General features: G+C 45.6%; 2 protein-coding genes and 1 long non-coding RNA gene across 3 annotated transcripts; 1 reads left to right on the top strand and 2 right to left on the bottom strand.

Annotated features, from left to right (window-relative positions):
• Positions 1–7,853: 7,853 nt before the first annotated feature.
• Positions 7,854–20,150, bottom strand: LOC146396623 (uncharacterized). The gene is made up of 3 exons (XM_084994646.1): positions 19,972–20,150; positions 9,193–9,376; positions 7,854–7,963 (listed from the first exon to the last, which is right to left on the bottom strand). The coding sequence occupies exons 1-3, from the start codon at positions 20,085–20,087 to the stop codon at positions 7,928–7,930; spliced, it is 336 nt and encodes a 111-aa protein (XP_084850772.1). The 5' UTR covers positions 20,088–20,150; the 3' UTR covers positions 7,854–7,927.
• Positions 20,151–29,418: 9,268 nt separating this feature from the next.
• SEZ6L (seizure related 6 homolog like) lies at positions 29,419–234,848 on the bottom strand. The gene is made up of 18 exons (XM_013983000.3): positions 234,840–234,848; positions 227,932–228,412; positions 107,855–108,622; positions 106,489–106,622; positions 104,009–104,201; positions 101,661–101,846; positions 97,673–97,838; positions 93,908–94,074; positions 93,318–93,512; positions 91,096–91,234; positions 68,521–68,717; positions 61,609–61,803; positions 58,027–58,218; positions 41,692–41,886; positions 38,593–38,625; positions 36,695–36,809; positions 34,320–34,422; positions 29,419–31,973 (listed from the first exon to the last, which is right to left on the bottom strand). Exons 1-18 carry the CDS (start codon positions 234,846–234,848, stop codon positions 31,944–31,946), a joined length of 3,498 nt encoding a protein of 1,165 aa, XP_013838454.3. The 3' UTR covers positions 29,419–31,943.
• Positions 47,357–55,585, top strand: LOC146396622 (uncharacterized). Its single transcript, XR_014826455.1, has 3 exons — positions 47,357–49,052; positions 50,424–53,118; positions 55,125–55,585. It is a non-coding gene; the product is annotated as an uncharacterized LOC146396622 (long non-coding RNA).
• Positions 234,849–255,815: the final 20,967 nt, after the last annotated feature.

The raw sequence follows: 255,815 nt of genomic DNA, 5'->3' as shown, positions 1-255,815 counted from the left end.
GGTCTCTCTGCTACGTTTCCTCCTTTCCTTCTCTTTCACTTTCCTTCCCTCTTCTTTCCTGCCTCACTTCATCTTGCCTTGACACCCTTCTTTCCTTTATTGATTCATCATACACTTATAAGGCCTCCTGGGAACTTGGAAGGAAACCACACATCAAACTGGGTCCTTGTCTCATGGGAAATTCATTCGTTTGATACAAATGATTATCAGGCACCCTCTCTGGGTCTGGCTTCGCGCTCTGTGGCGAGCAGTTCAGACAGGACCCGGCCTGCAGGGAATCAGCAGTAAGCCAGTAGACAAAGTGAAAGTAATCACAGGTACAAATCTATAATCAATCACCTGCCAGGCAGAGTTGTACCAAGAGAAGTACAGGACAGGTCAAGAGTGTGTAACAGGGGTGCCCGATGCGCAAGTGTAGGCAGGCCCCAGGGAGCAACTGATGTTTGAGCTAAGGCCTGTGGGAGACAAGCTAACAGGGTCCAAGGGTCCTGTTAAGGGCTCCAGAGGAATGACGCATGGGTGGTTTCTGGGAACTCCGTTCTGTCCCAGAATGTACTTGTGGCCTTGTAGCTGTCCCAGAACCCACCTGGTCTATGTCCCAGAACACGCCTCTACCATATCGCAGAACCGACCTCACCCCCACCCCGCTCCCAGGATCCACCTCACCTTTGTTCTGGAACCTGGCCATAAACTGTCCCAGAATCCCACCTTATCTGTGTCTCAGAACCTACCTCTACCAAGTCCCAGAATCAACCTCATCTCTGTCCCAGAACCCATCATTATTGCAGCTCAGAATTCACATGTACTGTGGCCCAGATTCTACCTTTACCATGTCTTAAAATCCACTCCATCCCTGTCATCTCTCCTCTCAAACCCAAAAGAGGAAGAACTTTTCCCCCCCTCTTTTATTCTTCTAAAATAAACCAAAATGCATACATCAGGAAACCATAAAACACATCCAGATTTGCTCCAAGTGTGGGTAATCGACATAGGCATCAGATTTAGAAACATTAAACATGTTGTATCTTTTCCCTGCCAGCCTCAGAGTGGTTGAGCCTGGGTAGGGTGGAGGAGATGGGGGGGCATTTGGTACACCTCACATTCAGAGAGTTGCTCAAATTTAGATTTCTCCAAAGGCACTTGTATATTCAGTTACTGCATCACACTGACAGGGATGAAAAAGAAAAATATTTCCTCATACAGTTGTAAATGTGTGTTCCCTTGCTAGACCATACCATCTGTAGTACATTATGAATTAATATTGTCTATAAATCTCATAATTATCTTTGACCAGTGCAATTATGTCATTCTGTATTTGTTAAGAGCATTTATTTGTTCATGAGTAATATTATCACACCCACATTTGTTAACCCTGCTTGCCATTCCTTCCTCTGGGAGACCCTGTGAGGTGAATTCCCTCCCGGAAAAGGGTATCCAGGCCTTCCAGAGGGGGCTTTTGGGTGAAAGCTCCAGAAATTGTCACTGCGCTAATGGAGGAGTTGAGATGAGGGCCAAGTGCATATAAATTGCCTGTCTTCAGCTTGGCTGCCACCCGCATCCTCCTCCTCTCCCCGTCTTCTCTAGGGCAGTCGTTCCCGACCCACTCTGAGGCTGTACAACCTATCATTATGCCATCTCATACACTTGTGGGGTCCACCCAACTCCCTCCTCCTACAGATGGAGTCACTAGGGGTCCAGGGAGAAAAGATGCCTTGCTCAATCAAGGTCACAGCCAGTCACGCAAGGAATGTAGACCCTGGAGAAAATACTTGATTAGTGCATGAAAAAAAACTGGTACGGTCGCTTAATAGGGCACTTCGGTAGTATCTGTTAAAACAACGACAAAGATGTACACACTAAGATCTAACCATTGTACTCTTCTATATGTACCCTAGATAAATTGTAGGGTAAAGAAATAGTTATGTTTTTGTGTTATATAATATGGGGCAGCTATTAGGAAGGAAGAGCTAGATGCATATATAGCAATATAAAGTTCCTAAGCAAATAACAGAACAAAAAAAAAGCAGAATTATACTTGCAGTATAATTTTATTTACATAATACACATTTATACAACACAAAACATTACTCTGTGGTTTCTGTGGATATATCCATGTATTTACGTTAAAGCAGAAGAAAAGCACTAAAAGAATACCCTAGTCTAGTCACTTTCTCTCTCTCTCTCTTTTTTTCTTTTTAGGGCTGCACTTGCAGCATATGGAAGTTCCCAGGCTGGGGTCAAATTTGAGTTACAGCTGCTGGCCATAGCCACGGCCACAACAACATGGGGTCTGAGCCACGTCTGCAGCCTCCACCATGGCTGATGGCAACACTGGATCCCCCACCCAGTGAGAGTCAGATTCCTTTCCACTGTGTCACAACAGGAACTGGCCCTAGTCTCCTTTTTAAAACTTCAAATATTACAATGTTTATAAATAATGTTTGTAAACATTACAATGTTTCTAAAGACTGTCCCTCAGAGGAAGCAACTTCAGGGGCCCCCTCAGGAAGGAATGAGAAGTGGATACAGTGGACAAAAGGAATGCCAGCATTTTCTGTAATGTTTTTAATTTCATTTAATATTTTCAAAAGGATTCAAATGCTCCTGGAACAAAAAGCACAAAGGTCAAATGACTTATTAGGACTATCACTTCTCCTGTTCTTCAACCACCCAGTTCCCTTTTGTTGAGAAAGTCATTGTAATCAATTTCTTATCAATTTTTCCAGGAAAATGCTATGCACTTGCAAATGTACAGAAGTATATTAACTTTTAAGAAAGACAAGATGGAGTTCCCATTGTGACTCAGGAGGTTAAGAATCCAACTAGTAACCATGAGGATGCAGGTTCAATCCCTGGCCTAACTCAGTGGGTAAAGGATCTGGCATTGCCATCAGCTATAGTATAAGTTGCAGACTCGGCTTGGATCTGGTGTTGCTGTGGCTGTGGTGTAGGCTGGCAGCTGCAGCTCTGATTTGACCCCTAGCCTGGGAACTTCCATATGCCACAGGGTGGCCATAAAAAAAGCAAAGAAACAAAAAGAAAGAAAGAAAGAGAAAAACAAGACAAGGACATTCACTCTACTCCTACCCAACATTGTACTGAGACATCTCACCAGTACAGTCAGGCAAGAAGAAGAAATAGGAGGCATTTGGAAGATCAATTAAAAAAAAAAACTATTCATAGTAGCAACAAAACTGTAGAGAACTGAGGAATGAATTCAACTAAAATGGGGAAGATGAAAAAAAGTGAAATAAAAATATTGAAGGACACAGAATAAATTGTGAGGAATGAAAATTTATCAAAAACTCACGGATACAGAAGTGACAACATCATAAAAATGTCAGTTTCCCTGAATGATCTATAACATTTCAATCAATCTTTATGAAAATCCCCATGTTTTTTTGCAACAAGATAAATTGAGCATAAAATTTATGGAGAAAAGCAAAGGACCCAGAAAGCTCAAGACAAAATGAAATTACCTAATAGAAAACAAGCAAAGGATTTGAGCAGGCAAGTCACACAAGAGGAAACACAAATGGCCGATAAACACCTGGGAAGATGCCATGCCTATTGCTCATCATGCACACAAAAAATAAAACCACAATGAGACACTATTTTGCTTTCACATGTTGGCAAAAATTAAAAGGCCAGTTGGCGCCAAGTGTTGGTGAGGCTGTGGAGTAACAGGGGCTCTTGTACGCTGCTGATGGAGTGTAAATTTGCACAACCACTTTGGACCTCTTCCGTAAAGTTTGAAGGGGTGCACACACCCCAATCCTGCCATTCCACTTCCTGGTATATGCTCTAGGGCATTGATTTGCAAACTGAGGATTCCACTGATGATTGTAGAACTGATAGAGTGAGTTACAATTACGATTTAAAACAGTGCAAGAGAACACATTACGAGTGTTTCTGAAAGGGTCATAAGCATACTCTGTGTGTGTGTGGGTGTTGCATGGGTCCCAGTGTAAAATGCATTTCTGACAGTGGGTGACTGTCAGGTGAGTTTAAAGTCTTTGCCCTAGAGAAGTTTTCAAAGAGGGACATGTACAAGTGTGTACATTGCAACATTTAGTGAGAAATTGGAGGCCACAAACATTCAGCAAGAGGAAAATGCACACATAAATTCATAGAAGGGAATATGATACAGTAGTTAAATTGCTTGAGACAGAGCTCAATGTTTCAACATGGATAAATCTCCAAAATAGAATGTTGAGTTGGAAAAAGAAAGTGCAGATTGGTATGTATAGTTTAATATTGATATAAAATGTGAACTCATGCAAACAATACAATTTACTCTCTAGGGAATACATACACACATATGGTATTATATGTTTTACATATGCACACACATATATATACATATATTTACTCAGGAAAAAATGTGTATATTAATATGTGTATTGATAGTAAGTTCTTGCATGGGGAAAATTAATGCAAATTCAGGACAGTGGTTATTTCCGGGGAGGGAGTATGGAGGAGAGGGGAATGGGATTGGAGAAGGGCACCTGTGAGGTGGGACTACAGCAATATTTTGCATATTTTGTTCCTTTACAGAAACCAAAGCAACAAAGCCAAATGTTAGGATTTGATAAAAATGAGTGGTAGATTCATACATGTTTTCCTATTATTCTCTATGAATGTTTGAAATATAAATGATAAGGAGGCAATTTGATCAAGTAAAAGGAACTTTGTCTTTAAATGTTTGGGTTGCAAGTTTCCACGATGAATTGAACCATGTGGAGATTTTCAGGACAACTGTTTCACCTGTGTAACAATTTTGAAGTTCCTAGTGGCCCTGGTAGAGGTGACAAGAGAACGGGGCTGAGGGGAGTGAGGTGACAGGCACACACTCAGGGTCTCTTAGTTGCTTCCCTCTGGGTAGCTGGCTTTGCATTAGCTTTATAGATTGGCCTTCTGTATTGGGGCATAAAAGAGCCCAAGACTAAAATAAGCTTATAAGCCACTGCCCTAGGTGACCCCAAATGAAAGCAGGTGCTCTGGGCAATGGCAGAATAAGCCTGAGTCAGAAGTCCTAGGGAATGAGTTTGCATCTCTCCCAAATGGCTTTATCACACTGGATGGCACACTTGGGTTGGTTAGCATATACAGATGAATAATTCTATCTGTCCAGAAAGCAGAGCCACACTTCCACGTTATCAAATGCTTAATGGGTTCCAGAACAAATCTTGATCACCTTGAGCTGATCCAGTAAAGTGCTGCTAACATCTATTTTGAGTCTGCACAGACCATGGAATTCTTGCTTATAGTGCAAAGAGACAGAACCAGATGTGAGCCTGCTGCTTGTGGATAGCTTGCTTTAGATGCTGGAGTAAGTGAATGCATTAGAACTTCTTCCCAAAGCCATCACCTATTTCCGCCACTGTATTCCACTGGGTTACCCCACACTTGATCTGGCTCACTGCCTTCATCTGGACCACTCTGGTCATTCCACAGTCTCTAGAAGCTTTGGAATAGCTTGGGCTAGGCATGGAAGGTAGTCAGGAGAACCTATCAGTCTCTGTGTTGGCAAAACAGACATTAGAAGCATGACCAGGTTCATAAAACTTTTTTTTTTCTTGCTTTTTAGGGCTGCACCCACAGCATATGGAAGTTCCCAGACTAGGGGTCAAATCGAAACTATAAGCTACAGCTCCAGTCTATGCCACAGCCACAATAACCCTGGATCCTTAACCCACTGAGCAGGGCCAGGGATCAAACCCACATCCTCATGGATACTAGTCGGATTGGTTTCTGCTATGCCACAATGAGAACTCCCAGGTTCATAAACTCTTTAAGAGGATCAGCCTCTACCAAACTGGGAATAGACTTCAACTCCTAAATGCACTAGATTGATTTTGACAGCATGCTTCATTTCCCACCTTGAAGAGCCATTCTTGGTGGTCACAGACTGTGACCGATATAGGCTTCCATTTTTGCACCCAGTGGGAGTTGATGTTAAAATTATTTAGCAAGCGGTATGCCATGGCACTGACCATCAGAAAGGATGCAGACAATAAAAAACAGGCATGGCCATATCAGTGCCAACTGATCCCCATCAGCCTCAGACCAAGTGTTGTAGAAGTCTCCATGGAATTCAGACAGGCTGCCTCTGAGCTCAGGAGCAGACATATCTTACAGCTCCCAGCTAGAACGGAGAAGCTTCTTCTCATTCTAAACCCACTTTTTCTACATTCCCAACAGAGGGAAGCTGTACTCTTGTCAGCTACTTTTAAACTCCGAGAAGTCACCTGACAAGACTATTTATTCAACACAGAATTGTTGAACATTTACTCTGTGCTATGCCCACTGAACATAGGGCAGTGATTGAGTACTGGCAGCCTCTGCATTAAATCCCACACGAAGATCCCTGTGGCCTGCATAGGGCTTTTAAAAATTTGTCAGCCTTGGAGTTCTCACTATGGCACAGTGGGTTAAGAATCTTGCTGCAGAAGCTTGGGTCAATGCAGAGGTGTGGGTTCGATCCCAGACTGGTGCAGTGGGTTAAAGGATCCAGTGCTGCCGCACCTGTGGCATAGGTCGCAGCTGTGGCTCAGATTCAGTCCCTGGCTTGGGAACTTCCACAAGCCACCAGTGCAGCCATTAAAAAAAAATTGTCAACCTTAAGGCAGAAGACCTAAATAGACATTTGTCCAAAGACATAGAGGTGGCCAACAGGCACATGAAAAGATGCTCAACATTGCTCACTATTAGAGAAATGCAAATCAAAACCACAATAAGGTATTACCACACACCAGTCAGAACGGCCATCATCAAAGAGTAAATAATGTTGGAGAAAGTGTGGAACTAAGGGACCCCTCCTACACTGTTGATGGGAATGTAAATTGGTGTGGCCACTACAGAGAATAGGATGGAGGCTCCTTCGAAAACTAAAACTAGAGTTACCACATGATCCAGCAATCCCACTCCTGGGCGTATATATGGAGAAAACACTAATTTAAAAAAATACATATGCCCCAATGTTTGTTGCAGCATGATTTACAACAGTCAAGACATGGAAGCAACCTAAATGCCCAGTGACAGAGAAATGGATAAAGATGTGGTATACATACATATATAATGGAATATTACTCAGCCATCAAAGGAATGCAATAATGTCATTTGCAGCAACGTGGATGGACCTAGAGATTATCATACTAAGTGAAGCAAGACAGTAAAAGACAAAAAGCATATGATATCACATATATGTGGAATCTAAAACTATGATACACTCATAGACATCGAAAGCAAACTTATGGTTACCAAAGGGAAAAGGGAGGGGAGGGATAAATTAGGAATCTAGGATTAGCAGATAAATACTACTCTACATAAAAATAGATAAACTGTATAACACAGGGACCTGTATTCAATATCCTGTAATAACCTATAATGAAAAAGAATCTGAAAAAGAACAGATATATAATGGAATCACTTTGCCACACGCCTGAAACTAACATACCATTGTAAATCAACCAGACTTCAATTTTGTAAAATAATTGTCAAACTTAAAAAATTGGGAGACACCACATACAAATCTGGATTTCCAGCTTCTCTTTAAAAATGGTAATTTCTGGCCACACTGGGCCAGATTTCTGCAAAACAGCAAACTGGCTGGTAGGAGGTGTGCCACAGTCACCACCCACAGTCTACTGCTCCCCAACCAAGGATGAGTGTCACTTGCCCCCATCACTGACTGTACTGTGTGTGCATTTTTATAGTAAGAACTATTCCTCTGCTTTCATGTCTCTGTCAAAAGTGAGAAAGCAAAAGCCAGACCAAGAGAGCTGAATGATCTTTATTAGCCTTGGCCACTTCTCTTGTTTATGCTATCTGACATGTTCTGTAGACACTTGAGTTCGTAGCTCCTGGAACAGAACAATGCAAAAAAAAAAAAAAAAAAAAAAAGAATGTCTGCTTCTGGGAACTTTCAGGAGTTGAGGATTAAACTTGACAACCTCAGGACCTGGAAACAGGCAGAGGGGAGGAAGGAACAGTGAGTGCAAAAGCTTAAAGTGTGAACCATCTTGGCCTGTTTAAGAAATGGCAGGAAGCCCATGAGGCTGGGGAGGGCAGAGGGAGTGTCGGGGAGAGGCATCTGGACAGCGGGCTCGGGCCTTTTAAGCCTTGGAAAGGAGCTTGAGCTTGGGGTTTATTCTAAGTGGCCTGGCACAGCTTGACACCCACGAAGGCTCTTCAACAAGGCTCAGCCGTTGATAGTCCTTGGCGATAGGGGTGGGTTAGAGTGGCAGCAACAGCTTAGAAGAGAGGTGGGTAAAGTTGGCTTTGACCTCAATGACTGGTATCACTCAGATGCCCAGAAGTGGGAGAGGGCACCCTCCCACTGGGTCACTAGAGGAGGTTTTAATAAAGGGAGTGGGAAGGGCTTAAGGAGACCTCAGGGATTGTGCAGTACCCAGAGCTAGTAACAGTGGGGGCTGTTATCAGCTTTGGCCGGAAAAGAGCAGGGAGAGTGGTTACCAGAATGTGGAAATGATATTATTTATTTTAGTTATTTATTTTTGTCTTTTTAGGGCCTTAGGGTGGCATATGGAAGTTCCCAGGCTAGGGGTGGAATCGGAGCTACAGCTGCCAGCCTACACCACAGCCAGAGCAATGCAGGATTCAAGCCACGTCTTCAACCTAGGCAACCTAGGTTAAGGACCAGACTGGTATCCATGAAGATGTGGGCTTAATCCCTGGCCTTGCTCAGTGGGTTAAGGATCCAGTGTTGCTGCAAGCTTTGGAATAGGTTGCAGATGTGGCTTGAATCTGGCATTGCTGTTGCTGTGGCTGTGGTATAGGCTGGAAGTTGCAGCTCTAGTTCAACCACTAGCCTAGAAATTTCCATAGGCTGCAGCCCTAAAAAACAAAAAATAGAAAAATAAAAATAAAAGAGAAAAATCTCATCCCTCTGTGGTTGAGGGGCCAGACTCAGATGCAGCATCTATCACCCAACATCTCCAACTAACTTTGGGGCAGAATAACCTCCTGGTTTCCGGAAGCCCAGGGACCCAAGCAAGGGACGGCTTCAGGATCTGGTTTTGAAGATAAGCTATTCAGATGTGGACTCGGATCTGCCAAGAGGGAGCAAGAGGCACCTTCGATTAGTTAGGACTCCCTCGAGAGGTGTCCCTGATCTGCTGTTACTGGAATTTGCAACTCCTGTAAAAAGCTGCCCGGGGCATGACTCACCGAGTTGATGTCCAAACCACTGCCTCCAAGGCTCTCCACTCCATCCTGTCCCTCTTCTCTCCTCCCTCTTTCTGCAGCTGCAACCCGAGAGGCCTTTGCTCCCTCCAGGGAGGGGCCCTGGGACCTGGCGCCAGCTTCCTTGCCTGGCCAGCTGCCTTTGCACACTGCAGGTGGCCAGAATTTCCTGGATCCCCAGGGAAAAAGGAGCATGTTGGAAGAGACCATGCAGTAGAAGTCTCCTCATCACAGGTCACATTCCTAGAGGGAGGAGGTGAGTGCTGCCGAGCTGCAACCTGAAATTACCTGGATCACTGTTAGAAGCTCCTTCTCAGGAAATGAAACTCAGGACAGCTCCACTGAGCTCAGGCATTTTTGTATTCATTTCTTATTAACTAATTTGGTCCTCATGCAGCTGGGAATTTGCAAGAGCCTGCACCAGATGCATTAGGGTTCAGTCTCAGGTTTTTTTGCTTTCGTTTTTGCAAGCTTCTTTTTTTGCTGTCTTTTGGCCTGCATTTCCCCCTTGCTTCCACCTGTCTAAGGTAGCAATTTATCAGCCCTGCCAGATTCTATCTAGCTGATTTGGTGGGGGTGTGGGAGGGTGGTTGGGTCACAAAGTGATTGTTATCAACTCAGCCTGCTGGTTGACACCTATGCCCTACCTAAAACTGAAGGGCTGGGTACTCAAGACTTTGAGCCTTGAGCTGGCAGAGCTGTCATGATTTCTCTGAAACTGAGATGCACTGTTGAGAATTTTTCCCTTTCCAAACTCACATTTCACTTGGTGGAAGACAGGAGGAGATTTATTTTTATTTATTTTTGGATGTACCTGTGGCATGTAGAAGTTCCCAGGCCAGGGATCGAACCCGAGCCACAGCAGTGACGATACCAGATCCTTCACCCACTGAGCCATAGGCAAACTCTGCAACAGGCTTTGGGCTCAGACCGAGGTTTGAAGCCCATTTCCATCCATCACTAGCAGTGTGGCCTTAGACACAGGTTACCTAAGCTCTCTCAGCCCCAGTTATCCACCTGTCAAAATGGGCATCATACCAACCTCATAGTATTGCAGTGAGAAGTCAATGGAATGAGATGAATCACTTACACAATCTGCTTTAGAGGGGATCAAAATATCAGTGTCCTCTGGTTCCCAGCCTCCTCATTCGAACATTTTAACCTTTTTCATCCAGGCTGCTGACCTCAGGATTTTGCTTAACCATGAGAGGTGCTGGTGTGATCATGACGTTTAGTGATGTTCACAGGCTCGACTACTCCTTGGAGCTCCAAGGTCATCGAGCCCTTGCCGAGCCTTCTGCAGGTTGTGTCCTACAGAGTTCATGTCTAAAGCACCATGAAGTTGGAGATTTGGAGCAATGAACTGGAAGTGCTGGGGGTTGGTGGGTGGAGGGTCATGGAATACTTGGGGGATCAGGAGGGGCTATGAAAAACTGTGGGGCTGCTGAGAATGGTGAGGACCCAAAAGAAGCAACCCTATGAGGCTGGGCAGCGGGTATGGGAGAGCTTTGCCTGGCACACCAGAAGCCCTCAGTATTGGTGAATGAATGAATCTGGGATGAGGAAGAACTCTGGGAACGTGCAAACCAGCCCACAGCCTTAGGGCACTTAGGAGTGGGTTTCTGCTCAAATGCCTCTTATTAGAGAGGACCTCCGTGACCTCTGATGTACAGTAGCACTTGACCTGGCTTCTTGAGCCACTGTCCTGCCTGGCTCCCCCCTAGTGCTTATCACCAGACTGCATGGTTATGGTACATTCATTTCTTTGTTGTCTGGCTCCTCCGGTCAGATATAACCTCCAGAAGGGCAGGGACTTGAACTCTTTTGTTCTCTCCTGCATCTCTGGGACTCAGAACACAGCTTAGCAGTCAGCAGAGACTCAGTCCACATATATGAACATATATGAATTGAATACATGAGAGCGATTACAGGGATAGCTGGGGGATTCGAGGACCCAGGAGAAAGATTTGCTGTGGTTCTCAAACTTAGGATGCTGCAGAACCACCTGGGGCTGGGTTAAAATGCAAATTGTCTGGCCCCACTCCTGACCAGCTGAATCAGTCTCTGGCCAGAGGTGTGTGTGGGGGGACTTGAGGGTCTGTATTTACCAGCTGCTCAGGCGGTTCCGGTGCAGATGTTTTGTTTGTTTTTTAGGGCCGCACCCCCAGCATATGTAAGTTCCCAGGCTAGGGATCCAATTGGAGCTACAGCTATCAGCCTGTACCACAGCCACAGCAGCCCGGGATCCAAACCGCATCTTTGACCTACACCACAGCTCATGGCAACACCGGATCCTTAACCCACTAAGTGAGGCCAGGAATGGAACCTGAGTCCTCATGGATACTAGTTGGGTTTGTAACCCACTGATGGGAACTCCGTTGCAGATGTTTTAAGGACCAAACTGAGAAACACTGGCCTTGCCTCAGAAGCATCTGGTTTCCTCCAATCACTCTCCATTCTGGAACAGCCTTCCTTCCCTCAGTTAGCTCAGGATCGCTTTGTAAAATCCAAGCCCTTGACTGACTGAATAACTCTTCACATCTGCATGTATCACCTCAGTAAAAGCCCACCCACAGTAACGTGATGAAAAAAAAGAGAGAGAACTTTCTCCAAACTGCTCCATCCCAAGATGATGCTCATGGGCCCCCCAGACACGTCTCCCTAAGGATTCTACCTGCTGGCATGCTATGAAAATACAAAATTTTTACCCTCAGCCATTTACTGTTCAGTACTTAATAGCCTCTTGTCTCTATTTCTAAATGAACTTCCATATTTGAACTGCCCACATTAGAGAGTGCCTGCAGAGGACAGGATTGCAACTTTTATTTTCCATCTTTCCCTTAGTTCCAGCTACCCAAGAGGATGCTCCATTAACGTCCTTAACTCACTGACCAATGAACAACCACAGCTGGGCACTGCATAGATGCTAGAAACGTGAAAATGAGGATGAGGGCAATGGCAGTAACAGCCTTCAAGTGTCTTCCTTCTAGAAGATTGATGACTTGGTAAAAGGAAAGAGGAATTTTCCTGTTACATAAGTTCCACTTTTTCTTCCCTACTCTTTGTTTTTCACACATATGTATTTATATATAATTATATATTTATAATTATATATAATTATATTTGATATATAATTTATATTTGATATATTTATAATTATATGTAATTATATTTGATATATATTTGATATTTATATCTATAAATTTAAATATACATCAAATATATATTTATAATTTGTACATGATATATATGATTTATATATGATATATAATATATAAATACATAAAATATTTTCTCTTTATAATTATATAATATAAATATATATAACATACACATATATAAACATATGTATGAAATATATTTTTTCTCTTTGGTTTTCTTTCCTGCCCACTAACATGATCTGTCCCTAAAGGAATTTATTCATTTAGCCTCAAGAAGTATGTGCCCCCAGCATGAATATTCAGGTGAACATGGAGAAATGGGGCTTTGTGGGGACATTAAAGGGGAAGCTAATACTTTCACCTCTGCTGACTCACCTTACATTGAAAGCACAAATTGCCAGGACAGATGGCTTTTGCCCTCTAAATTGGCGGAAATGTTATTTTACTCCTGTGCCCATTGCTCATGATAAAAGCAGTAGCAAAAAAAGTTAAAGACCCACCATGCCTGGCTGATTGTCAGCTGTTGCTAGTGGTGGTGATGTGTGTGCGTTGCAGCAAACAGGCTGCACTCCAGGCCAGAAGTTAAACCTGCACCACAGAAGTAATCCATGCCACAGCAGTGAAAACACCAGATCCTTTTCCCACTGAGCCACACGGTAACTCCTTCACCTTCTATGAAAATGCTCTGACACACTCTCAGTCCTTCTTCCCAGCCCCAAGCCAAAAACTCCTCCTGTTTTGACAACTTCCCCTTGCTGGCCCCACTGTTCTCCCAGAGCCCTTGTTTTGAATTGCAGAAGCCAAGGGCTTGCTGCATCCAGTTGACTCCACCTCCACCATCTCTCCCACAAGCATCTCTCTTTCCTATTCTCTCAGCTACCAAAGCAATTCCAATCTGCATGCTTCCCCAGTCAGTACCCCTTCCCCCATTCATCCCACACATTACTGACAGTTTAAGCTTTCTAAAGCAAATACCTGGCTTGAGAGGCTTCCTAATGACCCACTGAAAAGATTCATTGGCTTGGTCATCAAGACCTTCCAAGAGAGCCCCAACCTACCTGACCATGCTTATCTCCTCTCCTCTAGTATCCAGGTGTTTTTGCAGGCTGCCTCTGTTCACAAGGGCTTCCCTTGGGCATCCTGTCTGCTCAGCTTGTTCGCTTTTTTAGGCTTCATGAAGTGACCACCATGGGGCTATTCAGTTTAGCAAATCCTGCGTGCTCCAGGCACAGTGCTGGGTGTGGGAGATTAGAGAAATAGATAGAGCCTGGCCTGGCTCTCAGTGGACTCACCTGTCTGGTAAGGTCTAGTCAGGAAGAGGGGTGGGGGCCATTAATAGAGCTAAGGGTTTCAATAATTCAGATTTCTGTGGAAGTATGGCAAAGGGGTACCTGACTCGGACCTGGTTTGTGGGGCAGGGATGGTGGGCAGGTAGGGAAGCTGATGTGGAGGAAGTGATATGTGGGCTTGTTAGGTGAAGTTGGGAGCCCAGTGCATGTGCCAAAGAAGGAGATGAAACAAGTACGAGGGGCTGTGGAGAAGCACAGCCAGGGGCTCCATTACATTGGCTATCTGTGCACAGACTGTATAGAAATCCTGGGCCTCAGACCCATTCACTAAAGGGAGGAAGAGAGGGGAATTTTTTTCCAGTCTTTTTTTGGGGGGGCCGCACACCAGTTCTGAGCCATGTCTGCATCCAACACACAGCTCATGGCAATGCCAGATCCTTAACCCACTGAGCAGGGCCAGGGATTGAACCTACATCCTCATGGATACTGGTAGGAATCTTAACTCGCTGAGCCACAACGGGAGAGGAATTTTTCTCCTGGCTCTTGATGCTCACTGGTCAAAATTTATCCCATGGGGCCCTGCGTCCCCACACTCACCCAGGCCTTTGGGAAGCTGCAGGGGAGGTCAGGTCCAGATCATCCTACCTGGAGCTGCCTCCAAGCCTAGACGTGATGGGAGGAGCAGAGTCTCCATAAGTCTGGTGTGCTTGTGGAGCTGGATGCCAGAGCTGCCACGGCTCCCACCATGGCAAGCACAGTGGAGGCTATACCTGATCCCAGGCTCACTCCAGTGGAGGCAAGGAAGCCACAGTGGGGGCAGTGGAGGTTTTGGCTGTGGTGAGGGAGGCTGAGCTCTCCCAAAAAGCAGAGCATCAATTGTGAGTGGTACAACCCTTTCAACCTTCTCAGATATACTTACGCCGTCCCACAATATCTGGTCACCAGACTATAATATCCAGCTTCAATTTTTGGAAAATCAAAGCTACTATGTGGAGGGTATATTTGAAGAGGTCAAGTTTGGGAGCTTAGAGATTAGCTAGGAGGCTACGGCAATTGCCTTAGCAGGAGATGACAATCTCAACCATTATAGTGGTGGTGGTGCTGGACAGGAGGAAAATGAATGTGGTAGATATTTGAGAGAGAAAATAAACAAGATTTGGTGGTTGATGGATATGGAGATGCTATTGATCACATTATGTCCCCCAGTTGGAGATGGGGGTCTTTGGGAGGCAGTTAGATTTGGATGAGGTCATGAGGGTGGGGCCCTTGTGATGGGATTAATGCCCTTATAGGAAGAGACATCAGAGAACTCTCTCGTGCATGTGCTCTGTCTCTACCTCTCTGTGCCATGTGAGAACTGGGCAAGAAGGTAGCCACCTGTAAGTCAGGAAGAGAACTCTCACCAGAGCCGGACCATGCTGCCACTCTCTGATCTGAAACCTCCAGACTTCAGAACCAACAGAAAATGAATTTCTGTCGCTTAAGCCACCCAGTCTATGGTACTTTGTTATGGCAGCCTGAGCTGACTGATGCATGGCAGTTGAGGGAGAAGAAGGAATCAAAGTTGATTCCAAGGTTCCCACCTTGGGTCACTAGAAGGGAAGATGGCAATTCAACATGTGGACTGGAGAAGGCCGGAACTTTTCACTATTTGAATCATGGGAAAAACCAAGAGACCATGGCTACGGTTTTTGAATGGCCCAAACAAAACCCCAAGGCCAGAAAAGGAGGATGTAGTTGACACATTTTTATACCATAACAGAGAAATTGCAAAAATTCTGGTTTGTCTATTTTTGGATTCTATTTCTTTTTCTTTCTTTTTGTCTTTTGTCTTTTTAGGGCCACACTTGTGGCATATGGAGGTTTCCAGGCTAGGGTTTGAATGAGAGCTGTAGCCGCCGGCCTATAACACAGCCACAGCAACTCAGGATCCGAGCTGCACATGCGACCTACACCACAGCCCCCGGCAACACTGGGATCCTTAACCCACTGAGCGAGGCCAGGGATTGAACCCGCAACCTCATGGTTCCTAGTCAGATTCATTTCTGCTGCGCCAAGACAGGAACTCCAGATACTCTTTCTTAAAAAAGTAATTAGGAGTTTCCACTGTGGTGCAACAGGATCAACAGTGTCTCTGCAGTGGCAGGGACGAGAGTTTGATCCCAGGCCCAGTGCAGTGGGTTAAGCATCCAGCATTGCTGCAGCTGTGGCGTAGGTCACAGCTCCAGCTAGAATTCGATCCCTGGTCGGGGAACTCCATAAGCCACAGGGTGGCCAACAAAAAAAATTTAATTAAATATCTTCATGAGGAGTTTAAAAGAAAATCTCACCTTCTGGTATGCCAATCTAACAACGGTTAAAGGAAGCTATTATCTTTCATTTCACGTTCCCGCCTTACAGAGTGGATTGAAAAAATAGGTATATAATCATCCGAGTTGCAGAGCTCTTTTTTAGCTCAGAGAGTAGGAGGTAGATTGGCATGCAAGAGGTTCATTTAGCAAGTGTATTCAGAGTCATGTTGCTGCATAAGCCTGTCAAGATTTAAACCCTGTGAACAGCAGATAGGCTCGTGTCCATAACAAAGCCATGTCTGAAGTCAGGGGCCTGTGGGTCAGTGGTGCTTCTTCACCCAATATCTCCCTGGACCTGATTTTGAAAAGGACAGCATCGCGACCGGATGTTGGGATCTAGACATGGTGCCAAGCCGTTTTTAATTATCATTTATCTTCCTTTGTCTTCTTTGCCAAGTTGCGCTATTGTTTCTCTTTCAAATCAGGTCTTAGAAAAATATATCACAGGGACAGTTTTGGACATCTTGACTCGAAATTTCCAGCAGCTCTTTCAGTAAGTGCTTTTTTGTTTCCATGGAAACCAGCAATGTTTTGAAGAGGCGGTGACAGGTTCAGCACACACCAGCTACCGCGGGGAATGAGTGTCAGTCTAGCTGTTAAAGTCAATGGCAAAATGACCACCTTCTGAGGCTTTCTCTGACATGGCCAACTTGACCTTTTAAAGAAAGAAACTGAATGATGACAATGAAGTGATCCCCCACCTCCACCCCCGCAGCAGTCCGGGTCTCTATTCTGTTCCTCTCAGCATCACCAAGTCTTTCTGACTTGCCTTCAGCACTCCCACTTTGAAGCCACCAGCAGAACAGATGCGGTGACTGCTGTCTGTGAAACATGTGTGATCACAGTGCGTAAGCGAGGCTCTGGCCAGGGGACGTGACTTGCTCATTGGCTGGCATTTCCTTCCTTGTGGAATTCATTCCCAGGAACCCTAGCACGTCTTGCTGGGAACTTTCAGGTTGGGTTAGTTGCTTTGAGAATTCATGGCTTTTACATATTTGCATAGAGGCTAGAGAAGGGCATGTATTTTCACAGACCCTGGGATTCTGCTGGATTTGGAGAGACAGTCCTGGTAGGTGTGTGATTTACCTGCCCAAGTCCAATTACAGGTGAGCCTCTGTGAGCAGAAGAGCTGGTGACCTTCCTCTCCAGCTTCCTAATGAGCTAGGTATGGAATGTGTTTAAGAAAAGAAAGAGTGAACCTACCTATGAAGCAAAACAGACTCACACAGAGAACAGACTTGTGGTTGCCAAGGGGGAGGGCACTGGGGGAGGGATGGAGTGGCATGTTGGGGGTAGCAGATGTAAGCTATTATACACAGAATGGATGAACAACAAGGTCCTGCTGTACAGCACAGGGAACTGTATTCAATAGCCTATGATAAACCACAAAGGAGGGGAGTCCCTGTCATGGCTCAGGGGAAACAAATCTGACTGGCATCCAGGAGGACGCAGGTTCAATTCCTGGCCTCCCTCAGTGGGTCAAGGATCTGGTGTTGCCGTGAGCTGTGGTGTAGGCCAGCAGCTATAGCTCAGATCTGACCCCTAGCCTGGGCACCTCCATGTGCCATGGGTGTGGCCCTAAAAAAAAAACAAACAAAAAAAAACTTAAAGGAAAAGAATATGAAAAAGAATGATAACTGAATCCTTTGCCCTGTAGCTGAAGTGAACACAACATTGCAAATCAACTATACTTCAGTTAAAAAAAAAAAAAAAGAAATCCTCCATGAGATTCAGCAAACACTTCACACCACTCTCACAACTGCAAAAGGAGAAACTATATTTTGCTCTGGGTTTTACCAGCCACTGAAGAAAGACCTCTGTTTGCCTTGTCATATAGGTTTGTCTTAGAATCCTCAGGAGATGCCATGTATCCTTATGGCCTTACCATTTCCCTGCACCTGTGTTCCTTGCCCTGTGGGTTTTCTCCGGGGAGCCCCATCTGTTGGTACAGGTGACAGGCGGGCAGTTTCAGGGACTCAGCACCCTCTGAGAGCAGCCGTCACCCAATGACAGATGGGGATGAAGGACACTTAGTCCCTGTTCTCTGGCTGCCTGGAATGGAGGCTGGGGTGTGTGTCTGCACTGACCCCAAGGGCTCCCAGAACAGAGCTGCATTAGGCAAAGTATGCATTTATTTACTGCATTTCTTACTGACCACCTCTCTCTTCCTGACTCATTTTCCTACCTATCTGTGGGTAGTTCCTGGGAGGGCTTTTTTTTTCTTTTTCAGCCACACACGTGGCATAAGGAAATTCCTGGCCTGAGATCAAATCCCAGCCAGAGCAGCGACCTATGCCACAGCTATGGCAATGCCAGATACTTAACCTGCTGTGCCACAGCAGGAACTCCTGGGAGGGCCTTTTATGTATTTATTTTTCTTTTCCCACCAAGTTAACAGTGAGACGAAATTCATATCATAACATAAAATTAACCACTTTTTTTGTTTTTCTGTTTTTTTGTTTTTTAGGGCTGTACCTTCAGCATATGGAAGTTCCCAGGCTAGGGGTCGAATTGAAGCTACAGCTGCTGGCCTACACCACAGCCATAGCAACACAGGATCTGAGCTATGTCTATGACCTACAACGCCAGATCCATAACCCACTGAGAGAGGCCAAGGATTGAACCGGCATCCTCATGGATACTAGTCGGATTCGTTTCCACTGAGCCATGAGGGTAACTCCCAAAATTAACCACTTTAAAGTGAATGATTCAGGAGTTCCCACTGTGGCACAGTGGGTCAAGAACCCAACTGCAGTAGCTTGGGTCAGCTGCGGAGGCATGGATTCAGACCCTGGCTTGATGCAGTGAGTTAAAGATCTGGTGTTGCCACAGCTATTGTGTAGGCCACAGTTGCAGCTTGGGTTCAGTCCCTGGCCAGGGACCTTCCATATGCTGTGGGTGCGGCCATTAAAAAAAAACAAAGTGAGCGACTCATTGGCATTTAGTACATTCACAGTCTTGTGCAACCCCACCTCTACCTAATTCCAAATCATTCTCATGAGGGCAAAAGAAAACCCACACCCATTAAGCTCTGACTTCCCTCCTCTCACCCCCTGCATTCGGTTTCTATGTATTCACCTATTCTGGATATCTCACAGAATAGAATCATACAATATATGACTTTTTTCACTTAGAATAATATTTTTGAGGTTTATTTACTTTGTAGTGTGTGTCGGTACTTCGTTCCTTTTTACGGTGAACAATATTCCATTGTAGGGATGCACCCAATTTTGTTTCCTCATTTGTCTGTGAAGAGACATTTGGGTTGTTTCCACCTGTTAGGCTGTTGTAAATAGTGCTGCTGTGAACATCCATGTACGAATGTGGGTTTGGGTCCCTGGTTTCAATTCACCTGGGCCTATACTACCAGGAAGTGCATTTGCTGTGTCTTATCTAAATCACTGTCTAACTTCTTGAAATACTTTGACAGTGGTTACACAGGGGTTCCAATTTCCCCATATCCTCACCAACACTTACTATTCTCTGTTCTTTAAAACTCGGTCTATCCTAGAGGGTGTGAAATAACTCACTAAATACCTTTTTCAAGTGCTCCTTCCCCCAAACATGGAAAAGTTAAAAAAGAACACAGAACACCTGGGTACCCTCTATTTGGCTTCAGCAATTTGGATTTGCTCTTGCCTAAGTAGTTCCTGGTGGTGTCATTTAACCTGTCCTTCCATTTTGGGTATTTTCTGTAAACTGGGAATTTTGTCTAGAGGCCTGAATAGGTACAGGTGAAACATTTCAACTTAACCTTTTTTTTTGGTCACATGCACAGTATACAGAAGTTCCTGGACCAGGGATAGAACCACGCCAAGGCAGTAACTAGAGCCACGGCAGTGACAACGCTGGATGCTTAACCCACTGAGCCACCCGAATATTATTAGCATTTTAAATAATAATAGCAGACAGGAGTACTGAGCGTGTACTAGGAGATCTGTTGTTTCACACACGTATTCTTACCGAATTCCGGAATGACTCTGAGCAGAGGAGGCAGCAGTTGTTTCTGCCTGCCGGGAATCCACAGCCATCTCTCCGGGGGGCAGTGACACTTTGATTTTCCTCTCAGAAACTGCCATTCCTCTGTCGCTCCTTTTGCTTAGGTGATGCTGACTCCAACTAGTTAACACCAGAGATGAGCCTATGGCTTCCCAACCAGAGTTGCAGTGATTGGCGGGTGAGAGACACGTGATGCGCTTGGGCCAATGAGAGCCACTGCAGTTTGCGGACTAGAAAGCTTGTCTTTGACGTGTAGGACCCACAGTGCTTTCATACAGACTTGAGAAAGTACTGCTAAGTATTTATGAAGGGGCATCACTTGAAGATATACCTTGATTTCAGAAATGTTCAAATATGAAAAGGAAAAATGTCTTAGATTGCTGGCCATCTCTCACCCTTCCTGGAGAAGAGGCTGTCTAAAGAATGGGGCTGTGTTTCCTGCAGATAGTTGCTCTTTCCTCTTCTCTAGGCCCAGCTGCATTGGGCAGCTGCTGGCTGAAACTCTGGATGTTCAGGAAACAGATCCAGTCTCCTCCAACACTTGCTGGAAATGCCCTATTCTCTCTCATCCATCTTCCCTGACAACCAGGGCCTTTTGGGTCCCCCAATTTACAGAAACTGGATGGACTCCATTCCAGAGATGGGGGTGGGGGTAGTTCTAGAAGCAGCTACCCAGTTCCCAGATGTGGGTCTGAGATGGCTGAGACATTCTTGTGGGGTCTGTGGGGATAGTCAGTGCACTGGGAAGGAGGTCTCGGAACCACCATCCCCCCAAAGATCTCCAGGCACTAGGATCAGAAATCAGTGGTCTGAAGGGTGACCACTTAGCTGTGTGACATTGGCAAATTACCCAGTCTCTCTGATCTCAGCTTCCTTATCTATACTGGTTTGTCATTTACAGTGTGGCTGGGATGATTAAGTAGGATCCTCTCTGTAGAGCCCCTCACGATGCCAGACATATTGTGAGTGTTTACCGCTCGCTGCTGTCACTCTGCCCAAGGTTAGCCAGACCTTATGTGTCCACCCAACCTTGACCTCAGGGATGTCTGCCTCTCCTGCTGGGTTCTTAACACTGCCCCAGGATCCTTTCCCAGCCTGGTTCCTCCTTCCCTTCTCCCCCACGCTTGTCACGCTCTTAAACTCACAGCTAAATTGTGACAAAAGAGGGATTTGTGGCAAATGGCTCAGCAGGATTAAGAAGCAACTGCTGGGCACATCTGCTGCACAGGTTGACACACTCCAGAGAACAAAACTGTCATCAACTCACTTGTAGCGTCTATGGTGGGGGTGGGGGTGGGGGGCAACACCCACCAGGACCTCCAGGGGTCTCCACACCCTCCCACTGTGTCTTTCAAAATCACAAGCTTAGGAGTGAGGGTTTTGTAAGTGTTCTTTTTGTTGGAATCTCAAAAGTCAAAAGATATTTTTAACAGAGGTGGACACAGAAAAAATCCAGTCATGGTTGTGAGGCCGGTTTCCAGGCAGCCCAAGATGTGCGCAGCCTGACAATCGGGTCCCTGGTAGAGGAGCTGGTGATGTGGGGGGGGGGAGCGGGGTACACACAGAGACCAAGAGAGATACCGAGACAGAAAAATGGAGAGACGGATACAAAGAGAGAAACGGAGAGATAGAGGCAGAGGGAAACAGATAACAGTGAAACAGGGAGACAGACGATGCGAAAAGAGACAGAAACACAGAGAGAAAAGCAGAGAGACAGAGAGACGAAGGGTGAAAGAATCAGAAGGAGAGAGAGAGAGGACAAAAAAGAGGAGCGAAAAGGATGTTTGTTAACTTCAAGAGAAAGAAAAGGGAAAGCCAAGAAAACTGAGGGGGAAAAAAGGGGAGGGGGGACCTGATGAGAGAAAGAGACAAAGATGAGAGAGAAAAAGGAAACAGGTGAGAAAGGCTGAGAGGAGCAGAGAAAGGAGGCAGCGAGGGGGTGGCAGGGATCAGCTTAGCCAGAGAGGCCCTTTCCCCATTTTTCTTTCCTGTATTTTTCCTCCCTCAGAAGGAGGGCCAAGTTAGCAAAAATCCTATGGCCTTGGAAGCTGCTAACCCCAGCCTAGTATCCAGGCTAAGTTAGAGGTTTATGGATCAGTTCCATACAAGCTTTCTTCCCCTGACCAGGTTCCGCCCCAGAGTAAACCCCTATCCTAGGCGCTCACTGCTTTCCCACAGGACTTGACTTTGGCAGACCCCACCTTCCTTTGGGAACGCCTACAGCTGGAACCAGGCACATAACTTGCAAAATGAAAATAAAGGGCCCCTTGTTCAAAAATTATTAAGAATGTTAAGAGACTGATAGTCGGGCATTAAACCAAGGACGGGGGTCTTCCAAGCAAGTGAGTGGGGGAGGCTGGACCCCAGGTCCTCTGGGAATGGCAGGACTCTTCCAGTGCATGTCTGTTCCACTTCTGCATCGGACAGGAGACAGGAAGAGAGGCTCAGTAGGTGGGGAAGGAGGATCTGCTTCACGACTTGTGGTGAGCAGGGAGATTAGAGGGATGGAAAGGCGCGTGAACTTCAAACAGTAGGGGCTGTTCCACATCATCGAACGAGGGGTTAGGAGCAGTGGGTAGGAAGCATAGCCTGCCTGTGCCTTAGGGACCCGGGAATGAGAAGAGTTGAAAATTTCAGCCTCTGGTGTGCACTTAAAGCTGCAGGTGCAAGGAGTTACAAGTGTGTCAGCAACAGACCATGTCAGGCTCCCGTGCAGTGAGCACTGCCTGGTGGATGTGCCAAGTCCTCTGGAGCAGGGCTGGGAGTGGGAGTGCAGACCCTGAGTCAAGATGCCACTATATGACTTGGTCACTTTGCTGTACAGCAGAAATTGGCACAACATTGGAAATCAATCATATATTTTTTTAAATGTGGGGAAAAAAGAAAGGAGGGACTGTGAGGGAAGGGAATTGAGGAGGCAGAGTGAGTAGATATCCATGGTAGAGAAGAGATCTGGGTTGGAAGAGTCTCCCTCCAGGCAGGATCCCGCAGTACCACAGGCTAGAGACCGACTGATAAGAAAAGAGGGATTCTAGGACTGCCAGCAAAGCCTTTCGGATAAATAGGCACAATGGTTCCCTCCTGATTGTCCTTCACATTCTTTTTAGCTTTTGACACAACACAGTCTGCTGCAGTAAACAACCTTGTACAAAAATCCTCACCCTGGTGCCTTGTATTTCTGTGGGATAAGTGGAATAAATTATGATGCAGCATGCCATGGGCTGTAACTCAGCTTTAGAAAAAATGAGTTGGAGCTTTGTGGAATGACTTGGTGTCATGTCTGGATACATATGTCCTCCCTCCCTCCCTCTCTCTCAATCTATCAAGGGATGAAAAATATTTTTTTTTTTAGGAAAACTAAATCTCTCCTATGTGTTTTAAAGACAAAGGGAATGGTGTGGAAGGATGTGTACCACACAGCGAATACTAATATTTTAAGGATGTGGGACTAGAGAGCTTGAGAAAGATTATTAGCTTGCTTACTAGTCCAGCAGGTTGTTTGAATTGTTGTAATCAGCCTGGACTATTTTTATACATGTAGAAATTTCACATGCAACCCAAGAGAGATGTAAAGAGGCAAATAAATAGGTTGCATCTGGAACAACCTCAAAATACGAAACTCAACCCTTTCTGATAGCTCTGCCATCTAAGAAAGTTGAGGACCAAGGAAGTCCTGCAGGTTGGGGATTAGAAAAATGAAAAGGCATATCTTGCTTTTATAGGAGAGAGGAGTAGGGTTGGTACATAAAATGTCCCATTATATTTGTATTTTGCATAAAGGATGGATACATTTCAGCACAAGTGTATCCCAAATACTGTACTTTCCTACTGGCCCAGGTTGGGTCACATGAACATCTCTGAACTAATCATGGAAATTCTCATTGGCCAGAGGGTACTCAAGTGCCCAGAGTCAGACCTTATAAGATTTATATGTTGTTGTTTTTAATCTAATTTTCTTTCTTTCTTTCTTTCTTTTTTTTTGTCTTTTTGCCATTTCTGGGGCTGCTCCCGCGGCACATGGAGGTTCCCAGGCTAGGAGTCGAATCGGAGCTGTAGCCACCAGCCTACGCCAGAGCCACAGCAACTCGGGATCCGAGCCGCGTCTGCAACCTACACCACAGCTCACGGCAACGCCGGATCCTTAACCCACTGAGCAAGGGCAGGGACCGAACCGGCAACCTCATGGTTCCTAGTCGGATTCGTTAACCACTGCGCCACGACAGGAAATCAATCTAATTTTCAAATTTAACTGTTTTTTTTTTTTTTTTTTTTTTTTTTTTTTTTTTTGTCTTTTGTCTTTTTAGGGCTGCACCCACAGCATATGGAGGCTCCCAGGCTAGGGGTCTAATCAGAGCTATAGCTGCCAGCCTACACTACAGCCACAGCAACGCAGGATCCGAGCCCCGTCTGTGACCTACACCACAGCTCAAGGCAATGCTGGATCCTTAACCCACTGAATGAGGCCAGGGATCAAACCCGCAACCTCATGGTTCCTAGTCAGATTGGTTTCCTCTGCGCCACGACGGGAACTCCTGAGTGTCCTATGTTTTTATTTTCTAAATTTGGCAACTCTATGTGGAAAGCATTAAGATGTCTGGGCAGGGGTAGGTGGTGATTGAGTGGGGGGGGGGCAGCTCTGTAAGTGGGAGAGCAATGGCATTTGGGGAGGGAGAAGGATTAGAAAGGTCCCCAGGAATGTGAGACTCTTGGGGCTAGAATTGGGGACAGAGAATTTTAAAGAAATTTCTGGAGATCTCGTCGTGGCGTAGTGGTTAACGAATCTGATTAGGAACCATGAGGTTGTGGGTTCAATCCCTGCCCTTGCTCAGTGGGTTAAGGATCCGGCGTTGCCGTGAGCTGTGGTGTAGTTTGCAGACGCGGCTCAGATCCCGAGTTGCTGTGGCTGTGGTGTAGGCTCGTGGCTACAGCTCAGATTAGACCCCTAGCCTGGGAACATCTATATACCACAGGAGTAGCCCTAGGAAAACAAAAACAAAAACAAAAAAAAACAAAGAAAGAAATTTCCTTGGGGGGAGTGCCTTGTGATATGACTGTCACCCAGTTTCCTTGAGAGACCAGCAGTCAGAGTTACATTCTTTTGTCTTTTGTGCAGTTAGAGTGGTTGAAGGTTACACTATAGAAGCCCTGGGTCCAAGATGAGCCCATTTTTTTTTACCTGTTAACACCTTCTCCCTGGTTTGTTTCATAGGCAAGGAGGAGGTACCAATGGCATGAGTTTCTCTTTCTCTGTCGAGTCAAGGGCAGCCCACTAATCCTCCAAACTGAAAACTGTTGTATCCGAAAAAATCCACTGCATCAGATGACTTTGTCCAAAGAGAGTAACTATTGTGAGGCAGTGAAGTGTGACTATGTTTCTTTAGCATAAGACCTTTGACTAAAGCCATGCTGAGGGTGCCATCTGGTGGCTGAAAGAGACCCAGCACGCTCCCACCCCTAGCCATACCTTGGGCTTCTCTGTTGGTTGATATTTATTTCTTCACAAATGTTTAAGAATGCCTATATGTGCCAGGCAACAATAGAGCAAGCAGTAGTATTTTTTTTAAACTTTTTTTTTCTTTTGGGGCCATACCCATATGGCCAGGAGTCGAACCTTCGTCCTCATGGACACCAGTCAGATTCATTTCAGCTGAGCAACGATGGGAACTCGAACAAACGGTAGGATTAATAGCATTGTTTTATAACAGTCATTTCTTGGTTGGGTGCAAATAAAAACTTACACTGGAAATGGAAGGAAATAACAAGCCAGTTCTTTAAAACTTATAAGGCATGAAATTCAGGTTGAAGCTCCTTTTTCTATCTTATGCCACTTTTTAGGGCAGAGGGTTAGTCAATCTTGGACAAAGTCATAATCGTGGAGAGAGTAAGGAGGGGGAACAGAAGGGGAAGGAGGGAGGGAGGGCGAGAAACTTGGAATGGGAGGTTGTGGGGGCACAAGAGCTGAAAGGTTGATAGAACTTTCCAGAAAGTGACATTCATACCTTATCTTTGTTTTTAGGTTCCCCTTTGGTGAAATGTTTTCTCTGTTTATACCGTTGCTGAACGAACGGAACCTTACACTGTATGAAGCTGTTTTCATGCATTATTACACTTGCGTCAGGTAGGATGATGCTGGTGCCATCAGAGGTCCAGGGTTTTCTATTCACTTGAGGTCCAGTCTTAGTGTCTTTCTTTTGTCCTCATGCTGAACTCTTCCATTGCAAGATGGACACTCAAGTTCATGAAACATCCTGACTGGGTTCAGACGGGAGGGAAGGTGGGAAGGGGGCTGGTGCTGTAGCAGCTGTGTCTGTCCCTTTTTATCAGGAGAGCACTTTCCTAGAGCAACCCTCCCTCTCTCCCAATGCACCATGCACGCACACACGCCCGACTTCAGCTAGTGCTCATTGACCCGGGTCAGAGGATCAACTCTAACACCAAGGGAAGCTGGGGAAGTGGGTAACAGGATTGTCATGATTGAAACTGACCATGACCCACGATTTGAAGATGGGTTCATTGCTGCCCTGAACAAAATTGGGGTTCTGTTAGCAGAGAGAAGAAAAACAGATAGGGGATGAGGTACCTTTCAGTGTCTGCCCCAACATTCTATCACATTTTGGACAATTAGGGACTTTTCCTCCCTTGTTTATGGAGGGATATAGAAGCTCTGTTTTGGGGAGCCTCACAGTGCTGTAGGGAGACCTCTCCTCCCTGCCCTCAATAAGCTGCTAATTGTTGATCAAGTCAAGGTTCAAACCCAGAGTTCCAGCTCTTACCCCCTGCTGAACCCAGCACTCAGGGCGTCCTTGGGGTACAAGCCTGCTTTGGTGCCCTGGGAGGGGCAGCACTGCTCAGGCTGGCCTTCAGGCCTTCCTGCCCTGGACATCGACCAGGAGTCAGACCTCCTGGGTCCCATTCCCTCATGGACGAGCTGTGCAGACTTGGGCAAATGACTTAGCCTCTCTCAGCCTCAGACACCACATTATTTCACAAGAATAAATGAGATATGAAAGTGCATCAAAGAGCTAGGAAATCTAAACCTATTCTAGAAGAAAAAGTGTACTTAACACGCAGAAAAGAAAATAAAATCAACTAGCAAGCAGCCAACAAACTCCAGCTGTTACTATTACTGTGGCTATATTGGTGATTATTACCGTATTTACCCTGACAGATGGCTCTGTGGTCTCTGCTTTATGGCCCTCTCTCCTGGCCCTGGGCTGTCCATTCCGCTCAGTTTGTCTGAGGCACATCTTCTAGTGCAGGTGAATTCAAGGAAAGGTCCCAAGGGCCGCACTGTCTCTCCACCGTTGTCGTTCTAAACTTGTAGGCAGCCAGGCCTGGGAAACAGAAGCTTGATTTCTGAAGACATCCCCGGGCAAACTCCACTTTTCCGTCCTCTGTCTTCACCCACTCTGACCTTCCTCGGTTCCAGAACTGAAGAGTGACAGGCCCAGAAGAATTCAGCCCCACCGCGATCAGCAGGCACCCCCCACACCCATGGATGCACCTTCTGGGGCGGGGGGGGGGGGGGGGGGGACTTTTCCGAGGCCCCACCCCCCCGGCTTTATACTGGAAGATGATTGGATAGCTGTAGGGAAGCAGCACTGAGAGGCTGCCCCCACACCCCTCCCCCCACCCCCTTCTCCATTTGTTGTGAGCTGTCCCTGAGATAAAGGTATAACTTGGAGCTCCCCTCCCCCTAATCCTTGAGAATTACCTAAACTTTGGATGGGATTCCCTATGTGGTCGCCAGAGGGGCGTTAAACATAGAGTCCAGTCCTGTCCCTTCCCAGCCTGCCTGAGAGCGTGTCTGCCGAGCTCCTGGCAAGCAACCCCCTCTCTCCAACCTCTAGCCACACTGGCTGTCCCTCAAAGGGGACAAGCTCCCATCGTCGTCCTCCCTTTGCCCGAAGCTTCCCCAGCATCCCTGTAGGGCTCTATTCATCCTGTAGGTCTTAGCTTAAAATCACCTCCTTGACTGTTTAGTCCCCATCACAACCGCACCTGGCTCATTCTGGCACTTGTAACTCTTGCTATGTGCCATTGCTTGAAGTCACCTATCAGGATTTTTCTTCTGGGTGCTACCTAGAGGATTGCTTTGTCAAACGGAGACAGGTTTGTGATGGGTAATTTTATGTGTCAATTGGACTGAGCTGCAGAAGCTCAGAGAGCTGGGTGTGTCCAAAGAGATTAGAATTTGAATTGGGAGAATGAATAAAGAAGATCAACCTCCCTGAGGCAGGTGGGTGTCTTCCCATCTCCTGGGGGCCTGAAGAGAACAAAAGGCAGAGGATTGGAGAAAAGGCTGTCTGCTGGAACTGGCGTGTTCATCCTTTTCTGTCCTCCAATCCCCTGCTGTGTCCTGGCTGGAGGTGTGTCTCTGGATGGCAGTGGATATAGCTTGTCGCAAACCTTCCCCCAACTCCAGTTCCTGAGTTGGCAGTCCTGACTGGACAAAGTATCAGTCGGTGGTGTTACCCCAACTATACCCCAGGAAATTGGAAACATCTGGCTCAGTGCCATCCTGGAGCACTGGTAACAAAACCCCTGTAGATCTGACTCTTTTTTTTCATTTGTTTTATTAGCATCAATATATACAAAGTGGAAAATGACTTAATTTCATAATTTTAGCTTAGAAAGTTTATTTTGCATTTTATTCTGTTTGGGCATAAAATGGAAATGAAAACTTCCCAGGAGAAATCCTACCTTTGGGGGTTCTGAACGAGCCCATGAAACCTGACCTCAGATGACCCAGTGACCACTTGAGAGCACAGGAAAGTCATACCTTTTGGACTGACCCCAAAGAAAGGTCCTTTTTTTTTTTTTTTTTTTTCCCAAGCCTCACGTTCAGCCTAAATCTACCCACATATTTTCCAAGTCCCTTCTGCTTATGTAACCATCCCGATTACATAGCCGCTTTGCTTCCTGCTGGGTTGTTTGGCAGTTGGCAAAGCTCTCAGCCTGAAGTTCCCTAGGCTCTCCGAGGAGCTGGCCACAAAGATCATTTTTAAAGCAAGTCTATGGAACTAAGTAAAGACCGCCATCAAGTAGCAGCCAGAATACTCATGTTGGATAAATAATTCTACCCCTGACCCCCTCTGAAAAGCAGAAGGATGCGCTCCAAGCTAGAGAGTTGAGTGTGTGCATTTTTAAAGCACAGGGTGGTAGCTGGCAGATACAGCTTATACGAATTAGCATGTAATACACATCATCACATGCATCCTTTGAAGCTCAGAATCTCTGTAAACGTATTTCCTCAATGTTTTAAAAACAAAGAGTAACCTATAGGAAGGCGCAGTCCACTCTCGAGTTTCTCAAGATTGTATCCTCTTCAAAAATATTTAATCCCAGTGGGTTTTAACACTGATCTTATAAAAACAGGTGGGTATGAGCTGAAATGAGATGCTTGGTAAATTTTTGGCACTATCATTATTATGTGTTTTACCTTTACATATTACAAAGACACATTCAGATATTTTAAAAAGAAAAATAGACACCAACCTGTCTTTTCAACCACACTGTACATTGTCAAGCTTGCACAACCATCTTTAGGCTAAAACAAACTTTGAAAACATGGTTACAGGTGCTGTACTACTAAGACAGAACTAAGACATTGGTATCCTGAAAAAAAAAGAAATCAACCCCTTTCTACCCATCCAACAGCCAATAAGAATTCCTGGGCTATGGGTCTGGCCAGGTTAGGGAACAGGGTTAGTCTTTATGAAAGGCAAATGTTTAGTGTTCACATAACCGTAGTATGTTCTAAAATTAAATTATCATTAATAGAGTTTTTCATTCCTGATGACCCAGGGTTAGGGTTAGAATAAGCATCAAATAGAAATAAAAGCAAAGATTGGATTCTGCCTTAAAAAAAAAAAAAGTTTGCATTATTTGCATGGCTGGTCTTTCTCCAAACATGACATTGCTCACTAATTGTCTGCAACATTTCTCCTGTTTTTCTTTTTTTTTTTTCTTCTTTCTTTCAAAAAATGGAGTGGGCTTTGGGCAGCTGGAAAGCAGCCTTTTATGATCTCTTGCTGTGCATCACAAGTGAGTGCTCGAAAGAGCACGTGTTCAGGGTTCTTTTCTGGCAGAAGGAAAATATCTGGGCCTCAGATCCCACAAGATTAAGGTCCATGCTCCTGGCTGGGAGGAGAGTGTGTGCGTGTGTACAAAGCCCACTGCTGTCTTCTGTTCCAGATGCTTCCTAAGAGAGCTCCCCAGACGTGGACTCCCAGCCATTCTCCCAAAGGTAGGGCAGCCAGAAAGGTTTTTTGTTGTTTGAAAATCAGCTATTGAAAACAATTCTAGAGAGCATGGGAAGGCACCCAAGAGGGCCCCCAAACCACTGGGCCAGCTTGCCTCTTCGACCTCTGGGCTGTCACTAGGGAGATGAATCAGCCTCGCACATGCTAGTCCATCCCTGCATCCTCACCCCCGCACCTGAATCTTCCAGATCATCACACAACCCACCAGTCCCACTGGGCTGGGGCTAAATGACCCTGATAAAATACAAGGATGCTTGGAGTTCTCTGGCGGCTCAGCCGATTATAGATCCGGAGCTGTCAATACTGTGGCTTGGGTCACTGCTGTGGAGTGGGTTCGATCCCTGGCCCTGGCCCAGGAACTTCTGCGTGCCACAGACATGGCCAAAAAAAAAAAAAAAAAAACCAACAAGGATGCTCTTGAGAGTCACAAGATGCTATGAATTCCTTTTTGGCCAGAAATCCCGCTTTCTCTTCTCACTGGAGTTTGAGTCGTGTGAGTGGGTGCTGGTCATGGCTTTAAACCTCCTATGCCTGTTCCCCGGCACCTCCATGATTAAGCATTCATACCACCACCCAACATCTAAGCAGAGCTTCAGAGAATAGAAAAGTAGTTTCTTCTTTTAGGACCCACCTTCCCTCCAAAATATGTGATTGCAGGTGTGTTCTGAAGGTGCCCCCTTTTAAAGGGACAGTGCACTTGAGCCTCCCGTATTTTGAGGGCTCTGGCATTCCAGGGAAACAGAGCTCAGCCCTGGATTTATCCCCTGTAACCCAAAGGCTTTTAACCATATGGGCGATGATGCTCATGCCTCCAAAGCCCATGGATCTACGATCATGGCTCAAGGGTGGCCTTGCTGAACACAGTGATCCACTCGGCACCTGGAGCACAAATGACCAGCTCTTTCATTGCTGAAAGAGTGTCACAGAAAAGAACATTTTATTAACTCGATTCCCTTACCCAGCATTCTCCCTCATCCGGTTCTTCACTGAAACTCTCACATCTCTCTTCTCTGAAAATTTGCCTTTGTCACTTGTCATCATTTTAGAAAGAAAACACTTTCTTAATTTGCCAGCATCCAGCGAGGCCAGGGTGGTGAAAGAGAAGGTTTCTGTAACACCCCTGCAGCTTTCAGGGGGACTGCAGAGGGGTGGGGAGGGGATGGGGCAAGACCTTCCAGAAGCTTGGAAAATTAGAAGGGAGGACACAGCTTGGTTTGGGAGCAGAGGTGTTTAAGTATCCATGCTACATTCCAACCTAATCTTGGGACTCAGACTTGGACAAAGAACTCCATGAGCATGGATCTCGAAGATGCATGCAATCTGATGCAGCCGTAGCAGGGCACTGCTGATGGGAGAAACAGCCTTTGGTTATGTTTTTTCTCTTCCCTCTGCTGCTGTGTTTGCTATTTTACTGATCCTCCACCCGCCTTCAGAGTGAGGCTGTGCCACGAGTTTGGCTGCAGCGGCAGTACATCTAACCACACCTATTTTTGATTTTAAATATAATAAATACAGCGAAGAAAACAGTAAATCATCAATAAAGTGTCCAAAGAAAAGACAGCTGACACGCTGGGGTTTTCCATCAAATGCCACGTAGTCTCTGGATGAAGTTCTCGAGGAGGTTGTAGTTGAGTTCATATGTGAAAGTTCCCATCTCAAGCGCAGCCTTCTCTAGATGGAAACCTCATATTCTCTGGTTTCCTGTGTGTGAGAGAGAGAAGCACAGATCTGATGACCCCTTGTGGGGCAGAGTGACTCATGATGGTTCTGGATCTTTACCCCTCTCTGTACCTAAGACACAGATTGGAATGTGACCTTGTAGTGCTCTTTACTCTGACCTTGAATTGCTTTAGCCCAGTGACTTATGGAAAAATGGGATAGCAGGGAGGCTTGAAAAGGGCATGTATGTTTCTGCTTGTGTCCTGCCCTCAGGCTATCATCATGAGCAGAGCATGCCTTGATGGCCCTCAGCACCAGCAAGAGGATGAAGGGTGTGGACAGCAGAGCTGAGCCACCAGCCAACAATTAGCTAGTTTCAGATGTGTGAGTGAATACTAACATACCAGGACTACCACCCAGCTGAAATTGGCTGAAAACCTTTTCCTGGGGGCTGGTGAGCAAATGACTCTTTGTGGCTTTGAGTGACTAAGTTTTGGGATTGTTTGTTACTCAGTGTTATCATAGTGCTAGGTGACTGATACATATGCTAACACATATTAATAAGGTCTGGTTTCTAAAGTGCTATTTTGCATCAGCTTGACCTTCTTTTAGGATTCAGAAACAAGCTATACAGAATGTATAAATAACATATGACCTTGTCTTTCCAGTGCCATATCCAAAATGACTATGACATGTAGGCAGCAACCAGTTCAACTTCTCCAACATTCATAGAGTGTTTGTAATATACTCCAGGCCCGCAGGGCAGAGGAACAGGGAAACAGAAGAAGTCTATGGCAGATGACAGTGTGGTGGGCAGACTGCAAGGTGGGCCTCATGATCCCTACCCTCCTGGTGTTCAGGTTCTTGTCTGATCCCTTCCCCATAACAGTGGCAGGACCTCTGATTTGCTTCTAACCAACTGAATACAGCAAAGGTGCTAGGATGTCACTTCCATGTTTACATTATGTAGGATCATGACTTCTGTCTTGCTGGGAGACTCTCTCCCTCTCTCTTGCTGACTCTGAAAAAGCAAGCTGGCATGTCATGAGCTGTTCTCTGGGGATGGACAGACACATGGAAAGGAAGGGAGCTTGACAGCCTGCAAAAAACTGAGCCCCTGGATCCAACAACCTGCCAGGAACTGGATGCCACTGATGGCCATGTGGGCTTGGACATGAGATGAGCCTCAGATGAGAATGCAGCCCTGATTGACCCTGTGATGGTAGCCTCTAAGTCCTGGACAGGACACCCTCAGACGCTATGCCCAGATGCCTGACTTAAAGAATCTATGATAAGTGTGTGTCCCTGTAGTCTCCTAAATTTGCCATAATATTGTTACATATCAACTGACAACCCACCCAGGAGGTCAGAGTAAGGAGGAGTGAGGGAAGGTTAGCGGGGACAAAGAACACGTCAAGTTTAGGCCCCCCAGTATTGGGAGAGGATTGTATTATCATTCACAGTGAATGTGAAGGTTTGCGGTTTTGCAAAGGCACAACCAGCCTTCTGGCTCTTCACACGTGCCTCTGGGCCTCTGCATATAATCTTCTGTCTTCCTGGCATCTTCTTTACCTTGTATGTCTCAGCGTTCTCAAAGATGCCTTCTCCCGCCCCCTCCAAGTGTCCTCTGTCACACACTCAGAGCACCCTGTTCTTAAAAATGGCCCTTAAAAATCCTGGTTTGTTGCCATCAAGATCTTCAAGGGCATAGTTGGTTGTTTGAGGGTCAAGGGGAGGCAGGGGAGTATCATGATGAATGGAATCAGGTTGAGTTTGCATCCTGGCTCTTGGCTGTGTGTTCTGGCTGTATGCAACCTTGACCAACTCCTTCTTCCTCTCCTTGAACCTCAACGTCCTCATCAGTCAACCCGAAACAACTGGAGAACCTATTACAAACAGTTGCGAGGATTCAAGGAGACTGTGCATTTAAGGTGCCTGGTCCATATCGCATATATGGGCCAGAGTCTCCTCTGCAAGACTATAAACGCATCAATGGAAGCACTGTGTCTGTTCAGCTCAGCTGTGTCCCTAGGACCCAACACAGATGTGGAGAATAATGCACATCGCCATTCACGAAGGAGTGGGGTTCAGAAAGACGTGTGGGAATACTAACGACGGCCCCCAGGCCACTGGTGGGCTCTGACCCATCTCAGCTGTCCCTCCATGGGTCTCTGGAGCAGCCCTTTCTTTCTGGGACCCTTCTGCTAAGAACCCATAGAGTGATAGGCTTGTTATCAGCTCACAAAAAGCCCCGGGTTCTCCAGCAGTTATCTCACTGCCTTTCTGGCAGCGGCGTGGCGAGCAGGAGGAAGTGAAACCTTTGGTTTCGATGTGGACCAGCTCACAGCAGACAAAGAGGGAAGTGGCAGGGAAAAGAGGCCCCCTTACCCCTGTCTCATAGATGGGGTTGTCGAACTCGGTTTCCACGGTGATCTGGCTGTAGGGGTGGGAGTAGACCAGGGGCAGGCGGAGGCTGGAGTAGTAGCGACATCTGGTGGAGAGATGGTTGAGGGAAGAGACGTTATTTTCCTGGACTAGGAGATGCCCTACCACCACGAAGGGGCACGGTTGGCATCACTTCCTGAGCACCAGCACCTCCCCCAGCGACAAGGTGCGTGTGTAGAAACAGCCTCTTGCAGGTGAGAATACAAGTGGGGTGAAAGTGGAAATCATCACTGCTCCCAGCCTCTAACCCCCTCGGGGACCCCCAAAGCCCTGTTCCTCCCCTTCCTGGGGAGGGGGTGGGGCTTAATGTATTTTCGCCTGTACACTGTTACGAGTTCCTCTTTAAGGCAGAGGGGGAAGAAAACGGAGTTCCCGTTGTGGCTTAGTGGTTTAAGACCTGACTAACATCCATGAGGATGTGGGTTCAATCCCTGGCCTCACTTGGTGGGTTAGGATCCGGCGTTACCCCAAGCTGCAGTGTCGGTCGCTGATGTGGTTCAGATCCCACATGGCTGGCTGTGGCTATGGCATAGGCTGGCAGCTGTAGCTCTGATTCGACACCTAGCCTGGGAACTTCCATATGTTGTGGGTTTGGCCCTAAAAAACAACAACAACAAAAGGCAAAGTGCAACAGCAATGATGATGAGCATTTATTAAGTATATCCTGTGTTGCCTCCAAGCAGCCCTTCCTGGGCGTCTACTTGGAGCTGGTCTCTGTTCCCACACCCTGTCTCTTTCCTTTATTGTGTTTATCAGAGTGTGTTACAATTTGTTTATTTCTCCTTTCCCCCTTCCAGACTGTGAGCTTCACAGGGCAGGGACCATCTATATTAGGCAAATGCCTGCCTCAGGGCCTTTGCATATGCTGCTTCTCTACCGGGAATCCTCCTCTCCCAGAGATCTGCATAATTTACTGGTTACTTTTGAGTTCTTACTCAAATGTCATTTCTCGGTGGGGCCTCCTCCACCTCCCCCATTTATTTTTATTTTATTTTACTTTATTTTAGTCTTTTTAGGGCCACACCTGTGGCATAAGGAGGTTCCCAGGCTAGGGGTCTAATCAGAGCTATAGCTGCCAGCCTACTCCACAGCCACAGGAATGCCAAATCTGAGACACGCCTGCAACCTACATCACAGCTCACAGCAACGCTGGATCCTTAACTCACTGAGAGAGGCCAGGGATGGAACCTGCAACCTCATGGTTCCTAGTCGGATTCATTTCTGCTGGGCCATGATGGGAACTCCTACTTCCTCTGTTTAAAAAGCAACCACTGGGGAGTTTCCATCATGGTGCAGTGGAAACGAATCTGACTAGGAACCATGAGGTTGTGGGTTTGATCCCTGGCCTTGCTCAGTGGGTTAAGGATGTGGTGAAGGTCGCAGATGAGGCTTGGATCTGGCATTGCTGTGGTGTAGGCCAGCGGCTACAGCTCCAATTAGACCCCTAGCCTGGGAACCTCCATATGCCATGGGTAGGGCCCTAAAAGTACAAAAAGACAAAAAAAAAAAAAAAAAAAAAGCAACCACTGCTCACTGCCCAGATCCCTTTTTCTCTCTTCTAAGCTTTCTTTTTCTTCCCGCATTTATCACTTTCTATTGTACTACTTACTTTTTATTTTCTTTTTTTCTTTTCTTTTCTTTTTTTTTGCCACACTGACAGCATGTGGAAGTTCCTGGGCCAGAGATTATAGCAGTGACCTGAGCCATCATAGTGAAAATGCCAGATCCTTAACTGCTAGGCCACCAGGAAACTCCCTACTTACTTTTATTGTATAGTGTATTGCCTGTCTTTCCTCATTAGAACCTCATTAAAACCATTTGTTTTGTTTACAGTGATGGTCTTAGAGCCCAGAAAATAGCCCAGCGCATAGCAGGTGCTCAATAATTGTGAAATTGAATGAATTGGTGAATATAATATCCTAGCCATGGCTGAATACCTTCCTCATTAAAGATAGGTTCTAAGATCCCCAACACCTGGGACGATGACATTAGATGGCCAATACATATTTTTTTGAATAAGAGAATGAATGAATGACAGCATAGATGAGTCCATGTGCCTGGCAATAGGAAATGTCTCCCTCCCCCTAAACCCCCGTTCCACGAGATCTGGGACAGTGTCTGTGTGATCTGCTACAGAGGGCTGATCTAAAGATTTCCCCCAGAGTTGAACTGAATCACACCATCCCTACCAATGCCATTGTCCCCAAAGCTAAGGGCAGAGACCCCAAGACTCAGAGAGGGTACACGCGCTGTCTCCTAGTGTGCTGGTGGTTCAGTGGATGGCAGCCCCCACCCCCACCCAGAGCCCTGCCCCGTACCTGGTGATGTAAATGTAGGCGCCTCCCAGCAGTAAGGAGATGATGAGGACCGGGATGAAGATGGCCAGCGCCATGTTTCCCCCTTCCAGAGATGTCTCGGCTGCCGCTTCTGCTACTAAACACACAGCCAGTGAGGGCACCTGGCTGCCAGGCGAGCCCCTGCCCTCCCAGGCCTGCACCCACCCAGAGAGCTGATGCCACTGAGCCATGGCCACTGGAGAACCCTCTCCAGAAGGGAGGAGAGGCAGAGACGAGAGGAGATGATGCTGGCTCTTTGCAACAGAGCCCAGACCCTCCCTTGGCTGGGGGGGTCAAAATGCTACCAAGAATGACACTCTTTTAACCCATGTTCTTGGGGGGGGGGTGGTTACCAGTTGAAATATAGTTAAAATTCAGTTCAAGGGACGATTTGGAGAAAATCCCAAATGTGCTCACTGGAACAGCAGACTGGCTTGACATTCCATGGAAAAGAGGGAGCTTGTGTCTAGACTGACAGGTCCTTCCCAGAGCTGCTTAATCAGACTCTCCAGCAGAGGGCGCTGGGCAGCCAGGTCAGTTCTCAGCGCCGCACAGCGTGATACCTTGGAGGCCACGGGCTGCACACTCTGGTGCTGCCTGCTACCTCCCAACGGTGTATGGAAATCACACGAACTGTGATGATTACTGTGGAGGTGGGAGGTGGGGATGGGGGCGTTTTCCCAGCGAGGCTTGAGGGAAGACCCCCACATCCCTTCTGGACACGTGGCCTCCATCCCTTTGCATTCTCCAAGGCCACGTCTAACAGAGCCTGGCTGTACACCCATCTATAATCCATTAGCCACCACTCTTTGGGTCTGAAAAATCAATCCTAATATCCATGATAAAAGCGTGAGCACAGAGCTTTACTCTGGTCTCATCCTTTCTGAGCAACCCAGGCCTTTGAGAGTTTCTCATGGTTCATCGGTCAGCAGAGCAGAAGGAAGGGCCCAAAGCAAAGGAAGGACCTGAAGAGAGCCTAGCACCATAAATGCCTTTCCAGGGGAGTGACTAAGATGTTCCCCCCTCTACCCCCACATATATTGAACCCTAGCTTTGTCTGCTTGGATTAAAATGTCATCTGCTGCAAAAAAGACCAAAGACATGTAATTCCCATCTCTCCAGGTTCTGGGTGAACTACTTATTGTCAGAAAGATAAGTGGCTCCAAAAGAATTTTTAAAAATGTCAAATTTGTCAAAACCCTATTTTTTTTAAAAGAATGAAACAAAATAATTTTTTTCCTTATTTTTTTTTTAAGCAAAGTGAGTAGTTTTGTACTACACTGAATGAAGGTTATATAGAATGCAGAACATTTTATGTATGGGAGGGGTTGAAAAGGGAAGGAACCACAAGAACAAAATCTTGGGTCCCCTTTAGCATCTGTTCCACATTAATAAATCTCACTTGGTAATTTCTAGCAAAAGAACAGAAAGCAAGGGGAGGGGATCCAGCTATGCTGGGGAAGAGAAGACAGAGGGGAAAACAGACCACTGAGCATCCCCTGGGGAGGACCGTTCCCCCCCAAACCAGGAAGATGCGAGCATGGAAGCTGAGCATCTTTGGACTTAGTTCCTCAAATAGCACCACGTGGCTGAAAATGCTACAAGAGGGCTATGCCTTTCTCAGGCACATACCATTCTCAGGTGTTTTGACCTCGTCCTTATGAAAAACTGGCACCAGATCTCTTTTGGGTCATAAGTTGCCAATTCAAAGATTTTTTTTTCTTTATGATAACATTTGTTTTAAAATTAACTCCAGCAGTGGGAAGGCCGAATTTTTGCTTATTTTTTTTTTTTAAGCACCTGGATAAGGACATTGAAAGACCTGCCCTTGCTCTCTGCTCTCAGCTTGGCTTATTAGATTTTTCCATCGTAGGACTCACCTTCTAAAGCGTGTTCAAAGCTGTCCTGATTAACTGAAAGAGAAGCCAGAAGCATTGGTCAATGTCGGGTGAATGCACCCTGTCTGCATGAAATGAAACCCCCAGAATGTCTGTGTCATGCTTTTAAAAATCTTGGGCTACCGGAATTAGTGCAAATGCCTGAGTTCCTTCCTAAGTTCCTGAGAGAAGATGAGATAGATACAAAAGAAACAGGGCAATAATTACTACATATTCACCACTAGTCAGATACTGTGTGTGGAGAGTTTTATGTATATTTCATTTGCACATGGAACGCTCATGACATTCTCATGAGGTAGATGCTAGTACGGTCCCCATTTAACAGATGAGCAAACACAGGTTCAGAGAAGCCAAGTAACTGGAACTCTCTGGAGTTCATTCACTTCCCCGCCTTCTCTGGACAACTGCTTGCAAGTTCAGAATAACAGGGGCTGGCATCTTCGTGCTTTGGTCTCAAACTCATCCAGATAGCTGAACACAAGAACATACCCACATGGACAGGGTTCAAGGATGCCAAGCCCCAGAGTGAAGGGCTCTGATGAAAAGACTATAGGATAAGGTCATGGGAAGGGGTGGCCCCCAAAGGCCCAGCTGTCGTCATGTCCTAATCCAGAGACTTCCTAAACAGTGCCTTGGTCAAAGTGACTCGCTGACTGTCGTCATTACCATGTGATGGTAAACACATCAGTCTTACTAAAAACTAGCTTACTAACTATCTGGGTACAGACAGCTCTGGAGCCAGGCCATTAAGAAAAAGGGCAGATGCTCTCCATTCAAGGCATGAATTGGACCTTGACTGTCTGTCTGGGAGGGCACGAGCTCCCATGGAATGTTAGAAATGGGAGGAAATGTTGAACCTCTGATTGTGATCAGCGGGCCCTCGGTGACAGGTGCTAAAATGCAGCTTCCTGGGCCCTTTCCTGGATCTGCCAGGGAGGCATCTTTGGGGGTGGACATCTGCAGCTCTCGCCAACTCCCCAGTAATTCTGGTGCTGCTGAACCAGCCACCGACTCTCCTTTAGAAACCCCGATCTGAACTCACCCAGTTATTTCATACTAGGGGAAACCAAGGTCAGAGACCACTGCCTCAAATGGGCCTCAAATTCAAAGTGCATGTGATCAACCCAGAGCCTGTTAAAAATGCTTATTCTAGGAGTCCTACCCCCACTGATTCTGATTTTATAGATATGGGACTAATGAACGGCCTGGGTGATTTAGATGCTCGGGTGACTGGTAGGTGGGAGGCTCATGGCAGCCTGCTGAAGAAGAGGCAGGGAAATTATAATTAGGAGAGGGAGTTCCCATTGTGGCTTAGTGGGTTAAGAACCTGATGTAGTGTCCATGAGGATGTGGGTTCCATCCCTGACCTCACTCGGTGTTAAGGATCCAGTGTGAGTGTAAGCTGTGGTGTAGGTTGCAGATGTGGCTTGGATCTGGCGTTGCTGTGGTTGTGGCATAGGCTGGCAGCTGGAGCTCCAATTCAACCCCTGGCCTGGGAACTTCCATATGCCACAGAGGCGTCTGTAAAAAGGAAAAAACAATTAGGAGAAGTGGGTTCAAATCCTAGCTTTGTCTCGTACCAGCTGTGTGGTTTTGGGAAAGTCAATGAGCTTCTCTGAGCCTCTTTGTCCAATATGCGTGAAACAGGTAAGCTGACTCACCTATCTCAGAGTATAGTCATGAAGTGTCAATGAAGTGACTCAGGGACTATATTTTTTATATAGGTAAAATTCACATAACACAAAAGTAACCATTTTCATATTCAATGTATAATTCAGCAACCTTTAGTACATCCACCAGGTTGTGCCACTGCCACCTCTCTCCAGTTCTAAAACATTTTCCTCATCTCAGAAGGAAACTCTGTATCAGTAACTCCTTCCTTTCCCCAGCCCCTGGGAAGTCTTGAGTCCCGTCTCTATGGATCCACCTATTCTGGGTATTACATTCAAATGGAATCATACAATATGTGACCTTTTGTGTCTGGATTCTTCTACTGAGCATAGCCTTTTCAAGGGTCATCCATGTCATAGTGTCATAGCAGGGTTTAGTACTTCATGTCTTTCTATGGCTGAACCACATTCCCTTGTGTGAATATACCACATTCTGCTTATCCATTTTGTCACTGATAGACATTTGGGTTATTTCCATCTTTTGTGAATAATGCTGCCATGAACATTCATGTACAAGCATTGGTTTGAATCCCTGTTTTTCAGTTTTCAATTACTTTGTGCCTATACCTAGGAGTAGAAATTCTGGCCGGGAAAGTATTTTTAAGCCCTAATGCTGAACTTCATGAATAGGCATCTGGGGATCCCTTGAAATTATGGGTTGCAAGGATAAACATAAACACTGCACATTTCTGTTCTCCCTGGTGAGAGAATTCAGAGCTTCCTACCTGATTCCCAAAAGGGTATTATTACCATAAAAGGTTAAATACACTCAAACATATTGAGGCTATGATTGTGAATTTCACACTTCCAAGACATAGACAAACGGATCCAAGTCTCGCCAGGTGTGTAATAACTTAATTTCAACGATAACTATTTCACTGATTCTGAAATACATTTTCCCCCTTTTTACATCTCTGAGATGGAGCGGGGCCAGTGTGTTACAATCAACGGGGTGTTAAAATTGCTGCCACCAGGTGGCGCTCACGATGCTCGTGCATGCACAAATTTCCCCATCCTCTGCCTTGGAGGATGGGTGGGAGCAGCTCGGGACCACGCCCCAGGGGCCACAGGGGAACAGCTGTGGAACCAAGTGGTTGGGGGAAGGGGTGCAGGAGACAGGAAACGTTTAAGCCCATGCTCTTCAAGCGGGAGTCAAAAGATTTTTTTATGATAAAAATCTAAGCCCTCGTAGTAAGTAAAAACAAAGATGCTAAGCCAGGAGAAGGCACAGTGTCATAGTTTAATTGGCAGCTATTTCCTTCTTTCTCAGCGGTGCAGGAAAGAGTGGTGGCATCTTAGATCTAGTGCAACACAGGAGCTCGCCTTTTTAGAGCAGATTTAGAATTGCTGCAAGTCAGTCCTGACTTCTCTGTATCCCTTAGTCCCTGAGGAATTGGGTCAGTTTCCTTACCTTTACAGACAGGCAGTGGCCCGTTCCAGTGGGATGGCTGTCCCAGGATGCAGCGGATGGTCACTTCGCCCATGAGCTCGAAGCCCTCATAGCACATGAAGGTGAGGGACTCTCCTGGCAGGTAGAGCCGCTTGTATAGGATTTGGTACCCGTTTTCAGGTAACCCTGGGTTGTCACATGCCAGGGACTCCTCCGCTGAAATGCAAGCCAAAAAGAGCTCTGATGAGATGATGCACATCTCTGCAGACTCCTCAGAGCCTGTGCAATCTGAGGCCAGTCTCTCTGGCATCATTTCTCAGTGCTCCCGCCTCACATTGAACTGTTTCCAGCACCTCAAACTCACCTTTCCCTCTCTTGCCTCTGGGCATGGGGTACACATGGGCACAGTAGAATGTCCTGTGCTGTGGCATCTGGGTTAAAATCTGGGTTCTGCTACTTACTAGCTGTGTGACATCCAGCAAGAGCCACGACCTCTCTGAGCCTCAGTTTCCTCATCAGTAAAATGGGAGTAAGAGCAGTACCTACCTCCTAGGCACTTGGAAGATTAAATAAGATAATGTGTGCAAATGTAGGTACTCAGTAAATGATGGGCAGCAGTGTTGCTAAATTATGAACTATTCTTCTTGCCTCTTACCTTATACCTCACCTGCCCACCCAGTCTGGGTAAGTTTTACCTTTTGATACTCAGTCCTTATGTCTCCTCCCCCAGGAAACCTTTCCTGATGCCCCCACCCCTAACTGAGTCATTAATCTTTTTGGTTCTTCCTCCACCACAGCATCGCATATACTTTATTGTATTTAATTATTTAGTATCAGTTTCCCTCACGGGAGATGAGCCTCTTACAGCATACTGGAAGCCCAGGGCCTAGTATACAGTAGGAACATCATAAATGACCCCAAATACACAGTAGGAGCACCATAAATGACACCCGGTAGCTTAAGACCTATTGCCGAATTGAACCTGCTGCTTTAACCCATTCCAGGGCCAGTGGGTGATCTAGTTCCTTTTCAGCACCTGGATGAAATGGATGGACAATAAAACTGCTTTGCACACAATACTACACATCCTATAACATTAAAAAAATTATAGTCTCCCAAGGCTACAGAAATAAAAACAAAAATAAACCAATGGGACCTAATCAAGCTGACAAGCTTTTGCACAGCAAAGGAAACCATAAGAAAACCAAAAAGACAACCTACAGAATGGGAGAAAATAGTTTCAAACGATGCAACTGACAAGGGCTTAATTTCTAAAATATACAAACAACTTATACAACTCAACAGAAAAAAAAAAAACCCAACAACTCAATTGAAAAATGGGCAGAAGACCTGAATAGACATTTCTCCAAAGAAGATATACAGATAGCCAACAGGCACATGAAAAAATGCTCAACATCACAAATTATTAGAGAACTGCCAATCAAAATTACAATGAGGTACCACCTCACACCGGTCAGAATGGCCATCATTAATAAGTCCACAAATAACAAATGCTGGAGGGGGTGTGGAGAAAAGGGAACCCTCTTGCACTGTTGCTGGGAATGTAAACTGGTACAACACTATGGAAAACAGTATGGAGGTACCTCAGAAAACTAAATATAGAACTACCATATGATCCAGCAATCCCACTCCTGGGTATATATCCAGACAAAGCTTTCACTGAAAAAGACACATGCACCCATCCCTATGCTCATAGCAGCATTATTCACACTAGCCACGCCATAGAAACAACCTAAATGTCCATTGACAGATGAATGGATTAAGAAAATGTGATATAGATACACAATGGAATACTACTCAGCCGTAAAAAGAACCAAATAGGGAGTACCCATTGTGGCGCAGTGGTGAACGAATCCGACTAGGAACCATTAGGTGTGGGTTCGATCCCTGGCCTTGCTCGGTGGGGTCAAGGATCTGGCGTTGCCGTGAGCTGTGGCATATGTCACAGACGTGGCTTGGATCCCACGTTGCTGCGGCTCTGGCATAGGCTGGCAGCTACAGCTCTGATTAGACCCCTAGCCTGGGAACTTCCATATGTCATGGGAAGTAGCCTTAGAAAAGGCAAAAAGACAAAAAAAAAAAAAAAACCAAAACAAAACAAAACAAAATAATGCCGTTTGCAGCGACATGGATGGAATTAGAGACTCTCATACTAAGTGAAGTCAAAAAAAGAAAGACAAATACCATATGATACCATTTATATCTGGAATATAATATATAGCACAAATTAACCTATCTACAGAAAAGAAACAAATTCATGGACTTGGAGAACAGATTCGTGGTTGCCAAGGGGGAAGCGGAGGGAGTGATATAGACTGGGGGTCTGGGGTTAATAGATGGAAGCTATTGCATTGGGAGTGGATAAGCAATGAGATCTTGCTCTGTAGGACAGGGAACTATACCTAGCCACTTATGATGGAACATGATGGAGGATAATGTGAGAAAAAGAATGTATATATATGTATGGGTGGGTCACTTTGTTGTACAGCAGAAATTGACAGCACATTGTAAATCAACTACAATAAAAAATTTAAAAATTGTATTATTAAAAAATGTAAACTGTGGTAACATCTGCATAGTATAAAATTTACCATCTTGGAGTTCCCGTCATGGCTCAGTGTTTAACGAATCTGACTAGGAACCATAACATTATGGGTTTGATCCCTGGCCTTGCTCAGTGAATTAAGGATCTGGCATTGCTGTGAGCTGTGGTGTAGGTCGCAGATGAGGCTCGGATCTGGTGTTGCTAGGGCTCTGATGTAGGCCGGCGGCTACAGCTCTGATTAGACCCCTAGCCTGGGAACTTCCATATGCCCTAGAAAAGACCAAAAAAATATTTTGTTTTTTTTTACCCATCCTAACCATTTTAACTGTACAGTTCAGTAGTGTTAAGTACCTTCCCACTGTTGTGCAATCCATTTCCAAAATTCTTTTCATCTTCCCCAAGTGGAAACTCTGTACCACAAATCACTAACTTCCCACCCCTCTTCCTAACCAACCCTTGGCAACCGTCATCCTGCTTTCTGTCTCTATGAACATGACTATTCTAGGAACCTCATAGAAGTGGAATCATACAGGATTTGTCCTTCTGTGTCTGGGTTACTTCACTTTAACATGTCCTCAAGGTTCACTCATGTTATAGCAGGGGTCAGAATTTCCTCCCCCTTTTTTTAAGGCTGAACCATATTCCATTGTATGGATAAACCACATTTTGTGTCTTCATTCATCCACTGACTGACACTTGAATTGCTTCGCCCTTTGGCTCTGATGAGTAATGCTGCTACCAACATGGATGTGCAATACCTCTTGGAGACCCGGCTTCAATTCTTTGGGTACATACCCGGAAGTGGAATTTTTGAGGAACCTCCATACCATTTTCTGCAGCGGCAGCACCATTTTACATACTCACAGAGAACAAGAGTTTCTTTTTTTATTTTTATTTTTTGCTTTTCGGGGCTTCACCCACGGCACATGGAGGTTTCCAGGCTAGGGGTTGAATGGGACCTACAGCTGCCGGCCTATGCCACAGCCACAACAATTCTGGATCTGAGTTGCGTCTGCGACTGACACCACAGCTCACAGCAATGCCAGATCCTTAACACACTGAGCGAGGCCAGGGATTGAACCCACAACCTCTTGGTTCCTAATCGGATTCATTTCTGCTGAGTCACAATGGGAACTCTGTGACCAAGGGTTTCAATTTCTCCACACCCAACCTAAAATACTTTTTTTTTTTCTGGATCTTGCTTTGCTGTATGAAGACCCAAGTCTTTACCTATCACAGCTGCACCTGCCAACAGCGTTTCAGAGAAACAAGCTTCTGTCAACAGCTTACAATACTTGATTAGTGAAACTCTCGGAAGAAATGACATGCTGTCTTTTTCACCTGAAGGATTCCTGTAATATATGAGTGATTCTTACAACTTACTTGTGTAATTCCCCAGCTTGTCATCATCCCAACTCTGCAGATCCTCAGATCAGAACACGGAACAGGTGGGTCTTTTATTATTTCCTACCAGATGATTCAGATGCACAGGAGAAGAAGCAGGGTCTCCTGGCTGGGCTTTGTCCATCTGCATCTTGCCTCCTCTGGTGGTTTTACATTTTACATTGAACTGGTCACACTTGGCCAGATGGGTTACACCATTTTACCCCTTTGCACTTTGCTCGTGCTGATACTACTGTCTGAAATGCCCTTCCTCTTCCTGTCAGAGGAGAGTACAGAGGAAAGACGTGGCCCTTAATCTTCATCTGCTGGCATCAGGGGTCTTTGCAGCTCTTTATGGCAGGACCCATGACTCACTTTAATTAATTAATTAATTTTTGTATTTTTAGGGCTGCACCTGCGGCATATGGAGGTTCTCAGGCTAGGGGTTGAATCAGAGCTGCAGCTGCCGGCCTACACCACAGACACAGCAAAATGGGATCCGAGCCGCATCTGCGACCTACACCACAGCTCACGGCAATGCCGGATCCTTAACCCACTGAGCGAGGCCAGGGATTGAACCTGTGTCCTCACGGATGCTAGTCAGATTCGTTTCCACTGAGCCACGATGGGAACTCCCCATGACTCACTTTTAAATGATAAAGTTCAGCGAAGATGAAGGGATGTCACCTTTGTAAGGATGTCATACCAGACTGTGATTCTGTCTTGGCAGCAGACATTCTTACTGCCTTTGGAGGAAAGACTGGCCATGCTGGGAGCTGCCCTATGGAGAGGCCCATGTCGCAAGGAACTGAGGGTGACCTCTGGCCAACAGCCTGCAAGGAACTGAGACATCAACCAAACATGCTCAGAAGTGGCGCCTTCCCCTGTCGAACCTTCACATGAGACCCCAGCCCCAGGGTCTCTCTTGTGAGAGGTTCTGAACCAGAGGACCCAGTTAAGCTGTTCCCAGACTCCTGACCCATAGAAACTGTAAAATAATACACACATGCTGTTTTAAGCATCTTATTTTGCAAGATGGATCTTAAGAATCCCCCCAAGGATCCAGATCTGCCCCCAACAGCATGAATTCTCCTGTCATTGGAAGCTATTCTATAAACTTCACAGACTTCCATCCTGGCCTCAGAATCTTTTACGGCACTGTTTGATTCTCACCTTGGCCACTGTCTCCCAGTTTGGAATCTCATCTAGTGTTCATGCCAGGAATTCCAGTGCCCAGCACAATGCCTGGCCCACAGGAAGCATTCATTCATTTATTGGGTTAACAAATGTTCATTAAGCACCTATTATGTGCCAATATGTAGGCAGCACTGAGGACACAGAGGTGAATAAAACAGATATAACTCCTGGCCTCATGGAGCTTGTGGGTGGGAGGCACAGTGTATAATAGAAGTTCCTATCTAGACTCTGTGAGTTTGACCTACATGTGGGCTCTACTTAGTCTGTCCAAAGCAGGATATTTCTGGCTTCTTTGGAAACATTGGAAGATGGAGCAATACTGGGTTCACAAAGCTACACAGCAATAATTATGACATGGCACTCAAACACTCAAGTCACATGAGGTTGAGTAGAAGCTGTCCCCCTTAGACATGTAATGTGTTCCCCAGTTGATCACAATCCCTACCACTCCCTATTGTCCTACACATAGTACCTGCCTGACATTTAGAAAGGCATTTAACTAGATCACCCCTTCAATGAACACATGGATGAATGGCTATGTTTTTGTGACAGTAATCACCACTAATGAAGAATCTGGGCTTTGATCTCTTTGACTGGGTGGTTGGGTAGGGACTTTCTTAGAAGGTTTTTAAGGTCCCTGGGGCTCCAACCTCTTGAGGAGGAAAGACTTTTAATCTTTGTATTTTAACAGCAGTCTTCAGCAGGGGTTAAGAACTGTTTTCTTCCCATGCCTGCAATCCAGGCAGCTCAGAAGCCAGCTTGTGGAAGGGCTTGCTGGGTCCCTTTGCAGCTGGGAGTGCATCTTGTATGACAGTGTGGATGTGTCTTGGCAGGCATGAGTACTTGTACTCAGAAAACACTAAATGAGTGTTTACTGCACGCCAGGCAATGCACCCAGTAGTGGGGCCCGAAGGTGAATCAGACAACTTTCCTGCCCTCTGGAGACCTGGTCTTGAGGCTTTCAGTGGGTGGGAAAATAAATGTAAATAGACATGTTAACAAAAACTGGAAAGAACACTTCCACCCCTCTAACAAACAAACAAACAAAAACAAAAACAAAACAAAGACAAAAAACCCCCAAAGCAGTTGCTGTCAGAGAGAAAAATGCAGAAGAGTAAGGCACACCTGGAGGAGACCCCTAATCAGCTGGGGGGAGGGCTACAGAACCTCTGAGGGAAGGAGGCGGAGATACTGACTAGAGTTCCCTTTAGTGCAGATGCCCAGAAACGAGGCACCAGATGGTTCTGCTGATGCCTGACCAAAGCTCATCCTTACACTAATCTAAGGTCATCCCTATGCTTGAAGTTCATGCACGGCTGCTTCAGAGCACCCTGGACACATAGCCAATGTTTCTGTGTCTGGGCTCCAATCAAACCATGATACCCTCCGTCAACTAACTGTGGGAAACTTTAAAGACAGCACTGTGTTATGTGTCCATGGAAGACACCTAGATAGATCGGTAAGATATTCATGAACCTTGCAGAGTGTGACTGGGGTATGAGCTGTAGTAAGGGAAATTTTTCCTTTTCCTTTTTAGAGTCTTAAATAACATAGTGATGTATCATTTGAAAAACAGGCAGGGGATGCATTACTTTCACTTTTGAAATTTATTTCATTTTTGGGGCCATGCCAGTGGCATGCAAAAGTTCCCCGGGCAGGGATTAAACCTGTGCCACAGCAGCAACCTGAGCCACAGCAGTGACAACGCAGGATCCTTTATCTACCGAGCCACCAGGAACTCCTGCATCACTCTTCTAATAAACACAAAGAGCTTCACGATCAAAACCCTGCACTCATGTTCTAATGACTCCTTTGAAAACATGCTGAAATTTGGTCTTCGGCTTGGCTGGGCTTTGACTCACTGCTGTATCTTCAGCAGCCTGGGACACAGCAGGTGCCCAAAATGTTTCTGGAAAGAATTTACATCAATTCAGTTAAAAGAAGATTACAGAATAGAAGTGCTTGGACTCAAGGGCTTGATGGCCTGGGATTTGGATCCTAGTTACGTACCCATGAGGGTAGGAGATTTGACCCCTGTGAGCCTCAACTTCCTCATCTGTGAAATGGGATATCTTACTGGATGAGCACATGCACGTGAGGTACCCAGCAGAGAGTGAACATACAATGAACAGCGGTTATTTTTATGGCCTTGACAATTTTGGTCTGTCTTTCTTTTTTCTTTCTTTCTTTTTTTTTCCTTTTTTGCTTTTTAGGGCCATACCCACGGCATATAGAAGTTCCCAGGCTAGGGGTCGAATCAGAGCTGTAGCTGCCGGCCTACACCACAGCCACAGCAACACAGGATCCAAGCCACATCTTTGACTTACACCACAGCTCATGGCAACGACGGATCCCCAACCCACTGAGTGAGGCCGGGGACCCAACCTGCATCCTCATGGATACTGGTTGGATTCATTTTCTCTGTGCCGCAATGGGAACTCCCAACAATTTTGGTCGTATTTTCATCCCAACTGTACTATTGTTCACTTAACCATTAAACAATTTTTTTTCTACAGACTTATTTTCCCCTTTAAACAGTGTTATATAATTTAGCCTCACCCTGAACAGTAATATTCCTATAGTCACAGGTTTCAAATATCAGTTTTAATTTTTAAAATATCCTTAACAAAACATTGAAAAGGTAATCTCGGTGCCATCCAAAGCCACACTGGTACCATCAATGGTGTATGACAATACTCTGTGGGAAATGTAGCCCTACGCAGTGCACTTTACAGTTTATAACTCCCAGAGTCTTGAATTCACTCTTTGGGAGTTTAAAAAATTTTTAGGTCCAGCAGACATCTGCTCTGTCCCTATGTTCCAGGAGCTGGTATAGAATGGGGCGCTAGAGAAGCAGGGTTCCTGTTTTCCCAGGACTCAAGTCTAGTCTGAGAGAGGAGTGGTTATCAGGTAATTGTGACCCAGTGCTCAGTAACAGCTATGATAGGAGAAGCACAGAGCAGAAACTTCACTGACCTGGCAGAGGTGGGAAGGTCCGGGAAGGTTTCTAGAGGAAACCTGGAAATGCAGTGCTTTACTGGGACAGAATGAGGACTCAGGCCCTGGGTAAATGCTAATCTGACTCCTCTGCTTCTCACCCTCCTAGGAGGAGGGGAAATAAGTGATCCTTAAGAGAAGATAGGTGTTCCCTTGTGGTGCAGCAGATTAAGGATCCAGCATTGTCACTGCCACGGCTTGGGTTGCTGTTATGGCGTGGGTTTGATCCCTGGCCAGGGAACTTCCGCATGCCTTGGACAAGGCCAGAACAAAACAAAACAAACAAACCTTAAGAGGAGACCAAGGAGTTCCCTTCGTGGCTCAGCAGTTAATGAACCCAACTAGGATCCATGAGGATGCAGGTTTGATCCCTGATCTTGCTCAGTGGGTTGGTGATCTGGTGTTGCTGTGAGCTGTGCTATAGGTCATCAGATGCGGCTCGGATCCCGCATTGCGGTGTGTGGCTGTGGTGTAGGGTGGCAGCTACAGCTCTGATTCGACCTCTGGCCTGGGAACCTGAAAAGCAAAAAAAAAAAAAAAAAAAAAAAAAAAAAGTCTTTTACCTGCAGTGTAACAAAGTGGCCAGCAGGTGGCAGTCACAACCCAGAAGGATTTCCCCATATACTTCCCCTGGATTTTTCTTTCATAAATTAGAAGATTAACAAGTACAATAAATATTTATTGAGCACCTTCTATTTGCCAGGCATTGTTCTGTTCTTGGCCCTGGAATACAATGGCGAGCAAGATAGACATGGTCCCTGCCTTCATGTAACTTAACATTCACGTAACCCACAAATATTTCCTGTCTCAGGCACTATCCTGGCCCTGGGGGGGATAGAAAGTTAAAAATTTAGGACAAATTCTTACATCTGGAGGTAAAGGAAGATACTGACAGCAGGTCTAGCGAGACAAGGGGGATTATCTCACCTGGATTCAGACTAGAATCACCCTATTCAGTGAGTTGGCTCCGCCCTCAAGCCCCCCCCCCTCCTTTTTTAGGGTGGCACCCACAGCATATGGAAGTTCCTCCACTAGGGATCAAATGGGAGGTGTAGCTGCCGGCCTATACCACAGCCACAGCAACTCAGAGATTAGAGTCAGGTTTGTGACCTACACCACAGCTTTTGGCAATGCTGGATCCTTAACCCACTGGGATGGAACCAGAGTCCTCAGAGATCTTAGTTGGATTTGTTACCACTAAACTACAATGGGAACGCCACCCTAAGGTATTTTAATTTTATTAATCCCTCAAAGTTTTCTTTTTAAAGCTCCCCAGGTGATTTCAGCCAGCAAAGAAGCCACACTGATGGTCAACAGGCACATGAAAAGATGTTCAACCTCACTAGTTATTAGAGAAATGCAAATCAAAACTACAATGGAGTATCACCTCACACCAGTGAGAATGGCCATTATCAAAAGGTCTACAAACAATAAACGCTGGAGGAGGCATCGAGAAAACGGAGCCCTCCTACACTGTTTGTGGGAATGTAAATTGATGCAGCTGCTACAGAGGACAGTATCGGGGTTACTTTAAAAACTAAAAGTAGAGTTACATATAATCCAGCAATCCCACTCCTGGGCACATATCTGTAGAAAACTCTAATTTGAAAGGATACATGCACCTCAGTGTTCACAGCAGCACCACTCACAATAGCCAAGACATGGAAGCAACCTAAATGCCCATCGACAGAGAAAGGGGTGGAATATATACATATACAATGGAATATTACTCAGCCATAAAAAGAATGAAATAATGCCATTTGCAACAACATGGATAGACCCAGAGATTATCTATCATATTAAGTGAAGCCAGTGATACACAGAAAGACAAATATCATATGATATCACTTGTATGTGGAATCTAAAAAGGTGATGCAAACAGAAATAGACTCTTAAAGTCCAGGCAGAACTCTAGGGCTAAAGGGTTTAGGGCTCAGAACTGCTGCTCTGGTGTCTTGGCATGGTTGATAAATTAATTAATCATTTACTTAATTAATTTCCAAAATACTCAAATACCTGTTGTGTACCAGATGATTTACAACTGTTATTTCTAATCCCCCTCCTTAAAGATGTAACAGTTCTGACTGGAATAGCCAAGATTTACTGAGTGCATTCTATGAGCCAGGCACTATTTGGGGTTTTTATATCTACAAGCTCATTTAATTATTGTAACAGTCCCAAGACCCAGACATTGTTATGACTGTTCCTATTTAATATCTGACAAGTGAAGCACAGAGCTGCTGGGTATCCCGCTGGGCAATCTGTCAAGCTAGTTAGTGGCAGAGATAGGATTCAAATGTAAATGGTCCAAGTCTGCTGGTAATCACCACATTTACACCCATTTTACAGATGAGGAGACTGAGGCTGAGGGGGAAGGTCTCTCGTGAAAGGTCCCACAAGAAGAGAGTGGCTGAGCTGTGAGTTGATTCTCTGGCTTTAAAGTCTGTCCAATTCAATTGGGACCCATCTGTCTGGAAGAGTCTGGGAATTCCCTGTGGGATTCTGCCCCTGGCAGAAACCAGCGGTCTTCAAAGGCATCTGTGTTTACCATCAACTCTCAGAAGATGGCAGGAATGTGATGTGGAAAGTGACTTGAATTTGAAACTGGAAGCCTGTATCTGCTGTGCGACCTTGGGTGAATCGCCTTATGTCTCTGGGCTTCATTTTTTTTTCCTGCCTATTAAGTAAATGGACTGGACTAAGACCTTATTCTTAGCTGGGATATGGCTGGGTAATGAAATTCTCGCTCCGAGGATGTACCCACACTTTGAAATGAGATTGTCTAAGGTAGGTTTTCTCAACCTAGAGGTTACTGACATTCTGGGCTGGGTAATTCTTTGCGATGCTGCTGTCCTGTGCCTCATAGGATATTGGGCAGCGTCCCTGGCCTCTGCCCACTAGAGGCCAGCAGCACTCCCCTCCCTACGCTATGACAAGCAAAAATGTCTCTGGAAATTGTCATTGACAATTGTCCCTGGGGGAGCAAATTCACCCCTGGTTGAGAATCACTTGTCTAAGGTTTAAGCCATTCTGATCGCAACCCATGTGACTTCATCCCATTCTCTCCAGGAATTAAAGTGAGTTGGATTGATGGTCTTAGAGACTAAGCACAAACCTACTCCCCACCCCCTTTAAGTATAGGGGAAAATGTACATTTTTGGAGCACATTTGAGCAAGACACAATCAGGTTCCTTGGTTACTGCTATGAATGGTTTGTAATATACTCTACAAGTAGTGAAACATTGAAACTGAGTGGTAATTAGAAACTAATTTTTTTTCTTGGCTGTGCCCATGGCATGTGGAAGGTGTTGGGCCAGGGATTGAACTCGCAACACAGCAGTGACAGCACCAGATTTTAACGTGCCAGGCCACCAAGGAACTTCCTATTAATCAATGTTAACTGAGCACTTATGCCAGATACATTGTTTTGAACATCTGTATTTGTGGTTGGCATGATCACGCTGTTTGATGAGGGCACCAGCTTCAGCTTATTCAAAAAAACTTCCCCTGGGAGCTGAGATTGCTAGGAAGATGAAACTTTGGGGGTTAGTCAGGCTTGGGCTTGAATCCTGGGTTCTCCCTTCTCTGCTGTGTGACCTCAGGAAATCTGCTCACTCTCTCTGGGCTCTTCTTTGCCTGCCTTTAGGTAGACTCCTAAACCATTCGTGTAGTTTTGTGAGGGCTAATGTTGGGGAAGGGCTGGGCACAGCCAAAGTGCCCATCAAATTGGGGCTGTTTCCTCAGTTCAACAGAGGAAAAATCTTAAAAGCTGTTTTATGTCCAACAACTTTGTCCTTGCCGCCAAGGTACGAGATCCTCCTTAGTCCAGGCACCTTACTGCTGGAATCTGGCCACTCTCCTGCCTCCTGTGTCATCTCCTGCCGACCTCACCTGCCTGGCACAATGCTGGCAGGATCCAAGCCAGGCTCCTTTCCAGGCGTCTGGGAGGAGGGTGGTGTGTCTCCTGACACCCAGTTTGACTTGGGAACTCATTAGCCTGGGTGTCAGGAATGCCTTCTCACCAGAGCTGCAATCAGATCTCAGGGAGAGGTGGGCCTGGGGGGTGGGAGGTTGCTTCGTGGGAGCCCAGCGGCAGCTGCCACAGCCCAGAGGGTCTTTGGAGGCTGTGCCTCATTAGTGAGGTGCTTTTTCTTTCTTTTTAAACATATCTCCACCTTTCAGTATTTTTAAAGCAGCTTCTATTTTTAGCTTTTCATCTCTGGGTCTCAGCAGCTTGAATTACTCAAGATGCTTCTGATCACCTTCACCGTCATGGGGGGAATGGAACTGCCTTTGCTTCTTGGGCTGCTGTAAAGGAAGTGCCATGAACCGAGGGGATTAGGGCCACAGTCAGGCCTTGCCTCACAGCTCTGGAGGCTAGAAGCCTTGAGCAAGGAGGCAGCAGGGCCCTCATTCCCTGGAAACATCCAGAAGGAAGATCCCTCTGTCTCCTCCCAGTTTCTGGTGGTCGTTGGCAATTTTGGGTGCCCCTGACTTGCAGGTACAACACTCCCATCACATGGCATCTCCCAATGGGTCCAGATTTCCCTCTTCCTTTGGTTGTAAGGACACCAGTCACCAACTCAGCGCCCACCTTCATCCAACATGACCGCACCTTAACTTGATTATATCTGCAAAGACCCTATTTCCAAAAAAAAGCTCACATTTACAAGTACTGGGGGTAGGACTTCAGTGTAGCTTTTGGGGGGAACACAATTCAGGCCACAACAGGAACCAACCAGTCAGTGTGAACTCAGCCCAAAGGTCTGGGGACCGGGAAGGGAATGTGGTTGTGGTTAAGGGGTTAGGACTGTCGGCTTCAGGTCCACTGGGACAGCCCTGCACACATTGGTGTCCTGCCATCCACGGTGAAATGATGGTGGAGGCAAGGCTGGTGGAAGGGATGCTGGCTTTGGAGATCCGAGTCATCAATCTGAATCCAAGCTCTTCCCTGGAGAAGTTTTGTGACTGCAATCATATTTCCCTTTGAGTCTCAGTTTCCTTTACACAGCACCCCCAAGAGCACACAATTCTATAAGTGCATGAGCATGCACATATATATACACACTTATATATATACATACATATACACACATATATCTAAGTCTGGTTAGTAATGTGTTTTAAATATGGTAACTATTGTTATCTATATATCCTCTGAGCTTTGGTTTCCTTAATGTATAGGCACATATATGTACATATTGCATATAAAGATACATATACATTCACAGATATGTGTAATGGGCTTAGCAAAATATCTTACATAGTCAATAGATTACAACTACCATTGCTACCTATAAAATGGGGGCAGTGGTGTTTTATCTCAAAGGTTATCCTCAATAGCATTTTACCTGCCAGATTGATTCAGCTCTTAAATTCTAGGACTCAGGCTAAACACAGGGCTGTATGGTCCAAGATTCCCTGTTATTTGTGCAAATAATAAAGCCTCTCCTTTTCAGTGCAGAGATTTTTATTTTGATGAGCTCCCACTTGTCTACATTTGCTTTTGTTGCCTGTGCTTTTGGTGTCATATCCGTGAAATCACTGCCAAGATCAATGTCATGAAGCTTTCTCCCCTATGTATTCTTCTAGAATTTTTACAGTTTCAGGTCTTCCGTTTAAGCCTTTAATCCTTTGCTTTTGAGTTGATTTTTGTGTATGGTATCAGAAAAGGATCCTGTTTCAAAGAAAACAACTGGCAAGAGAAATCTCCAATTTATTGAATGGAAGAACATACTTACAAACCATATATCTGATAAGGGGTTTACTTCCAAAACTGATAACTCCTACAATTCTGTAACCAACAATCAAATAACCCAATTAAAAAAATGGGCAAAGGACCTGAATAGACATTTCTCCAAAGAAGACATACAAATGGCCAGCAGGCCCTTAAAGATGCTCAGTGTCACTAGTCACCGGGGAAATAAATGCAAATCAAGACCACAATGAGATATCCCCAACCTGTTAGGGTGGCTATTATCCAAAAAGCAAAACACAACAAGAGCTGGTGAAAATGAGAAGAGGGAAACCTTGGTGGGAATGTAAAATGGTGCAGTTGTTGTGGAGACCAGCGTGAACATTCCTCAAACAATTAAAAATAGGACAACTACATGATCCGCAATCCCACTTCTAGCTCTTTACCCCAAAGAACTGAAACCAGGATCTTAAAGAGATATTAGCACCCCCCCGTTCACTGCAGCACTATTCACAACAGCCAAGAAGTGGAGACGAATGTCACTGATGGATGAAAGGATGTAGAAAACGTGTATATACACACAACAGAATGTCACTCCGCTTTAAAAAAGAAGGAAATTCTGCCACAGATGACAACATGGATGGATCTTGAGGATATTATTATGAGCGAAATAAGCCAGTCACAGAAGAACAATTACGCTATGATTCCACTTATAGGTGGCTCTAAAATAGTCAAATTCATAGAACCAGAGAGTGAGTTTGAATTTGACCGTGCTCTGCTCTCTGCCAGAAGCAACAGATGTCGTTTTATTTTCTTGCCAGTAATGAAAGAATTAATGCACGTGACATGCTTGGAATGGTGCCTGGCATACAGTAAGTGCTCATTAAGTAAGGCATACCTCATTTTATTGTGATTTGCTTTATTGAGCTTGGCACATATTGCAATTTTTTAAAAATACAAATTGAAGGCTTATAGCAACTCTGCATTTGTCAGATGATGGTTAGCATTTTTAGCAATAAAATATTTTAAAATTAAGGTATGTCCATTGTTTTTGTTTGATGTCATGCTATCACTCACTTAATAGGATGAACTATAATAGGGTGTACCACAGTACAGGGTAAACATGACTTTCATATGCACTGCTTTACTGTAATATTTGCTTTATTGCAGTGGTCTGGAACTGAACCAGCAATATCTCCAAAGGCTGCCTGTATCTGCTTATCCAAAGGACGAGGACAAGGATTTTCTTGCTTTCCAGTTGTCTTCCAACAGTGATTTGCTTTTTGTCCACCTAAATTGCAGGGCTGCTTGTTTGTGTGGCCATGAAAAGTCCACAAAGCCTGTTTTGATACTTGTGAGAAGTGACAAAACACGGCTACCACAGGAAAGAGCCACGTCCTTAAATTACACTCTGTTCATCACATCAGATGCAGATGAGTTTACAAAAACCACACAATCTACATCTCTCTCTCTCTTTTTTTTGGGGGGGGGGTCTAAAGTTAAACTCTTGATTCCCCAACACTATCAAAACCTGCATTTGTCAGATGATGGTCAGCATTTTTAGCAATGCTCTGGGACACGGGCTGGCTGCACCCCTAAGGGAGCCGTTTCAAAACACATTCACATAAAACAGCAGTGCTGCTGACATCTCTGAGCCCCAGATATTATGTGAGGCTCTGTTCCTTCTGCAGAGCCTCACGTGCCCCTTAAGCAATGGTTCCAGACCCTGAGGGCACATCGGAATCCCCGGGGAGCTTTTGAAACTCCTCCACTGCTGTTCAGGCTACAGCCCAGACCAATTGCAACCAGCTCTCCAGGGAGTTTTAAAATGTCCTAGCTGATTTCCAAGCACCAGTGAGGCTGAGCCCCCACACTCCTGCCTGGTAGGAATGTGTAGTCACTCCTCCATTCTTAGAGTCACCTTGGGAGCTGTTTTGTAGTTTCTATGGTAGAAACCCCCTCAAAAGTATTTTTTGTAACCAAATGTTTACTTTTATGGCTCCAAGAGGGGGTCAAAGAGAGTTTAAATCCACCCTGTTACCCTGTGGACCGCTTAGGGTTTTTGGTTGGGGTGCTGTGCTTGAGGTGGGATCTCAGTTCCCAGACTAGGGACTGAACTTGGGCTGCAGTGGTGAAAGCACAAGGGTCCCAACCACTGGACCCCCAGGGAACTTTCATCAATTTTAAGCAGTTAGAGTCAGGCAGGTATGGTTTTGCCTTTGGCTGGCCTCCTTTTTAACTCACTGTGTGAGCTGGGGCCGCGATTTCACCTCTCTGAGCCTTAGTATCCTCTTTGTAAGATGGTGACAGTCATGCCATGCTCATAAGGCCACTTGAAGCAGCAGAGGGTAAATGTGGTAAAGGACTGTGCAGAGGACCTGATAAACTTACCGTAAATATTATAGTAGCTACACCCTCAAGCTGTTAGCTATTGTGACAGTGATAATAACAAAAGCCCTCCACCCTGAATAAGAGGAAGCCAACCCACCAGGAGCTCAAGTCTATAAAGAGGACTCACAAACGCAGTGGGGCAGGCGAGATGTCCAGATGGGTGTGCCAGTTTCGCGGCTGTAGCAGGTCAGGAGCGAGCTGCCTTCCAGCACGAAGCCCGGGTTGCAGGTGTACTGGATGGTGGTGCCCACCAGCAGCACGGGATCAGAAATCAGGCGGGTTGAGTGGTCCACTTCGCCGGGGTCGGTGCAGTACATAACTGCGCGGGATGAAATCAGACCGGTGGGCATTAGGGCCTGACGACCATCAGTTTGCTGAGAACTACAGAATAATCCAGAACATTTCCTTACTTAGTTCTTTTCCCCGTTTGAAAGCCAATGCATGTGGCTGGAGAACAGGCCAGGACAAAACAGACGTGAATTTAATTTCACTTTTAGGAATTTGCCCAAAGAAACATTCACATCAGGGTCCAAAGACCCATATGCAAGGCTACACACTGCACAATTATTTTCAACAGTTTAAAAAAAAAAAACCTCACAAATCCTTTAACAGAGGACGAGTTAACAATCATGGAACAACCAGGAGTTCCTGTTGTGGCTCAGCAGGTTAAGGACCCAATACTGTCTCCACAAAGACGTGGGTTTGATCCCTGGCCTCGCTCAGTGGGTTAATATCCAAGGTTGCCACAAGTTGCAGCATAAGTCGCAGACACAGCTCAGATCTGGTGTTGCTGTGGCTGTGGTGTAGGCCAGCAGCTGAAGCTCTGATTCGACCCCTAGCCTGGGAACTTCCACATGCCACAGGTGTGACCCTAAAAAGAGGAGTTCCCATTGTGGTGCAGCGGAAATGAATTTGACTAGTAACCCTGAGGTTATGGGTTCGATCCCTGGCCTCGCTCAGTGGGTTAAGGATCTGGCGTTCCTGTGAGCTGTGGTGTAGGCCTGTGGCTACAGCTCTGATTCAAGCCCTAGCCTGGGAACCTCCATATGCTGAAGGTATGGCCCTAAAAAGCAAAAAATAAATAAATAAATAAGTAAAAGAAAGAAAGAGAAAAAAGTAGAAAAAAAACCCATAGAACAACCATTCCTTGAAATCTTGATCAACTACCAAAGAGAAAAAAGTGAGGAGCCCATCATGGCTTCTTTGCGGGGTCTTACGATAGTAAAACAAGCATCTATTACCTTTTAATTAAAAAAATCAATATGATCAAAGGAAATCATAAACCAATGAAAAAGGAAGAGAGTCTGGAAAAGAGAGAAACAATTGAGTTTTAAACTGACAACTTTCACATAAAATTTTGCAGTGTTACTGATGATACACCATTGCTAATATTTACATGGAAAAGAAACATTCTGAGACTCAACGAAGCTTGTTTCTCATTGTGTTGCAAAAAAATGATAAAAAATAAAAAAAGGAATGACATCGAGTGTGTGAGATGAAAAGACACTTTTATGTCTGAGTTGAACAAAAGGCTGTTGTGAGGTGTTTCTAGAAACTGATGCCTATTATGGTAAAATATCTATACCTACATGTATATCTGTGTGTCTACATTCACGGCATAGACACACTTACATATGTATCTGTGTAACAGACACATACTTACGTATGCAATTGGACCAATAACAGAATAAACTTTTGAGAGTGGTTCCATGGCCAGACAGCAGATCATAAAAGATTTTCACATTCTACCTCATTATGCTATGACTACTTGATTACGGTAGGTATTTGTTTCTTGTGCAATTTTAAGATATGGTTATACACACCTTTCAGTGTTAAGAGTGGAGCTGAACTGGAAGTTGCCTGATGGCCTAGTGGCTAAGGGTCTGGTATTGTCACAGCTACCATGCGGGTTCCAACCCCAGCCTGGGACTTTCTACATGCCTTGGGTGAGGGGAAAAAACAAAAAGAGTGGAGCTGAACCTATGAAAGGTGGTAACAACATGCAGGGATTTCTAGGTGGGACCCTGTTGTTCTAGGAGGTCCTTCCGCCCCAATTTCAGGAGAAAAGAAAGCAAGTGAGGCACGTTGGTGAGTCTGTGTCTTGACCGGAGGGTGAGTGAGGCACCCAGCATGGGAAGATAAACATGCAAGTGCAGAAGGGGCCCAGTAGTACTATTTATTTGCTCCTCTTTGGGCCTTTTCTTGGCAAAAATGAGGCATGTGAGGGGACTTTCCCATGGAAAGCTAGTTTATTTTTTGATTACCGTACAAAATGTTTACATGTTTTTTAAAAAGTGATGATGTAGGAGTTTCCGCTGTGGCTCAGCAGGTTATGAAGTCGACTAGTATCCATGAGGATGTGGTTCGATCCCTGACCTCGCTCAGCACGTTAAGGATCTGGCATTGCCATGAGCTGCGGTATAGGTCACAGATGTGGCTCGGATCCCATGTTGCTGTGGCTGTGGCATAGGCTGGTAGCTGAGGCTCTGATTCTACCCCTAGCCTCGGAACCTCCATATGCCACAGGTGCGGCCCTAAAAAGAAAAAAAATGATGATGTAAATTGTATTAATGAGTTTGGGATGGGTCTTTATTTATTTTTTGGCCATGCCCGTGGCATGCAGAAGTTCCTGGGCCAGGGATCGAACCTGAGCCACAGCAGAGACAACATTGAATCCTTAACTGCTAGGCCACCAGGGAACTCCCAGGATAGGGCACTCTAATTGCCACCACTTGGCACTTCTTGCTGTCCCACTTTTATTTTCTGTCATGATATAAACACATACCCACATTCCGCCTTCTGCTGCAGAACAAACAGATGTGTTTGTGTAGCTGGTTTTGTGAATCTTTTGTAAGTTCTTTCATGTTTCCCACAATTATACTTAATTTTCCTTGATGTTGGGATGTACAGGAATTGTACATAACCCCCCACCCTTCCCTTCCGATACCCTCTTTCTCAGCTCACACTTAATATTTCTTATCATGCAATCAGTGATTTAGGTCAGCTGACCAGATCTACCAAAGTGTCACCAAGGATCCAAGGGGTCCCAGCAAGAAGGTTACAGATGAGAGCTTTCTGTAGGAGGTGGGAAGCAAATGGCTGCGGGGAGAGGCCACCTCCAAATTTAGCTTCCACTCCACTTTGCTACTAAGACGTCAGTGCAGAAACCAGAGGCACTTCCTTCCACTACCCCTCTTTAGGATGCTAGACTCAGCTATCATCAGACTCGGCTGGCCTTCTGAGGAGAGCAGGCAGGAGGGACTGGGAGATGGGGCTGGATGCTGTCTGCATGAAATCAGCTACCTTCTATAGGCACCATCAGCTACCTACCATCAAACTAGGGCTTCAAGGGCCAACCTAACTTTGTTTTGCTTGGCAGCTGCAGGTATTTTAAAGACTTGAATCTGAATGATGTTTTTACCCAGGCTATATATATTCTGGTTTATACAGTCCACACCACTACCTAATGTCTCACACTCAGCCTGTTTGACTCACATTATCTGCCAGGATTCTGAAAGCACCCGAATCTGAGATCCCTGCCCTTGGGCTACAAAATGACAATTGTAAGCAGCACCAGTGTGTTGGTAGAGCCAGAGAAGGGGTCAGATTCTACATGAAGAAGCTCCATTGCCTCTACACAAAAAATACTCCATGGGAGGGACTTACCATCCAATGACCTAGAAGGGTAAAAACACAAGACTATTCTTACTTTTCTCACAAAATGGGGGGTCGCTGCTCCAGCTGAGGTCCCACTGGCAGGTGAGAGTGTCACTCCCCACGATGTCATAGCCGGGGTCACACTGGTAGGTGATTCTGGCTCCCCTCACAAGCTCCGTATGAGAAGTGGTTTTCCAGCCATTCTGGATCTCAGGCAAATCTGAGCAGGAGTCGTTCCTTGACACCTCTTTAAAACAAAACATCATCCTTAGATGGGCAGGTGGCCTCGGAGTTTGGCGATCCTTTTAGGAATGTCAGAGGAAAGAGCAAATAGAAAAAAAAAAAAGCCTCTGGAAAGAAGCAGCACAATTTCTGAAATCCCTTAATCTGCAAGCGTTCTTCTACAGCAAGATTGTACAATGACTTCTTCTCATTTTGGATGTGGAGTCTCTGGCCCCAGTCAAGCCTTCAGATAACTGCAGCCCCAGTTGGCATCTTGACTACAACTTCATGAGAGATCCCAAGTCAGAACTAGCCAGCACTAACTCCTGAATTACTGACTCATAGAAGTGGGGAGACAGTATATGCTGACTGCTAATTTTTGGGGGGAGGTCATTACAGGGGTAGCGGGAAATAGGTTGCTACAACATTCAGCTTCATCCTAAGAATGCTCATAAGTCACAAAACAAAAAGGCAACCCACAGAATGGGAGAAAATATTTGCAAATGAAGCAACTGACAAGGGATTAATCTCCAAAATATACAAACACATCCTGCAGTTCAATATCAAAAAAACCAAACAACCAGAGTTCCTGTCGTGGCTCAGTGGTTAACGAATCTGACTAGGAACCATGAGGTTGCAGGTTCAGTCCCTGGCCTTGCTCAGTGGGTTAAGGATCTGGCATTGCGGTAAGCTGTGGTGTAGGTCGTAGACATGGCTCCGATCTTGCATTGTTGTGGCTCTGGCATAGGCTGGCGGCTACAGCTCTGGTTAGACCCCTAGCCTGGGAACCTCCATATGCCATGGGTGTGGCCCTAGAAAAGACAAAAAGACAAAAAAAAAAAAAAAAAACCAAATCAATAAAAAATGGGCAGAAGATCTAAATAGGCTTTTCTCCAAAGAAGACATATAGATGGCCAGTGGGCACATGAAAAGATGCTAAACATCACTAATTATTAGAGAAATGCAAGTCAAAACTACTATGAGGTACCATCTTACACCAACCAGAATGGCCATCATCCAAAAGTCTGCAAAATAAATGCTGGAGAGGGTGTGGAGAAAAGGGAACCTTCCTATACAGTTGGTGGGAATGTAAACTGGTACAATCACGATGGAAAACAGTAAGGAGGTGCCTCTAAAAATGAAAAATACAACTACCATATGATCCAACAATCCCACTCCTGGGCATCTATCCAGAGAAAACCATAATATGAAAAGATACAGGTACCCCCATGTTCATTGCAGCACTATTTACAATAGTCAAGACATGGAAGCAACCTAAATGTCCATCAACAGAGGAGCAGATAAAGAAGATGTGATACATACATACAATGGAATACTACTCAGGCATAAAAAAGAATGAAATAATTTTTTTGCAGCCACATGGATGGGCCTAGAAACTATCATACTAAGTGATTCGCTATCAGATAGATATATGTGGAATCTATAAAAGAAGGATACAAATGAACTTTTTTGCAGATCAGAAACAGACTCACAGATTTTGAAAAGCTTGTGGTTCCCAAAGGGGATAGGTGTGTGTGTGGTGGAGGGTGGGAGGAATGAACTGAAGGTTTGGGATTGGCATATGTACACTGAGGTTATGGAACCCACTAAAGGGGACCTGCGGTAGGGCACAGAGAACTCTACCCAGTATTCTGTGATCATCTAGGTGGGAAAGGAATCAGAGAGAAGGGATATGTATATATGTATGACTGGTTCACTTTGTTGTACAGCAGAAATTATCACAACTTTGCAAATTAACTACACTGCAATAAAAGTTAAAAAAAGAATGTCCATAAATCTATGAGTTTGGTGGATTAGGCATATATATTTTTTGTAACTCACATTAAGAGAAATGCTTAACTATTAAAAGAGAAATAAGGAGTTCCAGTTGTGGTGCAGTGGAAACGAACCGAACTAGTATTCATGAGGATGCAGGTTCAATCCCTGTCCTTGCTCAGTGGGTCGGAGATCTGGCATTGCTGTGAGCTGTGGTGTAAGTTGCAGATGCAGCTTGGATCCTGTGTGGCTGTGGCTGTGGCCGGCAGCTACAGTTCTGATTTGACCCCTAGCCTGGGAACTTCCATATATCGTGGTGAGGCCCTAAAAAAAAAAAGAAATAATTATTGGTTGCATTCTTCAAGTCATATTGCATCAGTGAACATTAACTCTCCAGAAAATGCTACACCCAGCTTATCATCTCAGGGTCCTCTCGACTAATTCTGTTTTCTGTTTTCCTTCTGCAAACCTTTGTTACGAAGGTAGCAATCCAAAGCCCATTACTATTGTTCTCGCTTCAAAGTGCCCACTGCACAGATTTTGAGAAGAGAGCTAATTACACCATATAATTAATTTGCAGCTCTTATGTGCTTCTGGGGAAAGCAAAGCACTTCCACTGTCTGCAGGAAAGTCATTCTGAGAAACCAGCAATGGCTTTTCCCGGGATTTCATCATGATTTTATTTGGGGAAGGGAGATCTCCTGGGTGTCTGCGAGAAGAAGGGGAGCGGGAAATGGCTTCTAGAATTGCTTGGTGGGGAACAGGAGCCTCTATTTTTAGGCCTGTGAAAAATTGGCAGAGCCCTGGACTGGGGACACAGCTGCAAATGTTTAAACTCTGATGAAAGAGGAGAAATGGGGGCAAATGCTGGATCTGTGGTCTGCTTTGTACCAAATGCTTTGAGACTGAAAAAAAGGTTTGCTGGTCTGACTTTCCAGTGGGAGTTGAGATTGCTACACATTTCTGTGGGACCTCCTGTCTCCTTTGTGGTGTTCATCACCCTTGGCCATGACTCAGGGGTTGTCAGCGTGCAGCAGTGTTTTCACTCAAATCTTGGCCCCACTGCTTACTAACTGAGTGGCTGTGGCTAAGTCACTTAACCTCTGTTCTCTAGTTCCCAGACTCCACCCCCAGAGACCCTGATTCAGGAATCTGCATGTTCACCAAGCACACCAGGCAGAGGTTCTGGAATTATCTTTTCCTATGAACCCTGTTAACTTCGCTCAGAATGAGAAAACTAGCCTAGGAGTCAGCAAACTTGCCTTATCTTCCTTATTTTAGAAGCTGTGGGACTCTAGTCACATCAATAAATGGCTCTGAGCCTCACTGACCTCAATCATAGAGTGGAGACAAGAACCATGATTCTGTCTATTCTTAGGGGAAAGGTAAAAACTAATTAATGTGCAATTGATGACTGAGCTGAGTTATATGGATTCATTGCTTTGTTTGACTAAGGTGCTGTGAGTGCCTACTATGTGTCAGGCACCAGTATGTAGGGATCTGAAGTCATGGTTCCATTCTCATGGTCAAGATGAGCACCATGGTCCAACTTTGGGGCAAAAGAAATATCCAGATGCACTGAATACATGCCATGACTTCCCAGTCTTATGTTCACGGCAAGCATCACTAATCAAACATAGCAATCTCTTTCCTTGAATCAAGCTGAAATCTCCCAATCTTTCTCAACACAACACTCCAGGGAGCCACCACCATTTGACTGGAGTTGACCTACAATATGGAGCTTATTTAGTATCCTGGGATTAGAGGAATAAACATACAAATAAACATTGCTTACTCATATCTGCTTTTTAATTCCCTTCTCTCCCATGCACTTGGCCACAGACAACAGCAAAACGCAGGAAACCAGTGAGGAGAGTGGGTCTTTGCTTCTGTCTGTGCAGAGGAGAATTATGGGAAATCAGAACCACGTAGGCCTAGAGTGTTCCTGTGGAAGGTTCTGAAAGCAGCCCGAGAAGATAAGCCTCAGCCAGCTTCCAGAGCTGGGGTCAGGCCTTGATGTCAATCCAGGAGCTTCAGAATTCTTGAGATGACAACAGAAACCCATAACTCTTCCACCTGATTCCTCTACTGGATGGGAGTTGAATCTATGTCTGGTTAAATCAGACCCAGGGTAACAAATGCCTCTCGTGCCCATGGCAGACATCACTAATCAATCACGGCCTTCTTTTCCACTGTCTTCAGGCACAGCCTCCTCTAAAGTCAGCATGGTCTTCACCATAGGTAGTCACAGGCAACTGCTTGACATCAACATTAAATACAGAGGCCTACTTCCTTTCTCAGTGAAATTAACTATGTGATTTCTTTAACGGAAATAAAAAAATTGAACTGTTCTTTTTGTGTTACCTATATTAGCCAGTCTGGGTACTCCCAGGGAACTAACTCTGAAATCCCATGGCATCAGCATAAGATCCTGATATTGTCTGTTAATCAGACCGCCTCTCCCATTTTTGCTAACTGGCTCAAGGGCAGGGAGAGAATTCCATTCATTCCTGTATCCTGATGCCTAGCATGGGGCCTGGTGCATCAGTTTTTGAACCACTTTCTCTGGGAAATGGAGATAATGCGTTTGTAAGATGAAATAGAATAATATATGTAAGAGTGCTTGCCAGCTTCAAATTGTCACATGAATCTAAGTTTCAGCTTCAATTACCAAGAGTACCTCCTCTTCGAGATGTTGCCAAACTGAACACTGGCCAGGCTTTCTGGTCAACCTTGGGCAGCCTTGGATAGAGTCAGATTTCTGTCATCAAGCTGAATGCAGCTTTGGAAGACGGACACAGGCATCAGAGGAGACAAAGGAGCAACACTATGACCTCATATTCCAGGAGGGAGGGAGACAAGGAGGAAAAGTCCAAGGAGACAGATGGAAGCCAAGTCACCAGAAACTCTCCCTCCAAAGGCAGGTGACTCTGGAGGTCACCTCACCTGAACAGCCTCTGCCAAGGGCACCACCCAATAAAGAACGCATGGAGAGTGGCAGCAATAACACTCGGAAAATACTGAGCATCACAATCAAGGGTAAAAAGGCCCCTGAGAAACATAAAAAAGAAGATCAACACTTGTGATCGCCTCTCTGAGAGGTGCCCACAGAGCAGGCAGGCTTAGCAAGTGTCTACCAGCTGTAAATTAAAAAAAAAAAAGCAAGGGACTCATTTCTACATGCATGAGGCTCCTTGAGACAGCCGAAGGTCGGGGAAGTAGCTTGTATTTCAGAGGCAAGAGGAGGTGCAGAGAGAACGTGTTGTATTAGCTAGAGATGGGCACACTTCTTTGGGAAGGAAAAACCAAAGACATGGACTCCTGCTCAAGCCAGAAGGTCTTTGGTGGCTGGGGTGGGGAATCAATCCTTCTTTTTCCCTGTCCCATCTTGGAAGTCAAGATGTCCACCTCCTCCCTGGGAGGGGCAAGCCAGCCCCCTAACTGCTGGTTGAATCTTGACCCTTGAAATCTCCAGGAGGCAAATACCCACCACCTTGGATGCCTTAAAAAGTTAGGTCCTGACCCCCAGCTTGTGTCTCCCAGATTCTCTGCTGTTGCCAAAAATATGGGGAGTGGAGAAACCCTTCGAGGTGTGAGCAAGTCCCTTACCCTTGCTGGTCCAGGGCTGCTTCTGCTGTGACACCACAGGGCTGGATCAAAGGCTCTGTTAGTTCAAGTCCCTCCCAGGGCTGGGATCAGTGGGACTTCACAGTGTTCTGGTCCCCTGACTGCTCAGGATGATGGTGGCCTGGACTAGGGTGGTGGCCGCAGAAAGGTGGAGAGAAGTATCTGAATTTGAGATACACTGTGGAAGTGGAGTTGAGAGGATGGGTTGGACACATGGGCAAGGAAAGAGGATGCGGCTTGAGAAACCAGGAGAGTTTTGGCTCCACCTCCTGGGATGGGCAGACAGCAGGAGAAGCAGCTGGGTGGTGGCCAGGGTGGGGAGGCACAGAAATAGTTCTGTTTCTGGCCATGCTCAATTTGAGATGCCAATTTGACATAAAAGAGGGTAGTTGGCAGGGAGTTGGATGGATCTGGAGTTCACAGGAGAGGTCAAGGTTGGAGGTACAAATTAGCAGTCAATGGAATAAAGATAAATATTGTTTAAAACTGTGGGACTGGATGAGAGGACATGGACAGAGAAGAGGAACTGGTCCAGGATGTAGCTTGGGACCCCCAGGGATAAGCGATTGAGCAGAGAAGAGCGATGAAGCAGGGAACGAATAAGAGGGAATTACAGGGTGGACAGTGAGGAGGGCAGGGTGTGGGTGAGCGAAACAAAAAGGAGAGGATATTGGATGCTCAAGTGTGAACTTAGTTTGAACTTTATGGCAGGTTTTTTTGTTTGTTTGTTTTTTGTTTTTTGCTTTTTTTTTTTTTTAAGATGAGGGGGAGAGAAAAGACTTGGAAGCCACATTGAGCATCAAGAAAGACATCTCTCGCATCTACAGGTCCTAAAGTACGGGAGGTGGGAGAGAAAGGGCTGCTTTGGTTGGATGGGGCCGCAGGGGAAGAAGCATCCTTAAGGGAGAGTAAAGCTTCAGTTCAGGCGAGATGGTATAGATAATGCTTTGAGAAGCTGCAAATAGAGGAGCATGTGTGGACTATATAAAATCCCAGGTGACTGCAAATGAAGAAATGGGGAATCTTAAAGTTATGAGACATTATCTACTAAGTCCTGATATCAACTGGAGAAGGGATCAACATTCCCATTTTACAGAGGATAAAAAGGAAGCTCAGAGAGGTTGACTTAAGGTCACAAATTCATCGATGACAGTGCTAGGACTTAAACCCTGGTCCTTTGGACTAGAGAGCCCAGCCTCTTAAAAAAAACACCTACATGTATTTACTGTGCCAATACATTAAAAAGCCCCTATAGCAACAACACTGTCCAAAAGTCATGGAAGAAATTCCTTAACTTGCATCTAAACCCAAAGAAAAAGCAACTGTCTAGAACACTTACCTATATAGTTTATGATGAAACCTTGGCCCTTCCCAAAGATGAGGCCAGCAGGGTCCGAGTGGAACTGGATGGTGAGGTCCGGCGTGGATGAGTACAGCTTCTGGGGGCCGCTGTTTCCAAGGTACTGTCCCAAGATGTGGGGCATGACCTCGTCACCGTCGTAGACGGTTAGGATGTCACTGTTGCTCAGGTTCAAGCTTGAGGGGCAGAGAGAAGAGGAGGGGTCTTGTGAAACAAAGTTACGGGTATTCAACAAGCCTTTGATTTCTTTCTTCAGGCAACCTACTCTTTCTTTTCTTTTTAAAAGTCTTTTTAGGGCCATGCCCATGGCATATGGAAGTTCCCAGGCTAGTGGTTAAATTGGAGCTTCAGCTGCCAGCCTACACCACAGCCACAGCAACACGGGGTCTGAGCCGCATCTATGACCCACACTGCAGCTTGTGGTAATGGTGGATCCTTTAACCCACTGAGCAAGGCCAGGGATTGAACATGCATCCTCATGGATACTAGTCAGATTGTCAACCCATTAAGCCACAACAGGAACTCCAACCCGCTCTTTCTTGAGACATACCATGGGTCAGGCCCCAGGCTAGGAACTGGGGACAAGGTTGGCATAACTGGAGATGAGAAAAGGACGTGCTGGTCTTTCCTCCAAGCACAGCACACAGATCTGTGGGTGGGCTGGGCTTCTGAAGACTCATTCATGAAGGGTCTTCCCTGCGTGGAGCTCACTGCAGCCAAGTGCTGCACTGTCAGTAGAACTGCCTTCAGTACCCTTGTCATAAACAACCTTTTCCCGGGTGAAACTAAGTGCTGGGTCACCTGCTGGGGGCGTGACATGGGTCTTCCATCCCTCTTTGGTACAGAACAAGCTGCTTCCTAATGAAAACTTGCATTATCATATAAGGTGCAACGTTCCTTCCATTTATTAGGCAGCAAATGCCTCAAAATCAACCACGTCATCTCTTATGTTTAGCGGGTGGGGCAGAGAGTGGGATTGAGGCACCTTATTCATGAAATATGCTTAAACCTGCGATCACTCTTCACAGCATTACACGATGACACATTTTAAAAGACTCAATTGCCAGGGAGTCCTTGACACTAAATGTTTGGACAGTGATGGACAGTTAATAATCTAGAAAGCATTTCAATATGCCACAGAAACATGTGCTGTGTTAGGTGTGCTGATGTAAGGAATGTCAGATAATTCAGCGCTGGCTGCGTCAATCATGGGCAGATAGTAACTCATGCGTCTTTCCTTCTTTTCTCCTTCTCTCCTTCTTTCTTTCTTCCTTCTCTCTCATGCCTTTTTCCTTTGTGCCTCCTCCCTCATATTTTCAGGCACCTACTATGTGCCAGGCACTGTGCTGTGCTCGGAGGACATGAGGGGTCACAGAGCAGTGGTCTGTTTCAACTAGAAAGCCAGGGACTGTGGTAGGAGTTATAATCAAGGTAAGTGCAGAGAAGGGTGTCTAATGCAGCTTAAGGGCATCATGGAGGTCTCCTTGGAGGAGGTGATGCATGCTTCGGATCCTCAAGAAAGAGTGGGGACCACAAGGGAGATAAACAGGAAGTAGAGAGAAGGCAGCGGCAGAAGGAGGGAGGGAGAGGGGTCATGGCTTCGGAAGGAATGCGCCTCGTGGTCAGTGTGCCCCTGTTTGGGTATAGACATCGGAGCAGGAACTGGACCATGAAGGGCTTAGAGAGCCAAGTTTAGGTTATTCGGATATCATGTTGCTGGGGATGAAAGACCATAAGGATTTTAAACAGGAGCATCCTGACCGACTGAGCTGTTCCCTGCCAGAGGAGAGGTGTTCCAGGAAATGGCCCTGAGTGAAGTTTCCGGGACTGATACAGAATGATGATAGCATCCACCCCCACCTCCTGCAGCCTCCCCCCTCCCCAGCTTCATCCAATGCCCAAGGGCGGTGTTCACTGCCACCCTGGGAGGGGGGAGAAGATGTAACCACTATTGCTGGTGCTTCAAGTAGTAAGAACAAAACATCAGAAGCCTAAGGCACACTGCCGAAGGTCTGTTCCAGAGGGCGGGGGATATATTTTATTCACCACAGTATCTTCCACAGCATCTCTCACAATTCCTCATGTAAAATTGTCCAAAAAGGGGGCTTAGGGAGATTTTAATTGCTCCCAATTAAGCTCCATCAGCTTCTCCTGCATCACCCCAAAACCTCCTCTCCTGACACTGTGCACTTACTTTGCGCGCATGGCTTCAAGGTGAAGCTCCTAGATGCTGCCTACCCAAGGCCAGTTTCCAACTAGGTTACAGCCTCTAAACCCCTATGACACTGACATTCTGGAGTTTCCACCTTCTCTTGCACACAGTAGGTGCTCAGTAAATGCTTTGGTATGAAAGAGCCTGCCAGAGAGTCTCTTTGAAAACAGAAATGGGGGGGGGTTGATGACAGTTCTTAAACCATGGCAGGGAAGAGCCTCGTAACTCTAAGTACCATGAAAATATCAATGGCTCATGAAAGTGCTGGATTAGGCTGGGGAGAAACATGGTAGATGGCAGATATTTATTCCTTAAGCCGACTTCACAGCCCATCCGTTGGTAACAGTAGGTTCCAGGCAGTGCACAACTTGGCTTTTTTCTACCATTCATTTCAATGATCTCAATGCAATAGAAGGCTCCTGAAGGGTGCAAAGAGCTTTCATTTTAAAACCCTAGAACAACTCTCTGTTCTTTCTAAAATAGGAAGGAACAGTGCATGGGAAAGAACACACAGTCTTAAAAATCAGAAAGCTCTGGTTTGATTCTTGTTTTGACACGTTCATGGAGGGTATGTGTTTTTTCTGAAGTACCCTATCTGTGAATTGGGCTTAATTATTTACAGTCTATGTCATGGGTTTTCAGAGTGAGGTGAGGCATGCAGAAGACTGGGGATCAGATTCCAGGTTTGCAGATAGTACCTGAGCCAGTCTGGCCAAGTCATTTGAATGTTATGTCATGTTTTAATGTCCTTATGGGTATCATCCTCATCTCCATGCCCATCATTCCCCGCATCCCCACCCTCATCATCCTCATCCTCATCTCCATGCCCATCACCACCATCACCACCATCCTCATCCTCATCATCACAATCATCATCACCACCATCAACACCATCCCCATCCTCACCGTCATCTCTATCCCTAACGTCCCCACCATCATCATCCATGTCCTCATCATCCTCATCTCCATTCCCATCACCACCATCACCACCATCCTCATCCTCACCATCATCCCTATCCCCATCATCATCATCTACACCTCCAACATCATCCCCATTCCCCACCCCATCCTCACCATCCCATCCCCACCATCATCATTATCACCAATACCCCATCCCCAAACCCATCCCCACCATCCCCCCAGCACTGCCACCATCATCAGTTTCTTTCTGGATTGCCATTTACACCAAATGACATCAGATGATTTATGTCAGTGATTCTCAACTAGAGGTGGTTTTGTGCCTTGGAGACATTTGGCAATGTCTAGAGACACAGTTGTCTAGCCCAACTAGGGGGGCTGCCAATGGTGAGGTGATGTCAGGGGAACTGTTAAACATTTTACAATGTATGAGATAGCCTCCTCCTACAACAAAAAAAAATTTGGATCATAATTATCTGGTCCAAAATGTCAATAGTGCTAAGGCTGAGAAACCCTTACTTATGTCAATGAATTTTGTAGAGTGTGCAACAAAACGATTAAATGTACCTTCTCCTCTTGTCCTGGAATTTCAGACAAAGTCCCCTAAGCTAAGACTAAGCCAACACTGAGTATTCCTACTTTCTAAATGGATATACATGGCCACTGATTAAGATTGGGTTCTCCAGAATCAGAGCTTGAGCAAGGATGTGTCTTTTGGGTCTGGCTTATCTGGTAGGTCATCCCAGGCAGCATTAGGGAAGTGACACAGGAGCAAGGGAAGGAGTCAAATGCGTGGTGCATCAATGGTCCAGTTCCACTGCGGGTATTAGGCTCCATCTGCAGGAACTATGAGACAGGGTACAGAACATACCTTGAGGGGAAAGGGAGCTGGAGTATTTGTCCTCCAACTCCCATCCCTCATTGGGTGAGAGCTGCAACTTAAGCCCTTCTGACTTGCACGCCTGGTGTCAGAGAAGGCCTTTAGGAAAAGAGCACTGCAGTCTGAAGCCATAGTAGGTACATAGTGGCAAGTGCTGTAGGGCTTGGATATGACACCAGTGGTATCTGTGGCCACCATCTATGCAGCTCTTCCAATCTGAGCCCTTCCCCCACCTCTAGCTTACAGAGTGCAAAGAATTCATTGGGCCATCAAAGAGGCTTGAAGGAATGACTGCCTCAAGGGGCAGGTCACCCAGGGAGGGGAACCATGGGGAAGGGAGGTGTATCATTCTAATCAGTGAAGAGGGCTTCAAAGAAACTCTTGGTAGCTTGGCAGGTGTTTTTCTGGGGGGTGAGATGTGAAACAGTGACTACATTTGCTGCTCACCAGGAAGAGTAATGATTAAAATCGGCCTGCGGCTGCCTGCCTATCTGGGTGCAGAGCAAAGAGAGCAAGGGGGGTACTGATGAGCGAGTATTCTCATCCCTGATGAGAATGGGGATGTTCCGAGGTCTAGATGTGAACCCTGATGAAGGCAGCCACCGTCCATCTCCTTAAAAGTGTTCCCACTCTGAACTGGAGATGGGACCCAGCCAAGGGGAAGGTCAAGAACAGCCAGGCTTGGCACACTCTGCCCACATCAAGTATGCCCCAAGAGAGAGGACCTCATGGACTTTCGACACCTTCCATAATGTAACAGTGCAGTCACATCAGGTTGTCCTATGAGAAAAAAGCAGCCCACAAGGCCCTTTCTCATTATGGAATTCCCAGCCTGAGGAGCACTGCTGAGGGAGGGGTGAGGTTTTAAAATGGATAAAGTTTCCAGCTGTATGATTATCAGATTGAACTGCACTTGTTACAAAGAGAAGATCCATGAAAACGAAGCTTTCACCCCAAGAAGCCAAAAATGGAGAAGGTTCGTGAAGGGGAGGTGAGGGAAAGAATAAAGTTACTCTCTGCTGTGGCCTCCTGGATCCATTTTTTTTTTTTTTTTGAGAGACTGGTTCCAGTGATATATACAAAGGCTTGTAGTTAATTTTCTCCCCAATCCAAAGACAAGCCTGCGTTGTGGCTGGCCCACCCTGCTGTGTGTAATACACCATTACACCAAGGGCAGCCCGGGTCCCTGCTGCTGGGCCATCCTCAGCACTGAGAGGAAAATGCAGAGACTTAATGGCCCAGAGATTGGCCCCGGGGCAGAGCATGGCTTTCTGCTGAGGACAGAAGAGAGACGTCAGCCAAATACAACCTGTGGAGGTGCCAAGAAATCAGGATGGTGGTTTGACTCCAGAACAAACAGGAGATGGGGAGGTGCCAGCGAGTGAGGGGCTTTGATGAAACTGGAATTGGGTGTAGTAGGTCCTCTGGAGGGAGAATTCTTCAGGAAGACAGAGCTCCCCAAAGCCAGCCCCTGCCTGCGCCAGCCCTTCTTGGATGCCGTAGGGAAAGGCTTTCCTTGGGCACAGAAGACCCCAGCCTGTGTCTCCTTCTAGGTAACAAGCTGCCCCTTTTCCCTCTGTCTCTACTACTGGCTCTTCTCTATCTTTCCTCTGGACTGTTGGCAGCACCTCATGGCCCACTGACTCCATCCTTCTCTGGCCTCAATCCCTCTTCCATCAGGTGAATCCTTCTAAAACACAAACCCAGACTCTCCCCTCAACAGATCTAGAGACGAACAAACATGGTGGTCTGCCCATATGATGGAATATTATTCAGTCATGAACAGGCATGAAGTACCGACACAGGCTACCACATGGATGAACCTTACAGACTTTACCCGAGTGAAAAAAACCCACTCACAAAAGGCCACATATTGTATGATTCCACATCTAAGAAACATCCAAACAAGTAAATCCACAGAGACAGAATGCAACTTGATGATTGCCAAGGGCCAGGGAGCTGCAAGGGGAGGAGTGGAGAGCAATTGGCTAATAGATATGGGTTTGTTTTGGGGATGATGCAAATATTTTGGAAATAGTTATGGGGGGATGTTGCACAACATTATGAATGTACTAAATACCACTGAATTGTGTATGATAAAATGGTGTATGTTATGTGAATTTCACTTCCATGAAAAAAAAAAAGACTCCAGTTCCTCTTAAAGTGCAAGCTTTTGATCCCAATGGTAAGGCTCTGTGCATCTGTTTTTTTGCTTCCTCCCCTCCACACAGCCTCACCTCTCCAACCAATGTTCCAACCCAAATATTTCACACTCCAGCCAGACTGAATTACTTGCCAATGTTGCCAAAGAATTGCACACATCTGGGACTTTCTACATGCTGTTCCCTGGACCCTGAATCCTTCCTTAGCCTCCCCGCTCTAGACCTGGGTAACCCCTTACCCCCCATCTTTTAGTCTCATTCTCCAGAGATGGATTCACTCACATGTGGAGTACCCACCACCCCCTAGTGTCTGGGCTGGGAGCCCCTCTGCTCACTCCTATGAGCTCAGCACTCGCACCCCAATGGTCTGGGTCTGTCTGGGCAGGGTGGGGGGAGACCGGAGGCTCCCTGAGCAGCCAGCCTGCTCATGACTGTGTCCCCAGGTCTCGGCAGGGTGCTGAGTGTGTGCTGTGGGACTCAGCACCAGCCCTGGGTGGATAACTGCCTCTCAGGCTCAGCTCCCACCCAAGGTGGATGGTGGTTCTGACCCCATCTTTGCCTGGGACTCCGACCCCCAAATGGACTCTCACCTGTGCCAGCTCTGGGGACTGGACTCCTCTGGTCTCAGCTGCTCTTAGCACTTGCTCCAGGGGTTAATTTGAAAGCCCGAAATGATGGGAGCTGCCCTATGCGATTTTAGCCCCACCTGCTTCCTGGACCCTTCTTGTCTATGCCCTCCATTCTTCTTAGATATGCAGGTCACCAGAATCAAGCCTGATACCACGATGCCCCTACATACCCAATGGGTCACTCCAATGCCAACCCATGACCTTGACCAGCTGGGTTCTAGCTTCCTCCCCTCCCCCACCTCGGTCCTGCTCCAGGAACATCCTGAGCCCTGTCTGGTGGCTGACCGGCCATTTGCACAGCAGCATTGCTTCTACTTCCAGCATCCTCTTTCAACCTCCCGCCCCCCACTGTGTCAGGGCCATAAAAATGCTGGTCTCACGCTGCTTTGGGAGAAAAGATCTCCCAAAGTCTCATTTAGCTTTAGAATAACACTGCCTACTGAATATTAACAACCCCACAACAATCCTATAAATCAAGACTTTCCGCTACCCCCATGTTACAGGTAAGGAAACTGAGGCTCAGCCAGGAGAAGATACCTGCCTAATGTTAGGGAGGAATCAGACTCAGGACTTAAACCTAAGTCTGTCTAAGCCAAAGCCTGAAATATGAGCCACTATTTCATACGATGTCCCATGAAGTCACCCAGACGTGTCTCCAAAAAGTGTGTCCAGGTTCAGTTTTATTTCAGAAAATGTGAATTAAAAATTACAAATAATATCCGTAGGATGAGGAAGCCCTGTTTCATTGCCCTGCCCCCTCCCCAACCTGACATGGCTTATGACGTCATTGCTAGAGTTCATTTGATTAGAATCATGATTTCCAAGTTTTTTTTCCTCCCAAGATATTATTTCTTCTCTCTATAGACTCCCTGTTGTATATAATATTTTGTCTCCTAAACATTTTGCATTTCTTGGTAACAAATTTCATTCATTTTGTTGCTGTTATCCATCCTGGTGTATTCATCCTGTATGTGATAAAATCTGCGTAAAACTGTAAAATTGGTTACTTAGTCTGGGTGGCTTTATTTTAGTGGAATGAGATTTCTATTATGGTTTTCTAAGTATTTAAGAAGAGTCTGGGGGAGTTCCCATTGTGGCTCAGTGGGTTACAAAACCGAGTAGTATCCATGGAGATGCAGGTTCTGTCCCTGGCCCTGCTCAGTGGGTTAAGGATCTGGCATTGCCATGAGCTGTGGTGTAGGTCGCAGACGTGGCTCAGATCTGGTGTTGCTGCAGCTGTGGCGTAGACCAGCAGCTACAGCTCCAATTCGACCCTGAGCCTGGGAATTTCCATACGCTGTGGTGCAGCCCTAAAAAAAGAATCCAAAAAAAAAAAAGAGTCTGGGAAGGATGCATAAGAAACTGGTACAGTGTTTGCCTCGAGGAAGGGGGTTGTTTGCTGGGAAAGGATGGAAAACTTGACTTTCACAGTAGACCCTGTTGTACCTTTGGATTTTGAATCATGTGACTGTATTAAATTTTCAAAATAGATAAAAAACAGCCCTAGGGACCCTCATTATGGCTTTCACTAGGGTCTAGAGAGCCAAAGAGGTGAGGCTGGAATACAAATTTGAATCTGACACACATCAGCAAATCCTTCTCTGGTAAAGTAATTTTTCTTTTGGTCAGCAGAGGGCAGTGTATATCAAAGCAAGGTACAGGCTGCTTTTCCCCTGCAGGGCGCCCCCCACCCCACCGATCCTTACCCCAACCAACCCGGACCTTGGATGTGGAGAGAGGTGAGTTTTGAAGTTGTTGAGCTGAGGTTAATATTCTACAGAAGGCATAGAAAGAAATGAGTCAGCTACCTTGCTTTTCTCTATTCCTTTCCAAACAAACATCTGACCCTTGCTTAGAAATTTTGCCTTTAAAAGTCCTTCTGGAGTACCCTTCACAAGACAATTTTGTTGGGTAGACAAACATTTGAAAACGTCTAATGGCTACACAGTTATTTAAATGTGAATTAGAAAAATATATAAATGTGTGGTTTGCACATCAAACTTCTAATTTCATGGACATTATTTTGCTTAGAGTTAGCCAAGTGAAAAAGGCAGGCCAATTTAGATGCAGTTTAAGTGGGAAAATAAAAAGTAGCTGGTAAATAGAATTGGACTGTGGAAATAGCGAAAAATAGCCCACAGAAAAAATCTCAGTTTCTCAGCCTTCTGGGACTTCAATGAGGTCCACAGGTGACCCCCGGCTCACCTCTGCTGCCTCAAACATCTCTGGATATACCAGGCCCTCTGTAGCCCCTAGACCTGCCTTAGCCAGGCTGGTGCCCTATAATCTGGAATGCCTCTCGTCTCCTCTCTGCCTGACAGCATTTTATAGGTTCTTCTGTGCTCCCTATACTTCTACAGCTATATAATAACGAGCCAAGGCTTTCAGAAGGCTTCCTCAGTGCCAGGAGCTGTTGTGAGCAATTTACACGCACCATTTCATTTCATCCTCAGATGAACCTGCTAAGCACGTCTCATCTCACCCATTTCACAGAGAGGCAAACCAAGGCACCCGGAGCTGAAGAACCATGCTGAAGCTCAAACCTGGTCATAGAGGAGAGCGAGTCCACGCCTATGTAGGTGGAAGGCAAAATCCGCAGCAATGAACCACGGAACTCGACTGGCCCATATCAGCTCCCATGCAGGGCAGCACGCTTACTGAAGGCACCTGTTCTTTAACTACTTTCCACTCACAACCTCGTCATCCCTGGAGGCCAGCTTAGGGCTTGGCACAGGTGAAATAAATGTCATTTCCATGGATGAATTATAGTGAATGTATCTCTATTTTTTCCAGATGAGCAAACTGAGGCTCAGAGGGATTAAATGACTTTCCCAAAAAAGCACCCTCTTGCAAGAATGGCAGGACCTACACGGGATGGTGGAGATGGTGAGGAAATGTACCGTAGGGTTTAAATAAGGGAAAAAAGAGAAGCAGAATGCATAAATGCAGTTGTAAGTGCAATAAAAATCCTATAAAACACTCACATTTCTCCTGAAGGCCTTAAAAATAGACCTGTATTTTAGACCTGTATTGGAATGCCTTTGTAGCCATTTTCCCATCCCATACTCTCGACTACATGGTGAGGTGGTCAGAGAAAATGCCACTAATCCCATTTCACGGAGGAGTAAACTGAGCCCAGAAAGGCCCAGATCCCAAGGCCTCTGCTCCTTCACTAAGCCGCATGGCCAGCTCCAGGTGCTCCTCGGCACCGTGGAATTGCTGAGGGACCTTTTGGCCCAGTGCTAATTTGGTTTCAATTTAACTCAATCAAATGGCAGTCAGGACAAGAAACCATGTCACCTCCAGGGAGGACAGAAAAAAACCAATCTCTTCGGCTCCCTAAAAGAACCCATTATAGGCATAAAAATGGACAGTTTTCTCATTTCCTTCGTTGTCCTTCTCTCTTTTCTTCCTCCCTCCTCTACCAGCTCCTTGCCCAGCGCTCATCTGTGTCCAGCTTACACCCAGTCCAGGCTGCCCATGAGACTCTCTGGGGAGCTTAAGCCCCCCCATATGATGTCCAGGCTGCAGCCCGGTGCAATCAGACTCTCAGCATTTCTGGGGGTGGGTCCTGGGCATCAGTGTCACTGAAATTCCCCAGGAGGTGGTGCCAGCTGCAGGACTTTGCCCTAGACGAGACCCAGTCTCCTTTCTTTTCTCCTTTTCCTCTACTTTTCTCTCCACCCCACCCCCCGCCCCCAACCAGTTCTCCTCTTATCCCCAGAGAGAAAGAGGAGAAGGAGAGCCATCCCTGGACATGCCTTTCCTCTGGGACCACCCCATGGGCCCAGCTGCCACGATCCCTAGACTGGGCCATCTCAGAATATGGTGGGCAAAGCTTCAGCAAGGGCAAGAACAAGACCATTTCACACCCAGCATGGCAAACCCAACAGCTCCTGGCTGCTTTGCCAGGGAAGTGGAGAGAAATCTGTCCCCAGCCACCCTCTCCATCTTGAGAGGTCATGCTCAGAGAAAGAATTCAGGGTTCAGACCTTATGTATGCTGGTTTCTAGCTAGGTGACCTTGAGAAAGCAGCTTAACCTCTCTGATCCTCGGTGTCCTCAGCTAAAAAGTGGGGATAATTTAGATGAGAGCTGCAAATGACATGTAGGTGCCAGGAATCTAAAGAACAGAGCATCTTTTGTCTTTGAGAAAATAGTTACAATGTACAACATAGCCTGCTAAGGGGAGAGTGGGTGTGGGGTTGAGAGACCTCACTGGGAGGCACCCCCTCTGCCCATTCTCTGCTCTGTGACTGTGGACAAGTCACTTGCCCAGCCTGGGCCGCAGTTTCCCCAGATGAAAATCTCAGAATCCGCAAATTGTAAAAAAAGCTAACAGTGGCTATGGCTTCCTTCTGCTTTATGCTTTCCTTCTGCTCAGAAGCCCAGACCCCAAACCCTCCTTCGACAGCAGATTAAGGCATGGATGTGGGAATTCTGGAACTCGGACACAGGCTGATGGAGCTGGGGGGTCCAGACCTAGGGGTCTGGGGCCCTTCCCTGACTTTCCTGTGGGGAGAGGTGTCCACATATCTCCCTCTTTCTGGACGTGTGTTTTCCCAAACTTAGACAATCAGTGGGTGGGACCAGAGGCCTTCATCATCTTAGGACCTCTAGGTTGGGGTCAAAGAGCTGAACTGGAGAGAGTAAAAATTTTTTTTTTTTGGTCTTTTTGCCTTTTCTAGGGCCGCTCCAGCGGCATATGGAGATTCCCAGGCTAGGGGTCTAATTGGAGGTGTAGCCACCAGCCTACACCAGAGCCACAGCAACGCGGGATCCTTAAGCCACTAGGCAAGGCCAGGGACTGAACCTGCAACCTCATGGTTCCTTGTCAGATTCGTTAACCACTGTGCCACGATGGGAACTCCGAGAGTAAAATTAAGCATAATTAAATTAGTGCTCAATTAAGGGTGGATGGGGGTTTGTTATGTGTATGTGTGATGTGCCTGGTGTGTATGGGGAGTGTGATGTGTGTGGTGTGTGTACAGCGTGTGTGTGTTGTGCATGGGGTGTGGGATGTGTGTGGATGGTGTGGTGTGTATATGGTGTGTGTGTGACATGCGTGGTATTTATGTGTGTGTGACGTGTGATGTGTATGGTGCGCAGTGTGTGATCTGTGTGTGTGCGTGAGCATGCATGTGCACACGCCCACGTACACACATGCAGAAGGAGGTGGGCCCAGGACTCTGCATTCCTGGAGGAAGATGTTCCTGAACTGTCGCCAGCAGGAGCTGCCAGCTGCCGGCTGTGTGTTTCGTGTCACTCTGAATCCCCATCATGACGTGCACCCTGAAGGCATCACCTTGTACAGCCTGGTGTGGCTTGTCTGAGTTGCCAAGATGCTCCCTGTGCGACCTAGCGCGGGCTCTGCACATGACCTGTACTTCAGGAAAACATGAACTGTCTTGAACCTGGAGGCCTCACCCGAGCTCTCCCCAGAGGGAGGCGTGCAGTGGGCAGGCAGGGCTCCCCGGGGCCAGTTCAGGATCATGGTCACGGCCACGGCCTCCACCCCACCTGGCCGCCTAATTCCTCCCTCCACCTTCTGTTCTGCCTCAGGCCAGGTGCACTGCCTACACCACAGGTCTGACATGTCACTGGCCCGTTCAGAATCTCAAGGGAGGCTGGCTGCCATCAGGATGATGTGGTTCCACTGTGTGAGGCAGGGCTGGGAGGTGATGGGGAAGGTGGGCACAGTGTCAGCCAGCCAGGTCTGAAGCCTGGCACCCCTGTGTCCATAGGCAGCCATTGAGCCACCCGAGCATTCATGTCCTCAGCTGTGACACAGGAACATCACTGTGTAAGCTCATTGGTTGTTGAGAGAATTAAATACATTGACAGAAGTGAGGCATGCAGAAGAGAGCCGTGACTAATTGTGATTTCTGGCCTCAGATGACCTTGTACAGGGCCAGCCACTTGGCAGACCCCCAGTGAGCATTTGCCAAAGAGTAAGGGCCGGGGCCACCGGATATCAGGGGCACGTGAGATACGCAGCCATGGCTCCCAACAGGTCAGATCTAACTGCATCTGAATGCCTTGGGCTCCTGGGAGTGCACGAGCCAGGCAGTGTCCCAGCTCGAGACGAGGGGCAGTCCCCCTCTCCTGACTGCCGACATGGAGGCTGGGAAGAGCCTGGCCTGGCTGAAGGGCAGAAAACAGGTGCAATCTGGGGGATACCTGCCCTAGAGCTTGTGTTTCCAACTGACCATGAAAATCCCTTGCAAATTGGGAAGTGTGTGTGCGTGTGTGCGTGTGTGTGTATGTGTGTACAATGCAGCTCAGTCTGTGAACATGTCACAGGTCATGGAAGGAATTCATCATCATTGTCATAGCTGCAAATTAAGTGTGTGCACTGATTAGGTCCTTGACACATGTTCCATCCTCTCAGGAGCTTGACGAGGTAGGTACCACATTATTATCCTCCCTTTGAAGATAGGAAATAGGTTCAGAGCAGTGAAGTGCCTTATTGAAGGTCACAAAGCCAATAAGTAGAAAAGTTGGGACCAGAACTCAAGTATACTAGCACAGGCAAAGGCCTTTTCTTCTTCCTGGAAAAACTCAGGATCTGTCTGTCATGCTTCCCACATGTTGGAAGCACCAGGTAGAGACGAAAACATTTTCTGAGGCTTCTTTATGCCAGGCACCAAGCCCTGGGTAGAAATCCTGTCTCTTTCACTTTCTAGCTGTGGGATAGGAGGCAAGTGACTTCCCCTCTCTGAGCCTCGGTTTCCTCATCTGTAAAATGGGGATGATGGTGGCCACCTGCTAGGGTCAGCTATGCACAGGTGCTCTGGACTGGGACTAGGAGACTTGAGTTCTGACCCTGACTCTTCACTGGCAGTAGTAGCTTGAATGCAAGGCTTTGCTCCCTCTGTGTACATATCCTTGCTGGTGAAGCTTCCAAGCATCTGCCCTCAAGAGCAGGAGTCTGTTTCTTTACTCCTTGAACCTGGTCAGACCTTGCTGTGTGACTCACCATACAGCATGGCAGATGATGCCCAGCCAGTTCATAGTCTAGGCTCCTCAAGAGGCCTTAAATATGTCTGCCCATGATCTTGCAATCCTGGCCAGTTGCCATGGGAAGCAGCCAGAGATGGCTGTTGGAGGACAAGAGATATGTGGAGTAGAGGTGAACCACCCCAGGCTAGGCCTGCCTAGACCAGCTGACTGACAGCCAACCCACCCTAAACATGTTAAGAAAGGCCAGCCATAATCCACAGAACCACACACCCAACCCACAGCTGCCCACAGACACAGGCCTGGACCAGCTGAGCCCGGAAGAACCACCCTGCTAACCTCTAGACACATGAGAAATGAAACAAGCTTGCTGTTTTATGCTTTTGTGTTTGGGGTACTTTGTTACACAGCAGTAGCTGACTGATAGAGTGGTCTTGGGACAGTCTTTCCCCATCTCCAGGCCACAGTTTTCTCACCTGCAACAGGATGGAATTTGGACTCTATGAACCGTGCTCTTCCTACTCAGATTCCATAGAACTTTTGACTCTGGGGAAACCCCAGCTACATCCACTAATGGAATGGAAGGCTTTCATTTCTATTGCGGCCATTTCTCTTGTGATTTCTGCTGGTATCTGGAAATCGGTGCTGCTGGAGCCAGTGCTGCCTTCAACTCTTAACTCTCCCTTCTCGCCTGGCTCTCAAGCTGAGTTCTTACTGCCCAGAGCAGTTATATCTCTGCTTGATGGAAGGAAGTGCCTCTGGTCAAGGCACTTAATTTTTAGGGCTTGGAATTAACTTAGCACAGAACAGATTGGCAGCAGCTGAAGAGAAATATTCCACGGCTATCAATCATATGGTTACTCGGGTTTGTTATTAGGTCCTTTAATTCCTGGTTAGAGGACAGTGCTGGGGCCCATAAATAGGGAGGGATTTGGGTCTGTGCCCCATAGTGGAGCCAAGAAAGGCAATCTGGAGCTTGGATGAAACTTCGTTCTTCCAGAAACATATGCATATTTGCAGTAGGTGTCCAGAAAACGGGAAGAGGGCACCTCTCTGAGCCTTAATTTCTCCTTCTGTAAGATGGGGCAAGGGACTGCTCCTTGTGAAGCATCTCACTACCAGTTACGGTGTGGTTATAACACTGGGTTTGGCCCCAGAGACCTAGGTTCAAGTCCTGACTTGGCTTCCTTTCAGCTGTGTGACCTGGGGCAAGTGACTCCCCCTCTCTGAGCCTCAGTCTCCCCATCTGTAAAATGGGGGTAAATCACAATGTTATCACCTAGGTTTCTTAGGGAGCATTAAATGACTTACTTAACATGGAGAAAGTACTTAGTGGCTGGCATAGAGTAAGCACTCAGTGATTGTTAGACATTGATTTTGACCATGATGATGACGATGATGAATGATGATATCATCATCTATGAAATCATTCATGCCAAGTGTTTAGCCTAAAATCTAGCCTGTAGCAGGGGTGATTATTCGTCTATTTTGTGCCAGAAACCTTGCTAAGAACTTGATAGGTTGTTTAATTAATGTATACACTCACCATCTCTGTCTCTCTTTTATTCTACAGATATTTATTGAGCACTTACTATATGCCAGGCCCTAGGAATAAAGAAAATGAAATGTCCCATTATGAGGCAGGGGTCACTACCTTCGGTCACCTGCTTGAGGCTGCAGAGCCAGGGAGCAGCAGAGGCAGGCTTTAAAGATAACTCTTTTTGATCTCACCCCTGTGCTCAGCTCTTGCAGCCACACTCAGGCAGTCTGACTGGTCCTAACTCTGACTTGCTGTGTGATGCCAGGCAAGTTAACTCTCCTCTCTGGGCCCCTGCCAGCACATCCATTCTAAGATGTCTTCTCCAACAATTCCTTGTTTTTTTTTTTTTCCTCCTTTCTATGTTTTTTAAATTGTGAGACAGCAAGAGTGAGAGAGAAGAGAGATTTAAGAAATCCTTAAGGATTTAAAAGGTTCATACTTGGTTGTGATTGAGGGTAAGAGGCAATTTCCTGGTGGAGCTGGGAGGTAAGTGGTGGCTTAGGGACTAGGCATTTGGGGTGTGAAGAAGGTTTAACCTGGGGGCTCCTGACTTATTTCAAGATTATGCAACCACTGCTTCTTACCTGCAATAATAACAGTGCCAGGCAGATGGTTCTAATTGAGGCTGCAATTCAGGACACCCGCTGGGTGTCTACTGGACACTTAAGCCACTGCGAGTCCTTTGCTCACAAGGGCCCTCGGAGAATGCCCTTCCCCCATTACAGTTTGACCCACTGACACTCTTCAAAATCCTGCTTGGATGTCACCCTCTCTGTGACACTTTTAGAACCCGCAGAGATAAACCCAGTGCCCCACTATCCCCCCCGGCCACAGAACTCAGCCTGCATCTCGCCAGGTTGTCTGTTTATGGCCCTACTTCCCTCCCTGATCTTGGAGTTGCCAGAGGCCTGGGAGTCTCCTTGCCTTATCATTGAGACGCAGAGCTGGTCCCCCCAAAGGCTGTTCAAGTCCATGAAAGTGGAGGCTATGGTCTGTGCACAAACCCTAACTCTGTCCTTCATTAGCTGTGTGGCCAGAGGAAGCTGCTTCACCTCTCTGGGCTGTCATTTCCAAATCCATATAGTGGTGATGATAACGGCTGCCTCACAAGGATTCCTGGCCATTGTCATTTTCATTTATGAAGTGCCAACTACGTGCCAGACCCCACATGATATGCTTTGTATATGTTATCTCTAAATTTGGGTAATTACACCCCTATAATTATCACTACTCACATTAGCTCTAATCCATCTAATTATTATCTCTATGTAATAATGTTCATGCTCATTATTGCTCACAGATATAAACCATGCAGCTCAGGGTTTAGCTCACAGTAGGTTCTTCATAAAGGAATACTAATTAGAATTGTTATCCTAATGCCCATGGCATCAACAGACGTGCCCAGCAGATAAAGGGGAGAAAATTCTCCTCTCACCAGGCACATGTGACATGGTCTCACGGCTTAGCGAACACTGCCCAGCACCTACTGTGGGCCACCTACCCACCTCAGTCCATGGTGCCAACTCCTCCCCCCTCGCTGATGTGATAAATAACAATTGCAAACATTTAGGCCACGTGAGGGACCCCAAGGACGAAATTATTTTTACTATTAAACCCCAATTGGTTTACTAAAACTGTCAGCGGAAACCAAGAAAGATAAATTAAACCCAGCAGCTCCTGGGCCTCACGTATTCCTCGCTGGTGAGATGCTATTTTCATTCCCTCTGTGGGAGGAAAGGGGTGCCAAGTCCAGATGCCACTCTGCCAAACGTGTGCCCAAGTTTGCTGAAGAGAGAATCTTGGGCTGGTGGCCTGAGGGCTCAGCTTCCTTCCACAAAGCTTTAGTCCCATTAACTGCTCAAAATTCTTCACCTGCTGCCCAGTTTGGGCAAGTCCAGGCTCCCTCATGTGGCCTCCGAGGCTCTGCCCGACTCCCTGCCTCCTCACGGATACAGCGACTCTTGCATCTCTGAGCTCCTCTGACATGCAGGGCTTCCTCCAGCTCCGCTTGCAGATTGATGAAGACCCCAGACCCTGGAGACATCACGAGCAGGGTTCAAATCTCTGCAGTTCCCAGCTGTGTGATCTGAGTCACTCTTCTACCTCTATGGCCTCTGTTTACCCATCAGTAAAATGGGGATAATCCGAGAACCCACTGCCTGTGCCTGCAGTGAAGGTGCCTGGGATGTGAATTTTCAGGATGCACGAAGTACTCTGCATATATTCCATGTTATGGACAAATAAGAAAACAGTTGTACTTTCCTGCTTCTGGACCTTAGTACATGCTGTTCCTTTTGGCTGAAACACTGTTCCTTCCATCATTACCCCATCTTCCATCTGTACCCCAGTCTCAGCTAAGCATACACCAGGGCTTCTCTACTTCTGTACTATGGACATTGTGGGTCGGCTAATTCTTTGCGGAGGGGGCTGTGCTGTGCATTGCAGGATGGCCAGCAGCACCCTTGGGCTCTTTCCACTAGAAGCCAGTAGCACCCATGCCCCCAGCTGTGACAACAGGAAATGCCTTCAGACATTGCTAAGTGTCCAGACATTGCAAAATTGCCCCTGGTTGAGAAGTGCTCACTTAGAAAGGTTACTTTCTCAGGAAAGCTTTTCCTTCCTGTCCCTCTAGTTTAGATAAGGGTGTTAGGGACATCTCAGCGGAGGTGCTATAGGAGCTGAGACCTGCAGGGAGCTAGCGGGTGAGCTATGCAGATATTCAGGGCTGAGCATCTTGGGGCGGGGTGGAGGGGGGGTGTCAGGAGACAGAGAGAGCCAGTGAAAAAGCCCTGAGGCATGTTTACAGAACAGCAAGGAGGCCAGTGTGGCCAAAAGGAAAGAGCCAGGAGGAGAATGGAAAGAAGGGCAGCAAGAGCGGTAACCTGGGCCAGATCAGACAAGGCTTTTGTAAGAGCTTTGGCTTTAACCCTGAATAGAATGAGGAACTGAACAGAATGAACAACATTAGGTTTGGAGCATGATGTGATCACTCAGGGTACTGGGTTAAAAACAGCCCCCCTGGGGGCAAAACAGGAGCAGGGAGATTGGTGAGGACAAGACAGTGGCAGTTTAGACCACTGTGGTGGCAGTGGGGGTGTGAGAGGTGCCTGCACTCTGGGCAGATTTTGCCTCTTGAGAAGAACCAACAGGATGTGTACTGAGGACTTGGGGACAGGGGGTAGGAGAAAGGGAAGTGAGCTGGTTGTTAAATGTCTAGGCATTTGGTGAGCCTGTTGGCATTGTGCTGGTTGCTTGATATTGGCCACAGCAGGAGTATCTGCATGGAAATTGGCAAAGGCTACAAAACCGGGTGCTGCTCCCCATCCCACTTGCTAAGAAAAGCCACTGCTGAACCTTGATCAGCATCTAACTGCTCTGGAACAACTCCACGTCTTTTGGGTCTGAGCAGCTGGCAAGATAGATGACTCTTTACAAAGATGGGGAAGATTTGCAGAAAGGTTTGGAAAAAGAGAATCAAGCATTCAACTTTGGCGACACTTCATTGATGTCACTTAGACATCCAAGTAAGAGATAAGAAATCAGGTGGCTATAAGTTGAATATAATAGCTCTCCCTTCCTCCTAGGATGACTCTAAGGGGCAAATTAATTAACGTTTGTAAAGAACCTTGCGAACATGAAGTACTCAATGATGCAAATGGCTTTCTTCATCACCTTCATGAGAAAGTATCCTCAAGTCTGAATCTAGGATCCAGTAGATGCTTTTCTGGAGGGGGGGCACTTTAAAAAATTGGGTTTAAATGATGTTAGGTAGGGATGTAGTTCCTAATTCATCATAGCTCCCTCTCCTCCATGTTTTATTTCACACCAGCCCCAGTTCTCGTTTTATGTTACTTGCCTGGCCCTGCTGGAGTCAGCATTTGCACCCTCTCTGTTCAAGGCAACCCATCACTTTGCAGAGGAGAAATGCGAAGCCCAGAGAGGCCAGGTGACCAGTCCAGCGTTGCTCAAGGATTACTGCCAGGGCACAATGGAGGGAAGCCAGGGGTCCTCCCTCCCAGCCAACACTCACATTTATGGTTGCCAGGACAACTGGAAGAAAGTCTGTCCCCTGCAAGGGTTCCTTTACTGATGCTAATGCTGGTAGGGCCTGGCTTCGGGAAGGATTTCTGCTTTAACTGTTCCAGGTTCCTGGATTGGCTGCCCCACTGCATGCTTTGCAGTGGAAATAAAACCCCATCCGGTGTCAAGCTGAAGGTTAATTGAATATTTGATGCCTAGAGGGGATGAAAGCAGGGTTTCCACATTCCTATTTCCTTCTCCAGCCCTCTGACACCAAGGGGAGATGTGGGCCAATCTTGGTGAAGCAAAATTGCCCATAAGGGATGCATGCCATAATGAGAGGATGGCTGAGCCATGCAGAAGGAAGGGGACTACAGACTGTGTTTTGGGGTGTGGAGCTGGCAGACCTGCCACAAGAGAAGCCAGGATATCAGGAGCTGATTTCCTCTTCACTTGGCTGAAGACTGAGGAGGTTTGCCAGGAACTTCTGGTGGTGGGGTATTCATCAATACCCCATAAATTTATATTTATTATGAAGGCAATGGGGAGCCACAGAAGGCTTCCTAGAGGAAGCACTTTTAGAATGGATCCTACTACCAGAAAACTACTAGAGCTCATTAAAGAATTTGGTCAAGTAGCAGGATACAAAATTAATATACGGAAATCTGTTTGCATTTCTATACACTAATAAAACATCAGAAAGAGAAATTAAGGAAACAATTCCATTTACCATGGCATCAAAAAGAATAAAATATCTAGGAATAGATCCACCTAAGGAGGCAAAAGACCTGTACTCTGAAAACTATAAGATACTGATGAAAGAAACTGAAGGTGGCACAAAGAGATGGAAAGAAATACTATGTCATTGGGCTGGAAGAATCAATATTGTTAAAATGACCATATTACCTAAGGCAATCTAAAGATTTGGTGCAATACTCATCAAAATACAAATGGTATTTTCATGGAACTAGAATAAAATATTTTAAAATTCATATGGAAATATAAAAGACCCCAAATAACCAAACAATCTTGAGAAAGAATAATGGAGCTGGGGGAATCAAGCTCCCTAACTTCAGACTATAGCATAAAGCTACAGTCATCAAAATGATATGGTATTAGCACAAAACCAGACACATAAATCAATGAAATAGGATAGAAAGCCCATAAATAAACTCACACATTTACAGTCAATTACTCTATAACAAAGGAGGCATGCATATATAATGGAGAAAAGATAATCTCTTCAATAAGCAGTGCTGGGAAAACTGGACAGCTACATGCAGAAGAATGAAATAAGGAATTCTCTAACACCATATAAAAAATAAACTCAAAATGGATTAAAGACTTAAATGTAAGACTGGATACTAGAATGGAGTTTCCCAGTTGAAGGAAGCTTCAGCTCAGAGAACTCCAGGACTTCCCTCTGTAACCCTACCCAACCTCCATGCTCCAGCCACATTAAACTCCTTTTAAGTCACTAAGTGGACTGCCTTCTCTCTCATTTCCACATGCTGTTCACACCATCTGGACACTCTTCCTTTACCTTCAACACATGCCTACCCTCTTTCACCCCAGCTTGGAAGTCACTTCCTCCTGAAGCCCTCTATGATTTCACTCAGGCTACTTCAGCTGCCTGCCGTCCTCATAACTGTTGTTATCATACTACATATAGTTTCTTGTTCTCCTCATCTACTAGACAGTGAGGGTGGAGACTGTTACACTTCTCTCACAACTGTACCTCTAGTGCCTAGCCTAGTGCCCACACACAGTAGGTGCACAGCTTTTTTCCACATCCAGAGACCAGCCAATCCACTCTCTTCCAATATAAGCCTTACTGATGAGAGCCTTTTCAGTGCCTAAAACTGTGCTTGACTCATAGTACTCACAAAATATATCTTGAATGAATAAGTGCTTTGTTCCAGACTTCTAAAAGTCTGAGAGATAAGAATGAGAGAAAGGGTGTGAATTCTCATGGAGCAGTGAGGGAGGCAATGGGCAAGGTATGCTTAAAGCATGCTTCCAGTAGCCATGAGACGCCAATGTTCCAGGAACCTCGTTACAGATGAGAAAAACCAAGGGTTGGAGAAAAGCCCAGAGTCACATAGCTGTAGGTGGAGGGGAAGGAATTCTGACCCAGACTGACCCAACCCCGAGACCATAAAGGGCAACTGTGCAAGGTCTGCCAATACATGATTCAGGATAGCTTCTGAGGACACTTTCAGTGCCTCCAAGGGTCAGCTTCAAAGGCAGTCACTCATAATATTATAAACAACTTCCCTCTTGCAAGGCTCCTCTACAGAGCCAGGGCGGTCCAGCAAGTAGATTTCTACTCCAGGATTGAGGGGAGAGCTGACTCTCAAGGGCTTTGGCTGCATCTAGAGAGGCTCCTCTGAACTTGGCATCTCCCCACTGTCCTGGCCACATGTCTGGGTCTGCAGGAAAGCCCTTTCTTCTATTTTTCTAGCACCACTGCCTGACTGTGTTCCCTTCTCCTGATCCCTGGGGAGTCAGAGAGGAAAAGTTCTGGATGGAAGATCTAATAGGCATCCCTAGTGAGTATCAGAAATACCCCCACTGCCAGGTAAGTCTGTTTATCATAGCATTTCTTCATTAAGCAACATTCCCTGAGCATCTACTGTGTGTCAGGCTCTGTGTTAGACCCTGGAATAGAGATAAACCAGATCGGGTCCTGACCACAAGGACCTTCTGATCTGGTTGAGAGAGACAGAGAGGAAAATAAGCCACTGCAGTGCAGAGTGTACCTGTTATCTTCTATTCTTTTCTCCTCCTACTGACCATTCTGGCTATTCAGTCCTTTGAAAATTCTGTGCTCACTCTTGCCACAGGGCCTTTACACATTCTGTTCCTTTTGGATGAGTTAACATGAACTCATCCTTTAGTTCTGAGCTTTATCAGATCCTCAGGAAAGGCTTTTCTGACCCTCTTCTTTACATCAAATCCCCATTATGGGATCTCATAGCACCAGGCCTCTTTCCTTACATCATTTATCAAAGTTACAGTATTCAATTACTGATACTGCTCCCTATCCCTGAGGAGAGGGACTCTTTCTGGGTGTGTATGATGTTGTTGTCTCCTGCCATTGGGACTCCAATTCTTTGCACAGTCCCTGACACACAGTAAATGCTTAATTAATATTGGCTGAAAGAATAAAGCAGGAGCAATTTCTTCCCCAGTCTGGCTGGACTTAGGAGTCCACCCATCATAAACACTCACAATTGGATATCTAAGAAGATCCGTTTCTCCTCCCCTACGTGGATCTTCCAGATACAATCTTCACCTTCCACGTAGGGCTCTGGCCAGTTTGGGGACAGTACTACCCCAGCCACAGCAGAGAGCTCCCCACCACACATGGCTGTAAAAGACACAGACAGACAGACATACCCACATTATTCATAGAGAAGCAGATATGACATTGCAGTTGAGAGTGTGGGCTATGAAGTCAGACAGTCCACACATGTGTGTAGAATGATTAAATTAGGACTGGCCACCTGCCTCCTTCAGCTGAAGGTTGGCCAAGGTGGGGCAAAGACATTACATTGGGGGTTTGCATTCACAGATTCAACCAAGTGTGAGTCAAAATACTTGAAAAAAATTCCAGGGGTTCCTGTCGTGGCACAGTGGAAACAAATCTGACTAGGAACCATGAACTTGGGGTTTCGATCCCTGGCCTCGCTCAGTGGGTTAAGGATCCAGTGCTGCCGTGAGCTGTAATGTAGGTCACAGATGTGGCTCAGATCTTGCTTTGCTGTGGCTGTGGCGAAGGCTGGCAGCTGTAGCTCTGATTAGACCCCTAGCCTGGGAACCTCCATATGCCACGGGTATGGCCATAAAAAGCACACATACACACACACACACACACACACACACACACACATTCCAGAAAGCTTCCAAAAGCAAAACTTGAACTTGCTACTCACTATTCATGTAGTGCTTACATTGTATTTACAACTATTCACATATTAACACTGTATTTACACTGTATTTCGAACATTCCCACAGCATCCCCATTGTATTTACAACTATTTACATAGTATTTACATTGGATTAGGGATTATAAGTAATCTAGAGATGACATAACGTATATAAGAGGATGTGCATAGGTTGTATGAAAACACTATGCCATTTTACATAAGCGACTTGAACATCCTTGAATTTTGGTGTGGTGTTGGGAAGGTCCTGGAACCAGATTCCAAGGGATGGCGGTAGTTCTCTCAGGACCAAGGATAGCACTCAATGTTTCAAGTGATTCCTCAACAGTCCTCCCCTTGAACCCGGTGAGCAGTGACTGAGAGATGGTACATTCAAGTCACGTGGCCCTGGGTTTGGGTCTTGCCTCTGTGGCCAACAGGCTCTGTGATAAGGCAGAGGCTCTGTGATAAGTCCTCCCTTGGTACTTCAGGGATAAATACCAGTGCTGACTTCACAGGGTTTTCCTGAGGCTTAACTGAGCTCATGGATGTCAAATGCAGTACAGTGCCTGGCACAAGGTAAGCATTCAGTAATTCTTATTTAATGGTCCTGTGAAAGCCCTGGCTCTGAACCGGAAGCAGAGACGTGGCTGCACCTGGCTCCTGGCCCTTTAAATTTCACTCTGTGTTTACCGCTTTGGAAAGTTCTCAATGTGGCAGAGGCCAGAGCACCAATAAATTCCGCTCTGTTAAACCAGCACATTTAATACCGGGATCAATCCCTCACCAGGGCAAGGCTATGATTTCACGCCAACTGCCATCCGGGCAGCGGCTGCCAGGAGTGAGAGCTCTCTTCATTACTCCTCATTCCCCACAAGAGTCCAGGCTGGGGGTGGTTCAGTGGCCTTGAATATGGAGAAATGGAGAGGGCAGAACGCTGGGAGCCCATGTAGATGAGGGTTCCACACAGTCAACATTGTCCAGAGGGGCTCAGAGCACAGGTATCTGAGAATAGAGAGACCTGAGGTCCATTCCTGCCTCTGCCAATTACCCTCAGCGTGTTCTCAGGCAGGTCACTTCACAGCTTCCATTTCTTCATCTGTAAATGGGGTCAATAACAATATGCACTTCACAGGATTATAGTGAGGATTAAATCAAATAATGTACAGACAGAGTGCCTGCAAGACAGCTTTTGCAGTCCTGTTGACAATTATGATTATCATGATCATCACTGTTATTCATTATACTCAGGGCTGTCATGTGTTGTTGGGTGGGTTGCACACTGCACAAGAGTGTGTAGCACCTGTAGGAGCTGAAATTCATGCAACAACCTGCTTACCAAGCTATGCGCAATGTGGCCTTGTGCCTGGATTTTCCATTTTGTGATTTTCTCAAGGACCAGCAGCAAATCCAACCCAAAGGAGAGTGAGCTCTGGAAAGGGTTCTAATCCTAAAATTGGTATATAAGCTGGGCCTCTTCATCTGAAGGGCTGGAGGGCCCTGGGAGAAGGGCTGTGACCCACTCACCTCTGCACAGGGGCTCAGTGTCATTCCAGTAGGGGTCCCGCATGTTGATGCACTCAATGATGGCTGGGCCCTGCTCCAGAGAGTGGCCGGGGTCACAAGTGAACTCCACGATGGTCCCGATGTTATAGGTAGGGTCAGACGTGGTGAAGTTCCCATTCTGAATGTAGGGCTCATAGCAATGGCCTTTCTCAAAGGCTGGGGTGGGGACACAAAAGAGGGTAGCGGCTCAAATGAGTCAGGGGCCACCCATAGGGCTGTGTCTTAGAAGCAGGGGCCCCTCTCGCTGCTCAGGGAATCCCCAAGGAAAATGGGTACCAGATCCCATGTTCCAGTTCCAGCTGACCTGCTGAGGGCCCCTGGGCCATGCATTTGGCTTCTCTTGTCTCCCTATTTTCGTATCTAAAGTGGGAACAAGAACCTCTGCTCTCCCAACACCACAGAGGTGGCCGGTGGAAGTCCAAAGGGCCATCTAGACACTGCCTCTTCCCCATCCTTAGCAGGTCAGGCTTCCACCTTCCAGGGCCAGCCTCTGCCCTGCTCCCACACTGCCCACTCCATGAGATGGGGGGGGGCCCCCCCGGGATCCTCACCCTCAAACCGGATGTTAAAGGCTGAGACTGCCCGCGCCTGGTCAGACATGAATTCGATGCGGATAGTGTGGCCATCACTCAGCAGGCCCTCGAAGGGGACGCTCTCGGTTTGCAGGGAGTCATAGAGAAGAGCAGACTTGTTGGTCAGCCCACTGTAGACCATCATCCTGGCAGTGGGAAAGGAGACAAGGGCCACAGAGGTCTTGGGTCACTGACACGCAGCCGTGGGAGGTGTGTGCCTGGGGCACCCTCTCTGGAGCCCCCACATTCCCAGACGCACATCCCGACGTCACCCCATACTCGCCCACAAGCTCTGCTCCATCTTTGGGACTTTGTTTCCCCGTCTGCACAATGCTTGTCCTAGATTCATGGACAGATTCTGAGCTCATAGGAAGAGTGATGTGTGTGACATAATGACCAGACTAATTAACTGATACTAATTATTATTACTAACTGAGAAGTTAGAGTGATTGGATCAACCTCATTCCTGAAACACTGTTATATACCATCATATAGAGTCTTGACTTCAACTTCTGAGCTGTGTGACTTTGGGCAAGAACACATCAACTCACTGAGCCTGTTTCCTCATCTGTAAAATGAGTACAAACACACCTCCAGCAGGGTGTGGGGACTGGAGACCATGGGTATAAAGTGCCCAGGACAGGGCAAATCAAATTACCAAGCATTGGACCCTACCAGGCTCTGTCCCTGATTCTTATCTCCTAAGAGTACTGAGCGTGGAGTCAGAAGTCCTGATTTCCAGGTGCCAATTCCCCACCCACTGAGGTCACACAAGTCACAACGTATCTTGGGCCTCAGTTTCCACAAGTGTGAAAAGAGGGTTCATAATGGATTTCCTACTTATCTCACAGGGACTTTGAGAATATGACAGGATAAAGTGCCCTGAAAAATGAAAGGTATTAGGAAAAATGCTGGTACTCATTTTCGTTATTAGAACTCGGTGACATGACTCTTTGCCAGCTTTGGTGTTTTTAAAGAAGTTATGCAAAATGGGAAAGAAAGTGTACAAATAGGCTAACTTACTTTTATGGAGTCATAAACAGGCATTTTAAATTCTTTTATTTTTACTGTGACCCATAAAAAGGGTTTATATTATGTTGCCCAGATGAATTTACAATGTTACCAAAATGCATAAATGTTGGAGCCAGTTTGTTCATTTTGTCATGTGTCCACTGCGGCTGGGGTGAGGTGGGGGCCAGGGTAGAGGCCAAGGGCCATCCCAAGAATGGGGAGGGGTCTCTTCCCAACCCTCTGATCCCACTGACTTTGTTCTATCTTAGAGGCTGTGCCTCAGGACTCCTCTTTTAGAGAACCGAGACTTTGGCCCAAAGGGTTGCTCTGGAGGAACCCCCAAGACCTCAAAATCTCTACAATCAATCTTCCAAAAATGGCAATTTTCTAGCTATATTCTCTAGAATGTCTGAACTAGTAATTAGTTTTACCTCAAATTTATAATAGCCTGGTCAAAATGGGTGTGGAAAATGCCAGGTTAAATAAAAATTAAACATTTTTTCCCCTTGAAGGACTTGTCAGTGCCTTTGCCAGCCAATGTGTATTAGCAGCTTCCTAGACAGAAATGGAGCATACAGTGTCTCCTAAACGTGTTTGACCAGGGACCCCACCTTTTACACTGCATATTATGGGACTGGAGCTTAGAATGACTTCATTTTGAGGGGGGGGGGCATGGAAATCATCTTAAATTCTTTCTCCATGTCTCTCCTCTATTCAAAATCCTTCCCAGCTCTCTATAGCTTACAGAAGCAGCCTAGCACACAAAGCTCTTGGGGGCAAATATGACCCCAATTTAACTCTAAATCTTTGCTCACCCCCGACTCCTATTTTCCTTGCTTGGGATACTCCGCCCACCCACCATATTTTTGGGTTCCTGGATTAAATTTCTTGCCAAGATTTATATTAAGGTTCCATTTCTTATGTGGAGGCTTATTTAGCTCTAAGCTCTTGCAACGGTGGTATTTTAGCTGTTCTTCCTCAATAAAGTTCACAGACAGATAAAGTTAATTTCTCTTTTCTTCTTAGCACAGCAAGTGTCTTCACAGGGTTTGTGTGTGTGTGTGTGTGAGGGGTGTGTGTGCATGCTGACCTTTAACCTTAATGAACTCCTCCAAACTTTGTTCCCTGTGGACACACTTGAGAATTGGTTTTCCCTGGTGGCTGTCAACCCCTTTCAGAAACCCTCGCAGGGCTCCACAGAAACTACTAGCAAAACTACTGTATCCATGTGTATGTTAGTCTCATTTATCAGGATTTCATAAACTTTGAGAAAATACTCATTTGGGTTAATTTTTTTCTCTCTTGGCACACTCTCATCATCTGGTATAAATGTAAACTTGGTTTATTCCCAGAACGATTCAGATGAGGCAGACCAGAGGTCTAAGAGTCAGGAAGAGTCCACCACTGAGGGTTCCCAGCTCCTGCTTCCCAATCAGTCTCCAGGGGGAAAGATTGGGCCTCTGTTTCTTGTCGGGTCCCTGAGGTCATTCTGATGCTGCCAAGAAACCATGTTCTGAAGCTCCTGTGATTTATTGATAGGAGCTGTTTGGAATAAAGTGACTATGTGGAGGGAAGTGGACCCCAGAGTTGGGTAAATTCCTCAGTTGTCTGGCATTTTCTCTCAGAATCCTTTCCTAGAGGGTAAGGGCCTAGGTTTGCAGCTTCAAAGAAGCCAGGACACTGTAATTCCTGAGAGTTCTACAGTGCTGGCATTCTGGCCCTACCCATACCTTGTGAGCACTCGTTACTCACATATTTTCTGCTGGCTTCGGGTCTCTGAGGATCAGCCAGCTTCAAGAGCCCAAGGGGTGGCAAACAATGTAGGGGAGTCTGTGTCCAGGAGCACCTCTCATCCAGTGATGGAGGGGGTGGATAAATACCCCAGCTTCCTTTCCTTCCCATAGGAACACTCAGAGTCATGCTCACCACAGCTTCCTGGAGGCCCCCAGTAGACAGAGGCCAGTTGCCTCTGCAGTCACCTGCCTATTAACACATACTGTATCTAGCCCCTTCCCATCTCTGCTCACTTTCCTCATGCTTTCTAGCATCAGTTCCCGAATAAACCACTTTCTTTCACATCCTTGTCAGCAGGTCTGTTTCTAAGGGAACCCACCCTAAGTCAGCAGGTATAAATGGCTAAGGTTCTAGTTTTCTAGAACATTCCAGAGTGTTCTAGAATAAGTTCTCAAATGATTGTTCTCAGATTCTGGATTCTGTGCACATTATTTAGCATCTACAGACATGCTCTTGGTTAGATGTTGTCTTGTATCTTCTCAAGTGCCCTCATGTGCAGAAATCTGGTTTTTCCATTTCAGCTTCCTATCATACCAGGAACTAATGCCCCCTACTCCCTTCCTGTTCTCCTTGGAGCCTAAAACATGACTAGGCACAGAGCAGGTGCTCAATAAACATCCCCTCCTTGTTCAACTGTGAAGAGGGATGAGCAGGAGAAAGGATGAGGCTGTGCAGTGTGGGGGAACTGGATCCCTTTCTCGCCTCTGCCCTACCCTGCTGTGTGACTGTGTATGTCCCTTTCCCTCTGTATGCCCTAGTTTCCTTTTGTGTAAATGGAAGAGATTGAAGCTGATGGTCTCCAACATCCTTGCCACCCTCCCTGGCTCTTCCTTTTTTGACTTCCACGAGTCAACGTTTTTTAGCCACTTCAAGACTCCAAATCCCTATTCTACTACTCTGGGAGGGAATGAGGCTGGCTGGGGACCCTCAGAGGTTTACCTGTCCTTCTCGTGCAGTGACAGCCTTTCAAAGTGCAGATGCAGCTTCTGGCCCTCTGGGGCTTCAATCGTCCACACACAGAACTGGCTCCCACTGGCATTTCCAGAGTGACTTGGAGAGAGGACGCGGCCAATGGTGGCGTTGTGCACAGCCCCTCCACACGGGGCTGGGGGCAGGGAGTAGGGGTAGGTGGGCGATGAGGGGAGAGCAGAGAGAGACAGAGAGAGAGGGAGGAAGTGAGTGCTTCATCCTTCCCTGGTCGTCCCCACGCCTTCGTGGGAGGAAACAATCTCGGAAGAGAGAAGTAACAGGAAACGCCTGTCCTCCTGAGATGGGTTCATCCTATTTGGTAGGAGATGTAATTCCACGACTGGAACTGTTGCCACATGCGGTCCACGGGTAGGGGAAGAAATGTTTGTGATTTAAGGATTCTCTCATGGTGCTGGCCATGCCCTGATTCTTAATTACAAAACGGTAATCAGGAAGGACATAAAGAGGCAGTTCACAAAAGAAGAAATATACTTTTAGTACTTAGTAAGCACTAAACTGTTCAGCCTCACTGATAATAAAGGAAATGCAAACCAAAACTGTATTCTCTATTCATCCACCTAATTGGTCAAGATAAATAGCAGCAATAAACAGGAGATGATACAGGTGATGGGAAATGGACACTCTCATTCAGGACCAGTTAGAATGCAAACTGCTATGACCTTTCAGGAGGGCAATTTGGTGAGGAATCGAGAAAATATGTCCAAATGCTTTGGCCTAGTAATTAAGGTTCTGGGAATTCACCTTAAGGTTTAGGGTGTTTCACAAAAATGTATGAATGGGAATGTTCACTAGGCATGTGGATTGCTAGATTGCTTCTAATAGCAAAAAATGAGAATGAACATGAATGTCCACTTATAGATGCTTAGTGAAATAAACACATTTCATTCATATATATAAACTATGTCCTCGAAGAATACTTGAGAATACAGGAAAATTAAATTATCACTATACTTTAAGTGGGGAAAAAAGAGTTAGAAAATGGTCCACCATAACTATTTCAATGAGCTATATGCAAGGATCAGTTGAGACCAAGAATATAAAAGTGATTTGCTATAATCTTCAACACTTTTATGTTTCCTGGAAATTTTTTTCCAGCAGAGTCATATATTACTTTTATCATAAAGATCTAATAAATATTAGGAAGTGATTTGTGAAATGGGAAGAGTTATAGAAATGTGAGGAAGGAGTCTTATTCTTAGCAGCTATTTGATGCTCATTAAATGTTTGTTGAATGACTGCATGACTGATAAGGACTTGGATAGATGAGAAAGGCAGATAGCCCCCTTCTCTGCTCTGGCCTCTACTGTGACCTGCAGCACAGATATTGCCAAGAAGTCTTGCACTTCTTTTGGAATCATGAACAGAATCATGAACAGAATAGCAGATAGCTTTCTCTCTGGCCTGCCTTCCTTCTGATGCGGCAATCCTGCATCATGGGAACCATTACCTCCCCCCGACCCCACTTCTATCCCATTTTAACCAGCCAGTGCCACTTAGCTGCTGTGAATCTAGGACAAGTTGCTAAAGCTCTCTGAACCTCTAGGTCACTATAAAATGTTAACAATAATTCTACCCTCCAAGAAACGGCTTGGAGCCATCCTCGGCACAAAGTAGGTACTCAAAATGTAGCCAGCACCACTACCCTATAGCTCAGGAGCTGAGGTGATGGAGGACGCTGTCCCTGGTGGGGGGCCCTAGCCATCTGTCGTCCACGAGCTGCTGCTCCTCTACGAGCTGCCGCTCCTTTGCCTCCTCTCTGCCCCCCTTTCCTTGCCTTATTAAGCCGACTGATGACTCTGTTTGGCTTCAATTTGCCAGCCATGGCTCCCCATCCATCTTGCTTAACACAAATTGAGGCTTAATTCTTCTCTGATTTCATACATAGATAAAAATTAATGCGAGGGAGGCATGGAGACCAACTGCCCTACAGTTTGGACTTTTTCTTTGTTTAAAAAAAAAAAAGGAAAATTCTAAAGGGCCTTGGGGGAACAATACTGCAACAATTAAATCTCAGAATTTATCATCGGCTCTCATTTGCATTTTGAATTCCGTTGACTATGAATGCCTGGAGGGTGGGAATGACATCTTTTTATATCCAGTATTCTCCTCTTCATGGCTCACGGCCTAGCACATAGTAGGTGCTCAGTAAATATGGGCAGCCTAGAGTCTCCTGGCTGTGGTCAGGACTTTTAAGAATCAAACAGGGTTTTGATCTCTTGATAACTGATGATGGTCAAGGTTGTGGCCAGTGGAGCAGGGACAGTGTGGTACATACAGCCCAGAACTTCTCAATCTATAATGGGCATATAAGACACAAAAGGAACATGTTAAATGTAGATTTTGATTTGCTAGGTTTTGTATAGGGCTCAGGATTGTGTATTTTAAAAAATCTCATGGGTAGGCCGACTGCACTTCTGCCTGGGTGTAAGGGAAAGGGCTCAGGAGAAAAGGATTCTGGACTTGATTCAACTTCTCTCTGGTGATTCTGAGGAAGAAACTTCACCTCCATGAACCTCAGTTTCCTCATCTATAGAATGAGGTGATGGTTCCAACCACGTAGGATTGCCATGTGGATTTACTAGAGCCCCGGCACACTGACTGGACTCAGAGTATCATAGCTGTCACATCAAAAGCACAAGCAGTAAACAAACAAAATACATGAGTTAGACTTGGTCAAAATTAAAAAAATTTTTGCAGCAAAGGACACTATCAAGAAGTAAAAAGATGATGTTCCCAGGTGGCCTAGTGGTTGGGGACTCTGCATTGTCACTGCTGTGGCTTGGGTTGCTGCTATGGCTTGGGTTTGAACCCTGGCCTGGGAACTTCCACATGCCATGAGCATGGAAAAAAAAAAAAGAAAAAAGGAAAAAGAAAAGAAAAAGAGAACCCGTTGAGTAGGAGAAAACATCTGCAAATCATATATCTGATAAGGGCCTAGTATCTAAAATATATAAAGAACTCTTACAGCTCAAGAAAAAGAAAAATACCCAAATTTTAAAATGGGCAAAGGACTTCAATAGACATTTCTTCTAGAAGATGTACAAATGGCCAACCAACATTCTGAAAAGATACACAAAATCATTAACCATTAGGAAAATGAAAATCAAAACCACAATAGGAGACTTTCACACCCACTAGGATGGCCGTAGTAATAAAAAGAAGAAAATAACAGTGCTGGTGAGAATGTGGAGAAACTGGTACTTTCATCCATGAAAGGCGGGAGAGGAAAACGGTACAGCCACTATGGAAAATCGTTTGACAGTTCCTTCCAAAGTTAAATATGGAAGTACCATATGACTCAGCAATTCCACTTCTGGGTGTATGTATATCCAAGAGAAATGAAAACATGTCCACACTAAAACTTGTACCCAAACGTTCATAGCAGTATTATTCCCAGTACCCCAAAATGGAAATGACTCAAATGTCCATCAACGAACAGATAAAACGTGGTCTCTCTATATAATGGAACATTATTCAACCATAAAAGAAGGAAGGTCTGATACATGCTACAACACGGATGAACCTGGAAAACATGCTACGTGAAAGAAGCCAGACGCAAAAGATCACATATTGATATATCACATATATCACTTATATGAAATGTCCAGAATAGGCTTTAGAGACACGACATACACTGATGGTTGCCAGGGGCTGGAGGCAGGGAAAGATGAGGAGTGATTGCTAATGGGTACACGGTGTCCTTTTGGGGGTGATGAAGACGGTGGTGAAGGTTGCACAGATTGTGAATGTACCAAACGTCACTAATGGTCAGTTTTATGTCACGTGTATTTTACCTTATAACAAAACTTTAAATGGCAGCACCCATCTGCATTTGGAGCAGTCTCCTCCCCTGAAGTCAATCATAACACCCAGGGGGCTGGGCTCGTCCCTCCTAGCACACACATCTGTGATTGGTCTGGCTGAGGCTGGCACGTACCTGAGCAGATGGGCTCCTGGCTGCTCCAATGGGGCTTGGAGGCATTGATGCACGTCAGCGTCTTGGCACCCTGGAGCTCATAGCCCAGGTGGCAGTGGAAGTGGGCCACCCCGCCAGAGTGCAGGTCCATCACTGTGACATCTCCATAGTCCGGCCGGCGGGGAAAGTTGCAACTCAGCATGAAGGCTGGGAAGAAACGCAGAGGCAGACGGTCATCTTGTGGGAAGAACGTGACTCACATCCTGGGAGCCAATTTGGGCCGAGGAGAAAAGACGAGGCCCCTGGGGACTCTGGAGCACTGGGGGAGGGTATTTTTGTGACTTGAGTTGATCACGTGGTGCTGAGGCTGCCAGATTAGCACTTTTTTTCTAGGCTCAAAGCTCCCCATCCTGCCTAACCAGAGACAGCAGTTTTGAGGTGAAAAATGTATTCCCATCCCTCACTGGAGCCTCTGTCCACGTGGACACAGAAAGGCTTCCTTCAGCACAGGAGGGATGGGATCACCCAGGTAGGTCAGTCACACCTGCGTGAATATCTCTTAGGTGACTGTTTAAAACTCGGGCTCTTGGACCAGAGTTAGAATAATGAGTTCTTCAGGAAATGCCGAGGTTATGAAAGCTTGGAGACAACTGACCTGGGAGGTAAGGGCTGGGCTCTGGAGGGAGACCAATGTGAGCTTATTATTATTATTTTTCCTTCTTTCTTTTCTTTTCTTTTCTTTTTTTTTCCCCCCCTGTGGCATATGGAAGTTCTCCAGTTAAAGGTTGAATTGGAGCTGTGGCTTCAGCCTATGCCACAGTTTACAGATCCTTAACCCACTAAGCCAAGGCCAGGGATGGAACCCGCATCCTCCCAGAGACAACATTGGGTCCTCCACCCACTGAGCCACAATGGGAACTCTGCAGTGTTCTTATTCTATCACTTAGAAACTGTGTGACCTTGAGAAAGTGACAGAGCACATTGAACTTCACTTTTCTCCTCTTTTTGGAGGAGTTGATGATGTTCCCTACCTCAGGGGGGGAGGTAAGAATTAAATGGGAAATACTGAAAAAGAGCCAGTCTCCTTAGCCCAATGTCTGGTGCACAGTGCTCACTTAGGGGTGGTGGAAGGGCGTGTGTGGTCACATTTTGAGCTCAAGTCTCATTTCATGAGATGATGCTGAATCCATCCTGGCTCCACCCCCAAACTGTGGTCTGATCTTTTCTGCCGTCTAGGCTGTCTGCGTTCCCAGGACTCATTAGAAGGACAAAATTCAAGTTCATGGCTCAACAAGCTATTTTTCCAACAAAGACAACAGAGGATAGCCAGCACATTGAGTAGGTGTGATGAAATGGACACTTCTTTATACTCTCAGCCATCTGTTTCAGAAACATTCAAGGGCAAATTTTTAAATGAATTGTTTTTCCAGAGGCTTGGTCAATGCAATGCAAACCTGGATGGCTTTCAACACCCTGAGTGTGGCTAAGGGCTCCTGTCCCTGTCCCTGTCCCTGTCCCATAAATGGCAAGTAATGGGGTGGGGGAGGGGGAGTTCCTGGTAAGGGAAGTAACCCAAGGTCACGGGAACCACCGAGGAGGTGGGAAAAATGGGATGACATTCAAGGAGAGGGAGAAGGGAGAGAGAAGAAGGGGTGGGAATGAAGAGAAGGAGAGGAGGAAAGAAAGATAGAAGAAGCAAGAAAAGAGGGAGGAGAAGAGATGAGAAAGGTGAACAGAAAGCAAAAGAGAGGAGACTTGAAACAGACAAAAAGGAAAGAAAGAAACAGAGGAGAAGAAAAAAGTGAGAGGGATACTGGTGGGGTCCCAGAAGCCCATGGACGCTCACGGGATTCCTGTGTAAGATCCAGGAGCCATGAACTTGAATGGGAAGAAGGGGCTTGCTTGTTCTTCATTAACCTTTAACTGAACGGTGGTATTTTCTTCCATCATGAAGATACAACACACTGCAACAGAGTCAGAACCTGTGACTTTGTCACCAAGAGAAATCACCGATATTTTCATATAGAAATGAATATCTTGACATATTTCTTATGCTCCTCAATCCTCTGAAATTATAGCAATTATCAGAGCCGCTGAGAAATATTATTTAATGTGTAAATAAAGAAGCACATCGATTATGCTATCATAGATGAAAACAATATTTTGACAACTGCTATTCAACAGGACTGGCTTCCTTTTGAATTGTATGTCTTTCACTTTATGTTCTTGAAAACATGAATCTAAGGCGGGCTCCAGAGATAGTATCAAACTGCCAGAGGGATGCCAGGCACTGAAAGGGTTAGAATCCTTGGCTGCAGATGGAACCTGAGGCAAAACCTGCATCTGAAACAGCCTTGGCTGGCTCCTACCCTGGTAGTGCAGCTGGAAGGTCCCAAGGCCGTCGTCCTGGAAGGTCCGGAAGTAGACGGAGATGCTGTTGGTGGGGCTTCGGATTACCTGCCCCTCTACCAGGAGCGTGTGGTTGGCCAGGATGGTCAGGGAGGAGCCGTCCACTCCACGGATGGAAAGCAGTTCTCCCTCGGAAAGGTTCACGCTCTTTACCTGTAGACGGGCAGGGGCAGACAGAATCTTAGTTGTGTTTGAGATGGGGCCCTCCCTGGCAGGCTCTGAGGCTGCCAACACAGCACCTCCCCAGCTGGCCCCGAGCCCCAAGCCCCAGCCCTGGGAACATCTGGAGCCCTGGGAACATCTGGAGCCCTGGGAACACCCCCAAAGGCTGAGGGGACAGAGTGGAACCAAGCTACAGGGTGGAGTCACTGCAAACATCTGTGAGCCCCCTGAGCTGGGTCCCTCCAGAGAGCTTCTGGGTTCTGGCAGCCCAGATAGATTCTCCTGGAGCTGGCAGGTGGACAGGGCTTTGATCGGCTTGTGCTTGAAGCTCAATCTCCAGGGAGACAGAAGAAGGCATTTCAGCAGAAGGTAAGCTCCAGGGAGGTAGGAAAGTTCCATGCTGCTCAGAGTCTCTAGTGCCTAAAATAGTGCCTGGCACATAATAGGTGCTCAATAAATATTTATAGAATATCCTGCCCTTCTGCATAAACTGCTGAAGGTGTTGGGGGGTGGATCCTCATCTCTATAGGGCTTTCTAAGGTGCCTATTCTTATCTTCCCAAATGATAGCTTTAATGGCAGAGCCTCCTCAAAGAACTGTGTACTTTATTTGCCGAGTCCACTTTCCAGGCTTAGGAATGAAAGAAGGGAGATACTTATAGACAAGGACATCAAACAAATGGTGTAAGGGCTGGGGTAGGGACTTTAGTCAGTCCCCAGTGCCCAATTTGAATATTTCTGCTTCTCCTTAGCAGGGCCTGGAACCCCAGACCCTCTGCCTCTTATCTAAGCAAGGCGAGATGCCCCACAAGCCTTTCTTCTTTTAGGCCTTACATCTTACTCTTTTTTCTCTTTTGACAACTCCTACTCATCTGCCAAAACCCCACTAAAATTGCCCTCCTTTATGAGACCTACCCTGACTGCCAAAGAGCTTGCCTGCCCTTCCATTGTGATGCTACAATATCCACTCTGAACATCTACCAGAGAATTTTTCAAGTGGCACTTCAATGTCTTCCATGTGTGTATATCTCAATCACAAAACAGTGAACTCCCTTGAAGCAGGCACTGGATCAGTTTTGCCTATCACCTGTCCCCCAGTGCTGTGATAGGTACATAGTAGGTGCTTGGTGAAGGAATTCTACTATGCCTAAAAAAGAGTTCCACATAGTATTAGACATAGAGGGGGTCTCTGAGTGGAGGAAAGTGTTCATTAAGTGACCAAATCAGAATGACTGAAACTTTCCTCCAGTTTAATTCCATGACAGTAGTAAGGTACCTACTATGAGTCACGTGCTGGGCTAAGATCTGGGGGCTGTAGCGACCACAAGTTCTGCTGTTTGGCTTACCTTTTATCCTCCCAATACAATCAGAAAACCTTCCTAAAGGAAACTTCTGGTTAGATCATACAACTGACTCTGCTTAAAAACTTTTAGTGGTTCTTTAGTGCCCACTACAAAAAGGTACATGTCTAGCCCTCTAACCTTGGCCTGGAAGGGTCTGCCACCATGTGGTTCTGGCCTCCACTTCTGGCTTCCCTTTTGTCCTTTCCTCAATGAACCGGACAGTTCGTGATTCCCTGGCATGATGCCTAGGTTCATATCAAAAAGGACTTCTGAAGATGGGGTGGTCGGGTGGGGATGGTCCAGAACTAGGGTGGGGATAACTGGTAATATGCATTGAGCACCCTCTCTCTCCTAGGCTCTGGCTGAATGCTCTCTGTGCACTGCTGTATTTATCCTTCTCTGAGGCTCTGTAAAGTAGATTTCCTTTCCATTTTACCAACAGGAAAACCGAGGCTCAGAAAGGTGAAGTCTTTTGCCCAAAGTCATGCAGCATTTACTGGTAGAGCTGGGACTAAAAGCTCAGATGTTTGAACACTATGCTACCCTGCTTTTCCATTCTTAGTTTGCAGCCAAAAGTTTATGAGTCAAATGAACCAGGTGGGACTTCCATGAGTGAGTGTGTGAGTGTGTGAGTGTGTGTGTGTGTGTGTGTGTGTGTGTGTATGTTTTGATAAGGAGGATAGCAGAGGACTTTCCTTCTGGGTGTAATGCCTCACAATTTATCAACACATCCCCTTCCCTTCATGTGTGCTAAGCTATTTCACCTGTGCACTGGGTTGAGAACTCCTATTCATCCATCAAAGCCCAGATCAAATTGGGAGAACCAAAGGGAGAACCAAACTGGTTAGGATGATAGCAATGAGTCTGACTGAGACAATCCTTCAGACACTTCCTGATGGAAGAGGCAGTCACTGGAGGGCACCTTTTTGGTATTACCTGGAGCTCCACCCCATAGCCAGTGTAGACTGTCACGTTGTATGTGCACTCCAGGAAGTTGTTGAGGGGCAGTGGTGGGTAATCATTGGAGTCGATGTATCCTTCAGGATCAGAGAAACTCACACTGCAGAGAGCTGGAGGAAAACACTGTAATTAGGACATGGAACACAGCTCAGATGTCATCTCTCAGACAGGCAGTGGGCTAGAACAGGGCCTCTGGGGGCACCTGTGCTCTCCTGTCCCCACTCCTCTCACTGCTGTCTTTAGCTCCAGAATCAACATCAAAATCAAATAGTAACAGCTGACATGGATGTTGACCTACTACCTGCTGCTAGGCGTCTCATCGGTCTACGGGGTGACCCCATTCATCCTCAGGGGGACTGGTATTTTATTCTCATCTTAGAGATAAGTAAAGCAAAGCTCAGAGAGGGAGCGCATCTGGGCCAAGCTCACACAGAGAGCAGGAGTCAAACCCAGAGCTCATGCTCTTCAACAAGTAGCCACAATGGATTTGTCCAAAATTGATGCATGATTGACAGCTGATGTCTCTCTTCTGTGTTTGAAGATGGTAAAAAGAGAAAGAAGAAAGACTGGAACACAGAAGTGCATGCTATCAAATTCACATAATGATAAAAGCGAAAGCATCACTTTTTTTTTTTGATGGCTGTGCCAGAACATATAGAAGTTCCCAGGCCAGGGATCAAACTCACGCCATAGCAGTGACTCAAGCCACAGCAGTGGCAACACCATAGCTTTAACCTGCTGAGCCACCAGGGAACTCCAAAGTAAAAGTACCTTGAAAGGCTGGGGACTTTAAGGCAGGCAAAGGATTCCGTTTCAAGACGAAAGTTTTTTTTTGTTTTTTGTTTTTTTTGGTCTTTTTGCCACTTCTAGGGCTGCTCCAGCGGCATATGGAGGTTCCCAGGCTAGGGGTCTAATCGGAGCTGTAGCCACCAGCCTACGCCAGAGCCACAGCAACGCTGGATCTGAGCCACGTCTGCCACCTACACCACAGCTCACGGCAACGCCGGATCATTAACCTACTGAGCAAGGGCAGGGAACGAACCTGCAACCTCATGGTTCCTAGTCGGATTCGTTAACCACTGAGCCACGACAGGAACTCCCAAGATGAAAGATTTCAAGCTACATGGCCTTGGGCAGGTTGCCTCACATCTTAGGGTCTCTGATGTCTCATCTTTAAAATGGGGATATTAATTTTGAGCCACAGGGTAATGCTCATAGTCTGTGCTTCAAAGATGGTAACTGAGGGTGGGGCTGGACCTCCCTGGGCCCTCCCTTCATGCCAGTGTACTGGGAGGGCCTCAGCCTGGTTGCCAGAGGGCTGGGGGAGCTGGGGGTTGCATACCTGGGGCCTGCTCGGTGGTGATGACCGTGGTGGTAATGATGGTGGAAGTTGTGGTTTCCTGGCTCTCCTCTGAGGCCGACCCGGTCAGCTCGTTCTCACCTTTGTCCATCAGGGTCATGGGGCTGGCATCCTCGTGGGGAGCCTCCGGGGCCTCCTCGGCCATGGCGGGCTCCCTGGGATCCGGGCCCTGGGGGAGCGTGTGGGCCACCAGCGGCTGCGAGGTGAAGGGGGCAATCTGCAGGGGTGCGGGAGTCGTGGGGACTGAACCTTCCTTCCGTTCCAGCCAGAGGGGCTCCTCCGAAGACAGTGACAGTGGGCGGGTCTCCTCCCCTGCAGAGGCAACTGGGTCCTGTTCTCCTGGGGGGCGGGGCTTCTCCGTGGCGGAGGAGAGGAGACCCAGGCCTGGGGATGCTGGCTGGGACCCCGCTCTCTGGACAGCTGCAGAGGTGGCCTTTGGCCTCAGCTGCTTCCTGGCGGAGTTCACCTGCTTGAGTGAAGGCAGCTTTTTCCTGGAGGGGAAGGCGTGCCTGCTACCCGGCTCCTCCTGAAGTGGAAGCAGCGTGGATGCGGCTGCAGGGTTTTGAGGCACAGAGGGGACTGTTCCCTCTGACTCAGGTTCACTAAACTCCTCCTCCGACTGCACTGGATTCAGAGGGGCCGTGGTGACTCTTTCTTCAGGGGTCTCTTTGCTCAGATTGCTGCTCTCCAGGGCTCCCGAGGGTAGAAGGTAGGTACCTGAAGGACCAGCATCTCCTTCCAGGGGCACATCTTAGAAAGAGAATAGACACCAATTAGCTTGGGGCAGGGAGGCTTTAGGTCCTCCATCTGTTAGATTCTGAGGGAGGCCCTCCTAAAGAGGTACCCAAGACTTGCCAGGATGCTGGCACAGCCTGATCAACTGGTGCAGGGGCTACCTCCTTTCCTCCTTTCCCTCTCTCCCTTCTTTCCTTTCCTGACCATGTAGACTAAGGTTGATCATGCCAAACATTAGAGTTACAGAAACCGAGATAACAAGAATCTCACAGTCCAGTTATATATGTCCTGGGAAAGGGATAAGAAAGTACAAGTAATCATATCCGATGTGATAAATGCTCAGAAAGAGAGAAGTCTCAAGTGCTAAGAGAACAGAGAGGACAGGCCCCTAACCCAGTCCATGGGGCAGAATCACTATGTGCAGTTGGACAGGTTGCTGACTGCACAAGGCCATCTCACTAAGAGGATGAAGGGGCTTTAACCAACCCATAGTCTCTTCTCCCAGCTGAGTACCCTGATTCAGGGCTATATTGTCCTGGGATTGGGGTGTTTGCTCGTTTTTTTTGTTGTTGTTGTTTGTTTTTTTTTTTGGGGGGGTGCACCCGTGGCATATGGAGGTTCCTAGGCTAGGGGTCTAGTCAGAGCTACAGCTGCCAGCCTATGCCAGAGCCGCAGCAATGCCAGATCCTTAACCCACTGCGCGAGGCCAGGGATTGAACCTGCAACCTCATGGTTCCCAGTTGGACTTGTTTCTGCTGTGCCACGACGGGAACTCCACTGGGGTTTTTGTTTGTTTGTTTGTTTTTTACTAAATAATATAAAAGTGACCTTGTAAGAGACCTAGGAAGATTTGAGGATCCAGAATCCTGAGGCAGGTTCAGAACAGAGGGACATGAGAAGACCATAGGGGCCTGGCTGAAGGGAGTGCAAGGGAGGAATTCGAGAGAACAGGGGGCAGAGGTGGAGGGTGTTTAGAGAGAAAGCTGGTGAGGTAGGGAGTTCAGGATCCAGCTCTGGTGGGCCTTGTATATCCTGCTGACTCCTTGTGATTTACTTTTATCTCGAAAGCAAAATCACCTAATCATTTCAAATAATGGCTGGCCCAGGCAGCTGTTTGGCAGAATCAGGACTGAAATCAGCTTCATTCACCTATATGAGGCCCAGTTCTGCCAACTGCAAGCTGGTAAAGGGCTTTACCTCTCTGGGCCTCAGTTTCCTCAGCTGTAAAATGGGGCTATGGTCCCTGTTTCCTAAGGTAATTGTTCAAGAGGTTGATGTATGGAAAGCCTACATACATGTATGCACATATGGGTCCCTTGCCCCCAGTGAGGGCCTCGTATGTGCCCACTGCCCTCATCGTTTTTATTATCATCATTGAAACTGCACCCTCAGCAGGAAGCTGGCGCAGTCAGAACACTCCTGATGATGAGCTCAAGACAGAGAGGAATTACGTCCTGGGGATAAAGGCACTCGGATTGATAGCACTCCTTGTCGATTTTCCACAGAAAGACACTCACTCAGCCACAGTCATGGGGCCCTTCAGCACTGTCATTTAAACTTATTTCCACAGCAGTTGGAAAGGCTCATTTACTTTCATGGAGTCGGTGGCAGTGGCTTAATCCATATAGACTGCAACTGTTTGAAACTGGCATCAGCAAATGCTCCTGTTGTGTACCATTCATTACCAGCCAGGGTGCTTTCTAGGCCAATAGCACCACTGGGGCAGAAGCGGGCACTGGGGAGGAGAGGGTGTGTGCATGATCTAAGGACAGATCAAGGACATTCTGGTGCCAGGCAGGGTTCTTGGTCCAAAGTGGGAAGCATCAAGGCTTTGGAGTTAGACCTGGGTTGAAATCCTGCCTTTGACAGTTACTAGAAGTTATCTGAGCAGGTACATTAAGCCTCTTTTGGGTAATAAAGATGCTCTGTCTGCTTCATAGGATCAGATCAGATGTGGGTCTGCTCGAAAGCTATGACTCTTATGGTCACCATCACTTTTATCAAATGATTGATGTTGACCATCTTTATAGACTATCAAGTGAGGAGGTGAGGGTTCAGGGTACCTGGCCCCCACGACCCAGCTGTGGTTCAATGCACACAACTTGGATGCAACCAAGATGGTGGTCCTATCTTGGCTACCGCACCCCAGCATAGCTGGGTGGGTTTCCTCTTCTCTCTGTGTCAAATGGGCAGCCAGCTAAGGATCCTTCTAGCTCTGATACTGTTGGTTTTTGAAACGGGCAGGAAATCAGCAGTTATTCTTCCAGCCTGTTGGTAATCTTGCTAAAAAGGGCCACATGACAGCCTTGGTCCTGACACTGGCTTGTGAGTTCGGTTGGGTCCTTGTGTCTATGTTAGTTCCAACCAGTTTTTTCACAGAATTGTCCCCTTGATCACAAGGGGCCACAGGAGAAAGAGGAAGGGAGTGGGAGATAGAGCTACTGAGAAAACAAGTTGCACCAGAGGTGATAACCCCAGCTTGAATCGACCTCTCCCTCCATCACCCTTCTCTCTGAACCCTTGCTCTGTTTGTGTTTCTGCTGGGTGGGCTGTGTTTTTCTCCCTAACCCCCAATGCGTACCTTGTTATATACAAATTTTGGGTCTCCCCTGCCACACCCATCACAAATAAATCTCCTCCTGGCCTACTGAGATCCAACACAGCCAACAAAAGCAGAAGGAAATGCAAGAGAAAGGACCCTGTAATCAGCTTCTCCCCACCACCAATCACTGGTCCCACCTCTGGGGTCCTTAGGTTAAAACCAGGGTCCATCACAGCAGCTATAAAGCATTTTAGGAAGTAAGTCCACTGAACACCTGACTCCCCAGAAGAGTTGCCTATCCACTGTGTAAATTCACCTCCCTGACTCCAGTGCCCCTTACTCCCCAGAGCTCACATACCCTGGGGTCTTGCTGGCTGGCTCCAAACTTAAGGCCATGTTCAAGACAGCTGAGTGCATATCTGCAGTCTGCAATGCAATGCAGTTTGTGAGACCCGGCTGTTGTCCTCAGCTGGGATGCTGGCCAGATGAGTGGCACGTGAAACCAGGTCCTAGTGGGAATTAGTAAAAACTGGATTTCATGGCCCAAGGGATCCAGAGACTTAACTTGCTTGAATAGGCTGGATTTTCCTGGGGCTCCAAAGACCACCAGGTTAAATTAACTTCTCTTAGAACACTTAACTTTTTCAATCATCATAGTCACATTTGGCTGATTCTCCCTTTGTTGTGTGCATTCGGTGCCCCGCTTGGATGCTCTTGATCGAATAATGAGTGAAAGTGTTGGGTGCTGACTCTTCCTTCTGGTTGACCCTCCTCACAAGGGAGTCAATACTTTAGGACATAGTCCCTGCCTTCAAGAAGTTAGGAAGGCAGATGTCCAATGATAACCCCAAACTTGTATCAAATAGAAGAGACAGAGTTTAATTACATCCTGATGTTGCTTTCCTCGTTGGAGACAGAATAGAATCACATCAAAGGCAACAGAGCATTTGTTCTGCCATCTAAGCTGGGGCAGCGGCTGGGGGGACCTTTCTCTCGCTCTTTTTTGTAACATTGATGGGAAGATGGAAGATTAGACTGGGAAGCATCCCATTAAAGTTGAAAAAGCACATGTTCTGAAGCTCTGAAGCTGAAGATTTGTATCTTAAATGCCCAGCGGCAGCAGAAGGGCTACAAATGGCCTGGATTCCAAGCAACAGCGTGTCGTCATGAAGGCACAAAGGGAAAGAATGAGGAGAGGAGGAAACAGAAGCTGGATAATGCTTCTGCTATAATGTTTCGTGGAAAGAGTGAGATATAAAATTCTAGGGTTCAGTTGCAAATGACTAGACCTACACAACCAACCCAAACAATTTGCAAGGCAGAGTCATTTTTTTGACTTGGAGGAATGGCCCCCAAGTGATGATCCTGGCTGCCTCTGGGTGGTGAGGCTTTTTGTGGTATGTTTTCTTCCGTCAACGTTCTGGCATTTTCTAAAATGGGCATAATAAGTATCAGTACTTTCTTAATTGAAAAATTATGAAAAGAGCAAGGTTAAATGCTGCCTCAAACACTGTGTGATGGAGAGGAGGAGGGAAAAGAGACACACATTTGTGATCACAAAGGTGCTTCATTCGCTGAGTGACCAAATCCCTTTGGGACTATTCATAGTGAGAACTTTAGGAGGTATAGATGGCACATGGATCAATGGATCTCTTTTTGCTAAATGGCAGTACAAAAATGTTAGTCACTCTTCCCATCATGAATATTAATACCTGATTAAGGGGTGGTTTCTTGTACCTTCATCCTCCCCAATAAGGACTTGCCCAGCCTGCCTTGGTTGGTTTGCTTGGCCCCAACAGGGACCAAGCCAAAAACGAAATGTCACCTCTTATTGATAGAAAGTCTCCTAGAGTTCCTGGTTACAAAATGCTCAGAGGAAGGACTTGAGATCCAGAGAGGGAACATGGGCTGCCCAGGGTCGCACAGCATGTTAGCATTAGTAACAAAATAAGGCTATTTGAGGCTTGGAAAAAACCACAGCAAAGCACATCAAACAAAAGCAGAAATGAACCCATGAACATTTGGACCACTCTGAGGAATGTCAGTCAATCCCATGCCTTCTGCATCTGGGCAGGATAATTCTATGCTGGAAAGCAAAGGGCTGTCCTGTTCATTGTAGAATGCTGGATAGCATCCCTGGCCTCCACTCCCTAGAGACCAGTAGTAACCTCCCCTCACCCACAGCATGACAATAAAAAGGATTCCAGACATTGTCAGATATTCCTTGGTGGGAGGACCAAAATTGCCTCTAATTAGTGGCCAGTGGTACTGCCCCCAGAACTGAATAGACCTTCCTTCCCATTCCAGGAGTAACCTGCTTTGTTTTGCTTATCTCATTGAATTTTAGAATGGAATTTTAGCGTAACCCCCATTTTACACATAAGGACATTGAAATGAGTGAGTGTTGCACTTCTTTCTCTCACTTGCATTTGGTCATTCATTCATTTGTTCATTCAGTGAGCACCTACTATGTGCCAGACATTGTAACCGGTGCAAGCACCTGAAGTCCACCTTGGATAGCAAATAGCCCGAGCTGATGAATATAACTCATTCCTTCAACCAGAGAGGACCCAGCTCACCAGCTCACTTAGTTCTGTGGGAATGAGGGCCCTTGGGACTTTGAGGAGACTCTCTGGGGCAGAAAGGGCAGAGATGGGGGTGGGTTTAGGGGGATAATGGGGGTTTTGTCTAGTGGCTCAGTTGCAGCCCTCGCCCAGTGCCCTGGTTAGCAAAACTGACATTCAGAGGATGATTTACATGCTGCAAAGTGCATTTCCAGCTGTAATCTCATTCCAACCCTCAAATATTTCTATGAGACTGGCATTTTTTTTTCTGTTTTATAAATGAAAAAAAAAATCAAGGCTCAGAAGGAGGAAGTGACTTGTCCAAGATCATAGAGCAGATTGGGGTAGGACTAGAAACATTTTACAGATAAAATGTTCTTATCTATAAAATGTTCCCATGCCCTTTCCTCTTTCCTACACCTGCAAATATTCCCCCCCCCCATAAAAATGCAAGAATACAGCCCTGCCTTGCCTCTGCCCTACCCACCAGTCTTGCCTTCCAAAGGGAACCTGTGTTAATAGGATCTGGTTTAATCTCCAAATAAAATGTACTGATATAAAAACAATAAGGTATTTTTACCTTATAAGGTGTGACAACACATAGGGGTGTGGGGTTGGAGTCAGAATTGCTTGGGTTCCAGATTCAGCCTGCTGCTAACTGCCTACAAAACCCTGGACAGTTCCTTTCCTTCTCTAGGCCTCCCTGTTCTCATCTGTAAGATGGGATCATACCAGCCTTATTGCTCAGGGTTGTTAGAGAGTAAGATGAAACCACGTGTGTATAGCACAGCTTGCATAGTGGCTGTCAGCCTTCAGGAGAACTGTTGTCACTTTTTTTTCCTGTTGATATGAATATTAACAGAGTTATGACACTGTATATATTGCTCTGTCACTTACTAAGAAATGAGTTTTGAAATATTTCAGTCATTCAAAAAAAGTTAAAGACTAAGGAAACAAATGCCCATGTGTATAAGCCTTTAGTGTAAGAAACAGAACACAAACAAGTACAGTCAAAGCCCCTGTTTTTTCCTCCTTAACACACACTTCTTCTTCTCTACCTGCTGGGAGTAACTACTGTCTTGAATTTGGCCTTCGGCATTCTCATTTATTATGTGCATTATGTATATTTTTACTATTATTATCATTCATTGTGTGCATTTATTTATTACACATGTAGGTATCTCTGAATATATGGCATTGTGCAAACTTTACATATAAACACTTCCACAACCTGCTCCTGTCTTTTCTTTCCTTGCCTTTTCTTTTATTCAATACTTTAAGACATTCATCTGTGTTGCAAATTATTGCCTTTGGAATGGATAAGCAATGAGATCCTGCTGTATAGCACTGGGAACTATATCTAGTCACTTATGATGGAGCATGATGGAGGATAATGTGAGAAAAAGAATGTGAATATGTATGTGTGACTGGGTTACCTTGCTGTACAATAGAAAATTGACAGAACACTGTATACCAGCTATGATGGAAAAAATAAAAACCATTTTAAAAAAAGACAATAGAGAACCCAGTATAAATCCAGACACCTGTGATCAATTAATCTTCAAAAAGGAGGCAAGAATATACAACAAAAAAAAGACAGTCTTTTCAGCAAATGATACTAGGAAAACTGGACAACCATATGAAAATCAATGAAACTGGAACACACCCCCACACCTTGCACAAAAATAAACTCAACATGGCTTAAAGACTTAAACATAAGACAAGATACCATCAAAACCCCTAGAAGAAAACATAGGCAAAACAGTCTCTGACATCAACCTTACAAATGTTTTCTCAGGTCAGTCTCCCAAGGCAACACAAATAAAAGCAAAAATAAACCAATGGGACCTAATCGAACTGACAAGCTTTTGCACAGCAAAGGAAACCATAAAAAAAACCAAAAAGATAACTTATAGAATGGGAGAAAATATTTTCAAATGATGCAACTGACAAGGGCTTAATACCTAAAATATACAAACAACTTATACAGCTCAACAGCAAAACAGCCAACAACCCAATGGAAAAATGGGTGAAAGACCTGAATAGACATTTCTCCAGAGAAGATATACAGATGGCCAACAAGCACATGAAAAAATGCTCAACATCACTGATTATTCAAGAAATGCAAATCAAAACTATGAGATAGCACTTCACACCAGTCAGAATGGCCATCATTAATAAGTCCACAAATAATAAATGCTGGAGAGGGTGTGGAGAAAAGGGAACCCTCCTACACTGCTGGTGGGAATGTAAAGTGGTACAACCACTATGGAAAACAGTAATAGAGGTACCTTAGAAAACTATACATAGAACTACCACATGACCCAGCAATCCTACTCTTGGGTATATATCCAGACAAAACTTTCCTTGAAAAAGACGCATGCACCCGTATGTTCACTACAGCACTATTCACAATAGCCAAGACATGGAAACAACCCAAATGTCTGTCAACAGATGATTGGATTAGGAAGATGTGGTATATATACACAATGGAATACTACTTGGCCATAAAAAAGAACAAAATAATGCCATTTGCAGCAACATGGATGGAACTAGAGACCCTCATACTAAGTGAGAGCAGAAAGAGAAAGACGAATACCACATGCTATCACTTATATCTGGAATCTAATAAATGGCACAAATGAACCTTCCCACAGAAAAGAAAATCATGGACTTGGAGAACAGACTTGTGGTTGCCTAGGGGGAGGGGCAGGGAGTGGGATGGACTGGGAATTTGGGGTCAATAGATGCAAACTATTGCCTTTGGAATGGATAAGCAATGAGACCTGCTGTATAGCACTGGGAACTATATCTAGTCACTTATGATGGAGCATGATAATGTGAGATATAGTTATGTATATATGTTTGTGTGACTGGGTCACCTTGCTGTACAGGAGAAAATTGACAGAACACTGTAAACCAGCTATGACGGAAAAAATAAAAATCATTTAAAAAAAGACATTCACCTGTGTTGATAAGTGTAGTGATTACCAATTCATTTTCACTGTATAGTATTCCATCACGCTAGCATTATACCACCCATTTTTCACTTAAAATCTATCATGGATATCTTTTTGTCAGCACCTATGTGACCATTTCATTCTTTCTGAATGACTACTTTAAAACAGACACTAATGTTACTGAACCAGACTCTTAATTGATTACTACCTAGGTTGTTGCCATTCTCAACCCTGTCTTCTCATATAACACTGCTATAAATACATATTTTTGGTGAACATGTCCAGGTAATTCTTCAGGAGCTTGTCTTGGAAGTTGCATTGCTCATCCAAAAGACTTATATATTTAAAATTTCGATTGACACTGAAAAAGTACCTTCTAGAATAACCTGAACCTGTTTGTTTACACTGCCACCTACTCTACTCAAGAGTGCTGCTGCCCTCCAGTTCCATCTATGCTTAATTTCTGTTGACTTTTAACTCAACCATCCGAATTGGAATCTGGGGCAGCTGGGTCCAGGCACAGTGGGCTTCTAGAACAACCCCTGTCCCACCAGGTGATTCTGAGGTGCTCTCTCACTTTCTCTAGTTTATTCTGAAGCTGTGCCCAAAGTTTGGTCCCTACCTTTCACCTGTCCACCAAGCTTTTACTCTAGAGTGTCCAGGAAGCCCGTTTTAGGCACTTTGAGAGTCCACCCCACCAGCAGACTATATGTCACAGATCAGGCTGGGGATCGGTGGCAAGTGAGGACTAGGAAGAGAGTATGGATGTAAAGGTTTGAGAGCAAGTGAGGGTCCATCTAAACAGCAGTAGATTTCTAGGTAGATGAGCTGCTTGGTCATGTCCCCATTAATGGTCCTGATACCCACTGGGATGGTACAAAGTGTTCACAGTATTGTTTGTATTAGCAAAAATCTGGAAACAATTTACCTGTCCATTTATAGGGTGGACTAGTTAAATGATTGTAGAAACACACACAGAACACATGCAGGGTTCAAAGGGATGAGATAAAGTCACTTATGAATGACATGGTGAGTAACCTGGCAAGAACGTTCAGAATTACATCTCCCTTTTGACTCAACAAGTCCACTTCTGGGCATTTACCCTGCAGAGAGATGTCTACCCTTGTGCAAAATGACGTCCATACAAGGTTAAGCAATACAGCACTGTCTGTGGTAGCAAGAGACTTGGAGACAAACCAAGGATCCATTGGTAAAGTTAAATCCATTACAGAATATCCAGACAATGCCAGGCAGCTGCAAGGAAAGGATGGCGAAGCTGTCAATGGACCAGAGAGGGGAGAAGGCCAAGGTTTGTGTTATGTTAAAAAGCAAAGTGCAGAGTTGTTGCTTTTCATGCAAAAAAGGGTAGAGAAAATAAAGCTAGATATGTTGGCATTTGCCTGTATGTGCATAAAGAAACTTTGAAAGGAGACACAAGAAACTAATCATGTTGGTTCTAGGGGAGGTGGGGGCATCAGAAATAGGAGGATGGAGAGTAAGGGTGGGAAGGAGAATTTTTACTATATACCTTTTCATAGATACATGTCTATGTATCTATGCACATGTATGTGTATATACATATATAGCTGTGTGTCTGTATCAATAAAATATTACCTCTTCAACAACTATGTAACAGTGTGAAGTTGGTATAAAGGTTCTCATGGGAATAAAAGGGATACATGTGAACCAGGTAATGGGATTTGTTTCTGGAGAACAGGACTGAGGCTGGGGGTGGGAGAGGGAATCACTTCTTATTGTGCATTTTTTAAAAAAATTATTTGATTAATTTGCACGATGTGTGCTATTTTTTTTTTCTTTTTTGGCCACCCCAGGGTATACGGAGTTCCCAGGCTAGGGATCAGATCCAAGTCACAGTTGTGACCTAAGCCACAGCTCCGGCAACGCCGGATCCTTAACCCATTGCCCTGGGCTGGGGATCCAACCTGCATCCCAGTGCTTACAAGATGCCACTGATCCCATTGTGCCACACTGGGAACTCGCATGCCATTTTTATAGCAATAATAATTAGTAATAGTAGTTAATAATAATCATGAATTCCCTGAGATTTTCCACTCCAGTTTCAGAGGGCAGAGAACGAACCCTTACCTATCTCAAGGTTTCAGCCAGCTCCTGCATTTGCATGGTGGGTGGGAAAGTCTGAACGCCTCCCCCAACAGGCAGTCCCTGAGAAACAACTTTTGGGCTCCACTTCTCCATCCCTCTGTCACTCCTCCTGGGAGTGTTAGGGAGGGAGGTATTCAGGATACCACTGATACCCACAGCATCCTGTTCCCAAGGCAAAATCACTGAATTGAAAAGCCAGCAGAGTCGCTACCTCAACCTCTCCCTCTTCTCAGACTTCTCTCCTTGGGCCTGGGTACCCTGAATCAAAGTCACTTGGGGAGGGCAGGGGGGAGGTGCCCATCTGCGGTCTGCAGCCCAGCTTCACCAGTCATCAAGCTGGTCCCATATGGCTCCTTGCATTTGTTTTTTTCCACCTGGTTAAAATCAGAGGAGAAGACCGCTGAAGTGAGCGATGACTGTCCCCACCCCTGTGCTGAGCCTCAAGTCAGGGGAGAACCTTCTCATGGGCCCCGTGGACTTGTTTATTATACCTGGTAAAAACAGAAGTCGCCTGGACTTCAGCCAGCCCATCACGCTCTTCAAGGGAGTATTGACTTTGCAGTTATATCAAGTGGTCTGTGGTGGTTCCCCCACTCCTGGCAAGATGGTGGTGGTGGGGTCCTTCATATATAGGCAGACCATCAGCCGCTACAGGTTTCCCGCCACTCCAAAATCGAGCCCCAATCAGGGTTTGTAGGAGATGAGCTCCTAAAAATGATCATCTGGGGTGGATAGGCAATACTTACAGAAAAGTTTTTTGAAGTATAGTTGATTTACAACGTTGTGCTAGTTTCAGGTGTACAGCAGTGATATACACATACATGTACACAAATATATGTATGTGTATATATGTGTGTATGTATGTACATATATATTTAGATTCTTTTCCATTATGGGTTATTAGGTCAGATTATAGGATCTCTTTGATTAGAAGCCATTGGTGGCTGCCCGTAACATTTGGAATAAACTCCTTTCCATGGGCTTCAAAACCTTTTGGGTTCTGGCCTTGGACCTCCCTCTCCAACATAATTTCTTACCATGTTTTCCCCTCAAACTATGGGTATGACCTCATGCACTTTCTCTTCCCTTAAAACTTCCAAATTCATTCTGCGCTTCAGGGCTTTTGCACAGGCTGCTCCCTACGCCTGGAACTCACATATCTTTGCTTGGCTGGCTTCCTCTAGTCATCCAGGTCTCAGCTCACCTTCTCCAAAATCCCCCTTTTCACTTCCCATTCCATTCCTTTCAGAGCACTGATCACAATCTGAATTCATCTTGGTGACTTGTTCTCTTGTCTCACTGTCTGTCTCCAGGAGGTGGTCCACACTCATGCAGTACCACCTCTCATGAACATGTATGTCCCAAATGTGGAGGAACTAGGACATTCGGAAGCTGTCTGGGAACCACAAGACTCCCCTACACTGTTGTCCTGTGTGCTGAGTTTTTATTTTTAAATGATTTGACTTAACCTGCCCAATTACTTTCCTTTTTAAGAGGATGAATTATGACTAAGTTAAATTGACTTTAATAAACATATTCAAAGGCTTTTTCTTGGCTGTACCTGTGGAAGTTCCTGGGACAAGGATTGAACCTGAGCCAAAGTAGTGGCTCTAAGGCCACCAGGGAACTCCCCTGTGTGCTGAGTTCTGATATACTCTATATCTTCTCTAAAAGCTAAGTGAATGCAGTGTGGAGTGCAAAGTAAAATTATATAAACATTATTTTATTCACTGGTATATATCCTCCATCATGTCTTTCATGTAGAAGACATCCAATAACTACTGAATTCATCCAAGAAGGGAGGCAGTGGAGAGGGAAGAGTGAGGAAGGTAGGGAGGGATGGGGAGAAGAAAGCGAAGTTGGGGTAGGCAATGCATCTCGCAAAGCTCAGCATACAGTAGGCATCTGATGAAGGTATCAGATGAAGAAGAGAAAGGGTGCTTTGGGGGCATTTAGCAAGTGTTTAGGAAATGATGAAGTTCCCTTAAAATCCAGAAACTCCAGAATTCTGAATGTGGCCATGCATGGGTGGGGAGGAGCAGGGTGTGGACATTACTAACACAAGACCAAGTGCCCTGGCCTCATCATGGTAAAAGCTACCATGGTCCAGTTTTCAACCTTCTCATAGATCCACTGTTCTAACCTTCCTTTTCAACCAGTTTTCTCTTCAGGACTGAAATGGACAGATTGCTATTCCATGTCCTCCCTCCACCTGGAGATGAGTTAACTGGCAGGGAAATGAGTGCTAGGAAAGAGGGATGAGGCTTGGATCATTGACTGACTATTCATGACTCAATGCCTCCATGGTGGGGCATTGAGTATCCCTCAATACGAATCGGCATGATCTAGATCATCAAGCCATCCTCTTCCCCCAGCTCAGACATTCATCACTGCAAAAAGTCCTGTAAGGAGATTACTTCCAGAGGCACTGAGCAATTGCAGACAGAGCATAAGAAACCTCCAGGGAGGCCAGACCCCATGGGCAGCCAAGGCACCAGCATTCCATCCAACACAGTCAAGTGGGGAGTTGGATGAGCTGAGCATTTCATTTTTACAAGGCACCAAAGAACCACTCCCACCAAGAAAGAAGCAAAGACGGCAGGTTGTATCTTAAAAAGATATTTTTAAGATTTGCCATTGTGGCTAAGTGGTTAACGAATCCAGCTAGTATCCATGAGGATGCAAGTTTGATCCCTGGCCTTACTCCGTAGGTTAAGGATCCGCCGTTGCTCTGGCTGCGATGTAGGCTGGCAGCTGCAGCTCCAATTCGAGCCCTAGCCTGGGAACTTCCATATGCTGCGGGTGTGGCCGTAAAAAGACAAAAAGAAAAAAAAATAGAGAGAGATGTTTTTAGACATCATCTATTTCCCATAACATGGTAATGAAAACCCTGCTTCTCTTCTAGACTTTGCTCTGTAACTCCAGCCCATTCCACCCAGAGCAGCCAGAGGGACCTTTCTAAACCCCTCCCACTAGCTAGTGGTTACTCCTGGATTTTCTGTCCTTCCCTTAATGCCTAACACTACAAAAAAGATACTCCTGGATTTTCTCACTTTGCCTTAACTCCCGCCAAAACGCTAAGCCACAGCATTCATCACATTTGTCTGGCGTCTTTCCTGCTCTCCCTTCCTAGGAGTAAACTTCCCCAGGGCAGCAATCATGGTCTGCCCTATTCATCACTGTTACCCTAGAACCTGCTTCATGACCATGAGCCTGACACATAGTAGGGCCCTCATAAATATCTGTTTAATGAGTCATGGTTATGCCGGCAGCACTGCAGAGAACAAGGCTGGAGGTCTTAGATCAAGCCCATCTCTTCGAGTGAGGGATTACAGGCCAGCAGGCAGTTAACACTGCAGGCTATCTTACAGGGGCATCCTTAGTAAACAAAGAGACTTTGGTTTAAGGGATTGTGGGTGGAGAGTTGTTCCAGGTGAAGGCACATACTTGCTCGTTCTAATTACAAAACACAATTCATCACGGGCCCAAGCAGAGAACATGAAGGGAGCCCCTTCCCATCAATCACACAGTTTGCTTTAGCAGTGGGAGGGCACATGGAAACCCAACTGGTGAATCTGCTTGTTGATCTCTTCATTTTCCTGGCACGGCCCGACTTGCCAGAGTCATATGGACGGAGGGGAGATTTGGGTGTGATATTCATATGACCCAAAAGAGGATACTAACTGCATCTGTGAGCAGACACCTCCTTGGGCCCACCCCCCCATTTCTGCTGCAGAAACCCAGGGGGCTTTAGGGGACTTGCGGCAGGTGTTAAAAGAACAAGCTTGTACAGGCAAGAAAAGACTCAGTGTTTGGGCTACAAGAGTAATTATCCGATAATTGTCCTCTGCGAGAGTCAGCTTCTCCCTCACAAATGGGCCGCCTTTGTAATTCATGTTGGGTTCAGAAAGCCTTGAACGTTCTTTTATGTCCAGTTATGTCTCATCAGAGTGACGGCCGGGCGGTGCATCCATCTTCTCCGTGAATGAGCCCAGAGAGCTGCTGGCACAGGGGTGTGATCCTGCCTTTGTATCCTTAACAATCTGATTAACTGTGGCTGACATCAATGCCAGCTGATTAGCATTTAAACACTCCTCTCCTTTCCCACCTCCATCCCCCCAACCCCCACTCCATTCACATCTCATGGTGCAACTTTGTGATTTCTTGCCCTGTGCGAGGAAGGGGGAGAGGAACACAGTGTGATTTATTTGTGTACATGAAATGCAGTGAGTCACTGAGGGAAGGCTGGGAGACAGACACACAAGACAGCACAGAGACGAAACCCATGGTGGGAAATCTATCTAGATTCAATTACCTACATTCTTGCATAGACAGATATAATACCTGGGAATGGATCCAGATGGTCTGTGAGTGAGTTTAAAAGACATCATGAGTGAGCTCACCATTTCTCTTCACCTGTTTGCTCAGAAGCACAGACAAGAATAAAAAATAGATCACCCGTTCTAGGATGCTTCTAAGACGTTCTCAAAGTGGAGAATATCCAGAGAATAGTGAGACCTGGTTTCTGGCACTGGTTTTACCACAAATTTGCTAGATACCTTAGGCGAATTCCATCTTTCAAGGCCTTGGTTTTTCACTTTGTAAAGTTAAGACTTCGTGTGGCATGTGCGTGTGCGCGCGTGTGCACACACACACACACACACACACACAATGGAATACTACTCAGCCATTAAAAAAATGAAATAATGCCACTTGCAGCAACATGGATGGACCTAGACATTATCAGACTAAGGGAAGTCAGTCAGAAAGAGAAAGACATATACCATATGATATCACTTATACATGAGGTCTAGAATATGATACAAATGAATTTATCTACAAAACAGAAACAGACTCATAGACCTAGAGAACAGACTTGTGGTTGCCAATGGGTGGGTGAGGGAGGGATGGATTGGGAGTTTGGGATTAGCAGATGCAAACTATTATATACAGGATGGATAAAAAACAGTAAGGCTATATGGCTCATGGAACTATATCCAACATCTTGTAATAAACCATAATAGAAAAGAATATGAAAAAGAATATATATTTGTATAACTGAATCACTTTGCTGTACAGCCAAAATTAACACAACATTGTTAATCAACTATATTTTGACTAAATGAATTTTAAAAAAGACAGTCATCTTTGCCTGGTCAATCTTAAAGAAATAAAATTTGGGGGATGGGGAGCAGTAATGTGTCAAACTGAGTTTTATAACTGTGAGGCTTACTATGTTTCATTAAAGAGCTGAGGGCAGGCCTCTCTTCCAACAGAACATGGACAGCAATGCTGGGGACAAACAAAACATTTTCATGGCTTGACCTGCAGCACTGAAATGCTTTTCTTCCCTTTTCCTGAAATGTAGCTATTGTTATCTCCATTTTAATGAGGAGGAAATGTGCGTTGCTGGCAAAGAGCTAGGATTTGAGCTGGGGCTGTCTGACCCCCAAACCATACCTATATTTGTTTCATTTCTCTCCTCCAAGATAACCCGTGAGCCTGGCCTGGCTGCTTCCAGAGTGGATGCCAAGTGCTACCTACTACAACAAATTAGGATCTGCTCTAGCTAAGAGGTCCCCAGAGTAGGACGTTACTGTGCCTCAAGAGTAGCAGACCCTGGTTGCTCTTTCTGAGGCCTGGACTACAGAGAAAAGTGGGAGAACAGTTTCTACAAAGGCAGAACCTAAAGAGGTGGGGGAGCTGGTCCAGAATCCCCATTTCACAGGTGGGCAAACTGAGGCCTGTGATACAAAGGACAAAGCTCTGGATTAGCAAAGTCAGGGTGCCTTGTTAACTCTCCTTATGCCCCATTCTCATCTCTGGGCCTCCATTTTATCCTCAGTTTAATGGAATCATCTACAAATAAAACCTTAAGAGGAATGACAATGAATAACTGTGCAGTGAAGGATTAACTCAGCAGGTCTGGGTTGTCCACACTTCGGACATTCCAAAAAAAGGTTTGGCCCTTGCTCCTAACTCCTGGGGTATCACCTTTAAGTCCTTGGAATATCCTGTCTGATAAGAGCATCTTTGTTTAGTTGGGGGCGTTGGGCCCCACCATATACTCTATGCTACCAATGTGATTTATGGTAGGGACCTTGGGCTTGGTATCAGTTTGACCTCTAGAAGGGCTGGAGACTACAAGCCACAAGGGTGGTCAGCCACACCTATGTGATCAACCCCTAATAAAATCCCTAGATACCATGGCTCAGGTGAACTTTGGGGGCTGACAATAATCTGTGGCTCTCACACAACATCGTCCCTGGAAGTAAATACAGTCCGCACGACTCCACCATGAAAGGACGACTGGGAGCTTGTGCCTGGTCTCTCCTGGACTCTGCCCTATGTGCCTTTTCCCTGTGCTGATGCCAGTCTGTATCCTTTCACTGTAGTCAACCAAAACTCTGGACACGATGGCTTTTTTAAGTGTCATGAGTCCTTTTAGCAAATTACTAAACCTGAGAGTCATCCTGAGAACCACAGAACTGCCACAATCAGCCAAAAATGGGTTGAATCAGGAGTAGGGGTCGGAGTCGGAGAGCTGCCCCCTAAACTTTTTCCTTGTTCAAGCCACCTTTGATGACGGTAATGATCATGGTAGTGGTGGTGGTCGAGATGGGAGCTAATGGTGATAAATACTTGCTACATGCCAGGGCCTTTAGTTCATGCTTCTACCTGGAGTATGTCATTTCCTGGTCTCGACACCCCTAGAGGAAGGTAATATAATTACCCCCCTTTTTATAGATGAGAAAACAAATACAAAGAGGTGTGGTTTACTTTCTGAAAGCAACACAACTAGAGTTGGTGGGGTTGCAATCTGACCATAATGTGTAAAGCACTTGGAAGGACAGTCTCTCACACCTCTTCCAGATCTGATGTCCTAAAAGATAGGTGATTCTAAGGGAAAATTTATCTTTTGGGGCCATGGCTCAAAATTCTGTGGCTCAGAGTAAGAAATAGTTTCTACTTATCTCTCACTTCTCCCCGGCTCTCTTTCAGGTGACTTTGTTCATGCTAGGTCCATACCTGCTACTTTCTAAGTCAACTTCAAGGGGGACTTGGGCCAGAAATAGGAGAAGCCATTCTATTCTATTCTACCCCATCCTATGCCACTCCATCCCTCCTATCACAGCCATACCATCTATTCCATCCTACTCCATCTCAGTCCACCTCATCCTATTCATCCTGTCCCATTCCATCCCATCCCATGTATTGTGCACACACTGTGGGATGCATAACACATCATTTCTACCCTCAGCCTCACATAGGTCAAGGTTCTCACCAGGCAGATGAGCTCAGTGCATCCTGGGGAGTAGTTGGCAGCATCTAATGCCAAGCCTCAGGCTCCTCCATTCTCTAACTCCTGGGCCTTGATGTCTGCCTCTTGGAGTCCAGCCAGCCTCTGCCCAGAGCCTAATGAGCTCTTGCAGCCAACAAGAACAATGCCTCGGGTGTGCATGGGCCCAAGGCTGAGGTGGTGCACAGAGCCTCCCTTCACTCCCAGGCCTGCCCGGTGGGCAGGTGGTGGGTGTGGGGCTTGAGGGAAGCGCTAGAGGGGGCGGATTTGATGGTCCTCAGAGTGGCCATTGTCAGCCCCTGAGCCTGGCAGAGACTACACAGAGCGCCTCAGTGCCCTGACACCCACCTGGCCCCCTTCACAGGCACTGTGCCCACACATACTGGCACTGGGCCATCTCTCTGGGGTGGGGGAAGGATGTCTTTTATTCACTCAGCAGCCAACTCTGCCAAGGTTGGCTCAGCGCATGTGGGGCTTGTGATTCAGAGAAAGAGATAGACACAGAAAGATGAAGAAGGAAAGATGCCAGTCTTTTTAATGAACAATAGCTGCAGCTTCATTCGTGGTACCACTACTAATTTTTATGTAGTGACAATAATACCTGCCACTTTTTGACCTTTATAATGTGCTAAGTGTTTTACATGTACTCTATCATTTAATCCTCAGCACTATTCTGTGATAAAGGGACTGCTTTCTTCCCCATTTTGGCAATGGAAAACTGAGTCTCAGAGAGGGAAATTCACTCACCCAAGAACACATGGGGAGAGGGTGGTAGAGCAGAAATTCAACCAAGTATGTTTGACATATGAGCCCTTTAACTTCTAGGTCTCTTCCATTTCAGGTCCTGTTTAAAGCATTCTAGATATATTATCTTATATACTTTTTACAGTTAACAATCTGTTCATTCATCCATACCCTCATATAGTCATTCAACAAACCCACCAAGATCCCACTGGGTGCCAGGCATCGTGCTCAGAGATATGGGAGGTATATAAGAATACAAGATGTTGGAAGCAGCCTCTCTTCACAGAGTGAGCAGAAAGAAAAGGAGGGAAGCTAACTCCAGAACCCCTGCTTTTCCTTCCAAGGCACCCACACAAGAATGAGCTTATGGGACCAGGAGCAAAGGGTACCCTAAGATTTGTCCTTGACCTCTGCCTGGACAGTCTAGGTTTTCCACTTGACCTAAGAATAACCAGAGGGAGACTCACCAAGTGAGTGTTGGGTGAGAACTCAACTTGCTGAGAACCCTTGTGCCTGAAACCCAAAGTGAGGATGGTCATGTAGACCACATTTAGGGTCTCTTGGTCCCAAACATACTTTTTCATACTTATCAGGAGTTTTACTTGAAGTGGAACCTATGCATTGAAAGGTCTACTCAATGAATTTTCTCAATCTGGACATACCTGCATAGCTAGCAACTGGATCAGGAAGCAAAACACTATACCAGCACGTACTGTATCTTCTGGTCATACCCCTGCTTCCTTAAGGTAACCCCAACTTTGCCTTCTATTGTGGAGGATTAGTCTTGGCTGTTTATGAAGTCATTGGGTAATTATGCAACATGTTCTCTTTTGCATTTGACTTTTTCGCTCATTGTATTTGTGAGATTTATTCACATTGTTGCATGCAGTGGTAGTTCACTCCCTTTTTATTGCTGTGTAGTATTCCATTTTGTGAATATACCATACATTGTCCATTCTACTGATGGTGGACATTTGAGTTGCTTCCAGCTCTTGGCTATTATGAATAGTACAACTATAAACATTGTATTACATCTTTTTTGGCGCACATGCAATCCCATTACTGCTGGGTATATTCCCAATGGAGTGCTGGTTGCACAGTAGGGCATGTTTGTCTTCCACAGATACTGCCAAATATTTATTCCAAATCTTCCAATTTGGATGAAAAAATTATCCAGCTGCTTTCCTACAATGCAGTAACCAGTGGACCAACAGAAACCTAATGTTGTTTATAGAAATACTACTAATAATAATGACTATTTTTATTGCTAGTCTGTTGTTCCCATCCTTCAAGGCCTTGGAAACAAAAGAACATACTAAGCACCAAATAAGTGATTTGGATAAAAACATGAAACAAGAGCACATCCAAAGAGGCCAATCGAACATTATTCCAATACCAATTTCCATTTTCCAAGGGTTGGCTGGCCACGCTTCCTTCTCATTTTGGTGTCTGGATCATTACTGAATATCTCATTACATCCTCGGATAGGGATTGCTTCTTGCAGCTCCCTCATTAACTAAGCATTAAATGAATCCAGGTGGCTGGGCTTGTCTGGGATTAAGTTTCAAGATGGTTGCCTACAGGGGTGCAGGAAGGTGGGGGGCAGGGGATCCAGGTATGGGGAGGAGCCACAAGCATCCAGGAGATGCCAGGGAGGGCTTCTCCATGAGAGCCAGCCTCAGGCAACCAGGCTTTAAGCTGGACACAATGTACCACCTGCGTACCAACTCGACGCCTTCCTGGAGAAAGAAGAGATGAAGGAGGGGTACAAAGATGAAATTAAGCAATTCTGCAATGGTCCAGAATTTAAAGCTCTGAGTGGTCTGAATGCACATCTTTCCTTTAGGGCACTGTGGAGACATCCACACCTGCTGTTTGGCACACTTGCCTCTTATTTTCTTGCTTCCACCAAGAGCACTTAACTGACACATATAAGCTTGCACGCACGTCACAATCATCAGCACCAACATCTGTTTCCAAAAATCTCTGCTAATTCTGCTGTTACAGCTTAAGCCTCTTGCTTTTGCTACTGTTGTGTGCGTGTTTTTTTAAGAGATGCAAAGGAATCCGTATTTTTTAATTGGGGAAATTGAGCCCAGAGAGGGAAAGTGACCTATTGAGTGTTACCCAGGAAGTAATGAAGATGACAATAAGAACAATAATAACATCTCAGTAATAATAATCAAGCCCTTATTATGTGCCAAGAACTGGGATCAACATCCCATCATGTATCATCTTATTTTACCCTTCTGGGTCAAGTCTTGTATTTTGTCCATTTTAATAAGGAAACCAAGGCTCAGAAGAATGAAATTATTGTCCTGAAGCTTCTGATGCAGGCTTAGCACTGGCCCCAGGTCCATACAATTCCAGGGCAAGTATCTTTAACCACTTCTTGTGTTCTTGGCTTTCTGACACCTTCCCTGGGCTCTTCTTCCTGTCAGCTTTCTCCTCCTTGGATGGCCTCTCCCTTCATGCACTAGGCTTGTAACACAAGAATGACAACTCATTGGCCACCACTGAAATGACACTGGTGGGCGAGATAATACAATATTGATCTTCCCACAGTAGGCTCTGTTCCTTGCAGCTGAGTGGAAGGGAGATTAATGCAGGGCCCTGGCGGATAGCAAACAGCATCTGTAAGGCAGCTTCTGTGACAAGCAGGATAACATGCTTTATTAGCCTCATGACAAGACAATGTTTTACCATAATTTTTGATCAGAGACTGGGTGATGTGAGCATCAAAACATGTTTGGGAGGCGGTCACGCTGCATAAGTAGCAAATGAAAAATGAAGTCAGGCTGGTAGTTGGGAGATGGGGTTAACCTCTGTTTTCCAAAGGGACACTGAAGATACAATAAATGCTCTGATCTCCAAACTAGGAGGCCGGGTTCTAATGCTGACCCTGGGACATGGTGGCCACACCTCCCCACACTCCAAGTTTATGCTTTCATTAAAGTTCCCGATCCTCTGCCAGAAAGCCTTGGGTATTGCCTTTCCTGAGACCAGTGTTTCTCCAAAGACTACTTACGCCAGAATCTTCTGGGCTGATTTTTATTTTTATTTTTATTTTTTTGGTCTTTTTGTCTTTGTTGTTGTTGTTGCTATTTCTTGGGCCGCTCCCGTGGCATATGGAGGTTCCCAGGCTAGGGGTCTAATCGGAGCTGTAGCCACCGGCCTACGCCAGAGCCACAGCAACGTGGGATCCGAGCCTCGTCTGCAACCTACACCACAGCTCACGGCAACGCCGGATCGTTAACCCCCTGAGCAAGGGCAGGGATCGAACCCGCAACCTCATGGTTCCTAGTCGGATTTGTTAACCACTGCGCCACAGCAGGAACTCCTGGGCTGATTTTTAAAAATGCAGTTTCCTAGGTTCATCTCAGACCCAATACATTTTTGAGAGAGGAGGACACAGAAAGAAAAGGAGTCTGTGCTTTTACCAAGGACCCCAAACAAGCCATATGCTCATTGGTGTTTAAGAATCATTGCCTTTGGGAATTCTGGGCATAGAGAAATTACATCCCATAGTAAGCCCATAACCACATCATCATGCCATTAAAATTGCATTGAGCTGCGTTGCAGTCAATCATCAAATCTTTTTATAGCACTTTATCATGTATGCTGCACAGCCACATCCATTGCCCTATTTGGTCCTGTAGAACAATCGTAGCGGGAGAGAAACTATCCTTCCCATTTTATAGAGGAAGAAACTGAGGCTTGGGGATGTAAAGGGCTGTGCCAAAACCCTCCCTTCCAGGATGTACAGCAGTCAGCATCAATACCCTAACCCTCCTTCCAACACATCTTGCTCTCTGGGACTTGCCTCTAGGCAGTTGGTTCTCAGCTGGGGGTGATTATACCCCTCCCTCAAGGTGACATTTATCAATGTCTGGAGACGTTTTTGGTTGTCATGACTGGGAGTGGGGTGCCACTGGCATCGAGTGGGTAGGGGCCAGAGATGCTGCTCAACATCTCACAGTGCACATGATGCACTTCCTCCTGTCCCCCCATACCATCCAGCCCAAAAGTCCATAGTGCTGAGGTGGAGAACCCTGGCCTATGCACCCTACTTTAGCCCACCCAGGTTTTATTCTATGTTCCCTGCGAAGCTTCTGGAGAGTTTAGGCTCTGGAGCCCTATTTGCTAAAGGGAGCGTGCACCATACAAAAGAAAAAGTAAACTCTGGGACACCAGTTTAGGAAGCTAACTTAATCATTGCATGACCTTGGTCGTGCCATCCCCTCCCCACCGAGCCTCAGTTTCCTCTTAGGTAGGACAGGGGTGGAGTGATTAATCTAAACCAGACTCCTTCTATTGCTTTCAACCTGTCCTGTGATCTAATTATGTCTAATTTTCTGTTAATGCTGGGTGACCTCTTTTGGAAGGCGAGACAAGATCAGAGAGGCTGGCCTTTGTGAAAGGTAACGTTATTGTGCATTTTGGCTGGTCCATCTTCCCGCCTCATCAGCCAGATTTGCTCCACGTTAAAAAGAAACTCCCTAGGCAGGGGATGCTTTGGAAGGAAACTGGATTGGAATTTAATTGATGGCCTGGGCGATATGCCACAGCCATTAAATTACCCTGAAAAGCCAGTCCATTGTTCTATATAGAAGCAACGTGGCTTTGTTTGGATAATGCCATGTGTGTGAATTCAGTTTCCTCCCCACTGGACCCACTGTGAGCAGAAGCCTCTCTTTGATGCCAATGAGCCAGATGCAGGCCAGCGCCCCGATAAAACTTCACTCACATCCTGGATAGGAGGGTCTTAAATTCGGCAGAGTCTCCAAAGCTAATGTCTCCCCCTTATTCTCTCCAGGCACCTTCTCTGCAGTCCTGGTGGTCCCCCTTTGATCTGATGACACACCCCTGCCTCAAAGCCCCTCCATGGATCCCTGTCATTGATGTCGGCCTTCCCCAGATTCACTCTTCTTGGGGCCATTGAAATGTGTGCCACAGAAGTTTAGCTTGGAGGTGCTTTCTCCTCCTCTTGGATAATTACAATACTCACTTTCATGGTAAAAGCTCTGGTACGTCCTACAGCAAATAGAAAATGTGTCCAGCTTGATTTAAATCATGTTTCCCAAATCATTTGCATATGAATTCTCCTCCCGCTCTCCCCTTTGTCCACCTCTCTCTGTTTATGTCTTGGAAAATAGGCTTCCACAGAATTCCAGTTTGGGAAGTACTGGTCTATAGAGAAGTACAAAAGGCTCTTCACAGAACGGTTCTTGACTACATGGCCAGCCTTACATCTTATCTTACACACATACCCTATGGACATTTCAAACGCCTTGATATTTTCCAAAACCCATGTTTTGGAAGGACAGGCAGTAAAACACAGTGGTTACAACCAAGCCCGGAGTCAATGAATCACTGAAGTCACTGAATCATATTTTTGACATTTCCTAGCAGGGTGAGCTTAGAGAGTTAATATTCATGGCTTCAGTTTCCCTACCTATGAAATGGGTATAAGAGCACCACCTCCTAGGGTACTTGTGAGAATTAAATGAGCAGATGTATTTTAAAAAGCTTAGAACATAATAGACTCTCAATAAATGTTAGCTCTTGATTTAATGACAGATAGTCCCCAACTTATGATGGTTCAACTTGGGATTTTTCTACTTTACAATGGTGCAAAAGTGATACATATTCAATAGAGACCATTCTTTGAAGGTTGAACTTGGACCTCTTCCCAGGCTAACAAAATGTGGCCCAATTCTCTCTTGTGATGCTGGGCAGGGCAGCCACCTTAGCTCCCAGTCAGTCACACAATCACAAGGATATACAACCAATGCACTTACAACCATTCAGTACCCACACAACCATCTGGTTTTCACTTTCAGTGCATCATTCAATAACTTAGGTGAGATAGTCAACATTTTATCATAAAACAGGCTCTGTGTTAGATGATTTCGCCCAACTGTAGGCTGATGTAGGTGTTCTGAGCACAGTTAAGGTAGGCTAAGCTATGATGTTTGGTAGATTGGGGTATTATATATGTTTAAATGTATGATATTTACAATGTACGATGGGTTTATTGGGATATAACCCCAGAGTAAGTTGAAGATCTGTATACTAGTATGATTTACACATTATTCCCTCTGTTGGAAATACCTCCCCATTTCTTGGCCATCTGGTAAACCTCTACTAATCCTAAATGTCTTGGCCCTGACATCATCTCTCTGAAAAGCCTTCTTCACATCCTTTCGGAAGAGACAGGGGCCCTTGCCCTGTCTCCTGTAGCACCTTGCCTGTCTGCTTGCCTGCCTCCCTCCTTCCTCCCTCCCTTTCTTTCTTCCTCCCTCCCTTCCCCCTCCCTTCCTTCCTTCATTTAATTCAATTGAATCCCTTCACTATGCCTGCCATTCTCAGCACTGGGGACACAATGGAAATAGGACTGATTTGGTCTCTGACCTCCTGGAGATGAAAGTCTAGAAGGAAAGACAGATGTGAAACAAAGAATGACACAGAAAATTAACTGCAACCAGCATGAGAGCTACGGGGGAACACTTCCTGGGGCCCTGGTTTCTATTCTTGCTTTTAGTATGCCGCATTTTAATGATGTGTTTTCAAGCACATCTTCCCCACCAGACAGGGAGCTCCTTCAGGGAGCCTGGAGTGTGGAAGGTGCACCTGAACTGTTTACTGAATAGAAGAAGGGCCATAGAACAACAGACTTGGGAATGACCCTCATTCTTCTGTCCCCCTTGACCAAACATATCTGCTAGTTACTGGGACATCTACCACTTGGAATACCATAAACCCAGTCCCCTAGGAGGAGAAGAGCAAATGACCTGGTTTATTCTATTTGAAGAACTCAGAGTTCCTAGTGCCCTGGTTGCCTCTCAGAGCTCCACTTTTATTTCTTAAAGAAAAATAATAAACCGGGTTAGTGCTGAAGAAGATGAATAGGAACCAAGACAGGCTAACCGGCAGTCTGTGGTCTGCCACTCTCCAAGGTGCTATCCTTGTCAGTTCCAGAGAGAGGGAGAGAGAAAAGACAGGATTCTTCAAATAGCTCTTCTCTTTTTTGGGGAATATGTAATCGTCTCAATTAAAACACAGACCAGAATATTTAATGGCACGGAAATTGATTTTGATACTATTTAAATAATTTCCCTCTAGAGAAAACGGGTATTACGTGGCCTAATTTGATGGAAGCACTCATTTCCTTCCTAGCTTAGAACTAGCATACAGTACATGAGGTTCTGTTCGCACAAAGTGGATCTGAACTCCTGTCCAGCTCAGAGGACTTCTCCAGGGGACTGGAAGGGAAAGGACCCTAAAGCTCAGGTCAATCAGAGAGGTGCACAGGGTGCAAATTTAAAAAACTTGACCCAACTACAGCATTCTTAGCTCCCCACCCCCTCCCCAGTGTGTTTCCATGGGGAGGATTTTCTGGAGGGTGGGACTTTTAGTCCTGTAGCACTGCCTATGGTGTCATTCAGAGTGGGGGTTGAGGTCAGTGATGCATGGTCCTGTACGACTCCTCCGCCCTTAAAAACACATCCTGTGCCCTATAGGATATTCATACATCAGTTTTCCCTAAACTGCCTTTCTTGGGAGAGGATATGAGAAAGGAAATGGACCTGCATCTTCTGCTCACCAGACACTGTGCTAGGCACACACAGCTCCTCCATGCAAGTTCCACCTAAGAAACTACTCCTGGGGAAGGGAAACCCATGGGCTGAAAGCAGAGGTAGGCAAACTATGGTCCATGAGCCAAATCCAGCTCACCATCTGTTATTGTAAATAGTTTTATTGGAACACAGCAATGTTTCTCTTTTACATATAGTCTATGGCTGCTTTTATGCTGCTACGGCAGAGTTGAATAATTGTCTCAGAGACTGGATGGCCAGCAAAGCCTAAAATATTTACTATCTGGCTCTTTATAGGAAAAGTTTGCCAACCACTGGTTTGAAGTGAGAACATATGAAATTGTGAGTTTAGGCATGAAAAGAAAGACAAGGTAAAATATCAGTAATTTCATGTGGTTCAATCTAATGCTCTGTTTTGGAGTTAAACCCCATAGGTTGCACAGCTTGTCTTAATCATCTTTCTCACTTGTATTTGTATAGTAAACAGAACTAAAGCTCAGAGAGGTTAAATGACTTGCCTGAGGTCACACAGCTGGAAAGTGACAAAATCAGGACATAAACTCAGGAGCCCAACTCCAAGATAACTACTCTTCCTGCTTCCTGTGGCTCCTCCTGAGGAGCTCTGCCAAAATCTAAGCTCTGTTGCCAAACTTTCTGCCCTCAAAGTCACCAAATATTAACATCCTCTTCTGCAGTGCTTGTTCGCACAAATGCAGCCTCAGAGTCTGCCAAGAATCCAGAACTGGGATGACCCTGAGTTTATTCTTTGTGTTACTAGCAGTAAATTTTGTGATTGGAATCTTGATCTGAGAGATGCCAAACGTCATCTCAGCTGTCCATGATGAAAGGTTTAGAGTTATTGCAAGAGCAATGGCGGGGGTGGGGTGTTAAACACAGGGGTGGGGGTAGAGGTGACATAACTGGATTTGCAAAGATCACTTTACCTTCTGGCTGGATCTTGGAGAGGGGGCAGGGGTGAAAGCAAAGAGACCAATCCAGGTGAAAGATGAGCTTGGTTAGCAGTGGCAACTGAAAGGTGAATTAAATTTAAGATAGATCTGCTTAGAGTCAAGAGGTCTTGGGATTGGAATGGGTATAAAGTAGGGGGTATGGATTGAAAGAGGGAAAGGTGGCAAGGATGAAGCTCATGCTTGTGCTTGAGCAACCAAGTAGAGAGGAAGACTTTCCTAAGAAAGGAAATGCTGAGCGAGGACTAGTATTGGGAGGAAGATCAGACTTGTTATGTGGTCACTGCAGAAAGGGGAACTTGTTTACTTGGTTGTTGGAAGAATAAATGAGATAATGTAGTCAGTGTTCCTTAAGTTCATGGTTGAAGAGAGTGAAAGGATATTTAACAAAGGCACATGAAAGGATGGGGATAATGGCTTCTGGAGTCAGAGAGATCTAGGTTCAAATCCAGGGTGTGGCACTTATTCACCAAGTGACTTTGGATGCTTTATGTTATTTCCCTGATTCTTGGTTCCCCCTCTGGTGACATGGAGACATGGATGTGTAGGCACTGTGCTAAGTGATTGACACGCCTATCTCCATCGGCCCTCACACATTCCCTGGGCAGGAAGGGGCTACTGGTACCAGACTTCTATTAATAGATGAAGACAATGAGGCTCAGAGAGAATGCACCTGCCCCAAGTTACACAGAAAGAAGTAGAGCTGGACTTGGAATCCAGCCTGAGGGCTCTACAGTGATTATGGTATCCAGGTAATAACATCTAATGTCCACCCCCTTGTGGTTGTGAGAATGAGACCAAGGACTAATGTGGTGTCTGGCACCCAGAAGACCACAGGTAGCATCGGAGTGCTAAGTGGTATCGAGTTTAGGGGAACGAGGGGTAGGTGCTCTGGAAGGCTTCCTGGAGGCGGCAGCATTAGATCTGAGACAGAATTATTGTCAGTCAAGCAGAGAAAGTCTATAGGAAGAAGGTAAGATGCTTTTGGAAGCTCTAAAATACAAGGTTAGTCATTTTGTAGGTTGAAAAGAAACCGAAGTTCTTCAACTTGTACTCAAACTATTCCCCCTTTTGATTGCTTTGAGATTCTAGTGACCTCAAGTTGGTCTCTCTTTAGAGACTGAGCTTTCTCATGATAAATAATTTGGGCTTCATTATGGGTTCTTGACAGGCCCCCATCAAACTCTTCATGTGTTGGTCTTCCTCGTCTCTTCTGGCAACCTTTCTCAGAGTTTAGGCTCTTTGCTTAAACATCACCTCTGCAGCTTTTTAGACTAGGTCAGTCACCATTCCATGCTCCCTGAGCTCCTATGCTTCTAATTACTTGTTCAACATCTGTCCTTCCTCCTAGGAAAGAAGCCTGAGAGTGGAAATAGTACCTATTTTTTTTTTTTTTACAAAAGTAGTACCAGCAGCAGCTCTGAGTCAAGCATGCACAGAAAGCTAAATACTTGAAAAAAACGAATGGATAGTGTGTATACCCCATCCTGGTTCCTTGCCACATCTGGATTAATATCTCTCCTTTCCTTTCCCCAGGGATTTCTATAGATTGCCATGAGATGATGTGTGGCTGAGTCTCATATATACTGCAATGATCCAGAAGTCTCATATTGATCTTCTCATTCAGAAGGGACATGGATTCCCTTTTTAAAAAAATGTCCCCCATTCTACCCCTGGCCACTAGATTACTATTCCTGAAATTCATCTTCATCCTAGTACAACCCAGCTCCTTCCCCTTGGAGTTAAGAGAAAACCTGGAGTTCATGGCTCAGGGGAAAGGAATCTGACCAGCATCCATGAGGACGTAGGTTTGATTCCTGGCCCTGGTTCAGTGGGTTAAAGATCTGGCGTTGCCGGGAGCTGTGTTGTAGGCTTGCAGCTATAGCTCCAATATGACCCTAGCATGGGAACCTCTATATGCCATGGGTGTGGCCCTAAAAAGACAGACAGACAGGCAGAAAGAAAGAGAAAAAGAAAAAAGAAAAAAAAAAAAAAAAAAGAAAACCCAAATATTCTCCTGAGGCTTTCAAGACCCTGCAGGGTTGGGCCAAACGAACCTCCCCAATCTTATCTCCTTCTAACTCCTGATCATTAAGGCTCACTCTTCCCACCCCTGGAACACTTACATGTTTGAAATCCTGTGGTTTCCTTTGCTGCTTCTCCTTGACCAACCCCATCTCTTTCTCAAAGCCACCCCCAATCACCCCAGTCCAACCGACTTCTCTGAAATAAGTGTATCCATTCTGTCTGAACCACTCTTTTTTGTTATATTATCTGTGTCTACCCCACCACCTCAACTATATTCTTTGAAAGAAGAGGAGGCCTTGTCTTGGCCAACTTTGTATTTTTTTTTTTTTTTTTTTTGTCTTTTGTCTTTTGCTGTTGTTGTTGTTGTTGCTATTTCTTGGGCCGCTCCTGCGGCATATGGAGGTTCCCAGGCTAGGGGTCGAATCGGAGCTGTAGCCACCAGCCTACGCCAGAGCCACAGCAACGCGGGATCCGAGCCGCGTCTGCAACCTACACCACAGCTCACGGCAACGCCGGATCGTTAACCCACTGAGCAAGGGCAGGGACCGAACCCGCAACCTCATGGTTCCTAGTCGGATTCGCCAACCACTGCGCCACGACGGGAACTCCCAACTTTGTATTTTTATAGCACCTAGTGCCATATGCTTAGTGGGCACATGCTACTAACCTCCTATGTGTAACACTCATTCTACCTGTAGCTTCTTGTTCAATGCCTGTATTCTCCATTAGATTGTAAATTTCATGAGTGCAGGAACATGATTCATCCTCATACCCCCTGCTTCCCGATCCCTTGCAGATTTATCAATAAATGTTTGTTAGATGAATACACCAAAGACATGCCTCATGCTGATGTGTATCCTTGCCCTGTATATATTTTATTGCATAATTAGATACCTAAGGACAACAAATCAGCAGACTGGGGGTGGGGAGTTCCTTACTCAAGTTCCTGAGCTGGGGGAAGGGGGAGAGATCATTTTGTATTTGTTCAAAACATAATCAAACCTTCATAAAATTAGGTAAGCCTGGAAGTGCATAAGCCATGGCTCAGTTTTCTTCCCCCTCAATAGCACAGAGATGAGAAACTTTTTCTCAAGAAGTTGAGCGAAACTGTGAGCCCTGAGAGAGAGATGGCTGACATGATCTACACTCCAGGATTAGAAGGCACTGGATGTACCCTGAGGACACTGATGTTTCAGAACAATGGACAGCACCCCCTCCCCCTACCCCACTGTCTCCCCTAACTCCTGAATGGTTCCTACAGTGGATAGCAACTTGAAAGGACTGTGCCCTTAAGAGCTCCTACCTCTGTGTTAAGACACTTCAAGGGGTCTCTCCAAGTCCAGACTCCTCTTTACCCTCCTGATCAATTTTCCTGCCATGCTCTCTCCTGCTGTCTCATTCTTTGAACTCAGTTTTTGCCTCTTCCCCGTGGATCTGTGCTTTTGCTCTTCCTTGGTAGGCTTTGCTGGCTGAGTTAGGAAGGAGAGCCAGTGAGAGCAGAGGAGTCTTGCAGCTGTGATGCCAGGGATTCCTCATCCTTACCTGCATCTTAAGTTGCCTTTCAAGGCTAAACTCTTTTTGAACATCAACACTGTAGACATAGAAAATCCTCCCCCATCCCCACCCCCAGCTCTTCAAGTCTGTCAAGGATAGAGGGAAATAATAATCATGATCTTGCCTTTCTTGGTGCCAGCCCATTTCCTCTTCATAATCTAACCCTAATCTTAACCCAATGCTCTTTTTTTCTCTCACTTGGGATGACAATACAATTTTCTGCTCCCTTCAGCAATTGTGGGAGTCCTAATAGAAACCAGGATTCTGGAAGTCTTCCATTTCTGCTCCCTCCACATCCAGTCAATCACAATGTCTTGTGATTGTTCAATCTTTCAACTTTACCGCATCCTCCATCCCCACCTGACCATGCTTACTGGTCCAAGCTACCATCATCTCATGCCTGGATGATTATGAGAGCCTCCTCACTGGTTGTCCTCATCTCAGTTTCTCCCTCCAAAAGATCCTCCTTTCACAGTGATTTTTATAAAATTCAAATAAAACCATAGTCCTCCTCTGCTTAAAATCTGCTCAAAATATGGTTTGGCTCCTTCAAACATTGTGTATAAGACCCTTCAACTCCAGTCCAAGCCTGCGTTTACAGCATCAATGTCCCCCAGGTCCCTACTCCAGATCCTTTTTAATTCAACTATCCAATGATACAGAATTAAATATAAATTTCTAGATACACTAGTAAAAGCACAGTGGTTAGTAATATAGATCCAACAGTCAGACTGCCTGGGCTTGGATCCAGTTTCGCAATTTCCTAGCTGTATGTCATGTCCTTGTACTCAAGTTTCATCATTTAAAAATAGAAAACAAACAAACAAAACAAAACAACCCCACAGTAGTGCCTACCTCAGAAGGCTGTTGTAGCATGAATGAGATAATTTGAACAAAGGACTTAACATAGCACCTTTTAAAATATTATCGCACATGCTGTGTCTTGGTTCATGCTGGCACTTCTGCCTTCTCTTCACTTGGTTAATTGCTAACTCCTCCTCTTGGAATCTCAATTTAGGGAGCACTTCTTCCAGGAAGCTTTTCTGGATTCTTGGGCTGGGTTAATGACTCCCTGATCCCTGCCCATTTTTCAGAATGTCCTGTAACTCTCTGTGTACCCGACACATGAGTTAAGGGCTGCATTTTCCTTTTCTCTATTCTCAGTGCCTGGCACATACTTAGGTAGCATCTGTTGAATGGATGGACATGTAAGAATCTTACTCTCCTACGAGCAGAGCTTGCATTTCAAAGGTAGAGGCTGCAAATTCTCTCCTGGTCCCCCCTCCCATGGCTCTCCACCCAGAGCTGGGCAGAGTGGATGCTCACACAAGACTTTTAAACTCCGATTGAATTGGAAATGACAGACTCATTCTAGGAGTCCTCGCATGGCCATCGTGATGGAGGGAGAGGGTGACTGGCTGGCAGGAGCATGCCGATAAAGCGGGCCAGAGTTGGTATAAGCCATTTACTCTGAAAGAACTAAAGCTAATCTTTCACAAGCAGTCTGGTCGGATTCTCGTTTCTAATACAGATGCTATCGGGGTCTTAGATGTGATAAACTCTCTGGGGTTTCTATAAGACTCTGAATGCTGGCTGGAGTTAAATGCCTGTTCTCCTCTGAGTTGCAGTGACTCCCCCCAGATCAGCGAGCTGCAGAAACACTTGACTGCAGGGGAAAACAGAGATGCAGGTGGGAGTAACAGAGATAGGGGCTCCTCTACATCCCCTCCTCCCTCTCCCTGTGGCTGCCCCTCCTCAGTCTTCAAATCTCAGCATAAACATCACCTCCTCAGAAGGGCCTTCTCTAGCCCCCTTCTTTATAATTTTACTTATGCCCTGTTTACTGTGAGTCCCACAAGGGCAAGAATAATCTCTGTCTCATCTTCCATTATATCTAAAGGTCGACCATTACATCCTTTGTGCAAGCACTGCACTTTGCACAAAGTAAACTCTCAATAAATATTTATGGAACAGATTAACAGATAAGAATTAGGGGTGCTTGGGAGGCTCCAGGAAATCATTTCCATTCTTTGGCTTTTTTCCTCTCCCATAAAGCAAGAATTAAATGGGATTTGGTAGGGTTCCTTCCAAGCCCAATGTCTAAGAGCTCAGGAATGAGATTAGGAGGAATGCATCTCACATTGGACACCTCTCTTCTAAAGCTAGAGCCTTGCTAGGTGCATTCACCTCGATTGGGATTTCTCACCCTGGGAAATATTTATATTTGGGCTGGATAATTCTTTGAGGGCGGGGTTGTCCAGTGCATTGCAGGATGTTTAGCAGAATCCCTGGCCTCAACCCACTAGATGCCAGTAGTGGTTCCCAACCTAAGTTGTGACCTCCATAAATGTCACTGGTCATGGCCATAGGTCCTTTGCAGAGCAAGGTTGCTCTGTAGCTCCATTGAGAACCCCTGGCCTAGAACAGGGAGGCCTTAAAATCATGCTCAAGAGTCTGGACTTTTTCCTCCTTCACATTAACCCGAGCCTTCCCTGCCCCTGGAGCATGTTTTCCCTTGGAGGAGCTTATGCTCCTTCCATGGCAGTGGACCCCAGACTTTAATGGGCATCGGGATTCTGGGGGAGAATCTGCAAATACCTACAGTCTGGATCCCACCTGCAGAGTCTCTGATGCACCAGGTCTGGGGAGGGGTCAGAGATTTTGCAGCTCTAACAAGGTCCCAGATGATGTGGATGCTGCTGGTCTGGGGACAAGATCATGAAAACCGGTGCCCTAGGGCAGTGGTTCCCAGCCCTGGCAGTACACGAGAGCCACCTGAGGAGCTTTTACCAACCTCTATGCCCAAGCTACACCCCAGCCCACCACAACAAGCATCTTTAAGGTGGCACTGAGACATTTGTGTTTCTTAAAGATCTCAGGTGATTCCAGTTTCTAATCTCTGATTGCAGACATGCCAAAGACCTTCTGCTCTATGGCACAGAGTGAGCCACAAGCACCTCTCCCATGTTTTCTACATTCTATTCATTCAAAAGGAGCCCTTGGACCATGCTGGCCATGCAGGAAATGCTAGAATGGAAGAAGCCTGCATTCTCTTCATATGTTGGTCCCCTCCTTGCTAAACTGATCCCTTATCCACTTCATTGATGCACTTGTCGGCTCAGCTCCTTGTCCTCATGTGCCTTTGTTACTTTTTTCCTGTACCCCTCCTTTTCATCCCTTAATATCCACCTCCCGGTATCTGCCTCTCACTCCTCACTTAGCCTCTTATTCATTTCCTTTCTCTCCAACCTGTTTGTGTATTCTCTTTCCACTTTAAAATTTAAAAAAATTTTATGACTGCACTGGCAGAGTATGGAAGTTCCCAGGCCAGGGAATGAATCCAAGTTGCAGTTGTGACCTACGCTGCAGCTGCAACAACACTGGATCCCTTTAATATGGCAGGCCAGGGATTGAATCTGCACCTCTGTAGTGATAAGAGCTGCTACAGTTGGGTTCTTAACCCACTGTGCCACAGTGGGAACTCCTCCCATTTTTATTTTCTCTCACTTATTTTCCTGTACTGCCTCATGAGCAGGGAGGGAGAAGATGGATGACTAAGACAAGAGACCTTTGCACATGGAACCCTCTCTCTTCCATTCTTCCCCTCCCCCACCCTGCCAATCCTACTTGAGGTCTCAGAGTCACCATCACTTCCTTAATCTCCCAGACCTGCTCAAACGCCTCTCATGAGCTCTTACACTCCGACAACTCCCACAGATGTCATTTTACAATGGTTTTTAAATGACGTGATCACTGTCACTTGACTCCATGAGGGCAGGGGCCTGCCTATTTTTGCTCTCGTTGGACTCCAATGTCTATCCCAGTGCCCACCCCTGTGCTGAAGGAGTGTTGCCTGGGTCCTGGGACACCTGCCACAGTCACCCTCCCCTGTCTGCCCTTGGTGAGGTCCTCTGTGCTGGCCATTGGTGGACATGGAGGTGGCAGTCCCAGGACTCTTTCCCCAGCAATTGCGGGCCCAATGAATTGTGAAACTAGCTGGAAAAGATAGGCAAACCTAATCTTCACAATCCTGGCCAACATCATCCTTGGTGGTCAATAGCGATTGTTCAAGCAGGTCTCAGCGGCTGTATTTCAACCTTGAAATCGTAAGCTGTCTGACATTTACGCATCACAGCAATTTTAGGTCTCTCTCCAGGCCTTCTAGGCCTCTCCAGGTGGGCAAGCTGGGAGGGATTAGCACAGACTTCCTAAAGCATTAACCAGACCCCCTGGAGGAGCAAAGGGCAAGTTTATAAATGCTGATGCCTGGGCCTGAGGTGGATATTGCCCTAGGAAGGTTTATATACCTAGGCCACGGGAAAACAGGCTGTGGGAGAGAATTCCAAGGTGTTCTTCAGAAGTGGTGGGCACAGAACACACCAAGCTGGTTCCAATAAGAGGTCTCTTAGCCAAAGCAAATTAACTGTTGAAACTGGAAGCTCTGACTTTCTCAACAGCAATGAGCTTGGAGGACCAGGTAATAGTTTGGAGGGCAAGAAACTGCCCTCACATCTGTGAGGACACTCACCCACTGACAAAGAGCCTTGTAGGATGTCCCCCTCCCTCGGCAGCTGTGCCTGTCTTGGCTTTGCTGGGGTTGTATTCCACACCTCCCTCCATATGACCCCTGACACTGACCCTCCTTCCCAAAGCCCCCTCCCCACATGGGAAAGAGACTCACTTCTTCCTACCTGACTGCTAGCTGGGTGGGAAGGTCCACGGGGAAGCCACAAGCTCAGCACTCTGCTTGGTGCTTCATCACGTGTGTTGATCTTTGGTGAGGGGGGGAGGCCCTCTTCCTTCTTTTTTCAATGCCACCTTTAGCTAACAAGCAACTTGATGCATACAACTTCTGCTACCATAGAATCCATTTCTAAGCACAAATTCCCCTGGAATGAAGTTCTCTGGTCAAAGGGCATGAAGATTTTCACATATCTAGCTGAACGCAACTGCCACACTGCTTTCCTAAGGGGGCTTTCAAATTACAAAATAGCCGAGCTTACCAATGTTACGGTAACCTTGCCAGCACCCAGCCTTACCAGTTTAAACGTTTTAAGCTAATTTAGTCAGCGTAATGGTCCCTCAAGGTCACTATCAGGTGCATTTACTTGACCTCTATGAAGGATGAACATTTCCCATGAGCTTTCTGCTCATGGTTCATGTTGGGGAATTATTTAATTATGCCCTCTGTGTTTTGTGATTTAGGTTTTTAAAAGTACAATTTTGAATTAATTATATTAGTAACCTGTGTTTATCCAATCTTTTATATTTCATTATCACCCATCCCAGCAGGCTTTTAAGATAATTTTTCCATGAAAATTTAATTCTGCAGCTAGAGTATATATCTCTTTATATACTCTATACAGATCGGTGCTTTATACATACCCAGGAATTCAAGAACTAATTTTAGTCTCTTGGGGGCAATATCGCCCTCATTAAGAATGTATGCAACAAACTAAATTCAACTAAATAGTTCAACGAAGTAATAATGAACTAATGATCTCAAACTAAATAATAATTCAGCAAAAGACATAAACTAAATTCAACAAACATTTCCTGGGTGCCTATTATATACCGGCAATGAGTTAGTAGTACATAACACTGTGGATTCAAAAAAACAAAGAAGGCCAGGGCTCTAATATCTTCTCTTCTGCCATTTTTAATGCAAATAGATGAGGATGTTGAGAAATGGCACTGTCAGCGGGAGGTGGGAGGTAGACCCTGAGGAAGGATCTGGGGACAATCAAGACAAGCAACAAGCAATAGCAGCAGCAATGACAATAGAGCAGGTGAAAGGTTTGTTAGCAGTTGACTTTCACATAGGAGCAGAAGCTGGATCAAGGATTACATTGGCGATGTCCTCCTGGTCCATAAGGATGGGCAGCGGGCTGGCAAAGGGGGGCCCAGCAGCAGAAGGACCTGGTTCAAAGCCCAGTGTATAATGTACATGCCATGTGACTCTGAACCAGACATACTACCTCAGATTCCAACTCTTTAAAATGAGGGAAACTAATAAGACCCACCCCTCCAGGCAGGTGTGAGGGTCAAATGAAATAACACTCCCTATACTCTTAGCAGTGTCTGGCCCAGAGTTAGGGCTCAAGGACTGTTTGCTATCCTTATTAATATCACTGTGTTAATTTCAAGAACGTTGCCTGCAGGCCATCAGACACAGGGGGGTAAAGAATGGTCCTGCTAAAAGGTCTTTCAAGGGTCTCAGGTGACCTTCAGGTGTGAAATCGCAAATATACACATAAGTCACTAAAAATTCAATTCCAGGATTCATTTCTCCCCAACCCTTTCCTTTTTTCTTATTCTCTAGCCTGGTGTTTCTTAAATGTCAGCGGGTGTATTCGCGTTGCCCAGGAATCATGCAAAAATGCAGATTCTGATGCAGTAGGTCTGGGATGGAGGTCCAAGATTCTGCATTTCTAACTAGCTCCCAGGGGATGTACTGCTGCTGGTCTGCACAGCACCCTTGGGGGAATGCTGCCCAGTGGGTTTCAATGAGGGTGGGTGGTCTCAGGTCACGTCTTAACACGGGGTGGTTTAGATGAAAGAGGTGAGCTCAGGACTCTGAAGGTCTCCAGGAGATGGATGGGAAGGGGGAGTGAAGAGAATACCCCCAACCATGCCAGTGCATGAGCCGCCATATACAGACCTATCCCTTTGCTCCAACAGACAAGATCTGAATATGTGTGTGCAGACAGATGCCCTCCCCAGCACAGGGGCTGTGAGTCTCCACAAACACCACTGAGTCCTGTAATGACAGCACCTCTGCAGGGGGCACCAACTTATGGCCACTTTTCTGTCTCAATCTCTATCTAGTATCTACCCAGCAGCCCTGAGATAAGCCAGCAGCTGTCAATTCCCATTTTAAAAAATTTATTTATTTATTTTTCCACTGTACAGCATGGGGGCCAAGTTACTCTTACATGTATACATTTTTTTTTTCCACCCTTTGTTCTGTTACAATATAAGTATCTAGACATAGTTCTCAATGCAGGATCTCATTGTAAATCCATTCCAAGTTGTATCCGATAACCCCAAGCTTCCGATCCCTCCCACTCCCTCCCTCTCCCCCCCGGGGAAGCCACAAGTCTATTCTCCAAGTCCATGATTTTCTTTTCGGTGGAAATGTTCATTTGTGCTGTATATTAGATTCCAGTTATAAGTGATATCATATGGTATTTGTCTTTCTCTTTCTGACTTATTTCACTCAGGATGAGAGTCTCTAGTTCCATCCATGTTGCTATAAATGGTATTATGTCATTCTTTTTAATGGCTGAATAGTATTCCATTGTGTATATATACCACATCTTCCTAATCCAATCATCTGCCGATGGACATTTAGGTTGTTTCCATGTTTTGGCTATTGCGAATAGTGCTGCAATGAACACGCGGGTGCACGTGTCTCTTTTAAGTAGAGTTTTGTCTGGATATATGCCCAAGAGTGGGATTGCGGGGTCATATGGAAGTTCTATGTATAGATTTCTAAGGTATCTCCAAACTGTTCTCCATAGTGGCTGTACCAGTTTACACTCCCACCAGCAGTGCAGGAGGGTTCTCTTGTCTCCACAACCCCTCCAGCACTTGTTATTTGTGGACTTATTAATGATGGCCATTCTGATTGGTGTGAGGTGGTATCTCATGGTAGTTTTGATTTGCATTTCTCTTATAATCAGTGATGTTGAGCATTTTTTCATGTGTTTGTTGGCCATCTGTATATCTTCCTTGGAGAACAGTCTATTCAGGTCTTTTGGCCATTTTTCCATTGGGTGATTGGCTTTTTTGCTGTTGAGTTGTATAAGTTGCTTGTTTCCCATTTTACACAGGAGGAAACTGAGACACGAAAAGGCTAAACATGTGGACCTGAACTCTAGCTGTTAGATGAGGCAGAGATGGGATTTGAATGCAGAGCTCACTCCAAGCCTCCACTCCACCCCCTGACCCAAACATTCACCCGCACAATGCCTGACTCCCTCCCAGGCTCTGGGGCAGCCTCTGGGCACGTGGTGTAAATGAGAAGTGCGTGGACTATCCACTAGTGGGACAGTCTCGGAGCAGCTTCTGCCACTGGGCTGTTTGTACCAAGCTTGGAGAAGGATCCATCATGTAGGGTTCTTGGCCTCAAAACCAAATTCCCTTTCTACTTTTACGTGAAACGGGGTCAGTGTTTCAAACACCATCAGCGGAAACTTGGGTTTTCAACTCTGAAAACCCCACCCTCCACCCCAAGTATCCCATCTCCTTGCTAGAAGCAGGAGGCATGGTGCTTCCTCAGAGGTGCCTGAGACCCACGAGGCCAGAGTCAGAATCCCACACTCTAGGTCATGGCTCAAGTGCCTGATGGCTGTGCAGCCTGGGGTAAATTATTTTGCCTCTCTGCACCTCATTTTCACCTGTGAAAAAGAGGTAATTATAATAATCTCAATACCACTAGTAGTTCCTACCTATTACATACTTATGTGCCTGGCACTGTGTTTCCTTAGTTAATAGGAATTGTGACTCTACGAGGTAGGAAATTTACTTGTTCCCATTTTATAAACCAGGGAGTCAGTACAGTGACATTGAGTCTGAGGGGCTTTCTGGGGATTTGGTGTGACAATGTGTACCAAGCATCTGGTGCACAGTGTGTAAGCTGGTGGTTGTCAGGGCTTCTGTCCAACTACCACACTGTCACCCTGTCCATCCCCTGCAATCCTGCAAACACATAGTGACTTCTTTGTCCAGGCTGGCAGTCTCTGATGGAGGGCAGACAGACCTCTGCCTTCTTGATCAGAGTCGGGTGACCAGACATGATCTCTGGGAGACCATTTATGTACCTAGTTCTTTCTAAGAGCTTTGCTTGGGTCATCTCATAGAACCAACCTCGCCACATGCCAGCTGGCGCTGTCTTGTCCCGCTTTTACAGGAACCCAGTGCCTAGAAAGGGCATATTCGTTTCTTGGTGCTGCTGTGACAAATTACCACCAAGTGGGGAATGTAAATTGGTACAACCACTATGGAAAACAGTGTGGAGGTGCCTCAGAACTTAATACAGAACTATCATATGACCCAGCAATCTCACTCCTGGGCATATATCTGGAAAAACTATAATTCAAAAAGATACATGTACCTCTATGTTCACTGCTGCAATATTCACAATAGCCAAGATATGGAAACAACCTAAATGTCCATCAACAGATGAATGGATGAAGAAGATGTGGTACCTATACATATAGAGTGGAATATCAGCCATAAAACAAATGAAATAATGCCATTTGCAGCAACATGGATGCAACTAGAGATCATCATACTAAATGAAGTTAGAAAGAGACAAACAAATACCACATGATATCACTTACATGTAGAATCTAAAATATGGCACAAATGAGCTTATGTATAAAACAGAAACAGACTCACAGACATGAAGAATAGAATAGAACTGAATAGAACATGAAGAATAGAACTGTGGTTGCCAAGGGGGAAGGAGGAGGGAGTGGGATGGACTGGGAGTCTGGGGTTAGTAGATGCAAACTATTACATTTAGAATGGATAAGTAATAAGGTCCTGCTGTATGGCACAGGGAACTATATCCAGTCTCTTAGAATAGATCATGATATGAGAAAAAGAATCTCCCATGCTGAGATTCCAGGTAGACATGAACTTGGAGGGGGTGTCATATATATGGCTCACTCTGCTGTACAGCAGAAATTGGTACAATACTGTAAATCAATTACACTGTAATAAAATTTTTTTTTGTCTTTTGTCTTTTTAGGGCTGCACTCAAGGCATATGGAGGTTCCCAGGCTAGAGGTCCAATTGGAGCTGTAGCTGCCGGCCCACACCACAGCCACAGCAACCTGTGATCTGAGCCACGTCTGCAACCTACACTGCAGCTCACAGCTGGATCCCTAACCCACTGAGGAAGGCCAGGGATCGAACCTGTATCCTCATGGATATTAGTCAGGTTCGTTAACCATTGAGCCATGACAGGAACTCCAACACTTTAATAAATTTTTTTTTTAAAAATTTAAAAAATTACCAACTGGGTGGTTTACAAATAATAGAAATTTGTCCTATTGCAGATCTGGAGGCCAGTAGTCCAAAATCAAGGTGCCTGCAGAGCCATAAACCCTCTGAAGAATCCAGAAGAGATTCCTTCCCTGCCTCCATCAGCTTCTGGAAGCTTCCGGTAACCCTTGGCCTCTCTTGGCTTGTTGCTGCATTGCTCCAGTCTCTGCCTCCTTCTCTCTCTTTCTCTCTCTCTCTTTTTTTTTTTCTTTTTAGGGCCACACCTGTGGCATTATTGAGGTTCCCAGGCTAGGAGTCAAATTGGAGCCACAGCTGCCGGCCTACGCCACAGCCACAGCAGTGTGGGATCCGAGCCACGTCTGCAACCTACACCACAGCTCATGGCAACACTGGATCCTTATCCCAATGAATGAGGCCAGGGATCGAATATGCATCCTTATGGATCCTAGTCGGGTTTGTTAACCACTGAGCCACAAAGGTAACTCCCTCTGCCTCTTTCTTCACTGGGTCTTTTTCCCTGAGTTTACCTCCTGTGTCTTCCTGTGGCCTTCTTGTAAAGACATGTGTGTTAGGGCCACCTTAATCCAATATGACCTCAGCTCAACCACTTACATCTCCCAAGACCCAAATATCAAAGTATCATCCAAGCAAGGTCCCATGCTGAGATTCCAGGTAGACATGAACTTGGAGGGGGATGTCATAATCCCAAGAGAGGGTGACTTGTCTACGGAACTGGCAGAAATCAGACTCAAACTCAGATTCTATAAAGCCCAGGTCTCTTCTTTCAGCTATTCCACAAATAACACAATTGGGACCCATGTGCCCTACAGACGCCCCTCATTTACTTGGGCCTTGAGCACACTTGAGCCAGAAAAAAAAAAAAAAAAAAAGCCTGGACAAAAAGAGCAAAGCCAGTCATTTCACACCAGGGGATGAGACTCTGGGCTCTTCCCACAGCTCTGACAGAGCTCTCTCTGCCTCTCCACTTAGACGATGCAGAGCAACACAGTCCGGATGCTCATAAATCCCTCCCAAGTTGGCAATGCATTCATACACACAGCTCCCGGTGAATGGCCTCTTGACAATTCACATGGGTGGCATGGTCACCCCCATTTGTCTGATGGGAAAACTGAGACCTAGAGGGTGTCATCAGGAAATGCATTAGAAAACGGGCTGGGAGTCCCAACGTGTTATGCTAAGGATGGGGGTGATTAGGTGATTAATAACCAATTAAGAGCAGCAACAATGATGCCAATAGCCGCTGCCCGTTACAGATGCAGTTCTGTGCAATAAACACTTTCAGGTCTGGTGTTAAGCACTCCACAAATATTATTTCATTTAATTCAATTAACGACAACCCAGGAGAAATGTGGTGAGTTAATTGACTCTGTTGTGAGGAGGAGGGCCAGCAGGTCTGAAACTGACGCTCCGGCATCTTAGAAACATGTACTTTTTTTCTTTCTTATTGGGCACTGGTGAGTAAAGGGGAAGAAAGACTAGGACCAGAGGGAAACTAATTGGCTTTTCCACTGAGAGGATCTGCTTTTACTTTCCTCTTCAGATTAATGGTTTAAAAAGCAACATGCCCACTCCTCCTCCTCCCCTCCCTTCCAACGAATGTGTCATCTATGTGCCACTGGGTGAGGGTTAGGAATACAGAGAGAATGACACCTGGACTATGAATGCGCTTTTCTTCTCTGGGAGGTGGGGGGCGGGGAGTGTCTGAATTCAGGATTCTCAATTGAATTTAGAGTCATCTAGTTTGGAAATGGACATACAACCCAGATCCAGTGTGGGAATTCAGGGACAGGAGATTTGGGTCAATTATTAAGACTCAGATAAGTGAATATTTAAGGATGAACCTGCCTAATTACTCTCAAAAACCACAAGCAATCCTGTCTTGATATATGCATGATATAATATTTAATTTCCATGGGCTCTTTCACATAACTCTATCTCAGAATGGGGAAGATATATGCTTTCGACTATTTATAGGGCTCATGATCTTTGCCCTTTTCAGCAGGGACCAACAGAATAGGGGTGATAATAGCAGTACTAACACTAGCAATCATGCACTAATACGATAATGGTAACAGCAGCTGTAGTAACAACAACAACAATAATAATCAGGCTAAAGAGCTTGTAGTGCATAGGAAAGGGGCCGGTATCTCCATATGGTATAAGGACAGGAAAAGGGAAGTGACCCTCTTAAGGTGACACTTCAAGCAGTGGCCAGCCTGAGAGGAGGACCTGGTGTCTGGACCCCCAGGTGAGCATTTTTCAATAATGATGCCAGAGAAAACAAGAACTGCTGGCATTTGGGGCTGCTTCCTCTGGGCCAGGCATTGTGAAGGGAGCTTGGCAAGCAGTAATGCAAGTCATCACAAGAACCTGGAAAGGAGGTGCCATCAGCCCATTTTTTGGATGTCCTAAGTCCCCATTGTGTAGGAGGTAAGCCAAGGGGCAAGGACAAGCTTGAGAGAATCTCTGCCTGGAGGAGGGAAGAAGAGCCTGCATAGGGGATACAGAGGCAGTGTTTCAAGGGTTGCCTGGGAGCCTGTACCTCTGTTCCAGCAGAACTTTGCCTTGACTGTTTCTGCCTTTCCTTTTCCAATCCCACCACAGCCCACTCTTTCTAAAGTCAGGCTTTCAGCTACCAGGAATGCTGGCTTCAAGGTCCTTGGTAATGGTTTTTGGGGATCTGCTGAGCTACCTTAGCTACAGCAAGCAAAGGTTGCCATGGAAACCCTTCATCCCTTCCCAGACCTGCAGCCTGTTCTTCCTCCCCCGGCTCTCCAACTCTCCATCCCCCACCTCCCTGCCACAGAGGGGCAGGGTTGACCAGAAAGTCCAGATAAAGGCAAAATACCCTACAGGTCTTCCTTTGAGGCACACCTGCCTCCCCACCTCTGGCATCCTTCTCATCCATCCTATAGGTGCTGCCCAAATGATTATCTCTTGTCAAGTTCAAATCATGTCACTGCCCTGCTTAAAACCTGCCATGGCATCCCAATGCCTGAAGGAGCAAGCACAAACTCTTTGTTATGATATTAAAAATTTCCCCCTTTTCATAGTATAGATGCACATGAGCGTGAAAATTTCACCAGTCTGTGGGCTCCAAAAAGGACCAGGTCTGCTTGTTCATTGTTGCTTCCCTCATGCCTAGCACAGCTCCAGACTCACAGGAGGCACTCGGGAAGGAGAAAAAAAGGAAGAAGGAAGAATAGAAAATGAAAAAAATGCCCACTTCTCCTACCCTCAGCAGACCTTCTGCTTCAGGTATCCATGAGACAATTCAAGTTCACCATCCTTCCTCAGAGTTCCTCCTCCAAGACCAGATAGGTCTTCATCACAACTATTTCTGCCAAAATCGTACATATTCTTGGAAGGCTCAGCTCAGCCACCACCTCCTCAGTAAGACTCCCCAGATGCTCCTTTTAGAACAAATGTCTATTCTAGAGCTCAGTGGAGTGAGCTGTGTGTACAAAGAACCTTCCCCTCTCCTCTGTATGTCCTCTGAGTTTAAGGAGGCTGTATTCTTCATCCCTGGGCCCCCAGTGCCTAGAACTTAGCACCATGTGGTGCTCAGGAAACAAATATGTTTGGATTTGTTTGCATCAGAAGCCATTGTGACCCTTCATCATTCCAGGGTTTCTTAGCTCATGATAGGACAAGATTTACAGCTTCTACCCACACACCACTTGGATGATGAGTTGCTCTGCTGATTTTTCTTCTCTGGGGGTTTAATGGGTTAAACAGAATCACCAGACCAAGTCCTCTGATTATGCTCACCTCTTCTTTTAGTTGCCCTGCTACTGTCCTTAGCCTCTTTGCAATCTGTTCTCCATGCATCAGCTAGCGTGATCCTTGTAAATCCTCAACCACAGCACGGTTACTCCATGTCTCAAAGCCCTCCAATGGTTTCCCTTTCATCTGTGTAACACCTGAAGCCCTTGGTCTCTAAGATGATAGGCTGCCCTATCTGGCTGATCTTATCTCTGTCCCCTCACTCATTCAGCTCCAGCACCATGGCCTCCTTGCTGTCCTTTGCACATCCTGAGCATGGTCCTGCCTCAGGGCCTTTGCACTTGCCCTTCTCTCCATCTGAATGCTATTCCCTCAAGTGTCTGCATGGCCCATGCCTTCATTCATTCGAGCTCTCTGCTCAATGTCACCTCCTCACAAAGCCCTTCTCTGATCACTTCATCACTTGAAATCCTCCTTACCCCTCCCCCCGCCTTTTTTTGGTCTTTTTGCCTTTTCCAGGGCCGCTTCCCGTGGCATATGGAAGTTCCAAGGCTAGGGGTCTAATTGGGGCTGGCCACCGGCCTACGCCAGAGCCACAGCAATGCGGGATCTGAGCTGTGTCTGCGACCTACACCACAGCTCACAGCAACACCGGATCCTTAACCCACTGAGCAAGGCCAGGGATCGAACCCACAATCTCCTGGTTCCTAGTTGGATTTGTTAACCACTGCACCATGATGGGAACTCCCTCCTTACCCTTCTTAATGGTCTTCAAGTACAGGGTGGAACCCCCCACTCTCTGACACTCTCTGTATGCTTGTTTACCTTCTATTTCCTCAGAGTGGGTCCACTTGTCTCCACCAAAAAGATATGCTTGAGCCTTAACCCCTAGTATCCACGAATGTGCCATTATTTGGAGATGGGGGTCTTTGCAGACATCATAGGGTGGATCCTAATTCGATAAATGATGCTGTTATCAGAAGAGAGGAGATTGGACACAGACACAGGGATGAAGATGCCGTGAAGTGACAGAGGCAGAGTTTGGAGTGACATGTCTACAAGCCAGGGATGCCCAAGGGTTGCCAGAGACCACCAGAAACCAGGAGAGAAGAATGGAACGAATTCTCCCTCAGGGCCTCCAGAAGGAACCAACTTGTCAACACCTTGATTTTAGACATCTGGCCTCCAGAACTGTAAGCGAACACACTTCTGCTCTAAGCCCCAAGTCTGTGGCACTTGGTTACTGGTGTCCTGAGAACCTATACACTTCCTCACTAGAATGTCAACCGCATGAGGACAGGACCCCTATTTCTGTTCCTTGCCGCACTCCAGCTCCCAGACTGGTGCCTGGGCAGAGCAGGTGCTCTGTTTTTTTTTTTTTCCCCATGGCTGTGGCATGAGGAAATTCTGGGGCCAGGGATTGAAGTTATGCCACAGTAACTAGAGCCACAGCAGTGACAATGCTGGATCCTTAACCCACTGTGCCACCAGGGAACTTCCTCTATCAGTATTCTTTCAGGGGATCAATGAATGAATCCACTTGGCAAGTCTTCATGAGAACCAATTGATAATCTCTGAAGAAGTTTCTGGTGAACCCAAGACTGCCCCAGCACCTCCTCCAAGGAGGGAGCAACCCCAGAGTAAGAGGAGTGATTCCTAAACCACTTTCATGGTTGCCTAAGCACTTTTAGCCTCACTGTAGCATGTGGCTCACACCAGTCAGCCAACAAGCTTAAGACGTATTCATTATCAATATCTTGACTTTCCAAATGAGGAAGCAAAGGCTCGGAGAGGTAAAGAGGCTTGCCCAAGACCACCCAGCTAAAGAAGGGCTTGAGGCCAAGGAAGTCTATCTCCTATGCAATGAAACAGGCCAGAGACCAGGAGGGTATTGGCTAAGGAGAGTCTTGGGAGGCAGTGTTGGGGTGTTTACCAAGTGCCTGCTGTATGCAGTGAGCTTCTGTGCTGGGCATAGGATGTGACCCTGTGGATTGAGACAGGCACTGTCTCAGCAGCCAGTTTGGGTGGCAAGCCTGAATGCCAGCTTCAGAGAGAGCTGTGTGATTTGGGCAAGTGATTCCCCCTGTCTGAGCCCTGACGACACACGTGAAGGCATCTGCATCCCTCTATCACTTCCCTCAAAAGTCAGTTTTCCACGAGCCTCTTAGGTATGATGGTTGTCCCAATATGCACTGAGTCTCTTAACACCTGATCAGTCACAGCATCTCACTTGTAATAACCTCAAGGAAGCCAAGTTTAGACCCAGGCAGTCCTGTTCCTTGTAAACAGAGAACACATGACTTTTGCCTGTGATGTTGACAAATAGTAACACCCGCCAATGGCATGACGCAATGGGGCGCCTCTGAAAATAAGATGGGAGACTGAAAGCCCCAGAAGCTATTTTTAAGGGAGTTATGGAAGTGTTTGTTTTTAAAATATCATGAAATAGTTATTACCAAGCTTTTTATTTTTTCTCTCCTCCCGCCTCCTTCCCAAACAGGTGCAGTAAGATTAGTGGTAATTTAAAAAGCAGGATTGCCTCTGTGTCAATTTCTTGCTAATGAGCAAAACACGCCATGTAATTGCTATGTATTGAAGGAGGCAACAATGCATTTTCGGCGGCTGTTTAATATGCCTGGGCTTGACTGAGCAGATGTTCTGAGACTCGCTTTCCAAGACAGAGGAGGCAAGCCTGGAACAAGAAGGTGATGCCTCCCTTTCTTTCTCTTCCATCCAGTGCTGAGCACCTTGGAGGGCAAGACAAACTCATGCGCATGTGATACAACCCAGGCTAGATTCTCAGAGGCAGAACTGTCAGGAGCTAGAAACAGGCTGAGGCAGCATGGGAGGGGGGCAGGAGTGCCCCACATTTGTTATCTGGGGAACCACCTTCTGGATCATCACAGGTATGATATTTTGTCTTGCAGCAAGCCAGGGATGCCCCCTGCTAGCTCTGTGATCATCGCATGTGACTTCAGCCTCTCTGAGTGTCATCCTTATCATATCCTGGATGGGGATCATAAAATCCTCACACATCTCGTGGGGATGAAATAAACAAATGAAGGAATGAACAGGCAGGTATGCCCATCTCTAAAAGTGCCCAGGTGACTCACTCCCTCATGGGGGTGGGGAGGAGTTACACAGCAGGTCGCCCTCCCCTGTCTGCATTTGGCAAGGTCCTTTGTGCTGGGGAATCAGTGGACATGGACATCAAACGTCGCATCTTCACGAGGCCTTCCCTCACCACCTCCCAGTTTCCTGAAGGCGAGCACTTATCATCTGTAATTTCCTCTCACTGACGGATTCCAAGTGCCTGAAACAGTGCCTGATGCAGCGTCAGAGCCCTACTTCTCTTGAATAAATGATGCACCTGGAATACCATAGTCTGGCACCCAGCACACAGCAGGAGCCTGTAAGTGGCAGTAAATTATCATTTAAAATTACTTGGAGCAAAGTGCTTTCATGTTGCATTAAGCATCTGCTGTCTGCCAGGTACAGGACCACAGGCTTTTGGATGACTTACCTTCCCAGTCTTCCCAACAACTAAGTAAGGCAGGCACTATTATTAACCCATTTGATGGAGCTCAGGGAGGTGAGGCAACATGCCTACATTCACACAGCTGTCGAGAGGCAGGGGCTGATTCCAGGACACCTTGGTCTGAATTCCAAGTCCCCATTTTCAGGGCCAGCCCTGTCTGTTCAGGAGTCTGAACACAGAAGGCCCTTGATGAATGGGATTTCCCTTCGATGAAAGAGGAGGGATTGTATGTTGGAGCCTTTGCAACAAGGAGTCAAACACGAGAGAAGGGGAGAACATGAGCAGAGGGAACAGCATGAACAAAGGCATGGAGGTCAACTGGATGCATTTCTCATGCATCTTACTCTGGGTCACACCCTGGAAGAGTTGCAGGGAGGGCTTTCCAAGGAGATCCACCCCTGCCATGGGAAGCAACAGCACCCAGGCAACACCAGCAAACAATAAGGAAGGAGTAAAATAAATTCCATGTGAGTTCCCATTGTGGCGCGGCAGAAACAAATCTGACTAGGACCCATGAGGTTGCAGGTTTGATCCCTGACCTTTCTCAGTGGGTTAAGGATCTGGCATTGCCGTGAGCTGTGTGCAGGTCATGGACACTGCTCAGATCTGGCATTGCTGTGGCTGTGGTGTAGGCCGGCAACTGTAGCTCTGATTAGACCCCTAGCCTGGGAAACTCCACATGCCATGGGTGCGGCCCTAACAAGTAAAATTATATACATACATACATATATACATATATTCCATGATTCAGTATTTGTAGCCCAAGAAGTCCCAGCTCCAGGCTGGTGGAGGGAACCCGACCTCCCTAAGTTAGGCCCAGGCTGAGCTGCAAGTGGGGGCCGAGGGGGCATGCTATTGGAGGTTGGAGAGGGAAGAGAATGACATTGAAATGAATGGCTTCCCGCTTAGGTCTGCATGCAGTGGCCAAGATCACGCCAGTAGGTTTTAGATGCATCTCCCCAGTTTGGAGAGTGACAGGAGGGAAGGTTTTATGACCCCAGGGACTCAGGGCATCAGAACACCACAGTGGCCCCATGTTGGTAAGGTACCCAAGGAAGAGAAATTGCCTTTGGATCTGAGGAGGAGGCAGCTGGAAGGGCTGGGGGTGGGGGGCTTGGGACTGGGTCTCTTCTTGCAGCCATCCCCCTGAATAACTCTAAGGTCAAGGAAAGACTTGGGCTTTGAAGTCTTGGGTGCCTGGGTTCAAATCTGGACCCCACGTCTCCCTAACCTCTTTCCTCCTCTACAAAGTAAGGGTTAACACAGTTCCTCCTCCTGGACCTGATGGATGAAACGATGCTTTGTCAACAGCATTAAAGAAATCTGGGTGGGGGAGTTCCTGTCGTGGCACAGTGGAAACGAATCTGACAAGGAACCATGAGGTTTCAGGTTCGATTCCTGGCCTCACTCAGTGGGTTAAGGATCCGGTGTTGCCGTGATCTGTGGTGTAGGTTGCAAACACAGCTTGGATCTGGCATTGCTGGGGCTCTGGCATAGGCCAGCAGCAACAGCTCTGATTAGACCCCTAGCCTGTGAATCTCCATATGCCGCAGGTGCGGCCCTAAAAGGACAAAAGACAAAAAAAAAAAAAAAAAAAAAAAGAAAAAAAAGAAAAAAAAAGAAAAAAGGAAATCTGAGTGGGGCAGATGTGCTCAGGAAGGCTTTGAACAAACATGCCAGTCACCCAGCAAGTTTTTGCCAACCACCTAAGATGAGCCAGACAGCCAGTGTGTGCTGGGGAGACAGGGCTAAAGCCATTGACAAGGGCTCGCCCTGCCCTGCCCCCCAGCTCAGTGTGTACTTTCTGTAATTCCTACTTGGCAGTTAAAACGGTGTGTTCTAAAAATAGAACTATGTGCTCTAGTTATCTCGAGAGGCAGGTAGCCTAGTGGTTTGCAGCAGGGTTTTGAGTCAGATGGGGCTGGTTTGACTCATGACTCCTTTCTGACCACCTGGGCCTTCCGTCCAGCAACTCACCCCTCTCAGAGCTCCCGGCTCGCCGTCTGCACACCAAGGGTAAAAATAGGACCCATCTCACAGAAGTGGGGCCTGGCTGACTGTCAGTGCCCAATAAACAGCCACCATTCCTATGTATATGGATATATTTTTGTTTTTGGCCACACTACGGCATATGAGGTTCCCACGCCAGGGATCAGATCTGAGCTGCAGTTGTGACCTAAGCTGAGACTGTGGCAACACCAGATCCTTAACCCACTGTGCCAGGCCAGGGATTGAACCAGCATTCCAGTGCTCCCAAGACACTGCCAATCCTGTTGCACCACAGCGGGAACTCCCACCATCCCTATTTTTGCTCTGATGGTTGCTGCTGTCATGCCTGCACTTCCTCTATTCCCCCCTCTGTGGCTGCCTCCTGGGAAGCAGGATCTGCATTTTACTCCCCTTTGGCATCTGCAAGTCATCAGAACAGTGCCTGCCTCCTTGCAAGGTGCTAAGTTTCAAAGTAAATGAAGGAGTGACTGAATGAATGCCATCCTATGGCAGGACCATCTTCATCAACACAGTTCCCCCACTTTTCCATTCTTCCAGATGGAACTCCTGTTTTTAGCTCTTACCCTCCCGTCTGTGTTACCTCCCTCGAGGGCTTCGCCCAATGGAAGCTCCCAGCAGGAGCTTATGAAATACCAGCCCACATGCCTGGGCATCATTCTGGGCTAAACCGTGTTAAGGATACAACCTTGATATTGATAGCATGGGGCTCAGGGTCACACCTTAGCCACCTTGGTCCTCCTGCCCCTTTGAAGGGTGCCTGCCTCAAGTGATCGGGACGTGCTTTGCTCAAGTTCCCACCTCTATCCACCTACATACCACCCTGGGTTATCAGGAAGACCCCAGCCCTTGGACCTCCTCCCAACCTCTTGGGCCCAACACCTCCTCCATCAAGGATAACCCTAGGCTGCCAGCCTGATGGTGGGAAAATGAATATTCTGGTCACTCTGCAGTTTCCAGATTGATGGGGGACCAAGGAACACTCGGGCCCCTCAACCAATCATCCAGGGCAGTCAGCTGTAACTAGGTACACACTTTAACAGCCAGCGTGCAAAACGGCACGCCTGTACTCTGCTGATTAAAAAAATTCCCAAATCATTATTCCCCATGGTCGCTGGCTTGGAGGCCTGGAAGCAGATGGGGCCCCATCAGTAGCCACAAGGAGTTCATCAGTAATAGTCCCACCCCTACCCCACTCTATACTATGAAATGGGTTTTGTCTTCCATGGTGCTTTGGTGAAGTAATAAATCATTTGGTTCCCTGGTTTTATTAATCAAATAATAACACTTAACACTTGGCACTGTTTGCTTTGTGCCAAGCACTTTACATGCATTAACTCATTTCATCCTCACAACAACCCTACAAAGTAGGTGCTACGCTTATACCCACTTTAAAGATGAGGAAACTGAGGGACAAGGGAAGGAAAATAGCAGTCCACCCAGCTGGCTCCCACTCTGATATCTTTGGATACCTTCATGCAAACATTTATTGGGAGTTTCTCATTTGTGACATGTTGCACCAGAATTTGGGGATAAGGGACCCAAGACCTGGTCCCTGCCCCCTTGGGGATGCTGCGGGGAGGGCAGACATATACAGGAAGACACAGCTGAAGGGAAGAGGACATCTCAGAGGCAAGTTGGTGCTGAAAGCCTTCACACTGGCCATTCCATTTGCTCCTCATGATAACCCCAGGAGGTAGGAACACAGTTATCCTTATTTGAGGGAACAGGGGCCCAGAGAGATGGATTCATGCCTCAAGGAAGTGGCTGGGCTGGGCTTCAAGGCCAGGTCTGTGTAACTCAGGGTCCCAATACCTAGAGGTCCCCAGGAGCACAGGTCTCAGGCAGCCTGGAGGGTCAGTGGCAGCTTCTGGGAGGTGAGATGGTGAGTTGAGCCCTGGGTGAGACAGAAGATGAGAGCAAGCAGGAAAGGGTCTCTGGTGTAACCTGGATGTGAGAGGGGCTGGTATGTATGGGAGCTGGACTGTATGGGGGCTGGTGTGTAAGAGGCCTGGTATGTATGGGGGATGGTGAATATTGGGGGTTGGTGTGTATCAGGGCTAGTGTGTATGGGGGGCTGGTGCACATTGGGGGCCACTGCATATGTGGGGCTGGTGTGTATGGGAGGCCGGTGTGTATGGGGGATGGTGAGTATGGGGGATGGTATACTTTGGGGGGTATTGTATATGAAGAGCCAGTGTGTAGGAGGGCCAATGTGTATGGGCTTCCATGTGGCAGAAAAGAGAGGGGGGAAGCTGGAAGGGACATGGTGACAATGATGTCCTGGGACTGGCAGTGCCCATTCCAAGAGGAGCCTCAGAGGTCAAAATTAGGATGTTATCCAACAGGCAGAACATCTTAAGGGAGAACAACCTGACCTTTAAGGGAACCTGGAGGGCAGGGCAGATCTATGTCCAGGTGCCCAGCACTGCTGTACTCCCCCCGCCCCCCGCAAGGGCCAGGTTTGACCTTTAAGCAGATACAGGCTTAGTTTTGCCAAGTATAGAATCTTCCAAACCCTTGCCCTATTTCTCAGACCCTGCCCCATCACTCCTTTCCAAGATCATTAGGGTCTGGGGACCCCAGACTGGGAACCAGCAATTTAGTATCTATCTACCTTTTGGAAGAGCCCTTTTGAAATAAATGTCACAACTAGAGTTAAATCTACAAGTTCAAAAGGTTTGACCCCACCTCAAACCCATTCCCATTCCTAATATTTAATATTTCCCTTCCCAGACAGAGCAACCCAATATATAAATAAATGTGTGTTTTTTTGTTTGTTTTTTTAAAACTCTGTTTTGGAGAGTCACTGAAATGCCTGGGCAACAGTGGGGATATCATACATCATTCAGGCATGAGGAAGTTTCACCAACACCAAAGTTCTCAGGCAATTAGCAGATTGGCTTATCTGTTCAGCTCCAGAGCCCTAATGGGCTGGCAGCTGTGACTCTGCGGAGATGAGCTGCAAGCCGTACCCCAGTCTGTCTTCAAACTCCAAATGTGACTGGTGCTTCGGTGACAGGTCTAGAGGGACTGTTATCACTGGGAAATAGCTGGATGGGAAGGTGGCCTTTGTGGAGTGTGGTGGGGGTGAGATGGACACCGAGCTGTTGAAAGGTTGGGAGGAGACCTAAAGGTCTCCCTGAGAAGGGAGATCTATACCCAGGTGCACAGCACTGTTGTACTCCCCTGAAAGGGCCAGCTTTGCCCATCCTTGAGGGCTTTGCTTAACCCATTTTCTCAGTGTAGAATGCCTTCTCTCCCTTGCATCTGGCTAATTTCTATTTCTCTTTAATAGTCAGCACAGGAGTTCCCGTCGTGGCGCAGTGGTTAACGAATCCGACTAGGAACAATGAGGTTGTGGGTTCGATCCCTGCCCTTGCTCAGTGGGTTGACAATCCGGCATTGCTGTGAGCTGTGGTGTAGGTTGCAGATGCGGCTCGGATCCTGCGTTGCTGTGGCTCTGGCGTAGGCTGGCAGCTATAGCTCTGATTAGACCCCTAGCCTGGGAACCTCCATGTGCCGCGGGAGCGGCCCAAGAAATAGCAAAAAGACCAAAAAGACCAAAAAAAAAAAAAAAAAAAAAAAAAGTCAGCAGTGTTACCTCTTCCAAGGAGCCTTCCTGGATTATACCCCTACCACGCTCCCACAGTTTCTGTGCTCCCCCATCATAGCTATTGGTTTGACTCTCTTCCTCTCTGACCTAGCAAATCCCTGAGGACAGTGACCATGGCTATATCTTACCCATCCTAGTGTTCCTAAAGCCTACCAAATAGCCCGGCCCTATGGGACATATTCAGTAAATGTCTGTTGAAAGCACAAATAAAAACTTAAATGAATGAATGACTATGGAAATGCCATGACAGTGGTTCTCAGCCAAGTGGGATTTTGTCTTCAGGGGACATGTGGCAATGTCTATAGACTTTGTTTGTCCCGACTATTGGGGAGGCCTGGGGAGAGGCCAGGGATGCTATTAAATAGCTTACAATGCACCAGCCATGCCCCACCTGCCTTCTTTCCCCAAACAAAGAATTATCCAACCAAAATGCAATAGTGAGGTTGAGAATCTCTGCTCTGTGTGTCAGGTCCTGCATCCACTGCTATAGGAAATAGGAGAGAAGGCACAAGCACAATCCCTGCTCCTACAAATTTATAATCTGGCAAAGCGCATAGGAGCAACATTTGAGAAACCACTAGAAAACAGAACAGGACAAAACATTTATCAAATACCCCCTAATATCACACACTATGGGTAGCTCTACCCTGTTGAACTCCTACTCAACCTTCAAGACCCAGCTTAAATAGCACCTCCTCCAGGTAGCCTTCCCTGATGCCCCAACCCAGGCTCAGTCTGCCCTTTCTGCTGCTGCAGTTTTCACTGCACCTTCCTATAATTATTTGTATATGTGGCTGTCACCTCTCTGGCCTGAGGACAGGATCCACGTTCTAAATGTCTTTATTTCTCTGGTTCCTAGAGAATTGTGAGCAGTTTACAAAATGTATTTAGGGAAATGAACATCAGAAACGGGACTCCAGAGTTACTGTCATGGCACAGCAGAAACAAATCTGATTATGAACCATGAGGATGCAGGTTCCATCCCTGGCCTCACTCAGCAGGTTAAGGATCCAGCATTGTCATGAGCTGTGGTGTAGGTCACAGACATGGCTCAGATCTCACGTTGCTGTGGCTGTGGCATAGGCTGGCAGCGGTAGTTGCAATTAGAGCCCTAGCCTGGGAACCTCCATATGCTGCAGGTGCAGCCCTAAAATGAAAAGAAAAGAAAAAAGAAAGAAAGAAAGAAAAGAAAAGAAAAGAAAAAAAGAAGAGAAAAGAAAAAAGAAAAGAAAAGAAAAGAAAAGAAAAGAAAAGAAAAGAAAAGAAAAGAAATGGGACTCCTGCAGCCATCAAGCCAACAGTGGGGTTTCCCACCTTCTGGAACCTGGGGGAGGCCTGTGTAAGGACCACAACTGCTGAGATGCCCAAGGATGCAGGTGAGCTCCACAGCAGTCATGACCTGCCACAGAGGAGGAAGGCTGTTCTGGGCTGTCAGTACTTTGTCACTGACTCTGCTGCCAAGCCAGAGAGCAAGACGTCCTCTCAATGAGCCCATCAACTAACAAGCTATAAATTAAAAGGGAGGGGAAAAAAAAGGTCTGCTAATTCTGACCCATTCTATTTTTTACTCGCAGCTGCTTGGGAGGGAATGCACTGTGACTTTCAGATGGAACATTTCTTTGGCTGAAGTTCCCCTCTCTCTGCCCGCCCCATCATTTCTCTCCTCCAAGGTCCAGCTTGGTTGGAGTCCAGGGCTTTGGTATTGGAATTCTGGCTCTGCCATTTCTTAATTATTTTTCTCTGAATTTTACTTTCCTCACCTGTAGACTCCCAGTATCTGAGCAGTTCTGGGAAGAACTTTGGCCTTTGGGGCAAGAGGGTCTCCACTGCCCTCCACGCTAGAATCTCCCAAGTGCCTGCCAAGCATCCAAAACCACCTGAAGGACGCTTTTCGTTCCAAAGGGAGGCAGGACTTCTGATCCCTGGACAGGAACCTCCCCAGCCCAGCTCCCAATCCCCAACCCCTTGGCGCTCCATGTTCCTTTCCAACCTTTAGAGAATGTTAGCACTATAATCTGTCCAAGATAAAAGGCTCTCAAACACCACAGAGCCATGCAACTCCCCTACACTGCACATGTGAGGAAACTGAGACTCAGACAGGGGAAGAGAGCTTTGCTGGGTCACATGGAGAGGGGAGCAGAGGCGTTGGGTCTCCAGGCCCCACTCACCATGCTGCATTTTCCCTTTCACAGTAATAACAATAGCATCTGCCATTTATTAGCTGCTTGCTAGTTCCAGGCACTGGGTTATCTTAACACCTTATGAGGGGGAAAAAAACCTATTTAAAAAACCCATTAAAGGGGAAATTGATAAGTTGAACCTCATTAAAATCAAGAACTTCTGTTCTTTAATAGGCACTGTTAAAGCAGGATGATATACCCTGGCCCATCTATTAGAATGGCTAAAATAAAAAAAGACAGATAGTAGCAAGTGTTGACAAGGACAGGAAGCACATGGAACCCTCATACATATGTGGTGGGATGTAAATTGGTACCACTTTGGAAAACGGAAAATTTCTTAAAAAGATAAACCTACACCTCTCATGACTAAGCAATTCCACTCCTAGGTGTTTATCTAAGAAAAATGAACACATATGTCCATACAAAGACCTGCACACATGTCCACAGCACCTCTATTCACAATAGCCCCAAACTAGAAATGACCTAACTATCCAAAAACAGGTGAATAAATAGACTGTAGATCATTCATACTATAGAACACTGCTTGACAGGAAAAAGGGATGAGCTCTTGACACACATCATGATATCTCAAAAAGTTATACGGAGTGAAGGAAGCCAGATCAAAAAAACAGAGTACATATTACCTGATTCTGTCTATAGAAAACTCTAGAAAATGCAAACTAATATATAGTGACAGTGGTAGCCTGGAGAAGATGAGGGGAGTGGGAAGGATGAGAGGGAGGTTTTTTTTTTACAAAGGGGCATAGAAATGTTTTTAGGGGGATGGATGTTTCATTATCTTAATTGTGGGGATGGTTTCATAGGAGTACATGTGTCTTGAAACTTACCAAATTGTACATTTTAAACAAGTGCAGTTTCATGAATGCCAGTTATACTTCAGTAAAGCTGGTTAAAAAGTTCTATGAGGAGTAAACCAATAGTGTTTTACTCCTGTTTTATGGAAGGATCATCTGAGGCTCAGAGAGGTTAGGTGACTCGTGTGGGATCACCCAGCTAGTAAGTGGTAGAGCTGGGACTCAAATCCAGGACGTGGTGACTAATAAGTTCTCAATCACTAAGCCAGGCTGTCCCAGCTCCCAGGGTGTGGAATTATGTGTCATCCAGAGGGGGTGGTGGGAGAGAGGAAGTGGGAGGGGGGGAGAGGGAGGGAGGCAGAGAGGTGTTTTGGAATTCTTTCTTCTCCTCCCCACCAGCTTCCCCAGGCTACCACTGACTGATCTGCTTTCTGTCACTATGCATTAATTTGCATTTTCTACCTCATATAAATGGAATCATGTAGTGTGTAGTCTATTTTTTTGATCTGGCTTCTTTCACTCAGTATAAAGTTTTTGGTGATTCATCCACACTGTTGACAGAGGTGGGGGGTACGCAGAGAGGAAGAGAGAAAAGGAGGGAGAGACAGAGACCCCAGGACAACAGGGAAGTCTGTTCCCCTAAACTCCCTACTCTCCCCACAGCCACCCCTGACCCCATACAATAGCGCCCAAAGCACCCACCTCATAGTGTCCCTCCTGCCTGAGCTGCCACCACTCTGTGGCTTCTCTGCTCTCTCCTGGCTAGTTAGCAGCAGAGGGGCTGTGCTTTCCAGGGTCTGGACTGACCAGTATCAAAGCCCATCTCCGCTGAGTTTCCCAGGGCACTTAGTGCACCAAGCCAATACCTCACCAGGACCACTTGTCCCCATATGAAAGGCTCCCCTGGAGTCCCACCTCACCTCTCTCCACCTCCCCTCCCCGGCTCTACTCTGGCCAGCCTGTCTTTCCTCAGTGCCTCCCAGGCCAGGGAGGCTTCCCTGCTCCTCCTGGGTCCTAACATGTCAGTCTCTGCAGGTCAGTCAGAGGGGTCATTAAAGTGTCAGATGGTGGCCTTGTGCCTCTGCCCCCCGCCCATGTCCCTGTGTCCTCCAGCTGCACTGAGAATAAGATCAAACTCCTTCACTGGCTTCAGAGCTCCATGTGGACGGCTCCTCCCAACTTTGTTCCCAAGCCTGGTCCTCCTTCCTGGAACCCTCTTCCCCCAGATCCCTGTATAGCCGGCTCCCCCCACTGCCCAAGTCTCAGCTCAAATGTCACCTCTAAGAGGAGCCCCAGATGAGCTTTGTAAGATATCACATATACATCCAGCACCGACATTCACGATTACAACCCCCTTGCACAAGAGTGGTCACTATCTGAAACCACCCTGCTTATTTGTCGTTTACTTGTTTGTCATCTGTATCCTGCATTTAGATCAGAGACTTGTTTCATACTGAGCGCTCAATAAACACAAGTGCAATCGAGGAAGGGATGTCTGATCTGGCATAGTCCCTCCAAGTTTGGAGGAAAACTGTGTGACATTGGTCCAAGAACTGAACATCTCTGAGCCCCAGCTTCCTTATCTGTAAAATGGTTACAACAGACTTCCCTTCCGGGGCCAGCACAAGGCATGCTATTAACATATGATAGCCCCTTTTATTATTATTGTTTCTTCCTTGGACGTGAAGTGTTAGAAGCTGGACTTGAGAAGTTACTACAGGATCCTCTGATGCCTCCATCCCAGACAAACATCTACCTTCCACCTGCAAGGATGTGCTGGGGAGAAAAAAACCCCAGAAGAGGCTGCATTTGAAGAGAGGGCTCGAGGCAGCCCTGATGAGGAGACTCCATGAGAGAGAAGGAGCGGTTTCAGACAATACCTAATTTGTATTCTCCATGCGATGCAAAAGGACACTGCATCTCTAAAAAGGGAACAATCGAAGATTAGGGAAGATTGCTATGAGAGAAAACCTTGTTTAAATCTATTACTGAACAAAAATGGTCTATGGGTTTTGAATGGGAAATTTGTGTTTCTGTTCCCATTTCAGATTAACCTGTGGCAGAGCGCCGCTGAGTCCACGAGGGGATGTGGGGGCCTGGGGTGTGGGTGGGGTGAAGGACAGCATCTAAGGGCTGATATTTATTTATTTAAAAAAATTATTATACTTGATATACAATGTTCTGTCAATTTCTGCTGTACAGCAAAGTGACTAAGGACTGATGTTTATACACCATTTCTAAAATCTCTGTGCTGAGAACTAACCTGTGGGATCCCTCTGAAGCCCCAGACCACTACCTGATGTGGCCATCCCCATGTTACAGATGGGAAGACTGAGGCTTACAAGATAGGCTGAGATTGGGATTCATGTCTCTGTTTCCAGAGTCTGAGTTCCTAGCACATGCACAGGTGTGTCTCTGTGTGTGACTTCATGAGTTTTAGGGCAGGAGAGACTTAGAGGTCAGTTGATAGGGCCACTTCCTTTCATAGATGGGGAAACTGAGGCTTGGCTGGGGTAAGGAATTTTCATGGGAACTTGCCTGGTTGATGCTAGGAGGATTTGAGGAATCTGATTGAACGAGCACTTAGTAGGTGCCAGGCACTGTGCTAGGGCTTCCCATTGATCTCTTCGTCCATCCCATGAGAAGGAAGGCACCATTTGACAGCTAAGGAAACCGAGGCTCAGAGAGGCTAAATCATTGCTCGAGGTGACAGAGCAAGGAGGTGGCAGAGCAGGGAATTCAACCCCAGGTCTGTCCCAGTGCTTTATGAAATGATGTTTGGGGAACTTCTGACAGGTAGTCTTCCTCTCCAAATGGGTGTTCACCATATCACCAAACTGGCTCACCAGGGTCTTCCATCTGCTGAGGGCTAAGGGCCAAGACGGACTACGTGCTTAGTCATGGGAGGCTGGGAGCTACCGCACCACGACAGCAGCAGAGCTCAGAAAGGTTTCTGTCTCTGCCAAGATGCGGAGGTGGGAGGCAGTGTGGGGTGATGGACGACCTGGCTCTGGAGCCATTAGCTTTGCAGCAACACCAAGGGGCGAAGAGAACCAATTTGGGCAACGAATCTACTTCTAGGGCCACTCTTTAGAGGAGTAGAAACTGTACCCCTAGCGCAAATGCTCACTCAATAATGACTGCTGGTCAGAAAGAGGGGTCCCTTAGGACAAAAAAGCCCGAGTAGCTTTCCCAGGGCACTGAGAATAAAATGAACTCCCATGGAATCTAAAAAAAAGAAATGAGCTTATTTACAAAACAGATATAAACTCATAGACAGAGAAAACAAATTTATGGTTACCAGAGGGGGAAGAGATAAATCAGGAGTTTAGGATTAACACATACACACTAGTCTCTATAAAACAGGTAACCAATAAGGATGCACTGCATAGCCCAGAGAACTATACTCAATTTTTTATTTTTCTTTTTAGGGCCTCATCCACAGCGTATGGAAGTTCCCAGGCTAGGGGATGAATCAGAGCTGCAGCCACAGAAACTCTGGATCCGAGCTGCATCTGTGACCTATACCACAGCTCACGGTGACACCAGATCCTTAACTCACTGAGCGAGGCCAGGGACTGAACCCGTGTCCTCATGGATACTAGTCAGGTTTGTTACAGCTGAGCCACAACGGGACCTCCTATACTTAATATTTTGTAGTAACCTATAAGGGAAAAGGATCTGAAAAAGAATCTATATATCTACGTAGGTACAGATACATAGATATGCGTAACAGAATCACTTTGCTGTGCACCTGAAACTAACACAACATTTTATGGGCCCAGCACGCTTCTGCTGTGCCACTCTGCTGGACCTTAACACAATATTTTAAATCCATTATACTTTAATCAATCAATCAACAATCAATTGATAGATAAAAACTAACTCCTAGCCTGGACTGGGGGTGACTCTCTGTCTCCCCCAGGTTCCTTGAACAACCCAAACTTGTCCCTAACTTAGGACTTCTATGTTCACAGCTCCCTTCCTGGGAACATTCTCTCCAGTTCTTTCCGGGGTCCCCTGCCTCCCTTTACTCAGGCCTCTGCTTTAAAACCTCTTTGAAACCTCATCTGGACACTCTGGTCATTGCTCACCCGAGTCAGTCTCCGTCTCACTTTTACCAAAGAATTTTCTTCATATCCCTGTTCCAGCTGCGTTTTCTCTTCCTCGAGCTGTATGTTTCACGTTTATTATCTGACTTATTCCACTAGAAGGGCCACCAAGGTAGCTCTCTTGCCCACTTGCTCACACCTGTCATCCCAGCACTCAGCCCCAGGCCTGGCACAGAGGTGGTGCTCGAGAAATATCCATTGAGTGAATGAATGACCTGCCCAAGCTCCCAAAATACATGAGAGATGGTACAATCAGGGATGGCTGCAAGGGGGAGACAACCTTTTCTGTCCCTTCTACCTTTATGACCGAGGAATAACCCTCCCAGGGTTACCTTTCTCTTCCCACGGTTTCCCCACTCTAAGTAGGGGACTGATGACGCTTTTCTCATGGGCCACCAGCTCAGACTCTGGGATCTTTGAAATGGTAGGTTATTGTCTTAGTCATCCTTAGCACAGCAGCCTGTGAGCTGAGCTGGAGGACTGCTTATGCTGGGGGCACTGATGGCAGGGCCACTGCTCAGCCTGGCTCCTACATGGCACAAGTCTTCACAGCAGAGCAGGGCTTTGAACATGGTTTGTCAGGGACTGTGCTTAGCAGATTATGACCAAAAGTGATACTGCATGTGTGATGAAAGATTCAAGGAAAGAGAGGGGGGCTTCATTCATCGAGAGTGTTTGGGCTTTCATTGGCTTCTAGAGCACCTGCAGGGCCTGACTTGCCTATCCTGGCAGAGCAGGGGGCACCGATTATCACCTGTACTTGGCTTTGTGCAGCCCCAGCCTGGTGGCAACAGAAGGGCTTCTTGGGCTCAGTGGTTCTCTGTCCTGGCAGCACATCTGAACCACCTGCAGAACCTCCCCAACCTCATTCCTCATTCCCCAAGAATCTGTCTCAATGGACCCAAAGCTTGGTGTTTTGTAAAAAGCTCCCCAAGCGACTGCTGAGGCATCACTGCAGTTGAGGACCCCTGGTGACCTACACTGGGGCAGCTGAGTCAGGATTACCTGGAGGATGCTTGTTAAATCCCAAATTGCCAGGCATACCCCAGATTCACTGAATCAAAATCTCTGTGGGCAGCTGGTGACGTGTCCAACGTCTACATCTTTTTTTTTTTTTTTTCTTTTCAGGGCCGTACCTGTGGCATGCGGAAGTTCCCAGGCTAGGGGTCAAATCAGAGCTACACCACAGCTCACAGCAATGCCAGATCCTTAACCCACTGAGCAAGGCCAGGGATAGAACCCGAATCTTCATGGGTCCTAGTCAGGTTTGTTAACCACTGAGCCACAAAGGGAATGCCCAACAGTCTATATCTTCTCATAAGCAGTGTGAGTGGTATGCACGTTCATTATTTTGATTGCTTTTTAAAAAGTTTCATCATAGTATAACTGACATCCAATAAACTAGAGATTTAAACTAGTAGTTTTTGATACATTTTGCTATACCTCCATTCATGAAACCATCACTGCAGTTGAGAAGAGTAGACCTACCCATTTCCCCCAAAAGCTTCTGCGTCTGCACCTTAAACTTTGAAATTCTTGGCTTAGGAGATAACTTCGAGTAGGCAAGCACAGAGTTTGGCCTCTGAGAGAGTTGGGTTCCTGTTCTGGTGTTGCCGTTTACCAGCCGTGGGACTCCAGGATAGCTGCCTCCCCTCACCAAGCCTCAATTTCTTCATTGTGATAGTCTTCAATTCACAATATTATTGGGAACATTGGAGGAGATGTCCGGGGAGCACCTTGCCGAAAATAAGCCCCGAGTCAGCACTGCATTCCTATTAGACCCACCATCACCTGCGCTACCATGGTGGGCTGAGAAGAGGGAGCAGAACTGGGAAGGAGAGAGATGCTTGGAAAGGATGAGGGATGCAAAGGGATTAGTTCTGTCTTCTTCATCGCATGCCCATTGCCTGGTGCCATGCTTGTGCCTATTTGGCTTTTGAGAGGAATGGATGAGTGACAAGAGATGTGCTCTCTAGCATGTACAAGATATTAGGGTGGGGGTGGGATATCCTAAACCTCTCTGACTCCGCCCCTACCTTTATTCACCTCTCCAGACCACACTCTCCATCTTTGGTTTGGGTCTTAAGCTTGCAGCCCGGCCCTCCGTCTCTCCAGACTCTGTCATTTTTCAGAGCATGGTTACTTTCCCGGGAACACCTACATCTATTTTCTAGCTCATTCGTTTCTCTTCAGAAGTTCATTTGTTCATGCTTTTGCTCATTTAGTCCATTGTTCAGGCAGGCACGAATTTGCATGTAATCATGTCTGCACCTCTGTGGGAGCATGTTATCCTAGCGCTCAGCCCCGTGGTGGGAGTGCCAGTAAGAGCTTGTTAGCTAAATGAGCAGAGAGGAAGCAGGCTCCCCGTCCCCGTGCTGTGCCCAGGGACAACTTTATCAGTGCCTCTGATTCTTCCTTGTTCTCCACTCCTGCCAAGTCTGGGGACTCTGCCCCTCCCACAGTCATCTGCACTGAGACTTCTCCACATGTTTGTGTAACTCTGGTCACCAACTAAGCAGTCAAATCCTGGAAGGCAGAGACCACCCTGCAGCCCTTGGCCGATGCGTGCCTATCATGGAGCCTTGTATACAGTCAGCACTCAGACTGGCAGGCGGAGGTGACAGAGCCAATCACTCACTATCCTAACACCATCATCTCCCATTTACTGAGCTTCTGGTACTTTCTACACATCACCTTATTAGACCTGCCGATGAGGAGGATGTTATTCATTTGGTTTTACACTTGAGGAAATGGGGGCTCAGGGAGGTTATGCCATCAACAGCAGAGCAGAAAGCAGAGCCTAGATCTGTTTTCTTCAAGGACTCTGAGGACAGTGGTCCCTCCATCCATTCATTCAACAGATGTTGGCCGAGTGTATCCTATGTGCCAGGCTCCATGCTGGGAAGACGGGCAGAGCAAAGACAGTCACAGTTCATGTCTTTATGGAGCTTGTGTCAGAATCTTATGGAACAAGCTGCAAGTCCTATGGAATTAACTCAGCTACTACCAGTCACACAAAGCCCTAGCCCATGGCAATAGGAGGTCAGTGGTAAGTGGATCAGGGTTGACCCAGCCACCCCATACTGGCAACAAGCTACCCCAGCTCCTTCTCTTTCTGCTCTACCATCCTTGTGTGGCTCCACTCTTCATAGCTGAGATGATAATGCAGCAGTCTTCACTGTGTTGTACTATAGTGAGGAAAAAAGGGCAAAGAGCACCCCAGATGACTTTGTCCTCTTTTAAGAATCTTTCCCAGAAGTCTCAATGGCACCTTCTGCTTGCATATCATTGGCCAGGCAGTGTCACATGCAAGGAATTCCTACATGCAAGGAATTCTGGGAATTCAACCATAGTACCGAAAGGCTAGAGAGGACTGGAATGGTTTGGGTGTTGGGTAAATCCACGCACAGTTTCAGCCACAGAGCTCAGAGGGTGACAGATTTTTAATGGAATAATCACATAAAAATGAGGGCACAATTACTAAGATAAGGGTTCTGAAGGAATGGAATATGATTCTCTGAGTATACTCAAGTTTCTGATTTCAGAGGCAAAGGGCAAACCACCGTTACTTTATAGAACTGAAGCTTGAGCTAGAATTGGAAGGATGACTAGGTGAACTTGGTGAAAGTGGGAGGGAAGCATGTTCCAGGCTGATGGAACAGCTTGTGCAGTGTTGAGAGGCGGGCAGGGACGCAGGCCCTGCTGGGGACAGTAGATTAAATTCATAAATTCGGTCTTGATTCTGAAAGCAATGGGGAGCCAGAGAAGGGTTTTAAAAAAGGGAGGTGGCATTGGTAGATCCATGTTTTGCAAAGATGGATGTGGCAGCAGCGTGGAGAATGGATTGAAAGCCAGAAACCAGAAGACCAGCAAGGGACTGTTGCAGTTGGCCAGGTGAGAGATGATGGCACCTAAGATTTGGGTGCAGGCAGCAGGGATGGAGAAAAAGTGAGCCACTTTGAGGAATATTTAGGAGGCAAAAGTAACATGACTTGGAAATGGACTGGACAAGGGGAGTGAGGGAGAATGAGGAGTACTGAATGACTTCCAAGTTTTTGTCTGGCTCAAGCACACATACGGCGGCACCATTCACTAAGCTGGCAGATACTACAGAGAAGGCCAGGTCTATGGCATGAGGGAAACTGTAGGTTGAGGACTGCAAGTGAGTGAAGGGTGGCTGCTGTTTGGAATGAGAAGCCATCTTTTCTTTGTAAATCCTCACCTGGTTAGGCAGCCACCCTTGTGTCCCGTTTGTTCCTAAATGCAGCTGCTTCAGGGTTCTTGTTGAGTCCCATTTACTTACTCCCTGTCCAGATTGCAAATCACCAAGTGGGATGGAAACAATTTTCCTCAAGTGCATCTCTTATCCCTCTTGCTCCATAGGAGAGATGATCCATCACCCCAACATGGCTAAAAGCATTGTCTTATTGGGACTTTTCCTTCCTGGAGTCATCTACTTCCTTAGCCACGGGTGCTGGGCTAAAGCCAATGTCTATTTCTCCTTCTATGTGTTCAGCTTGTCCTTGAAAAGACCCCCCACCCTCCTTTTCAAAAATCAGCCAGCCCCAGCATCTAATGGTTTCTGACAGGCTGAGCGATCCTGCTGCTCGAAACCAGTAATGCAGGAGCAGGCACTGGCTTGGCAGTGGTTGTGATTCTTCGTGTTATGTGGATGGCATCGATTAGGGGAAACAAGCCAATTTCTCTGACTGAATCAGCTTCCTGACCCAAGTGACAGTCTCGTCCTGTGTTTGGTGTGACAAGCTATCTGCCCAACAAAGTTCCTGCTCACCTACAAAGCTAATCAGAAAACTAAAATTGCTTGAGTCTGGGATAAATTGGAGCATCCTCTGATGCCCTGAGTTGTAGGATGGCTGGGACAAATCTTTTCTAGTAGCTTTAGAATCATCATCCCAGCACAAACTCTTCGAATCACTGATTTGTCCCCTTTATTTAGAATAGTTTATCGGTTTCAGTAACTTCTTTTTAGATCCCAAAGTAAAACACGGTCCTTGCAGAACTTTTGTAGTACAGATAATGGCATATCTAAAACAGAGTTCTTAATGTGAGTCCCACCAATTTGCAGATGACTGCAGACTCAGGCCATTGCAGTTCTAACTCTCTGAGTTGAGGGGTGATTTGTTATGCAGCATTATCATAGCAATAGCTGACTGATACAGGTATTGACATTCATCTGGTTACTTAAACTCTAATCTAAGGGAGGCATCCTTGATTGCCTTCTTTTGCCCTTACTCTCCACACCCAACCCATCAGCACATCTTGCCAACTTGTCCTTCAAAACATACCTTGAATCTGTGTGCTCTCTCCATCACCACTGCCGCTACTTTAATCCTATGTCAAAGCTTCCTAAACTCTTATCCAGATGACAGTGATAACTTCCAACTGGTTTACCACTTCACCCTTCTTCAGACTATCCTCCAGTCAGTGGCCAGAGTGAGTTTTAAACAATTATATTAAATCATGCTTTGCTCTAAACCCAACAGAGACTTACCATTGCACTCAGGAAAAACCTCAAAGTCTCTGCCAAGGCTTAGAAGGCACTAGATGATCTAATTCTCCCTGCCTATCTCCTATTTCCATTCCTCTGCCACTACCCTGGCTTATAGAGAACAGAGCTAGGCTAGGACCTGCCATCCTGACTCCTGGTGCAGTTCTCCTTCTGCTCTGTAGAGTGCCCTCTTGTTGGGGTAACAAGTGTCCCCAGATCTCCCTAACTCCTTGGTTGCAGAATTGTCAATTTAGAAATGCCAGAGAGAGCCAGGAAAAGTCAAATTCTTCATTTCCCCTCCCACCTTAGTTTCTGCCTTCAAAGTTCCCTCATGACTTACAGTCCCCTAGTAACAGCAACCAGTGTTATTAGGGATTTTCCATCTGGACTCAGGATGGTGCATAATTCGGCTTTTTTCCTTCTTGAGTCATTCTACTCAATGATGATAACCCACTGGGTCTGCCGCTGATCCCTTGGTGCTTAATAACAAGGCCACTTTAATCATAATTAATTCCAACACTGAATGTATTTTCATTAAAAGCAGGAATGACAGGTCAGATTTAGTGAGCTATAAATGATCAGACCCAGACAGCACCAGCTTTGCTTTACGAATGCTGAGTATTCTCCAAACTCTCAATTTTCCACCTTCTCCCTATCCTGGGAACTTAATTATACCAACAATGATGATGACAACAATGATTATTACTGTCAACATTTATTGAGGGTTTTCCATGTACCAAACACTATACTCAGCACTTTACAGGCATTATCTGAATTAAAACTCACAATCATATTTCCATGTGGATTCTATTGTTATTCCCATGCTATAGGTGAGAAAACTGAGGCCCAGAGAAATAAAGGGGTTGTCCCAAGGTCACAGAGCTAATAAACAGCAGATCCAGAATTCAAACTCGGTCTGACTATTCCTAATCCCTAAGCAACACTTCCTCCCATTGAAGGGGAGGCCAAGGAGCAGATTATTCTATGTCACAAGTTATGCTTAAAATTCAACTTGCGAAATTCAATTTACTCTACAGTGTAATTAAAAATAGACTGTGTTTGACGCAAAAGAATGTAGTGGCTTCTGTTGCAAAATCTTGGTTTGTGGACATTTCATCTATAAGGCAAGAGGCAGTACTTGAAATATGAGTAATTTTGGATTCTGACAGACCTGAAGTTGAAGTCTAACTTCCCAGGAGCTGCATGATCTCTGCCAGGAGACTTCATTCATGGATAACCTACTTTCTCTCTTTTTCCACCCACCTCATCTCCCAGCACCCTAATGTCCCCATACTGTGGACAGAAGATGCAACACCCAAGGGAAGCGTCTAATGCCTATTGCATCTGGGGTGAGCTACCAGGTCTAGTGGTTATACTGCCTCCTAGTGATGGAGAAGTAAGAGCTTCACATCTTACAATCAGGGTTTCTCAGCCTCTGTATGATTGACATTTTGGACCAGGTAGTTCTTTGGGAAGCTGTCCTGAGCATTATGGGATATTCAGCAGCATCCCTGGCCTCTTCCCACTAGATGCCAGTGGTCCCTCACCAGTTGGGACAACAACAACAACCAAAAATGCCTCCACACGCTGCTGGAAGGCAAAATTGCCCCCACTTGAGAACCACTGCTAAGGATAAAATCCTAACAGCAACAACATGTCATGTCAGTGTTATTATGGATTCCTATTGAGTTCCAGTATGTAGTATATTCCGTTTACATGAGTGAAAAATATGTTTTTTCATATTAGGCCATTTTAAAATCATTTTCACCACAAGTCTGATGAAAGGGCTCCTCTCAATTTCCCCTGTAACATTGGAATTTTTCCTATACACTAGCAGGTTTGTTTCTCAGCAAAAATGATGGTTTCTCTCTAAAATTCACAGCTTCCTGCTCTAGAATGACAGGCATGATAATACCTATCCCTCAAGAATGCTGGAAGGTTCTATTTCAAGTGCCTGGTATACAGTAAGGGTTCAATAAATGCTAATTTCCTTCTTCCCCTTGAACCAGCAAGGATTCCTTCCAGAGGAAGAGGTAAGCAGTGCAATGGAGGAAAGCTGGCAGGGCGATAAGACTGGGGCCCTTGGTTTCTGTCCTGCTGTGCTCACCCTTTCTGGGCCTCACTTTACCTAGTCTGTAAAGTGAGGAATTTGGACTAGAAACTCTTAAAGGCCCCCAAGCTCTGAACTCTAGGTTTCATTGAGGTTGAGCATGGTAGTAGTTCCCTAACTAATCATGCACTAGAATCATCTAAGGAACTGGTTAAAATGCAAAAGCCCAAGGTGTTACACTAAGAGATTCTAATTTAGTGAGTCTGAGATGGATCCCAGGAATTTTCATTTTTAACCAGGTCCCAAACTCACTCCCAGGTGATTTTGAGGAAAGGAGTTCAGGTCCTGTGCTCCAGGAAATACTATCCTTACCTACTGATAACCCGAGAGGATTAGAGGCACCGCGAGCTTGTCAAGGATATACACTGAATTTTCATTCTTTTCTGCAATAAGTTCATTTCTGAAAAGTTGACTTGGATAAAATTATTGGCAAATTGAATCTGACTTAATAAAGATCTTAAGAAACGAAACTTCCTGGACTTGGGTCAAAGTGGGTATTAAACAACAAGCATTCTGGACACCTAGTCCTATGCTAGGGCGTGTGTGTGTGTGTGTGTGTGTGTGTGTGAGAGAGAGAGAGAGAGAGAGAGAGAGAGAGAGAAAGAGAGAGAGAGACACACACACACACCTGGGGAGCAGAGATGGTAGTTGTCTCTTAAAACCTCACAGTGTTGTTGGGTAGAAGAGATGTTCGCAGATCCAAAAATAAGACTGGATCACTCTGCCCTGAGTCTCATGGGAAGCTTGGGCATGCTTTCTCATGGGCAGTCTTCCTAACACCTCTATGGGGCAGTGATAGTGTCTCTATTTCACATCTGGGACAACAGAGCCTCTGGAAGTTCCAGGAACTTTCTGTCATTTTGTTGGGAAGTGGCAGAGCCCAAACTCCCCCAGCCAGTCTCCCTCCTACAGCCCCGTGATTTAACCATGCCCAATCAAGTGCTACGTTGGCTACAATCAGGGAAGTGAGATTGTGTAACCAAGATGTTAACTGGCAATTAGACAACAGGAACACACCAGCTGAGTAAAAGGACCAGTCTCTGTGGGCTAGAACAGACAGCAGAGGTATGATTTAATTGGGCCTTGAAGGCTGTGTGGACAATCAGATAGTCAAGGGCAGGGGGTGAGCTGGGGGGTATGAATTGCAGTTCATTCTGTATTTGTTCAACATTCACAAACTCTTCCAAAGGAAGCTCGCATATTCCTCCCTCTCTCCATTCCTACTCCTTTTTTCTGTCCATTCTTGTCTTTCCTCTCTTTCTTATTTCATCCATTCATCCATGCAGCCTCCTCCCTTCCATCATCCAGCCTCCCTCCCTCCCTTCTTACATTTATCTATCCTTCTATCCAGCCTCCCTTCCTTTCATCCATCTATCCATCCATCATCCATCCATCAATCATCCAGCCTCCTTTCCTTCCGTCCATTTATCCATCCACGTATCCAGCCAGCCAGCCAGCCAGCCTCTCTTCCCTTTTTCTATCCATCCATACATCCATCCATCCAGTCATCAATCTATCAGTCTAACATTTATTGCGTGATATAAGCCAGAAATTCCCCTTCTCTCTCTCTTTCCTCCTCTCCCTCCCTCCCTTCTTTATCCCTTTTATTTCAACACATGTTCCCTGAGCACTTACTGGGTGTCAGACTCCATGCTGAGCCCTGGGGGTACAACAGTCCCTGCCCTGGAAGAGCTCACAATCCACAGAGAGAGAGAGGCCGAGGACTGTGAGGCTACACAGCAATTCTGCACACGCTGAACATGGTGGCTTCTTGGGGATGGATTCCAGGTTGAGAAAGGGGCCTGTGCAGTGCCTGTCCTGTGATCTCCCCTGGCAGTAAGCTCTGGTTCACCCAAGACAGCTGGTAGGGTGGAAAGAGTGGGAGGCTCACAGCCTAGTGCTGGGAGTGCTCCTGGCCCTTAGTTTCTCATCTGTATAGTGGAGACACATAGCTGCGGTGTCTGCCTCAAAGGGATGTAGGGATTGAGGAGGACAGGTCAGTTAAGGTTCATTACTATTACTGTCTCCGACTTAGGATTCTATGCAGATGTCAGCTCCACTAGCAGGGGAGGTTGCTTGTCCTATTCACCATGGTATCCCCTGCATACCTGGTGCATAGCACAGGCTCAGCAAATGTTTGTTGAATGAATGAGAGATGATTTCTATTTGGCCAATATGACATCTGTGGCCCAGAAAGATGGAGCCACCTGCCCAAGTCCCACAGCAAGTAGTTGGTAAAGCCAGGGATTCTCATGAGAGCTGTCAGACACCAGCATTCATGCGCTTCCCACTTCCTGTGAGGCTTAATTCTACCATCAAAGCTCACTGGTATTGCTAGCCCAGCCTCCTCATCACCTATCTGGTGCTCTGGCAGACAGACACTGTTCTCATTATTATAATTGCTGTCACTGGGCACTGCACATCCCTCTTCACTGCCAAGGCCAAATCGGCCCTATCCCCACAGCCAGAAGTTTTAATAAGTCCCTCCTGGGCTTCTGTTTCATTATTTTTATTGGTTTTTCTCATGGCATGAGATTAAGAAAAATGCCTTTGAAAAGTGGCGAATTTCCTGGCTGACATAGGTTCCCTGGGCTCAGAAGATGGATTCATAAAAGAAAGGTTCTTGACACTGGAGACAAGGGTTCACATGGAGAACAAAGCAGCAAGTCACTTGCTCAATGACAAGTTCTAATTTCTTAATCCTTTCAAATGGTCCATATATAGAACAGATTTTTTGTTTTTTTTAAAAGGCACACAGGACTCAGTCAATCTTGTTTATGAGTTCCACTGTGATGCTATTCACATCCTACCTGTCTCCTACTGTCGTTTGCCAGGAGTGAGGAAAACTTGTCTTTTTTCTGTATCTTCTATGAAAAATTGGGAACCCTCCCAAGATTTATTTCATGTAAACGTTATAACCACTTGTGAGGAAGGGGAAGGACCCCTACTCCACCAGCTGAGGGAACTGGGGCTTAGAAAGGTCATGTGCTCATTGATGTCAGAACGAGGACTCAAACACAGGACTTTCCAATATGATAGCGTGCTGCTTTTCTCATGACATGTGAGAACTCCGGCTGTGGCCTCTTTGCTTTGACCTCACTGGCCTTGGGTGGCTCCTCCCACCACAGGCTGTGGCCAGGGGATCGTCTTTGATGAAGTAACTAGGCAAAGTCCACTGCTCTTCATGGGGCCTTGACACTTATGTCACCTCTTTGAGCCTCAGATGCCACATCTGTGAAAAGGGGATGTTACTAGTCCTTCAGAGGGCTTGGGCCGGAGTTGAGAAGGGACAACGAAATGCTATTTATCAAGTGCTGAGCACTGCCTGAAACATACCTGCCCTTGATACAGGAGAGACCTTGGTTCTCTTTCCTCCTGCTTGACGGTTATTTATACACCTGCACCTGTCTCCCTACTCAACTGCATGTTCATGTCTGATGCACCTCTGCCCCTCAGCACCCAGGAGACTGACCGGTCTCTAGGCACTATTTGCAGAAGAATCCAGCCTCTGTGTTCATTTCTTGTTGGCACCAGCCTTGGAAGGCCTCCCGAGTCCAGAATTCATGGCCTCTTATGAGAAAAGCCAGGCTCCTCACTTTCCATGGCAGTAGGGGGCAAAGGCATTTTAGAAGCTGTTCTATGGCAAGTCTACATGGAAATCCTTTGGTGGGAGGTCGGGGTCAGGGGGAGGGAAGAGATTTCCCATAGAAGCATGAAAACCACATTTGCTAGGCCCACTTAGGTCCTTAGGGGCCCATCTCGGACAAGCCCTAGAGGCTTGTCATCTGTTTTACAGATTGAGAGAGTGAGGCCCAGATGAGGGAGAGGACAGGCTCATGGCCACACAGATGGGAATTGGTTGGGTGGGGATTTAGGGACTGATTATACAATTAAATAACCACATCATTAACATGGAATTACAAATAAATGAATACCCCAGAGGAAGAGAGAGCTCTCTGTGGAGGTGACATGCTGATATGTGAAGGAGAAGTAGAAGGCCAAAAGCAGGGAGGAGCACATGAAGAGAATGTTCAAGGATGAGAGGACAGCATGTGCAAAGGGCCTGTGGTGGGAGGAGCCACCCAAGGCCAGTGAGGCCAAAGAAAAGAAAGTGAAGGAAACATATTAGCAATGCAGATGTTGCTGTAAATGGGCTGGATGGTGCATGTTTTGAAGTCCTGGGGAGGAGTTCAGGTTTGGGTTTAAGGAGGGTTGTGAGCAGTAGGCTGATGTGATCAGGTTGGATTTTAAACAGCCCCGAGGTGCTGGGGAGGGGGAGGATGGAGAATTTTTGAACCTCAGCCCTGTTGCTTACCAGCAGTGTGACCCTGGGTGAGTGCAAGTCATTACGCCATTTCACAGGGCTGCTGAGCAGAATAAATGAGGTACTAATAAACAAGTCACTGTACTCATCATTAGTCAAAAGCACTAAGAGTCAAGAGTCCTGGGTTCAAATCCTGATTCTGCCCATCTGTCCCTCTGGGTAGGCAGGAGAGCCCAGGGGTTAAGAGTTCTGGCTTTGACACCAGATACCTGGGGTCTAGGCCAAACTCTGCCACTGACCTCCTAGTTGTGTGTCCTTGAGCAAGTGACCTTCCCTCTCTAAGCCTCTGTTTTCCCGTGTGCAAACTGGGGACAATGGGTACTGCCTTACTGGTTATATGAATGTAATTAAAATGAATGGCACTGTGTCTGATAAGTTATGGGCACCATTACTATTATTCTTGTGGTCAAGTTCTATCTGCATTTAGGGCAATGCCTCTACCTTCCAGATAATTTTTTGGAACGTTAAACTAAACATTCAACACCTTCGGCGATAGGCCAGCTAGCTGTGATGGGGCAGAGTGATTTCTTGGGAAAAATCCAAAGACTGATGTAGAAATGGAAAGATTGAGGTAGCCAAAAGAATAGGATTCCAGCCCCTCCATCAACTGACCATGTGGCCTTGGCAAGGTCCTGGCTCTCCCTGGTTCTGTTTGTTCCTCTCTGGGTATTGCTCTTGAGAAGAACTGTCCCTTTAACTTGCTGGGTGATCAGAATGCTCTACGTTGCGGGCAGGGATAAAGGAGGATGGGAATCACTCAAATCCAATTTCCATGGCTTCACCAAGTGCTCCTGTCACTTGATAAGGAAACGCAGCACCTCAGCTTTGCTGGTGTCAGGGAGAAGTCGGGATGGTTCAGTGCCTTGCAAAGCTCACTCACGGCATCAAGCCTTTCACTTGGCTCTGTAGATAAGGCCCAGTTAATCAGACAAGATGCCCTCCACCCTTCTTCAGATCCCTGCTTCCTGGCGGCCACCCAAAGGCCCTTCTTTCCAGAGGTGAACACATTTGAAATGATCCCTGACGCAGCACTGGAATTGAAAGCTTGATCCAGAGCCCAATACCGGCTGTTGGGGCATTAACATTCAGGCCGTGAAATGAAGGCCTGAGGAACCCTTGTTATCCATTCATTCACTCCTTTATGGGGTTTCTCCCTACCTCTCCCAGCTTTGCACTCTGGTTTCTTTCTGGATAGAATCTCTCCTTCCCTTCCTTTCTTTCATCTTCCTGGGTCTCCTCTAGGGGGAAATTTTTCTTTGAGAACACAAGGAATTGCCTCTGCCCTTTTGGTTTGCCAATCCAAGATGGCGGGAGCAATCCATCAAGAAAGTTCTCCAGGCAAAGGAAAAAAAAGGCGGGGCCTTACCAAGAGAAGGCAAAACTCTATCTTAGGCCAAAATGGACCGCACAATGATCTCATTCAACATTCTAATTAAAAAAATAACATTAAAAAATTACAACACATATTTACACACATATCATTCAGTTCTAACCCAATACCACTTTGTGTAAAAATGGAGGAAGTTTGGTTCTGAGAAACATGTCTTGGGAAGCACTTTGCTCTCCTTTTCAAAGAAGCCATTTCTTTGGTTCAATAAACACTTACTTAGAGCCTGCATAATTCAGACCTCATAACTCACTTACATGCCAGGCACTTTAACTACATCATCTCACCGTCTCCCAGGCCACCCCATGAAGTAGGTATTACCGTATTTCACTTATCCTCGGGTCCACACTGATGTACATTTTAACATCTGAGATGAGACACATCATTGAAATCTGTATACATGGTGTATCATAGTCCCATTGGCAGCATTTTAAAATTCCTTAGTGGCCCATAGAGATTAGGTGTCTTACAGCCAGTGCTATCTTAAAGGTTGATGAAATATGAAGTAGTGGAAGAAATGGAGGCTCAGATAGTGAAGCCACAGAGCCAGCAAGTGACAAAGCCAGGATGAAAACTTACATCCTCTTCCTGCATGGCCCTAGGCCCTCAGCCACTATCTGCATTATATCCCAACTCTGTGTCTATTCCTGAGATCCTGAGGTCTACAGATCCTGCCTAGATTTTTTTTTTTTTTTTTTTGTCTTTTTGTCTTTTGTCTTTTTGTTGTTGTTGTTGTTGCTATTTCTTGGGCCACTCCTGTGGCATATGGAGGTTCCCAGGCTAGGGGTTGAATCTGAGCTGTAGCCACCGGCCTACGCCAGAGCCACAGCAACTCGGGATCCGAGCCGCGTCTGCAACCTACACCACAGCTCACGGCAACGCCGGATCCTTAACCCCCTGAGCAAGGGCAGGGACCGAACCCGCAACCTCATGGTTCCTAGTCGGATTCGTTAACCACTGCGCCACGACGGGAACTCCTTTGCCTAGATTTTTAGAACGAGTCCTGGCTGGCTGGTTAGATTTGTGAAAATCTAGCAAAATAACCTTGTAGATGACCTATGCTAAAGCCTTCCTCTTCCAAATGATCAGCCAAATAAGCAGTAAAATATGGAGAGAAAAGTGGGACTAGGATCCAAACTCATGACCTGAAGGCATGTGATTTTGTTCATCAGTGTTAAAGGTTCGATTTCCAACCAGGCCCTGTCTTTCCTCCAAATCATGATTCTGTGCTCTACTTTTCTCTCCTCTCTGTCTCTTTCTAACTGCAGGCTGCCCACTCTTCTTCCCCCCCCTTCCAAATCTGGGCCAACTGGCTCCAAATTTCTTTTGTTGAGGCTTGTGAAAAGCAAGGTGTGAGTGTTCACACCTTTCCTCTGGGCAAGCTGCTTCCTCCCTGAAATTCCATCTGAGCTCCAGCCAGCAAATTCGCCTCTATCATCCGTCACCTGGTATTCTTGCTTTGTATAGTCTGAGCTCCTTCAGGACTTGAAAGATGTTTCTCTCCCTCTGAGTATCCATCACAGAATTCATAACCTGGAATCCTGGGTCCTAAAGCATATCTGGGCAAACGAGTCTAGATGTGAATAGCTGAGAAAAGCAAACATTTATTGCCTCTGTCACCTGTGCCAGGCCCTGAACTAAGTACTTTGTGTGCATCATTTAATTCACAGAACAGCTCTGTGGGGCAGGCTCTCTCATCTATTCCATTTTTCAGTTGAGGAAACTGGCCTCAGAGAGGCAAAGTGACCTGCCCAAGGACACACAGCTAGGTTTCAAATAAAAGTCTACTCCAAAGCCCCACCTACCAGACTTTACGTCGTCCCTCTCCTTCAATGCTTTTGGAGGTCACCAACCCCCAAAGTCATCTGTTTCTCTTGCAGTTTCTTTTTTTGGTCCTTGCGATACTGCTGTGAGTATAACTGAATTCCAAGCAAACTGTGGGCAGAGAACGGCATGCTGCAGCCTCTGCACTGCCTCTGGGCCTCACAGCACACTGGACTTGTCACACGGGCCCAATCCATGCTATTGCCAAGTTATTCAATTCCCCTCTAGTTTAGGAAATTTCACTGAGTCCAGCTGTGTTCTGGGGCTAGGGAGAGAAAGGGAAGTCGAGGCTCTGCTCTCTAGGAAGGAAAAAAACGGGTAAATAGGAGTTATTAACCTGGGATGCAGGGGAAGGCTTTGGGGGATGTGGTCTGTGAACCCACTAAATTATATGCCCAAGGGTGTAGGATGCAGGCATACGGGGGTGCATGCATGTGGGAGTGACACAGTTTCCACCTCCTTTTAGTTGGTTACTATCCTCTAAACATAAGAATCATGCGTGTTATGACTGTTCTCATGAGGTTCAAGATGAAGTGGAAAGCAGCATTGTTTCTGCTCTGCAGACAGGAAAGCTGACACCCGGCATGGTAAAGAGACATGTCCAAGGCCATCCAGCCCTTGCCGACAGCTAGGAACGGAGTCTTTTTCCTTGCATCCTTCTCCTTGCTTCATTGTTTTAGGTGTCTATGGTTCTCATTCAGAACTGCAATCAGTCAGTGATAAGTGAAAGACGAGTTCCCCATGATGAAACAGCTATTTTGCTTTAAAAACAAACTGGGGAGTGGGGAGGGTCAAGAAGAAGGTTATGTGGACAAATTCAGCCTCACCTCAGCCACACAATTCACTGCAAGTCAATCTAACCACTGGTGGGAGGGGCTTAAGGCCCTTCAGCCCACCCCCACCCTAGGATTTAGGACACAGCCCTCCTGGATGCTCAAATAACTGACACTGGACTTTGGTTCTGATAACAGGGTTTCTGCCTCTGTCCCAGTCTCAGCCCACACCTTGTCAATACTGCTTGGTCTTGCCAATCCCTGTCCCAAGGACCAGAGTGCTGACCCAAGGCTTCCCACTATAATCCCACCCTGCCACTTGGCTGCCATCGGCAATCTTACTTTCCAGGCATTGTTTTCTGCCTTTCCTCTCAGGTCGAGCTGCCGGCACTATACCCCACCTGCCACCTCTCTCTCCCCAGGGGCACCAGCTGCTTCAAAGCCCCTTATCTTCCCAGGCTGTGCCTGATTGTATCCCCTTCAGAGCCTCAGTTTCCTCACCTCTAAAAGCAGTGCTGCAACCATGATTTTCCCAACTGGTTTTTAACTACAGACTTCATTATTTCATTGAGAACATATCATGAATTGTAGCCTAGAAAGATGATAAGAATGAGGTTGACTAGCTGACTCCATGGGGCTACAAAACCTTTAAATTTTTCTTAGGAGAAAGTCCAGGGCCCATACTATGATCTGAAAGGCCCTGCACAGCCTGAGACCTCCCATTTCCTGCTTCTAATTCCTTACATGATTCACGTTCCCTCCAGTGCAGACTCTTGAATCTGCCGTCTGTTCTCTGAAGCATTCTCTACCTGCTCCCTGTCACCTCGTTAGTTTCCATTTGTCCTTTGAATCTGATCACTTAACCAGGATGCCCTTCCCAGACACTAAGCCCAGGTTGGACTCTCCAACCCATGAATGCATATGGCACCATGACCTTCCCCTGCTCCTTTCTGTCTGACTTTCTTTGTGAGGTACGGATTCTGTCCATTTTTGCTCACCATTGTCTGCCTGTCACAAAATAGCTTTTGATAAATCTTTGATAAATGCCCGAACACCAAGGAAGGCTCAGAAGCCCCCTAGGCCGACCATCAACTTCCCCAGTGTCCACTGGATCCTGATGAAAAACCCCTGAACCCAATCACTTGTATTTTTTGAGCCTAAACCTTTCTAGAACTATGCTTGCTGTTCTAGTGCATGTAAAATGAAATGGCAGGATGGGCAGGTAGGCAGAGCGGGTCTTCCTTCCTTTAGACTTCACCTTCTAGGCTCAGGATCCAGGGAAGGAGGGGCGTTGGGTTACAGCCCTGTCCCTCGCCTTGTTTGAGCATGGCACTGCTCTTCGGTGAAATGGCAGAGTTTGGCCAACACCACTAACAGCCCAATCTCATTCCAACAGACTTCATCAACTAAATAAATGCCTTGGCAGGACTGAAAGTTGACTGAAGCAAAACCTCTTGAGTGAAAAAAAAAAAATCTTGAACTAAGTCTTTCATGGGGTGGAAATTTCCATTACAACAGTACAGATCTGGCTGGCTTCTGTAGTTCTCTCCTCCAAGCAATGGAGAAACCCAGAGCTATGGGGACTATGGGGGAGACCAGAGCTTGGGGTACAGCAAAGCTTAGGGGCAGGATTGGTAAGGTCAGATGCCTATGAAAATTGAGACAAAATGCAAATGAGTGAGGTGAACAGTTGGGACCACAACATTTGAGGGAAAAACCCATGCCAAATTAAGGGGCAAATCCTGCTATTCGTGGGAGGGGAAAGTGGGTCCTGTGTTGTTAACTCTTCCGATTTTTCCAGGGATGTCTGAACTCGGGTTTTCTTGCAAATATCTTCCATTTTAAATCTTGGAATAATTCATTTGAGATGTAAACTATTTTCAGGCCAAACCTAAAAATGCATGTGGGTTAGTTTTGGCCTGTAGACTCTCTCTTCTGATTAGAAGCTTGGAAAAAAGTCCAACTTCCTTTGCCACCCCAGGAGTCCTTTGGACTGGAATCAGAAAACCATGGTGAGAAAGGGGATGGGAAAAGAGGAAATGTTGGAGCGTGGTGGGCTGGTGCATGAGTGTATGGGCACCCACTCTCCCAGGCAAGACACAAAAGAAACTGCCTCCAGGGAAGCTGACTAGACCATCATGGCGTGTCACTGACATTGGAATTACATTAAATTATCACCACATGAGTGCCTTCCGCTGTTGTTGTTTGTGTTCCAAAATGTCCCAGTGAATTCTAAAAGGAGCGCTATGTTCTCTTAAAGGAAAGAAAAGAATAAAAAACAAACCTGATGTTCTGTCCTTTATCAGAACCCACTCAGGAAAATGAGTGCTCTGAATGGGGGCCCTCCCTTCTCCCCTCTGGGGGAGAGAAGGAAACAGGGAGAACTGCCTAAGGCTTTTGATTAGTTCACAGAAAAGTTTTTTTTTTTCTTTTCTTTTATTATTGCTTTGGCTTGAAATTGACCTGATAGATATCAGATGAGAATCAATAGAAAGATGCGGTGTGTACACGGGCATAGAGGGCAGGGGAAGGGGAATGACCGTATTTACAGAGAGGCTTTCCAGGTGGCAGGACTGTGTGATGCTCCCATTTCTCACCTTGATTCACAAACGAATATTATCTTTTGCCTACATAGGTGTGTGGTACCTGCAACTTCACAGGATGTATTTTTCCACTGACTGACTTCCCTCCCTCCCTCTCTTCCTTCCTTCCTTCCATCCTTTCCTTTCTTTTTTCCTTCTCCTCCCTCCTCCTCTGCCTCCATCCATCCCTTTATTCAGTAAACATTTACTGAGCATTTTTTCCCTCTCCAACACTGTGATAGGCAGAATGGATAAGATACACCTAATTCAGTCACATCAGATGCATATTTAACTGGCATGAATCCATCTACACAAGCTCAGACAAAGAGAAAAAGAAAGTTAATAATCTGGGCATTTTGGCTTAACATCCTACAAGATGATTATTGACCAAGCAATAGGTTATGAACATCTATGAGTCAGTCCCTCTCTTCTCACATCTCCCAAAGTGTGAGCATCTTGCAAAAAGGGAGTGGTTTTAGATCCCAGTGTAAGATGAGTATGGTGGAGGATTCTGGGTTTTCACTAAAATTTATTTCCTTTTCCTCCAGGGCACAAAGTTAGCCTCCATATCCCAGCCTTCCTTACATTTAAGTACCGACTGAGTCCTGCCTATGGTTGTGTCATTTCCTGACCCAACCCATTAAAAACCTCTAAGTCATCCTTCATATTATTCTTCCCTTCTAGATGGATGCTGAGGACCCATCAAAGAACTCAAGGTCCAAGGCTCTTCTTGGTAGAGTCCCAAGAGAGAAGAAATGTACATATTTGAATGTCTATGAGCAAGGCTGCCTGTTGACTTGGAATTTCTTCAATATACATTTTATGAGCAAGAGATAAACTTTCAAGGCTCTACATGTGTAATTTTGGTGTTTATTTGTTATTGCATCTTGCATTACTTAACCTAATTAGTATATTGGCTCTTTCACCAAATGAGGAATTGATAATCTGCTGCAAGGCTGGATTAAAATCTGGCCATACTGGATGGACAGGGAGGTGTGTGGTTCTCCACTGTGGTTTCATGCTATGTGATTTCTTTACCTTATGAGCAGACTTTAGAGTCTCAACCATGGATCTAAGGTGTGTCTTCTCTATGTGGAGCATCACCTGGGGGAGGGCATAGACAAGGTGATTCAAACTGAAGCATTGATTTGGTCAACTGAAGAAGTAAACACCTTACCTCTCACTGTCCCAACAATTATAACCTAAAACAATTTCAGTCACCTGGGCCATTTCTGCACAAGTAGATGTTTATCTGGCCTTCACTGACAAAGTGATTATAGCAAGGAATACCCAGCGATTCTTTCAGAAACCCACTTAGTCCTGTCTTGGGCCAGCCTGGAACTCAATTCACTCAAATTTCCAGCCCATGTGGTTTTATTACTCATCTTTAAATAGAGACAGAAATACTAATTTCAAAGATAGTGGGTTTCACAGACACAGACACACACACACACACACATAGCCTGCTACTGTGCCTAGTGCACCATTCCCTTCTTTAAATCAGATCCCAAGAATGAGTCTTCAGAGATCAAAGACTAGAAGCCTTTAAAAAACGTAAAAAAATGATGATGGCAGACAATGACCCTCCCTCAGATAATAGCTATAAGCCCTGGAGCCAACGGGAGGTGAAAATAGGAAGGCTTGCAAGAGGGTCAAAACTTGGAAGAAGTAAAATAAATGACAGGTTCAATTATTTGTTTTTGTGGCTTTTAGCTTCAGAACAGGCTGAAGTCAGTGCCACTTGGGCAAGCCTAAACTCCAAGGAAAACTCAGAGTCTAAGGAGGAACAGAGGGAGAAAAAAATAAAGAGAAAAAAAACCTAACAAAAATAGGGAAATGGAAGACTTAAATTCACCCATGACAATACATACATTATATGCTAATACGATGATAGGTGCTATTTACTGCAGACCTACTGTGTGCCACGTAACTTACCTGCATTATTTGATCTGATCCTAATAACAACTTTGTGACAGAAATGTTCAATTTCACGGTGATGAAGGAATCAAGGACTAGAAAGCTTAAATGTATTGCCTAAGGTGATAAAGTTAATTATTGATAGAACCAAGATTTTAGGTCTGACTGCAAAGCTTACAATAATTCTATAGCATTCTGCCTGTAGGGTGGTTATCAGTACTGTGGTGTCAGAGCAAGAAAAATGGAGAGCTACACTGCTTCCCCCTTCCCACTATTTCATAAAAATTATAGTGGGTTTAGGTGACTTGGAAAAAACAACAGGAAAAGAGCAGCATAAGAGAAAAATACCTGTCCCAACATTTACCCTCAGCAAGAGGGACCTCATATGCCAACCCTTCATGGAGCTAATATTGAAGTTTATGCTTTTTGCTTTGAACAAAATTTTAGATGTATTAGGGAGGAAATAAGGGTTGTCAGGGTTCAAAAAAACATTGGATTCATTTCATAGACACCTTTTAGAATAAACTGTCTCTAGAGTTTTCAAAATAAATTACTGTGGCTTCACCAGGCATAGGAGATAAGCTCTAAGTCCAATGCTTCAATGCCATTTTCAATTTCCTGTTCACAAAGAGATGGCTCAGTTTCTCTGGGTTTTTCTACCTTTCTCTGATAGTTTGGATTAAACCCTGTTTCTCTGGTTAGGTGACAGCACCTCAAAGGGGGGCTGCTTCCTATTTCCTGGAATATTCTGATCATCCTCACTTACCATAAAGACAATGCAATGTGGATGGCTACACCATCCTGTGGTCCTGACACAGACAATATTCAGCCTATCCTTTCTGAGCTTTTGAGTTTTCATACGTTATTTGTGGCTGCTTAGTGTTAGACAGCTCTAGATTTGAATCATGACTCTTTATCTTCTTAGCTATGTAACCTTGGACAAGTGACTATACCTTTCCAGGTTTTTGTTTCCTCATTTTAAAAGTGCAGATGAAAATAACAGTATATACTGCATAGGACTTTTGGAAGGTTAGGCAAGATCATGTACATAAAAGACAAAAAGTGGCTGCCATACAGGAAGCACTTAAGTAAATGTTTAAAAACTTATATGTTAGCAGAACTCTTGGGCCATAGAGGTAGGGGTTGAGGGAGAGGGAGATAGTTTGTAAATTTTCTCAGGGGAGGGACAATTTGGGGTTGGGTTCTAAAGGGTGGAAAGAGTAGTCTTCTAAGTGGGTTGGGTGGAGTGATTATTACAGATAGGAGTGACAGCATTTGCAAAGGCTTATGTGGTGGAATACTGGCTGGAGTGGTAGGAATAAAGCTGGAAACTTCTGTTATGATGAAGACAGGAGGGGTCATATTTGTGCAGTGAAGGTTCTGAGCACTCATTCTATAGGAAAGGCTATGGAGATACTGAAGGCAGAGAGTGACACACCACAGGCTCTTTAGGGGGAAAAAAATCACTCCAGCAGGAGGGTGGAAGCTGCATGCCAGAGGCATAGAGTGGGGGCTTGAAGAATTTTGAAAGGTCTGGCATGAGGGTTTCCATGAGCAAGGATGGTGACCTGAACAGGGCAGTGGCCGTGGGGAGTTGAGAAGAAAAGGATAGAGTCTCAAATCTCTCCAGAGACTCCTAACCAGTCAGTGAAAAATGCTTGAAAAGAAGGCAGCCTTGATTCATTCTCTTGAAGAGGAAGCGATTCTGCTAAATTGATTTTTGAAAGGACACTCAGGAGAATTAAAATTAATTCAAGAAGAAAGCAATTTGGTTGGAGTTGTGGTTCTTAAACGTCAATGGGATTGGTTTGGAGGAGTCGTTAAAATACTAATTCCAGGGCTCCTCCCCTAGAGGTTCTGATGCAGAGGGTCTAGGATGGGGAACCAGAAACCACATTTTTAGTAGGTGGCTCAGGTGATTCTGAGGGAGGGGATCCAGAACTCCTGCTTTGAAAAACAGTGGTTTGGGGAAAGAAGGGTGATAGGCAGGGTGCAGTTAGGAAGCCATGCAAGACTGAACTGAAGCAAGGGCTTTGTGGCATAAGCAATCAGGGAACACTTCAGCAACAAAGTCCTGTGTGAGCTGAATCTTAAAGGGGGAGAGGAAGAGCAGGGGACACATTCCAGGTGAGAAATTCAGCACAGGTAATGACAGGTGCCTATTAACAAGCAGTGAGAAGACCATCCTGGCAGATGTCCAGTCATTGAAGATAACCTTGAAGGGCAAAAGGAAACCAGACTTGAATGCTAGGTAAGCAGTGGTGGTAGACAGCTTTATGTCAGTGGGAGTTGCCAACAATAGTCATATATTCCTCTTATTGTTGCTGTTGTTGTTTTGTTTGTTTTTAGGGCCATACCTGCAGCATATGTAAGTTCCCAGGCTAGGTGTCAAATCAGAGAGGTAGCTGCCAGCCTACACCACAGCCACAGCAATGCCAGATCTGAGCCAAGTCTGTGACCTACACTACAGCTGACAGTAGTGCCGGATCCTTAACCTACTGAGCAAGGCCAGGGATCAAATCCACATCCTCATGGATACTAGTTCAGCCACATATTCTTGAAGAAGGAGAGGCAGTGAAATCCACCCAATCAGTGGAGTTCCATCTCTCTGTAAATCTGACACTGAGACTGCTCTGCCAATTACATCAATGGAAAGGAATAATGAGGAGGCAAACAGGGAAAAAGGGAATCAGGTCCGGTGGTTCAGCCATCTCCTGGTTACATGATACAGATCTGCTCACTTGGCAAGTTCAGCAGGTTGCTGGTTGCCACATGTCACATTGGCTTGAAGTGGGGTCTTTCATGAGAAAGAGAGAAAGAGATGGACACAGAATCTTAGCCTGGATCACAGAACCTTAGGAACAGGACTCAGAACCTTGATCTGGATTTCTGTAAAGCTTCTTGAGAAAGTTATTAGAAGGTCCAGAAAATGGATCCAGAAGGTAAGATCCTGGAAGCACAGCTCATCACTGACGCTGTCTCTGGCAAACCTGATGAGCTCCAACCTGCCTGGAGCCTTCTCATATATCATTCCCTCTAGAGGAACACTCTTCCACCCTCCACCTAGTAAACTGTTTCCCATCCTCTCCTCTCAGTAGAAAGATACTTCCTCAAGGACATGTTCCCAACTTGCAGACTGGACTAGCTACCCTCCAAGCAACAGACCCAGATGGTTAAGAATATAGGCTCTAGAGCCAGCCTATCTGGATTTTGGTTATGCCACTCGGCAGCTGTGTGACCTTGGGAAAACTCCTTAACCTCTCAGAACCACAGTTTCCTCATGTTTATGGTAGGGTGATATTCTTGTTTTGTTTTGTTTTGTTTTGTCTTTTTGCCTTTTCTAGGGCTGCTCCCGCAGCATATGGAGGTTCCAAGGCTAGGGGTCGAATCGGAGCTGTAGCTGCCGGCCTACACCAGAGCCACAGCAACTCGGGATCCGAGCCGCGTCTGCAACCTACACCACAGCTCACGGCAACGCCGGATCCTTAACCCACTGAGCAAGGCCAGGGATCAAACCCGCAACCTCATGGTTCTTAGATTCGTTAACCACTGAGCCACGGTGGGAACTCTGGTGGGGGTGATATTAATAGCCTATGTGGCATAACTTAATGTGATTGTTAATTGAGTTAGTGCATGTAAAGTGTGTAGAAGCGTGGCTAGCACATAGCACATTCGGTATTTGTGGTGTGGCTATTATTTTTGAGCCCTCTCAACATTTTTTCAGACATTGTGTTAGTGTCACAATGGTAGTAATGATTATGTGTGTGATCATCTATGTCCTGGCTGACTCCCCATATAGACTAAAGACCCAAAGAGGAACTGTGTCTGTTTGTGTCTTGCTGTGATTCCAATTCCTGCACATAGTAAATACTCAAAAATATATGTTGGATGAGTGTATCCAGTCAAACCTCCATGCTGTAGATGAAACAGCAATGAGATATAGGGATGGAAAGTACTTCTGCAAGACCACAGAGGGAGTGGGTAATAGGACGGTTCTAGAATTCAAGTGTTTTCTTAGAATTTGTTTGTTTTTTGCTTTTTAGGACCACACCTGTGGCATATGGAGGTTCCCAGGCTAGGGGTCAAATTGGAGCTATAGCTACTGGCCTACACCACAGCCACAACAATGCAGGATTTGAGCTGCATCTGCAATCTACATAACAGCTCATGGCAATGCCAGATCCTTAACACAGTGAGTGAGGTCAGGGATTGAACCAGCAACGTCATGGTTCCTAGTTAGATTTGTTTCCACTGCACCATGACGGGAACTCCTTTCTTAAAATTTGGAACCTTTGGGGAGGCACTTTGGAACTATTTTAAATTTCTTCACTCAAAGTCTGGAAGTATACATCATTCTTGCCTCATAATCATAATCCCTTCTTGCCAAAAATCATAAAGAGAAGTTGAAACATCATTTTATGTGCTCTCTACTTCTGTTCCCCTTCAGCTCCTGGGATCTACATCATGCAGGAATTGTCAAGAAAGCCCAGTCTGGTGTCTCCCTGGGGGCAGGGCAGGCAGGATGTTGAGCTGGCTCAAGTCTTTAGTGAAACCCACCTGGGTTCCAGTCCTGACTAGCTGTGGGGCCCTGGTTGAGGCCTCATACCTCCTGGGACCTGAGTTTCCCCATCACAGCATGAAGGTACTAAAGAGTCCTAGCCTAGAGTTGTGGAGAGGTTTAAATGATAAAATGCTACCTGGCATACAATATGGGCTGAGGAAGTGTTCCTGTGGTTATTACACCCTTATTTTACAGAGGGAAACTAAACCTAGGGGAGGAAGAGATGTGACAAAAGACAAAAACAAGTGATTTGACCCATCCATTCAAGAGGCTTGTACCAGCACCCTCTATATGCCTCCTGCTTATCGGAGAGAGGAAAGAAATGGCCTTTACCTCAAGGTGCTCAGAGACTAGTGGGAGGGAAAGAGAGAGAGAAGCTATTAACACAAGCATCATTTCTGCTTTCCACAAAGGGAAATCTCTGGGACTAAGGGAGCATAAAGGTCTCAGCTAACTGAATCTGGGAGGGGGGTTCCCCAGGGAAAGTATCACAGAGATGTAGGGACAGGCTACCCAGGTAAAGATACAAGATGAGAAAGGGCATTCCAGGCAAAGGTGCAGGTCATGGAGCTAAGAGAGATCAAGTTGTGCCTGCCAGCTTCGTTTATTCCTCAACAAATGCCTGTGGGACAAGCTTGTGGGCCTACAGTGTTCCAGGTCCTAGAGAGTGATCTTGACACTGACACCTTGACCATTCATACAATCACAAGGGCAGAGGCTCCAAGGTGCAGGCACAGATTGACAGCCAAGCTGCTTCTCACCAGGGCAACTTTAGGAATTGCTCCACCAGGGGAGCAGTAGTTATCATCTGTCCTCAGCCGCTTGACTAGAGAAACAAAAGTGGTCTATAAAGAAACCTTACTAGAGACTCAAAAATTAAATAGTGCTGTAGAAGTATTACAATTAATGAAAACAGCTGCAGCCCTGTGCTAATTTTTAAATTATTTCTATTAAACATTAGATCATGATGATTAATGATTCCTTGCACATGAACTAGATAATATGGTGAGCAAAGAATATTCTAATTCATCCAGGAGCTGATGGTTCTCCCAAAGGTCTGCTCTATTTTTGTGTGACTGTGATTGAAGAGCAGATCTGCCCTTCCGCCCACATCATCATTAAATGCTCCCTCTCTTCCACCACTAACCTCCATCAGAAAAAAAGTAAGACATTAAACTGATGATTTGTTTACTGGGAGAAGAATACCAGAGTTAACCCCTGTCACCTCCCTGCCCCGCTACCTCAGGATTCTGTGTCTGACAGCCTAGAGTGTTTGGCGGAGGAGACTGGGCGGCCTTCTCATCTAGCAATCTCAAAGGCTAGGGACATTTCTGAGATAGTCCATGCCTCCTTCAATGTGCCAGTGTGAATTTGTGGAAACCCACAAGGACCTTTGTGTCTGCTCAGCTGTACCATTCTCTAGCTAAGGAGGTCAGGTTAATGATGTTTCCATTTGCTTATTAGGATCATTGAGCAATAGATTCTGCTTTTACATGAATCAGACATTTAACCACTTGTTTAAAGGGATCCATGAGCATATAGACACAGGTAGGAGAGAAGACAGAAAACGGACCCCTCAGGTAAGGAGAAAAAGGAACCCTCTCACACTGTTGGTGGGAATATAAATTGGTGCAGCCACTATGGAGAATAGTACGGAGGTTCCTTCAAAAACTAAAAATAAAACTACCACATAATCCAGCAATCCGATTCCTGGGCATATATCTGGAGTAAACCATAATTTTAAAAGATACATGCACTCCAATGTTCACTGCAGCCCTACTCACAATAGCCAAGATATAGAATCAACCTAAAGCCCACCCACTGATAAATGGATAAAGAAAATGTGAGATATATATATATATAATTATAACATATTACATACGATGGAATATTAATCAGCATAAAAAAGAATGAAATAATGCCATTTGTAGCAACATGAATGCACCAGAGATTAAGTCAGAAAGAGAAAGAAAAATTTCATATGATATCTCATATGTGGAATCTAAAAAAAAATGATATGAATAAACTTACATTCAAAACAGAAATAGATTTACAAGCATAGAAAAAAAAAAACTTATGGTTACCAAGGGGGAAAGGGCAGAGGAGAGATAAATTAGGAGTTTGGGATTTAACATATACACACTACTATATATAAAACAGATAACCAACAAGGACCTATTGTATAGCACAGGGAACTATATTCAACATTTTGTAATAACCTATAAGGGAAAAGAATCTGAAAAAGAATACATATAACTGAATCATTTTGCTGTACACCAGAAACCAACACAACATTGTAAATCAACTATAGTTTAATTAAAAAAGAAAGAAAAGGGACCCCTCAGCTTTTGTCTTCTTTTCAGAACATGATAATAATAATAACAGCAACAACAATAATAGCAGTTCTAATTTACTGGGTTTCTACTCTGGGACAGGGCTGTGAAAATGCTTTGGATGCATCATCTCATTTACCCCCTGCCAACAATCATATATGCAGATACTGTTAGCCTCATTTTCTTTTCTTTTCTTTTTTTTTTTTTAGGGCCGCACCTGTTTTTCCCAGGCTAGGGGTTGAATTGGAGCTGTAGCCGCTGGCTTTAAGCCACAGCCACAGCAATGCCAAATCTGAGTCACAGCCTGGGGCAATACTGGATTCTTTACCCAGTGAGTGAGGCCAGGGATTGAACTCCCCTCCTCACAGAGACAACGTCAGGTCCTTAACATGCTGAGCCACAACAGGAACTTCCATTCTCATTTTCAAGATACAGTTATTCCCATTTTCAAGATGAGGAAAGTGAGACTCAGAGAAATGGAGGTCGTTGCCACAAACAGTGGCAGCTTGGTCTTCAAATACAAGTAGTCACTGCCACAGCCTGTGCTTTTTAACATCACACTCCACGATCACCTCCAGAGACATTTTAATCTATTATGCTAATCTTTTTTGAGTGCCCACTGTATGTCAGGCACTCTGCCAAAGGCTCAGGCTCAGAATTAAATCAAACACCCTCTCAGCTCTAGAAGAGCTGAGAGGTCAGCAGGGAGAAAAGACGAGTCTGCCATGGAGTGAAACCAGATGAGACAGGAAGAAAAGGACAAGGAGCCATAGGCTTCAAGAAGGAGGGTTCTGGACTTGTTGGGGGCCAGAGGAGGCCTGGAAGGATCTGAATAGGGCTCAGAGTCTGGGTGGGATTCTGACTGGCAGATGGTGGGGGAGGAAAGTTGGGCTGAGGCTCCAGCTTCAAAAAAGGCCAAGAGGTAGGGAAGGTGTTTGGGAGACAGAGAGCCATCCGGTATGGTTCAAGCAGAGAAAAGTTGTAAGAATGAGGGGAGATACGCTACCCAGAGCTGCAGGGTGGAAGTTGGCAAGGGAGGTCTAGCTCCTGGCTGCTGTCCAAGGAGAGAGGTACCTTGCTAAGATCACAGAGCTGGTTGGGGCCCACCTGCCTCCAAAGCTGTCAGACCAGTCTCTTCCTAAGGGAGAAAGGGCTTGAGATAGGAAGGTGAGTATCTCTATCTGCTGATGGGGAGGGGGGCAGGGGTCCCCTCCAGGCTCAGGGCATGGACCCTGACCTGGAGCCCAGCTGCCCCACCTCCTACACCAGCCAATCTCTGGAAAACCTGACAAAGGCACAGAATCAGTTTAATCATGGGCTGGACACGATCAGAGAGGCCTTTAAAATGACAAACCCAGCAGCTGGCTGGAGGCTGGGAAGGATGAGGGCACCCAGGCATCAGGGGACGAGCTGGCTTTCAAAGTCCTATGAATTGAGCCCAGGTGCTGAGCTGTGCCCATTGCACCATACTGCCTTTATCACCTCTTTCCATTCCTTCTCCAAGAACAGAACACTGCAGAGGTCCAGACATGGTGAAATCTTAGATAAGGAAGGTGATGCTGGGAAAGCAGTGGCCAGTGGGGACTCCACAAGCCCTGACCACTGACCAGTGTTGCAACCAAAAAAAGAGGGAAGACCCCCTCTCTTCCCTTAGCCTTTGAGTCCCATGAAGGCAGAGGCTGTCTGTCTAGCATCAACCATAGAGCCTGGCAAAGAGCTCAAAAATTATTGAAAAGAAGGATCACATGCATAAACACACATACTCATATACATGCAAACACATACACATGCACATACATACATGCGTACATATACATACAAACATATATGCAAACAAACACACACATCCAAAGTCATCAGATGGTCTGAGGCAGGGAGAAGACAGGAGAGAGAATCAGAAAGTCTTGGGAACCAGCTCCATTTCCACCTCACTTGCTACCAGTGTGATCTTAGCTAAGGAACATAACCACTGAGTTTTAGTTCCTCATCTGTGAAATGGAAATAACAACAGCATCAAGGTCAGAGGGCTGTTGCGAATTTCAAGGAGCCCAGCCAGAGAAAGTGGTTGGCCTGGGAACAGATTCAGGATAAGCACAGGTTATGACACATACAAGAAGTGTCAGCTCAAAGGGCTGCAGGAGGTGCCCTGAAGATGCCAGTTCACTTTCCTTCTCTCTGAGTGTTTAGTTAAGTTTAAAGACCCTTGGGGGTTGAAACTACAGCAGCTTCCACAGTGGCAGGCTCTAAGAGGACTCTACCCATTTGCTGAGTACAAATTAGCAGAAAGGGATTCACCAAAATGTTAAAAAGCCGCATTGACGGTGTGAAATTAATCTCTGCCTCGGGCTGTGGATGTACCTCTCTTGCTTAAGTTTGCCGCATAAATATGTTTTGGAAACATCCAGAGGTAATGGGATTGCACATAAGAGGATCAATTAAATTAACCTTTCCCCAAAAGCATCAGGTAGACAATCAAACCAAGGTAATTAAAAGAGATTGCTTCTGCCTCTCTCTTAAGATATCATTTTGTTCAAAGTAGCTACTGATGTCATCAAACTGTGGCTTTCCCCTCAGCTGAACAGACACAAGTTAAATCAGTTCCCAGATCTCCCCTCCCTCCCAGGCTGTCTGTTCTGGGCAGAGTAGATTTGAGATTAGCACAGAAGGTGAGCACTAGCTGGATGCTGCCCAATCCCCTGCAGCCCTACCACCACCAGCATCAGGCCCCAGGCAACTTGGGCCCTGGGTATGGTTCTCTGTCTACATTTTAAAAAATCACAGTGATTGGTGCAAAAGGTTGATTGGCAATGGGTTGGTTTTCTCCATTGCTAATCTGCAAGTGCCTTGGGCCAGTTTTTCCACTCTCTCAGAACCCATTTTCTCATTTCTCAATGGTGAAACAACTCTGATTTTAAGGACCTGTCCAGAGCTGATAATTTCTAACTTATCTTCAATAGTCAAGACTTGCTATGAAATTTCCAATGACCACATCATCACCCTGTTGTCTTTCCAGGTTCTCGAGCATAACTCTCCTAGGGCTTGGGAAGCTGAGACTGCTGGTTTCCCCAAACAGACTTTCTCTCCTCTCTCACTGATGTACAAATCTCCACAGGTTAGCTGGAGACATGGCCATCTGGGACATGCGATGATTCTCAGACCCTCTCAGAGTTGGGTCTGGCCATGTGGCTATGTTCCAGTCAATGGGAAGTAAATGCCCTTGGAAAGAAGTGACAGCCATTCCTTCTTTACCCTTTCCCATTGGCTGGAAGGTGGGTATAAGGACAGGAGGTGGAACAGCTGCCTCTGAAGATGTGAAGGAAGCTCCATGTGGAAGGTGCCAGAGCAATGATTTGGAAGAAGCCTAGTGTTCCTAGAGATTCCAGATCTGTCTTGTTAGCTCTGGACAATGATAAAGAAACAGAATTCTGTCTTGGTTCAGCCACAAGTACATTTTGATCTCTCTGACACAGCAGTGGACCCATTATTATTAATGACTAAGACACAACCTGCAGAGGTAAGCCTTGCTTCTACCTAACAATAAGGTTGTGGAAATGTGTGAGTAAATGGAATCATTGGGCCTTCAATCACTTTCGATATATCTGGAGAAGCAGTGTGTTGGGAGAGTCAAGAGCAGGATTTTGGAGCTAGAGCTGAGGCTCAACTCTATTGCTGTTTGTGTGGCTTTGGGCAAGTTATTTAGCTAGTCTCTCCGCGTCCATTTTCTTCATTTACAAAGCGGAGGTGATTGTACTCATCTCACAAGATTTTTGTGAAGATTAACTGAGATGCTGAAGCCAAAGTCCTTAGCATGTGCCTGGCATGGTAGAAAAGCACTCCATATATATTCTATGGAATTATCCGGGAAGTGAAAGAATAGAAGTCCCAAAATCCACCAGCACAGATTCTGGCTCCTTTGATCTGGAGAGGAGTCTTGGTACCCATGGATTTCAAAGCTTTCCCACTTTCTTGAGTTGTTGAGAACCACTGAATTAAAGGAATCAAGGGGGAGGGCTTTTTATAAATCAATTCCTGATTCGCCTGTCAAGCAAATTCAGCCACACCTTCAAGATGAGCTGTCCTTACCTGGTGATCCTTTCCTACTTTTATTTTCTTTATCCCCTCTGTTAACTCTGTATACATGTGTGCTCCTGCCATCACTGTCCACACCATGAGCTTCCAGAGGGACCTCCGAGTCTAAGGTATAATCTTGGGTTGATTCTAGTGATAACTAATACCTATGTTAGTTACCTACATTCTCCCTATGGGCTTTCTGGAGTCCTTTCATATATATCATCCCACTAGATCATGGCCATAGCCCTGCAAAGCATTTAAGACTGGTCTTACCATCATCATCATCTTCTTCAAGTTCACCATCTCCAATTTATAGATGAGAAAACTGAGGCTCAGAGTGGTTAATCGATTTCCCCAATGGGAGCTCAGATGTGAACTAAGTTATGTCTGATTTCAAAGCTTGTGATCCACTCCTGAACCCCTCTGCTTCTCTAAATACTGCATTGTGATTATTGAGTCATTTCTTCATTATTCATGAGCTAATGAAACCAGTAGCTCCTCCCTATTTGCCCAAATCCAGCTGTAAGCTTGCTGAAAACTTCAGGAAATCCAATGCTGCAAAAGCCCTTTGGAGAATCCATAAAGGAGGCTGGACCATGCGAGAGTTCCCCAGGAATTCCACACAAGGAAACTGCACAGACTGCCTCCCTCCAAATCCATCCCTTATTGGGTGAAGGTATTCTCTTTGGTCAGAGCAGCTTGAAAGCCACGGCAAGGCCACTCATCTCTAACTCACTCAAGTCAATGGCAGATCAGAAACATCAAGGTGAAAAGGCTCTGTCATCCAGAAAGGCTGTGTTCCATTTGAAAAAAAAAAATGTTTCTCTTACATATTATATAACTCCAGGGAGGCAGTTGCCTAGCAACTGAGCCCAGTTGGCTGGGCTGGGAGTAGTTATTAACTCTTCCAGCAGTCAATCGACATTGTCGAGTCTTCCTGGAAGGCCACCAGCCACCCTATTTCCATTACAGAAAGCTCATGACATTCACCCATCTCCATACCAGGAACCCCTCCTGATCCTCTTGTCACCAGAATTGCATAGATGACAGCATGCACCTTACCAAGTGAGACCAGCCTCAGGCTTTCCACAGCCCATGGAGAGAACTCATTGAGAACCCATTTGGCCATTTTAGTTATATGCGATGGAACACTTGGCAGGAAATAGAAGCTAAATGCACACATCGCTCCATCAGCGTATATAATTACATGTTCATCAGGAATTTAAGGAGCACCTACTATGTGTCAGTCCCAGCCTTAGGCACCAGGGATTGGCAGTCATCAAGAGAATCAATGCCCCGCCCTCACTAACCTACATGCTAGCTGGGGAGATAGAGGTGCCTATGAAAAGAAAGAATGAAACAAGATAATTCTGTTTATCACACATGCTTTGCAGGAAATAAAATTAGGGGATGTAGTAGAAAGAGGAGGAGTGGATGACCTGAGTGCAGGGGCGGGTGTATTTATATCAAAGCTATCTGTGTGCACCCACCTAAATATCCAGTGCAGACGATGAGTCCACATGCTGGACCCTCTGTGCAGCTACTGACAGTTATCTCCACTTCAATGGCAGTGTTGCAAGAGCCCCAGAGCTGATCTTGCTCAGTCTTGGAAAAATCCTTTCCATCCCTGTAAACCCTGACCCAGCCAGTCACCCAACCAGTATGGCCTTGATTTCAAACCAGACCTTGCACTTGCCACCTCTCTGCATCTCCATAGCTTCCTGCCACCCAAGTGCCATTTTGCTGCACTGGCCAATTCTAACAGCTTCCCCACTGATCTCCCCTTACAGTTCATTCTCCACCCAACAGCCAAAGCCAGATTTCCAAAATGGAACTCAGACCCCCTCACCCACTCCTCTGCTTAATACCTCTCAGTGGCTTGCCTCCTACTGTTCTTAGATTGGGCCAAACACTTACTGCAAAGCCCTGTGTGTTCCAGATCCCAGCTGCTTCTCTTGACCCACTTCTGACCAGGTCTGCCCTCGTTTCCATGCTCCAGCCACAGTGGCCTGGGTTCTGACTCAAACAGGACAAGCATATTATCTCCTCAGGGCCTTTGCACATGTTGTTTCCTTTGCTCTAGCCTGAAAAACCCCTGCTCATCCATGGGATCTTTTTTTTTTTTTTTTTCTTTTTAGGGCCCTACCCATGGCATATGGAAGTTTCCAGGCTAGGGTTGGAGTCAGAGCTGCAGCTGCTGGCCTACACCACAGCCACAGCAACATGGAGTCCAAGTCACATCTGCGACCTACAGCACAGCTCGAGGCAACGTCAGATCCTTAACCCACTGAGAGAGGCTAGGGATTGAACCCGCATCCTTACAGATACTAGTCAGGTTTGTAATCCACTGAGCCACAACAGGAACCCTCCATCTATCAGATCTTAGTTTAAAGGTTATCTCCTCAGGGAGGCCCTCCCTGAGTACTTGATTCCCAGATCCCAGCACCTTTGTCGATGCCTTTACAACTCTTTTATTCCTATTTGTAAAATGTGTGTATAAACATATATATGTGTGTGTGTGTATATATATATGTGTGTGTGTGTGTGTGTGTATATATATATATATATATAAATAAAAACTTTATATATATATATAAAACTTGGTTATTGTTTTTCTCCTCTTATAGACTAAGCTTCATGAGGGCAGAGACTATATCTATTTCTTTGCAACTCTATCACCCACACCTATCCCAGGGCCCGGTTTTGATAGTTCTACTTTCTAAATGAATGAATACATAAAACATAATAAAATAGCTGGAGTTTAGAGTGCTTACTGCATCTCAAGCACAGTGTCAAACACTTAACATAGGATCTCATTTAACCTTCATGATAACCCCATGAGGAAGGTGTCACTAACCCTGTGAGCAGTTTTGGCAGAGAGTGCTCTCTGCAGGAAGCCGCTTTTGACTGGTCACTAACCTTACCAGGCACTCCCAGGCTCTACTTGTCTCTGGCCCTAGCACACCTTTCAAATCTTTGGACCACACAATACTTGCCCAATTTGTTGGTTCTTTCCAGAGACAAAAGAAATAGACATGAAGAACAAGTAATCAGCAGATGACCGGATTTCTTCCCCAGCTTCCCCTTCAGTTATATTGTGAACAAACACACTGAGTGAAGAAGATAGCATCTAAGGAAAATCACAAGAAGTCAACAAGCCTGCCCACAAGCCTGCACACACTGGGGGAGGGCAATGACCCTGACCCCATATCTCAAGGATGAACTGAAATTACTTCCTTTTTTTCCCCTTTAAAAATTTTCATGGCTCAGCAGAATCTTTAGAAATGGTTTTGGGGGGTGTGGAGTCCTCCATCTCCCCACATAACCCGCATTGTGATTAAAACCAATAGAAACTTTCTACCAACATCTCTCTCTCTCTCTTAAGTATTGACTTTTGAGCGATGAGCAGATAGATCTGATTCAGTAACTGTGTGTGGGGGTATACAAATACATATATTTAACTTGCTTATTGTTTTCCTTCTCATACAGACCAAGCTTCACGAGGGCAGAGATCACATCTATTTGTTTGCAGCTATGTCACCAGCATCTGTCCCAGAACACGTGTATAGAGACAATGTTTAGATATTTCTATTTTCTAAATGAACAAATAAACAGGAGATAACAAAATAGCTAGGATTTACTGAGTGCTTACTACATCCTGAGCACAGTGCCAAACACTTAACAAAGGATCCTGTTTAATCGTCACGATAACTCAATGGGGGTGTGTGTGTGTGTGTGAATATTCCCATTTTAGAAATGAGTAAACTGAGATTCAGAGAGAGAGGTGCTGATAAGACCAAAGTCACACAGCAAGGCAGTGCCCCGGCTGAAATTAGAACTAAGCTTACTCTAACCCCCAAAGCTGGGCTTTTTGATCACTACAGAATTCCTAACACCTCGAGGAGTTGTATAATGCTTTTCTCACCCCTCCCTACTTTACTGTATAAGGACTATTTCACCCCTAGGCAGCAGGCATAACAAAGATAACTTCAGAGTTTATGATGGTACTTCTCTTGAGCTCAGTCTGGCTGGTGTTGCAAAGTCAGGCAAAGCCCAGTTATTGGAACAGCCAGAGCAGAGCAGACAAAGGGTGAACCAAAATAACTCCCTACATCGAGTCACTCCTGATTGTGCCCGGGAGGCTTTGTAGGACATTTGAGATGCTCTACAGCATGAAGCATCACCCTATTGCTTTATGTCCGGCTCAAACCTTTATTAAAAACAGTATGTCAGTGGAGAGAGCTGGCCCTAAATAATTCTGGAGGCCAAGGGAACTTGGTTTAGATTAAGATAAGATAATGCAAACAGCTATTATTTGTTGGATGTTCTGAGCACTCAATCAAGATCCTGACATGCATTTGTATCCATGAAGTCCTTCTAGGTGGGAACTCTTCCCATCCCTATTTTATAAGTGAGAAGACTGAGAGATATAGTCATTTGCTCCAGGTTACACAGCTTGTAAGTAATGGATCTGGGATTCCAAATGAAGTAGGTAAAGAAAGATCCAGAGTTCTCTTTCCTACACCATTAGGAATACCCCCATCCCATGACCCCCAACCCTTTTCTAAGAAGCTACTGTATTGCTCAAAATACCATATGATATCACTTATATGTGGAATCTAAAATATGGCACTAATGAACCAATCTACAAAACAGAAACAGACTCACGGACATGGAGAATAGACTTGTGGTTGCCAAGGGGGAGGAGGGATGGAGTGGGATGGACTAGGAGTTTGGGGTTGATAGATGCAAACTACTGCATTTAGAATAGATAAGCAGTGAGGTCCTACTGGGCAGCACAAGTAACTATAGCCAATCTCTTGTAATAGAACATGATGAAAGATAATATGAGGAAAAGAATCTGTATGAGTATATATATATATGGGACTGGGTCACTTTGCTGTACAGCAGAAATTGACACAATATTGTAAATTAATTATACTTTACTTAAAAAAAATTCAAATTCAAAAGAAGCTACTGGGAGTTCCCGTCGTGGCACAGTGGTTAACAAATCCGACTAGGAACCATGAGGTTGTGGGTTCGGTCCCTGCCCTTGCTCAGTGGGTTAATGATCCGGCGTTGCCGTGAGCTGGTGTAGGTTGCAGACACGGCTCGGATCCTGTGTTGCTGTGGCTCTGGCGTAGGCCGGTGGCTATAGCTCCGATTGGACCCCTAGCCTGGGAACCTCCATATGCTGAGGGAGCGGCCCAAGAAATAGCAAAAAGACAAAAAAAAAAAAAAAAGCTACTGCATTGCCCAGTGGTTGATTTATAGGCAGATTCCCACATATCATGAAATGACCAGGATGAAACAGTTATTGTGGATCGGACAGCTGATATGTAGTCCAAGCTTGCCAACTAGTGAGAGTAAGGTAAGGCTTTCTGAATTCAGGGGTGGGGACAGACAGTCACAAATACATTTAATCCACATCTCTTTTGCTTCAGGATGTACTAGTTATAACAAAGATCTGCAGGGATAATCATCTTAGACAATACTATCTTCTTCTGTAAAGGCTAGGAGGGTCAACAGAATGAGTTAGCCTCTATAATATCACCATGCCCTTGAAAAAATACCTGCTTTCCCCATCTGTGACATAGGAATTGTGGGAATAAGGTCTAGTTGCATCTAAGGTTGCTTTCAGTCCCAAAGTTCTTGCCTCTAACCTTTGAGTTTGCTTTTCTTTGAGTTAGCAATGCCGTTCTCTCTCCCATCTTTGCTAAGTTTTACTCATCCTCTGAGACTCAGCTCAGATATCACGTCCTCCAGGAAGCCTTCTTTAAACCCTTTATCTCTGTTGTCAGACGCATCACAGGACTTCTATGGCTTATTTCCATCATAGGACACATCGTTATTTGTCAAAATTATCTGCTGATATGTCCAACCTCCCCATCAGCCTCTGAGTCTCTTGGAGGCAAGGATTCTGTCCTAGACAACTTCTTCCCTTCAACAACCAGCACAGTCCCTGACACTCTAGAGACACCCAGCATGGGTGCACTGCACACACAGCACCATGATCTCCAGCATGGTTATTATTCCTGGAAGAATCTGACCCAAAAAGCCACAGGGAATTGAGCAAAATTGAATGCCATGGCAAGTCTAAACATCCCAGAGACTCAAGAAGCATACAGAAACACAAGAGAAAATGGCTTTTCAAAACAGTAACAAAAGGAAGAAAATTCACATTGGGCTGTTAACATAGGCTTTGTCGGCATGGTGGGTGGGTTTTCTCTACACATCTCCCCAATGTTGAAAAATGTCATATAAAGAAAAAAAAAATCAAACTGTAAACACAGGATCTTTTTAAAATTAATGCATTTCCCACTATTTTAGGACAATGTAACACAACAGGACAGAAGAAAAGCATCAAGCCAGGGTCAGCTCCTGGCCTTAACACAAACTTACTTTGTGATCTTGCCCAAGTTATCATTCCTCTCTGAGCCCGACATGCTTCATCTTTAAATAAGGGAGCCGGACCAGCGTATTTCACCAAGCGTTCCAATTCATATGCATTCCTCAGGCATCAATCCATGTTTTTCTCACATGAATTTTCTTGTGACAAATTAAGGGTCTTTTTTTCCCAGGGGAATTCTCCCAATTTTTTTCTGTGTTCAAAGACACGCAAACAGCTCACAATTCCCCGCTGCTGTAAGAGCAATTTGCCTTCATTATCCTAAACCTTTCAGCATTTCTCGAAACTCTTTTTATACGGAAAAAATGTTCCTGATGTGATCACAGGAGATAAATCTGCGATTTCACATTTCAAAATTGTAATCAAAATGCTCCCGACTAGAGTAGGTACTCATTACAATTTATGACAAGTGCTTAAAACTGCCTTTATCGTCCTCTTTCATCTGTCCAGAATTATTGTTTCTATTTAGGGAAGGAATGCCTAAAGGCGTGGAGGGTGAATGTTATGAAATCTCTTTGGTGTGGTGTTTATGTTTCATGTTGTTTCCTTCACGAATCATGTTATCTTGGGTTGACCAGATAGCTCATTTGTATGATCTCCTTCCTTTCATTCAACTAGGAATGAAAAAATATAGGAGAGATAACAAAAGACCTGGGAAATAAACCTATATAACTCATTAAGGCCTGAGGCCTACAAGCTTTTTAAGAACCCATGAAAATGTCTGGGAGCTAAAAACAATATACTGGCTCCAAAATAATAAAAGAAAACCATACAAGCAAAATTAATAAAGGTTCAAATTAAATGGCTCTATAACATAACGTTATATAAACCTTAGTATTTTCTTTTTAAATTTAGTGCTCATAAAGTCTCATTCTATTTAAAAAGAGGTGACAGGTTAAAGTCTCATTTCGCAAGAATTCCTGAATATGCTTAATGATTTTTCAAGAAATTACAGGTAAACGTAAGTTGGAAAGTTACTGTGGTTAACAAAATAATTCCAAAAGCATAACTTTAATATTTCCTTTAAAAATGTTATAATAAAAACACATTTAATTTATACAGTATGATGTGAGTTTGGGGCTCCAAAATAAGACTGCTTAGGGCAAATCAATGTCTTAAAATGGCCTTGCATAGGATGAGTTGATGAATGGACAGGATGACAGACAGATGAAAGAGTGAATGGATGGATGCATGGATAGAGAGATGAATGGATGGATTAATCAACAGGTGAGTGGATGAAAAGATGATTGGATGCATGGACAGATGTATATAAGGATAGATGGACAGGTGGGTATACAGATGGAAGGATAAATGGATGGACTGGTGAATCTGCAGATAGGGATGGATAGGTGGATGGACAGGTGGATGGATGAACAGATAGATGGATGGATGAAGTTACTTGCCCATTATCTCTTGGCGAGTTAGTGAATAAGCCCTGATTCCTCACTCTCAAGCTATTATTAAAGCCATTTAAATCCAGTCACACTCTTTAAGCACAAGGACTGGAAGAGCCTCAGGAGACCATTTACACAACTTGCTCATTTTACAGATGAGAAAAACTGAGGGTCAGAGAAAAGAAGAGACTCGGCTAAAGGTACATTTTCTTTATTCTCATCTAACAGGAAGTTGCTTAAATGTCGGCCTCTTGGAAAGACCTGAAACCTATTTCTCAGGCACACTACATACTTATAAGATAGTATTTCATAACTGATGACAACTTGCAGCTAAACTGACAGGTCTCTGTCTTGCCAAGCCCCAGGATCTTTCCTACACACTTGGCCTGCTATCTCCTGACAAAGGCAGATTGGTGAATGGCCTTGTTGTGTCTGGGTCCAAACTACTTTGTAGACTCTTCTCAGGAGAAACATTTCTGCTTAACTCATACCTATGTCATCTTATTCTTAACACATACTGAGTCCTTCAGGTATCAAATGAAACATGGTAGGAAAAAAAAGCTCTTGGTCCCTAACACAGTGGACTTCTCTGTGGCTTTTCTCTTGATGACGGCATTTTGATTGTCCTCCAGGAAGCCCCCTCCTTGCTCTCAATCCGCGTCTTAAAAGATGAGCACAGAAACCAAGTCTGACCATATAGAACATATACTAACCTCTCTATAATCCTGTGAAATAGGTACTAATATAAATCTCTTTTAAAGATGAGGCAACAGAGGCATGGAGAGGTTATATAACTTGCCTGAGGTTGTAGAACTGATAAGTGGCAGAGATGTGATTTGAACCCAGGTGGCCTGATTTCAAGGCAGCGTGCTTAAGCCTGCAGTATCTTTCATTTTCATATTTAGTGCATGAAATATCCTCCCCCTCAATACCTGCTGATGGCTTTTATCACAGAAGCTGAAAAATACATACATTTGCTCCCATTAGGTGCTTAGTTAACAACTTTGAAGTGACTTCTTCCCTGGGTGAGTTGGACAAAATGACCTCATGTAACTTTATATATATGACAACTTGCTCTTCTGCAACTTTACATCCTGGTAGCCTCAGTCAAGTGGAAGCTACTAAGAATTAGCACTGAGTGAAAAAGTGAAAGCCTGCACTAAAAAAAAAAAAAAAAGAAAAAAAGCTGCAAAGGATGGACTCTAAACCTGGTGGAAGTTATCCACAGAAGAAATCCCCACTCAGATTTTGCACACTATTTTCACATGCATGCTATCTGCCTTAGTTCAAAACAATTTAGAAACTGGTGATCTGGGAGGAAGTCAGTGTAGCATTGCGGAGTCATTCACTCATGACTTAGGCTGACCTAGAAGAAAACCCCAGCTATGAAACTGACAAAAAGGAGCTTGCTTTTCTGAGCCTCAGTTTCCTCAGGTGCAAGACGATGGCAATAATAGTATCTATATCACACCATTGCTATAAGAAGGAAATTAAATGGTTGGTGTAATGTATCCAGAACATAGTAGGTCCTTGATAAATTATATCCATTATGATTGATCAATGATAAGTTTTTCATGCCTTCTTAGGCTTTATTTCCTTATTTCCAAACTATGGATTATAATAAAAGTCCTCCTGGGGCATTTCCCAAGGTTGTTGGAGAGATAACAGAAATAAAAATGCTTTTTAAGTGGTCAAATACTGCTTAATTGTAAGGCAGTATTACAGTTAGTACTTTTTGAGCAGTAGGAATTGTACTATTGTTAATACTTACTACAATTAATCATCATCATGACTACTGCTGTTATTATTACTGCTGCTACTATAAAAGGATGTAATATTAGTCTTTAGGTTCCTGCAATATTTCATGATAATTTCCTGTATTAAGAGTGACCACACTTGGAATGAACACCCAGAATTGTGACCTCTTTATCAAACCTGAACCAAGAGCACCTCTTTTGTACCTGAAATGAATTCAACAAGGGTCCCTTGACACAAGGAGAGACAGACATAAACGGAGTATAGAGTGATGAGAACCTGACATAGCAGCTGTTAAGCACATGCTAAGTGCACAATAAATTCTATATCATGAATAAACAGGAGAGAGGTAAATTAAAGATGGTGGCCAAGACTGTACCACTCCCTCTATCAAGCATGGGGTCTATTTCCCTTCCCCTTGAATCTGAGCTGGACTTGTGACCAATAGAATGCAAAGTGCAACTTCTAAAAATAGGCTTCTACAAGATCTTCAGCTTTTGCTCCTGGAACACTCCCTCTTAGGATCCAGCTGCCATGCTGGGTGAAGACCAAGTCACATGGACAGGTCATGTGAGAGAAAAACAGATGCTCCAATGATAAGAAGCTCAAGTTGCCCCACATATGGATGAGCCCATTGGACCTTCCAGACCAGTCAAGCTGCCCCATGACCGTGGCTCTGCCCAACACTGTATGGACCAGAAGAATCTCCAGACGGAGCCCTGTCAAACCACTGAATCATCTGAGATAACAGATGGTTGCTATTGTAAGCCACTAAGTTTTGAAGGTGATTTGTTATGCAGCAATAGCTAACTGAAACAAAGTCGAGATGTTCTTAACTCAGCTTCAAGGGACAGAGCTGGCTCCCTAGAAGAAACAGCATATGAGGTCATATGGGTTTTGTGGGTTACATGGGTGAGAAAGGGTCCCAGCTCTCACGCACAAGTCAACCCTCTTCTCTACGTGATCCTTTTGAGTCCAAGGTGGATAAGTGATAAGAACCAGAATTTCAAAATCTTTTCTCACCCGAATAATTGCTTCTCCTCTTTAGGGATCAGCCCCACTTCCCCGGCTCTAAATCAAAATGACAGAGCCTCCAAATTGGTTCAGGTGCTCATGCATTTATAAAAATGGCTTTTGCTGGAAAAGGCTTGGTATGTCTAATTTCTGCCCCAAGCACATTTTAATAGTGAAGCTATATTATAAATGTCATTTAATTTACTCTGCAATGTCAGACCTACATTAAACCTAGAGCCAGTGGTACTACATATAAGATCTTTTTTGGAACAGTCTGATCAGGTTTTTGGAGGAGGGGAGAGGTAGATTTGTCATTTGTCCAAATTTATTTTCTTTTCTTCTCTCTGTTGATTTTTCTGTGTTCTGGCCAGTGCAGGGAAGACAAAGAAAGCCTTACAAAGCACCAGGCCAGGTTTGAGAGGCAAGTCTGTGGATTGGTTGGAGGTTTGAAACATAGCTGAAAGGTCAAGGGCTGGGACTCCTGGGACCTCTGAGTAGGCTCAGAGCATAGGCCTTCCTTCCATTGTGCTTGGAGAGACTGTAAAAGGAGGCATGGGCTGGGCTCAATGGAATTCAAATGGGAGGCAGGAGACAGGAGAACCTGTGTTGTAGTAGAGGATAGGTTAAATTCCCTCAAGTCCTGTCTGCAAGGGCTTCCTAAATAACCCCCCTCCACTTCATCAACAGCTTTCCAGACCAGATGGGGCCACTCCCTGGCATCCAGTGGCTCCTAAGCACAAGAGAAAAAAACAAAAACCCAGTACCTCCCACCAGCCCTTCCTGCCCTGTAGGATCTGGCCCAACCACCTCTTCACGCCACTGCACCCGCTTTCTTCTCTGTTCTCAATGCTCTGGCCACGATGGCTTTTTGTTAGTTCTTTCAATGCTCCAAACTCCGGGGACTCGCCCTGGCCAAGCCCAGGGTTGAATCCCAGGTGCCAACACATCTCTGGCTCAGTGTGTCCCTGCAAGTGCAGGAGCAGGAGAGAGGGCTGATGGCAGTGACGACTCATGTCAGGGAGGCTGGCCCAGTGCTTGGCAAACCTGGGCCAGGTGCACAGGGAGCTGGGGCAATCAACCACATACTCCACGGGGCATGTTTATTCAGCTCATTAAAGGAGTTAGCTAGAGTTCCAGGAAGAGAGGAGCAGGAGGCTGGGACCACCCCTGGGGAGGGGACAGAGTGAGGAGACCCCCACCTCCACCCATATACCACAGAGAGGCAACAGATTCTCTTGAAGTCACTCAGACACAAATACAAACCTTGGGTCTGGGCCTTTCTAGAGCTGGGTGACCTTGAGCAAGTCACTGACCCTCTCTAAGCCTCAGTGGCTACTGCTGTAAAATGGGGATAAAAGTCTCAAACCCACTCTGATGGGGCTTAAATTAGATAACAGGAGTAAAGGGCTCGGTGTGGGCCTGGCATATAAATGGTAAGCATAGTTATCACGAACAAAGGGATCATAAAAGGTCATGATTTAGGGGTCAAAGAGCCTAGGCACACATCACTGATGCATCTGAAATCTCCAGATACAGTGGGTAGAGCTTCTGAGGCAGGAGGCAGGGGTGTAGCCCAAGGCTTTGTGTCTTTGGAAGCTCCCCATGGGATTAGCAGATGCAAACTATTATATGCAGGATGGATAAACAACAAGGTCCTAGTGTATAGCACAGGCAACTATATTTAATATCCTGGGATAAACCATAATGGAAAATATAAAAAAGAATGTAGCTATATATACACATATGTGTGTGTGTGTGTGTGTGTGTGTGTATATGTGTAACTGAATCACTTTGCTGTAAAGAAATTATCACAACATTGTAAATCAACTCTACTTCAATAAAATTTTTAAAAAAGAAAAAGAAATCTCCCCATGGGATTTTTTTTTTTTTTTGCTATTTCTTTGGGCCGCTCCCGCGGCATATGGAGGTTCCCAGGCTAGGGGTCGAATTGGAGCTGTAGCCCCTGGCCTATGCCAGAACCACAGCAACGAGGGATCCGAGCCACGTCTGCAACCCACACCACAGCTCACGGCAACACCGGATCGCCAACCCACTGAGCAAGGGCAGGGACCGAGCCCGCAACCTCATGGTTCCTAGTCGGATTCGTTAACCACTGCGCCACGACGGGAACTCCTCCCCATGGGATTTTTAACTCCATTCTGGAAACTACTGATTCAGGCCAGGCCATTAAATTTAGAGATAGAAAAATGGAGGCCCAGAGAGGGACAGTGATGGGCCCAAGATATCTCTCTCTCTCACACACACACACACCAGGAAGAGCGCCTGAATGTGGATCTCTGACTCCTGGTTGGGTGGTCTTTCTGATAATCCATGCCAAGGAATTATGTTAGGTCAGACCAGGGTGTTGCTCTGGCTAAGCCCCCATGGGCAGGGTAAGGGATCCCCACTCAGTTCAGTTCAGGGGTTATAAATGCTCCCAGGGTCCCTGGCTCACTTTTAAAGTGTACAGCACCCTGGGAGCATATCTGAGGTTCTTTGGAAACTCTTTATCTCATTTATTATCACACCCAGACAAGCTTTTCTCTCCTGCTGCAGGGCTGGGCCATCATTTTCACCCATTATGCAAATGTTGAGTGATGGCTGCAGCCCACCCAGCATAGGGACAGTTAATGAATATTCAGTGGGTAAATGAATGTATAATTGTGCCGAATCAGTGAATAAATGAAAGATCACAGAGAGTAAGTTCCTTGAGGGCTGGTGGCACTGTTGGTTTTTGTTTCAGGACCTGGAGGAAAGCCTGCACAGTAGACACTCATTAAAGTTTGCTGTTTGAGGCAGAATCAGTAAATATCTCGCACCCTAGTGGGAAAGACAGCTGCATAAACAGAAACCAAGAATAGTACAGGCTTGGAGTTCCCACGTGGCTCAGTGGGTTAAGAATTTAACATAGCAGCCATGAGGATGCAGGTTCAATCCCTGGCTTCACTCAGTAGGTTAAGCATCCAGCATTGCTGCAAGCTTTCGGTGTAGGTCACAGATGTGGCTTGCATCTGGCATTGCTGTGGCTGTGGCATAGGCCAGCAGCTGCAGCAGCTCTGATTCGACCCCTAGCCTAGGGGGGCTAGGCCACAGATGCAGCCATAAAAAGAAAAAAAAAAAGAAGAAGAATACAGGCTTACTATAGCAGCAGTGCCAGCCTGAGCCCTGGGGGCTGGCAGAGGGAGGGGAGAAAGGGGAGGCATCAGAGAAGGGACTGCAGAAGTGGGTACAGGGTATTGGTGGAGAGTGGGGAGGGCGGGAGCCAATGAAGACAGTCTAACTCAAGTTAATTCTGGGCCTTGCTCCAATCACAGAAAAGAGGCCAGAGAAGTAGAAAAGCAAGTTATAAACAAACACGAATAGTAAGGGGCCATGGTGTGAAAATTCCAAGTCTATTCGCCCAAACAGAGGCTTGTTCTACAAAGCAAGGGGCCAGTCCTCTTCCAAAACGTCAATGTCAGGAAAAACCAAGGCCAAGGAACCATTCCTCATCTGAAAAATAGGACTAATTTTCAATATTACTAGCCCCTCAAAGTTGTTTGTGACCATCTAATACAATAATGGTTACCTTCTGCCACCTACATACAAATAAATGACTCTTTTTATTACTGCTTGGAATAAAACTACTCCAGGGCCTGAAAGAAGTAATTTGTTTTTGGCCAAACCTCATTAACTCATTGTCCAAGTTTATGCTTTATGGAAATAATGGGCATATAATTTATGTCTATACATCTACAGAATTCCCTGAAATTCAGGGTGTATTTTCCTACATGCAGAACAGAACCCAGCACCAAGGTATCTTTGCCATAAGGGAAGATAGTAACACCGCTCTCAGCAGATGCTGTGGGAGCCCTTCTGTCTGGGTCTATGAAGCCCAGGATGGTTACTGAAGGTTCTCTTAAAGTGGCCCACTTCTATGGCCCATTAAAGGGCATCAACTTTTTTTTTTTTTCCTAGAAATAAGAGTGGGTGCAATGCATTTTAGAGTCATACCTTAGAAGGGTTAGCTGTTAAGTTTCTGGAGGGCAAGGATAGGTTTTACTCATCTCTGTATCTCCAATACACACCAAGTACCTGGTACAGAGTAGAAGGTGTTGAAGGAAGAGAAAGCAGGTCTTGAATGAATGAATGAATACATGAATCCAAACCCACCACTGTTTAGCCATCTGAGCCTCAGCTTCCTTATCTATAACCAAATGGCTGTAAGGGTCACCTTGGAAGTTCTGCTAATAATTAAGCAAAATCCAATGAATGTCGGCACAGGAGAGATTTCAGGCCATTATAGGAGTTTATTTCCTTCTCAGTCTTTCCAGAGGCCTACTTTCTTTGGAAACAGGGAAGGGAGAGACAGACAGATAAGAAGCAGACCTTGCCAGCTGGAAGCCCTGGCAGCAAAAGGGTTCACATAGGATCAGGCTATGCCCAAGTGGTTCTCAGCTGGGGTTTTGTTTATCTGAGATGAACTCTACTCATAAAACACTGGCCACTGGGCCATGGCTTCACCCACCTGGATCCCTCCATCCTGCTTAGAACCTCAATTTCAATGTATTTTATTTTTTAAGTTTTTTAAAGCATGGTTGATTTACAACGTTGTGCCAATTGCTGCTGTAAGGCAAAGTGACCCAGACATACATATATATACACATTCCTTTTTTAATATTATCTTCCATCATGGTCTATCCCAAGAGATGGGATAGAGTCCCTATGCTATACAGCAGGACCTCATTGCTTATCATTCTAAATGCAATAGTTTGCATCTACTAACCCCAAACTCCCCATCCATCTCATTCCCACCCCACCCCTTTTGACAACCACAAGTCTATTCTCCATGTCTGTGAGTCTGTTTCTGTTCTGTAAATAGGTTCATTTGTGCCATATTTTAGATTCCACATATCATATGGTATCTGTCCTTTCTCTTTCTGACTTACTTCACTTGGTATGAGAATCTCTAGTTGCATCCACGTTGCTACAAATGGCATTATTTCAGAACCTCAATTTTATTACACAAGATAATAAAATATCTTATAAATAAAGTAGTTGCTGTAAAGTCAATACACCCCTGTGAATTCCTACAGAACGTTTTATCTGTGGGGTTCATGCAACTGTGAATTCTGTTCCCACTGGTGATGAGGTGTCGAGTCCCTCTTTCTCCAGGGAGACTCCCCTGGGGAGGTCATTCATTCATTCGTTCATAGCTGCATCTAGACTGAGTACCTAATTTGTGCTGGGGGCACTGTGCTAAGCTCTTGATGGAAAATTCTTTATTTCAATTAAATGAAAAAGGTACAGTTATTTTCTCTGCTCATCCCTTTTCCACAAAGCACAGACAGCCTGCCAAGGTTATGAAGCCAGAAAGTGATGAAGCTGGGTTTCAGACTCTGGCCTCTGTGACCCCAAACTCCAAGCTCTTGGCCACTGTCCCACACTCAATGAGCACCTGCTGACTGCCTGATGTGCCATGCTCTGGGCCAGATGTTGGTGACACAGACTGAAGGAGTCCTTAGTCTGTGAAGAAGACAACCATGCGTCAGCACGCATGCTGACAATACGCATCTCATGCACACTAATTAAGAATGATTACACTTCAGTATTCCTTCAACCAACAACTCTGCATTTATGGAGCTTCTGTTTTCTGTCCTGCTGAGAGGTGGGGACTGATAGAGAAACACAATATAGTCCCTGCCATGGAGGACCTCCTCATCCAGAAGGGGAGAAAAGCTTTCCAAAGCTTGCATCTGTGGGGAGTGATTAATGATGATGCTCATCTATTTGTTCATGCAGCCCATAACTGGACATCTGGTATGTGCTAGGACGAGTTTAGGTCCTGAGCTCGAAATCACTCCATGTGGGTACCCAGGGTACCCATCCTTCTGACTTTTCCGTGTCATCAACTATAGGTCTAGACACGTGTAATTAATTAATGATGATGACATATTTTATTATATATTATGTAGATATGTCTCTATAATATTGAGACCCTACTATGTGTACCAACCACTATTCTACAAGTTCTGCAGGATTAACTCATGGCTCATCACTACAATGCTATGATATGGGTCCATCCATCTGCCATGCTCATTTCACAGCTGAGGAAATTGAGGCTTAGAAAGGTTAAATAACTTGCCTAAACTTACACACTGGATTAACAAGAGAGCTCTGAGGCTTTCTTTAAAAACAACTGCAACAAAATGTTGTTTCTAACCCCAATGCAAGTAAAAATATGCAAATTAGCCCCAGCACATCCTTTTTTATTCATGCCATAAATTAGGCAAATTTCCCTTCCAAAGCCCTGTAAAATGAGGCCTGATTCCACATATTTTGCATTAATTTCCAAGGTGGCTGGCCCCAAATTAGCTTTACAACTCAGTAAACCTGCTTTAAAAAGGGGCACCAGAGGTAGAGGCCTGAACAGAAATCTTTAGGGAATGAGAAGTGGAAGGAGTCCTGGCCCTTTCCCTATGCAAATCGCCTTATAGTTTAGTGGTGAACTTCCCATATCCAGGGCTGCCACATACAGTTGCACAGGCTGTGCACTGTATAACTTCAGGGAGTCCTTTCACATACACTGCAGTATGAATAGCCCCTTCTGCATGTGTGCAGGGAAGTGGGTATGCATTGCATTCTTACAATCCATTCTGTGGAGGGAGGCAGAGGAAGCAGTATATTCTCATTTTGCAAGAGAAACTGAAGCTTGAGTTGATGACATGACTCCCTCCAGTATCACACAGCACGTAAACAGCAGAGTTGGGATCCACATTCAGGCCGATCTTAGTCGTAGCCCAGGGATGAGTTTACCACTCTCAGAAAGTTCACTCTGAATACATTCTTTTAAACACCTCCTCTCTGTTTCCATATTATTAAAGCTTTGGAGAGATCACAACCTTACATAATTAAAACCATGCAGAGACCCACATGTTTGAAAAGCTCATCCTGTTTTCCCACTGGCCTCCACTGCTGCTTTTAAAAGCATCTGTGTCATTCTAGAAGAACTTTTCATAAGGATGGGGAGGGCTCTCAGAACCCTACCTTGAAGCTTCTCTTCACTTTCCACCATAGCCTGAATTTCAAAGAGAATGGATCACCTTGAGATGCCTAAATACACCCGTTAATGAGGTTTATACTGGTCTCATAAACTTCTGCCCCAAACTGTTTTTTCCTAAGGTTACCCAAATGTATTTTCTATGCCCTCCCCCAAATCTGAGGCATTCATGGCTGAAGAATGCACATCTTTCTCCCCCCTTCCCTTCTTTCCTTCCTTCCCTCACTCATCCACTCAACAAAACAGCTGAGAATAGAGAAGAGTCGACCCCTAGCCCCAAGGGTCTCATGAGGGAGGGAGACGAATCAACACACTTAGAACACATTGTGATTCTCCCCAGCTCTCCTGGATGTGTTTATCAGCGAGGCCACAGACTGATGAATATGGATGTACTGGCCAAAGAGTTCCAGAGCCACATCCTCGCAATTAGAAGGGTTGAAGAAGCAACTATCAAGGCCAGCAGAGCAAGTGTGTAAAATGTCATTAGCAGTGATTACTCAACCCAAAGTATAGATCTGAATGGCCCCATCTTATGCCCCGTGCATGCTTATCACACCAGCCACAGAAGATTGGATCAAACACAGACAGCCAACCTATCATCTGAGCAGGACGAGCCATATTCCTCTTAGGAACATGAACCAGAAAACATGAAGAGGCTGAGTGCTAGGAGGTGTGTCTGGATGGCCATATCTAGAGCAGTACTGTCTAAGAGATCTTTCTGTTGTGACGGAAACAGTCTCTTTCCATGCCATCCAGTAGGGCAGCCACTAGCCACACATGGCAACTGAGTACTTGGAATGTGGCTAGTGGGACTGAGGCACTCAAATTCTAATTTGATTCAATGTTAATTAATTCAAGTCTAAAATTCAATAGGTATATGTGACTAGTAGCTACCACAGGAGGCAGTACACCTGCAGAGTTTGAGCTGGAGAAGCCACAATAGACCACGTGTAAGTGGAGGGGGCAAGGGAAACATAGGATGAGTGAGCAGAAGGGGGCAGGCAGTGGAGAGGGAGCCAGAGGCAAGAAATGCAGAGAGAGAAGCAGATGTCATGAAAGAGAAATGGAGGGAGTAGCCAGTCCCTCGAACACCTTTGGCCCAATATTGGAGGGATCTTTTAAGCAAGCCTTCTTATTCTTGAGCTATCCTGAGCAGGTCCTTGTGCTGCATATCCCAAAGAAATCATGGCTCCTCTATGGGAAGCCAGCACGGATCTGGGAACTGAAGAATCAGCTCAGAGTAACAGCAACAGCAATCACATTGTCATTGTCATCATCATCATCCCCCTGCCCCCCAATCATCTCAGGGTGATATGACTTGTCTAAGATCACACAGGTTGGCACTGATACCTCTCTGATTTGAGTCTATATTCTTTATTATGCCACACTGCCTTGCCCAGTGGGGCTCCTGATCCTGGGCCAATGCTTCATTTAGGCATCCTGAACTCATGAATTTATGATGCTAAGCTTTGGTACATGCTGGGAACTGATGAGGCCAGACAAGGAAATAGTCACACAGTGGCTCACACCCATCCTTCTTTTCTCTATAACTTGTCCCCTCCAGACCCCATGTATCAGACTGTATCCAACCACCTCGCTCTTACCTCCAGCCCCTGGCTCAGCCCTGGTAACCTACTTGCCCTGACCACATCATCTATGTCTCACACGACCCTTCCCTGGCTCTCTACCCCCCAACCCCTGCTGGGTTTCTCGATCATCCACTCTCTACAACCCACGATGAGAGCAAGGAAGCCTGGGAGGTGACACCTGGCCTGGGACCTGCACCTCCCTGAACCTCCATGGTTTACTCTTGCTTGCCTGACTCGAGCCATCTGCTTGGATGGCACCAGTCCCAGGTGCAAGCTGGTCCACTGGTGCCTCGGAGATTCAGGTGCCAAGTCAGCAGAGGAGGGAGCTATGGCTTGATTTCAGCTTCTGCCGAAGCTCCTTTTATCCAGCCACATAATATAAATATCCAATTGGGGTCATGTATGCCATTGGTTTAATAGAGACCCATGCCCTTAAGGCTTTCATTGTCACCTCTCTTTGGGTCCAAGAACATGCACTTGAGGAGGGCTGGGATTCTATTGCTCTTAAAAGAGGGGAGAAGTCATTTTAGAATGGGAGAAGATAGCAGTCAGGGTTCAGGCCCAGGTTCTGCCCCTCCCTTGCAGTGGGACCTTGGGAAAGTCAGTCCCTTCTTATCTTTGAATCTCTTTCCTCAATAAAATGAAAACATCAGGGAGAGGACTGAGGCAGATCGGAGAACTTCTACAATCTGATGAATATTACAGACCTAGGAAGGGGACCTTGGTAACTTTCTTGCAGAGCATCTCTACACCAAGCCCCCCCAACCCCACCCCTCCACCGAAATACTATGATCCCTGGGAAGTGGGCAAAGAATGGACCATCACCACCAAGCAGGGCTCAGTGCCAGCTCAGAGTGACAAAGCAGCTTGTCCAAGGTCACGCATCTAACAAAAAGCAACAGATTTAAACTCAGGTTGTTCTGACTCTAAAGCCTGGGTTTTTAAATTCACGTTGCTATTCTTGCCCAGTTTTCAGTTGGGCATTTTGCTCTTTTTGCAGCTGCCAGAGACCCAAGAAAAGGCAGATTCTACAACAACCAGTGTTGTGTCCAGAAAGTTCCTAATTTGAAATGAGCTAAGCCACAGCGTAAATAACTGCAATGGATATTCCCTTTGGAAAGAAAGATGCCTTGAGCAAGCACTCACTGAATGGTCCGTCTTGTGGTTCTGGGTCTGCACAAAGGTGGTTTTTTTCTCTTTACAAAACTTCTCTCCTTTCTCACTTTATAATTTCTCTTTCTCCTTTTCCTTTTTGTACAATTCTTCAGTGATTTCACATCTATCATCTCATTGATTTTCCTCTTGGCAATCCTATGAGGAGGATGCTATGATTGGTCCCATTTTTTTCAGATAAGGAACCAACACTCATAGAGGCTGCCTAAGACCACACAGATGTAGGAGAGAAAGTTGGGAATTAAATTCCGACCCCAGGACTCTACCACCTCATCACTGAGATTATGATGAAAGGTAATTTAACAGAGTAAGTGCACTTACGCTGGGTTAGAGTCAGGGTGAGAGGGTATGGATGAGTAAGATTCAGCTTAGGTTTTTGAAAAGTTCATTGTCTAGTTGGAGGGAGGCATTAGAGTGCACAAGTTACCCATAATAGGGGAATAGAACATGTTGAGGGGAGAAGCAGAAGATCAGTCATAACTGGTATAAAGATAAAAGAGGAAGGAGCAAGTCTTATAGAAAAATCCAACTAGGGACTGGGTTTTGAAGGATGAATAGAAGTTCATGAGGTTGCTATATTATTGCTAATAATAGCAACTTTTTATTAAGTGTTTGCTATGGGCTACACTATCTATACACACTGACTATTCTTAACAATCTTACAAGGGAGACATAATCCTCCCATTTTATATATCAGGCCAGAATAGGCTCAGAACGCTAAAGCAAAGAGCTCAAGATCATACTGCTAAACCAGCCAGCTGAGAATTTAATTTGGTCCTCTCTGAACTCCTTCAGCTTTACAACCTCTTAGGATGACAGTCCAGGTTGAAGGATCAGCATAAATAAGGCAGGAAGGATGCCTCACCCAGATGCCATCAGCATGGGTTTGGAAGGTTGGGAACTGTTTCTCCTCCTTGTGATCTGCCTTGAGAACTTGGCATTTGCCACTGGGTGAGGAAACACCTCCCCTTCCAGAGGTCAATCACACTGCCTTGAATTCTGGGTTTGCATCTGCTCTTCACCCGGCCTTTGCTATGTGATAATTATATTCTTGTACCCTAGCATCCAGAACAAACCTGAGCTTTGGAATCCAACAGTCTTAGGTTTGAATCCTGACTCCATCATTCATGGCCATGGCACCTATGCTTTTCCAAGCCTCAGTCTCCTAACATCTAGTGAGTGACATCATCTGATAGGGTTGAGTGAAAATCAAATGAGTGAATAGAGAGTACTCTGGGGACAGCCCTCTGGTGCAGAGTAGCCTTCACTTAATAGCAAAGAGCCGTGTAACATTTTGTCATTCTGACAACAAGACCACACAGAAACACATGGGAATGTTTGGGGTCTTCAGCCTTCTGAGCCAGCACTAACCTCCCTGAAGCTTGATATTCTGGCAGACATAGAGCATCTTGTGTCTCATCCCAGCCCTGGGAGGACAGCTTTGTGTATGGGGTAGTGGTTATTGTGATCCATTTTACAGATGGAAAAACTGAGGCTCATGGCTAGGAGATGGTGGAGCTTAGGTACTGAACTTGGGGGCTTACAGAAGTCAATCTTCTATACTGTGAATTCTCCATGAATGGTCAAGTGGTCTGGGAACATGAGAAATTACAAACGAAGAGCCACACTCTCAAAACCAACCAGTGAACTTGCTGTAATCGCTCACCCTCTTCCATGAGGTCTCCTTTCCCTGCCTGGAAAGAATAACTCCTATGCTTTTTTCTTTTTTCTTTTTTGAGAGCTATTAAGAGCTTGAGAAAATCCTAGTTGATTTTGGTTTCTGTCTTGTCAGTCTTTGGAATTGGGTGAGCTAGAGTTTGGACCTGCCTGGCCTGGTTACATGGTAATAATGAAGGCACCTTCTGCACACATTTCATTTGGAAATACAGCAGGACCCAGCTTGGAAGGCACTATGCCCAGCGGTCAAGTTCACAAATTCAACAGCCAGACTACCTGGATTCCAGGCCTACCTCTGAAACTTCCTGACAACTGTGAGCCTCCTGAATTGATAACAGCTTCACTAAGCCTTGGTTTCCTCATCCATAAAATGGAGAGAAATTGTGAAGACTAAATAAAATAACCCATGTGAAGGCTGGACCTATATTAAGTACTCATTAGAGATAGTGATTATGAATCAATTGCCTACTCATTAATTGGAGCCTATTTTACTTTATGATTCACTTCAATTTGACCAGTTTTACTTGGGTGCTTATGAGATGCCAGGAATGCTCGTCGGCACACCTGACAAATATTTACTGGCCCCGCTCTTGTGTCCATAGAATCTACACCTGAGCTTGGGGAAAGGTAGAAGTAAGAGACAGTAGTGGGGCGTGGTGTTAAAGGATTCTGGCTCAGGCTTGGGTTTGACGCCTGCCTGCAACCACTTCTTGGCTTTGTGACTTTTGATGTACTGCTTAACCTCTCTGTACTTCTACTTCACAGATGATGAAAGAAAGACAATAACTACAAATATCTCCTGGGGCTGCTGTGAGAGTGCGCTGAACAAATCTATATAAACCACTTACCACGAAGCTTGGAATGAAATCAACACTCAACAAATGCTATTTTCATCATGAAAACACAGTGCCAGCCATGATATAGTAAATTATATCTCATGGGCCCACTGACCTCATCCCCATTCATCTTCTTTTTACCCTCCCCTAAAAGCAGCCCTGTTCCCTTCCCCCAACTCCACCTTCACCACCACCAAAGGGTTTCTTCCGAGGAACCACAGTAACCCAAGGATTATACAAATAGGCAAATCCTGTAAAGCAGTATTTACCCAGGGCTCTGAGCTGCCTGTCACCTGTGCTCCGCATCTGGGCCTGGCTGTCTTTGCAGAGGATTCCACCGGTGTCACCACAACCTCTAGTGGACAACAGTGAACACCGCGGCTGACAAGCCTTTGTTCCAGCTCTCATCTCCTTGGCCCCGCTAAGTCCAGGGGACCGCAAAGAAGAAGGGCGGGTCCCAGGATTTTTCTATCTTTCTCACGTGTGAGTTTGCGTGTGTACATGCGTGCCCGCATTCCCCGCCCACTCGCTCCTGTTTTCCCAATTCCACAGGTGTGTGATGTCCTCCAAAAGTGAGGCCTTCTTCAGGATCTTGACTGCCCCATCTTGGAACTCTCCCCTGTGGCTGCTGGTACCTGTCACATTCCTTGAGGACCAGCTCAGGCGCTACCAACTTAGGGAAGCCTTCATTGACTATCTCTGGCCAGAATTAAACACACCCACCTATGAGATCCTCACACCCTGATCTCTCCCTCCCAAAGCACGGATCACACAGTGTGGATGTGGGTGATTTATCTGCAGATCTTTCTCGCAAATCTGCCATTACTGGGATAGGGGCCTCATCATATTATTCTGGGTCTCCAGCACCCAACACGGGGGCCCATTGCATGCATAGAAAGTGCTCGGTAAATGCTAAATGAATGAATGAAAAGATAACTGTCTTTCAGGAGACTCTCTTCTTAGGTCTTCCTTCTAACCACTAGTCTGCCATCCTCTGTCTCCAGTACAATGAACTCTGCCTCCAGGTGGTAATATTGAGGTTCCAAGAGATACAGTATGAGAGTTGGAAAAGAAAGAGTCTGTGCCAGACGATGAAAATGTTTCACCTGGGGCCTATTCGTCACCCTACCTCCAATCCTTCTGCTTTGGCCCAAATTATCTGGATATATTTATGCCAACATTTCCTTCACACCAACTTCAAGGATCTACCTTCCAGGCACTGCCTAGTAGGAGCAATTTGCTCTTGGAAAGTAGGGAAGAAAAGGGAGTAAACCTGAGTATCTATTATGTGCCAGATGCTTTACGAATGTTTTGCAATCACTGCAACCATCCTTCCAGGCTGAGACCATTAATCCACACCCCACCCCCATTCCAGAGGTGGTGAAACGGAGGCTCAGAAAAGATCGTCCTGCCGAAGGTCACACATTCATAAACAATGGCGCTGGACCTGACCCAGGTCAGACTCCAAAGTCACATACTTCTTTTCTGGAACCCTATAAATATAGTTCCAGTGCCTGGCTAGTCAGACTCCTCAGAAAAGCCTTGCCATGGCCTCTTTGGTGTTTTTCAATTTGGGTCTATGTAGGAAACCTCAAATTGGTATAAAAAGGGCAGTTGGAATCTATTTTAGCGACTTTCTTGGCGTATTCTTGCTCCCTCTTTTCACCTTTCCCTCCCTCTTTTTCATGGCATATGTCAAACATCATCAAATAACTTCTCACTTAGAAATAGGAGAGCTCTGTTCTGCTGACCTTTGGCATTGCACGCACTTGGTGGTTCCAAAGGTCAGGACTCAGCTCTTCTGCCCACAATCACCAACTGTAGCTTTGAGCGCCCCTAGTGGATGTCTGCACCAATGGCATGTTGCAGAAATTGAGGACCACGTAAGAGGGAGGACCAGTAGTACTTTGAGCCTTTTGGAATAGCTTTTTGAATATCAGGAATGAATGCATAAGCGTGACTAGAAAACAAGCCATTTTGATCAGGAAATACCCTTCTGCCTTGTAAGAGGGAGGAAAAGAATAGAACATTATTTTCCGAATGTCCACCTGAGCCACGTGAAGGCAAGAATCCATCGGACTTCAATAAGGTGGCCCTTGCAGGGGCGACTAAAACGCCACAGACAAAAAAATGCCAGTCCATAATGAAAACAGTCTCTAAGTGAGTCTAACAACAATACATTAGAGACTGGAAGAGGTGGCAAATTTGAGTCTTATTAAGCAACATTGAGTTTATTAATTCAAAGAAAAAGAAAAGAAATTACACACGGGCTCTGCAGTCTTAGCACGTAGCTACAATTATTCCCCACGTGCACATCTTAGACAATAAGAAGCCTCTTCAAAAACAAGTTATACTTTATACGTATTCATGCCTTACAGCAAAATGGTCCAGAGAATCACGTGACCCGCATAAGAATTTAGCAACAAGTTTCTTTCAAGTACTGTATTTACAAATCTCCTCACTGTACCGCAAACGGACCGGCTTGCAACAATGAATTAGATGAAGGGTTCTCCAACTGACATTAGTGGGAAGTTGGGCTCCACATTAAAAACAGAATGTATTGCGGAATGGTTTCCAAAAGCTCATTGGCTACCTTCACTCCCTTCTTATGACTCTTGAATCTCAGAGTCAGAACCACACCGTTATTAATGAGGCTTCTCAAGTAGTACATCGGTTGACTTTAATTTCGTGGTGACCTGAAGTTAATTAAAAATATATGCTGGCTAGCTAAAGAGTTCAGCAGTTGGAAAAATAGCATGTGTTAAAAATTAAAACACGCACACATGTTTTGTGTTTGAAGCCAGGGAAGGAAGCAGGATATGAAATCCTTGTCTTGGATGACAATTCAATATTTGCCATTAAGACATTTTTCCTAGAGGGTGGTATACTGGAGAGTGCAAATCTCAGAGGTAGAATCACTTTAGAAAAGCCAGCAAACCACTGGGTAGATTCAGCTTCTTTTTGTATGTTTTAGTCACAACACATTCAAAAGGGGGCTGAGGGAGGGAGATCTGGACTCTGTTCAAGGCCACCAAGCCATTGTTGGAATAGACAGCTAATTAAGAAAGGGCATGCTGTGGTGGAAACAATTTATTTAAGTCAGTTCTTTACCCCCAATCTTTCCCAGAGAAATTATCCAGACCTGGTGTAAATTGTGAATATTACTGCCTCATAAAAGGGTGGGGGGTCTTTAATGATATGGTTTGTTAAACAAAAGGTGATGAATTATTTCCTTCTCTCTTCACTCCAGGCTCCACATTTAAAGGGAAGGGGGTGGGGGAATCAAATGCCTGAAGAGGGCACTCCAGGTGGTGGGGAAGAGTTGAAGGGATGGGCACCCAAAACCAGGGCCCACGAGCGCTGTCCGAGGCCTTTGGTGCTGAAAGCAGGTATGGATGAGGGTCCAGAACTCTCCAGGGAGAAGGGGTACTGCTTGCACCTACTTTGAGCTCAAGATGGTCCAAATCAGAGACAGGGCTCCAGATGGATAGAGTGTGAGCCCTCCAGCTTATTTTCAGCCTGGGCAAACCCTGCAACTGCCTGCTTTATCCCATGTGAGAAGCGACTTACTGGGAACTCGAGCTGTACCTTTTCAAAAGGAGAGGTCAGGTGGTCCACCCACGCTTCCCTCCACTCTTGGGTCTTCTAGGGGCCTGATCAAACCCTCGAACCTCTTGGGGTTAGCTTTGGATGAGTTAACACCTCTCTCTATCTCAACCCCCCACCCACCTACCCACACGCGACAACTTTTCCTGGGGGACCTCAGCGGGGTGGAGGAGAGAGGGTGCATCTCCAGGTCTGGGAAGAAGGAGTCTCCATCCTCAGCTCAACTTGGGCCCCTCCCCCCTTTACCAAGCCGCGAGCACGTGTGGGGTTAAACTAGCACCCCCACACCCCCATCTCCCCATCCCCCCCCCCCGGCAAAATTCATAACAGTGTTAGAGACACCAGGCAGTCAAAGGAAGAAAAAAGCGGGGTGTCCGCTCAGGTTGCCGCCTGTGACCTCACATCGCCTCTCCCTCCCCCGCTAAGTTCTGAGAACCCTGAGCCCCCTCCAACGGCCTCCAGGCGAAAGCCACACCCAAGTTTAGCTTCCAAACACTTGGCTGGGATTGTCCGGGGACCAGGTCCCTCCGAGCAGCCTGAGGCAAAAAAAAGGCTAGGGACTGGGAGGGCGCGGCGCTGTGACGACCCCCAGACGCACTGTTTTGAGTCTAGTCCATAGTTGCAGGGCGGGTCAGCTGCCCCCCTTCTCGTCCTCTCCCCGAAAGGTTGAGAATTATCTGGCACCCAGCCCCGGGTGCGGTTGCAGAGAGCTCCGGGAATCTGGGATTTGGAGGCAACCCCACTCCAAGGAGAGTCTCTGGGGCTGCAAAGGGGAGTCAGCCCCAGAGCCGGGAAGGCAGAAAGGAAGCCCGCAGCCGAGGCGAGAAAGAGCCCGAGTCCTTCAGACACATCCCCGCCTCCACACTCCCATCAGCCCGGGCCAAGGGGACAAGGTTCCTAGTCCTGAATTTGGGCAGCCGCCCCCGGCAGACCTTGACTTAGTCCTCCGGGTCAGCCAGGACCCCCAGCCGCCCCGCACTCGTGGCAACTTTGCCCCCTCTTCCGCCCCGCCCCTCCGGGCGCTTACCTCCTGCTGGAGCTGCCGCGGGGCTTCCCAGGAGCAGAGCGAGGAACAGCGCGATCCCGCCGAGTCCCGCGGCGGGCGGCCGGGCCGCGGGCATCGCGGCTGCGGGGGGCGCGGAGCCGCGGGCTGCGGGGCGGGCGGACGGCACGGGAGCCGGGGATGGAGGGAGGCAGCAAGCGAGGAAGGGCAGGTGGGAGCCAGGGAGGGGGCCGTGGGCCGGGGCAGCCGCTGGAGCTCCCTGGGCGGACGTGCGCTCAGCCCGGCGAACGCTCTGGCCGTGCTGCGCCGGGCGCGGGCGGCGAGTGAGGAGGAGCCGGCGAGCGAGCGAGCGAGCGTGGAACGAGCGGGAGGAGGGAGGGGGCTGGGGCCGAGTCTTTGCCGAGCAAGTGCGGGGAGGAAGGGAGGGGGCGGGCGGGCAGCGAGCGAGAGGGGCCGGCCGCGCCCCAGGTGCCAGCCTCCTCCTCTGGCTGCCGGCCCGTCGGCCCTGCAAAGTTTAACGCCAATTCCCCTTGCGTCCTGTGGGCTGAAGCGTTTCCTCTTGGCGGATGCTCATGGCAGCCCAGCGCTGGCGAGGCTGGAGAGCGTCCTGACCATTTTCCAGACCATGAGATGGAGGCCTCGAAAGGAGCACAGCCCTCAGCCTGCAAGCAGCCTGGGGCTTTCCATTGCTCAGCCTTCCGCGGAGATCCCAGTTTCATCCCTTCTCCGCTGTATTTCAGCCCTCTCTCCGGACAGCCCTCCGTGGTTCCAAAGCGAGTCCTCACAACCCAGAAAGTCTCAAACTCCAGGCATCTGATGAAAGCTGTCGATCTCCCCAGAACAATACAAAATGGCCAAAAAATTGTACGTCCAATACCAGGGGGCTTCCTACACTCTGAAGCCCAACCTGGGACTCTAAATTAAAATGTATCCACGGTCTAAATCTGAGCGCCTTTTCTCACGTTCCCATTGTTAACGGGGCACCAGAGCTAGCCAAGGCTTCCTGTCAGCTCAGCCCTTTAGCCCCGCTGTATTCCTTTCCCCCAGTTGAGCCAGAGTTCAAGGCCTATTCTCTGCTCTTGCCTGGCCCTGATTCTCTGGGCAACTTGTCTTTTCTCCACAAACAGAGGTGGTGAGGGACAATAGATAGGGGAGACAGGCAGACACTTGGGGACAGGCATTGACCAAGCTTGCACCCACTCCTGCAGACTGTGTGGATGACCTTTGCAGACCCAGCCAGCTTCCCAGGCCTCTCACCCCAATTTAGAAGCTCTCCCTCTCCCCACTCCACCTTGCCACACTGTCTACACGTTGCAGCCTGAGCAGAGGGAGCAGATGGAGGGAAGGTTGTAGGCAGCAGTGAGGAGGAATACGTCTTTAGCAGAGTGGAGGAGCTGGGAGTCCCTATAAGGAATGGATGGGGGAGGTGCCTTCTGGTTGGGGGAGGACAGGAAGGGAGAGGGAGCACTCTGGTCTACTAGCCACACCCAAAGCTTCCCTGCCTCTCATTCATTCAATGCTCTTGCGCAGAGTATTTACTGCAGGTCCAGATCTGCATCAGGCTGAGTGACTGAGAGCCCCCAGTAAAACCCAGTGTTTGGCTGTAGGAAGTTTCCATTGCTGGCAGTAAAGCCAATTGGTTTTGATAAAGAGGGAGGCTGAGGTACACAGTGTCCAAGAGCTGAATTCTCCTTTGGGGAAGATGAAGCATCCATGCTTTGCTGGCTGGCGCTGGGAGCTCTGTAAGGGGTGGCCTTGCCTGCTTTGCTCATCACCACCCACACAGGGCCTCTGCAGTGCTAGCATACAGCAGGCGCGCAGTGATACTTGTTGAATGGAAACGTAAATAAGCAAGCAAGATGGAGGGAAAGGGAGAAAGTGAGGGAGAGAAAAACAAAGAGATAGGCCAGCTCCACACCTGGAAGCAAGGAAATTAATGTAAGCATCTACTGTTTGTCAGGTGCTATAATGAGGTAACGATCCTGACAGTGAGGTGTTATTGTCTCCATCTGACAACTAGGTCCCTAAGCCCTAGGGACTCTTACAACCCAGCTGAGGTCACTTGATGGGAATTCGATGCCAGGTCTGAGCCCAGAGTGAGAACCCATTGCATCTCAGTGTGCTCTTTCCCAGGGAGCACAGAGAAAAGTCCTGAGAGAATGAGTCACAGACCCAGGAATCTGAAATCGTGATGGTGGAAATATAAGGGGATTCTCTAGGAGCAATATTCTCTAGGCCTTTTTTTTCTTTTTTTCAAGAAAAAATACCATGATAGGAATAGAAGTCTGCAAGGGACCAGAGCAAGCAGCTTGTAGACAAAAATCTTCCCCCAGTACAGTTTTGATACCCATATCACAGATGAGGAAACTGAGGTTCAGGGAGGCAAAGTGATTGCTCAGTAGCATGTTCTTGGTCTACCTTTTGTCCAGGCTTGTGCTATAACCCCTGGGCACTTCTGGCCTCGATTCTGGTGTCAGAGTGGACTTTCTGCTACCACTGCTGCTGGGGAAAGAATCCCAGATTCTCTGCAAAGCAAATGATGTGTGCTCACAACTCTGTCTACTTTATATGCTGTCACTTGATAAAGCTGCTCTTATACAGCTAGAATGAGTCCAGTGGAGACAAAAGGTTACATTTAGCCTCACCTCTTCCTGCTGGGCAAGAAGCCCACATTCTTTAACCTCTCTGAGCTTTATTTTCCTCTTCTGAGGAGTAGGGATAAAAATAACACCATGTGGAGTAATTGACACAAGTGGATAATAATATCACTGTGACAGGAGGGGATACAACAACACTTATTTTATAGGCTTACAGAGGGCACTCCTTGATCTGATAAACTAGAGCATTTAGCCCAGTGCAAACTGTAAGGAAAACTCTCAGTTTCATTCTCAAATGTTTGGTGTTATGAGCCAGAGAGTATTGGGATAGGAGTCCTGAGTTCTGATCTCTTTTCTGCTGACATGCTGTGTGATCTTGGGTGAGTCACAAGCCTCTCTGGCACTCTGTATCCTTATCTACCCATCTATCTGTCCATCCATGCATTCCTCTATCTTACATCCACCTATCCATCCACTCATCCACCCACACATTCATCCATCTATCTACAAATATTATTTGAGCATCTACTATTTATTGAGTGGCTACTCAGTGCCAAATTCCATGCAAGCTCTCTTGTTCTGTAGAGCTGGTAGTATAGTGAAGTCTGGCAACATGAGTGCCCAAATCCTTTCCAAGATTAATGACCTATGCTAGTGGAAGCAGAACAGCAGAGTGGTTAAAGGTGGGCTTTGAATCCTGACAGATCCGAATGTGAATTATTTCTCTTCTACTAACAGCTGTGTGACCTTGAACAACTGTCTTAACCTCTCTGAAACTGTTTCAATGAAAGGTGCCATTTAAGATTAAATGAGACTATCATTATAAAGCACTTAGGATAATACACATATAGTAAACTCTCCATCCCTCTATCCATTCATTCATTCATCTATTCATTCTTTTGACAAATATTTCTGGAGCACCTTCTATGTGCCAGACCCTGTTCCAGGCACTGGAAATACACAGATGAACAAAACAAAGTCCCTGCTCTCTGGGGCCTGTCTTGTCAGGTGAGAAGAGACAGTAAAGCCTTAATAAGAATTTCAAAAAGCTCTCAGTTCTATGAGGAAGATAAGGCAGGATGAGTTGAGAGTAAAGGAGGCTTGTTCCTTTTGAGTGACAGGGGAGGGATGGCCTCCCAGACTAGGAGATGTTTAGGCAGAGTGAACGATAGACAAAAGGTAAACAGGTGAAGATTTGGGGAGGACCACGTTCTAAATGAAGGACATAGCAAGTGCTAGGCTCTGAGACTGAAAAATGGCTGTTGCATTCAATGGTAGCCATTGTCATCATTTCTGTGATGCCATTTTTTTATTTATGAAAATCATTAATCAGGGGCTTGGTTTTGAGGGCACCAGGAAGACTATACTCAGTAATTACTCTCTCCATCAACATGCCACACAGGAAGTGTCAATTTTATTTTCAGTCTTGCCCCACCCAAACCCAGCATCAATTTCTCCCTCAGGAACATCTGGTATTGGAACAGTCTTTATCACTGGAGGAAAAAAAAGAGAAAAAAATCTTTTGTCTTGGAGTAGAAATGAAATATGAAATGAGATGTCTTGAAAGAGAGGGAAAGATTAAAAAGGAAAAGAAAAAAAAGTCCCAGCAAAGAATCTATTCCAGGAGACAAACCTGCCCTGGATCTTTGAAGGGCAGGCAGAGCATCCAAGCAGCATCTCATCATGGGTTTTCAAGCCGGTTTTCATAAGATGAGCCTTGCGGCCCCATGCAGGAAGCCTGTGGCAATCGTAGCCCTCTTGTCTGATGCTAACAAGGGAATGATCAACTGTGACGCAGCTGCCCCCATGCAATGCGTCCACATTACCTGGAAAGAAGCAATTATGCCTCTTTGGTTTCCCTGGAAATGCTTGCTCTGTCTCTATCACCTGCTCTGGCTCTTGAGAAATGCCCGTTGCACAGCAAAGATTCAACAGTGAGACAATGCTTTTATTTTCGAACTGAAAGTTTACAGAATACAAAGTGAGCCTGCAAGATGGATTTGCATTCCCCAGAGGCTTGTCTGGCAGGACAAAAAAGAAAACCAGTGCACTGTCAGGAATAGGAAGGAGGCTGAAAGGCAGAGGGACAAACATACAGGATCTGATGGGACCCCCTCCCCCAAGTCAAACCCAGTCGGGAGATTTTCCTGGGTTTATGTGTTTGAGTCTCAAAGGTGAGAAAAAAAATCAATTAAAGGCACTGTGTATATTTATATACTCTGTTGGCATTATAAACTGTGATACACATGTTTTTCAGACCATAAAGAATAAATAGCCTATACTGGCATAAGATTATACACCTGTGGGCTGTTCTAAGCTGTCCTTTGAGCACCTGTATCATTTAGAATCATCAGGATTGTCTGTCCTTTGGAGTCAGACATACCCGAGTGTGAATGAGTCAGAACTCCTTCCTAGATGTGCCACTTCTGAACCTGTTTCCTTGTCTGTATGAAGCGAGAGATATTAAGCTTAGGTCCTTGTCTGTATGAAGTGAGGGATATTAAGCTTAGGTCTCTCGTGATGGTAAGAGATGGGATGCATGTTCAGTGCTGAACCAGGTACCCATCCTGTAGTAGGTGATTAATAAGCAGGAGGAACTATGAGGTATTATGCAGATTGTAAGTGAAAAACACAGCCCACAGGCCATAAAAAACTCTTCTCTATTAGGATTTATTAAGTGTATTTAGATATGCCTCAAACCCAAGGGATGTCCATTTGGGGTTAAGGGTGTAGAATCATTAAAACCCCCAGGCCAGTCAATCTAACTCATTTTCCACGTGATTTGCCTTGCTCAGAATTAACCAAGGTGGAACTGCGTTGTTCAACTGGGGAAACATCCCCTTAGCCCTTTACCTTCCTCTCTAATCTCGCCTCTCTCTTCAGTATGGGCTATTGAAGTACTGGGGCTGTGTCAGGTCCCTGCTGAACCGTATCCTGACCTTTTTCCAGCTCCCCAGCCAAAGCCCAGCCTTTGTTCCCCAGGAGGACAGGAGGGTGGGGAGAAGAGAAGACTAATGTCTGAGGACCATCTGAGGCTCAAAGGGTCTGTGTTCTTCCATTACCCCACACTGTTCCCCAGGGGGAAATATCACTTGGCATCAGCAGGAACAGAGGCCAAGGAATTACTCTTTAGAAATCATGGGTGGGCTTGAGTCCAGAAGCCCAAGGGAGAGTGAACGGAAGTCAGAATGCCCTGAGACTGCCCCACTGACTCCTCTGCGATGTCTGTAAGTCCCTTGCCCTCTCTGACCCTTAATCATCCATATGAAAAAGGAAAATAATTAGGAAAAATGATCTCTTAAAGCCCTCCCAGGTCTGAAGGTTGATCATTCTAGGGTAATAGCTTCCATAGCCAAGACACGATGGGTTCTACTGCAGCTATCCTGGAAAGAATAAAAGCTGACTTTTTAAAGCAGCTGCCTGGAGTTTACCATTTGCTATTTCGCTTAATTCTCACAACCACCCTAGGAGGTTGTAGCGTTATAACCCAAACTCCTCCCCTAGCCTAGAGGACCCTCCAGATCTGGCCCCTCTCTGATCTTTTCTTGTGCTCCCCTTTACAAAGCTCCGGCTGCAAACATTCCAAACCCAGACCTCTCATTTTTGGTGCTTGCTGTTCCCCTGCCTGGAAGGCACTTCCTCCTGATAGGTACACAGATGGCTCATGCTCATCCTGTGGTCAAACAGAACCCCATCTCCTCAGAGAGAACTTCCTCAGTTTTAAGTTCTTCTTAGGATTTCTTATCACTCTCTAAAAATCATCTTTCTTATTTCCTTATGCGTTTTAAGGTGTATTATCTGTGTTCTCCCCCTAGATTCTGACTTCTGTGAAAACAAGAACCTTTTCCAGCCCAAAGCACCTTGGAAGTTTTCAGTGAAGTCCTGCCCAACACTGATTGATCGAATAAGTGAATGAATGAATGAATTTCCACTTTGCCGATGAGTAAACAGAGGCTCAGAAGGGTGATGAAATTTGTCAACAGTCACCAATCCGTGACAGAATAGAGACTCAAACCCAGGGCTGTCTGACCTTCGGCTAGAGTTTATAACCACTTGACCACATTTCCTTTCAGTTCTGGGAACAGGTGATGCTTCCCAGCAGTAAGATTCTAAACCAGCGGGAGTTCTCCGCCAGAGACATGATCTAAGTGGCAATGTCTGAATGTCTGTGAGCATCTCAAGTCGTTTCAAGAAAAGGCAATGTTAGCAGCACCATTAAAGCCTGCTGTTCCCCATCCCATCCCTGCCATCCCTACCTATTAAAATAATGGTATGAAAAATAAACAGCCTTTATGGACAATTTTCTACAATGCGTGCATTGTTTGTTTCTCTTACCGTTACCATGGCAGTGATGGTTTCTGGATCACTTCAAGTTCCTACATGATGGAAGGGAATGGAATAAAATTGCTTGGGGAAAAATTGCCAAAGGCATTTTCCTTTTCTGGATGACCCACCTTCCCAGCACTCAACAGCAGCCGCACTCTGAGTACTGTTGCACAGGATAAAAGCTGCCTCTTAACCTGAAGCCTTCTGTGGCTCCCTAGTGCCTGAAATGCAATGGCCCGGGATCCTGGCATGGCTGTAAAGCCTCTACTACCTGGTTTCCTCTCCTGCCCTTTGTCCTCCTGTCACAGAGACCTGCCTGTACGTAATCCCCCTGCTCATTTTGTCCCTTTCCTCTTGATGCTTCACACATTGGCTCATGCTGATCCAGACTCCTGGGCGACCCTTCCTCCTTCTGCATCTCTGCCAGGCCAGTTACTACTCAGTTTTTCAAGTCACAGTTCATGTGGGATCCCTCTTTGCTGCCCATCTCCCAATCTGGGCATGATTTTTTCCTCCCCATTTTCCCCACAGTCCTCTCAAGTATAGTTTGAAATGGTCACCCAGGTACCACCTTAGTGGAGGGTAGGAACCATGCTTGTTCAGTGAGTAACAGAGTGCCAGAAACACAGTAGGTGCTCACTAAATAAATTAATGTTCGTCGAACCAAATTAGAAAAAGAAAAATCAGCTGGTCTGAGAGGCTGCCTAAAGGCACGTTGTCTGAGTGGATCTCATTCCTTGGGAATAAATGTGGGGGTTTTAATTCAACCCCCTGAGATAAAGCCATGCTCCTCAACTTTGGCTGCACCTTAGAACCACCTGGGAGTGTCTAGAAATTCTAATGCCCAGGCTGCATCCCAAGTGCATTACATCAGACTCTCCCTGGGCATCTGTGTTCTTTAAAGCGCCCTAGGTGACCCCAGCGTGCAGCCAGGGTGGGCGCCACTGGGCTTAAGTTTCTGGTTCAGAGTCCCTATCACAGTTCTCTGTGAAGGTTCATGACCAGGATCTCCTAGGGGCTGAGTTCAAGGACCCAGAGCCAGAACTGAGCCAAAATCCACGCAGGGCATGCAGCTAAGTGCATCCCCTCAGAATCTTTCTTTAACCTATACAGTTGGCATTATGAAATTGAGACTCAGATACTTGGGAGATTGCCTATATTTATGTATCCAGGCAATGGCAGAGACAAGATTTGAACCTGGGTCCATTTGAACCCAGGGTCTGAGCATTTCTCAAATGTAGGCAGATTGGGGCAGCAGGGAGGAAATGCAGATGTTAGAAGTACCCCAGCTCTGGCTCTCCAGGACACGCCCACTGCAAAGGAGTTCCTTCTGCCTCAGTGAGGCTCTGGTAGTGCTTTTCCCTTCCTCTCTGTGCCCGCTTTTCTGTTCTCCTACCTCTTCCTCCATCTCTCTCTCCCACTGCGTCTCTCTCTTTCTCTCCCATCCCCAGATCTTTCAGAGCAGTGGCTGGGAGCAGCAGAAAGAGCCAGCAGTTGGGGCTACTCGAGGTCCCTAATTAGAGCACACTGGGAGCTGGGGGTGGTGGTGGTGATTGCAAACCACCCTGTGAGGCCACAGCCTCAGCAGTTTCCAGGGCCACTACTGGGATGCAGCCTCCCCAGGGTGATAGTTTAGGTTTGGAGGATGAGTGCTGGGGCTCCACACACACTCCACACTGACTTAGCATCCAAATGGCTTCTTTGTGCTTGTTTTCCGGCTGATGTTTATTGTATGCTTTTTAAGTGTCAAGTTCTGTCCCCACAACAGCCCTATAAACCAAATCAAGTGCAAAATGGAATTTGGAAACAAGAACAAGAGAACACACAATTCCTTTTTCCAGGTTTTGCTCAAATCTCAATGAAGTCTTCCCTGACCAAAGGGTTTTAAATGGCAACACTTCTTTATCCCAACCCTGACACCACATCCCCCTGTCTTGCTTTATTTTTCCACATAGCAATTCTGAGCATCTGATTACATTATAATTTTTATCGTTTTTGTTATTTACATCTGCCTCCTCCAGCTAAAAAGTCAGTCTCATAAGGTGGAGACTTTCATCTGCTTTTTTCACTCCTGTATCTCCAGCAACTAGATGTGCATGTGATAGGGGCTTTGTCAACACTGGATGGGATTCATTATTATGTATTACCTAGGACTCTTTGATTCTGGGTAAATTCAGACATAAAAAGGCGGGAGAGCTTTGTCAGAAGGAAAGGAGTATCTCACAGACCTGGGAAAGCATGTCTGAAGATAGAACCACAGGAGTTCTAGGGATCTAGGAAGTTGGGACCCTCTCAAGTCCTTTACAAAGGCTGCACTTGGTATGAATCACTACACAGGTTGGGTCATGTGCTCACCTCTTGGACAGAAATGGGTAAAGCCTTCTGAACGACGCCAAGCCTGCATCTGATGAGTGGATCTTAAAACCAAGTATTGATATCAAAATAAAGATGAGTAGAAATTCCATCAAGGGGAAACAGTAGTTGTCCATGATATTTGGCATATCAATCCCACTGGGCACCCCAGTATAGGTAGGAGTGTATGTGGCTATGAATGCCCCATGTACAGACCCTGATGTTTTGAGTTTTCTATGTTTCTTTCTCCCAGCCATCTGAGCTATCTCAATAGTGAGAGACCAGCTGCATAGAGGGGCCTGAGCATTATGGCAAACCTCTGAACTTAGAAATCCCAGTTTCCCTTCGGTTTCCATCCAAAATTGGTTCTGGAATGGCCAGCAGCCAACAAGCCATCAGTCTCAGAATGTCTAATAGCCAAAAAGCCTTTAGTGCATTCAGAGCAAGAGGCACAAACAAAAAATTAGACTTAATGCCATCACTAATCAGTATGATCTAGGTTATGCCGCTATGACAAGGAAGCCTCAGAACTTCAGTTACTAAATGCAACAATGGTTTATTTCTCACTGACAAAAGTCCTATGGGGATTCCATTGCTCTCCAGGACAGATGTCTCCCCTGCAGTGACTGGATGACCTGGGCAACTTCCACCTTGTAGTTTTGTTATCTCTACAAGTGGTTTCCCAGCCACCACCCTTTAGTTCCCTCCAAATGGAAGTGACATATTTCTGCTCACAGTCTATCATCAGAAGGAGTCACCCGGTCTCACTCTAACTGCAAGGGAGGCTGGGAAATGCAGGGGACCACATGGAATATTTGATGAGCTCCACTATCTCCTATATACAGATGGCAGAAACATTTCCCACCAGCTAAGGCCGTGACAGTGGGACATGAGCCTTGCGAGAGGTATCACAGAAAAGCCTCTGTCGGGAGGTTGTGATTTGAAACCTGGAGATTCTTTTTTTTTTTTTTTTTTTTAATGCCACACTTGTGGCATATGGTAGTTCCTGAGCCAGAGATTTACTCTGAGCCACAGCTGGGACCTATGCTGCAGTTTCAGCAACCCCAGATCCTTTAACTCACTTTGCCAGGCTGGGGATTGAACCCATGCCTCCACAGTGACCTAAGCTGCTGCAGCTGGATTCTTAACCCACTGCGTCATAGCGGGAACTCCAAAACCTGGAGAGTTTTGATTTTGTATTCTATATATGCCCGAGCTATATCAGTCCCAGTGGATGGGACTGGATATTTGAGATGGAGAATCCACATGGTTCAAATGGCTAACTCCATGCCAGGCGTGACCCACATTCCTTGTTACATTTCTAATATCCCTCTGAAATCTGTGCTCATTTTACAAATGAGGAAGCCAGCCGAGAGCAATGTAAGGACTTGCTAGCAGTTGCAAACTTTACGAATGGCACAGATTATAGAACCCCCGAACCCAAACTTGTGTTCTTTCCCCTATACCAGAAAGCTCACCAAAGCCACGGCAGGCATTGCAAGAGCATTCTCTTCACTGGATGGAAATGATAATGATGATGTTAATGGTGATAAAGATGATGAGGGTGAGGACAATGCTATCAACTCTTAATTATTGAAGGGTGACTTCATGTTGGAAAATGTATAATCTCAAGAATCCTCTCAGTCACCCTATGAGGTAGGTTCTACCATGATCCCCATCTCGCAGGTGAGGAAACTGAGGTTCAGAGAGGCAAAACAAAACCTGTCCAAGATCACACAGCTAGTAAGTAGCAGAGTTCAGATGTGAACTCAGGGTTGCCCAATTTCAAAGCGACTCTATCCTACAGAAAAGAGAATGATTCAGTTCAGTGGGCTGTTTTGTCTATATACCTCTAATCACCACATTTGACTAATTGCTTTTCTTTAAGCTGACCACTTCATGTCTTTATGACTTGCATCCTCCTCTGAAACAGTCCTTAAAAGGGAGTGAGACCAGTGTGGCCTGCCCCACCTAGGATGCAGAAGAGAAACATGAACGCCCCTATTATGTTCCCTGTAAAAATATACACCCCCACCTCGGTGTCCTTAACAAAAGACAGATGCTAATTAAAATTTTCACTAGCATTTACAGGCTCAATTTTAATTATACCAGCTCTATCTGAATTTACCGTAGCCCTCTGATTAACAGGGGAAGAAAATCAATAAGCATACCGAAAAATTTGGATATGTTATACGACTAATTCCAATTTTATGTTATAATCATGTTTTAATGTGGCTCCTAATTACCATAATTAAGCTGCCTGTGACAGTGCTGGCTGGGACAGAAGCTGTTACTATTCTAAGATGACTTATTGAAAGCTTTTCCCAGATTTTGGGTGCCATTTGCCATTTGGCTGTTTTGGGGTGCTATGGGTGTGTGTGTGTATGTGTGTGTGCATGCATGCATGTGTGAGATAGTTCTTGGAGCCCTAATTCTGCCCGCAAAAGCTTGCTTTCTAAGGTTAAAGCTAAGCCAGGTGGCATGCCCTTGTCACTCATCAAATATTTATTGAGCACTTACTATGTCCCAGGTGTTGTGATGGGCTCTGGGAATATGGATGAGATCTTCCTCTTCCACTGGTATGAGTTAACCATTAGACAACTAATTACATAAGGAAGAAAATACCAGGTGATATGGGAGCTCTTATCACTACCAATACATGTAACATGATGGAGAGGTCTGAAAGGCTTCCCAGAAGAAGCAAGTACTTAGCTGAGACATTAAGAGTCTTGAGAGTTAAGTAAATAGGTGATCATTTGTAGGACATCATCCCTGGCTAAGAAAGCAGCAAAGGGACCTGGAACTGAAGGAAGGTTGATGCGAAGTGTTATGAAAAAGGGAATGAGTGGTTTGGGGTGATGCTGGGGCCTGAGTAGGGCCCAGATGTGGTGTCTCACAGACCCCTTCGTGGATGCTCAGTGCCTGGCCACTTCAGGCTCCAGGCCTCTGAGAATCCTTCCTCCCTCCTTTCCTTTCTAAGTTTCTTCTTCTTTCCATTTTCCTCTCTCCTTCCTTTCCCCTCCTATCCATATGAAGACTACCACTGACCATGTACCAGGACAAAGACTCTAGCTCTTGACTTCCTTAGATAGTCATTCATTCGTTCATTCATCCATTTGCTCTCTCCTGAAGAACTTTTTTTTTTTTTTTTTTTTTTTTTTTGGTGGCAGGTTGAAGTTCTCAAGCCAGGCATCAAACTCCAACACAGCAGTGACCTGAGCTGCTACAGTGACAACACTGGATCCTTAACCTGCAGTGCCAAAAAGGGAATCTGCCCAAAGCATTTTTGTACCAGAAACCCAAGTACTAGTACAAGAGTCTACCTTGAACTCTATTCATTTAGTGAATATTATTCATTCAGAAACTTCCCCTAAAGACTTACTATGTTTCTTTCCTTTCTTTTTAGGGCCGCATCTGCGGCTTATGGAAGTTCCCAGGCTAGGGGTCAAATCGGAGCTGCAGCTGCTTACACCTCAGCCACAGCATGACTAGCTCTGAGCCACATCTGCAACCTACACTGCAGCTTGCAGCACTGCCAGATCTTTAACCCACTGAGGGAGACTAGGGATCGAACCCACATCCTCACATGCACTATGTTGGGTTCTTAACACACAGAGCCACAAGGGGAAATCTACTATGTTCTAAATAGATAGCACTCTGGCCTTCCAGCTGAGTTCACTAAATAAGTCATTCATCCACTCGATGACCATTCTAGCGTGGGGTCCTTCAGAAGTAGACACTGAGACAGGGATTTGAGCACAGGTAGTTGACTTGGGAGATGATCCTGGGAAAGATCCGTAGCGGAGAAGAGAAGTGAGGAAAGAAAAAGGAAGGATTATTTTTCCCCTCTCCCTGCCACAAAAAGGATGTTATCAAGGAAATGACCACTGCAGATCATTGGAATTCTGTCTCACTGGGACCTCAAGGATACTCATGTCTTAGGCATAAACACCCCAGCTTCAATCAGTCCTTGTTTCCAGGACTGCTGGTGGTCTTGAGCTAACTCCCCAGGACTTGCAGTCTGCTCTGCTGGCAGGTAGTAGAGAAAGCCCTCCAGCAAAGAGATGAAGATATTAGCAGCTGCAGGGGGTGGGTGTGGGCAGCACAGTTAAGGTTAAGGGCTGAAGGGTATGGGAAAGGGGAGATTACCAAGTGCCTGGACCATAAGGACATTTAACATATCTTCCACAGGCCAGGTATTTGCATTTCATTTAGTGATGCACATCTGCCCAAGTATTTATTGTCCACCACTATCTGCCCTGCACATCAGATCCCACCCCCCAACCCCACTCACTCACAATTCTATCCATTTATCAAACTTGCTTGCACTGGGCTCCTGGGATGCGCTAGGCATTTAAGATTTCAGCCTTAATCTCAGCCTCTAGGAAGCAAGACAGGACCCCAAAGGGGCTGCAAGAGGAGGCTGGACAGGTATCTTCCCTCTGCTGATTGGAAGCCCAGACAGGGCTGGGGTGGCCTTGTGAGGTCTGAGCTGTGATGGAGCAGGCGAGCCGTAGTCATTCTGGCTTCTGTCCATGGCCCCTGGGAGGGCACACAGCAGCTAAGCAAGTGGCCGTGTGTCAGTGAGTCCCCTCTGTGGATCCCAGAGCAGTTCTCTTAGGAGCAGGCGAGGTGCACACTGGCTAAAAGGGATTAACTCCTTCTTGCCCAAGAGAGAACAAGGAAGAGTTTGGAGATTAACTGCCAGATAATTAACCATAGGGATCTGTGGTTCCCAACTTTTAATATTCCATAGGATCCGACTGTGAGACTTGATAAACATGCAGGCTCCAGACCCCACCCCAGGTTGTGGTTCCGTGGGTCTAGGGTTGGGGCTGGGGATCTCATTTTAACTAGCATGAAGGTGATTTTTTAGAAGCAGGTGGTCCACAGGGCTCTCTGAGAAAAACACCGCCTTGGTGTAATAACCATCTTTTACAGCTGGGACAACTGAGGCTCAGGGAGAGATTCAAGCTACAGTGACTCATGTGACCAGGACTCAGGCCTCCATCCTGAGGGCCAGAGCGACCCTCCTCTAGAAGAGGTAAGACATCTCAAGCTTCCAGGGACTTGTGCATTTCAGGCACACCCTCTGATATTGACAGGCATTAATGGTGCTAACGAATTAAGGCGACCTGAGTTCACCCTGTAATTGCAGGTGAGGCTGAAAGAGTAAATATAATCCTCATTAATGTAAAGCAACTTTCACTATAGAGATTTTATGCAAAGTTTTAAGCAAAGGCAGAGACTAACCACATCCTTTATTTATTCATTTAGCTTTCAGGAAAAAAAATATTTCAGAATGCTTATAAAATAGGTGCAGTAAGAGAAACCAAAGCTATATCAAGCTCCCTGCATTCAATGTACGTAACTATATATTTGAGTTAAGACGAGTGTGGACCCAGGCACATGCCCATCTAGACATTTTAGATGGTCACTTGGACAGAGAAGCAAAGGGTGAGGAAGAGAAGGCATGAGAAAAAAGTGGAGAAGGATGAAATAATACAGATGGTATAATGTTAATTGGATGCAGAATACAAAATTGTATACATATATTACCAAGGAGGTATAAAAATAAAAAGAGCATCTATACAAGACATGAAAAAAACAATAAGAAGAAAAAAGAATTACCAGGTCATTAGGTTTAAGTTTTGCACTTCTGTTTTGGAGCATCATTCCACATCCCCCCACCCCTGCCCACAAAAAATAAAGAAATCTATGGAAAAGAATATAAAAATGTAGTAGCAAAAGAGAGCAAAAAAAGTTTCTATTCTGATAGGTGTGCCATGGGCAAGGGTTCTACAACTTTCTTGGAAATGAGAATTGCTGGGGGGAGGAGGTTGTTAAAATGCTGATTCTCAAGCCCATCCTGAGAGATACCGATTTTAAGGAGTTTCTCATGTAGTTTTTTTTTTTTAATAATAATTTTTTTCCATTATAGCTGATTTACAGTGTTCTGTCAATTTTCTACTATACAGCATGGTGACCTAGTTACATATACATGTATACATTCTTTTTTCTCACATTATCATGCTCCATCATAAGTGACTAGACATAGTCACAGCGGTATCTCATTGCTACACAGCAGTATCTCGTTGCTAATCCATTCCAAAGGCAACAGTCTGCATCTATTAATTCTAAGCTCCCAATCCACCCCACTCCATGCCCCTCCCCTTGACAACCACAAGTCTATTCTGCAAGTCCATGATTTTTTCTGTGGAGAGGTTAATTTGTGCTGTGTATTAGATTCCAGATATGTGATATCATATGGTATTTGTCTTTCTTGTTCTGACTTACTTCACTCAGGATGACAGTCTCTAGTTCCATCCATGTTGCTGCAAATGGCATTATTTTGTGGCTGAGTAGTATTCCATTGTGTATATATACCACATCTTCCTAATCCAATCATCTGTCAATGGACATTTGGGTTGTTTCCATATCTTGGCTTTTGTGAATAGTGCTGCAATGAACATGTGGGTGCATGTGTCTTTTTCAAGGAGAGTTTTGTCTGGATATATGCCCAAGACTGGATTGCTGGGTCATATGGTAGTTCTATGTATAGTTTTCTAAGGTACCTCCATACTGTTCTTCATGTAGTTTTAATGTACATTGTGATTAGAACACAATTTGGCCCCAGACAGTAGAGCTTGCCCTTAGACCCTTTTCTACCCAGCATGACTTGATCAGGCCTGAAATCCCAGTTTGAATCTACTTTTTGTAATTAGTGTATCTTAAATGCAATCTTGATCTGAGGGGATCACCTATTAATATTGATCTTTATAAGACAGTGTGATAGGGTGAATCAGGCCTGTAGAACTTTTCCTGATACTAGGTTAATGTGCTAAGAAAAGCAAGTATTTATTGAATACTTAAGTATGCAATGCCAAGAGCTTTACATACTCTCAACAGTTCCAGAAGATACTACTCAGATTACCACCATTTTCCAAATTAAAAAAAAAACCCAAGGTACAGAGAGATTAAGTAATCTGCACAAGGTCACAGAGCTAGTAAGTGGAAGAGCCAGGTTTTGAACACACATTATCTTATAATATACTAATATGTTATCTCTCCCCAAAAGAGAAAAGTAGGAGTTAACATGATGACTCAGGGAATCAAAAATGAGGGAAAAGACACACCAAGAGAGGATAAAGTAGGAATCTAAACCAAGTCTGATAACCATATTTCCAAAGCCAAAATTCCTATGTATGGTTAGGGAAAGAATTTTTTTTTTTTTCCATTTTGCAAAGGTCTGAAGATGTAATCATGCTTACTCATCTTAAGGAATAGGATATATTGAAACAAATAAAACTACATAAGTATATAGAAATAGGGCCAGATCTCTCAATCAGGAAAAAGACATGAGCTCTGGGTATGGAGGGTAAAAAGGCCTGGGATGGGTCTATAGAGAAATGAGGTTATACCATCGGAGTTGTATTGTAAACTCTGACCTCGGGAAGATTTTTTCCTATAATCTGATGCTGTGAAGGAAAATGTTGAAATATACTAGATGAAATGACACTAGAATTATCAAGATACCAGTGGTGTTGCATTGCATGGATATATCACATTTTGTCTTCATCCACTCACATGTATGATGGGCAGTCAGGTTGTTTACTTTTTGGCTCTTACAAATAAAGCTGCCACAAGAATTTGTATACAGGTCTTAGTGAGGCATTGTTTTCATTTCTCTTAGGTAGGAGCAGGAGTGGAATGGCTATATGATACAGTAGGTGTATGTTTAACTAATTAAGGAACAACAGGATGGCTTTCCAGAGTGGTTGCATCATCCTACATTTCCACTAGGAGCTTCTAAGTGTCCCAGTCACTTAACATCCATGCCAACTCTTGGTATAATTCAATTTTCTAATTTAAGCCATACCAGTGGGTGTGTGGTGGTATCTCAGCATGGTTTTAATTTTTATTTACTTTACAACTAATGATGATGAACATCTTTTCATGTGTTTATTTGCCATACATATATCTTTGGTGAAATGTAGGTTCAGTTCTTCTGCCCATTTAAAATTTTTGTGTTTTTAAATTATTGAGTTGTGAGAATTCTTGGTATATTCTAGAGACAAAGCCTTTGTTGGAAACACATTCTCTAAATATTTTCTCTCAGTCAGTCTGTGATTTGCCTTTTCATTCTCATAAGTCTGTCTTAAAGAACAGAATATTTAGGAGTTGTTGTGGCTCAGTGGTAACGAACCCAACTAGGATCCATGAGGATGTGGGTTCCATCCCTGGCCTCACTCAGTGGGTTAAGGATCTGGCATTGCCATGAGCTGTGGTGTAGGTCACAGACATGGCAAGGATCCCACATTGGCTGTGGTGTAGGTCGGCAGCTGCAGCTCCGATTCTACCCCTAGCCTTGGAAATTTTACATGTCGTGGGTGCAGCCCTAAAAAGACAATAAACAAACAAACAAACTGGCCCTTGAGAAAATAAGCATTTTTTTCAAAAAAGAACAGAATATTTAAATTTCCATCTCATCCAACTAATATGATCTTTTACAGTTTATGATTTTTGCATCATATTTTTCAAACTTTTGCCAAATCCAAGTCCACAGATTTCCTCTTCTGTTCTTTCTTGGACATTTTGTCATTTCAGCTCTTACATTTAGGTCTATGATCTATTTTGAGTAATTTTTGTATCTGGTTTGAGGTAAGAGTAAAGTTTCTTTCATGTATTTATTTATTTTGCATGCAGCCATCCAATTGTTTCAGCATGAATTAATGAAAAGATTGCCCTTTCCCCATTGAATGGCCTTGGCAACTCCATTGAAAATCAGTTGACACATGTGTATAGGTCTATTTATCAACTCTCTATTCTATTCCATTGATCTATATGTCTACCTTTACGTCAATACCAAACCAATACAGTCTTGGTTACTATAGACTTATAACATACATTAAAATCAAGCAGTGTAGATCTTCAACTTTGTTCTTTTTCAAAATGGCCTTTGCTCTTCTAGGTTCTTTGTCTTTCCATATGAATTATATGCTGTTCTTGTAAATTTCTGCAAAAACTCGTGCTGAGCTTTTAATTGGGACAGCATTCAATCTGTAGATCAATGTGGGCAGTGCTGACATCTTAATAATATTAAACATTCTGACCCATAAATGCCACTTATCTTCTCATTTATTCAAGCCTTCTTTACTTTCTCTCGATACTATTTTATACTTCTTAGAATACAGGTTTTTAAATATCTTTTGTCAAATTTATCACTAAGCATTTCACGTTTTTCCAGCTATAGTGGTGGTATTGCTTAACTTCAACTTCCAGGGGTTGTTACTAGTTTATAGAAATACAATTTCTTTCTTTTTTTGTATACTGAATTTGCTAAATTCACTTACTTCAGTAGCTTCTTTGAAGCGTCTTAGAATTCGTTCTTTGTAAAATTCTTTAGAATTTTCTGTGGGAATAATCATGCCTTCTACAAATAACGTTAGCTTTACTTCATCCTTTCCAATCTAGATGCCTTTATTTATTTATGTTTTTAATTTATTGCCCTGAGTAGAACTTTAAGCAAAGTGTTGAATGGATATGAGTGTGGACACCTTTGCTCCACTCCTGATCTGAGAGGGAGAGCATTCAGTCTGCTGCCCTTAAGGATGATATTAGCTGGAGAATTTTTGTTTGTTTTTTATAGATACTCTTTATCAGGTCAAAGAAATTTCTTTCTATTCCTGATTTGACGAGGATTTTTCTTATTAGGAATGGATGTTGAATTTTGTCAGATGCTTTGTTGCATCTACTGAGATCATGTAATTTTCCCTTTTCAACTCCTCAATATGACAAATTCCTTGTATTGACTTTCAAATTTTAAATCAACCCTGAATTTCTGGCATACACTTCTCTTAGTCACAAAGTATTGTTCTTTTTTTTATACATTGTCAGATCTGATTGGATAGAACTTTGCTATCAATTTGTGTGTCTATGTTTATGACTGATACTGATCTGATCGTTAATGCCTTTGATTTTAGTATCAGGGTAATCACGGCCTCATTGAATGAATTCGGAGATTCTTTTTTCTCCTACTTTCTTAAAACATTTGTGTTTAATTGTATTGTTTTTGTCCTTAGTTAATTCACCAGTGAAGTCATCTGGGCCTGGAGTATTTTTGTAGGAAGATTTTTCAACTACAAATCCAAGTTCTTTAATAAATGCAACGCTATTCAGGCCATCTACTTTTTCTTGAGTGAGCTTTGGTAGTTGGCACTTTCCAGAAGGATTTGTCTATTTTAGGTGAGTTGTTGAATTAATTGGCATAGCACTAATCATGACGTTCCTTAATTTGCTTTTTATTATCTGTAGCATCTGTAGCAATACTGCCTCTCCTATTCCTTATTTTAGGGATTTGTGTATTTTTTTCCTGATTATTCTATCTAGAGGTTTACTACCTATGTTAAATTTTCACAAAGAACAAGCTTTACTTTTATTGATTCTATTGCTTTTTCATTTTATTGACTTCTACCCTGATCTTTATTTCCTTTCTTTAGCTTACTTTGATTTAACTTGATCTTTTTTTTTTTTTTTAGTACTAGAAGGTAGAAATTGGGCTCATTGATTTCTCCTTTTCTAAAATATGTTTGACATTATAAATATTCTTCTCAGTATTCCTTCAGCTGCATCCAACTTTTGACACATTGCCCTCTTTAAAAGTTCAGTTCAAATAAATGCATTTTAATTTCTCTTCTGATTTTTCCTTTGTCCCCTTGGTTCTTTGGAAGTGTGTTTTTAGTTTTCAAATACTTGGAAATGTTCCAGAAGTCTGCTACAGATTTCTATTTTAATTTCATTGTGGTTAGAAAATACACTTTCTAATTTGAATCATTTTTTATTTATTGACTTGTTTATGGTCTATGACACGGTTTATATTGGTTAAAATGCTCCATATGCACATACAGAAATTTTTGTATCCTGCTGTTGTTAGGCCAATTACATCAAGTTGGTTGACCACATTGTTTAGTTATCTATACCTTTTTTTATTTTATGTCTACTGTTCCATCAATTATTGACATAGGGATGTTAAAATCACCGAGTATAACTGTGGATTTGTCATTTTCACTTTTAGTTCTGTCAGTTTTGGGTTCATATATTTTGCAGCTAATATTTGACATTTTGAAACAGCATTGTTGAAGTATAGTCTACAAACCATAAAGATCATCCAATTAAAATGTACAATTTGGTGATTTTTAGTAAATTTATAAACTTAGGCAACCATCACCACAATTAAGTTTTAGAAAATTTATAGCACCCCTGAATGATCTCTCTTGCCTATTTGCAGTCAGTCCTTCATGCCTACCTTCAGCCTGAGGCAGCACTAATCTGGATTTCATCTTCTAGATTGGCCTCTTCTAGACATTTCATATGAAAGGAATCATATGGTATGTATTGTAGCCTTTTGCATTCTTCCACTTAGCATAATGTTTTTGAGGTGCATCCACATTGCAGTCTGGATGAGTACTTCCTTTCCTTTTTATTGCTTCTTATTTCATTGAATGGAGAGATGACATTTTATTTATTCAAAATGTCTGTTGATGGATATTTGGATTGTTTTCACTTTTTGGCAAGTACAAATAATATTGCTCTGAAGATTTGTGTCTAAGTCCTGGTGTGTACATATGCTTTCACTTCTCTTGGATAGATTCCTAGGAGTTGAATTGTTAGGTCATATGGTAGGTCTGTTTAAATTTGTGAGGAACTGCCAAACTGTTTTCCAAAGTGGCTGTACCATTTCACATCCCCACCAGCAACGTAATTCCAGCTTCTTTACATACCGCCAGTGTTTGCTAAAGTCTGTCTTTTTTATTATGAACTGCCTTTTGACTCCATTAAAATGGCATTTATTTCTTAAAAATGGTACAAATGAACTTATTTACAAAATACAAATAGGCTCACAGATATATGAAAAGAAACTTACAGTTTCTAAAGGAGAAAAGGGAGGGAGGGAGAAAATAGGAGTTTGAGATTAATGGACTCACACTACTGTATATAAAACAGATAAACAATAAGGACCTACTGTATAGCAGAGAAACTATATTCAATATCTTGTTATAACCTATAATGGAAAAGAATCTGGAAAGTATATACACACATGTATAACTGACTTTGTTGTATACCTGAAACTAACCACTGTAAATCAACTATATTTTAAAAAAATAAAAACAACTAATAGTATACCTAAAAAATGGCATTTATATGATTCAACTTAAGATTACCACTCCATTTTATAGCTGTGAAAGCTGAGAGCCAGAGGTAGAAAATGGCAGAGATCTGATTCCAGTTCACATTGGTCTGTCATGCAGACTCAGTCTTTAAGAGCTGCCTGTGGCTGCCTCTCTTCCTCACTGGAAGCTCAGACCTGGCTTTCCTTTGCAGTCCACAGGGAGCCAGGCTCCAATCTCAGAACCTCTTTCATCTCTTCTCTCAGTCCCTCTGGAGGCTGGCTTGGCCTGGAGGTTTGCTGCCTTGACTTGGCTGCAGAGATACACCAGCTCCAGGCTTGTCACCTGATGCAAGACTGATGCAGAAGGCAATCAGAACTTGCTTAGGTATGTCTGAATCCCATGGGCTTCTTCCCAGATTGGTATTCAAACCAGGAGTTTCAGCTTCTGCTTAATGCATCCCCAATAAACTGTGAGATAACCTCATTTGAATCTGTTACTATATTATTGTTATTAAAAAAATCCTCTTTTAGGTTTGTTGAATTTGTGCTAATACCTGGGCAAGAAAAAAATATAGAATATACAAATATAAAAATTATATCTTTTTCTCCAGCTATTTATCAGTTGACACTTTTCTGAAAACACGTTATTTTAGAAGCATGCTCTGATACCCCAAACCTCTGTGCAACAGCCCACCCCTTCCCCCCACCAAAGCCTTGGTGGTGGCAGGGCAGGAAGCACTTTCAAAATGCTGGCCCTGGAAAGGTGGGCTGGCGGCCTCTGATGAGGTTCCCCCTGGTCTTCTGTGGTAATGAGAAGACTAATGTGAGGAGAGTGCTCAGAAAGCCACATTTATTTAATTTAAAGGGCTCTCTTCTATCCTGCGATTATGATTTTCCCTTACCTTTTAGGTGCTAAAATGTCCTGGCTTTATGAAATGATGGTGGTAAGAGATGGTTGTCATTTTTATAAAAGGTCTTATTTGGTAAACTAGAAAATGGAATACACTACATCAATCCACATGTATTTACTTGTAACTTTTATTTGTTTAATTTTTTCACTGACCAGTGATGTCCAAACGTCTGGGAACTACTGGCTGGGTGACAAGGACACAGGGATGGGGGGGGAATTATAATAGGCCTGGCTTTAAAGGTGGCTTCACCACTCTGGAGCAATTTGATCTTAAGTAATAATAATAACAGAAACAATAATAATGGCGAGAATAAACACTAGTGGATGTCTTTTTATGTGCCAAATACCTTTCTAAGTACCTTATATTCATGAACTCATTTGGTCTTTAGTACACCCCAGGGAGATAAATAGAGAAAACTACCAGGAGAGTAGTGACTAAATTAACACACATGAAAGCTATTGGCCTTTGAGCCTGATTCCTGGCCAGAGCTCCTAAAATCCTGGGCATTTCCTGAGTGATAACCATCTTTTGTTTTAATGAGGTTGTACCTAGAGAGCTTCAGGATGGGACCTGGAAAGACCAAGCTTTGACGAGAAGCTTGGAACTTTCAACCTCACCCTTCAACGTTCTAGGGATCACCAGGTGCCAATGATGTAATGGATCCTGCCTACATAATGAAACCCCCATAAAGCCCCTAAATGATGGGTTTCCGGGTCACTGAACATGTTGAGGTGCTGGGAGGTGCTGGGGGGAGTGGCATGGAAGCCTCATACCCCTTCTCCATACCTTTCCCTATGCATCACTTCCATTTGGCTGAGTTGCATCCTTCATAATAAACCAGTAACCTAAGTAAAACACTTTCCCGAGTTCTCTGAGCCATTCCAGCAAATTATTCAACCCTGGAAGTGGGGGTTGTGGGACCCCCTGAATCTGTAGCCAACTTGGGCAGTGTGCATAACCTGGGGACCCAAGGCTTGTGACCAGCACCAGAAGTGAGGCAGTCCTGTGGGACTGAGCCCCTAACCTGTGGGGCCTGTACTGAAGTGGGTCTGTCTGTCACAAATGAATTGAACTGTAAAACCCCTAGCTGGTTTCAGAGACTCAGCGAATTAACTGGTGTCAGGAGGGGGAAAAAAAGCTTTGGGTGGGTGGAGGGGGGGGGGCTTATATATTTCCTGACCCAGATGTGCCCAATTAATATTAATTCTCCCTCCCTTCTTTTCCTCTAGGCAAACCCTCAAAATTTCTCACAGAGGGCATGTTAATTGGTTAACAACTTGGGTTTGGGAATCTAACAGACCTGGATTTGAGACCAGGCTCTGCCCTTTCTTGGCAGGGAGACCCAGGGCAGTTTGCTCAGCTCCCCAGCACTGCAGTGACTGAAGGTTGTAGGGCAGCCAGGGGCAGTTTGCACTTTGTATAATATTCCTCCTCTGTCTGGGGAGAAGACCAAAAATGAGAGCCTGGGAAGAAGCATGTGAATTCCGCCTCTCTGCTTCACTCCTCCTGGACTGCATCCACCCCGACTGCAGTGATGTGTGACTTAGTGTCTCTTGCCTGCCCTCCGCCTGCCAGAGTCAGCTTCCCTCCGGGCCAGTCCCCCCAGCCGAGCTCACCCTTGTCATCGGTGCTCACCCCAGTGCAGGGTGGCCTGGCCAGCCACAGTGGAGTGTTAACAAAAGCCTGAGTCAAACTTCATTTCCTCTTGCCCAGGGAGCCTAGCCTGCTGAGGGCCAGGGGCCAGGCCAGCACACTGCTGACAAATCAGCTTATGCTACATGAATTCACCTCTTACCACACCCAGGTGAGCAGGCAAGCACACACACATCCTCTCCCCTGTCACAGAGCCCCCAAGGACACCTTGCTTTATGCCCATTGCACAAACAAGAAAACGGAGGCTTGGATAGGCAGGGTTGTTTGCAGAACATCCCAGAGGGAGAAGGGTCGGTTGGGGTTGAAATCCAGGTCCCTTCTGATGCTGATTGTCCCTCTTCTTTTATGCCATTTTTGTCTTGTTTGCTCTTAGGTGCAAATGACTCATTCGCCAGGCTCAAAATACAACCCTCTCCTTGGAGAGCATCACGTGGAGAAAGAAATACAGCAGCCGGAGGGGAGGATTTTAGTGGCAGCAGAATTGTCCTGCAGGGTCTTGAATGGTAACAGCTACCATTTTGTGAGCATTTAGGAGAGCTGGGGGTTGGGCTTTCCATAAATCTTTTCATGTAATCCTCTCAACAACCCAGCCAAGTAAATGTTAACAGTCCCCAATTCGCAGATGTGGAAATTGAGGCTCAGTGAAGAAAAAGAGCTGGCTCAGGATTACACAGTCGGGAAATACAAGGGTGAGGATGTGAACTCAGCACTATGGCTTCAGAGCAAATTTCCTATTGTCCCTGAATGCCAACCCATGTGGCAGTAATCTGTCCCTCCTGGGGTTGGCCTGGGTGTATGCTGCACAGTCTAGGGTGAATCTTTGGTAATCTCTCTTTTGCGTACACAGGACACAATGCCGGTTGCAAAGGAGCTGTAGATACAGCACAACAGAACCTTGTGCCTCTAGTGGGAAGTGTCCAGTTGGGGAGCAGGGACACCTAGTTCTGTCCTTGGCACTGTCACTCAGTGGTTACTCTTTTCCTCTCTGAGTCGGAATTCAAATTCAGTCAAGGAGGGCAATCAATTCCAACTTATATGCCAACTCCTATCCATTGATATTTGGTGTCTAGAGTGTTATACTGAAAAGAATTGTGAGGCTCAGCAATTGATTTGTAATGTGTGTCATTGCAGGGGTGGAGGTGAGTGTGTCTAAGGGCTGTTTTTAGGCTATGCATTTGCAAATTCCAAACCAAGGACTCTCTAAGAAAAAACAAAATGAAACAGCTTCCTATGTCAAAGAGAGGGTTGAAGGTTGTTTTCACTTAAGCACTAGGCAAGGGGGGAAGAAGGCAAGAGCTTAGGGTTGCCAGATAAAATCTGAAAGTCCTACATTTTTATTTGCTAAATCCAAGAGCTGCAAATTCAAGAGACTCCAAAAGTATCTTTCCAGCAGCTTGATTTAATCTCAAAGGTAGCCACAGTTGATATACAGTCACATTTGGCCACAGACCTTTGCGCACTTTATTCTGTACAAGCTCAGCTTAGATCACAAGCCTCTTTGTGAGTAGAGATACAGCTGCCCCTCTGTATCTGGGGGATTGGTTCCAGGACCCCCTGTGGATACCAAAATCTGAGGATGCTCAAGTCTCTTATATAAACTGATGTAGTATTTGTATAAAACCTATACACAGCCTCTGGTATACTTTAAATCATCTCTAAATTACAATAACTAATACAATGTAAATGCTGTATAAAGAGTTGCCACTATGCGGCAAATTCAAGTTTTGCTTTGGGGAACTTTCTGAACAAAAACATTTTTTGACTTTCAATATGGTTGAATCTTTGGACATGGAACCCAGAAATTCAGAGGAATGGAGCCAGCTGAATTACTTCTGGGCAGGGCGTGGAGTTGAACCCAGTTTCTTTTGGGGTGATTACCGGGCCAAGTCAAGATTCTTCTCCCTCACCCCCTTTCTTTATCCCTGGGTGCCATCTGAGTCCAGAGGAGGTTCCTGTCCTGGCTGGCCCCTGCGGACCTCAGGTCAGATCTCAGGCGTCAGCCTTCACCTGGCTGATGCCCACAGTACACCAAGGTAGCAGTTGTAAGGTCCACACACCAGCTTAGGAGGCTTTGATTTTACTGCTTGCCTGGGAGTACCTCATGGCTGCCTCCAGTCTAGACCACACTCTCGGTTATTGCTACTCCGTGGTCAGGGACCCTGTTGAATTTCAGGCTTATCTTGGAAATATCAACTTATGGGAGTTTCAGTGGCCCCTGTCTCTTCCTCTGCCTCAAGACCAGGACCTTAGGGTCCTTCTCAAGACCCTCTGCTGATTATTCTTTCCAGCCCCCTGTCATGGAAGAATGGATACTATGCCTTCACATCTTCCTCTGTATTCTGGTTTTTGTCTTAGGTTCTTGATATTTGAAGTCAGCATTCAGACTTTTTTGCTGCTGTTAAAGGAAGGTTTTTTTTTTTTTTTTTTTCCCTGCTTAAACATTTGACATTTGCAGTTGAAATCCATGGCTTTCAATACCATGGTTTGTGTTATAGATTCACAAAAGTCTGCCTAAGAACTCTAAGCCAATACTTTGATTCTCATTTCTTTCTTCCTTTCTTTTTTTTTTTTTTTTTTCTGTTCCCTTCCCTGAGGGCGATCTGATAGGATTCTTCACTGCTGCTAGAAAGGTAGGCAGAAGGATGGGTACAAGGACTTGAATATAAATACAGTTTTTAATATCAATATATTACACTGCTATGAATACACTTGGAATAAGTTATAAAATCCACAAACCCAAAGGATTCTACCTCCCATACAAAGCAATGATCGTGTAAACACAAGCTGTGCATCATGTCTGACTTATCTCCAGGGATGCTCACATATCTATGGCTAGGATCCTACTTTCCTAAGGTACTGCCGTCTGTCCATCACCACCACGCTGTGAAAAAACTCCCCTAGACTTTATTTCTAGAGTCTTGGTACAAGTTGTTCATCCATTCTTTCAGTCATTGACTTGTCTATTCAGCTGCAGGATTTCTGCAGCTGCGCTCTGAGTTAGGGACCCAGTGATAAACCAGAGACAGCCTCTGCCCTCATGGAGCTCACACGTAAAGACATGGCAGTCCTGAGAAATGCTGGGTGAGTGAATGACCAGGTTCTTCTTGGCTACCCCTTGGTTATTGTGTTAGTTTACTAGAGCTGCCATGACAAGGCAGCACAGACTAGTGGCTTAAACAACAGAAAGTTGTTGCCCCAAGTTCTGGAGTTTAGAAGGCCAAGATCAAGATGTCAGAAGGGCTGCATCTTTCTGAGGGCTGGGAGGAAGCATTGGTTTCATGTGGCTCAACTAATTCTAGCAATCTTTGGTGTTCCTTGGTTTGCAGAAGCATTGTCCCAATCTCTGCCTTCATCTCCACATGGCCTTCTTCTTGTTGATGTGTCTTTGTCCAAACTTCCACTTTGTATAAGGACACTAGTCATCTTGGGTTAGGGCCTACCCTAATGATTATCTTAAGTAATAACATCTGCAATAATCCTATTTTCAAGTAACATCATGTTCTGAGATATAGAGGGTTAAGTCTGTAGCATATAAATTCTGGGGACAGAAGTAAACCCGTAACAGTTATACATGGGCTCACAGTTCTCACATCAGATTTCGGGCAAGGAAAGCCTCCTGCCATCTCAGTAAACAAAGGATGTTGCAGCCATCAAGCCATCAGCCACTGCATCCACCCCCAACTGTGCACCCTGAGGGGATTCAGGAGGAAAAAACCCAGCATACTGGCCCTAGATATTTAAGGTTCATATGAAAACAATGATTTCAATGAGCCCAGACTCTTGTATCTATCCAAACACAGAAAAGTGCCAAATTTATTAACTTAAGATATCTGTTTTTTCTTTAATTTTATTTTAATTTCTTAAATTCAATCTCTTGATGTTCTGACTGTGTTTCGGTTG

The sequence above is a fragment of the Sus scrofa genome, chromosome 14 (genome assembly GCF_054392235.1).
Source record: "Sus scrofa isolate SSC_HxYL_T2T_F1_AM1 chromosome 14, Sscrofa_HxYL_maternal_Yorkshire_Landrace_v2.0, whole genome shotgun sequence".
In the NCBI taxonomy this organism is placed as follows: Eukaryota; Metazoa; Chordata; class Mammalia; order Artiodactyla; family Suidae; genus Sus; species Sus scrofa.
Note: the sequence above shows the minus strand (reverse complement) of the source record. Positions and strands in the feature narration are given on the sequence as shown.

Coding starts and splice junctions, on each gene's coding strand:
- LOC146396623 (XM_084994646.1), bottom strand. CDS start 20,087: ATGGCAGTTTCTGAGAGGAAAATCAAAGTGTCACTGCCCCCCGGAGAG. Junction 9,377..19,971: donor CAGAGTCATTCCGGAATTCG/GTAAGAATACGT, acceptor CTGGGGATCCAG/GAAATTCTGGCCACCTGCAG. Junction 7,964..9,192: donor GTGGTTTGGACATCAACTCG/GTGAGTCATGCC, acceptor GCCTGTTTCCAG/GTCCTGAGGTTGTCAAGTTT.
- SEZ6L (XM_013983000.3), bottom strand. Junction 91,235..93,317: donor CACTGAGCCCCTGTGCAGAG/GTGAGTGGGTCA, acceptor TGTCTTTTACAG/CCATGTGTGGTGGGGAGCTC. Junction 61,804..68,520: donor TTTCATCATAAACTATATAG/GTAAGTGTTCTA, acceptor TTTGTTTTAAAG/AGGTGTCAAGGAACGACTCC.